The sequence below is a fragment of the Pan paniscus genome, chromosome 13 (genome assembly GCF_029289425.2).
Source record: "Pan paniscus chromosome 13, NHGRI_mPanPan1-v2.0_pri, whole genome shotgun sequence".
NCBI lineage: Eukaryota > Metazoa > Chordata > Mammalia > Primates > Hominidae > Pan > Pan paniscus.
The window spans coordinates 105,231,915-105,475,707 of NC_073262.2; the positions used below are offsets into that span (position 1 = coordinate 105,231,915).

The window sequence follows — 243,793 nt, forward strand, 5'->3', positions numbered from 1 at the left end:
TGAGATCGTGCCACTGAACTCCAGCCTGGATGACAGAGTGAGACCCTGTCTCAAAAAACAAACCAACAAACAAGGCCTTAGGGTTATATATGACATAGAAATAATTTCATGGCATATATTGTCAGTGAAAAGAACAGGCTACAAAATAATATGAATAGTATGATCCTCGCTCTTTCTGTGTGTGAAATACATAGACAAATGCACAGAAAAATGGCTGGAAAAGTTCATTATATTTTGGGGATGATATGGATGAGTTTTCTTTGTTTTATTTCTATATATTGCTTAACTGTGCATTTAAATTTTCCCATACTAAGTCTTTGAAGTATATATAGATATATAGATATAATAACAATTATTATTATTTTTTGAGACAGGATCTCACTTTGCCACCCCAGCTGGAGTGCAGCAGTAAGATCAGGGCTCACTGCAGCCTCTACCTTCTAGGCTCAGGTGATCCTCCCACCTCAGCCTTCCAAGTAGCTGGGACTATAGCCACATGTCACCACACCTATAGGTATGAGCTCAGAGCCTGATAGGGCTATTCTCAAACTTGAGGAGAAAATTTTAAAATGGGGTTGGTTCCCAAAAAGAAAGGAGGGTGACTGTGTCCAGAAAGGTGGGGTGGGAGGAGTGGACAGGGCAGCTCTGAAGGTACTTGCCTTTTTTCCTAGTTATTGTTTTGTCACTGGCCACCTTCATTTTTCACTGAATTGAGTCTTCCACGTGAAGAAGCATATCATCTGCAAAGATCTCTGTGATTTCTAGCTTTGGAGGCAGAGGGTGTCTATTTATGTCTCATTTTTTGTACAGATGAGGTTTCACCACCTTGCCCAGGCTGGTCTTGACTTCCTGGGCTCGAGCAATGCTCCCACCTCAGCCTCCCAAAGTGCTAGGATCACAGGCGTGAACCACCATGCCTGGCCAGTCTTTGTAATATTTTAGAAGAACCCCTGCCCCCAGCACACACACACACAGACACACACCCCAAAAAAAGAAAGAAGAGGGAAAAGTCCACGCCATGCCTAAAACATGTTTTACAGAACAGTTTTCTAGTCATGTAGTTTTCCTTCAGCTATTTCTGCTTTCTAGCTGCAAATGAGAGTGTCAGTGGGATATGAAAGCTTACTTAATGTTCATAACTGTTTATATTTGCCCCTATATAGTAATGTCCTGTTCATTAACGTGCAATGGAGTGCTCGGTGTACTTTTATTCCTTTTTGGAAGCTCTTTGGAAAGGCTTTTGCTTAATCATAGGACATTGCTGAAGCCAATGACATTATGATTGAATGATTCATCTTGGTTTAAGACTTATGATCAGACAGGCTCTGAGCTCTATTCTCCAACCTGGGGAGAAAATTTTACAATAGAGTGGGTTCTCAAAAGGAAAGGAGGGTGACTGTGTTCAGTGTCCTGATCTCTGTGATTTCTAGCTTTGGAAGCACAGGGTGCCTATTTACGTCTCATTCATGAGAGAATTGACTGCAGGCGTTTTTCTCCTAAAGTCTGTTATTTCTTTAGAGGCTGGGCCTACCACTCCAGTTATATTCCTCTAGGCCGGCCCTTCCTCTACTTCTGTAGCTTGGGTAATTTATGCACAAAACAGGCAGCGTTTGAATAAAAGGACAACATCTACGTCAAGACACAAAATAATTAGAGGTTAGCTGTGTACATGATTCTACATGCTAAGCTTTCACTTTGTATAATATACCTGCATGGCCATTGAAACTGTTGTTGGTGAAGTGAAATGCAGCCACTCCCCTGGTTGTTACATGGAGTGGTGACAGATTTAGCCTCACTATACCTGCATAAGTAGGTAGTATACAACAATAGCAGAAGTTGAAATTTTAGTCTTACAATAGAAGGGGTAGCTGGCATTAAGTACCTTGTTTACACCTCTGATAAGTCTTGAGAATGTCTCTAGAACTGAGAATCCTCTGCAGAAATGAGAGTCTAAGCTCTGGGAATATCGTAAGATTCCCAGGAGGGGGTGCTATGTATAGTGAGGGTTGAAAAAAAAGCTCAAGGACAAGATCCATATTTACGGACAGAAAGCCAACAAAGAATACACAGTAGAAATGGGGCCACGGTGGCTCACGCCTGTAATCCCAGCACTTTTTGAGGCCAAGGCGGGTGGATCACCTGAGGTCAGGAGTTATAGACCAGCCTCGCCAACATGGTGAACCTCGTCTCTAGTAAATATACAAAAATTATCCAGGCGTGGTGGCATGAGCCTGTAATACCAGCTACTCTGGAGACTGAGGCAGGAGAATCACTTGAACCCAGGAGGCAGGGGTTGCAGTAAGCCGAGATCACACCACTGCACTCCTGCCTAGGGGACCGAGCAAGACTGTGTCTCAAATAAACAAAAAAGAATACACAGTAGGGCCGAGCGCAGTAGCACACGCCTCTAATACCAGCACTTTGGGAGGGGGAGGAGGGCGGATCGCGAGGTCAGGAGATCACGACCATCCTGGCTAACATGGTGAAACCCCGTCTCTACTAAAAATACAAAAAAAGTTAGCTGGGTGTGGTGGCGGGCGCCTGTAGTCCCAGCTACTCCGGAGGCTGAGGCAGGAGAATGGCGTGAACCCAGGAGGCAGAGCTTGCAGTGAGCCGAGATCGCGCCACTGCACTCCAGCCTGGGTGACAGAGAGTGAGACTCCGTGTCAAAAAAAAAAAAAAAAAATACACAGTAGAAATGAGAGAAAGGCAAAAGGCAGGAGGAGAACTAGGATAGTGCTGGAAATGCTCCACAAGAGATAAAAGACAAAATTTCAAGGAAGAATGGATGCGCAACAGTGATACAGGTCTCAAAAGAGAGGCAGAAGGAACAGGTCAGTGGGCTGTTTGTTAGGCAATCTTTGAGAAACTTGGTTGTTTGAAAAGTAAGTTAGAAAAGACAGAAAATAAAGGTTATTTTGTTGAGTGGAATTAGAGGAGGAAGAAAACTTTCAGGAAGTTTGTTAGTAACATGAAGGTGAAGAGTAATGGTGAGATATATTAGAACAAAGTTAACTTTCAGAATTTGTGTTCAGGTTAAGAGTTTTTGCAATTGAGTCTCTTAATTATATACTAGTATTTCATCCTTTCATTTTCTTTTTTTTCATATTATATAGCACATACTTCATACGCCACTTCTTGCCCTTGGTTTCCCAAATTAACAGAAATGCTCATGCGGATATGTCCGTGTTCATAGCAAAGCAATGAGGATGCACTCCAGAGTCCTGGCATTTTGCTTTGACCCAGGATCAAATTTGAGGCAATGACGGTGGCACATGCCTGTAGTCCCAGCTACTCAAGAGGCTGATACAGGAGAATCGCCTGAACCCGGGAGGCAGAGGTTGCAGTGAGCCGAGATCATGCCACTGCACCGCAGCCTGGGCGACAGAGTGAGACTCCATCTCAAAACAAACAAAAAACAACAAATATTTGTTCGATTGAATTCACAATCAACTATTTGCTCATCACCCTTATTTTATATATATCTTTCTAATCTAGGATATGATAAAATTATATTAGTACCATGAGGATTGAATATTGCTCTAATATTATTCTAAAATATTAGTGATGAAAGAGACCTTAGAAATCATTTACTATACAGTGGTTTCATTTTGCAGATAGGAAAACTGAGGCACAAAGATGTTAAATGACTTGTCAAAGTGGCAGAGCTAGAGCCAGGAGAATCCAGGTCCTCTTGATTCCTAGTTTGCTACTAAACACCCCTAAGCCATGAAGAAGGTTGCTTCTGCTTTATGTTATGCTACATTTTTTCTTTCTCTCTCTTTTCGCATGCTTTTTTGGTCCCACTTGAACATGAGATCAACATGCAAATCAGAGAACCTGAAAAATTTGAGAAAAACAAGGACAGTTGTGTTGTGACCCAGTATACAGGGAATGGAGGTATGATAACTTCCTCTTTCTACAAAGTTATCAGGTTTACTCATGTTTCCTGGGCCTTAGTTGAACGTGAGAGCCTTTCCCAGATATAGGCATCTTTTCTCGTCAGTGGATGTATTAGAAAGGCAGGAGACCAGAGCTCTGACTTGGCTCTGTTATCATTCCTGTGGTCTCTAGAAAGTGACTTTCCCTCCCTGGGCCTCAGTTGTCTAATTTGTAAAATATGAGACTTGGATTACATGAGTTCAAAAATGTTTTCGGCTCTAGAATCCTATGATTCTACCTTCTGAATTATGAAGGATTTAATTTTTTTCTACCTTCCAAGTAAAAGCCATACCTAAGCCTCATGGAATTTGATCACCCCTACCTTTTCCTGTGAATGTTAACAGGCCTTCTCTGCTCTGTTTGCTATAATTGGAATGATTTAGTTTTTATTTCAGTGGTTTCAATGATTGTTTTCCATTTCTCATTCTACCAAAGAAGTAATTGGCACAATGATTAAAGGTGATCTATGACTCAGTTCTGCTGGATCCCTTTCAAGTGTTACTTCGCAAATCTCTAGACCTCCTCCCCTCTATGTCTCACTCATACAGAGTTGGATACCAACTATGGATCTGATTTTTTTTTAAGTTTTATTTTATTTTATTTTATTATTATACTTTTAGGGTACATGTGCACAATGTACAGGTTAGTTACATATGTATACATGTGCCATGCTGGTGTGCTGCACCCATTAACTCGTCATTTAGCATTAGGTATATCTCCTAATGCTATCCCTCCCCCCTCCCCGCACCCCACAACAGTCCCCAGAATGTGATGTTCCCCTTCCTGTGTCCATGTGTTCTCATTGTTCAATTCCCACCTATGAGTGAGACTATGCGGTGTTTGGTTTTTTGTTCTTGCGATAGTTTACTGAGAATGATGATTTCCAATTTCATCCATGTCCCTACAAAGGACATGAACTCATCATTTTTTATGGCTGCATAGTATTCCATGGTGTATATGTGCCATATTTTCTTAATCCAGTCTATCATTGTTGGACATTTGGGTTGGTTCCAAGTCTTTGCTATTGTGAATAGTGCCACAATAAACATACGTGTGCATGTGTCTTTATAGCAGCATGATTTGTAGTCCTTTGGGTATATACCCAGTAATGGGATGGCTGGGTCAAATGGTATTTCTAGTTCTAGATCCCTGAGGAATTGCCACACTGACTTCTACAAGGGTTGAACTTGTTTACAGTCCCACCAACAGTGTAAAAGTGTTCCTATTTCTCCACATCCTCTCCAGCACCTGTTGTTTCCTGACTTTTTAATGATTGCCATTCTAACTGGTGTGAGATGGTATCTCATTGTGGTTTTGATTTGCATTTCTCTGATGGCCAGTGATGGTGAGCATTTTTTCATGTGTTTTTTGGCTGCATAAATGTCTTCTTTTGAGAAGTGTCTGTTCATGTCCTTCGCCCACTTTTTGATGGGGTTGTTTGTTTTTTTCTTGTAAATTTGTTTGAGTTCATTGTAGATTCTGGATATTAGCCCTTTGTCAGATGAGTAGGTTGCAAAAATTTTCTCCCATGTTGTAGGTTGCCTGTTCACTCTGATGGTAGTTTCTTTTGCTGTGCAGAAGCTCTTTAGTTTAATTAGATCCCATTTGTCAATTTTGGCTTTTGTTGCCATTGCTTTTGGTGTTTTAGACATGAAGTCCTTGCCCACGCCTATGTCCTGAATGGTAATGCCTAGGTTTTCTTCCAGGGTTTTTATGGTTTTAGGTCTAACGTTTAAGTCTTTAATCCATCTTGAATTAATTTTTGTATAAGGTGTAAGGAAGGGATCCAGTTTCAGCTTTCTACATATGGCTAGCCAGTTTTCCCAGCACCATTTATTAAATAGGGAATCCTTTCCCCATTGCTTGTTTTTCTCAGATCAGATCAAAGATCAGATAGTTGTAGATATGCGGCGTTATTTCTGAGGGCTCTGTTCTGTTCCATTGATCTATATCTCTGTTTTGGTACCAGTACCATGCTGTTTTAGTTACTGTAGCCTTATAGTATAGTTTGAAGTCAGGTAGTGTGATGCCTCCAGCTTTGTTCTTTTGGCTTAGGATTGACTTGGCGATGCGGGCTCTTTTTTGGTTCCATATGAACTTTAAAGTAGTTTTTTCCAATTCTGTGAAGAAAGTCATTGGTAGCTTGATGGGGATGGCATTGAATCTATAAATTACCTTGGGCAGTATGGCCATTTTCATGATATTGATTCTTCCTACCCAGGAGCATGGAATGTTCTTCCATTTGTTTGTATCCTCTTTTATTTCCTTGAGCAGTGGTTTGTAGTTCTCCTTGAAGAGGTCCTTCATGTCCCTTGTAAGTTGGATTCCTAGGTATTTTATTCTCTTTGAAGCAATTGTGAATGGGAGTTCACTCATGATTTGGCTCTCTGTTTGTCTGTTATTGGTGTGTAAGAATGCTTGTGATTTTTGTACATTGATTTTGTATCCTGAGACTTTGCTGAAGTTGCTTATCAGCTTAAGGAGATTTTGGGCTGAGACAATGGGGTTTTCTAGATATACAATCATGTCATCTGTAAACAGGGACAATTTGACTTCCTCTTTTCCTAACTGAATACCCTTTATTTCTTTCTCCTGCCTAATTGCCCTGGCCAGAACTTCCAACACTATGTTGAATAGGAGTGGTGAGAGAAGGGATCTGATTTTCTTTTGCTTCTTTTTTTTTTTAAGATGGAGTCTTGCTCTGTTGCCCAGGCTGGAATGCAGTGGCACAATCTTGGCTCACTGCAACCTCTGCCTCCTGGGTTCAAGCAATTCTCCTGCCTCAGCCTCCCAAGTGGCTGGGATTACAGGCACCCACCACAATGCCCAGCTAATTTTTGTATTTTTAGTAGAGACGGGGTTTCACCATATTGGCCAGGCTGGTCTCAAACTCCTGACCTTGTGATCTGCCCACCTCAGCCTCCCAAAGTGTTGGGATTACAGGCATGAGTCACCACGCCCGGCCTTTTGCTTCTTTTGGAATTAGGAGGGGGGTCATAGGATGTCCTCAGGATCAGAGATCCAAGGAGATATCTGGAAGGAAGAATGTGTTCTCTCAGTAAAGGAAGGGGAAAGCTGCCGTGTTGCTGACTCTGCTATAGCAGATGACAAGGAGTTAATTGCAGCCTAACTCCTCTCCTCATTGTGGGGGTTACTGGCTTTGCAGTGTCTTGGCAAAGTCTCATAGACATGTCATGGCAGCCTATCCCTTGCTTTCTTCTGTTTACATGCCTACACACCCAGGGATGGAGAATCAAGAGATCAGTTTTCTGGCTGCCATTGAAAGGATGCTCTGTCAGAAGCAAAGGCTTGACTTATTCTGAAGATTACCCTGATCTGCAAAGCTGCAGAATGCATAGTTATTTGTTACCTGGACTTAAAGTAAGGCAAGGCCCAGTGTCACATTACTTTGCCTCTAACAGACCTTTCTTGCAATGACTGTTTCATGCCATCAGTCACTCAACATTTACAAAGCACTTACCTTAGCATGAAGGAAAGGTTGAAAAGGAACAGAAACCATGATCTCAGGGATTGAAGACTGAAAAATTGCTGTGAGAATAGAGAATGCACAGAAACATTAAGTACTATAAAAACAAGTACATATTAACATAATACATAGTATTTCCAGAAATATTTAGAAATTAATTGCAATGATCAAACCTGGATGGAGTTAATCAGAGTCATGGCACCCAGTGGGATGACTTAGAACCATGAGGGGAAGTTAGATAACTTGCTTTAGATCATGCAGCTATAAAAGAGGAACTGCAATTTGAATCCAGGCACTCTGGCTCCAAACTTAACATCGTACTAGATTGCGTCTCTGAAGTCAAAGAGCAAGGAAAGAAAATACCCTAGTGCAGTTGTTGAGAGTATGACCTCTAGACTCAGACTCCCTGGGACTCCATCCTGCCTCTAGCATTTACCATACACTCCTGGACAATCCACTTACCATTCTATCCTTTCTTTTCCTTATCCATAAAAATGGGGATAATAGGCTGGACGCGGTCACTCACACCTGTAGTCTCAGCACTTTGGGAGGCCTAGGTGGGCAGATCACGAAGTCAGGAGTCTGAGACCAGCCTGACCAACATAGTGAAACCCCATCTCTACTAAAAATATAAAAATTAGCTGGACGTGGTGGCATGCGCCTGTAATCCCAGCTACTAAGGAGGCTGAGGCAGGAGAATTGCTTGAACCCGGGAGGCGGAGGTTGCAGTGAGCCAAGATCGTGCCACTGCACTCCAGCCTGGCAACAGAGTGAGACTCTGTCTCAAAAAAAAAGAGGGGGATAATAGTAACTGTGTATGAAGTTGCTATAAGGTACAAATGTGGTATATAGTGTGTAAAGTGTGCAGCCCAGTGCCTCAGACATGGTGATTGCTCAATAAATGTTAACTATCAATAAAATGATTATTATCATCCTATTTCTAAGAACCTGAAGTCCTACCAGGATAGTAACTCTAATTGCCAGAATAAGAAGGGGAAGTTTGGGTTGAGGTTATTTTCCAATCAGAAGTCCTTGAAGGAAAATCATGTCAGAAGGGAGGGAAAGGAAAGGAAACCAAGACTCTGGTTAGTGTAGACCCTCTTGGGTTGTGGACAAGAGAGTATGGGATTGCCATTTTATTAGTAACTTATACATTGTGCATGAATTTAACTTCCCTTTTGGTTTCCTCTTTTCATCCTCACTATTACTAGACCATGCATATATTGAGAAGTGATCTATGCTGCAACTCTCCCTCAGAACTGTACGTACTTAAAATCAAGTTAGTAGAGATTTTGAAAGGACTGTGCTTTAAAGAAAACACAAAAAACCAGTAACATAATAGATGATTGTCCTTATTCATAGGTCAGGGAGCCACTAGTCCACTGCAGCTCTTTTCTCCTAGAGAGATCTTCAAGAAGAGGTCTTTGTGCCCCATATGTAATGACTACTTAGGAGCTGAGTCAAACAAAGAGTCTTATTTTAGTTTTCTAAATACCAAGTCTGGGCAGGCCTGTGTTTTCACTACATGGGAGGAGTCAAGTATCTTTTCACTACATGGGAGGGGTAAGTGGTTAAGTTTTTTCATATGTTGGCTGCCTAAGTCATTCTGCTTGGTACCGTGGCTCAGTTAGTTTTGTCAACTGACCAAGGACTATATAAGTGAGGGCAAAGCTACACCCCACTGTGTGTAACAGGAAGGAGTGACATGGCACTCTGCCCTTTGAATTCATTGTGTATTCTGGGCCTGACTAAGTGATATTGAGAAAAGATAGCAGTAATCATTGGCAACATTAGTGCTCTTAAAACCATTCACTCACAAATATTTATTGACAATAGTAGAATATCTGTAAAGAACACAGTATCTTGCAAATAGTAGAAGCTCAAATTTTGTGGACTATAAACCAATGTTTGGGCTGTACATTTGCCAATATGCAGCATTTAACTACATTTCTTCAAGCAAAATTCAACTATATCTTCAGAGTAAAGAATAGGAGAAAAGGAATGAATTAGATACAATGTCGTTTGGATGTATTTTTCTACATTCAGCTCCCCGCTATTAAGAAATCCCAGCTCCAGTTCAGCAGTGGTAAAGTGATTGCTATCACACAGCAATGAGTGGTGTCTGTGAGCTCATGTTGAGCAGTTGTTACAGAATTTGAAAGGGCAAGGCATATTTCATGTACGAGTCCTCAACTATCTCCATCAAGCTGTCACCATAGAGACTGAGAACTTAAAGACTTCCTTTCAATCATCTTGGAAGGGAAATGTCTATTTCTGGCTGAGGCTTGGCGTCTCTGGAGAGGAGTTTATAAAGCATGTCTTACTATCTGCTACGTAGTGAGGAATTTAGGACAAAATTTGGAGTAACCTTGTGGGGTAAGATAATCAGCACTTTTAAAAAAAAGGAAAACCTACTTAGATTAGCGTAGAGCTAGATCCTATAAGTCAGTTGTGATGTGGATAGGATTTAGGTACTCTGGAAATCACTAATCTTCATGTTTTGTGACATATAGGTTATGGGAATGGTTAGGGTTATAATCCAGTTATAATCCAGAAAGAGGTAGGCAACCTATAGGACAATCACCACCCTGGGATTTTCTGCAAACAGTTGTCATAAACTTAAATATCAGTTACCAAAGATCATGGTTTAAGCAATTTTTTTTTTTTTAGCTGCTACTTCCTTTGGTCCTTATAGATAGATAAGACCAAGCACCTCTTCATATGTTTCCATTTTTTGTCTCTACTGTAAGACCGATCAAATGGTTTTTAAAGTAATCTAATTTTGTTTTCTAGAAAGATGAGAGAAGTTTAGTCTTTCAAATAGCCTATGTTAGCACTGATTCTCAAGCCAAGTAGGACCCGTGGAAAAACAGGATTGCTTTCAGTCTATTTTACCTCTTGGAACATTAATTCCATAAGGAAAGCACTTCATTAAATTCTGCTGACATAGAAAGCTTAAAAAATGTGTTTCTTGGTTCTTTTTAACTATATTAAACTTTTTTCTTTGGGCTGGCCTTGGTGGCTTACGCCTGTAATACCAGCACTTTGGGATGTCAAGACGGGAGAATGGCCTGAGCCCAGGAGTTCAAGACCAGCCTGGGCAACAAAACAAGACCCCCGTCTCTACAAAAAACCCACAAAACTTATCTGGGCATGGTTGTATGTGCCTGTGGTCCCAGCTACTTGGGAAACTGAGATGGGAGGATTGCTTGAGCCCAGGAGGTTGAGGCTGCAGTGAGCCAAGGTCACACCACTGCACTCCAGCCTGGGAGCAAGACCCTGTCTCTAAAAGAAACAAAACAAAAAACAAGCCTTTTTCTTTGGATGCTTCCAAAATTGCATTGGAATCCATTAAATTTTAAAATGCATACCCTTGGGTATCACAATTTCACTTCAAGGAATTTCTTCCGGACAAATATTCCCATTAAACGAAAGTCCATTCTGAACTTGAAGTGCTCAGGCTAATTCCTGCACTTGGCTCCAAGAATGCTAGGCAAAAGACTGGCAAATTCTCTTCTGGAAAAAAATCAACAGCACAAGAAAGCACATTCGGGAGTCCTACAATGAGGCAAGTGGATCCCACTTGATGACTTCAAAGTGAAATCTACCAGAGGACAAGTATTATTTGAGTATACGGAGGTAATAATAAACTATTATGTGAAAGTCACTTGACATCTGAGGAATGCCTCCATCATGAAATCAGACACTAAAACAATGGAATTTAGAGTAAACAAAGACAATGCAGGAAGAGAAATAAATTATGAAACATAAACAACAATGGAATGCTGTGATAAGAAAGAATTATCTGTAGACAAATTCTATATGATTCCACTTATATGAGGTAGAGAAAGAGAAAGAATGGTGGTTGCCAAGGACTGGGGGAATGGGGAGTGGGGAGTTATTGTTTAATGGAGAAAGAGTTTCAATTTTGCAAGAGGCAGAGTTCTGAAGATGGGTGATGGTTGCACAATAATATTAATGTACTTCATGCCACTGAAATATATACTTAAAATAGTTAAGACAGTCAAGTTTATGTTGTGTGTATTTGACCACAATACAAAATTAGAAAGAAAATGAATAATGGGAGCTCTTGGAAATGAAAAATATGATTGCTGAAATGAGAAATTCATAGACAGTGTGGAAGATGAAGACGAGGACATTTCCCAGAAGGTAAATTCAAGAGATGACATATAGATGGAAAATAGAGGACAAAGTTAAAGGATCAGCCTGTAATCCCAGCACTTTGGGAGGCTGAGGCAGGAGAATTGCTTGAGCCCAGGAGTTCGAGACCAGCCTGGGCAACATAGCAAGATGTGTCAATATTAAAAAAAAAAAAAAAAAATTTAAAGTTAGCCAGGCGTGGTGGCTCACATCTGTAGTCCCAGCTACTTAGGAAGCTGAGGCAGGAGGACCACTCAAGCCCAGGAGTTGAGGCTGTAGTGAGTTATGATGACAGAGCAAGACACTATCTCTAAAAAGAGAGAGAGAGAAATATTGTATCAGAGTCCCAACAGCAAGCCTAATTCAGCACATGAGCACATGGTTGGGATAAAGAGATTTTTATGAAAGGACTATTTACGGGAGTGTGAGCAGCGAGGATTAAGGGGACAAACAAAGGTGGTATAGTGTCCAGGGACCAGCAGCAGTGAGAAGCTATTACACTCCCAGGGCTGAAAGTGCAAGGGGAGGAGGCCGTGTAAATGAGGTCCAATAAGAACTAGAGCCAAGGAGGAAGGACCTTCCAGTGATAGATATAGCTAGTGCCTGAGAGATGGGGCTCTGCAACAGCAACAAGACAAGAAAGCACATTCAGGAATCATACAATGAGGCAAGTGGATCCCACTCGATGACTCCAAAGTGAAATCTACCAGAGGACAAGTATTATTTGAGTATATGGAGATAATAATTTGAGTATACAGGAGAAATATTCTGACCTCTCTGTCTTCCTGTGATCTGATCTGATATTGGCCAGACCTAACCAGAAGGTAGACTGGGTGAGAGTCTATAGTTCATATAGTCTATAGTCATCCTCTCAGGGTAGGGTAGGTCTAGTATGGGAAAGAAACTAAATTATCAAAGAATAGTACAATAACATTTTCCCATCTGAAAAACATCTGGTGTCCATCCTAGCGAATTAAAAAAAAAAAAAAAGCCTTACACGAGGCAGAACATAATGAAATTTCAGAAAAACATTAACCAAGAAAAGATCCTAAAAGCTTGCAGAGCGGAAAGAAGAGCTCATATATAAAGGATCAAAAACCAGAATGGCATTGGATTGATCATCAGCAGCACTGAATGCAGTATGACAATGGAGCAATGTCTTCAAATTTCTGAGGAAATTTTCTTTTCTTTTCTTCTCTTTTTTCTTTTCTCCCTCCCCTCCCCTCCCTTCCCCTCCCCCTCCCCTCCCCTTCCCTTCCCTTCCCTTCCCTTTTCTTTTCTTTTTGAGACGGAGTTTCGCTCTTGTTGCCCAGGCTGGAGTGCAATGGTGCCACCTCAGCTCACCACAACCTCTGCCTCCTGGGTTCAAGCAATTCTCCTGCCTCAGCCTCCCGAGTAGCTGGTATTACAGGCATGTGCCACCATGCCCAGATAATTTTGTATTTTTAGTAGGGACGGGGTTTCTCCATGTTGGTCAGGCTGGTCTTGAACTCCTGACCTCAGATGATCCGCCTGCCTCAACCTCCCAAAGTCCTGGGATTACAGGTGTGAGCCACCATGCCCTGCTGGAAATATTATTTTCAAGCCAAATTGTCAATTAAGTGTAAGGGTAGAACAAAGACATTTGCAAACATGCAATGTTTCAAAAAATTTCACAGTGGGAGGTTTAACCGGCATCGTACTAGCTAATTCATCACTAGATATTGTCTTACATGACACATATTATGTTGTAGGCCACTTCCACTATGTCCTATCAATAGGCGTGGTATTTGCCATCATAGGAGGCTTTGTCCACTGATTCCCCCCTATTTTCAAGCTACACACTTAATCAGACCTATGCTAAAATCCACTTCACCATTTTATTTATAGGTGTTAATTTAACTTTTTTCCACAGCACTTCCTCGGTCTATCCAGTATGCCTCGACGTTACTCCGATTATCCTGATGTGCACACCATGTGAAATATTATCTCATCCATAGGCTCATTTATCTCACTAACAGCAGTTATACTAATAATATTTATAATCTGAGAAGCCTTTCCTTCAAAATGAAAAGTACTAACAATTGAATAACCATCTACTAATTTAGAGTGGCTTTACAGATGTCCACCACCCTACTGCACATTTGGAGAGCCAACTTACGTGAAAGCCTAAACAAGAAAGGAAGGAATTGAACCTCCAGAAATTGGTTTCAAGCCAATCCCATAACTTCTATGACTCTCTTGATAAGATGTTAGTAAAATTATTACATAACTTTGTCAGAGCGAATTTATAGGTTAAATCCTATATGTCTTAATGGCTCATCCAGTTCAATTAGGCCTTCAAGACACCACATCCCCTATTATAGAAGAACTACTCACTTTCCATGACCATGCTCTTATAATTATTTTCCTAATTAGTTCCCTGGTCCTAGACATCATTTCCCTAATACTCACAACAAAATTAACTCATACTGGCACCATAGATGCTCAAGAAATTGAAACTGTGTGAACTGTTTTACCTGCCATTATCTTAATTTTAATTGCCCTCCCATCCCTACGTATTCTGCACATAATAGACAAGGTTAACAATCCTTCTCTTACTGTCAAAGCAGTTGGCCACCAGTGATATTGAAGCTCTAAATATACAGACTATGAAGAGTTAGGCTTTGATTCTTATATGATTCCAACAGCAGACTTAAAGCCAGAACTTCGACTCCTTGAAGTTGATAACTGAACAATTCTCCCAATAGAGATCCCTGTCCATATATTAATCTCATCCGAAGACATCCTGCATTCATGAACTATCCCCTTACTGGGCCTCAAAACAGATGGAATCCCCGGATGCTTAAATTAAACTACCTTAACTGCTACATGTCCAGGCCTTTACTATGGACAGTGCTCAGAAATTTGTGGGTCTAACCACAGTTTTATACTTATTGTCCTAGAATTAACCCCCTTAAAATGCTTTGAAACCTGATCCACGTCTGCACTGTAATATCACTGTAAAGCTATCTAGCATTAACCTTTTAAGTTAAAGATGGAGGGGATCTGCACCTACTTGCAGTGAATGCCTAAACTAGATACTTCCACATGATCCATTGTCATCCTGTCAATAATCGTAACTTTATGCTCCATTATTCAGTTAAAATTATCAAATTTCATTTATTATACAGCCCCTATACCAAAAACAATCAAAACCCAAAAACATAAAGCCCCCGAGAATTAAAAAGAACAAAAATCTATTCACCTCTTACTATCCCGACAATTCTAGGTCTACCTGCAGTAGTATTAATCATTTTATTTTCCCCTGTACTATTTCCAACCTCCAGTCATCTAATCAGTAACTGATTGATTTCCATTCAACAGTGACTAATTCAACTTGTACTAAAACAAATAATAATAACCCATAATATTAAAGGATGAACCTGATCCCTTATACTGATCTCCCTAATTCTCTTCATTGCCTCAACCAATCTCCTTGGGCTTCTATCCCATTCATTTTACCAACTACCCAATTATCAATAAACCTAGGTATAGCAATCCCCTTATGAGCAGGCACAGTCATTACAGCCTTCTGCTTCAAGACAAAAACCTCCTTAGCTCACTTTTTACCGCAAGGCACACCTATACCACTTATCCCTATGCTAGTGATCATTGAAACTATTAGCCTATTCATTTAACCAATGGCACCAGCTGTGCGATTAACAGCCAACATTACAGCTGGAAACCTGCTAATACATTTAATCGGAGGAGCCACACTAGTACTGTCAACTATCAGTCTTCCCACAGCTTCAATCGCTGTCATTATTCTAATCCTACTAACCATCCTCGAATTCACCGTAGCCCTTATTCAGCCTACGTCTTAACACTGCTGGTAAACCTTTACCTGTACAACAACCCATAATGACCCACTATACACATGCCTACCATATAGTCAAACCCAGCCCCTGACCACTAACAGGAGCTCTCTCATCTCTCCTAATAACATCTGGCCTGGCCATGTGATTTCATTTTAACTCTATCACCCTTTTAACCCTGGGCCTACTAACCCACACACTAACTATATACCAGTGATGACGTGACATTATCTGAGAAATTACATTTCAAGGCCACCACACATCAATCGTCCAAAAAGGCCTCTGATATGGAATAATTCTATTATTATCTGAGAAGTATTTTTTGCTGGTTTCTTCTGGGTATTCTACCACTCTAGTCTAGTCCCAATTCCAGAATTAAGGGGACACTGACCCCCAACAGGTATTCCTCCCCTCAACCCCTTAGAAGTCCCCCTCCTGAATACATCTGTATTACTTACATCAGGATTTTCGATTACTTGCACTCACCACTGCCTGATAGAAGGTAGTCGAAAGCAGATACTTCAAGCACTATCAATCACAATTACCTTAGGTATTTACCCTTCTACAAGCCTCAGAATATTTCCAGGCCCCCTTTACTATCTCTGATGGAATCTACAGCTCAACATTCTTTACAACCACAGGCTTTCATGGATTTCATGTTATTATTGGATCAACATTTCTCACTATCTGCCTCCTCCACCAATTAAAATTCCACTCTACATCCAATCACCACTTTGCCTTTGAAGTTGCCGCCGGATATTGACACTTTGTAGATGTAGTATGACTATTCTTATATGTCTCTATCTATTGATGAGGGTCCTACTCTTTTAGTATAAACAGTACCACTGACTTCCAATCAATTAGTTTCCATAATATCCAAAAGAGAGTAATCAACCTGACACTAGCCCTAGTAACCAACACCTTACTGGCCCTATTACTAATAATAATCGCATTTTGGCTTCCACAGCTTAATATCTATATAGAAAAATCCAGCCCCTATGAATGCGGATTTGACCCCTAGCCTCCGCCTGCCTCCCCTTTTCCATTACATTCTTCCTAGTAGCCATCACATTCCTCCTCTTCGACTCAGAGATCGCTCTACTACTACCCCTGCCATGAGCCCTTCAAACAACCAACCTGACACTAATGATCGGCACAGCCCTTATACTAGTTACCATTTTAATCCTAGGCTTGATTTATGAATGAGCCTAAAAAGGATTAGACTGTGTTGAATTGTAAATAGTTTAAGTCAAAATAAATGATTTTGACTCATTAGATTATGGTAGACCATATTTACCAGATCCCCGCGATTTATATCAATATTATATTAGCATATACCGTACCACTGCTAGGAGTATTCGTCTATCGACCCACCTAATATCATACCTATTATGCCTAGAAGGCATAATACTATCAGTATTTATCATAAATACTCATAACTTTAAATATACATTTCACTCTAGCATCGATAATACCCATTATTCTCCTAGTATTTGCTGCCTGTGAAGCTGCAGTGGGCCTTGCCTTACTAGTTTCAATCTCCAGTACATATGGTCTAGATTATGTACAAAATCTAAATTTACTTCAATGCTAAAAATTATTATTCCAGCAATTATACTGTTACCAATGGCATGGTTCTCTAAAAATTCTATAATCTGAATCAAGATGGTTATCCACAGCCTACTCATCAGCCTCATCAGCCTACTATTTTTTAACCAATTCAATGATAACTCATCCAACTTCTCATTAGTTTTCTCTTCTGACCAGCTGACATCACCCCTTCTAATCTTAACAGCCTGACTACTGCCTCTTATAAGTCTAGCAAGCCAATATCACCTGTCCAATGAATCACTCCCATGAAAAAAGCTCTATATTTTTATATTGATCTCCCTACAGACTTTTTTTTTTTTTTTTTTTGAGACAGAGTTTCGCTCTGTCGCCCAGGCAGACAGAGTGCAGTGGCGCGATCTCGGCTCACTGCAAGCTCCACTTCCCGGGTTCACGCCATTCTCCTGCCTCAGCCTCCCGAGTAGCTGGGACTACAGGCACCTGCCATGGCGCCCGGCTAATTTTCTGTATTTTTAGTAGAGGCGGGGTTTCACCATGTTAGCCAGGATAGTCTCGATCTCCTGACCTCTTGATCCACCCGCCTCGGCCTCCCAAAGTGCTGGGATTACAGGCGTGAGCCACCGTGCCCGGCCCCTACAGACTTTTAAAATCCTAACATTCACAGCCACAGAACTAACTATGTCTTATATCCTCTTTGAAGCCACGCTAGTTCCTACCCTAATTATCATCACCCGCTGAGGCAACCAACCAGAATGCCTTAATACTTCTTATTTTACACACTAGTAGGATCCCTTCCTCTACCTGTAGCATTTGTTTATACTTAAAATACCTCAGGTTCACTAAATATGCTAGTAATAATACTTACTACCCAAGAGCTATTAACCACCTGATCCAACAACCTTATTTATCGTTGAATTGTTTAAAATATAGTAGGCTGATGAGACCGATAAGTAGGCTGTGGATAACCATGTTGATTCAAATTATAGAATTTTTAGAGAACCATGTCATTTGGATTGTAAGATTGCGTAGGCAAACAAAAAGTACCGCTCTGGCTTAATGTGTGGTGGGGTGTTGAAGGGGTTGGCTAAAGCGTAAATACCTGGGTCGCCCAGGAGGTCAGGTGAAAATAGTACCAGAGTTATTAGAAGGAGGAGGAGAAAAATTAAACCTAAAATATCTTTGGTTATACGGTAGGGGTGGAAGGTAGTTTTATACCAGAATAAATGCTGGTACAAGATAGGGTCACCCCCGCCAGCAGGCTCAAAAAAATTAGTGTTGAGGTTACGGTCAGTTAATAGTATAGTAATCCCGGCGGCTAGGACTGGAAGAGAAAGGAGTAGAAGGACTGCCATAATGAGGACTGATCAGACGAAAAGGGGTGTTTGATACTGGGACATAGCTGGGGGTTTTATGTTAATAATAGTGGTAATAAAGTTAATGGCTCCTAAAATAGAAGAGGCACCTGCCAAGTGGAGCGAGAAGATGGTCAGGTCCACAGAGGCTCCTGCATGTGCTAGGTTTCCTCTTAAAGGGGGATAAACTGTCCAGCCGGTTCCAGCGCCGGCTTCTACTATTGAGGATGCAAGTAGGGAGCAGAAAAGATAGAGGGAGAAGTCAGAAGCTCATATTATTTATCCGGGGGAATGCCATATCGGGTGCACCAGTTATCAGAGGGACTAGCCAGTTCCCGAAACCCCCAATTATGATTGGTATCACCATAAAGAAGATGAAAACGAACGCGTGGGCAGTAACAATAACATTGTACATCTGATCATCTCCTAGTAGAGTTTCTGGTTGGTCTAGTCCTGCTTGAATTAGGAAGCTTAAGGCGGTGCCTATTATCTCCGCTCTTGCGCCGAATAGCAGGTATAGTGTTCCGGTAACTTTGTGGTTAGTTGAAAACAATCAACGATTGATGAACATAGGTGGGGGGAGCGGGTAAAATGGCTGAGCAAGCATTAGACTGTAAATCTAAAGACAGAGGTTAAGGCCTCTTTTTACCAGCCCTGAGGAGATTTTTCATGTTGAATTGCAAATTCAAAGGTGCAGCTTCAATCCTGCTGGTTATTTTTATAAAAAATTAACCTTCTATATGCTCTTTCTTAGGAAGCAATTATAAAACAAAGGAATAAACAAGCAAATAAAAAAGGAAGACCCTGGGTTGAGGGAACGTGGGATACATGCACAGACAAGTGTAGGGAAATGCCAGGAAATCATAGGATAGCTATACAGAACTCCTAGAACATAATCGAGTTCAGACAGAGCAGGAGAAAAGAAGGTTCCATTTGGTTGCCTTTAAGGGAAAAAACAAACCACTATCACTTTCAGAGAGATTTAACAATTCTTTTGAGGTTTTGGGAAGGGCAATGAAAATAAGCAAATGACTACTTTAAAAAATCATCCCTGGCCTGGCGTGGTGGCTCGCCCCTGTAATCCCGGCACTTTGGGAGGCGAGGCAGGCAGATTGCCTGAGGTCAGGAGTTCGAGACTAGCCTGACCAACATAGTGAAACCCTGTCTGTACTAAAAATACAAAAGTTAGCCGAGCGTGATGGTGTGCACCTGTAATCCCAGCTACTCGGGAGGCTGAGGCAGGAGAATCGCTTGAACCCAGGAGGTGGAGATTGCAGTGAGCCAAAATCAAGTCACTGCACTCCAGTCTGGGTGACAAAGCGAGACTCTGTCTCAAAAAACACCAAACCAAAACAAAAAAATCATCCTTCTAATAGTATTTGTTTAAACTGTGTATGTAGATTGCTTTTATACAACATTAAAATTTAAAATATTCTCTCAAGAGTGAAAAGATATAAGTGTAAAGGTATCATAGACCATTGTATGTAATGGTGTGTCCATTAGCAGGAGACTGGTTAAATTATGGTACTGCCAAATGATAGAATACTATGTATTCTTTAAAGGGAGTGAGATAGACTCTAGATGTCTACTGAGTCAAAATATGTCCTAGATATATGTTTAAGGGAAAAAAAAAATACAGGTTTCAAAAATTATACCCATAATGTGATCCTTTTTTTTTTTTTTTTTTTTTTTTTTTTTGAGACAGAGTTTTGCTCTTGTTGCCCAGGCTGGAGTGCAATGGCACGATCTCGGCTCACCGCAACCTCTGCCTCCTAGGTTCAAGCAATTCTCCTGCCTCAGCCTCCTGAGTAGCTGGGATTACAGGCATGCACCACCACGCCTGGCTAATTTTGTATTTTTAGTAGAGAAGGGGTTTCTCCATGTTGAGGCTGGTCTTGAACTCCTGACCTCAGGTGATCCGCCCGCCTTGGCCTCCCAAAGTGCTAGGATTACAGGCGTGAGTCCCCGTGCCTGGCCAATCCTATTTTTTTAAGTAAAAAAAAAGTCTTATAAATGTATATTACATTATACATAGAAAAATGAAAGGTTGGGGGAATTGTGGAATTTTGTTTTCTAATTTAATAATTTTTATATTGAATTGTTTAGGTGAGAATGGACTTCGTGTACTCAGAAAAAAATCAACACAGATGAATTTCTAATATGATTACTTTGGACTTATAAATCAATTTTTCCATAGCTTCTGTTAACAATATTCATTCATCAAACTATTGTCTTGGGTATTAGAGAGACAGACATGAATAAAATATATTTTCTGCCTTCAATTTTATCACACTCCAGTGGAACAGTTTTTAAAGTACTCTGGTTTCAGGGGTGCAGTATATGTTTTGATCTGAATTTCATTTTCAAAACATATTTTGCTTTTCCTGAGACAGTGTCTTGGTCTGTCGCCCAGGCTGGAGTGCAGTGGTGTGATCATGGCTCCTGCAGCCTCTGTCTCCTGGGCTAAAAGAATCCTCTTGTTTCAGCCTTCTGAGTAGCTGGTACTACAGGTGTGCACCACCCTGCCTGGCTAATTTTTTGATTTTTTGTAGAGATGAGGTCTTGCTATGTTGCTCGGGCTGGTCTCCAACTCCTGAGCTCAAGCGATCCTCTTGCCTTGGCCTCCCAAAGTGCTGAGATTGTAGGCCTGAGCCACCGTGCCTGGCCCAAAACATATTTTAAATATTTAAAAACCAATAATAAAATTCAATTAATTTAATATAATAAATTTTATTTTATTTTATTTATTTATTTTTTCAAGACAGAGTCTCACTTACTCTGTTGCCCAGGCTGGAGTGCAGTGGAGTAATCTCAGCTCACTGCAACCTCTGCCTCCTGGGTTCAAGCGATTCTCCTGCCTCAGCCTCCCGAGTAGCTGGGATTACATACATGCACCACCACATCTGGCTAATTTTTGTATTTTTAGTAGAGACTGGGTTTCACCATGTTGTCCAGGCTGGTCTCAAACTCCTGGGTTTAAGTGATCCACCTGCCTCTTGGCTTCCCAAAGTGCTGGGATTATAGGTGTGAGCCACCATGCATGGCCAATATAATAAATTTTAATATATCAGGGCCACTACTAGTTAATATCTGCTGACAGTGTTTGGTTTTTTTTTGTTTGTTTGTTTGTTTGTTTTAGATGGATTCTCACTCTGTTGCCAGGCTGGAGTGCAGTGGCGCGATCTTGGCTCACTGCAACCTCTGCCTCCTTGGTTCAAGCAATTCTCCTGCCTCAGCCTCTGGAGTAGCTGGGACTACAGGTGCGCGCCACCATGCCCAGCTAATTTTTGTATTTTCAGTAGAGACAGGGTTTCACCATGTTGGCCAGGATGGTCTTGATCTCTTGACCTTGTGATTTACCTGCCTCGGCCTCCGAAAGTGCTGGGATTACAGGCATGAGCCACTGTGCCTGGCCAGTATTTTCTTTATGTAGACTTCAGTGTTAAATTTTTCCTGTCACTTTAGAGCATATATTTGAATTTATTGTAAACATGTCATTACTTAAAAAGGTCGTAGCTTTACATTGGTTTGTTTCGTTTCTTTTCTTTTTCTTTTTGAGATGGAGTCTGGCTCTGTCACCAGGCTGGAGTGCAGTGGCAGAATCTCGGCTCACTGCAAGCTCCGCCTCCCGGGTTCACGCCATTCTCCTGCCTCAGCCTCCCGAGTAGCTGGGACTACAGGTGCCCACCACCATGCCTGGCTAATTTTTTGTATTTTTAGTAGAGACAGGGTTTCACCGTGTTAGCCAGGATGGTCTCGATCTCCTGACCTTGTGATCCGCCAGCCTTGGCCTCCCAAAGTGCTGGGATTACAGGCGTGAGCCACCATGCCCAGCCTGGTCTATTTCATTAGCGCTACACTCTAACCAACTGAACTAACCAGCCAGCTAAACTGTTCTTTTTAAAATCCAGGTCTGCATATGTCTCCTTAGAGAAAAATCTCCAGGTAACTACACAACCACAGCTTCTGTCTGCTGAGCACAATTAAACATCTAGCAAAATCCATCAGTTTGATGTACATTCTTATGTACAATAACAAATACATGGATAACATGTCAGGTAAGGTAGATAGGGTTTTGCAGATTCTTAAATTTAGAGCTTTATACATTTTCAGTGTTTGCCTGAATTTTGTAAGAAAGCATGTGAGCAGTTGTCTGCTTTTGTGAACCAATTTTTAAAACATTTATCATGGCTGCTGAAATAGATACAAAGTAACAATAGAATAAGGAACCACCCTATACTTGTCACCCTGCTTCAACAATTATCCATATTCTGCCATTCTTGTAGCATCTATATCTCCATTTGATCTCCTCTTTATTATTATTTTTTCCAGTATTTTCCACTGCTCCTATTTCAAGTCTGAGTCTGCCTAGTTGCAGAGCAATTAAAAGCACACCGTCGGCCACGCGTGTGGCCCATGCCTGTATTCCCAACACTTTGGGAGGCCAAGGCAGGTGGATCACCTAAGATTGGGAGTTTGAGACCAGCCTGATCAACATGGAGAAACCCTGTCTCCACTAAAAATTAGCCGGGCATGGTGGCGCATGCCTGTAATCCCAGCTACTTGGGAGGCTGAGGCAGGAGACTCGCTTGAACCCCGGAGGCAGAGGTTTTGGGGGCACCGAGATCGCGCCATTGCACTCCAGCCTGGGCAACAAGAGCAAAACTCCATCTCAAAAAACAAAAAACAAAACAAAACAAAACAAAAAAACACTGTTGCCATTTGCAATTACTTCTCTGTATTAATAAGGATTTTCTCAATATTGCTCAACCCAAACAAAATACAGAAATATTTTGGATACTGAAACTATCATTTATAAACCCTAATTTCAAACTGTAATGCTCACCAAAATAACCTTGTTTTCTGAGATTACTTTTTTTACATTAGATCTTTCTTCAGGGGCTAAAATGAATACATAAACATTGCTTTTAAAACTTCAAATAGTACAAAGAGGGTGTATACAAAAGGACATGTTCTTCCTTTCTCTACCCCTCCCAGTTCCCCTTTTCAGAGGCCAGTTTCTTGGGAGAACCTCCAGATATTCTATGCATGTGCATATAACTATGCATATAACTAAAGTCTTTAAAAAGCAAAGGCCGGCCAGGTGCGGTGGCTCATGCCTGTAACCCCAGCACTTTGGGAGGCCGAAGCAGGTGGATCACCTGAGGTCGGGAGTTCGAGGCCAGCCTGACCAACATGGAGAAACCCCGTCTCTACTAAAAATACAAAATTAGCCAGGCGTGGTGGTGCATGCCTGTAATCCCAGCTACTCGGGAGGCTGAGGCAGGAGAATCGCTTGAACCCAGGAGGCGGAAGTTGCGGTGAGCCAAGATCGCGCCATTGCACTCCAGCCTGGGCAACAAGAGCAAAACTCCGTCTCAAAAAAAAAAAAAAAAAAAAAAAAAAGCAAAGGCTATTGGTAGTATACACTGTTCTATATCATGTTTTTGTTTAATTAGCATACTTTTTTTGAGACAGAATCTCACTCTGTTACCAGGCTGGAGTGCAGTGGTTCAATCTTGGCTCACTGCAACCTCCCCATCCTGGGTTCAAGTGATTCTTGTGCCTCAGCCTCCTGAGTAGCTAGGATTACAGGCACGAGCCACCACGCCCAGCTAATTATTGTATTTTTAGTGGCGAGACAAGGTTTCGCCACATTGGCCAGGCTGGTCTCAAACTTCTGGCCTCAAGTGATCTGCCCACCTCAGCCTCCCAAAGTGCTGGGATTACAGGTGTAAGCCACTGTGCCCAGCCTCAATTAACATATATTTTAATACATAGATTGAAGAGTTTCTGAAAAGATACAAGAACTGCTGGTATAGTGGAAACCATATCTCTGAAAGTACAATGTCAATAAACCAAAAGAGGAAGGAGCAATACTGTCCTTTTAAGAACCAGAAAAGGCCCTATGACAGTTGATATTTGAGTTGAACCTTTTTCTTTTTTTTTTCTTTTTGAGACAGGGTCTCATTATGTTGCCCAGTCTGGTCTCCAACTCCTGGGCTCAAGCGATCCTTCTACCTCAGCCTCCCAATTAGCTGGGATTATAGGCATGCACCATTGAGCCTGGTCCTAAGTCGAATCTTGACGGAATATTGAAGCATGGCAGAAAAGTAGATTGTTTTAAGTGGTAACATTCACCAATTCCAAACATAATTTCTTTCATTCTCCTTCTTCTTCCCTTTTCTCTTCTTCCCAGCATGTTAGATGGTAGGTACAAAATATCTTGGGCAGTTGCTGGTCTGTTGAAAATCATCCTGACTGGGCATGGTGGCTCATGCCTGTAATCCCAGCACTTTGGGAAGCCAAGGCGGGCGGATTGCTTGAGCCCAGGAGTTCAAGACCAGCCTTGGCAACATGGAGAAACCCCATCTCTACTAAAAACACAAAAATTAGCCAGGCGTGGTGGCATGCATCTGTAGTCCCAGCTACTTGGGAGGCTGAGGTGGGAGAATCACCTGAGCCTGGAAGTTCAAGGCTGCAGTGAGCTGCGATCACGCCACTGTACTCCAGCCTGGGTGACAGGGCAAGATCCTGTCTCGAGAGTCTCTTGGGAAAAAAAAAAAAAAGAAAGTCACTACCCTACTGTGGTGAAAGGATGCTGGAATAAGAGTCGAAAGACCCCAGTTCTAATTTTAGGAAGCCATTTAACCTCTTTAGTTTCCTCATTTATATCATGAAGATACCATATGCCTGTCTTTTTTATTAGATTTTTGAGACAGTCTGCTGAACTAGAGTACCATCATATGGTGAAACCAAATTGGCTTTGGAGTCTAAAATCATGGGTTTGAAATCAGTAGGTTTTTTGTTTTGTTTTGTTTTGTTTTGTTTGCTACTGTGAATGGTATAGTTGCTAAATCATTCATTTCTTTAGCAGGAAATTATTGGGTATCTGCCATATGCCAGCCTCTGCTAGGCATAAAGATACAAAGGTGGACAAGACAGACAGGATCTTAAATTGTAATTTTTTTGAGCACTTAGTGTGTACCAGGCACTGTGGTAAGGCAGAGAAGTAATGGTAAATCCCTAGGTAGCCTCATGTGTCACACGGGTGCAAATAATGTCTATGTGCTGAAACCTCATGGTCTGACTTCTCTGAAACTGAGTTTTATATATCCAACATATATTTTATTTATTTATTTATTTGTTTGGGGATGGAGTCTTGCTCTGTTGTCCAGGCTAGAGTGCAGTGGCGTGATCTCGGCTCACTGCAACCTCCACCTCCCGGGTTCAAGCGATTCTCCTGCCTCAGCCTCCAGAGTAGCTGGGACTACAGGCGCACACCACCACACCTGGCTAATTTTTGTATTTTTAGCAGAAACGGGGTTTCACTATGTTAGCCAGGCTGCTCTCGAACTCCTGATCTCAGGCAACCTGCCTGCCTTGGCCTCCCAAACTGCTGGGATTATAGGCATGAGCCACTGTGTCCGGCCTATTTATTTATTTTTTGAGACAGAGTCTTGCTCTCTCACCCAGGCTGGAGTGCAATAGTGCAGTCTCGGCTCACTGCACCCCCTTCCGGGTTCAAGTGATTCTCCTGCCTCAGCCTCTGGAGTAGCTGGGATTACAGGCACCCGCCATGGTGCCTGGCTAATTTTTGTATTTTTAGTACAGACGGGGTTTTGCCATATTGGCCAGGCTGGTCTCAGACTCCTGACCTCAAGTGATATGCCTGTCTCGGCCTCCCAAAGTGCTGGGATTACAGCACCTGGCCTCAACATTTATTTTAAATAATTCATTAGAAACTCAAACCTAGTATGTACAAACCTAAATTGATTTCAGTACCATGGCTTTTCCTTCCTCCACTCTTCCCCTTCTCTATAAACACACCACCATCTACCACGATTTTCAAGCCAGAAATCTGGGGGACTTCCCCAAGAGACCTCCCATACTTCCTATCACCTGCAAGACGAATTAACTCTACTAGAAGGTAGGTCTTCTAGTGAATCCATCCACTTTTTCTGTCTCTGAAATCCCCCTTGCTCAGACTTCTTTGCAATAGGCTTCTTACGATTTTCATTACTTCCTGATCTCCTACAAGCCATTCTCCATACAGTAGCCAGAGTGGAGTTGATTCCCAGCGTGAAAACAACAGCAACAGCAGCAAACTTTAATTCCCAAACCTTCCTGAGAAGATTCTTCCTCTGGGTTCTGGAGCTTCTGTTGTGCTACTCAGGATAAATTAATTAGAGATGCAAGAAATAGTGAGGTCAGAAGGAACAGATTGATATACTTTAGTTTAGCAAAGGCAGGGAGCTATTCAAGAAGCCAGAATGAAGCCTAGGAGGTGAGAGAATGAGGCCAAAGAAAGAAGAGCCAGGTCCAGGTCTGGCCTATTTTTAGAGAGACGAGGGACTGGAGACTGTTGCTGTGTTGTGATGAGTAGAACTTGGAGACAGAGATCAAGTTTTTTTATCGTGTCTATTGAGACTCATGCAAATAAATTCCCCTTTCATAACGTTTTGTTATATGTCAAATATCATGCTTATTTCATAGATTTCAGTAAATATTAGATAGCCTTTCATTTCTACTTTAACAGGTGTCTGTTGTTTCTTTTGAGTGAGACATTGTGCTGATGGAGGCAATGAATGAGCTCAGCTCTATTCAAAATACATTATTGTACTTAGAATAAAATCTGAATCCCTTACCAGGGTCTCAAAATCTCTGCATCATCTAGCCTTTACCTCTCCCATCTTATCTCTGAACTACTCTCACCTTTGCTGATGCTGCCCTTCCTCTGGATCCTTAAACAAAGAGAGCTGTTTCCTTTCTCAGGCTCTATGCAGCTATTTCCTGTTTAAAATGTTCTTTCCATGATGGCTCATTGTTTTTGTTTGTTTGTTTGTTTGTTTTTTGAGACGGAGTCTCACTCTCTTGCCCAGGCTGGAGTGAGTGAAGTGGCACGATCTCGGCTCACTGCAACCTTTGCCTCTCTAGTTCAAGCAATTCTCCCGTCTCAGCCTCCTGAGTAGCTGGGACTACAGGTGCATGCCACCACACCGGGCTAATTTTTGTATTTTTAGTAGAGACGGGGTTTCACCATGTTGGTCAGGCTGGCCTTGAATTCCTGACCTCATGATCCGCCTGCCTCGGCCTCCCAAAGTGCTGGGATTACAGGGGTGAGCCACCACACCCGGCTGGCTCATTCTTATCTTTTAGGTCTCATCTTAACTTCAGAAAGGACTTCTCACCTAGCTTAGCTAGATCTCTACTATTGTTCTCTTCGATGGCACTGTGTTTTTTTTTACAGAATTTTGCAAATTGTAATCTATTTACATGTGTAGTTATATGTGTCTGCACCCATGCATGTTTTATTTACTTGCTCACTGTCTCCAGCAGATGTTAATTCCATGAGGACAAGGAGCTTGTGGGTTTGCTCACCACTGTAAAGCCATCACAGTGCTCTGCACATAGAAGGCAGTCAATGAATATTTGTTGAGTGAACAAATAAGCTCTTATGGAGGTTAACACTGAGAAGGAAATACAGATATTGAACAAATAATCATGTTATGATGACTATAACAGGAAAGTATGATGTTACTGTAAACCCAGGGAAACTAACTTAAGTGGGGTGGGTGGGTATGACAACCCAGGCCTCCTCCATCTAAAAACTGAGAAGTTGGCCACGTGACAAGAGTGAGATGTGTTCCAAGGAGAAGAACTAGCATGTGTGAAGGAATTAGGATGAGAGTATTGTTTTTGGGGGAAAATGAAAGAGGAGCAGAATGGCGGGAGCCTAGAGAGGAAGAGAGGTCAGAGGTGGGCCCATGGAAGTTATGGGAAGCCTCAGGACTGGGAGATTGGTCCTAAGAAAGGATGGTAAGCTTTAGGCTGTGTAGTGAGGTGATTACATTTGTGGTTTTAAGATACCACTATAGATGTGTGGGGAATTGGGAGCTTAGAGAAGTTAGGGTGGGGCAGAGATGATCTAGGGAGACTGGCTAAGTAAGAGTAAGAGTGCAGGCCAGAGAAGATAGAGGCTTGGCTAGAAGGGATGGTATGCCTGGAGAATAGTAGTAGATTCATGAGCGATTTAGGAACAAGAGTAGTTAAAATACAGTGATTCACTGGCCTTACCCCAAGGAAGGGGGAGAGCCAAGATGACTTCTAGGGTTTTGATTTAGACTACTTAGAAGATGGTGGTACCACTGACTGAGATAGGGAAGACTGCAAGAAGAGTCAGTTGGTGGTGGTGAAGAGATGATGAATTTTATTTGTGGACAAGGTTTGTGGTACCTGTGAGATATAGGAGAAGAGATGCCAAGCAGGCAGTTGAAGAGATGGCAGTGTGATGGTCAGTGGAATTCTGGGCACAAATGCAGCTGCCAGTCTAGGAAGTGAAAGGCTTAGATGAGGTTCTCAGGCACTCTTACTTTTCAAGGGTCAGAATGAGAAGGAGCCAGCAAAAGTGACCAAGGCAGTCACAGAGGTAAGAAGGACAGCTGGAAATATGTAGTGCTATGGACACACATTTGGCCTAAGACAAATTTCAGTGAAGTAACAGTCAGATTTTACATACAGAATATCACTCAGGAGTTCAAGTTCTTACAATTCTCCTTTTAATTAGGAAATCATGTATCAACATTTCTTGGGGAAAAACCTCTTTTTTTGTTTTTAGATACAAGGTCTCACTCTGTCACCCAGGCTGGAGTGCAGTGGTGCAATCATGGCTCACTACACCCTCAAACTCCTCGGCTCAGAGGATCCTTCCACCTCAGCCTCCTAAGGAGCTAGGACTACAGGTGCGTGTCACCACACCTGGCTAAAACATATGTGTGTATATATATGTGTGTGTGTGTATATATATATATATATGTATGTATTTTTTTTTTCTGGGTGACAGAGTCTCACTCTGTTGCCCAAGCTGGAGTGCCGTGGTATGATCTCAGCTCACTGCAACCTCTACCTCCTGAGTTCAAGCGATTCTCGTGCCTCAGCCTTCCGAGTAGCTGGGATTACAGGTGTGAGCCACCATGCTTGGCTAATTTTTGTATTTTTAGTAGAGAGGGAGTTTTGCCATGTTGGCCAGGCTGGTCTCAAACTCCTGGCCTCAAGTGATCCATTTGCCTTGGTCTCTCAAAGTGCTGGGATTACAGGTGTCAGCCATTGCACCAGGCCCTAATTTTAAAAGTTTCTGTAGAGATGGAGTCTTGTTATGTTACTCAGGCTGGTCTCAAACTCTTGGGCTCAAGCAATCCTCCCACCTCGGCCTCCCAAAGTGCTGGGATTACAAGTGTGAACCACTGTGCCTGGCTTTATTTTCTTTTTTGAGGCAGGGTCTCACTCTGTCACGCAGGCTGGAGTGCAGTGGTGTGTTCACGGCTCACTGCAGCCTTGACCTCCCAGGTTCAGGTGATGCTCCCATCTCAGCCTCCCGAGTAGCTGATACTACAGGTATGCACTACCATGTACAGCTAATTTTAAAATTTTTTGTAGAGATAGGGTTTTGCCATGTTGCCCAGGCTGGTCTTGAACTCCTGGGCTCAAGGCATCTGCCCACCTAGGCCTTCCAAAGTGCTGGGACTATAGGCACTGTGCCTGTCCTCAGGCCTCTATTTTCATGTCAGTATTTTATAAAAGGTGTATGCCTTTTAGACGATTAATTATTATAATTACAATGGATGCATACTTTTGATTTTTTTCATTTAAAGTGAAAGGAATTTGTGATTTCATAATTACCATTTTGATGGCTGTATAATGTTCCTTCAATGACATTTTAGAGGTCTGTAAGTGGATACAGCTGATTCTAGAATAACTAAAGGAAGAAAAGAAACCACTACAGGACAATAAACTTTTTCATAAAACCCATCTTCTTTTACCACAGCAGGATCATTGTAGAGTTAAGCAAGCACAGGAGCAAATGAGCCTATCAATAATTTTGTCTTTTGAAGTTTAAATACAGACAAACCAATTCCAATATGTTGCTTTTTGTCTACAATTTTATGTAGTCACATTTCAACCTCGGAGAGAAAATGGGAAAATTGGAATTATATCCTAAGAAGAGCAGGGTTAAACTAGAGGGAGATACGTTTATTTTGTTGATCCTTGAAATACAAGGACTCTCTTTGTAGATAAACCAGCAAACTAAAAACCAATACATCACCTTGATGCACATTGTTTTCTTTGAATCTTCAACAATAGATAATGAAGTCAAGAGTAAATGATGCTTTTATTCATTGCCATTAAATCTTAAAAACAGACTGAAGAGCTCTAAGTTATCGAAGCAAGTTTTTCTCTTCTTTTTTAGCATTCTTTAATAATTTAATACTTTTTTAAAAATTATTTTTATTTTTTTGAAAGTGTCTCACTCTGTCTCCCAAGCTGGAGTACAGTGGCATGATCTTGGCTCACTGCAACCTCTGCCTCATGGGCTCAAGCGATCCTCCTACCTCAGCCTCCCAAATAGCGGGGACTACAGGCATGCACCAGCTAATTTTTGTAGATACGTGGTTTCACCTTGTTGGCCAGGCTGGTCTTGAACCCCTGAGCTCAATGATCCCCCGGCCTTGGCCTTCCAAGGTGCTGGGATCACAGGCATGAGCCACAGTGCCCTGCCAAATTTCATGGTTTCAAAGCTTTGATTTACAAGTCATCACAAATATCCTTTAGTACAAAGGGTGCTGAAGTGGTTAATTACCTGCTTTAATTGAAGTGCTCTCATTTGTTTAAAGTTAAGCCCTATACTGATGAGTGAGGTAAGCTATCAAATAAGATGAAAACAAATTTCCTGGAACTGCAGGTTTGAGTTTCTGTAGGAAACATAACTAGAAGCAAAAGGCGAAATGGCTCCATCAGATCTCATGACTGAGCCAAGGACATTTTTTTAAGCTCTTTGATCTAGTGAAATCAGTTGATTTAGTGAAATCTAATAAGATCTGCTGAAATCAGTTCTTCAGCTCAGGCAAGCTAAAAGCCTCTTGCCACCAACAAAGATGTCTCTAGTTTGGTGATATCCAAATCAATTGATCAGGAAGCTAAGGACACCAGGGCTGCAGGACTTCCTTTGGATTAATTCAGTAAATATGTATTGAGGTCCTACTTTGTGCAAGACAAAATACCACATACAGCTTCCATGAGTTATTTATTTCAGAGTCTCGCTCTGTCGTCCAGGCTGCAGTGCAGTGGCGAGATCTCCGTTCACTGCAGCCTCTGACTTCCGGGTTTCAAGCTATTCTCTTGCCTCAGCCTCCTGAGCAGCTGGGATTATAGGCATGTGCCACCATGCCTGGCTAATTTTGTATTTTTAGTAGAGACAGGGTTTCGCCATGTTGGCCAGGCTGATCTCGAACACCTGACCTCAAGTGATCTGCCTTGGCCTCCCAAAGTGCTGGGATTACATCCTTATTTAAAGGCATATCTTGTCTATCCATTCTTTTCAGACCAGACTTGGCTCTTTGCATGGATCCTGCTGGCAGTTTCCTGTATGTTCCTATCCAGTGAGAAGCTGTTTTTGGCCTCACACCAGGCTGTAGGGGCCAGATAGTGACGTCAGATCTATCCAGAGCACCAGCCAACTTAAGGCAGGTTCCTGGGCTAAGGGGCTGGGGCTTTCTCTGTGGAGGGGGAGAGAGGAGGAGAAAGGGGAATGGATGGTAAGGAGAGATGTGGGTCTCTGAATCACATGGAGACTCTGGAAGTGCTGACCATCTTCTACACACCACATTCTCATATCATCCTTGGTTAATAATCATAACAACAGTATGAAGCACATGGTACTGTTTAACTGCATTTTACAGATAAGGAGACTGGCTAGTGATCCACTCAAGGTCACAGAGTAAGTGGTGGTCATGGGATTTTAATTTCCTCTCTAGGTCTTTTTTTTTTAATTTTTTTTTTTTTAAGACAGAGTTTCGCTCTTGTTGCCCAGGCTGGAGTGCAATGGAACGATCTCGGCTCCTTCCAACCTCTGCCTCCCGGGTTCAAGCGATTCTCCTGCCTCAGCCTCCCGAGTAGCTGAGATTACAGGCATGCGCCACCACGCCCGGCTAATTTTGTATTTTTAGTAGAGACGGGGTTTCCTCCATGTTGGTCAAGCTGGTCTCGAACTCCCGACCTCAGGTGATCCGCCCGCCTCGGCCTCTCAAAGTGCTGGGATTACAGGCATGAGCCACCACACCCGGCCTCCTCTCTAGGTCTTTAAAAGCCTTCCACCTCACGCCTGTAATTCCAGCATTTTTGGAGGCCGAGGTGGGCGGATCATGAGGTCAAGAGATCAAGACCACCCTGGCCAACATGGTGAAACCGCCTCTTTACTAAAAACAGAAAAATTACGGGGCGTGGCGGCACGCGCCTGTAATCCCAGCTACTTGGGAGGCGGAGGCAGGAGAATTGCTTGAACGCGGGAGGCGGAGGTTGCAGTGAGCCGAGATTCGAGCCAGTGCAGTCCGCCACTGCACTCCAGCCTAGGTGACAGAGAGAGACTTCTTCTCAAAAAAAAAAAAAAAAAAGGCCTTCCACCACCGCGCACAGGGACCCAGTAGGATTTCAGGTCCAGAGTGAATCATACTATGCCCTCCACTCCCACATTTTTACACGACGAAATCTGTCTAGCATGTACAACTAATAAAAATAGGAGAGGGAAAAGAGGTCATGGATAGGCAATTTATAGCCAAACAGGTGGGAGTGTAGGTTTTGGGTCCACCATTTTTTATTTTCTTGATGAGGTGCCCTTTAGGTCATTTTAGAAATAGTGTCACTGCCTGCCTTCCCGAGTCTTTGCCACACCAAAGACTTGTTTCCTCCGCTAGGCAAAAATATGGATGGCTGTCCCAGTTCTGTCTCAAACAATGATCGTGTAGAATCAAATAAGGCCCTCTGTAAACTATAGCACTTTACAAACTGGTAAGGTAGCAGCCATCCTTCCAAGGTATCAGGGAACAGCGAAGCAGCTGATTAAAATAGTCTTGATTACTTGAGATACAGGAGGGTAGGAATAACATGTGGTAACTGAACTCTATAGATACTATCTAAAATCGCATTCTAACAGGCAAGTTTAATCTTTCTGAGATTTGCCTCTTTGTAGAGCTCTAAAAAATAAAAGGAGAGGGGTGTAAAATGCCAGTAAGATTAGTTAAATTTCTTCTCCTTTTGAGCCCTGCCCATAGGTAGATGGAATTAGGGCAGAACAAAAACATTAAGAATAAAAGCCCGAAAGAGATGCGCGTACAGGTGAACACAAGTGAACACTGGGGTAAGGAAATGAGTTATGCGGAAAAGGCTTCAGACCATCCCTGGGAACTGCTCCGGGTCTGGACATTTCCTTTGGCAACCTTCCAGAGTCTGAGTCCCCAGGGCTCCCCCCGGCGGGAAAGGAAAGGCGCGCGTGGCTAGGCGCGCGCGTACACGGGCACTCACGTGTACACACACACGCGCGCACACTACACATACACACAGGGCCCATTTCCTCCGCTCCCTCCCCGCGGGGGGCGGGTCTCTTTCTCTTTAAAGAGCAGACGGTCTCCGCGCACACCCAGGCTCTCAAGGCCTCGGGGGCCCGGGACCCGAGCTGCTCGTAGCCAATGGGAGCAGTGGAGCGGCTCGAGCGCGGCTGACGCTGCACCAATGGGCGATCGTGGGGGGCGGGGGCAGCAGAGGAGACACTATTGTTGATGAGGAGCAGCGGCGGCGGCGGCGGCTGCACCACCTCGTTGCTGCCTGCCCCGGCCCGGTCGCCCCCTGCACCCCGGAGTCCGGCTTCGTCACCCCGTCTTGGGGGGCCTGCCCTCCGGCCTCAAGAATCCTCCCCCTGCAGCCCAACAACAACAAAACCCCCCGTCTCGCCCAGTCACCGGGGAGGGGGGGACCATGTCCCAGCGGGTGAGGCGCAATGGGTCCCCCACGCCGGCCGGCTCCCTTGGGGGTGGTGCGGTGGCCACGGCCGGGGGACCCGGGAGCCGCTTGCAGCCCATGAGGGCGACGGTTCCGTTCCAGCTGAAGCAGCAGCAGCAGCAGCAACATGGCAGCCCCACGCGGAGCGGCGGCGGCGGCGGCGGCAACAACAACGGTGGCTGCTGTGGTGGCGCCTCAGGCCCCGCAAGCGGCGGCGGCGGCGGTGGCCCGCGCACCGCCTCGCGCAGCACCAGCCCCACGCGCGGCGGCGGGAACGCGGCCGCGCGCACCAGCCCCACGGTGGCCACGCAGACGGGCGCGTCCGCGACGTCCACGCGAGGCACCAGCCCCACGCGCAGCGCCGCGCCTGGAGCTCGCGGGAGCCCCCCACGGCCGCCGCCGCCGCCGCCGCTGCTGGGCACCGTGTCGTCGCCCAGCTCGTCGCCCACCCACCTGTGGACCGGCGAGGTGAGCGCGGCCCCACCCCCAGCCCGCGTCCGGCATCGGAGGAGGTCTCCGGAGCAGAGCCGAAGCTCGCCGGAGAAGAGGAGCCCCAGCGCCCCGGTTTGCAAAGCAGGTAAGTGCTGGGGGTCGCGCAGCAAGGGGGAGGCGGCTGCGGGAAGGGGTCCCGGGCGCGCGCTGCAATCGCGCGGGGACTGCAGAGCTGCCGCGGAGCCCGGGTGGCTGGGGGCGGGGCTGGGGGCGGTGCCGGGCGGTGGGGACCGGGCAGTGCGGCCCCGTCTTTCCCGGGCCTACCCTACGCCCCGCCCGCCCGCCTAATTCACCCCTCTGCCCGCCCCGCACGGCTCCCTGGTGGTGGAGGTGCAGCGGCTAAACCTTGGGCTTGAGCTGATGAGTGTTAATGATAAACCTGGCGTCCTGGCCTTACTCCTGGAGGAGTCGTTACTGCTTACCCTCCCTTGAGGGTGAGGCTAGGAGTGGTTTGTCACTTTGTTTTAGGGACAAGGTTAATGTTGGCATAGCCCATATCTGCTGCTGCTAAGTATTTCTGTTCACAAAACAGTTTCAGATCTGGGGTACTGAATGCATTAGCAGTGGCAGATTTGGATCACTGAACAGACGAGGCTGAGAACCGTGTTTTAGCATTTCCTAAGACTTGATAAATGGGTAGCAAGAAGTGAAAATTAAACAAGATTCCTTAGGAAGGTTTATGGGTTTTGTCTGAGGCTCTGGGTGTATTTCTGATTTTGTGTACTGATTCTGTGTTTTGAATGTAGAAAAACAGAATCCAGTGTTTGTCTCCATCTTGTTATTGTTTTAGGGAGCTAACATTCGTTGTTTTTCTGTTTACCTGGAAGCTTTCTTGGGGAAGGTCCTGAATGGAGCTGTTGGGTGCCAATGGAGTCATTCATAAAGAGTAACTCAAAAGAGAAATTCAAATTGTGGGAAGTGGAAAGGAATAAAATTTATAATTTTGTTGCCTTAAGGAAAGAAATGGGTGGTTTTTAGTTATGTATTCATTTTTGTCAACATATATCTTTGTCTTTCCTTGTCTGGGGAACTTCTGTTAGAATTTTCCAGGCAGAATGGTTGGGAATTTCAGGAAACAAATTCAGATGAAATAGTTTCCGAAATGGAAGGAATAGGATGACTCTTTCTTACTATTTATTTTATGAAAGTTTTAGATAATACTTATTTAGAGATAATTGCCCTGGAAAATGATGAATAGTATTTTCTTTTTTTGAGACAGAGTTTCTGTTGCCCAGGCTGGAGTGCAGTTACACGATCTCGGCTTACTGCAGCCTCCAACTCCCGGGTTCAAACGATTCTGCCTCAGTCTCCTGAGTAGCTGGGATTACAGGCGACCGCCACCATGCCCGGCTAATTTTTGTATTTTTAGTAGAGACAGGGTTTCACCATGTTGGCCAGGCTGGTCTCGAACTCCTGACCTCAGGTGAAACGCCCGCCTCGGCTTCCCAGAATGCTGGGATTACAGGCATGCGCCACTGCGCCCGGCCCAAATAGTGTTTTCTAATTAGAACCAGAGCACTGTTTTATTTATGTATTTATTTTTATTTATATTTTTATTTATTTTTTGAGACGGAGTCTTGCTCAGCTGCCCAGGCTGGAGTGCAGTTATGTGATCTCGGCTCACTGCAACCATGGTCTCCTGGGTTCAAGCGATTCTCCTATCTCAGCCTCCCGAGTAGCTGGGATTACAGGCACCCGCCATCATGCCCGGCTAATTTTTGTATTTTAGTAGAGACGGGGTTTCACCATGTTTGCCAGGCTGGTTTGGAACTCCTGACCTTATGTGATCTGCCCGCCTTGGCCTCCCAAAGTGCTAGGATTGCCCGGCCCAGAGCACTATTTTAAACCTTTTGAGAATGCAGAATGCTTTTCTAAAACCGTGATAAAAGTACTAGATTTCCCCTCCCTGCTTCATAACCTCTGTCACCTACTGAACTCTTACTATTTGGCAGGTGGTTTTTATGCAAAATCTCATTTAACCCTCACTATAGCTTTTAGAGAGGTTAAGTAACAAGTGGCAGAGTTGGTATTTATTTGAACTTTGGTCAGTTGTACTCCAAAGACCATGTCTTTATATTATATCAAGGAAGTGACATCATGATGTGTAAGATAGAATGTGGGAAATATATAGCACACCAAAATTACATGTACTTAGTTAGGTAACTGTTTTTTTTTTTTTTTTTTTTTAAGATGGAGTCTTACTCTGTCAGCTAGGCTGGAGTGCAATGGGGCAATCTTGGCTCACTGCAACCTCTGCCTCCCGGGTTCAAGCGATGCTCCTGCCTCAGCCTCCCGAGTAGCTGGGATTACAGGCACGCGCTACCACGCCTGGCTAATTTTGTGTTTTTAGTAGATACAGGGTTTCTCCACATTGGTCAGGCTGGTCTCAAGCTCCCAACCTCAGGTGACCTGCCGACCTCGGCCTCCCCAAAGTGCTGGGATTACAGGCATGAGCCACCGCGCCCAGCCACTAGTTAAGTAACTCTTACAGATATGAACAAAACTGCTTTAGTCCTTCAGCCTTCTGGAGCCAGCATAGTGCATCAGGTGGAAGGGAAGGAGCTGGCTTATAAGTGGGCAGTAGAGGTGGCAGAAGGAGGCACAGCCTGTAGTCTGATAACAGAATCTGGCTCTCTTAACAACTGTTTGACACTCAGAGAAACACCCTGAGGAGAACTGGGTTGAATTAAGTATTGGCAAGGTGTGGAGGAAGGTACTCTTTTCCTCTGATCTCTAGGAGGGCTCTCTTTCCTGGGATGTCAGGCTACTCCCATGTCCTCTCTTCATGGTTTTTGAACGCTCCCCTTCCCTAGATCATCCCGTAGAGTATTTGCTGTAAAATTATCCCCATTTGCTCCCCTACCAAAATAAATAAATAAATAAATCCAGAAAAATAAAAACTCTTATTTCTCAAAGTGTAGTCTGTGGTTTATCTGTATCAGAATTAGGGTGTTTGGTATAATAAAAAATAATTTGGCCAGGCGCGGTGGCTCACAGGGGTAATCCCAGCACTTTGGGAGGCCGAGGCGGTGGATCACCTGAGGTCAGGTTTAATACCTGTGTTCCGCCAACTAGAAAAATAAAAACTCTTATTTTTCTAGTGCAGCACTTTCACTTGGGTGTGAGAAATATTGTCTGTTATTAAGTCATACTCTAGAGTGAATGTCTCACAGTTTCCTTCCCAGGAATTGTTGTTTCACTCTAGTAAATATCCATGCAGAGTAGAACAAAGTGTTTTCAGATTTCAGGTGTTCATAACACACACAAAACTACGATGAAATCATTTGCTGTTTTTATCTGACTAAATCTGGAAGGAAAGTCTTTGTAAACGTCAGAGTCCCTTTTTCATTAAAGGGAGGCTACCACCAGTTTGCAGCTGTGATGAATGTAAAAATCCCTACCATAAAGGGTAAGGGTCTACCCCATATAATTCTATAAACCTCATAGGACTCAAATTTCAGGGTCCATCTAGATCAGGCTGTTGACTTCTAGGTGTCTTATCAGATGAACTGGATGCTGTAACCTTTGTTAGGGATCCAGTATCTCAGAGTCCCTAAGTTGAAGGTATCAAGATCCCTATCCAGTTGCTTTATTCTTCTAGGGTTAGAGCTAATTGGCTGGTGTAGAACTTCCTACTCTTGACTACTATAAAGTAATCCAAGCACCCATCCCTGACAGATATTTTAAACTTCCCACCTTCAGTGACTGTCATCTCCATAGCAAAGCCGTTTGTCATTAGGAACTGAGGTATGTTTAGAAAAGGTACCTAGGCAACAGTGTTAACCAGAAAGTTTATTTTTGTGCCTTCTCTCCTTTTACCCAACTTCATTTTATTTATTAAAATGTCAAATAGATTACAAATGGAGAGATGGTATAACATAGAGGTGAGGAGGATATACTTTGGGTAGACAGTTTGAGTTTAATACCTGTGTTCTGCCAACTAGAAGCCATGTGATATGGAAAGTTATCTTTCTTATCTGTGAAATGGGTGGTGAAATCTACTTCATATGATAGTAGGGATTAAATAAGGGAAAACTGAAAAACAGCACAGTACCTCAGTATAAAAGTTAGCTGTTGTGTATCATATTAGTTTTGCTTCTAGTTTTAGTGTATTTAACATAAATTACCAGTGTAGGTTCAGTTTTCATGGTTGTATGAAGTTTCAAATTGGTGATAACATTGCCTGTGAACATCCAGAATGGTGTTTCTCAAAGTGTAGTCTGTGGTTCATCTGTATCAGAATTACTTAGGGTGTGTGGTATAATAAAAAAAATTTGGTCAGGCACGGTGGCTTATACCTGTAATCCCAGCATTTTGGGAGGCCAAGGTGGGTGGATGACCTGAGGTCAGGAGTTCGAGACCAGCCTGCCCAACATGGCGAAACCCCGTCTCTACTAAAAATACAAAAAATTAGACAGGTGTAGTGGCAGGCGCCTATAATCCCAGCTACCGGGGAGGCAGAGGCAGGAGAATCACTTGAACCCAGAAGGCGGAGGTTGCAGTGAGCCGAGATTGTGCCACTGCACTCCAGCCTGAGCAACAAGAGCAAAACTCCGTCACAACAACAACCACCACCACCACAAAATATATATATATATAGCAAGTCGTGTTCTTGCTAGTTTCCCCCTTCCTTTGGATGTATTAAGTTGTGTATAAATTCATTTGTTTATTGGAGTTGGGGAGTGCCAAGGGCAGCAAAAAGTGATAACTTCTTTGGACTAATAGGCAGAATCAAGAAGCAAGATACCAGAACTTCATATTTGTGTCATCTTTGATGTCTACTTTCTAGTACCTTATGAAATACATCTCTAAGAATTTAGTGTTTCTCTGACATTTGGAGGATTGCTGCTAACATTACACATTCAAGGGAATTCTTTTTTTTTTTGGAGACTGGGTCTCTGTCACCCAGGCTGGAGTGTAGTGGCACGATCTCGGCTCACTGCAACCTCTGCCTCCGGGGTTCAGGTGATTCTCCCGCCTTAGCTTCCCGAGTAGCTGGGACTACAGGTACATGCCACCATGCCCAGCTAATTTTCTGTATTTTGGGTAGAGACTGGGTTTCACCATGTTGCCCAGGGTGCTCTCCAACTCCTGAGCTCAAGCTATCTGCCTGCCTCAGCCCCTCAAAGTGCTGGGATTAGAGGCACGAGTCACCCACACCCGGCTAAAGGGAATTCTTTTGGTTTGTGATGTCTATATTTTGCAATGAAGATGAGGCAAAGTAGAAACTATTAGTTTTATGTCTTGGCTAGTAGAATTTACATTTAATTAAGTTAAATTCTGTAAGCTTTGATTGAACTACTCTGTGTTATTAACAGTGTAATACAAAGATGTAAAACACACAAGGAATTCCAGAGACTCACAAACTAGCCATGTAAGACAGATGCATAAGCATATAATGTGATGAGTTTTCTGGCTTAGAGAGTGAATAATTCCACAGGGGATGGGTATAGAGGTTCCCTCAGAGGAGATGAATTTTGAATGGGATTAGAAAGGGAAGAACAGAACTTTGCAGTTGGATCTTAGAGGTGTGAAAATAAGCCTATCATATTCAGTTCTTTGTGGCTTGAAATGTAGGGTAATAGGGTGTTGGGATGGGGAGAGCGGAAATAGTAGAAAAAGAAAGGAGAGACGTAAGTTTTCAGAATGACTTTGAATAGAATATATACATTAGAAAGTATTCCATGGTTAACAGTATGTACTCTGGAGCCAGACTGTCAGGGTTCAGATCCTGGAGTTGCCATTTACTTGCTAGTAGTTTAACTTTAGGCAAGTTCACTTTACTTGTAAAAAGGGGATACTAATGATACTTACCGTAAATAATTGTTTCAAGGAATAAAATCCTTGTAATCTGTGTGTGGGGTATAGGAATCTCAATATTAGATATTTTCTTTTCTTTTTTTTTTTTTTGAGATGAAGTTTCACTCTTGTTGCCCAGACTGGAGTGCAATGGCAGATCTTGGCTCATTGTAACCTCCGCCTCCTGGGTTCAATCGATTCTCCTGCCTCAGCCTCCTGAGTAGCTGGGATTACAGGCGCCTGCCACCACGCCCAGCTAACTTTTGTATTTTTAGTAGAGACGGGGTTTCACTATGTTGGCCAGGCTGGTCTTGAACTCCTGACCTCAGGCGATCCATCCGCCTCGGCCTCCCAAAGTGCTGAGATTACAGGTGTGAGCCACCGCGCCTGGCAGATATTTTCTTTTTTTTTTTTTTTTGTCGGAGTCTCACTCTGTCGCCCAGGCTGGAGTGCAGTGGTGTGATCTCGGCTTACTGCAACCTCCGCCTCCCAGGTTCAAGCCATTCTCCTGCCTCAGCCTCCTGAGTAGCTGGACTACAGCCACGTGCCACCATGCCCGGCTGTTTTTTGTACTTTTTTTTTTTTTTTTTTAGTAGAGACGGGATTTCACCATATTGGACAGGCTGGTCCTGAACTCCTGACCTCGTGATCTGTCCGCCTCGGCCTCCCAAAGTGCTGGGATTGCAAGCGTGAGCCACCACGCCCAGCCAGATATTTTCACATCATTGTCTTCCTTCTCATCCAAGGCTTTAGGCACTCACAGTTATTATTACTAGTATTTATATTCTTAGAATAAATAGAATATATATATATATATAAAATAAGATGAGTAGAGTGTGACTTGAGATAGGAGAAACTCACAAAGGCATTGATCACCTGAATTTTGGGGGAATGGCAGTGGGAATGGCAAGAGTAAAAAAAATTGAAAAGACTGATTTGGCGAACTGTTGGATGTAGGGATTGAGAAAGAGGGAGTTGAGGGTGATAGTTTGGATGGTGGTTCTAATTGATAACAGTGAGGAGAACAGATTTGGGAAAAGAAAATGAACTCAGTTGTGGATGTATTTGGTTTGTGCTCTCAGGAACTTCAGATAATTTTCTAGATTGTGGCAAATAACATTTTAAAACTCAGGGATACACTTTGAACTTGGGGGTAAAAATTAGGACTCATTTATTGCAGTTCAGTAAACATTCATTTAACATGTACATCATGCTAGGCATTTACATATGGGCAACACTCGAAATGACTAATCACTAGGGTGGATAAAAGGATAGGGAAAATGCTGAAGATAGAACTCTGGGAGGAAACAAGCATTTTTAAGGGTAGAAAGAAAAGCCAGTGAAGAAACCTGTGAAATGTGGTAGGAGGAGAAATGGTAGAATAGTGTTGAGAAAGCCGAAAAGAAAGATTGTATTTCAAGGAGAGATAGTAAAGATTTTCAAATGTCATGAAGTAGGCTGAGCCTGGAGAATAGGCCTTTGAATCTGGCATGTAGATTAGTCAATGATCTGTGAGAGAAAGTAGTTTGAGAAGCATGTTGGGGCACAAATCAAAGTGGAGGATGAGGAAGTAGAGGTAATGAGTATAAAGTACTTTAATGGGGACGGAAGGAAAGTGAAAAAACTGGGTGAAGGGTGTGCTTAAGCTTCAGTTATTTACAGGATGTGGAAAACTTCAGCTTGTTTATAGCTTTTAGGGAAAGGATTTATAGAATGAAAGATTGTAAATTCAAGAGAAGATGGTAAATGTAGATGGAGCAAGGTTATGGAAAATGCGAGAGGCATGGGATCCAGTACATGGTAGAGTCTGGAAATCTCAGAAACAATTAAGGACATTTTTTTCTCTGAGGAGGGGAAGAGGTAAGGGCGTAGGTTAAGATGATGGTAAATCAGCAGTAGAAGGGAAGGAAGTTGAGAAAGTAAGCTACTTCCATTTCCAAACTACTTGAAGGCAAAAATAGCATGCTTGTCTTTATACTATATTTTTAAATTTAAATTTATTTTTTTAAACTACGTGTGCATAATTTAAAATGTCAAATAGCACTGAACTTATTATCAAATAAAATGTTCCCTTGTCACATCTTTCTCCACTCCCTCTTCCTGCCCCCTAGAAACAACCACTTTCAACTCTTAGAGGTTTCTTTGGCTGTTTACCTACACATTTTTTTTTCTTTCTTTCTTTTTTCTGAGACAGAGTCTCGCTCTGTTACCCAGGCTGGAGTGCAATGTCAGGATCTCAGCTCACTGCAACCTCTGCCTCTTGGGTTCAAGCAATTCTTATGCCTCAGCCTCCTGAGTAGCTGGGATTGTAGGCATGTAGCACCATTCCCTGCTAATTTTTGTATTTTTAGTAGAGGCAGGGTTTCCCCATGTTGGCAAGGCTGGTCTCGAACTCCTGGCCTCAAGTGATCCACCCGCCTTGGCCTCCCAAAATGCTGGAATTACAGGCGTGAGCCACCGTGCCTGGCCTACACATTTCTAAATAATATGCTATACTACTGCTTCAGGAGTTTTTTGTTTTGTTTTGTTTTTTTTCAGTTTTATGTATTATGTAGTGACTTGCTACTGTGGAAAATGTGCACTTAATTCTCTAATCACCATCCTACAGAATCCTTCCATTGTAGGTGTAGCATCTTTTGGTTAAATCAGTATTAATGTTATTATGACCATGTAAATATTGATTACAGTAGAGCCTTGTTGGATACTACAGTTATATTTTCTTTTTAAATAACTTTTTATGGTCCTTGAGGTTAAAATTGTTTTTCATTTTGATTGCTTCGTTTTCTATGTACCTATCACAAATTTATCCCTAAGAAAGTTTTGATAATGGAAACTTCCTGTAAATAATTAAAAACATAGCAGAGAGTTACTTTTGTTTATTTTCCTTGGAGATATGTCTTTGGAGTCCCTCATCCTCATATTCCAAATTAGCTCATTGATCTCTACATCTGTGGCACAGCTATTAGAACCGGGAACTTCCCTGGGAATTCTCTTCACTTCTCTCCTGTTTTGGATACTCTAATTTCTGGATGTTGTTTTGCTGGAGTGCATTTTCCAATAATTTTTTGAGAGAGGATACATGGGAGGTATATGTTATACCCAGACCTTGAATATCTTCAGTGATGTCTTTATACTTGCCGGTTTGACTGGGTATAGAATTAGAATTGTAGGTTGGAAATAATTTTTCCGCTGAGTATTGAAAGCACTTCATCTTCTAGCTTTTGGAATTGCTGTTGAGAATTTGGATGCCATTCTGATTCTTAATCCTTTGTTGGTGATGGTGGCTGTCCTCTGTGGAAGGGTTACCACCATTCTGAAATGAGGATTGCCTTGTTGTGAGGTGTTTCATTGTTTGTTTTCTGTTCACTGTGCTGGTTACTCTGTGGGCTTTTTCAGTCTAGAGACTATTTCTGGGAATTTTTCTTTTATTATTTCTCCTTTCTGTTATCTTTGTTTTTTGTCTTTTTGGAAGCTGTTTTATCTAGTTGTGGTATATCTTGGAGCACATCTGTAATTTAACAATTTCTGTCTAGTTTCCGTATCTTTATCTGTTTGCTTTTCTTTTTTATTATTTTTCAAAATTTCAAAATATATTTTCTTTTAAAAAATAGAGACTGAGTCTCGCTGTATTGCCCAGGCTGGTCTGGAACTCCTGGCCTTAAGTGATGCTTTTGCCTTGGCCTCCCAAAGTGCTGGGATTACTCACGCCTGGCCTGTTTCTTTTTTTTCTTTCTTTTTTTTTTTTTGTTTGTCTGTTTTTGAGACAGAGTCTCGCTGTCGCCCAGGCTGGAGTGCAGTGGCGAGATCTCGGCTCACTGCAGGCTCCGCCCCCCGGGGTTCACGCCATTCTCCTGCCTCAGCCTCCCGAGTAGCTGGGACTACAGGCGCCCGCCACCTCGCCCGGCTAATTTTTTGTATTTTTAGTAGAGACGGGGTTTCACTGTGTTAGCCAGGATGGTCTTGATCTCCTGACCTCGTGATCCGCCCGCCTCGGCCTCCCAAAGTGCTGGGATTACAGGCGTGAGTCACTGCGCCTGGAAGCCTGTTTTTATTTCTATCAGATTTATTTATTTGAGACGGAGTCTCGCTCTGTCGCCCAGGCTAGAGTGCAGTGGAGAGATCTCGGCTCACTGCAACCTCCGCCTCCCGGGTTCAAGCAAGTCTCCTGCCTCAGCCTCCCAAGTAGCTGGGACTGTAGGCGCGCGCCACCACGCCCAGCTAAATTTTTTGTATTTTTAGTAGAGACGGGGTTTTACCAAATTGGCCAGGCTGGTCTCGAACTCCTGACCTCAGGTGATCCGCCCGCCTTGGCCTCCCAAATGCTGGGATTACAGGAGTGAGCCACTGCGCCCAGCCTATCAGATTTATTTTTATCTTGTATTCGTTTTATTGATTTTTACATTTTGGCCATTATACTTCAGTTCTTCAAGAGCACTTGCCTTGCTGTTTGTTCTTTGTCCTGTTAATGCCTAAAAGTTTTTTTTTTTTTTTTTTTTTTTTTGAGATGGAGTCTTGCTCGTTGCCCAGGCTGGAGTGCAGTGGCACTGTCTTGGCTCACTTCAACCTTCGCCTCCCGGGTTCAAGCAATTCTCCCACCTCAGCCTCCCGAGTAGCTGGGACTACAGGGGCACACCACTACACCTGGCTAATTTCGGTGGGTTTCACCATGTTGACCAGGCTGGTCTTGAACTCCTGACCTCAAGTGATCCGCCTGTCTCCACCAGCCAGAGTGTTGGGATTATAGGCGTGAGCCGCTCGGCCTGTCCACTTTCTATTAATATTTAAGTGAGACATTAAAATGCTGATTAAATGTTTTCTGTGTTTAGATCAGGCTGCTAGCCTGGAGCATGTTACTCTAGAAAGAAGACGCAGGGACTCCCAAAAGTAGGTTTTTTTTCTTCTCTTGGGCCAGTTTCCCCAGGGAAGAGACCTCAGTATCATGCCTAAGGATATGTGTAGTGTCCTTAAGTCCAGAGCCTGTCTCGTTAATTTCTATAGCACAGATTTTCCCAATCTTTTTGTTCTGGAGACCCCTTGGCATCGTTTTCATTTCTCAGGGAACCCAGGCATTTGTCACCAGGAAGTTGAGATATATTGCTCTAGTAATAATTTATGCTCTTTTGAGTACGAGTGGTTTCTCTATGAATCTGTTTATTTGACCATCTTATTAGCCTATTCATTTTGTATGGTTTTCCTCTCTCCCCTAAGGATATCATCATTATTGCAAGTAAGTAGTGAAGTAAAGGAAACTTTAGTTTTTCCTTCTAAATAAATTCCTGTATGATTTTTTTTTACCTTGTTTAAGTGTTAACAATAGTTTTATCCCCAGTTTTTAGTATACAAGATGCTAATGAGATATTATGTGATCTAGGGTATGTACAAGAGGCACACCCCCAGCCAGCTTTTAAGACTAAACATGTTATTTTTAACTAACTTTTTTTGGGGAAAATGTGCAGTTAAGCTTAGCTTACCTTTCTTGAAATTAATCTCTTCCCTTTTCTTAGATTTTTTAAAACTTATAAGGCAACCATAATGTTTTGATTAAATAATTTATATAAGACAATGGGATTTATTTTTTCTAAAGGTATATTTAATTTAAATGAACTTAGTAAAGTTATTTTTTACAATAGGAAAATTTATAATGTTTATAGTAAAAGCTACTAAAACCATAAAGCAAGGCAATATAAAAAAATATAGCTTAACACAATTTTATCTGAGAGCTTCAAAAATTTCTTTTTCTGTAACAAGATCTGTGTCAAATATAGGTCTAGCAGAATTATTAATGTGTGGCAATTTCTTGGTCTCTATTCTAGACCTGTACATAAAAAGTGATATTTTCAAAACTGAAAAAAACAGTTTATTTATTTCAACAAAACATGTGTATATATATTTTTTTCTGTACAAATACTCAGTTCTGGGTTGAGCTTGAAATGAGCACACCCAGATTTCATATTCAACTGAAATGAAACTTTTTTCCTTGATCTTGATGCTTGTTAAACAAGAAGAAGCTTGTTGATGCATATGAGAATTTGAAAACTACAGCAAAATATTCATCGCTTACATGTGAATGACAAGACTTTATTCTTTCCATAGAAATCTAGAACTTATTTTGGGGCAGATGAGGAAATCTTGGGTGGAGCATAGGATCAGGCTGCAGCAAAGTTATCACCTAAACATCTGCTTCCAAAACAACTTGGTTGAAAACTTGTTTTTGTCCTTGCCTCTTTTCCCGTGTATTGTTCTAGTGAGTTTATGTATTTTTATTCTGTTAGTATTATTTAATAGGAAGTATCTGACATTTTTTTGATTGAGGCTGGCATGTGGCAGTTGAGATGAAATTAGTGCTAGTTTAACCCAAAAGAAATTTACTGACATTTTTCTTCTTCTTCATGAGCTAGTATAGGCTGCTGCTTGGAGTCTTCGCCCTCAAGGAACTAACTCTGTAATTGTATGGTTTAATTTACCTACCAGAATGTCTCTCTTTCCTCTCCTCTCTCCCCTACTCCATTCTTTCTTTGCAGGCAATAATGTGCACATGATAAAAATTATAAATGGTAAGGAGAATATAGTCAGCAGTCTTCTTGCTGTTTGTCTCAGTTCATTCTTCTCAAGAGAAATCCAGTTGTTTCTTTGTATAATTCCAGAGCTATTCTATGTATATTCAGATATATGCATATGTCAGCTGGGCTTGTTGGCTCATGCCTGTAATCCTAGCACTTCGGGAGGCCGAGATGTGTGGATTGCCTGAGCTCAGAAGTTCCAGACCAGCCTGGGCAACATGGTGAAACCCCGTCTCTACTAAAATACAGAAAAAAATTAGCCGAGTATAGCGGTCGGTGTGCGCCTGTAGTCCCAACTATTTGGGAGGCTGAGGCAGGAGAATTGCTTCAACCTGGGAGGTGGAGGTTGCAGTGAGCCAGGATTGCGCCACTGCACTGCAGCCTGGGTGACAGAGCGAGACTCTGTCCCCACCCCCCCAAAAAACAAAAAATACATATATATATATGTATGTATGTGTGTGTGCGTGTATGTCGTTGTGCACATAGGTTTATAGTGGACCATGCATTATTTCATCAGGCTTTTATTTATAAACATTTAGATCATTTCTAGCCTTTTGCTGTTAAATGATGCTAGGTTGAATATTCTTGTATATACTTCTTTGTGCACTTATATATGAATTTATCTGTAGGACAAATTCTTTTTTATTATTATTTTTTATTTTTTTTGAGATGAAGTCTTGCTCTGTTGTCCAGGCTGGAGTGCAGTGGGGTGATCTTGGCTCACTGCAACCTCTGACTCCCGGGTTCAGGCGATTCTCCTGCCTCAGCCTCCTGAGTAGCTGGGACTACAGGCGCACACCTGGCTAATTTTTGTATTTTTAGTAGAGATGGTGTTTCACCGTGTTGACCAGGCTGGTCTCGAACTCCTGACCTCGGGCGTTCTGCCCGCCTCAGCCTCTCAAAGTGCTGGGATTACAGGCATGAGCCACCGTGCCCGCCTGACAAATTCTTAGAAATAGAATTTTTTGGGTCAGAAGGGTGTGCATTTTTCTTTGTGTTGTCAGATATATTTTGGGAATTGATATCAGTTCGTACCTGAATTTCATGAACATTTTTTCCCCATCCTCCTTTGGATTATGTTTTATCATTTCATCTTACTATTATTTTTTGGAGTCCTTGCCCTCAAGGAGTAAACTCTTAATTGTACAGTTTAATCTACCTACCAGAATGTCTCCTTCCCTCTCTCTTTTCTGTCTTCCCTATCTTCACTATTGTTGCCTCTTTTTACTGTGTGCTAAAGTGGTTGTGCTAGAGCACTGCTGTCTAGTAGAACTTTGTGAATGATGGTGTGTTGTCTAATATTTCATATGGTAGAACCTTACATATAATTCTATTTCCTCCCACCCATCCTTTGTGATATAATTGTCAAATACTTTGTTATTCATCAAATATTTTCTCTCTCTTATAAACTTTGTAATGCTTTGTTATTTATTTATTTTTATTTTTTATTTTTTGAGATAGAGTCTTCTTCTGTCTCTGAGGCTGGAGTGCAATGGCATGATCTTGGCACATTGCAACCTGTGCCTCCCGGGTTCAAGTGATTCTCCTGTCTCAGCCTCTTGAGTAGCTGGGATCACAGGCACGCGCCACCACACCGGGCTAATTTTTGTGTTTTTAGTAAAGATGGGGTTTCACTGTGTTGGCCAGGCTGGTCTCGAACTCCTGACCTCAAGTGATCTGCCCACCTCAGCCTCCCAGAGTGCTGGGATTTACAAGCGTGAACCACCGTGCTCGGCTTATTTATTTATTTATTTGTTTGTTTGTTTATTTTTTGAGATGGAGTTTTGCTCTTGTTGCCCAGGCTGGAGTGCAGTGGTGCGATCTCAGCTCACTGGAACCTTCACCTCCTGGGTTCAAGTGATTCTCCTGCCTTTAGCCTCCCAAGTAGCTGGGATTACAGACGCCTACCACACACCTGGTTCATTTTTTTTTTTTTTTTTTTTTTTTTTGGATTTTTAGTAGACACGGGGTTTCATCTAGCCAGTGTTTTAGAGCAATTAAAAATAGAAAGAAAGTCTTTTATATTTATCCTAATTTCTACTATTTTCAGCAGCCTTAATTTCTTTGTTTGAAAATAGGGTGGTTCTAGTTAGTGTGAATGAAAAAGGGTTTATTTAAAAAGTGAAGAATTGATAGGATTTGTTAACTGATTAGATTTGGTAGATGAAAGAGTGTAATGATGGCAGGGATTTGGAACCTACTTGGGTGGTCGGGTTAATAATGTTGCCAGTATTAACTTGTTTCATAAATGCTGTTAAATTTTCTGTATTCATACAGAGTAGGCCATGGACTTTTGGAGCATAATGCACTAAAATTTTTAACATTTAAAAGTAATAAAAATATGGAAAACTTGGACGATAAAGGAAAAGGCTCATGTATTAGGGTTATCTAGAGGAACTGAACTAATAGGATAGATGTATATATAAAGGGGAGTTTATTAAGGAGTATTGACTCACGTGATCACAAGGTAAAGTCCCACAATAGGCTCTCTGCAATCTGGGGAGCAAGGAAGCCAGTCCGAGTCCCAAAACCTTAAAAGTAGGGAAGCCGACAGTGCAGCCTTCAGTCTGTGGCAAAGGCCTGAGAGCGCCTGGCAATCCACTGGTGTAAATCCAAGAGTCCAAAAGCTGAAGAAACTGGAGTGAGATGTTTAAGGGCAGAAAGCATCCAGCATGGGAGAAAGATGAAGGCCGGAAGACTCAGCAAGTCCGCTCTTCCAAGATCTTCTCCTGCCTGCTTTATTCTAGCCGCACTGGCAGCTGATTAGATGGTGCCCACCCTGATTGAGGGTGGATCTGCCTCTCCCAATCCGCTGACTCAAATATTAATCTCCTTTGGCAACACCCTCACAAACAAACCCGGGAACAATACTTTGCATCCTTCAATACAGTCAAGTTGACACTCACTAATAACCATCACAGCTCATGATTATTTTTGGATGTTCCCTTCTAATTTGCCTTTTTTTTTTTTTTTTTTTTAAGACGGAATCTTGCTCAGTCGCCCAAGCTGGAGTGCAGTGGTGCCATCTCAGCTCACTGTAACCTCTGCCTCCCAGTTCAAGCAATTCTGGTGCCTCAGCCTCCAGAGTAGATGGGATTACAGGCACCTGTCACCACGCCCAGCTAATTTTTGTATTTTTAGTAGAGATAGGGTTTCACTACGTTGGCCAGGCTGGTCTCAAACTCCTGATTGCAGGTGATCTGCGTATCTCAGCCTCCCAAAGTGCTGGATCACAGGTGTGAGCCACCGCTCCGGGCCCTTAATTTACCATTCTTTTTTTTTTTTTTTTTTTTTTGAGATGGAGTTTCACTCTTGTTGCCCAGGTTGGAGTGCAATGGCACAATCTTGGCTCACTGCAACTCCCATCTCCTGGGTTTAAGTGATTCTCCTGCCTCGGCCTCCTGAGTAGCTGGGATTATAGTCGCTCACGACCACGCCTGGTTAATTTTTTGTATTTTTAGTAGAGACAGGGTTTCACCATGTTGGCCAGGCTGGTCTCAAACTCCTGACCTCAGGTGTTCCACCCGCCTGGGCCTCCCAAAGTGCTGGGATTACAGGCGTGAGCCACCACGCCCGGCCAAAAGTTTGTAATTTTTATCTTACATGCTGTTCTACTGGGATATAATGGGCTATATTTAGTAGTGTCTGGGAAAACCGTTTAATTATATTTTCCTATTGTGCATGTATGTTGGTATTTCTAAAGATAAAGACAAGTTTGGGAGGCTGAGGCGGGCGGATCACCTGAAGTCAGGAGTTCGAGACCAGCCTGACCACCATGGAGAAACCCTGTCTCTACTACAAACACAAAATTAGCCGGGCGTGGTGATGCATGCCTGTAATCCCAGCTGCTTGGGAGGCTGAGGCAAGAGAGAATTGCTTGAACCTGGGAGGCAGGGTTTGCAGTGAGCTGAGGTGGTGCCATTGCACTCCAGCCTGGGCAACAAAAGTGAAACTCTTGTCTAAAAAAAAAAAAAAAAAGATAAGGACAAGGGATGTCTGTTTATATTATTTTATTTTTTTTAAAGACAAGGTCTTGCTCTGTTTCCCTGGCTGTAGTGCAGTGACATGATCTTGGTTCGCTGCAGCCTCGACCTCCCTAGCTTAAGTGATCCTCCCACCTCAGCCTCCTGAGTAGCTGGGACCACAGGTGCATGCCACCTTGCCAGGCTAATTTCTTTATTTTTTTTGTAGAGATGGAGTCTCACTATGTTGCCCAGGCTGGCCTCAAACTCATGGCTTCAGACAATCCTCTTTCTTTGGCCTTCCAGTGTTAGGATTACAGGTGCGAGCCACCCTGCCTGGCCTGTTTATGTTATTTTAGAACCCGTGCTCACTTTGTGCAGAGCAGGATGTTGAGAACACATCCTTGACCTTATGGACTTTAGAATTTAAGAAAGAGATAATTCAGATTTTTGCAGTATTCAGGGGTTAACAGTACAAAGAAGAACATATGTAGTATTACCGAAAAGAGTAGTACTTCATGACAAAAGCCTGATATGGCCGTATGTGGCTCTATCTTGAGTCAGAATGCTTTGTGTGCAGTCAGGAATTGTTGGGTGATTGGTAGAGTAGAGATCTTTCACTTCTATAGAAAGCAGATGCCATTAATGCTATCCCTAAGAATTCTTGGAAGGTCTACTCCTGGAAATTAATTTAATGTCATGGGAATGCTCCTATTCTACTTCAGGGATGTTATATCTCAATTGTATAGGGAAGATTGAGGACCCACACCTTTGGACATTCTCTCTAGCAGTTAAACTTTTTTACCCCTAAATCTCAGTAACCTGCAGTCCAGAAAGGGAGAACTTGCAAGATTTAAGTGAGACTCAATACAAATTTTGTCAAATGAATAAATGGCTTCCTGTTAAAAAATAAAAAAAAAAAAACAGGCTGGGCATGGTGGCTCATGCCTGTAATCCTAGCACTTTGGGAGGACGAGACTGGAAGATCACTTGAGCTCAGGAGTTTTCGAGACTAGCCTAGGCAACATAGGGGTACCTCATCTCTACAAAAAAATTGAAAAATTAGCTAGATGAGGTGGCACACACCTGTAGTCCCAGCTGCTTAGGGGGCTGCGGTGGAAAGATCCCTTGAGCCCAGAAGGTCGAGGATGCAGTGAGCCATGATCATGCCACAGCACTCCTGCCTGGGCAACAGAGTAAGACCCTGTCTCAAAAACAACAACAATAGCAACTAAAGAAACCCCCACAAAAGTGAAGACCCATGCCCCATCCTCTATTCATCTTTTAAAAAGTATTTAACTTTTGTTTTGTTTTGTTTTAAGAGACAGGGTCTCGCTATGTTGCTTAGGCTGGTCTGGAACTCCAGGCCTCAAGCAATCCTCCTGCCTCAGCCTCCAGAGTTGCTGGGATTACAGGCATGAACATTTGTGCCTGACATTTATCTTTTGTGTATTCGTTCTCTATTAGTTTGGAAGCTTTGAGCATCACTGGATTTTGTCTGTCTTGAAAACTATTTTCTTGTCTTTTAATCAATTTCCCTGATAATTGAGAGTTTGAGAAATTCACACGTTAATTGAACCTTAGAAATCCTCATAATGTGTTCATTTGTTAACCCGTTTTTCTTCATTTATTTGAATGTATTATATCCTCTTGGCAATTAAAGTGCGGCAAACACCAAAAAAGATTTTTTTTTGCCCTAATCATTTATTACTATGGTGACTGAAAAGAAATGATTTTTCTGTCACTAACGAAATAGTCTTCCAGGTTCTCTCTTGCATTTCAAGTATGCTACTATTCAACCTTTTCTGTGCATGTATATAAGCATTTGTCAGGACAGAGGTAGACTCGTGATTGCCAAAATTTCCCCAGTGAAATCGTCTTGGCCTGGAGGGGGTGCGGGAAGAGAGTGAGTGAGTGAGAGAGAGAGAGAGAGAGAGAGAGTGAGAGTGTGTGTGTGTGTTTGTGTGTGTTGAAGACTTACTAACTTGATTCTGATTGAAAAGAAAGACACTAATATTAAATTTTATTGGGCAAATTTTTTTATTTATAATATTTACTTTAAGAACACTTACTGAGATATAAAATATATCCAGAAAAGTCTACCTCAAAAAAAAAAAAAATCTCAGAGTTGCTGGGATTTCAGGCATGAGCCACCATGCCTGACATTTGTCTTTTGTGTATTTGTTCTCTGTTTGGAGGCTCTGGGTTATCACTGGATTTTTGCCTATCTTGAGCACTATTTTCTTGTCTTGTAGTTAAACTTTGTTTATGAAGGTTGTACTGATAGCCCACTATTGAGTAGTTTTAATGTCTTCAATAATCCTGGAAATCTTCCCATTGGAAATTTTTTTTAATACTGGAAAATTGTATATTTCTAGTAATGATATTATGTTGATTCATATACACATTGTCTGATACTCTTCTGTATCGATTAATAGTGTACACATCTTACTGCATTTCAGGCTGTGTACAGTAAGAGGTAATAGAACAGTTTCCCCTTTGTAATCTTTTTTTTTTTTTTTGCCCATATTGGAGTCAGACTTGCATCATACTGTATTTTTAAAAAGATTTGAAATGTGACCAATTTGTTAATAAGTCTGAACCCTCAAATAGGAGGCAAGAAAATATGGTATAATGTGTTGTTATAAATTAGATTGAATACTCTGTCAAATTTATAAACTTCTAGTGGGCATTTATTTCTTTTTCTCTTTACAAATTACTCTAGTAAAAACACCTTTATAAGTGTCTATTTGGGGCTGGTATGAGTATACGTTTATATATATATATATTCTCTTTAGAAAAAATGTCCCCCAAAACAAAAAAGAAAAAGAAATGTCCCCAGGATTAAGATTATTTGTTAAGTTTTAAATAATTTAATGCTTTTTCTGGAGTAGATTTGGTTTTAAGAAGGAAAAATTAATTTTTTGGTTCCTATAGTTTTACTTTTTTCAGAATGTCATATAAATGAGTTGTAGCATTTTCTAGCTTCATTCACTTAGCATAGTGCATTTGAGATTCATTCATGTTATTGCATGTTTCAGTAGTCCATTTCTTTTTATTGCTGAGTAGTGTTCCATTATATGAATGTACCACACTTTGTTTATGCATTATTAGTTGAAGGGTATTGGGGAGTTTGCAGTTTTGGGTGATTATGAATAAAGGTACTATAAACATTTGTATCCAGGTTTTTTTGGTGAACCTTGTTTTTGTTTTCTTTGTTAAAAACCTAAGATTGGGGTTTCTGGGTCATACAGTAAGTGTATGTTTATAAGAAACTGCCAGTTTTCCAGTGTCTTTGGCTAATATTTTGTTGAGGATTTTTACATTTATATTCATGAGGTATATTGTAGTGTTCTGTTCTTATAATGCCTTTGCTTGGTTTAGGTATTGGGGGAAAGTTGGCTTTATAAAATGAGTTGAGAAGTGTTCCCTTCCTTATCTGTTTTTAGAAGAGGTTATGTAGCATTGATAGTATCTCTTCCTTGACTGCCAAAATTTCCCCAGTGAAATCATCTTGGCCTGGAGTGGGTGCGGGAAGAGAGTGAGTGAGTGAGAGAGAGAGAGAGAGAGAGAGAGAGTGTGTGTGTGTGTTGAAGACTAGTTTAGTGTGGTAATGAGAAGGGGAGAAAGAGTAGAACAGGGAGTTTGATCTGTAAGACAGTGAACAATCAATTGGGAGAACTCACTACCTTTGGAATGTTTTTGTTAGAAAAATTTTAACTATAAATTCAGCTTATTTAATAGATACAGGACTATTAGGTTATCTCTTTTTTGAGGAATGAGCTTTGGTAGATTGTGTCTTTCAAGGAATTGGTTTATTTGTGGACATGCAGTTGTGGTATTTCATTATTCATCTGTGGAGTTTGTAGTGGTGGCATCCTTTCGGTCATTCCTGATTTGAATATTTGTATATTTTCTCTTTTTTTGTTTGGTCAGAATGGCTAGAGAGGTTTATTATTTTTATAGGTCTTGTCAAAGAACCAGCTTTTAGTTTCATTTACTTTCTTTGTTATTTTTTCATTTCATTCATCTCTGCTCTCGTCTTTATTTTCTTCCTCCTACTTGCTTTTGGTTTAGTTTGCTCATTTTCTGGTTTCTCAGATGGAAGCTTACATTATTGATTTGAAATCTTCTTTTTCTAATAGAAACATTTAATGCCATACATTTTTCTCTAAGCAGTTGTTTAGCTGCATGTCACAAAGTTTGATATGTATTTTCATTTTAATTCAGTTCCAGGTATTTTCTAGTTTTCCTTGAGGCTTGTTCTTTGACCCACAGATTACTTAGAAGGGTTTTATTCAGTTTTTAAATATTTTGGGATTTTTCCAGATAGCTTTCTTGTATTGATTTTTAAATTTGATTTCATATCAGAGAGCATACCTTATTTTATTTCTTTTCTTCTAAATTTGTTGAGGTTTATGTCCCAGGATATGATCTACTTTGATAAATGTTTCACATGCCCTTGTGTATTGTGCTGTTGTTGGGTAGAGTGTTCTATAAATGTCACTTAGGTCAGATTGATTGATAGTGGTTTTCAGGTCTTACATATCTTTGCTGATTTTCTATTTGTTTTATCAGTTGCTCAGAAAGGAGTGTTGAATCTCCAAATATAGTGGAATTTTCTATTTCTTCTTTCAGTTGTTGCTTCATATATTTTGAAGCTTTAAAAAAAAGTCCATAAACATTTAGAATTGTTATATATTTTTCGGTGAATTGACCATTTTACTGTATAATTTCCCTCTATCCCTGGTAATTTTTCTTGTTCTTAAGTCTACTCTGATTAGAGTTTGCAAGATCTATTTTTACTATCCTTTCTATAATTCCATCCTTTGTTGTATTTAAAGGGATGTCTTATAGACAGCGTATTGTTGGCTCTTGTGTTTTTAATTTTAATTTTATTTTATTTATTTTTTTTGAGATAACAGTTTCCTCTGTCACCCAGGCTGGAGTGCAGTGGCATGATCTTGGCTCACTGCAACCTCCTCCTCCTGGGTTCAAGCAATTCTTGTGCCTCAGCCTCCTGAGTAGCTGGGACTACAGGGATGTGCCACCAGGCCCAGCTAGTTTTTGTAGTATTGGTAGAGATGGGGTTTCACCATGTTGACCAGGCTGGTCTCCAACTCCTGACCTCAGGTGATCTGCCTGCCTTGGCCTCCCAAAGTGCTGGGATTACAGGGGTGATCCACCATGCCCAGTAGGTCTTGTGTTTTTTAAATCTAGTCTGATGATCTTGTATGTTAATTGTTCTGTTGAGACCATTTACATTTGTTGACATTATTGATATATTTGGATATAGGTGTGCTGTTTTTTTTTGGAGACAGGGTCTTGCTCTGTTGCCCATGCTGGAATGCAGTGGCACAATTATGGCTACGGTGGTAGCCTTGACTTCCCAAGCTCAGGTGATCCTCAAACCTTGGCTTCCTGAGTAGCTGAGATTATAGGCGCATGCCACCTCACCTGGCTAATTTAAAATTTTTTTAGAGATGGGTTTCACTGTGTTGCCTAAGCTGGTCTCGACCTCGTAGGCAAGTGATCCTCCTGCCTTGGCCTCTCAAAGTACTGGGATTATAGGTGTAAGCCACCTCACCTGGCACCTTCTGCTTTTTGTTCCATAATCTCCCTTTTCCTACCTTTCAGATTGCTTGACTGTTGTCTTAGTAATTCATTTAATTTATGTGTTTTTTTTGACTCTTTGTATGTTTTGTTTTGTTTTTGGTGGCTGCTATGGGGATTACAATATACATACCTAACTTTATATTTTACTTAGAATTAATACTTTACTGCTTCAGGTGAAATGCAGAAATCACACAATCTATGTTTCTTTAGCCTCTTTACATTAGTGATTCTATATGTTACATCTTTAAACATTGTAAACCACATACTCAGCATTATAATTTTTGCTTTCAACAGTCATACCTATTTTAATGAATTTAAGGGGAGAAAAATGTTTTATGTACAAGTATATTTATTACTTCGTTTGCACTTCCTTTATTCCTGAAGTTAGTTTCCCTTTGGTATCATTTTCCTTCTGCTTGAAGATCTACATTTAGCATTTGTTTTAGAACAGGTCTGCTGCTGATGAATTATCTCAGTTTTCCTTCACCTAAGAATATCTTTTTAAAAAAAATTGAGACAGAATCTCACTCTGTCTTCCAGGCTGGAGTGCAGGGGCGTGATCTTGGCTCACTGCAGCCTCTGCCTCCCGGGTTCAGGTGATCCTCTTGCCTCAGCCTCCCAAGTCCTGGGACTACAGGCATGAGCCACCACACCTGGCTAATTTTATATTTTTAATAGAGACAGGGTTTCACCTTGTTGACCAGCCTGGTCTCAAACTCCTGACCTCAAGTGATCCACCCGTTTTGACCTCCCAAGGTGTTGGGATTACAGGTATGAGCCACTGTGCCCAGCCTAAGAATATCTTTACTGCAGGAAATTTTCACTAGATGTAGGATCCTGGGTTTATTGTTTTACTCTTTTAGCTCTTCAAAAATGTAGTTTGTTGTCTTCTGTGCTTTCTGATGAGACATCTATAATCACTGGAATCATTGTTTCTTTGTATGTAATGTGTTGTTTTTCACTGGCCCCTTTAGGAGTTTTTTTCTTTAATCTTTGATTTTTTAGTAGTTTGATTATTTATGGGCATACATTTAATCCTGTTCGTGTTCACTTAATTATTTATGTTTCTCATGAAATTTGGAAGGTTTTGTTTTGTCAAATATTTTTTTTCTGCTCCAGTTTTTTTCTTTTGTTCTTCTGGGACTTCACTGACATAACTTTTTGATATTCTCAGATCTCTGAGGCTCTTTCCTGTTTTTTTATTTTTATTTTTTTGAGATGGAATATCTCTCTGTCTCCCAGGCTGGAGTGCAGTGGCATGTTCTGGCTCACTGCAACCTCTGCCTCCCGGGTTCAAGCGATTCTCCTACCTCAACCTCCCAAGTAGCTGGGATTACAGGCACGCACCACCACACCCAGCTAATTTTTGTATTTTAAGTAGAGACGGGGTTTCACTATGTTGCCCAGGCTGGTCTTGAACTCCTGATCTCAGGTGATCCACCTGTCTCGGCCTCCCAAACTGCTGGGATTACAGGCGTGAGCCACCACGCCTGGCCTTTTTGGTTTTTTGTTTCTTTTGAGACAGAATCTCGCTCTCTTGCCCAGGCTGGAATGCAAAAGTGTGATCTCAGTTCACTGCAGCCTCTACCTCCTGGGCTCAGGTGATCCTCCTACCTCATTCTCCTGAGTAGCTGGCATTATGGGCGCACATAATCCTGCCTGGCTAATTTTTGTATTTGTTTTGTAGAGATGGGTTTCACTATGTTGCCCAGACTGGTGGCAAAGTCCTAGGCTCAAGCGATCCACCCACCTTGGTCTCCCATAGTGCTGAGATTACAGACGTGAGCCACCGTGCTTTTTTTTTTTTTTTTTTGATGGAGTCTTGCCCTGTTGCCCAGGCTGGAGTGCAATGGTGTGATCTTGGCTCACTGCAACCTCCGCCTCCCAGGTTCAAACGATTCTCCTGCCTCAGCCTCCCAAGTAGCTGGGATTACAGGCACACACCACCATGCCCAGTTTTTTATTTTTATTTCATTTTTAGTAGAGATGGGGTTTTACCATGTTGGCCAGGCTGGTCTCAAACTCCTGACCTCGTGATCCACCCGCATCGGCCTCCCAAAGTGCTGGGATTACAGGTGTAAGCCACTGCGCCCGGCCACCACCGTGCTCATTTTTTCCCCCATCTTTTTTTCACTCTTGTTCAGACTGGATAATTTCTGTTGATCTATTTTTAGGCTTACTGTTTCTTTCTTCTGTCACATTTTGTTATTCAGTCCATTCAGTAATTTTTATTTTAGTTTTTTTAATCTAAAATTTTCATTTAGTTCTTTTTTATAGTTTCAATTTCTGTATGAAAATGTTTATCTTTTCATTAATTTCATGTGTATTTGCCCTTACTTCAGAAAGCATGATTATAATAGCTGCTTAATTTTTGACAATTCCAAAATCTGAGCCATCTTAGGGTTGGTGTCTCCTGCTTGTTTGTACATTTTGAATATTTTACTTGAGACTCTGAGTCCTATTTAAGGCACCTGGAAATGTTGAGTTTTTTCTTTTAGCAGGCAATCAGACTGGTTAGATTCATACTCCAAGTGTCATCTTACCTTCAGTGGGCTGTGGTTCTAATGTCAATTTACTTTTCACAGTCTTTGCAGTACTATTTGGGTCTGTCTTTTGTGTATGTACCTCCCAGGAGTCAGTTTGGGACCTGAGTGGTGGTCGGTATCTATATCTTAATTTAGGTCTGAAGATCTGTGTTATACTATTTTGGGTCAGTTCATACATGCACAGCCTTTAGGTGTGCCTGGAACTTCATACGTGGATTTAGGAGTGTTCCTTTTTCAGCTCCCTGTTCTCCATGATTTATTTTCACACTCTGTTTCCCAGGAGATCTTGTCCTCATTCTCTGATGACAAAGCCAGGATTTTTAACCTCTCCACACTATCATGAACTTCCTACAACTGGATATGCCTCTAGACCAAGATGGTGACAGAGAGGAAGAAATAACCTGGTTTCTCTCTGCACTGTTCCAGTTACAGAGCCTCAGTTCCTCTGGTCAGAGGGAAGGATTCTCTGTTTTAGGTGCCTTTGTGGTCACTGCCGAAGCCATAGGAGTGCAGTTTTGTGACCAGTACTTGACTTGGGCTAGGGCCAGAAGAGTAAAAAAGAGAGAAAAAGAGCTGGGATTCCACCCATAGCCTTCATCCTGCAGGGCCCTCCTACCTAGTCCATTGGCCACAAAGAAAGTGTTTCTCCTGGACTTTTTCCTGCCCACTCCTACTGTGCAGTTCTAAGATTTGGGATGCCCTTGAATCTAATCCAGGACATATGGGAGGGGGAAAAACTCAGTGAATCACTTCCCTATCAGCTCTTCTAGTTTTTGTTTTGTTCCTAAATCTAGCTGCCATTATTTACTTTTTTGAATCCTCGGAGGACTCCATATATGCTGTCCGGGTTTTTAGTGATAATTGGTGCTAGAGATAGAAGTGTGTTAGTTCATCTTAGCCAGAACTGTAGGCATTTCCCACCCTTACTCCATCAACTTTTAATTTCAGATGCGTATTTGAAAGTCTGAGTACAGTATGAGAAATAGTAAAACCGTAAAAATAGGAAAACAATTATAGTAAAACTGTTAACTGTTACTGAGTACCTTCTGTATTCCAACTATAATGCTAAGTGTTTTGAATATGTAATGTAATTCTTAAACTGCCTTTATAAAGTAGGTATATTACCATTTTAATATTGAGGTTAATTATTTGTGGTCAGATAGCTATTAAGTGGTGTAATGAGTGTATAAACCTGGGCCTTTACAGACTCCAGAGTCGCTCATCCACTTGCTGAGTCAGCTAACATTAAAAAATTATATTTTTAGGCCAGGCGCATTGGCTCACACCTGCAATCCTAGCTCTTTAGAAGGCTGAGGCAGGCAGATCACCTGAGGTCAAGAGTTCAAGACCAGCCTGGCCAACATGGCAAAACCCCGTCTCTCCTAAAAATACAAAAATTAGCCGGGCATGGTGGCGCGTGCCTGTAATCCCAGCTACTTGGGGGACTGAGGCAGGAGAATAGCTTGAACCCGGGAGGCGGAGGTTGCAGTGAGCCGAGATCATGCCACTGCACTCCAGCCTGGGCAACAGAGCAAGATTCCATCTAAAAAAAAAAAAAAAAAAAAAAGATCAACAATCCCACGATCCCAATACTGGGTAAGTATCCAAAGGAAATGAAATCAGTATGTCGAAGAGATACTTGCACTCCTGTGTTTATTGCAGAGCTATTCACAATAGCCAATAGCCAAGATACGGAATTAACCTAAATGCCCAACCACAGATGAGTGGATAAAGAAAATGTGAGGTAGGTGTGTGTGTGTGTGTGTATGTGTGTATGTGTGTGTGTGTGTGTACGTGTACAGACTGGTAGTATATAGAAATACCATTCAGCCATAAAACAGAATGAAATCTTGTCATTTGTGGCAGCATAGGTGAATCTGGAGGATATTATTATATTAAGTGAAATAATCCAGGCACAGAAATACAAACACCACATGATCTCACTCATGTGGAATCTAAAAAAATTCGTTTCATAGGAGTAGAGTAGAACATTGATTACCAGAGGCTGGAAGAGGAGGTGATAGAGGAGGAGGGGACTGGGAAAAGTCAGTCAACTGGTACAAAGTTGCAGTCAGGAGGAATAAGTTTTAGTGTTCAGTTGCACAGTAGGGTGACTATAGCTAATAGCAATGTAGTCAAGATAGCTAGAAGAGATTGTGAATGTTATCCTCACAAAGAAATGATAAATGTTGGCTGGGCGCAGTGGCTCACGCCTGTAATCCCAGCACTTTGGGTGGCTGAGGCGGGTGGATCACAAGGTCAAGAGATCGAGACCATACTGGCCAACATGGTCAAACCCCGTCACTACTAAAAATACAAAAATTAGCTGGGCATGGTGGTGGTGCATGCCTGTAGTCCCAGCTACTTGGGAGGCTGAGGCAGGAGAATCGCTTGAACCCGGGAGGCGTAGGTTGCAGTGAGCCGAGATCATGCCACTACACTCTAGCCTGGCGATACAGTGAGACTCCATCTCAAAAGAAGAAGAAGAAAAAAAGAAATGATAAATGTTTAAAATGATGGATATAATTACCCTGATTTGATTATTATACAGTGTATTCATGCATTGAAACATCACACTCTTATCCTGTAAACATGTACGATTGTTAATTAGAAATAAAAAATTAAGAAATTACTATTTTTAGCTTCAGAATAATGAAGCGTTAGAAGCACTCTTTTTAAAATTATACATTCATAGTTTTATAACCTGCTCTTTCCACTTAAAATATTGGCAACAATTTCCATATCAATAGGTACACTTCTACAACATTTTAATTGCTATGTAGTATTCCATTGTGTGGATCTTCCACATTTATTATTGGGTAGTCTTTTGCTGTTATAAACAGTGCACAGAACGTTAATTTCCATTTGGTACTAGGTTGAGTTCCATTGTGGTTTGAATGTGATTGCAGAAATTGAACTTTTGAATTCTGACTGTGCACTTGTGCTGAAGATATTATGCTATGTGACTCAGCTGTGGGTAACTCTATAGTTAGTGAACTTTATTATAGGAAATAGTGTTATTGTGCTACATTTATATATAGAGAGTTTTACTGGTTTTTATTGAAAAGCGTGTATCTTTATTTAATGGCGAACATTACTTAATATGTTATAATCTTCTCTGAAATAGTATGTGTTTTATACATTTAGTACTTTGCTGGATTAAATTCATTACATCATTCACATTGGATATTCAGTCACATTAAGCCTTTTTTTTTTTTTTTTTCTTTTGAGACAGAGTCTCACTCTCCTTCTCCTTTCCCAGGCTGGAGTGCAGTGGCGCGATCTTGGCTCACTGCAACCTCTGCCTCCCAGGTTCAAGCGATTCTCCTGCCTCAGCCTCCTGAGTAACTGGGATTACAGGCACCCCCTGCCACACCCAGCTAAGTTTTGTATTTTTAGTGGAGACGGGGTTTCACTATGTTGGCCAGGCTGGTCTCAAACTCCTGACCTCTGGTGATCTGCCCACCTCGGCCTCCCAAAGTGTTGGGATTACAGGCGTGAGCCACTGCGCCCAGCCCCATTAAGCTTTTTATATACCAGATTTTGTTCAAAGGCTGCAGACCAAACCTTTCATTTTTGTTAACTGTCTTGTAAAGTATACTGATACAAGGTCTATGAGGTTAAAATATGTGGATGACACAGTGCAAACTCATTATTTCCAAAAAAAAAGCATGTTGAACCACAGTTCCTATCAGTGAATCTAGAAAACTTTTTTTATATGCAAATAATACATTCCAGTTCATTTATATACTTCTGTGCATTTTCACAAATAATAACTAATTATCCCATGATATCCCTCCTTAAGGGTGAGTGTCATTAGCTCCTGATGATTTGAGTACATTTAATTAGATATCTTTTCTGAAGTTATATTTAACTGAAAGAATATATTGACTCCAGAGGTTTTAAGCTGTTCTTTTCACTGCCACTTGTGTATATGGTAGGAAAAATGATAAAAATATTTGAAAGAATTAGCTTGGCAACATAGTAGAATAGCCTGGAATGTCTGAGAACTGCTCAGTGATTTGTGTGGCTAATAGTGCTAGGTAGAAGGCTTAGATTAGTCTTAGAATTGGCACAAGACGAGAATGAGACAACTGAGGCATTGGCCCTGGATACATGTTTTTGGTGTCTGCCAGAAAGCTTGGTAATTGAGATAAATAATATTTAAATAAAATGCTTCAAAATAAAAATTAATTTAACACAATTCAAAGAACTAATTATGAAAATTTTAAAGATAGGGTCCAACAGGGCAAAGATTAAGAGTCATGCAAGTACATGATTGAGTCCTGTTTAAAATTTTGATAGTTCGTTATCATGCATGACTTACCTTGAGTAATTTATCTATCTAGTAAGTTATTTTGCCCTCAGAACACGTGCCTCATTTGCCTTACCGTAGTAGTTTTGGCCTCGCTTATAAGAAGTCAGTCTGAAGGAATTACGGGTTTCTCTGTGAGTCAGTGTATTAGTTTTCTATTGATATGTGATAGATTGCCCCAAATATAGCAGCTTAAAACAATATCCGTTTATTATTTCACAGTTCTGTAGGTTGAAAGTTGGGGCGGGGAGGAGGCTCCACTGTGTTTTCTGCTCAGGGTCTCAAAAGCCAATATCAAGATCAAGCTGGGTTTGGCTTTTATCTGGAGACTTTGATGGGGAAGAAGGTGCTTCCAAACTCATTCATGGAGTTGACAGAATCCAGTTCCTTGAGGTGATAGGACTGAGATGACTGCGTTGTTGTGGGCTGTTAGCTTTAGGGGTCACTCTCAGCTCTGAGGCTGCTCTCATATCTTTTCCCCATGACCCTCTCAATTTTCTTTTTTCTTTTTTTTTTTTTGAGACAGAGTTTCGTATGCTGCCCAGGCTGGAGTGCAGTGGTGTGATCTAAGCTTACTGCAACCTCTGCCTCCTGGGCTCAAGTGATCCTCCCACCTCAGCCTCCCAAAGTGCTGGGGTTATAGTTGGCCAACCCTCTCAATTTTCAAAGCCAGCAGTGGAATATCTCTCATATAGAATCTTTTTTACTTGGTCTTCTGCAGCCAGCCAAAGAAAACTTTCTATTTTTAAAGGGCACTTGTGATTAGATTGGGCCCTCCTGGATAATCTCCCCATTAATAACTCACTACTAACTGATTAGCAACCTTAATTTCATCTACAGAATCTCTCTTGGCACATGATGTAATAGTGGATGTGATATCTCGTTGTGTTTTCAGTCCTGGGGATTAGGACAGGAAATCCTCTTTTTGTTGTTGTTGTTGTTGTTGAGACAGAGTCTCACTCTATCACCCAGGCTGGAGTGCAGTGGTGCAGTCTCGGCTCACTGCAACTTCTGCCTCCCAGGTTCAAGCAATTCTCCTGCCTCAGCCTCCTGAGTAGCTGGGACTACAGGTGCATGCCACCATGCCTGGCTAATTTTTGTATTTTTAGTAGAGACGGGGTTTCACCATGTTGACCAGGCTGGTCTCGAACTCCTGACCTCGGATGTTCTGCCTGCCTTGGCCTCCCAAAGTGCTGGGATTACAGGCGTGAGCCATGGAAACTGGCAGGACAGGAAATCTTGGGAGACCATTTTAAAATTCTGCCTACTGTAGTCAGCTAAGAAATTAATACAAACCATTCATCCTACCCACTGGTAGTGACTTATTACAAACACAAACAAATAGCTATAAATATGTATTATGGCAACATTTGTTATGACTAAAATTTGACAGAAGAAAACATTCATTCTGCAATTTGTGTCTGCATAGTTTGCTTAAATTGGGAATGGTATTGTTACAAAGCAAACCTTTTGATGATAGAGACTTTGTTGAGAAAATCTGATATAGTCAAAAGCAGATTGGGTCTTTATTATAAACTTTACATTAAAAACAATTGAAACGGAAGTTATGTTAGCAAAATAAACATGAAAATTGAAAAAAAATAGAAACAGTTTACCTATGGTTTTCAGAAAACTAATTTAAAAAATGTTGACTCATTGAAGTTTGCATTGGAAAAATACTTTGGTAAAATGTTTATTGGTGTTACACGTTCACAAACGCACACACATATGTACCATATGTACAGTCATAATTCTAGGTGAGGATGGCAGACAGAAGGCTTGAAGAGTCAGAGAAGTTCAGCCAGCCACATTTTTTTTTAAATTGTATCTGAGCATGTACTATGTATGTTTATATTTTGACACTGCTAGGTGGGTTTTCACTGGTGGGTGGGATGTGGGGGTATGTTACAGACAACTTTCACTTTCTACTGTATTCACTTCTGGTTTTTGACTATTTTGAAATAACATGTTTCGTTTCATTTCTTTTTTTTTTTTTTTTTTTGAGACAGAGTCTCGCTCTGCTACCCAGGCCAGAGTGCAGTGGCGCGATCTTGGCTCACTGCAACCTCTGCCTCCCGGGTTCAAGTGATTCTCCTGCCTCAGCCCGCTGAGTAGCTGGGATAGCTCATTTTTTGTAGTTTTAGTAGAGATAGGGTTTCACCGTGTTAGCCAGGATGGTCTCGATCTCCTGACCTCGTGATCCACCTGCCTCGGCCTCCCAAAGTGCTGGGAGTACAGGTGTGAGCCACCGCGCCCGGCCAGTATGTTTCATTTCTATAATAAAAATGCTGATCGAAAATCTGTGTTATAGCAGTGATTTAAAATAAAGTTAAATGATTTTTAAAGAGTTTAAAAATAGAGTAAAAATGTCGTAAAAACTGGGACTTGCTCCAGGCCTCTATTTGAGTTACTTTAGTAAATTTTTCTTTTTTTTGAGATGGAGTCTTGCTTTGTCGCCCAGGCTGGAGTGCAGTGGTGCGATCTTGGCTCACTGCAACCTCCGCCTCCTGGGTTCAAGCAGTTCTCCTGCCTCACCCTTCCGAATAGCTGAGACTACAGGCACGTGCCACCATACCTGGCTAATTTTCGTATTTTTAATAGAGACGGGGTTTCACCATGTTGGCTAGGCTGGTCTCGAACACCTGACCTCAAGTGATCCACCCGCCTCGGCCTCCCAAAGTGGTGGGATTATTAGCATGAGCCACCACGCCCGGCCTAAGTATTTCTTTTTGAGGTAGCTTAAAGAAAAAAAGCTTTGTGTGTGTGTGTCTGTGTGTCTGTGTGTGTGTGTGTCTGTGTTTGTGTGTGCGTGCGCGCGCATGTGCTGTCTCTTTTTCCATAGAAATAATATTGCTCTGTTCTTGAATCCAATTATTACAATGAAGGTGATAATTATGTAGAGAGGAATAACTGTGTCAAGGTATTCCTGAATGGTACTGGTGTTATGTTTTAGACCAATCTCAAGATAAACCTCAGCCATTTGGCCCCACTAGATAGTGTAGGGATCTAAACTAAACTAGATAACCTAAGTTAAATTACCTATTTCTACTCAAGTTGAAGTAGTATGCTGGCTATATTTTTTTCTGCTAGGTTTCAGTCTTTGGAGGCCTTTGGGATATTGACAGATGAGGAGATAATTGATAAGTAGTGAAGTGGACAGCTAGCATGGCTGAACCACAGAAAAGAGTAGTGGATTGAGGTTATAGGGTGATAATAGTGAGGATAGTAGTAGAGTAGTATTAGAAGTAAAATCACTGTTCCCAGGCATGGTGGCTCATGCCTGTAATTCTAGCACTTTGGGAGGCCCAGATGGGAAGATTGCTTGAGGCCAGGAGTTTGCTTAGGCAACACAGTAAGGCTCCATCTTTAAAAAATATATATATTGTAAATATATATTATATATTGTATAAAAATATATTATATATTTATATATAAAATATTTTTATACAATATATATTTTATAAAAATATATAATATATTTTATAAAAATATATAAATATATAATTATATATAATACATACATATTATATTATATATAATATATATTATATATTTTTATATAATATACTATATATTATATATATTAATATTTATATATTTAGATACATATATAAAGATATAAAAATATTTATATATTAAATGTGGTGGCATGCACCTGTAGTCCTAGCTACTTGGGAGGCTGAGGTGGGAGGATGGCTTGAGCCCTGGAGTTGGAAGGTACAGTGAACTCTGATCTGGGCATAGTGGCGGGTGCCTGTAATCCCAGCTACTTGGGAGGCTGAGGCAGGAGAATTGCGTGAACCTGAGAAGTGAAGGTTGCAGTGAGCTGAGATCACGCCACTGCACTCCAGACTGTGTGACAGAGCGAGACTCTCTCTCAAAAACAAAAAAAAGAAAAAGAAGGTATAGTGAACTCTGATTGTGCCACTGTACTCTAGCCTGGGCTACAGAGTGAGATCTTGTTCCTAATAAATAAATAAAATAAAAGAACATTTTCTAAAGTGTGGTATAGGATGGTAGATTTTGGGTCAAGTTTTATTTTCTGTATCAGCAAAGAAAAAGGAAAGAAAGTAATATTTGAATGCATGTCTCATGCATTAAATATATGCCTCTAAGGGCTGTGTTTATTTCCATTTCATAAATGAGAATACTCAGTCCAAGAGAACTAAGTAATTTAATGTTTCAGAGAATTTCTAAATGTGGGATTTCAACTCATGTCTGCTTCGTTTTGGGGACCATGTTTTTAAAGTCTTCTCACAGTGTTATATATAATATAATTTAGTCAACATTAAACCTATTATGAATAGGTATCCTACCAAGTTGGATAATTTGAAAGAACACCAAAATAAGGAATAATATATGCCAAAAGTTCCTCCCTTCTTGCAGAAGGGTTCAGACAGTTTCTGGTTGAAGCAGAGATTAAATACATTGATAAATCAATAGAGTGATCTGGAATAATTGGTAGAAATTGGTTGTAAAATGGTGTTAGGGACAGATTTTTTTTAGTCTTTTAAACCCACATCTTGCTTTGGTAGACACAAAAATCATGATATGATATTGGAGATTTCAAAATAAGTATTTCAAAATTAAAACAGCAGGGATTCTAGGAAGAAAAAACTTAATCTTTAAAACATAGATACAGTGTGGTTGGGGCTACTTATTTATCACCAGGCTTTTCAGTCCCAAATAGTATGGAAATCTGTGAATTGTTCTGTTTTTATTGCCTAAGTGCAATAAAAAAGATTAGCTTTGTAAAATAAGGAGAGGATAAAGTTTGCTTATTTTCAGGAGTGAATCAGAAGATGTTCTTCCTCCTCAAATTTTCTAGATTTTTTTTTGGAAGTTACTCTGTTAATTGAATCAAATTTGAATGATAAAAACTATCATTTGAGATGTTTTTGCCAACGTGGAACATAACTAAGAAAAAATGTTTTTCACATTGTTTCAAGTGGGATTTTCAGGCATGTCATTATGAAAGTATTTCCTTAAATCATCTTTCAGAACAAAAATATGAATGAGTATTGCTTTTTTTCCGCCTTATCCTTGAGTGCTTTATTGGGTCAAAGTTGAAGAAATATTAAAGCACTAATTTGCTTTATCCAGTTCGTTGGATTTTTTTCTTTGTTTGCTTGAAGTATTTTTCTAGACTCTTGATTGCAAATGACAACTCAGCTTAAACTAAGCAGAATGACAGTAGAACTGAAGAAATAACCACAAACATAGATAGATGTGGCCACAAAAGTTAAGTACTTTCAGGACATTCTCTTAATTTCTTAATCTTTCATTTGGGTCTGTTTGTTAGCTTCATTCTCACGTACTGTCTAAGTACTTTCAGGACATTCTCTTAGTTTCTTAATCTTTCATGTGGGTCTGTTTGTTAGCTTCATTCTCACGTACTATCTAAATCAACAAATCTTTATTGAGTACCTGCTATGTGCTAGCTACTATTTAGTTGCTGGGGAAACAAGTGATGAAATAAGACATACCAATTTGTTCCAAAGGCTTAAGGGGCAAAAATGAAAAGAGAAATAAGACACATCAAGCTTCTGTCCTCAAGGAGCATACTTTCTTTTTTCTTTTCTTTCTTTTTTTTTTTTTTTGAGATGGAGTCTAGCTTGTCACCCAGTCTAGAGTGCAGTGGCACAATCTCGGCTCACTGAAACCTCTGCCTCCTGAGTTCAGGTGATTTTTAGGCCTCAGCCTCCTGAGTAGGTGGGATTACAGGCGCCTGCCACCATGCCCAGCTAATTTTTGTATTTTTAGAGACGGGGTTTCATGAAACACGTTGGCCATTCTGGTCTTGAACTTCTGACCTCAAGTGATCCTGCCTCAGCCTCCCAAAGTACTGGGATAAGCCACCGCCCCCTGGCCAAGGAGCATACTTTCTAGTGTAGAGACTTTGTCTACATAGCAGGGAACAGGGCCACAGACCATTCAAGACTCATATTTCCGTCTGCAAGACCCACAAGGCAAGAGGGCTTCTTCTCCACCAACTCCAGCTAGAAAAATTACAGGGAAGGATAATGTTTCATTCTGCGCCCATTTCAGAGTCAGTTACTGCATCCAGAAGAATGAATTATTGTTATTAGCTGAGCCTGGTCATGTACTCACCCTATTAGGGACTAGCATCTGTTACCAAAAGACAGGAAGGCCTGCGGCAAATGAGTATACTGGGCAGGCAAAAATAGTGCTAGCATGGTGTTTGCATTTTGAAGTTTAATTCCTTGTATTTAAAGCTGCAAATAAATTTGCCAAATATGCAAAGCTTTACTAATTTTTGAAAGCTTGAAAGTGTTGATCTTTCTCCTTATTTCTAAATCTAAAGTAATTGTGATCTTCACTTTCATATCCAAAGAGCCAGACAAATAACTTAATGATTTAAATATATTGCTTCCCACATAATTCACTGTATTGACAGGAAGGTTGTAGTTTTGTTGATCATAAACACCGTTTTGAGATTAATGCTACATGGTGTTTTAATTTGGGTTCCACCAAAAGAAGACCCTGAGACAAGGATTTGTTTGGTTCCAAATAGTTCATTTAAGAATGTTGAAGAAGTAGGAAAGAGACAGGGAAGGGACAAAAGTTAATAAGCGTGCTTTAATAAGTAGTATACCACACTGGGCAACTGGTCATCAGTCTCGCTGAGCTCCCTCTGCTAGATTACATAGAGAATATGCCTCTGGATTGTCCCATTGAGGGATAAGACATTTACTACCTCTTGCCCTTCACTGGTTGAAGTTTCTGGGAGTAACTCCCAGGCTCTCTTGCTTGTCCTGCTGCCAAGCTGAGTATGCTCCTTCAGGCAGAGAAAGCTCTGGCAGAGAGGCTCAGATGCTGAGAAATTGTCTGGAGAACTGTTCATAGAAACTGCAGGTGTTCTCCACGCTGGCTGTGAATGGAAATGGGTGGGACATTGATAGATTCAGCTATGAATGGTGAAATACATTGTATATCCTCAAAACAGGTGAATTTTTCCTTTGATTTTGATTAAAATTCCCATATATTGGTAGAGCAGTGTAAGTACCTACCCTAACCATGCCACTCCCACGCTGGTTCACTTTATTTGCTTTGCATTAGGGTGGTTACCACTGCCTGCTGCAGCAAATCCCAGAAATTGTTGTGACTTAGCAAAGGTTTATCATGTTCAATATAGGTTGGGTGGCTCTCTGGCAGAGCTCTCTTCCAGTCAATGACTCAGAGACCCAAGCTGACACTCCACAATCTTAAGAGTTTTTTTTCTGTTTAGCCATGTGGATGGGAAAAATCATGGAGAAAGTACATCAGCTTTAGGTGTGTTAGTTACTTCATTCATAACCTATGGCCAGACCAGTTGCATGGCTGTGACCTAACTGGAAGGGAACCTGGGAATTGTAAGAAATTGACCCATTTGACCCTGAAGAATTTTCACTTAGCTGTCAAAATTTCATTAATTTTAATAGGGTCTTCAAGTCCTGTAAAAATCACATTTATTCTTTTTTATTTACATGTTGAGCATATAATTAATTACTATTTTCACCACCTGCCTCCCCCTCCTTTTTGTTTTGAGAAGGAGTCTTGCTCTGTCGCCCAGGCTGGAGTGCAGTGGCACGATCCCGGCTCACTACAACCTTCACCTCCTGGGTTCAAGCGATTTACCCACCTCAGCCTCCTGAGTTGCTGGGGTTACAGGCGTGCGCCACCACGCCTGGCTAATTTTTGTATTTTTAGTAGAGATGGGGTTTCACCATGTTGGCCAGGGCTGATCTTGAACTCCTGATCTCAAGTGATCCACCTGCCTTAGCCTCCCAAAGTGCTGGGATTACAGGCATGAGCCACTGCACCTGGCACTATTTTCTTTTTTTTATTTTTATCTCACTATTTCCTTTTACAAACAGTAAAAATAAAGGCAAGTCATTTAGTTTTTCACAAAATTGAAACTTCATATTCTTATATAAGTCACTAATTTGGCATCTGACAAATGCGGTGGAATTTTCTTAATTTCCTTTTTAAAGTTTTGACAGCATTTGGTATCTGTATATCATAATTTAGTAAATGTTTATTGAAAGTATAAGATCGGAGGTGACAGACTGGGTGTGGTGGCTCATGCCTGTAATCCTAGCACTTTGGGAAGCTGAGATGGGAGGATTGCTTGAGACCAGGAGTTCATGACTAGCCTGGGCAACATCATGGCAAGGCTTTGTCTCTACAAAAAATAAAAAAAATTAGCCAGGCGAGCTGACATGGTGGCATGCACCTGTAGTTCCAGCTACTCTGGAGGATGAGGTGGGAGGATTGCTTGAGCCTGGAAGGTCGAGGCTACGGTAAACTGCGTTCACGCCACTGCACTCCAGACTGGGCGACAGAGTGAGACCTCATTTCTTTTAAAAAACAAAAAGGACTTAAAGTACCTTTTGAAATATGAGACTTTAGTTCTGTTCACTTTCCATATTTTGCTCCTTTATTGTCACTCTTTGAAAACTGGTGTTAACATATTTTTGGTTGCAAGTGAGTCTGTTGCAGTTTTTTTTTTTTAATTGTTTGCAAAAGAAAGACTACAATGGGAGTCCAGAAGGGAGCTATGGAGTATTTACAAACTGAAGCAGTGTGAACTTTGGTTGTAGCTGGCTGATTTTGTGTATGCTAGAGGGCTAAATCCTTAATTCACCATTAAGTAGTTCCTGTTACTGTTTGCTTTGGACTAAAGTTGCTAGTTCCTGCTCTAGAGTGATGAATTAAAGGCTAGCCTACCCTATTTTTCTTTTTCTGTTTTTTTTTTTTTTTTTTTTTTTTTTTTTTTTTTGAGACGTTGTCTTGCTCTGTCGTCCAGGCTGGAGTGCAGTGGTGCAATCTCGGCTCACTGCAGCCTCCGCCTCCTGGGTTCAAGCGATTCTCCTGCCTCAGCCTCCCAAGTAGCTGGAATTACAGTTGCCTACCACCACGCCCGGCTAATTCTTGTATTTTTAGTAGAGATGGGGTTTCACCATATTAGTCAGGCTGGTCTGGAACTCTTGACCTCAGGTGATCCGCCTGTCTCGGTCTCCCAAAGTGCTGGGATTACAGGCGTGAGCCACTGTGCCCGGCCTACCCTATTTCTTATGGATTTTACTTTATTTCTTTATCTCTTCATAAAGAGCCTTCTTGAAAAGGTTATGTCTAACTTCTTCCTGTTTGTGCCTCAGAATATCCAGTGTGACTTTTGCCTGATGACTTTATTGAAATGGCTCTTGAACGAGGTTACAGTGTCTTCTACATGATGGGTGTTTTGTATTATTTTTGATTTAATCCGCATAGCAATCTAGTGAGGCAGCTTCTTTTCAAACTTCTGTTTCTTTTCAGGTACCTGAAATGTTCCTCCCTGCACCCCCCCCCGACCCCTGAAATGTTCTTGTTTCCTAGGGTTCCATACAGTACTTACTTCTTCTGTTTCATTAGCTGCTGTCCATGGCTTTAACCTGTCTATAATTGATTACTTCTAAATTTCTCCTTCTGGTGCAGAACTCTAGACACACTCTTAAATCCATACTAATGTATAAAATTGTCTATCAAGTCTCAATTTGATATCATATAGCTATATCAAACTCAGTGGGTTTGAAACTGAGCTAATTATCTCCTGGTTGCCTAAGCCTGAAACTTGTGGAACACATAATAATGCTAGTTACTATTTACAGTGTCTGGGCTTTGTACATATATGTTTTCACTTAATCCTCATAATAACCCTGTTACCAGAACAATTAAGGAACTTAACCAGTTGGTAATAAAACTTAGTATAACTGATGAAGTTGAATTTGAACCACGTCTGGATGGTTTCCAATTCCATACTCTATCTACTCTGCTGCACTTCTGTTCCCCTTCCCTTCAATATGGACATAGCACAGAGGCGCAGAGAAATACCCCTAGGAGGACCCGGTACTACCAACGTCTTGAGTTGCTGTAAAACATTTCATGTTGCATGATTCTGGTTGCCTTGCTCACTTAGTTTACTACAATAGCTACTTAACAGATCTTCCTGACCCAGTTTCTTCTCCATCCACAGGGCTGTCCAGAAATTTCTTCTAAAATACAAATCTAATTGTCATTTCCCTTACTGCCTTCAGGATAAAAACCAAAATCTTTGGCATAGCATCTAGGACCTTTTCTGGCCAATTCATGGTCATATTGCATGGTCTTTTTGTTTCAATCATTTTAAGATACATGGAGTTTCTAGAGCTATAATTCGCCATTTTGCTTTTGTTTTTGTGGCATGCTCTTTCTTCCTCCATCACTTTCAACTTCTCATTTTTTACAAGTTGGGGCCGGATGCAGTGGCTCACACTTGTAATCCAGCCCTTTGGGGGGCTCAGGCAGGAGGATCACTTGAGAGACCAGGAGTTCAACACCAGCCTGGCCACATAGTGAGACCCCATCTCTACAAAAAATTTAAAAATTAGCCCAGGCATGGTGGCGCATGCCTGTAGTCTTAGCTACTCAAGAGGCTGAGGTGGGAGGATTGCCTGAGCACAGGAGTTCAAGGTCATAATGAGTGCCACTACACTCCAGCCTGGACAAAAGAGTAAGACCCTGTCTCTTAAAAAAAAAACAACAACAAAAAGCCTGAGCAACAGGTGATTCTCTGTCTCTACAAAAAATACAAAAATTAGCCGGGTGTGGTGGTGTGCACCTGTGGTCCCAGCTACTTGGGAGGCTGAGGAGGGAGGATCACTTGAGCCCAGGAGGCAGAGATTGCCGTGAACCAAGATTGTGCCACCGCACTACCGCCTGGGCGACAGAGTGAGACCTTATCTCAAAAAAAAAAAAAAAAAAAAAAGGCCAAGTGCTACCTCTCTCAGAAAACCTCTGCTTGCTCTTCTAGGTATTTCCTCTCCTCTTTAGTACCCCTCATTTGTGGTGTTTAGCACCTTGGTCATACCTCTAGTGGTAGACAACCTCTGAGATGGCTCCCAGTTGTTCCCACCTTCTGGTGTTCATGCCCTGTGTAATACCCTCCTTTTTAATGTGTGAGCAGAACCTAGTGACTCAATTCTAACAAAAGAATACAGCAGGCTGGGTGCGGCAGCTCACCCCTGTAATCCTAGCATTTTGGGAGGCCGAGGTGGGCAGATCACTTGAGGTCAGGAGTTTGAGACCAGCCTGGCCCACATGGTGAAATCCTGTCTCTACTAAAAATAGAAGAATTAGCCGGGTGTGGTGGCATGTGCCCGTAATCCCAGCTACTCGGGAGGCAGAGGCAGGAGAATTGCTTGAACCTGGGAGGCAGAGGTTGCAGTGAGCTAAGATCGCACCATTGCATTCCAGCCTGGGGGACAGAGCGAGACTCAGTCTCAAAAAAAAAAAAAAAAAAAAAGAATATAGCAGAAGTGATGGGATGTCACTTCTGAGATTAGGTTACTGAAAGATTGTCACTTATGTATTACTCTTCCCTTCCTACTTGCTTGTTCTGTTGGGGAAGCAACTTGCTACGTTTATATAGTCTTGTAGAGAGGCCCATGTAGCAAGGAACTAGTGTCTGTGGCCAACAACAGTCAGCACGGGACTGAGGTTTACCAGTAGCCATATGAATGAACTTGGAAGAAAATCCATTTTAGCCTTGATAACTGCAGCCCCAGCTGATACCTTGGTTGTATCTCTGTGGTAGACCCTGAGCCAGAGGCATCCAGCTGAATCATACCTGGATTTCTGACACTGAGAATCTATGAGATAATAAATATTCCTTGTTTTTTTTTTATTTTTTTATTTTGAGATGGAGTTTCGCTCTTGTTGCCCAGGCTGGATTGCAGTGGCGCTATCTCAGCTCACCACAACCTTTGCCTCACAGGTTCAAGCGATTCTCCTGCCTCAGCTTCCTGAGTAGCTGAGATTACAGGCATGCGCCACCACACCTGGCTAATTTTTGTGTTTTTAGTAGAGACGGGGTTTCACCATGTTGGTCAGGCTGGTCTTGAACTCCTGACCTCGCGATCTGCCTGCCTCAGCCTCCCAAAGTGCTGGGATTACAGGTATGGGCCACCGCGCCTGGTCAGATGTTCATTGTTTTAAGCCACTAAGTTTTGGGGTAATTTTTTCTGAAACAGTAGTTAACTGATAAAAATTTTGATGCCTGCAAGAGGGGTGCTGCCACAGCAAATACATAGAAATGTGGAAGAAGCCTTAGGAGGTTGGAAGAATTTTGTCAGTCATGATACAGAAATTCCCTTGAACAGACTATTGGCATAAATCTGGACTTTGAGGAAGCTGGGGTTAAGAACTTAAAAGGTGATGAGAAGCATATTGTTGAAAAACGGAGGAAGGAGAATTCTTATTACGTAGAGGCAGAAAGCTTAGAAGCACCCTTGCCACTAATAGCATGGAAAATAGGAAGCTTGGCTGATGAACTGAGTGTTACTAAACCAAAGAGGTTTCTTTTCTTTTCTTTTTTTTTTTCCTTTCTTTTGAGACAGTCTCGCTCTGTCACCAGGCTGGAGTACAGTGGCGCAATCTCGGCTCACTGCAACCTCTGCCTCCAGGGTTTAAGTGATTCTCCTGCCTCAGCCTCCCGAGTAGCTGGGATTACAGGCACGCACCACCATTCCCGGCTAATTTTTGTATTTTTAGTAGAGATGGAGTTTCATGATGTTGGCCAGGATGGTCTCGATCTCCTGACCTCGTGATCTGCCCGCCTCGGCCTCCCAAAGTGCTGGGATTACAGGCGTGAGCCACCGTGCCCAGCCCCAAAGAGATTTCTAAGCAAAGTGTGAAAGCTGCCACTGGATTTCTTGCTGCTTATAGTAAAATGCAGGAGGTGCCCTGTGAGTTTTCCTCTAATAGTATGGACATACCACTCTTACAGTATTTATCATACTGTGTTATATATACTTAATTTTTTGTATTTCTCGCTAGGCTATGAATTCTGTGAGAGGCCTTCTAACGTGTAGTGGTTTAGATCTTGCTCAGATTCTAAAGAGATTTGCACTCAAGCCTTGGCTCTGTCTCTTACAAACTAAGTGACAAGTTACTTAAGTTTTCCATCCTCACTTTCTTAATCTGGAGGGTAGGATTAATGATAGTGGAATATAAACTCCTAAAATCTCTGTATTTTTACTTGTGTGCTCACTACTAGCACCTAGAAGAATCTGGAGTCATAATAGGTGCTTAATAAATATTCATTGAATTAACGAATTGAGGAATTTCTGCCTCAGATTGTTGGTTTAAATTAGGTAATGCATGGAAGCAGTTTGCTCAATGCCTAATAAATATGAATTGCTCAGTGTTTGTTGTGTTTAGCTGTTTTTCTCCCTATTATTCATCTAGTCCTTGATGCATAGAAAACCATTTCGTGAATAAAACAACTCACAAAGCAAAAGAGTTGTTTGTAGTTCTGGATGATACATCAGGAGTCAGTTTAAAGTGTGATATATTAATATGATATATATTATCATAATCATTATCGTATCATGTAATTATATTGATACAGCTCTGATGAGTGGAGGGACACCAGGGTCCTTAGTCTCGCACTGAATTGGATAAAATGACACAGATACACGTGGAGTGGTTTTAAGGAGCTGAGAGTTTAATAGGCAAGAGAGAAGGAAGAAGCTCCCTTATACAGAGACGGAGGGAGTGGGGCTCCTAAGCCGAGAGAGGAAACCCTGTGTGCGGTAGAAAAGTGGCTGCTTATATGAGGAGGCTGGAGGAGGTGGTGTTTGATTTGCATAGGGCTCAGGGGATTGATTTGACCAGGCATGTCATTCACATAGCCCGTGAAAAAACTGGCCCTCCCACCCTAGCCTCTTAATATGCAAATGCAGGGTGCTATGATGTTCTACATACATGGGGGTATGTGGGGGCAGCCATGTTGCCAGGCACATGTTGGGGCAAGGAAGAAGACAGTGGGAATCCCCATGTTTGAGTGGACCCAGTGTTTTTTTTATTTTGAGACGGAGTTTCACTCTTGTTGCCCAGGCTGGAGTGCAATGGCTGGAGTGCAATGGCGAGATCTTGGCTCACTGCAACCTTTGCCTCTCGGCTTCAAACAATTCTGCCTCAGCCTCCAGAGTAACTGGGATTACAGGCATGTGCCACCACGCCCAGCTAATTTTGTATTTTTTTAGTAGAGACGGGGTTTCTCCACGTTGGCCAGGCTGGTCTTGAACTCCCGACCTCAGGTGATCTGTCCGCCTCTGCCTCCCAAAGTGTTGGGATTACACGTGTGAGCCTCTGCACCCGGACAAGGGTGGACACAGTTTCTAATGGCCAGCATTTGCATACCAAAATTTGCTGGCCCAGCTCTAAGAGCCGGGGTTTTCCTGCTAGATGAGAAACTTCTGGAGCTGCTTTAAAAGAAACAAAAACTTCCCAAGGACTCCTTTTCCTCTCTATCTGCCTAAAATAATTTAATAACTCCTATAACAATATCATAATAATATGATACATTAATATTTGGACATGAAGAGACTTCTATTTCTGGCCATGATGGAGAAATAGTCCCTTCTATGGTAAACAGTGAGAAAATTGGTCAAAAGATATCATCAAACAACTATTTTTTAGATATTAGATTACAGGCATTGTGGGAATATTATTTTTGAGAGAAGGGAAACATAGTAAGGTGAGCACTATGATTGCCTTAGATTTCTGCCAGAAGACACATTTTAGATCACACTGTAGGCAGGGGGAATCTCAGGGCATGATGCCTTGTTGATTTGAGATAGGGATTGGAATTCAGAGAGGTTGCAGTGGCTGGAAAGAGCTGGACAAAGTTTCAGAGAAGAGGGAACTGTATAGAAAAAGAGCTCTAGAAATCTGAATAGGTGTTTTCTTTAGCTTTTGCTGAAGGAATATATAGAATGTGTGTACAGTGAAACTCCATTAGGCTGGACAAGGAATGACTGAGGAGCTCTATGTTAAGTAATTCCCAGGGTTAGGGAGTTGTTAAGCACTTACCAGAGTGCTAAGTTGTTTTTGATCACCCAGTATGTTCAGTGGAGACCCCAAAAGGGCCGTGCCTTAAAAGTGGGGCTAAATTAGCCTAGAGTAAAGGCTACTCCCAATCTGTCCAAACAAAACCTTAAAACAAACTTTAAGGATCAAGTTGATGAACAGGTTACTTAACTGACTTTCAGAACAAAGCACAGGAATCTTTCAAGAATGATAACAAAATCCCGATACTTAAAAACATGATACTGTCTAGCATCCAGTAAAAAATGACTAGAAGCAGGAAAATGTAAACTATAATGAGAAAACTAAAGCAGTGGAAACAGACTATGAGATAATAGAGATAATATTATATGAGAAAAATTTTTTAAAACTGGCATTATAAATATGTTCAGTATGCTCAGAGATTTAAAGGAAAACATGAATGTAATGAGAAAAATGAAATATATTAAAAAGAACTGATCAAAATTTCTAAAATGAAATTTAACTGAAATGAAAAATTTACTGATTGAGGTTAACAGCAGACAACAGCAGTTTCTTACCTGATGAGAAAGATCAGTGAAGTTGAAAACGGCAGTAGAAACCACACAAAAATTGAATGTAAGAGAAAGATTAAAAGAAATAATGAACAGAACCTTTGTGATCTGTGTGATAACATGGGCGTGATTGTACTCTCAGAAGAAGAAGAAGGAAGAGCCACAAAAAAAGTCTGAAGAGGGAGAGGGGGGAGGGATAGCATTAGGAGATATACCTAATGCTAAATGACGAGTTAATGGGTGCAGCACACCAACATGGCACATGTATACATATGTAACAAACCTGCACTTTGTGCACATGTACCCTAAAACTTAAAGTATAATTAAAAAAAAAAGTCTGAAGAAATAATGACTGAAAATTTTCCTGACTTTATAAAAACTATAATCATGCAGCTTCAAGTTCAATTAATCTCAAGCAGAATAAACACAAAGAAGACCATACCAAGGCACCATAATCAGATGGCTGAAAACCAGTGATAAAGAGAAAAAAAGTTTTTTAAACAGCTAAAGAAAAACGACATTTTATGTACAGAGAAACAGCCAAAAAAAGGGCAAATTTCTTGCCAGAAACAATGTAAGACAGAGCAAAATAGAATTTGGCATTGTTAAAGTGCTAATAGATAAAATGAAACTGTAAACCCAGGTTGAATTTTATACCCAGCAAAAAATCCTTCAAAATAAAGGCTTTTTATACATACAAAACCTGAGAGTAAATTACACTATAAAAAATGCTAAAGGTAGTTCTTCAGGTGGAAGGAAAATGATCTCTGATAGAAACTTGGTATACAAAAGAATAAGCACCTGAAATAATTAATGGTAAGATAAAAGGACTTTTTGGACATTATTTGATTTATTTATGAGTTAATTGCCTAAAGCAAAATGATAACGTACTGTGTATGTATAATGTCTGCATGAAATGAATGACAATAGTAGCACAAAGACAGGAAGCAGCAATGGAAATATTAGGCCTAAGAGTCTTATATGTAAAATGACGTATTTTTATTTGAAGACACAGTGTGATAAGTTAAAGATGCATATTATAAAACCCTAGATAGAGCAACTAAGCAAAAAGTAAAAGAAATATAGCTAATGTGTCAGTAGATTACCAACCAAACCAAGATTATGAAGGAAGAGAAGGGGAAAAAAGAACAAAGAACAGGTAGAGAAAATGGAAAATAAGCAAGATGATAGGTTGGTATGACCATATAATATTAAATACTTTAACCATTTAAATTAAAATACAGAGATTATCAGACTGGATTTAACAAAAAGTAAGATCTAATTATATGACATTTACCAAGACATTAAATATAAAGAAACAGGTTTAAAGTATAAAGATGGAATAAGATGCACTGTACAAAACTGAGCATAGGAAAGCTAATATAGTGATTACTGTTTAAGGGAGACTTCAGAGTAAGGCATATTACCAAGAAAAAAGAGGGACATTTCAAAATGACAAGGGGGTTAATTTATCAATTGTAAGAGTGTTTGCATCGAATAGGAAAAATTCAAAATTCATAAAGCAGTGTTCAACATTTGTTTCCCAGTAATTGATAGTATAAGTGGAGAGAAAATCAGAATTTAGAAGACTTAATAACATTGTCAACAAATATAACCTAAGTTGCATTGTAGAACACTCAGCGACAGTGATAGGGACAGGAGGCAGGGAAATTCTGGGCAGAAGAGGGTGAGTCCCTGGCGAGGGCCCCGCCCTCAAACTGAAAAAGCCTGGTACTATATGGCCCAGTGTGAGAACTGACATCCCTGTTTGTCCGGTCAGATGTTGCCTTTTCCAAAACCACTCATGGCCTGCCCCGCCCCTCATTCTGTGCCCATAAAAACCCCAGGCCTTGCTGGCAGAGGGAGGAGAAGCAGCTGGACATTGGAGACTATAGTTGGATGTCAGAAGCAGTTTGACTTCAAAGGGACAGCTTGACAGCGCAGCTTCAGAGAGGATTCTGGATGGCTGGACTCCAGGGGAAGAATACCTTCCTGCTCTGTCTCCTTTTCAGCTCCTCTTCACACTGAGAGCCACTTTCATCGGCAATAAAATCTCCCGCATTTATCATTTCCTGTTTGTTCGTGTGACCTCAATCCTCCTGGGTGCTGGACAAGAATTCAGATGCCACGAATGTGGGTGCAAAAGGCTGTCACGCTGACCCTCCACTGAGCTGTTAACTCTTAAGCCGTCTGCGGATGGCAAAGTTAAAAGGGTGCTGTAACGTTTCCCCTCGGGCTTCAAGGGTCATGAGCACCCTACCCTAGATGGTGTCTCGGGGCTAGTATGGAGTTTGCTCTTGCTGGCACCCAAAAGCAGTCGCCCGACCACTGCACTCTCTCACCTGCGCTCCCCCTCCTGCGAGGGGTGGAGTAACAAGTGAGTGGGAGTTGGCCCCTGCCAATGCCGAAGTGGCTGGCTAGTTCCAGCGCCCATGCATCCCTGTTACTGCCTGAGAAGGGGTCAGGGAAATATCCCGCTTCAACAGCACAGTACGTATTCTTTTCAACTGCACCTGGAACATTCACCAGCATAAACTGTATGCTGAGCCATAAAATAAGCGTCAGTAACTTTAAAGAGAGTGAAATATAGAATATGTTCACTGACCACAACAGAATTAAATTAGAAGTCAGTAACAGAAAGATTCTTGAAAAATCTCAAATATTTTTGAAATTAAACTTTTCTAAATAATCCATGGGTCAAAGAAGAAGTTGCAGAATATTTGGAACTGAATGGTAATGAAAGCACATAATATATTTTGTGGCATACAGTTAAAACGTGTAGAAGAAAATGTTTATAAATGCTTATAGTAGGAAGAAAGGTCTAAAATAATAATTTAAGCACCTACCTTAATCTAGAAAGAGAACTAATTAAACCCAAAGTAAGTAGACGAAAGGAAATCATAAAGGTAACAGAATCCAGTGAATTAGAAAACTGTTGGCCAGGTGTAGTGGCTCATGCCTATAATCCTAGCACTTTGGGAGGCCGAGGCGGGCAGATCACCTGAGGTCAGGAGTTCGAGACCAGCCTGGCTAGCAAGGTGAAACCCCATCTCTGCTAAAAACACAAAAATTAGCCGGGCGTGGTGGCATGTGCCTGTAATCCCAGGTACTCAGGAGGCTGAGGCAGGAGAATTGCTTGAACCCTGGGAGGCGGAGGGTACAGTCAGCCGAGATCACACCACTACACTCCAGCTTGGGTGACAGGGTGAGACTCTGTCTCAAAAAAACAAAAAACCAAAACAAAACAAAAACCTGTTTAGTAGAGGAAATTAGTTAAATCACAGGCATGTTCTTAGAAAGGATAAATAAAATTGATAAACCTTTAGTTAATTTATGAAGGGAAAAAAAGATACAAGTTTTAAATATCAGGAATGAAATAGTAGATGTTACTACAGATCGTACATAAAAGGATAATAAAGGAACATTATGGACAACTTTATGCCAATAAATTCAACAAGATGAAATGGACAAATTCCTTAAAAGAGACAAACTAGCAAAACTGACTCAGGAAGAAATAGAAAACCTGAATATCCCTGTATCTATTTAAAAATTCTTAATTTAAAATATTCCCAAAATGAAAACTCCAGACCAGATGGCATCAGTCGTGAATTGTGTAAGAGTTTTAAGAAAGAAATAATACTAATTGCTCATAAACCCTTTAAGAAAATAGAAGAGATAATACCATAACTAATTTATGAGGTAGTATTATTCCAATACCAAAGCCACACAGACATTGTAAGAAAACTACAGAACACAAAATTTTAATTTTTTTTTTTTGGAGACAGGGTCTTGCTCTGTCACCCAGGCTGGAGTGCAGTGGCGCGATCATGGCTCACTGCATCCTTGACCTCCTGGGCTCAAGCAGTCCTCCCACCTCAGCCTCCCGAGCAGCTGGGATCACAGGCACATGCTACCACACCTGGTTAATTTTTGTATTTTTTGTAGAGACCAGGTTTTGCCATGTTGCTCTGGCTGGTCTCGAACTCATGAGCTTAAGCAGTCTGCCTGCCTCAGCCTCCCAAAGTGCTGGGATTACTGGTGTGAGCCACTGCACCTGGCCCAAAACTTCTTGACAAAATATTAGCAAGTTGAATCCAGCAGTATAAATATAATGATGATACATCATGACCAGGTAGAGTTTACCCCAAGTATGCAAGTTTGATTTAATAGTAAAAAAATCAGTATACAGTCCATCCTTATTATTCGCAGATTTTGTATTGGCAAATTTGCCCACTAGCTAAAAGTTATTTGTAACTCCAAACTCAATACTTTCTTGCTTTTTTGTGGTCATTTGTGGACATGTGTGCAGTGGAACATTTGAATTGTCCAACATGTACATTCCCAATTGAGTCAAGCAACGTTCTCTCCCTTTTTCTTCAGCTCTTATATTATAAACAAATGTCCTTTTCGTGATCGTGCCATATTTTTGAGATTTTTTGCTAATGATTTTGTTGTTTGAAATCATTATGCCCCCAAGCACAGTACTGAAGTGCTGTTTAATGTTTTTAAGTGCAAGAAAGCTATAATGTGCCTTCTGGAGAAATTAACATGTATTAGATAACTTCATTTAGGCATGAATTATAGTGCTGTTGCCTATGAGTTTAATGTTAATGAACCAGTAATATATATTAAATAAGATGTCTTTAAACAGAAACATATATTAAACAAGATCATGTATTGATTGGTTGATGAAAGTGTTGTGATTAGAGGCTTATAGGAATATAACTGTATTCCCTAGGAATAATGGCTCAGTATTTGCTAATTTATTGTTCATTGTGACTTTATAGAACAAATAACTACCATAAATAACAAGAATGGGCTATATATCTGTTACTCGATTATCTAAGAGAAAAGAAGGTAAACCACATGATTATCTAAAAAAAAAATTTTTTTTTTTTTTGAGAGAGTCTTGCTCTGTGGCCCAGGCTGGAATGCAGTGGTGTGATCTTGGCTCACTGCAACCTCTGCCTCCTGGGTTCAAGTGATTCTCCTGCCTCAGCCTCCCGAGTAGCTGGGATTACAGGTGCCCGCTACTATGCCTGGCTAATATTTTTGTATTTTTAGTAGAGATGGGGTTTCACCATGTTGGCCAGGCTGGTTTTGAACTCCCGACTTCAAGTGATCCACCTGCCTCTGCCTCCCAAAGTGCTAGGATTACAGGTGTGAGCTACTGTGCCTGGCCAATTATCTCAATTTATACAGAAAAAGTATTTGATAAAATTCACCATCTATTCATGTTAGAAATGCTCAGGGAACTAGGACTAGAGGTCAACCTTCTAATTAAAGGACTGCTTTATTATATATAAGTATATATAATATAAGCCTGCAGTTAACATCATATTTTTTTCCTCATAAGATCAAGAACAACTAAGGATGTCAACTCTCACAATTCCTACTCTGATCCTAAAATTTATATGAAACTGCAAAGACTAAAATAGCCAAAACAATATTGAAAAGGAATAATTAAAATTAAAGAACTTACATTGCGTTTGGACAGAGGTACAGATAAATGGAAAATAATAGAACATTGAGAAATAATTCACACTTCTCGATAAAGGTTCCTAAGGTAATTCAGTGGGAGAAAGAATAGTATTTTCCACAAACAGTTTTGGAGCAACTGGATATCCATATAGGGGAGGGGGATAATCCCTTTCCTTAAACTGTACACAAAAGTGAACTCCAAATGGATGAAAGACCTACATATGAAGGGTAAAATGGAAAGACTTCTAGAAGAAAACATAGGAGCAAATCATCTTGACCTTGGAGTAGGCAAAGGTCTTTTAGGACACAAAAAGCATGAACTATTAACAGAAGTAGTCGATAAATTGTAGTCTATTAAAATTAAAAAATGCTATTCGAAAGGCACCATTAAAAATTGAGAAGACAAGCCAAAAAGAAGACAAGGCAGAACTGTTCATATGCATATATTTGACAGAGAACTTGCATCCAGAATACATAAATCCAATTCAATAAGAAGACAAACCTATCAGTTAAAAAATGGACAATGGATTTGATCAGACATATCACTGAAGAAAATGTGTAAGTGGCCAAAAAGCACTTTAACTCAACCTCATTTGGTACTGGGGAGATGCTAATTAAAGCCACGGTGAACCATTGCTCATCTACTAGAATGAATGAAATGAAAAAGTATGACAATGCCAGATGTTGATGAGGATAGTGGAACAACTGGAGCTGTAATGCATTGTTGGTGGGAATGTACACCGGGTACAACCAGTTTGGAAAACATTTTGGCAGTTTCTTATAAAGGGAGACTTACACTTGTCCTAAGATCCAGCATTTCCACTGTTTACCCAAGAAAAATGAAAACTTATCCATAAAAAGATTTCTTCAAGAATTTTCGTATATGACTTATTCCTAATTGTCAAACACTGGAAGCAATCCGCGCCCATCGGTAGGCTATTAGAGGCCGAGCACGGTGGCTCATGCCTGTGATCCCAGCACTTTGAGAAGCCGAGGCGGATCACTTGAGGTCAGGAGTTTGAGACCATTCTAGCCAACACGGTGAAACCCGCCTCTACTAAAAATACAAAAATTAGCCAAGTTTGGTGGCATATGCCTGTAATCCCAGCTGCTCGTGAAGCTGAGGCAAGAGAATCTCCTGAACCTGGGAGGGAGAGGTTGCAGTGAGCTGAGATTGCCATCACTGAACTCCAGCCTGGGCAACAGAATGAGATTCGGTCAAAAAAAAAAAGGAGGTATTAGATAACCAAATTGTAGTATTTTGTATTAATCTGGGTTCTCCGGAGAAACAGAACCAATAGGATACATATATATTTTATTGATACAATAACATACACACAGATTTATTTTAAGGAATTGTCTCATGCACTAATGGAGTCTGAGAAGTCCCGTTATCTGCAGTAGGCAAGCTGGAGACCCAGGAGAGCCAGTAGTATAGTTCTAGACTAAGTCCAAAGACCTGAGAACCAGAAGGAGTTGACATAATTACCACCACATATATTCATACAATGGAGTACTCCTCAGCAATAAAAAGGAATGAACTGTTACATGCAACAACAAGCATGGATCTCATGGACACTATGCCGAGTGAATGAAGTCAGACACAAAACAGTATTATGTGATTACATTTGTATGACACCTTTTAAAAAAGCAAAACTAACCTTTAATAATAGGAAGTAGGTCAGAGTTTACCTGGGTTCAAGAGTGGAGAGATTGACTTCAAAGGAGCGTGAAAAATTGTTTAGGGCTTATGGCAGTGTTCTAAATCTTGATGGTAGTAGTGATTTAATGGCGTATTTGGCTTTCAAAACTCCAAAGATGGGTGCAGATTTATTTATTTAGAGATAGGATGTTGCCCTGTCACCAAGGCTGGAGTGCAGTGACTCAATCATAGCTCACTCCGACCTTGACCTGCTGGGCTCAAGCAATATTCCTGCTTCAGCCTCTCTTGTAGCTGGGACTACAGGCACATGCCACCACATCTGGCTTATTTTTACATTTTTTATAGAGATGGGGGTCTTACTGTGTTGCCCAGATTTGTCTCAAACTCCTAGCCACAAGTGATCCTCCCTCTTCAGCCTCCCATAGCATTGGGATTACAGGCATGAGTCACTGTACCCAGCCTGGTACATTGTATTTTATGTAAATGATACCTCATGTTTAACAAAAGAATAATTACTAATTGGATTTTTAAGTTTCTACAATAGTCCTTATCTTTTTGATACTATGCCTATGGGAAATCATTTTGGTTAAATCAATCATTTTCTTTCTAGGATAAATTATTAATTAGGTACTGCTGGGCCTGTATCAATATTTGGTTATGGTATCTGTTAAATGTTTGAAAACTTAGTGGAGAAATTAACTGAAAAAGAAACATGGAAATAACTGGAGAAGATGCAAAATTAGAAATAAATTGTGGAAATTCATTTTTTCCTAAATTTTCCCTTAGATTATAAATAAATTCTCGTGTAAGTTTATCATTTTAAAAACATAATTTTAAATATCTTTAATATTCTATGTATTTTCTGTCAGTTTTCCTGTTCTTCAATTTTTGGACATATCTTTGTATTTGAAGCCTTTTTTGGCATTTGATTATTCTTCTGTATGCATACTTAGATGTAGAATCACTGAATCAAGGAATATGAATTTCAAAAAAATATAGATAATAAATTCACATGGCAAATTCCAAGGGTACAATTGGGAATGCAGTGAAATGTCTTCCTTGCGCCTTTGTTGACAAATTTCCCTTCTTGGAGGCAGCCAGTGTCATCAGAATTTTGCGTTTCCTTCGTGTATGTGTTGCAAGAAGTTTAGATAGTGGATGAAAGACAAATTTTACAAGAATGTAATTATATTATACATACTCTTTAAAATAAAATCAACTACAGTTATTTTTACTTGAATTTCATAAAAGAAAAGGAAACTATAATGAAACTGATAGAACCTCTTTGAATTTAAATCTTTACCAGAAGAAAATATCTCTAAGATTAAGAAAAGAAAGGTTTGGAGTAATATTTTTGAAATATTGTTAATATATAAAAGAAATATAAATTACCAGTAAAAGTATGACTATTTTAGAACTCAGTTATTGAAATAGAAATGAAATGTTTTTATCTTTTTTAGACTGGTGAAAATTGATAAAATATACAAGAATGGGTACCCTTGTGATGTTATAGGTTTTTGCAAAATTTTTTCAGTAAAAGGCAATTTGGCAGTACTTCCAATTTTAATCTGTCTGTTATCTTGAATATAGTAATTTGAGATCTAGAAACTTTTCACGAACAGATCTTAAAACAAGTCTAAAAGGATACCTATCTGCTGTGAAAGTGTCCATTAATAGAAGATTAAGTTATAGTGAATCTACCAAATAGGATAAAGTATTAAACATAGTGATGTGTTGTAGATTTTAATTTATTGCCATGGAAATAGGTTCTCGACATACCCTTTTTATTTCTCTCAACAGTAAGTAATTGAATGCATAATGGGACCTCATTTATATAAAATCATATGTATGTCCAAGGGTAGACAGATTTCTGTAAATACAAATACTCATTAAAGTGGTTTTCTGCCTGGGCACAGTGGCCCACACCTGTAATCCCAGCACTTTGGGAGCTTGAGGTGGGTGGATCGCTTGAGCTCAGGAGTTGGAGACCAGCCTGGGCAACATGGCAAAATCCCATCTCTACCTAATATACAAAAAATTAGCCAGGCGTAGTGGCGTACGCCTGGAGTCTCAGCTACTTGGGAGGCTGAAGTGGGAGGATCACTTGAACCTGCGAGGCTTGAGGTTGCAGTGAGCCGAGATCATGCCACTGCACTCCAGCCTGGGTGACAGAGCAACACCCTGTCTAAAAAACAAAAGCAGTTAGCTCTGGATGGTGGACTATTAGAATTTTTAACACTCTTAGGTTTCTTTATGCTGAATATTTATCATTTGTATACTTGAAAAAATTTCTCTCCTTTCTGAACAATTAAATATGTCTAATTTATTTGCTTGCTGTTTCTGTGGATAATAGGAGACATAGCCTTTAAGACAATACCTGAGGCCAGGCACAGTGACTGACGCCTGTAATCCCAGCACTTTGAGAGCCTGAGGCCAGTGGACTGCTTGAGCTCAGGAGTTTGAGACCAACTTGGGCAAAATGGTGAAACTCCATCCCTACAAAAAATACAACAGTTAACTGGGTGTAGTGGTGCGTGCCTGTGGTCTCAGCTGCTATGGAGGCTGAGGTGGGAGGATCTCTTGAGCCCAGGATGGCGAGGCTGCTGTGAGCCCTGATCCCACCGCTGCTGTGAGCCCTGATCCTGCCACTGCAGTTCGGCCTGGGTGACAGAGTGAGACCCTGTCTCCAAGAAAAAAAAAGTACCCAATCAAGTTCTAAAAATATTTATATCAAACACTGGTTTATCAAGGTCTGTAGAACCTTTGTAATGGAATACCTAAGGGTCATGGTTTGGGATGCTCCACTAGTGCAATTGAAATTACCCAGGAACCAGTTGAACAGGTACTCATAGTTGGGGAACTCTGAACTCCAGGACCCAAGGCGCTGACTGAAATTTTCAGTGCTACACCCTGCTATATGTAGTTAATCTCTCTAAAGACTTAATTTTTAAAGAACAAGTCAAGTTTGAGCCATAGTTTTTATTTACTTTGAATTAACCAAAAAGCATGTGAATTTATTGCATACACTTGTCCTTGTTGATAAATGATAGTAACATTAGAAGTCATTCTTTTCTCTGCATCTCAAGTCTTCTTCATTTAGGAAATTAACAAAGAAAATTAATTTTTTCATTGGCCATTTACAACATATTGCCTGTATCAGGGTTTGCCTTAATCACTGGGATGGGGGGTGGGAAGTAAAATTCCTGCCCTGCAGAATCATGCTCTGTACCGGAACACAGGAACAGTCAGGAACCTTTCCAGTGAACTATGAGTTTGGGTGGGTGGTTGAGGAAGATTTTCCAGAGGAAGTTACATCTGAACTGAATTTTGAAAGGTTAAGCATGAATTAGCCACACCAAAGAAAGGGATATAAGGGTAGAGACAAACACCTAGAGGCATGTAAGGGCACAGTACATACTGGGAACTGCAAGTCCATGGTCTTAGTGTAGGGATCAAGGCAGTGCAGGCAAAAAAGTGAGGCTTCAGAGGCCAGATCATGAAGAGTCTTGTTAGCTGTCAGTTTCTTACCGTGGATTTCCTTATAAATACAGCCTTAGTTCACTTAGTCTGGGAACTTTTGAGTCATCTTTGCTTCTTCAGATTTTCCTCCCATAACCTCCTTAATAATTAGGCACCAAATCCTGTCAGTTTTGGGAACTTGGATTGAAATGGAAAAATGACAGGGTAGATGTAGACTGTGTTCTTTATTACAGGCTGTGACTTATTCTTTTTAATTTCTAGGGCTTAGCACTGGCTCACAGGCCCTTACTGTCTGAACAAATGGATTAAAGGAAGGGAGTTCCAAAGATAAAATGTTCAGTATTTTTACATGTATAACTCATCTGTTCTCCAGTTCATTATCAAAATAATAATAATCTGGCTGGGCATGGTGGCTCACGTCTGTAATCCCAGCACTTTGGGAGGCCAAGGTGGGCAGGATCACCTGAGGTCAGGAGTTGGAGACCAGCCTGGCCAACATGGAGAAACCCTGTCTCTACTAAAAGTATAAAAATGAGCCAGGTGTTTTGGTGATGCATGCCTGTAATCCCAGCTACTTGGGAGGCTGAGGCAGGAGAATTGCTTGAACTTGGGAGGTGGAGGTTGCGGTGAGCTGAGATCATGCCTCTGCACTCCAGCCTGGGTGATGGAGCGAGATTCTTTCCCCCCAAAAAAGAAATAATAATAATCCAATAATTTTAATAATCTTTGGCAGACTGGTTGAAAAGTTAACCCTTAGATTTTTAATTAAAAAAAAAATGAAATCAGACCCATTAGTAAGGTCTGTTGAATTAGTGTACCAGTAGGCAACTGAAGCAACAATGGTCATAGTTAGGGAAGAAAAGTGCCAGACAGCTTTTAGCCATTTGATATAATGCATATATACCAGTTTACATTGTGTGCGTGTGTGTGTGTGTGTGTGTGTGTGTGTGTGTGTGTGTGTGTGCGCGCGCCTCCCCACCCTGCCAGCTGAGACTAGTTTTCTTGCGACTATCCCAAAAGGGATTTTTTTTTAGTTAGAGGAAAAATTGTGAACATGTATATTTATTGCGTTTCACTTGTCACAGTTAATAATGTGGGTACATATTTTCCTGAAAATGAGTATATACTGCATTTGTTTTCTGAAAATGTGCTACAAAAGGAAAACTGAACATAGAGAGATAGGTAGCATTTATAACAATTATGTATTAGTGAAATAACTGTGCCATAGTGAAATAACTGAGAAAGCACATTATGTATCTCAGACATATTTGTGAAGCAGCTTTTATGGTTATCAGCAACACAGTTGCTGTAACTATTGTATTAGTGGAATTGAATCTTATGTGGGTCACATAACCAGCACCTGAACTTTTGTACTTGTAGCTATGCAAGACCCTTACCAAGATAATAATGTAATATAGAGAGGTGTCAAGAGGTGTTTTCATACATGTATTTGCCATCTTATAGAACTAGAATAACACTGTAATATAATATTATGAATATATCTTTAAAATATTTTAAAGCCCCTATGAAAGTTAAGCATAAATGAGCTAAGCTCATCCCCTTCCCCTGCCAAAAGATAAAATATATGAGGGTGTTGTAGCACAGAAACCAAGACATAAAGACATGCAGTAGAAACCAGGGGTCAGCAAACTTCTTCTGTAATGTACCACATAGTAAAATTTTAGACTTTACAGGTCAAGAGGTAAAATCGAAGATATTATGTAGGCACTACTATAATAAGAGAGCATGCAATTTTTCACAAATTTTTAAAGGACAAAATTTCAAAATATAATAATTGAATGCATTTTTTGTAATACAGCTCTAATGAGAAGAGGGAATTCTTTTTAAAGGGATAACATTTCACTTAATTCTAGTTAAAAGTTAGCGTTCCATATCATCAAATCAATTGCAAATGTTCATCTGCTAATGCTGATTTATATGAAATTTTACGTGTCATCTTCGAATTTGACTTTTCACCCAGACAAGAGATACACATGGCATAACTTTGTCATTATGATTTGTAGTGCTGAGCAGCAGCGTGAAGCAATGAGAGGGCCATATGAGGTCTTTGCTGTGTGTACTTAATTCTGCCTTTTTTTTTAAGCACAAAAGCAGCCATAGACAACCTGTAAATGAATGATCATATTTGTGTTCCAATAAAACTTTACTTATGGACATTAAAGTTGGAATGTGATTTAATTTTTATGGATTACAAAATATTTTAATTTTTCCCCCAACCATTAAAAAATGTACAAGCCAGTTTTAGATTGCTAGCCATACAAAAAACAGGTGCAAGACAGATTTGGCCTGTAGGCTGTAGTTTTCCCAACCTCAGATATAAACCTTAAAAATTCCCAAAATCTAATATAGATATTTTTGTATTTTTAAGCATTTTATGATTTCAGAAAATTAGTAACTTGTTTTAAAAGTGTTTCTATTGTTTTAATACCTTTTCTCAAACAGTATACTCCATATAACAATTCAAACATTATAGAAATGCCTAAATTAGTAATTAAAACACTTAATTCTGTCCCCCAGAAGGTTAGGTGCATACTTTTTCCAGATTTAAAAAATAAATGTACTAACACTGGCCGGGTGTGGTGCCTCATGCCTGTAATCCCAGCACTTTGGGAAGCTGAGGCGGGCGAGTCACGAGATCAGGAGTTCAAGACCAGCCTGGTCAACATGGTGAAACCCCGTCTCTACTAAAAATACAAAAGTTAGCTGGCACCTGTAGTCCCAGCTACTTGGAAGGCTGAGGCAGGAGAATCACCTGAACCTGGGAGGTGGAGGTTGCAGTGAGCCTAGATCGCCACACTGCACTCTAGCCTGGGTGACAGAGCGAGACTGTATGTCAAAAACAAAACAAAACAAACACTTTATGCACATCTAATTACTTTTTAAAACAAAATATGAGATCATGCCTTTTATAAACATGTGAGGACTTGCCTTTTTTCACTGACTTTATCATGAATGACTCTTTAGATCAGGACGTGTGTATCTATGTGCTTAATTCTTTGAATGGCCAGCATATTACATTATATGACTCTGCCGTAATGTATCCAATCATCTTCTCATTTTGGACATTTTGTTGTTTCTAGTTTTCTGCAATTCATTGTTATGTGCTCTTTTTGTAAATAAACTTGAAAGTTGATCATTAATTTTGAAATAGTTTTTTTAATGCCACTTTGATTTGGGGGCTTAATCTGAAAGGATGTGCACATTGAATATAGTTTTAATGTGGTCCATTTTTTTAGGAGAACACATTTTCCTTTTTTACTGGCAACTATGGGGTAAGGGTAGTTAGAATTATTCTCACAGAAAATTATACATAGATTTATTTTCCAATTATTAAATCATGTATGAGGTGTTGGTTGGTACTTAAAGTTTATTTTGATGTATCAAAGCTTGGCCTGCATTATTGAAGATGTTATTGCAAAACCCACTTCTTTTTTTTTTTTTTTTTTTTTGAGACAGAGTCTCACTCTGTCGCCAGACTGGAGTGCAGTGGTGCGATCTTGGCTCACTGCAACCTCCACTTCCAGGATTCAAGCGATTCTCCTGCCTCAGCCTCCTCGGTAGCTGGGATTACAGGCGCCCGCCACCACACCTGGCTAATTTTTGTATTTTTAGTAGAGACGGGGTTTCGCCATGTTGGCCAGAGTGGTCTCGAACTTCTGACCTCAGGTGATCCTCCTACCTCGGCCTCCCATAGTGCTGGGATTACAGGCTTGAGCCACCACGCCTGGCGAAAACCAACTTTTTTATATGTGTCTTTCCTCACATTACTTATTAATGTGAGGAAACATTAATAATATTACATTAATAAGTAATATGCTTTATTGCCACTATATTATTTTACTATTTTAATTTGCATTGGATGTCTTATAACTATTATATTGGCAAATACCCGCTTTGTTTGCTCAGAAATGAAACCTACCCCTGTTACAAAGCTGGTGGTTGGTTCTTGGCAGTTGATTTGGTTTATGCATCCCCTAGGATACTCTCAAAGGCAAGGGATCAATTAGCAAGGTGTTAATTTGTCTTAATCTTTTGGGCTGGTACTAAGTTATTGTGAAGCAGATGTGTTATTACTCCATCCTCTGTGAAGATTGAGGAATAAGATGATCACTAAGTGCCAGTATTACTTTTAGATGTCATTATCAAATAACATTGTCACTAATTTTTTAGTGACAATATTTAGTGAAAGATTGTCACTGATTTGTTTTATATTTTCCCATGATAATTACCTTCCTGTCTTATTTTCATTATGTCCTCCCATTTCCCTGAAATGTATCAAACAAGGGTTTAATTTATAAACAAGAAGGAGATCCAAATAAGAATTTGTTGGATATGAGAGATACATTGATTCTATAGAAAATTCCTGGGCCCAATCCCTGGAGATTTAGATTTGCTAGGCCTAGGGTGGGTCAACTGTTTTCACTCAGTATAGTTCTCTGGAGAGTCATGAAAGTTATTGCGTGTATCAGTAGCTTGTTCCTTTTTGTTTCTGTTTATATACAGTAATCCTTATCCTTTTTTTTTTTATGGTTTCAGTTACTTCTAGTCAACCTTGGTCTGAAAAGATTAAGTGGAAAATTTCAAGAAATAAACAATTTATATGTTATAAATTTGCGCCATTCTGAGTAGGGTGACGAAATGTCTTGCTATCTCGCATCCCCCACCAGGAACGTGAATCATTCCTTTGTCCAATCGTATGCACGTTGTCTATGCTCCCTACCTGCTAGTCACTTTGGAGCCCTCTCAATCGTTGGATTGACTGTCATGGTTTTGCAGTGCTGATGTTCGAGGAATTTTTGTTTTACTTAATGGCCTCAAAGCCCAAGAGCAGTGATGCTGGCTTGTTGTTATACTTGTTCTATTTTATTATTAGTTATTGTTGTTAATCTCATGCTGTACCTAACTTACAAGTTAAACTTTATCATAGATATGTATATATAGGAAAAAACAGTGTATATAGAATTGAGTACAATCTGCCATTTCAGGCATCTTTACTGGGGGTCTTGGAAGTATCCCCGTGGTTAAAGGGGATTACCGTAGTTAAGTTGGAGAACTTTCTACATAGTTTAAAACTTAGTTTCTGCTTTGTTTCTTTCCTAATTTTATTAAAACAAGCATTTTTGTCTTAAATCTAGGTGACAAAACACGACAGCCTTCTTCAAGCCCCTCCAGTATTATCCGACGCACTTCCTCCCTGGATACTCTTGCTGCACCGTATCTTGCTGGACACTGGCCTCGGGATAGCCATGGGCAAGCTGCACCTTGCATGAGGGATAAAGCTACACAGGTAAGCTTATTATAGTTCTTATCCTGAAGTGTTTTTCTCTGAAGCTACTTCTTCTAATATTATTTGTTCTGCTTTGAGTAGAACAAACATTTAGTGTATATTAGAATTAACTTGAGAAACTTACCAAAAAGAGCAGATTCTAAGCCTGACCTCCAGGTATTCTATAGTTGGTTTTGGTTGGGGCCTGGGAATGTGCATTTTAAATAGCTATCAAAGTAATTCTGATACATACAGATAATTTATGGACATACTTTTTTTCCCCACTTATTCTTTATAAGTTAGTTTACAACAGGGGTATCCAATCTTTTGTCTTCCCTGGGCCACATTGGAAGATGAAGAATTGTATTGGGCCACACATAAAATACGCTAACACTAATGAGCTTAAAAAAAATTGCAAAAAATTCATAATGTTTTAAGAAAGTTTACGAATTTATGTCGGGCTGCATTCAAAACCATCCTGGTCCTCATGAGGCCCATGGGCCGCAGGTTTTGGACAAGCTTGGTTTACAATATCATAATATATTTAATATATGGAGTTTGGTCTTAAAAATTTGTAACAGCAAAGATTAGTGACCATCTAACTTTACGTTTTTGTGCCAAAAAAACCTTCATGTATCAGGAGATGGGGACTGTATTACTTTGCTGATCCTAAAAATGTAAATATTCTGACAAAGGGACTCTGGAAGCAAAGTTTTATACTTCTGGGTTTGTAAAATTGTTTAATATAAAGGGATCTCAAGAAATAATTCAGGGCCAGGCGGGGTGGCTCACGCCTATAGTGCCAGCACTTTGGGAGGCCGAGATGGGTGGATGGCTTTTGAACCCAGGAGTTCAGTACCAACCTGGGCAGCATGGCGAAACCTCATCTCTGCAAAAAAATACAAAAATTAGCCGGGCATGCTGGTGCACACTTGTAGTACCAGCTACTTGGGAGGCTGAGGCAGGAGAATCACTTGAACCTGGGAGGTCAAGGCTGCAGTGAGCAGTGATCATACCACAGCACACCAGCCTGGGCAATAGAGTGAGAACCTGTCTCAAAAAAAGAAAAAACAAAGAAGAAGAAATCATTCAGGTGTACCCCTTAGTTTTACAGATGAAGAAGCTGAGGTCTAAGATCATACAGCCAGTTGAAGACTGCATCTTAGTTTGGTGTAGTTTCTTACTTACCACAATTATAACTAGTTAAATATTTGTGTAGTTATTTATTTATGGCTTCTTACATTCACTAGACAGTAAGACCCATGAAGACAGGAATTGTGTCTGGCTTGTCTATTGCTGTATTTCCATGCCCAGGACTTAATACTAAATGCAGAATAAATGGCCCAAGGAATACTTGCAAAGGAATGAATGAGCAAAACAGTTACAGCTTTATTGCTAGTGAAGAATGAAAAACATTTAAAGATTTAAAAGATTTTTTATACTGATTGTTGAAAATCAGGTAGGGTACATCTTGATTTAGACTTCAGATTTACGTTACTCCTGGTCTCAACATTTTTTGAAGAATTTTTTCTTTCTTTCTTTTTTTTTCTCCCCTGAGATAGAATCTCGCTGTGTCGCCCAGGCTGGAGTGCAGTGGTATAATCTTGCCTCACTGCAACCACTGCCTCCCGGATTCAAGCGATTCTCATGCCTCAGCCTCCCGAGGAGCTGGACTACAGGCGTGCACCACCATTTCTGACTAATTTTTGTACTTTTAGTAGAGGCGGGGTTTTACCATGTTGGCCAGGCTGGTTTCAAACTCCTGTCCTCAAGTGATCTGCCTACCTCGGCCTCCCAAAGTGCTGGGATTACAGGTGTGAGCCACCACACGTGGCCCGAGATAATGTTTTTTATTTTTATTTTTTGAGATAAGTTTCTCTCTGTTTCCCAGGCTGGATGGAGTACAGGGGCACAATCTTGGCTCACTGAAACCTCCACCTCCCGGGTTCCAGCAATTCTCTTGCCTCAGCCTCCTGAGTAGGTGAGATTACAGGCACATGTCACTACGCCCAGCTAATTTTTTGTGTTTTTAGTAGAGACGGGGTTTTGCTATGTTGGCCATGCTTATCTCGAACTCCTGACCTCAAGTGATCTGCCAGCCTCCCAAAGTGCTGGGATTATAGGCGTGAGCCAAGGTGCCCAGCCCTGAGAGAATGTTTATTAAAGAACCGAGTAAACACACTTTTCTGTGATGGTTTTGGATTTGTATATTGATTTCCAAAATTCCAGGTATTCTTAATGGGCTCAGTTTATTTTCTGTTCTGATAATCTTGAAATGGAATCCTACTGTTAGGGCAGACAATTGGGATTTGGATTACCTTGGTGTTTATACTTTAGTGCAAACTACAGAAATGAAAATGTAGACTCTGTACTCATCAAAAGTAATGAATCTTTTCTGAAATTGACTTTTTTTTTCTTTTTTTTGGAATGGAGTCTCACTCTGTTGCCTAGGTTGGAGTGCAGTGGCCTGATCTCCGCTCACTGCAGCCTCCGCCTCCAGGGTACAAGCAATTCTCCTGTTTCAGCCTCCCAAGTAGCTGGGACTACAAGCGCACGCCACCACGCCTGGCTAATTTTTGTATTTTTAGTAGAGATGGGGTTTCACCATATTGGTCAGGCCAGTCTCAAACTCCTGACCTCAGGTGATCCACCCGCCTTGGCCTCCCAAAGTGCTAGGATTACAGGCATGAGCCACCGCGCCCAGCCTAAAATTGACTTTTTTAACCAAAGAGTTCTGTGAAACTCTGTAGTTATTCACAATCTGTAACTTTGCTGAGCTTAGGGCATGTAGTTTGGTGTCCACTTGCTTTCTGCTTAATCCACATGTCACATTTAAATTTGTAGAAGTTTATTTCCTTGAGCATTTCTACAGCACCCTTTATTTCCACTGCAGTTTTAGGTTCAATGGGTTCAGACATTTTGTTATATTAGTAAGAGTATGCTATCATACAAGCCATTGGGAGCCTCTTGATCTGTGGATGCAGTTCAGTAAGTCTTTTCAGCAAATTGCTGTGACCTAACAATTGAATTAAAATATAAACCCTATATTCCCTGCCTTTTTCTAAATATCCCCCAAATTGGGAATGTTAAGGGTACAAATAAAAAGAAAATTTAGATCTGGGTGTGGTGGCTCACGCCTGTAATCCCAGCACTTTGGGAGGCTGAGGTGGGCGGATCGCCTGAGGTCAGGAGTTGGAGACCAGCCTGACCAATATGGTGAAACTCTGTCTCTACTAAATATACAAAAATTAGCCAGGCGTGGTGGCGTGCACCTGTAGTCCCAGCTACTCGGGAAGCTGAGACAGGAGAATTGCTTGAACCCGGGAGGTGGAGGTTGCCGTGAGCCGAGATCGTGCCACCTCACTCCAGCCTGGGTGACAGAGTGAGACCCCATCTCAAAAAAAAAAAAAAAAAAAAAAAGAAAGAAAGAAAGAAAGAAAATGTATAATTATCATACTGTTAATCTTATTTGTAAAGCTCGTGTAGAATCTCCTAAAGGATAACTGGGTACTCCATCCTTTCAGTTACATGGTGGGCTCTCATCTTTGGCAAGTGAATTTAGCAGTAACACAATTAATCAAAAACTCTCAAATACCTTATTTGCAGATATTGGGTTTCCCTAAGTGTATGCTAGTTAAATCAACTTTTAAAAATTGTGGTAAAATATATATAACAAGGTTTGCTGGTTTGACCATTTAAAAATACATGCCTATGTCATTTTATTGAACTTTATTGGGCTTCGCAGATATTGTGTTTTTTTACAAATTGAAGGTTTGTGGCAACTCTGCACTGAGCAAGTCTGTCGGTGCCATTTTCCAAAAATGTGCTCACTTTGTGTCTCTGCCCCATTTTGGTAGTTCTTGGAATATTTCAGCCATTTGCATTATTATTGTATCTGTTATGGTGATCTGTGCTCAGTGATCTTTGATGTTACTGTTAATTGTTTTGAGGTGCCATGAACCATGCCCATATAAGACGGGGAACTTAATTGATGAATGTTGTGTGTATTCTGACTGCTGTTCTCCTGAGTCTCTCCCTCTCATTGGGCCTCTTTGTTTTCTCAGACACAACAGTATTGAAATTAGATAAATTAATAACTTTACAATGCCCTCTAAGGGTCAAGTGAGGTGAAGAGTTACATGTCTCTCTATTTCAATCAAAAGCTAGACATGATTAAGCTTAGAAAGCAAGGCATGTCAAAAGCTGAGATAGGCCAAAAGCTAGACCTCTTGTACCAAACAGCTAGCCAAGTTGTGAATGCAAAGGAAAAGTTTTTGAAGGAAATTAAAAATACTACTTGAATGAGCATTATGAATGATAAGAAAGTGAAACAGCTTTATTGGCAATATGGAAAAAGTTTTAGTGATCTAGATAGAAGATCAAACCAGCCACAACATTTCATTAAGCCAAAGCCTAATCTAGAGTAAGACCTTAATTCTCTTCAGTTCTTATGAAGGCTAAGATAGGCGAGGACGCTACAGAAGAAAAGTTTAAAGCTAACAGGTTGGTTCATGAGGTTTAATGAAAGAAGCCATCTGCATAACATAAAAGTGAAAGGTGAAGCAGCAAATACTGATATAGAAACTGTAGTAAGTTATCCAGAAGATCTAGCTAAGATTACTGTTGAAGATGGCTACACTAAACAAGAATTTTTTTTTTTTTTTTGAGATGGGGTCTTGCTCTGTCACCTAGGCTGGAGTGCAGTAATGCAGTCATAGCTCGGTACAACCTTAAACTCCTGGGCCCTGGGCTCAATCAGTCCTCCTGCCTCAGGTTCCCAAGTAGCTGGGACTGTAGGCACACACTGACATGCTTGTATTTTTTCTTTTTTAAATGTTTTTGTAGAGACAGGATCTTGCTATGTTGACCAGGCTGGTCTTGAACTCCTGGCCTCAAGCTGTCCTCTCACCTTGGCCTCCCAAAGTGTTGGGATCACAGGTGTGAGCCACTGCACCCAGCTAGATTTTTAATGACAAAACAGCCTTATCTTGTAAGAAGATGCCGTCTAGGACTTTCATAGCTAGAGAGAAGTCAATGCCTGACTTTAAGGAACAGGCCAACTCTCTTGTTAGGGGCAAATGCAGCTGGTGACTTTAAGTTGAAGCCAGTACTCATTTACCATTCTGAAAATCCTAAGACCCTTAAGAATTATGCTAAATCTACTCTGCTTTTGCTTGATTCATGGAACGACAAAGCCTGGATGCCAGCACATCTTTTTATAGCATGATTTACTGAATATTTTAAGCCCACCATTGAGACCTACTGTTCAGAACAAAAGATTACTTTCAGAATGTTACTGCTCATTGGCAATGCAACTGGTCACCCAAGAGCTCTGATGCAGATACACACAGAGAGGAATGTTGCTTTCACGCCTGCTAACACAACATCCATTTTGCAGCCCATGGATCCAAGAAATAATTTTGACTTTCCAGTCTTATTATTAAGAAAATACATTTAATGAGGCCATAACTGCCATAGATAGTGATTCCTCTGATGGATCTGGGCAAAGTAAATGGAAAAGCTTTTGGAAAAGATTCACCATTCTAGGTGCCATTAAGAACATTTGTGATTTGTAGGATTAGGTCAAATATCAACATTATCAGGAGTTTGGAAGAAGGTGATTCCAACCCTCATGGATGACTTTGAGGGTTTCAAGACTTCAGTGGAAGAGGTCATTGCAGATGTGGTGGAAATAGCAAGATAACTAGAATTAGAAGTAGAACCTGAAGATGTGATTGAATTGCTGCAATCTCATGATAAAACTTAAGCATGACAAATTGCTTCTTATGGATGAGCAAATAAAGTGGTTTCTTGAGATAGAATCTACTCCTGGTGAAGATGTGGTGAATACTGTTGAAATGAAAACAAAGGATTAAGAATATTACATAAACTAACTTAGTTGTTAAAGCAGCAGCAGGTTTTGAGAGGGTTGTCACCAATTTTGAGAGAAATTGTACTATGGGCAATATGCTACCCACGCAGCATTGTGTGCTACAGAAAAATCTTTTGTGAAAGGACCTGAGTCCGTTGATGCAGCAGACTTCATTGTCATCTTATTTTAAGAAATTGCTGCACGGGTGCGGTGGCTCACGCCTGTAATCCCAGTACTTGGGGAGGACGAGGTGGGCAGGTCATGAGGTCAGGAGTTCGAGACCAGCCGGACCAACATAGTGAAACCCCTTCTATACTAAAAATACAAAATTTAGTGGGGCGTGGTGGTGTGCACCTGTAATCCCAGCTACTCAGGAGGCTGAGGCAGGAGAATCGCTTGAACCCGGGAGGCAGAGGTTGCTGTGAGCTGAGATCACACCATTGCACTCCCGCCTGGGCGACAGAGTGAGACTCCGTCTCAGAAAAATAAAGAAAGAAAGAAATAAAATAAATAAAAAAGAAAGAAATTGCTGTAGCCACCTTGGCCTTCAGCAGCCATCACCCTGATCAGTCAGCAGCCGTTAACATCAAGTCAAGACCCTCCACTGTCAAAAAGATTGTGACTTATTGAAGGCTCAGATGATCATTAGCATTTTTTTTTTGAGACGGAGTCTCGCTGTGTCGCCCAGGCTGGAGTGCAGTGGCACAGTCTCGGCTCAATGCAAGCTCCGCCTCCCGGGTTCACGCCATTCTCCTGCCTCAGCCTCCCGGGTAGCTGGGACTACAGGCGCCCGCCACCACACCCAGCTAATTTTTTGTATTTTTAGTAGAGACGGGGTTTCACTGTGTTAGCCAGGATGGTCTCGATCTCCTGACCTCGTGATCCATCTGCCTCGGCCTCCCAAAGTGCTGGGATTACAGGTGTGAGCCACCGCGCCCAGCCACATTTTTTAAATCAATATTTTAAAATTAAGATATGTATGTTTGTTAAGACATAATGTTATTGCACATTTAATACACTATAGTATAGTGCAAACATAACTTCTGTATGCACTGGGAAACCAAAGAAATTCATGTGACTTGCTTTATTGTGTTACTCCCTTTATTGCAGTGGTCTGGAACTGAACTCCCAACATCTCTTGAGTTATAACTGTATATAATTTAGTGGCATTAATTACATTCACAATGTTGTGCAACCATTGCTAACTATTTCCAAAACTTTTTCATCACTCCAAAAAGAAACCCTGTAACTCCCCATCCTCCTTTTTTCCTCACTATTAATACCACTGGCAGTTAATACTTAACCACTATCTCACTTTCTGTTTCCATGAATTTGCCCATTTCATGTAAGTGGAATCATACAGTTTGTTTTCCTGCATCTGACTCATTTCACTTAGCATAATGTTTTTGAGGTTCATTCATGTTGTATCATTTATTGAACTTAATTCCATCCTTACTTCCTCCTACCTCCTTCCCTGTGTTGCCTAGGCTGGAGTATAGTGGGATGATCACAGGTCATTACAGCCTCGACCTCCTGGGTTCAAGGGATGCCTCCCCTGCCCAGCCTTCTGATTAGCTAGGACTATAGGCTTGCACCACTATGCCCAGCTAGTTTTTTGAGTTTTTAGTAGAGACAGGATCTTTCTATGTTGCCCGGGCTGGTCTAGAAGTCCTGGCCCCAAGAGATGTCCACTCTGGCCTCCCAAAGTGCTGGGATTACAGGCAAGAGCCATCACACCTGGCCTTAATCTCTCTTAATGGGTGAATAATATTCCATTTATCAATATACCACATTTTGTTTACCTGTTAATCTGTTGATGGATATTTGGGGTGTTTCTACCTTTTGACTGTTCTGAACAATGCTGCAGTGTACATGCAAGTATCTGTGTGAATCCCTGCTTTCAGTTCCTTTCAATATATACCTGAGAGTGGAATTGCTGGGTCATATGATAATTCGATGTTTAGTTTTTAGAGGAACTGCCAAACTTTTTCACAGCAGCTGTATCATTTTCTATCCCCATGTATGAAGGTATATAATTCCAGTTTCTCTATATATTTACTAACATTTGTTTGAAAAATTATAGTCGTCCTAGTAGGTATGTTTTGGTATGTAATTGTTAGGATTTGTTTCCCCATATAACTAATGGTGCTGAGTATCTTTTCATGTGCTTACTGGCCATTTGCATATCTCCTTTAGAGTTCAGACACTGTCTTAACATCTCTGTGCCTCTGTTTCCTTGTTGTAAAATGGGAGAACTATAGTACCAATTTTTTGAGGTTATTTTGAAGATTAAATAAAGAAAACATATAAAACTCTCGGAACAGTATCTGGCACCTAGTAAGCATTCAATAAATGTTCTCTGTTAAATTAAAAATTAAAGTGATTACCTTTATTGTCAGATTTGAACAAGGATGGAATGTAGGTTTTATCCCCTAAGGAATTTGATCTATTGCTATTGCCTTCCTGGAGCATCCTGTTGAGAAGATGCAGGATAAAGATTGCTGAGACTGATAAGTGATTTCTGCCTTTAGCAAGGGACCTGGGGCACTTTTAGCAGTTATTTGCCTGTCTAGACACTGCTGCAGCAAAGAGTATGTTGGAAATACTTTATCTTAGGTTGTAAGTGGGTGCTTTCAGAAAGCTGATGTAGACTTTTGGCAAATTTTATCATGTCACTACTCTAAGCCCTGGTTTCTTGATTTTCTTTTTCTTTCTTTCTTTTTTTTTTTTTTTTTGAGACAATCTTGCCCAGGCTAGAGTGCAGTAGCACAATCTCGGCTCACTGCAGCCTCTGCCTCCCAAGTTCAAGCAATTCTCTTGCCTCAGCCTCCTGAGTAGTTGGGATTATAGGTGCCCACCACCATGCCCGGCATATATATATATAGTATTTTTAGTAGAGATGAGGCTTCACCATATTGGCCAGGCTAGTCTCGAACACCTGACCTCAGGTAATCCGCCTGCCTCAGCCTCCCAAAGTGCTGGTATTGCAGGTGTGAGCCAGTGCCCCCAGCCTGATATTGAAATAATTATGTATTACTCTCAGGCCTTTCCACCTCCTAGGGGAAGATTGGAAATGGGAGAAGGATTCTGGAAAATACAGAGAAAGACAAATGCAGCATTTAAAAAGTTAAGAGGGCCGGGCGCAGTGGCTGACACCTGTAATCCCAGCACTTTGGGAGGCCGAGGCAGGCGGATCACCTGAGGTTGGGAGTTTGAGACCAGCCTGACCAACATGGAGAAACCCCATCTCTACTAAAAATACAACATTAGCTAAGTGTGGTGGCGCATGCCTGTAATCCCAGCTACTCGGGAAGCTGAGGCAGGAGAATCGTTTGTACCCGGGAGGTGGAGGTTGCAGTGAGTCGAGATAGTACCATTGCACTCCAGTCTGGGCAACAAGAGTGAAACTTCATCTCAAAGAAAAAAAAAACAAAAAAAGTTAAGAACATGGAACAAGTTTTGAAAGATGTTAATCTCTCCTGTTGCATACCCCACCTCATCATTTGCTTTGGTCATGAGAATGAGTGAATGATTAAGGTTTTACTGTACATGATTATTTGTCATCATAATTACTTGACACAAAGGTATTCTCTTTTTTTCCTGTCTGTTTGGCAGCCATTCTTTATTCTGTGTATTTTCAAATAGCCTGAGAGCCTTTTAGCTTAGTGCTCCAGCATGTCAGTGGGCCTAATTGCCTATGAGACTGATTTGCCATTTCTGCTTTAGAGTTTGTACAGAGCTACAATGTCACCAACCTCTGCCCCAACACTGCCTCCGTGTTCTTTTAAAGATTCTTGTCTGATCCTTTGCGAGTTTGCCTTCCAAAAACGTTAGACTAATTTATATTTCCAGCATTAGCTACCTATGTGGCAAGTCTATTAATTTGGTTTAAACTACCTGATTTTCAGAGTGCCTTTTATATTTGCTGACTATACCAATTTAGGGAGAGAAACTGTAATGTGTATGTGTGCTTGCATTATTTGGGATTCCTTTGACTCAGAAGGTATTTTCTTTCCAACTTTCTTAACCTAGGCTTATTTACCTTATAGGTGATTTATCTGAGTATTTAACTTTTTGTGACCCACGTGATTGATGTCTGGTTTTCTTTCCTATTTCCTTCTTATTTTTAACATTTTTTTAGAGACAAGGTCTCACTGTGTTTCCCAGGCTAGAGTGTAGTGGCTATTCACAGGCATAATCACCGTGCACTATAGCCTCAAACTCCTTGGCTCAAGGGATCCTCCTGCCTCAGCCTCCTGAGTAGTTGGGACTACAGTCGCATGCCCCCACATGTCTTTCTCTTTCCTGTTTCTTTGGTTTGGTTTCTTTATGGCATAAACCAGTCATCTTTTGCTTTTAAAAGTCTTACATTATTTTTTCTTGGACCCTCTGTGTTTCTGAGGCTATTTTTTTAAAACCCTCAAAGGTTGATTTTGATTAATATTTTATGAAAGTGTTTGTTTTTTCTAAAAGGACCTTGGCTTCAGAGTATTTTATGAAAGTATTTTATTTTTACAATTTATAGGTTGGCATTTGCTATTTATGGAAAAGTTCTGAGTTTTCCAGTTTATGGAAAAGATCTGAATTCAGAAACTTTGTAAGATGTCCTGCGATTAAAACAATAAAAGTTGAATATTTGTTAAACTAGAGGTATTTGTTGAATTACTGAAGACAGCTGTTTATAAATCTACAAACTTGTTTACAGGTTGTTTTCTTTGAATTGAAAGAATAGTCTGTAATTTAGAGTAAAAATATCACTATTTTACATATTTGGTAGATCTAAGCATTACTAAAAAGTATATTTTAATGTTATGAAAATGAAGAAGTAAAATTACTTTTTGAGTAACATTAGCTGTTTTGAATAAAACCTTGGTCTACTGGTTGAAATTAGAATGTAACAGGAGTAGAAAGTGTAACATTAGGAGTAAAAGAAATGTTAAAATCTTTTTTGGGGGGCCTAAATTCAGTGACTTCAGTGTAAGTTCTGTTGTTGCCTGTCAGTAGCTTTGCCTTCCTTAGGGTAAGCCTAGGAGTCTGAGAATTTTAATTTCGAAATCTTTACTACTTGGAGTTGTGTTCCTGTCCTTTCTTATTTCACATGTTAGATCAAATTTCTCTAGGCCAGTGACACCATACATTGTTTTTTGTTGTTGTTGTTTTTATTTTTATTTTTTTAGGGTATTGCTTGTCACCAGGTGGAGTGCAGTGCCATGATTGTGGCTCACTGCAGCCTTGACCTATCATGATTAAGCAATCCTCCCTCCTTGGCCTCCCAGGTAGCTAAGACTATAGATGCATGCCACCACATCTGGCTAATTTTTAATTTTTTTTTTTTTTGTAGAGATGGGGGCCTTACTATGTTGCCCAGGCTGGTCTTGAACTCCTGGACTCAAGCCATCCTCCTCCCTCAGCCTCCCAAAGTGTTGGGATTACAGGTGTGGTCCGCTGGGCCTGGCCCATTAAATAGGCTGGGCACATCTAGCAGATGAAGGGTTATATTTTGGAATCCTTTAAAACAAATAGTTTCATGGCCAGGCATGGTGGCTTATGCCTGTAATCCCAGCACTTTGGGAGGCCACGATGGGTAGATCACTTGAGCTCAGGAGTTCAAGACCAGCCTGGCCAACATGGTGAAACCCTGTCTCTACCAAAAATACAAAAAATTAGCCAGGTGTGGTGGCGTGTGCACTTGCAATCCCAGCTACTTGGGAGGCTGAGGCACGAGAATCACTTGAACCTGGGAGGTGGAGGTCACAGTGAGCTGAGATCCTGCTACTGCACTCCAGCCTGGGTGACAGAGTGAGACTCTGTCTCAAAAGTCATTCAGTCAGTCCATCAATCAGTCAATAAAACAAATAATTTCACAATTGTGTAACTTAATTTTTTTTTTTTTTTGAGACAGAGTCTTGCTCTGTTGCCCAGGCTGGAGTGCAGCAGTGCGATCTTGGCTCACTGCAGCCTCCGCCTCCCAGGTTCAAGCAATCTCCTGCCTCAGCCTCCCGAGTAGCTGAGATTACAGGAGTGTGCCAGCATGCCCAGCTCATTTTTTGTATTTTTAGTAGAGATGGGGGTTTCACCATGTTGGCCAGGCTGGTCTCGAACTCCTGACCTCAGGTGATCCACTTGCCTTAGCCTCCCAAAGTGCTGGGATTACAGGCATAAGCCACCATGCCCAGCCTAATTTTTTATTTTATTGTCAGAAGAGATCTACTCTCAACAAAATTTTACGCGTACAATACAGTATAAATACAATAGGTATGATAATTATACAGCAGATCTCTAGAACTTACTCATTTTGCTTAACTGAAATTTTATTTCCATTGGTTGGTAACTCTCTCCATCCCCCCAGTCCCTGGCAATCACCATTCCATTTCTGATTCTATGATTTGACTACTTTAGATTTCTCATATAAGTTGAATCATGCAGTATTTGTCTTTTTGTGACTGACTTATTTCATTTAGTAGGATGTCCTCACAGTTCATCCATATTATCATATACTGCAGAATTTCTTTTTTTTTAAGACTGAATGCTTGAATAATATTCCATTGTATGTATATATACCATAGTTTCTTTATCCATTCATCTGCCAATGGATATTTCTACACCTCTGCTATTGTGAATAGCACTGCAGTGAACGTGTGAGTGCAGATACCTGTTTGAAATACTGATTTCAGTTCTTTTGGAATTGCTAGAGCATGTGGTTTTTCCATTTTTAATTATTTGTTTTGTTTTTAGAGACTGGGTCTTGTTCTGTTGCACAGGCTGAAATACAGTGGCGTGATCTTAGCTCACTGCAGCCTCGAACTTCTGAGCTCAAGTGATCCTCCTGCCTCAGCCTCCCAAATAGCTGGACTCTAGGCATGTGCCACCACACCTGAATAATTTTAAAAAATTTTTAGAGATGGAGTGTCACTTTGTTGCCCAGGTTGATCGTGAACTTTTGGCCTCAAGCGATCTTCCCACCTCAGCCTCTCCTGCGTCACTGAGATTATTGGTGTGAGCCACTAGGCCCAGCCAATTTTTAATTTTTTGAGTGACCTTCATACTGTTTTCCATAGAAGCTTTACTGTTTAGTATTCCCAACAACAGTGTACAGGGGTTCCACTTTCTCTACATCCTTACCAACACTTGGCTTTTTGGTAATAGTCATCCTGACAGGCGCGAGATGATACTTCATTGTAGTTCTGATTTATCTTTCCCCGATGACTAATGTTGAACATTTTCTTATATACCTCTTGGTCATTTGTGCATCTTCTTTGGAGAAATGTCTATTCAAGTCCTTAGCCCACTTTTTTTTTTTCCAAGTCCTTAGCCCTTTTTTTTTTTTCCAGACAGGGTTTCGCTCTTGTTGCCCAGGCTGGAGTACAATGGAGCGATCTCAATTCACTGCAACCTCTGCCTCCCGGGTTCAAGCGATTCTCGTGTCTCAGCCTCCCAAATAGCTGGGATTACAGGCACCCGCCATCACGCCCAGCTAATTTTTGTATTTTTAGTAGAGATGGGGTTTCATCATATTGGTCAGCCTGGTCTTGAACTCCTGACCTCAGGCGATCTGCCCCCCCTCTGCCTCCCAAAGTACTGGGATTACAGGCGTGAGCCACCACGCCCGGCCAGCCCATTTTTTAATTATTAGTTTTATTGCCATTGAGTTGTATGTGTTTCTTACGTATTTTGGAGATTAGCCTCTTATCAAATATATAGTTTGCAAATATTTTCTTATTTCTTAGGTTGCTTTTTACTCTGTTGATTGTTTTCTGTGTTGTGCATAAGCTTTTTAGTTTTTGCTTTTTTTTGTCTGTGCTTTTGATGTCATAGCCATGAAATCATTGTCAAGACCAATATCATGAAGCTTGTCCCCTATGTTTATTTCTAGGAGTTTTATAGTTCGTGTCTTATATTTAAATCTTGAATCAATTTTAAGTTGATTTTTGTATGGGGTAAGAGTCCAGCTTCTTTCTTTTGCATGAGGATATTCAGTTTCCCCAGCACCATTTGTTGAAAAGACTGTCCTTCCCCCATTGGCACGCTCATTGAAGATTGGTTGAGTGTTAATGTGTGGATTTATTTATGGGCTGTCTATACTGTCCCATTGATGTATGTCTTATCTTTATGCCAGTACTATATTATTTTTATTACTGTAACTTTGTAATATGTTTTGAAATCGAGAAGTATGATGCCTCTAGCTTTGTTCTTTCTCAAAATTTATTTGGCTATTTGTGGTCTTTTGTAGTTTCACACGAGTTTTAGAATTATTACCTATTTCCATAAAAATGCCACTGGGATTTTGATAGGGATTGCATTGAATTTGTAGATGACTTTGGGTAGTGTGGATGTTTTAACAGTATTAAAAGTCTTCCAGTCCATGAACATGAAATGCCTGTTTGTTTATGTCGTCTTTAATTTCTTTAATCAATGTTTTTTAGTTTTCTGTATATAAGTCTTTCACTTCCTTAGTTATGATTATTCTTATGTTATTTTTGGTGCTGTTGTAAATGAGATTGCTTTCCTAATTTTCTTAATTTTTTTCGTATTTTTAATTTTTATGGGTACATAGTAGGTGTATATATTTATGGGGTAGCTGAGATATTCTGATATTTGATGCAATATATTTGATTATAATGCATAATAATCACATCAGAGTAAATGAGATATCTATCACCTCAAGCATTTATAAGTTCTTTGTATTACAGACATTCCAGTGATATTATTTTACTTATTTTTAAATGTATAATAAATTATTGTTTACTGGAGTCACCCTGTTGTGCTATCAAATACTAGATCTTATTCTATCTAACTATATTTTTTGTACCCATTAACCATCCCCCTTCCCTTCTTGCCTGCTACTAACCTTCTCAGCCTCTGATAACCATCCTTCTACTCTCTGTCTCCATGAGTTCAGTTGTTTTAATTTTGAGCTCCCACAAATGAGAACCTGCAAAGTTTGTCTTTCTCTGACTGGCTGATTTCACTTAACGTAATGTCCTCCATTCATGCTGTTGCAAATGACAGGATCTCCTTTTTTTGTTATGGCTGAATAGTACTCCATTTTGTGTATGTACCACATTTTCTTTATTCATTTGTCTGTTGATGGACACTTAGGTTGCTTCCAAATCTTGGCTATTGGGAACAGTGCTGCAGTAAACACGGGAGTGCAGATACCTTTTCAATATACTGATTTTCTTTGTTTCAGGTATATGCCTAGGAGTAGGATTGCTGGATCATATGGTTCCTCTATTTTTTGTTTTTTGAGGAACCTCCAAACTGTTCTCCTTAGTGGTAGTACTAATTTACATTCCCACCAACAGTGTATGAGGGTTCCTTTTTCTCCACATCCTTGCCAGTATTTGTTATTGCCCGGCTTTTGGATAAAAACCATTTTAACTGGGGTGAGATGGCATCTCATTGTAGTTTTGATTTGTGTTTTTCTGATGAACAGTGATTGAGCACTTCTGCATATACCTATTTGTCATTTGTATGTCTTTTGAGAAATATCTATTGAGATCTTTTGCCCATTTTAAATTGGATTATTAGAGTTTTGCCTATTGAGCTCCTTTTATATTTTGGCCATTAATCCCTTGTTGGATGGATAATTTGCAAATATTTTCTCCCATTCTTTGGGTTGTCTTTTTCACTTTGTTGATTGTTTCCATTACTGTGCAGAAGCTTTTAACTTGATATGACCCTATTTGTCCATTTCACTTTGGTTGCCTGTGCTTGTGGGTTATTACTCAAAAAATCTTTGCCCAAACAAACATCATGGAGAGTTTTCCCAATGTTTTCTTGTAGTAGTTTCATAGTTTGAGGTCTCAGATTTAAATCTTTAATCCATTTTGATTTCATTTTTGTATAAGGTGAGAGATAGGGTCTAGTTTCATTCTTCTGCATAAGAATAACCAGTTTCCCCAGCACCGTTTATTGAACAGACTGTCCTTTCCCCATGTATGTTCTTGGCATCTTTGTCAAAACTGAGTTCACTGTAGATGTATGGATTTATCTCTGGATTCTGTCTTCTATTCCGCTGACCTCTATGTGTCTGTTTGTATGCCAATACCATGCCATTTTGGTTACTGTCATTCTGTAGTATAATTTGAAGTCAGGTAATGTGATTCTTCCAGTTTTGTTCTTTTTGCTCAGGATAACTTGGGCTATTCTGGGTCTTTTGTGAATCCTTATAAATTTTAGGATTTTTTTTTCTATTTCTGTGAAGAATGTTATGGTATTTTGGTAGAGATTGCATTAAATCTGTAGATTGCTTTGGCTAGTATGAACATTTTAACAATATCTATTCTTTTAATCCATGAACATGGGATTTCTTTCTTTTTTTGTGTGTCTTTAATTTCTTCACTCAGTGTTTTACAGTTTTCAATGAAGAGATCTTTCACTTCTTTGGTTAAGTTAATTCCTAGGTGTTTTATTTTATTTGTAGCTATTGTAAATGGAATTACTTTGCTGATTTCTTTTTCCGATTATTTGCTGTTGGCATATAGAAATATCACTGATTTTTGTATGTTGATTTTGTATCCTGCAACCTTGCTGAATTTATCAGCTCTCTCTTTTTTTTTTTTTTTTTGTGGAGGCTTTAGGTGTTTCCAAATATAAGATCATATTATCTGCAAGCAAGGATAATTTGACTTCTTCCATTACAGTTTGGGTGCCTATTATTTCATTCTCTTGTCCAGTTGCTCTGTCTAGCTCTTCCAGTACTATAATGAGTAACAGTGGTGAAAGTGGGCATCCTTGTCATGTTCCCTATCTTACAGGAAAGGGTTTCCATTTTTCCCTATTCAATATGACACTAGCTATGGGTCTGCCATAAACGACTTGTATTATGTGGAGATATGTTCCTTCTATACCCAGTTTTTTGAAGGTTTTTATCATGAAGAGATGTTGGATGTTATCAAATGCATTTTCAGCATCAAAATGATCATATAGTTTTTGTCTTCATTCTGTTAATGTGATATATCACACTGATTGATTTGCATTTGTTGAACCATCCTTGCATCCCTGGGATAAATTCCATTTGGTCATAATAAATGATCTTTTTAATGTGTTGTTGAATTCAGTTTGCTAGTATTTTGTTAAATTTTGCATCAATATTCATCAGTGATATTGGCCTATAGTTTTCTTTCTTTGAAGTGTTTGGTTTTGGTAGCAGGGTAATACTGGCCTCGTAGAATGAGTTTGGAAATATTCCCTCCTCTGTTTTTCAGAATAGTTTTAGTAGGATTGGTGTTAGTTCTTCTTTAAATGTTTGGTGGAATTCAGCACTGAAGCCATCAGGTCCTGGGATTTTCTTTGCCGGGGTGCTTTTTATTATGGTTTTGATTTTGTTACTTGTTATTGGTCTGTTCAGGTTTTGGATTTATTCATGATTAAATATTGTTAGGTTGTGTGTGTCTAGGAATTTATCCATTTATTCTAGATTTTACAACGTATTGGCATATAGTTGCTCATAGTAGCCAATAATGATCCTTTGAATTTCTGTGGTATCAGTTGTAATATCTACTTTTCCCTCTCTGATTTTATTTATTTAGATCTCTCTTTTTCTCTTAGTCTGGCTAAAGATTTGTCAATTTTATCTTTTCAAAACCCACCTTTTTGTTTTGTTGATCTTTTGTATTGTTGTCTTCATGTCAAATTCATTTATTTCTGTTCTGATCTCTATTATTTTTTCTGTTAATTTTGTGTTTTGTTTGCTCCTTTCTGGTTCTTTAAGATGCATTATTAGGTTGTTTATTTCAAGTTTTTCTTGTTTTTTGATGTAGGCACTTTTAGCTGTAAAATTCCCTCTTAGTGCTACTTTCACTGTATCCCATAGATTTTGGTATGTTGTGTTTCCATTATTTTTTTTGAGAAGGAGTTTTGCTCTGTTGCTCAGGCTGGAGTGCAGTGGTGTGATCTTGGCTCACTGCAACCTCCGCCTCCTGGGTTCAAACAATTCTCTTGCCTCAGCCTCCCAAGTAGCTGGGATTTCAGGCACATGCCACCATGCCCAACTAATTTTTGTATTTTTAGTAGAGATGAGGTTTCACCATGTTGGCCAGGCTGGTCTCAGACTCCCAACTTCAGGTGATCCGCCTGCCTCGGCCTCCCCAAGTGCTAGGATTACAGGTGTGAGCCACTGCGCCTGGCCCTCCATTATCATTTGTTGTAAGAAATTTTTAAATTTCCTTCTTAATTTCTTCATTGACCCATTGGTCATTCAGAAGCATATTGTTTAATTTTCATTTTTTTTATAGTTTCCAAAATTCCTCATTATTGATATCTAGTTTTATTCCACTGTGGTCAGTGAAGATGCTTGATATTATTTCAGATTTTTCAGAATGTGTTAAGACTTTTTTTTGTGACCTAACATGGTCTGTCCTTGAGAATGATCCATGTGCTGAGGAAAGAATGTGTATTCTACAGCTGTTGGTTGAAATGTTCTGCAAATATCTGTTAGGTCCATTTGATTTATAGTATAGATTGAGTCTGATTTTTTTGTTGTTGATTTTATGTATAGATGAACTGTTCAATACTGAAAGTGGGGTGGTGAAGTCTCCAGCTGTTATTGTATTGGGGTCCATCTCTTATTTAGATCTAATAATATTTGCTTTATATATTTGTGTGCTCCAGTGTTGGGTGCATATATATTTACAGTTGTTATATTTTTTTGTTGAATCGACACCTTTATCATTATGTAGTGACCTTCTTTGTCTCTTCTTACAGTTTTTGTCTTCAAATCTGTGTTGTCTAAATATAGCTACTCCTGCTCTTTTTTGGTTTCCATTTGCAAACAACATCTTTTTCCATCCCTTTTTTTTCAGTGTATATATTTTTTCATAAATGAAATGTGTTTCTTGTAGGCAACAGATCATTGGGTCTGTTGTTTTTATTCATGTAGCCACTGTGTGTTTTGTTTGGAGAGTTTAGTCCATTTTCATTCAATGTTATTACTGATAAGTGAAGACTTACTCCTGCCATTTTGTTATTTGTTTTCTGGTTGTTTTGTGGTTTTCCTTCTTTCCTTCCTTCCTGTCTTCCTTTTAGTGAAGGTGATTTTCTCTGGTGGTATGATTTATTTTCTTGCTTTTTATTTTTAGTGTATCTGTTGTATGTTTTTTGATTTGAGGTTACTACAAGGCCTCGTTTGAATAAACTTTCTACCCCTATCTCTTTCTTTACCTCCCTTGTAAGGCCAATAACTATTCAGTTTGCCCTTCTGAGACTATTTTCTAGATTTGGTAGGCATGCTTTATTGTTTTCATTTTCTTTTTTTTCTTTTGTCTCTTCTAAGTCTGTGTTTTCAAATAAACTGTCTTCAAGCTCACTAATTCTTTCCTCTGCTTGAGCAGTTCTACTACTAAAAGACTCTAATGCATTCTTAAGTATGTCAGTTGCATTTTTCAACTCCAGAATTTCTGCTTCTTTTTAATTATTTCAATCTCTTTGTTAAATTTGTCTGATAGAATTCTGAATTCCTTCTCTGTGTTATCTGGAATTTCTTTGAGCTTCCTCAAAACAGTTATTTTGAATTTTCTATCTTAAAGGTCACATATCTGTTTCTCTAGCACTGGTCTCTGGTTCATTTGGTGAGGTCATGCTTTTGTGAATGGTCTTAATGCTTATGGATGTTAAGCTGTGTCTGGGCATTGAAGAGTTAGGTATTTATTGTAGGTCTTTGTAGTCCAGGCTTGTTTGTACCTGTCCTTCTTGGGAAAGCTTTTCAGATATTTGCAAAGACTGGGTGTTGGCTGGGTGCAGTGGCTGACACCTTTAACTCTCCAGCACTTTGGAAGGTTGAGAAGGGCAGATTACTTCAGCTCAGGAGTTTGCGACCAGCCTGGGTAACATGGTGAAATCCCATCTCTACAAAAAAAAAATACAAAACAAGCCAGGTGTGGTGGCATATGCCTATAGTCTCAGCTACTTGGAGGCTGAGGTGGGAGGATCACTCCAGCCCAGGAAGGTGAGGCTACAGTGAGCTGAGATGGTGTCACTGTACTCCAGCCTGGGTGACAGTGAGATCCTGTCTCAAAAAAACAAATCATAGGTGTTGTAATCTAAGCTGTGTCTTTATTAGGGTGCACCCCAAGCTCAGTAATGTTGTGATATTCTTGCAGAGTTGTAGATATACTGCCTTGACAATGTTGGTTAAGATCCAGAAGAATTATCTGGATTACAAGGCAGAGACCCTTGTTCGGTTCTGTTTCTTTCTCCCAAACAGAGTGTCCTTCTCTGTTCTGAGCCCCCTGGAGCTGGGGGAGGGATGACACGAGCACCCCTGTGACTACTATCAATGTGATTGCACTGGGTCAGACCTGAAGCCAGCACAGCTTTTCACCCAAGGCCTGCTGTAACCACTATCTGGCTAATGCTTATGGTTGCTCAAGGCCCTGGGGCTCTGCAGTTAGTAGGTGGCAAAATCAGCTAGGTTTGTGTCCTTTCCTTCCTGGTGGTAAGTTTCCCCAGGCCCTGGGCAGGTCCAGAGGTGTTGTAGGGAGCCAGGGACTAGAGTCAAAAACCTTAGAAGTCTGCCTGGTGAGCTGGCACTCAGACCACAAGATGCAGTCCTTCCCACTCTTTCCTCCCTTTTCCATAGGCAGAGGAGCCTCCTCACCTTGTAGCCACCACTACCACAGACCCACAGGTAGTACTGCCAGGCCACTGCCAGTGTTCCCTTAAGGCCCAAAAGCTCTTCAGTCAGCTTGTGGTTAATGCTGCCTGGCGTGGAACTCACCCTTCAGGGCAGTGGTTTCCCCTCTGGCCCAGGGCAGGTCCAGAAATGCCATCTAGAGCCAAGGCCTGGAATCGAGAACCCCAACAGTCTGCTTGGTGCTCTCTGCCACTGTGGCCAAGCTGGTACCTAAGGTGCTAGACAAAGTTCCCTTTATTTTTACTTTTTTTCCCTTTGCTTTTCTCAAGCAGGAGTATTCCCATAGCTACCATAGCTGGGAAAATGCTGAGTTTCACCTGAACCTAGCAAGTCTCAGAGTCTTATCCAAGATCCACACTGCCTGGCCATGACTGCTGGTTTCTAAGGGCCCACAGGCTCTTTAGTCAGCAGGTGATGGGTCCTGCTGGTACTGGTTTCTTTCCTTCAAGGCAGCAAGTTCCCTTCTGGCCTAGGGTGTGTCTAGAAATGTCCTCCAGGAGCTAAGGCCTAGAAAGAGGGCCTCATATCTCTGACTGGTGTCCTATCCTGTTTTGGCTGAGCTGGTATCCAAGATGCAAGACAGAATATATCTCTTTTGGAGCTGTGAACTGTGTAGCCTGGGATTGGGTGGCACCAGCACTCCCTTGGCCGCCCCGTTCATATGTCAGTAGGTCACGTGTCCCCCAAGTCCACTGGCTCTGAGCCCAGTTACATTAGGACTTGCTTAGGAGTTGCAGTCTCTGTGTCCTACCCTGCCTTTCAAATTTATTTGGGGCCCTAGAGCACTTTAGTCCGCAGTGATGTGGCTTGCTGGAATTCAAGTTCTGGCCATGGGGTTGGGCAATTCCCCTCTGGCTAAGTCTAGTTTTAGTACTCCCTCCGTGGGTGGGTGTCAGCTGAGTTCAGCCAGTTTTGCTTTCTGCAGTGATGGCGGTGCTGAGTTCAGTGCAATGTCACACAACTGCCGTGTTCTCCCTCTCCCAAGTGTACACCACACAGCTCGCTGCAGTGGCAAGGAGGTGGAGGGGGGAGGGGGAATGGTGGCATTGGCTATTCAAACCTGTCTTTCCTACCCTCTTCCAATGCCTCTTTTAGTGACATGAAGTTAAAACCAGGTACTGTGTGTGCTCACCTGATTTTTGGTTCTTAGGAAGGTGCTTTTTTCTGTATAGATAGCTGTTAAATTGGTGTCCTTCTTGGGGGAACAATCAGTGCAGCCTTCTATTCTGCCATCTTGCTCTCTAGATTCCAGAACTTTTTTCCTAGTGTCCTTTTAAGATATTTGTTAATGTTTGGAAGCACATCTGATTTTTTTGTTGTTGATTTTGTATCTTGCAACTTGTTTGTTAGTTATAACAGTTTGTTTTGTGGAGTTTTAGAGTTTTCTATAATAACATAATGTTGTGTCCAAATGGGATAATTTTAATTCTTGTTTTTCCAATTTGGAGGCTATTTATTTTGCCTAATTGTCCTGGTTAAGACTTCTAGTACTGTGTTGAATAGAAGTGACAAGAGTGGGGCATCCTTGCCTTGTTCCTGATCCTAGAGAAAAAGCTTTCAGTTTTTCTTCATTGAATATGGTGTTAGCTGTGGGTTTCTCCTTTATGAATTTTATTTTATTATGTTGAGATACTTTCTGTTATTCCTGGTTTGTTTTTTATCATGAAAGAGTGTGAATTTTGTGAGTTTTTTCTGCATCTATTGAAATGATCATATAATGCTGTTCTTTATTTTGTTAATGTGGCATATTATATCAGTTGATTTTTTTGTTTATTGAATAGTCTATGCATCCTAGGGATAAATGCCACTTCGTTGTGGTATATGATTTTTTAAAAATTTTGTTGTTGGTTGGGTTTGCTAGTATTTTATTGAGGATCTTTGCATCTATATTTGTCAAGGAGTAACTAATACATTTTTTAACCTCATTAAAAATAATTTTGAAGATGTACTCCAGGTCTCAGTAATGAACCTGGCTCTGTGTGCTCCACTCACTGATGCTGCCCAGCGATCTAGTTTGTTTGGAATGCTTTTCCCACCATTTGACTGGATGACTCATACTCTGGTAGTATCTCCTCATTCCATAAAACTGTGCCTACCGACCTCCCCTGTCCTTCAAATTCTGGATTAGATGCCTTAGGGGACTTCTATCATCACATATATCATAATTAGCTATTTATTCCTTCTCTCCTAGAAGAAGCTCTTCGAGAATAAGAGCTGTATTTCCTCTTGACCTCCAATCGTTAATCCAGTGTCTGACACATTATTAGATACTTTAATATAAGCCTTCTAGTACATAAGACAAGACTGAACAAAATGAAAACATTTAATTAAAACTCAGTTTTACTTTTTATTAATACCTAAGTGTCCTACAATCAAAGCACAGCTTCTTAGTTGAACAAAGAAAGCAATTGTCTTTTACATTAGGCATATAAGTAAAACTGATGTTTTTGCTAGGTATTTTTTCCTGCCCTGAATATCTTGTCACTGAAGTGACCAAAGCTGTCTGTTGTTCTTTATGCTTATTTTTATTTGTCTTAGTAATTAATTGTGTTACTCTCATCATCTTTAATTTGTTCTTAATAAATCTATGGGAATCTTTTATATACCTTTGCTTTTCTTTGAATTAATCCTGATTTTTAAAAACTTTTTATTTTGAGAAAAATCTTAAGTTTACAGAAAAGTTGCAAGGATATTAAGTACCAGTAAACCTTTCACCTATATTTACCAAGTAACATTTGCCACATTTTGCTTTATTTTTGTGTCTGTATGTACAATTATGTTATTATTTGCTAATCGTTAGTAAGTTGCAGACATTCTAACTCTTCTTAACTATTTCAGCATGTATATGAACAAGGACTTTTAAAAATACCAATAAAATTATCAAATTCAGGAGATTTAAGATTGATATAATACTGTTATTTAATATAAGTATCAAATTCAGGAGATTTAAGATTGATATAATACTGTTATTTAATATATGGTTTATATTCCAAATTTTTCAGTTGTTCAGAATTTGTTCTCTGTAGCAATTTCCCCTGTAAGCTAGGATCCAGTCAGGGAGCACACATGGCATTTACATGTCATTTCTCTTCAATATCCTTTAATCTAGAGAAGTTCCTCAGCCTGAGTTTTTGAGTCTTTCATGACATTAATGTTTTTTAAGAGTGTAGACCAGTATTTTTTTGAATGTTGTCAACTTGGGTTTATATATTCCTTTATGATAAGATTCAATTTGTTACATTTTTGTTAGGAATACTGCATGTGATGTATGTTCCTTTCTGTGCCTGTGGATCAAGAGGTACATGAAGTCAGTGATGTTAAGTTTGATCCATCAGAACCCTTTGTAACTAATAGTAATTTGTGGAGAAATATTTGAGATTGTAAATATTCTGTTCTCCAAGAAACTTTCATTGGTTTTAGCATTTGTTGATGATTATTACTTAAGTCAGTTATTACTATAATAGTTCCAAAGTGATGACTTTGTAGCTCTGTCATTCTTCTGTATTGATTTGTTGGTCTAATACTTTCTAATGGAGGTATTTCTTTATGGAATTGTCCTAAATGGAGTTCATAAAATATCAGTGGAAATGCCCTAAGATTTTTCTCCTTTTTATTATGGAAATGTTAAATGTACAAAAAAAAATCAGAATACTACAGCTGTGATTCAAGAGTTTTAAACATTAGTCGTATTTGCTTTACCTATCTTGTGTGTGTGTGTGTGTGTGTGTGTGTGTGTGTGTTTGCTGCAATTTTTGAAAGTATGTTGGAGATATCATGACATTTTTATCCCTAAATATTTTGATATGTATCTCCTAAGAATATTTTCTCTATAGCTATAACAGCATTAGGTCACCTAAAAAAATTAACAATTCCATAATATCACATAATAACCAGTTTTTGTTAAAATTCCCCAATATGTCTTTTTTTTTAATGACCCAATTCAACATTTATACATTACACTTGGACCCAAAAGGACCCAGTTCCACATTCATACATTGCACTTGGCTTCTCTTAAGTCTTTCTTAATTTAGAACAGGTCATTCTTGCACTTTTTTCCTTAATTACATTAAGTTTTTAAATGAATTATTCACTTTGGAAAGAAAATAAACTTTTTGGTTTTGTAATTAGCAAGTAATTTGCGAGTTTTGGCACCGCACAAATATCCTGTTCTTTAGTAGCTTTTACCTAGTAGTTTTCACTTCCATTGATGATCCTTGCCTACTTCAGTTATTTTCTTGGAGGTTGCATGTGCCCAAGCACACAACCACATACACAAACACAAATGAACAAGAAAAACTGATTTTTTTTGGTTACACACAAAATATCATATCCTATACATTTTTCTGCAACCTTGTATTTCACTTACTATATTAAGGAGTTTTCCTAAATAGAGGGATTCCCTCTTATCTCTAAGGGTTCTTCCCCTCTTCCATGAGGAGAGGTATAAACCAACTTTTTTTTTCAAACTATATTTGAGAACCTCTATAAGATCTGAATTAAATACTGAACTAACATTTGAAATGCAAGGATAAAAATTTAAACAATTTTTGAATTTGGAATTGTATTTATAAAGCATCTCTTCATCATGATTTTAGCCTGAAGTTTTCATATAAATAGTAATATAAAATGTATGAAAGAGGGGTTATCATTTACATTTGATTAGAATTTGCAAAAAACTATTTTCATAAAACTTATTCTGTTTCTATCGTCTGTTTTACTTGAAATTATTATGGTCATTTTTTTCATCAAAAAATATTTGCATTCTTTCATATATCTTTATGACCATAGAGATAACAAAATAAGTTACGACTACTTGGCCTAATGGAATGAAAATAATAATAAACATTTACTGAGTGAATGTTTTGTTCTTGGCACCATGCTTAAAAATTAAACCCTTTACATATACTAACTCCTTTAATTACCTTATAATTTTAGTATGTAGATGACATTATTCCTTTTTTTTTGAGACAGGGTCTCGCTCTGACATCCAGGCTGGAGTGCAGTGGAGCAAGCACAGCTCACTGCAGCCTCAACCTCCCAGGCTCAAGCAATCCTCCCACCTCAGCCTCTCAAGTAGCTAGGACTACAGTCGTGAGTCATGATGCCCAGCTAATTTTTTACATTTTTTTAGAGATGAGGTCTCCCTGTGTTCCCCAGGCTGGTCTTGAATTCCTGGGCTCAAGTGATCCTGTAGCCTTGGCCTCTCAAAGCACTGGGATTAGCCATGCATAAGCATGAGCCGCTGTGCCTGGCCTGACATTATTCTTATAAATGAGGAATTTAAAAATTCATATAAGAGAAGCATCTTGTAAAGATACAATTTTTTTTTTTTTTTTTTTTGGAGTTGGAGCCTCTCACTGTCGCCCGGGCTAGAGTGCAGTGGCAAGATCTCAGCTCACTGCAACCTCCACCTCCCGAGTTCAAGCGATTCTCCTGCCTCAGCCTCCCAAGCAGCTGGGATTACAGGTGCCTGCCACCACGCCCGGCTAATTTTTTGTATTTTTTGTAGAGACGGGGTTTCACTATGTTGGCCAGGCTGGTCTCAAACTTCTGACTTCGTGATCCACCCGCCTCGGCCTCCTGGGATTACAGGCATGAGCCACCACGCCTGGCCCAAAAAATGTTATTTAACTGATCTGAAACTTAAACATGTTTGTTTAACACCAACATATGTGATTCTGAACCACGCATACTATGCTGCTTATTCACAATAGCAACGACATGGAATCAACCTAAATGCCCATCAACAGTAGCCTGGATAAGGAAAATGTGGTGCATATACACCATGGACTACTATGCAGCCATAAAAATAAACAAGATCATGTCCTTTGCAGGAACATGGATGGAGCTAGAGGCCATTATCCTTAGCAAACTAACACAGGAACAGAAAACCAAATACTGCATGTTCTCACTTATAAATGGGAGCTAAATAATGAGAACACATGGACACATAGAGGGGAAGAGCAGATTCTGGGGCCTTCTAGAGGGTGGAGGGTGGGAGGAGGGAGAGGGTCAGGGAAAATAGCTAATGAGTACTAGGCTTAGTACCTGGGTGACGAAATAATCTGTACAACAAACCCCCATGACATGAGTTTACCTGTTTACCTATGTAACCAGTACATGTACCCTTGAACTTAAAAATTAAAAAAAAAATTCATTTGTTAAGGTTTTAAATTTTATAGTATTAAGTTTATTATTTTGATTTTGGTTTTTGATTTTGATACTTTATGCTATATGGTCCTATTTACATGTTGATCTTTGTGACAGGTATTTTAACAATGGACTTAAAGAGCCTGTGGATCCTAATATGAGAAATTATAAGTACAGTAGGGGTCACCTCTGGGATGTGTGACATCAGTTGGTAACCTCAAAGTGAAACTGGAGTTTAGGGTGAAATAGGGCATAGAGTGGTGGGAAGTTGACCAAATTGTAGCCCTTCCTTTTGATTCAGTGTATTTAAGGATCCTTGTCAGAATGGAGTCCTTTTGGCTATAAGGAGAAGATCCAGACCTGGGACATGACTAATTAGAATCACAGTTTCTTCATTTTTGAAAACTTTTCCTTCCCCATTTGAAACTAGACCATTTTATAATTAGTAATTGGTACGTTAATAGTGCAAAAGATATTCAAACTGCACAGTATTTTTTGGTATTTTTTATTATTTCATGTAGTACAAAATTCAAAAGGTACAGAAGGGTATACACTAAGGGTCTTTTTCCCCAGAGACAGCCACTGGTATCAATTTTCTTTGTTACCATCTATTTTCTTCCAGATATAATTTACACACACATGCATTCTTTTTAGCAGTCCCATATAAAGGCAGTTGCTATACACACGGTACTGAGCCTTGAGGTTTTTCACTTAACAGTATATCATGGAGATTATTTCATGTCTGTATATTGTGAATTTCCTTATTCGTTTTTATAGCTGCACAGTACTCTGTTACAAAGGTATACCATAATTTATTTAGCCGAACCTAAATAAATCTAACTTACTTACATTGTTTCAGTCTTACTTGTAAGAACAGTGCTACAGGGAGTAATAGGCAAGTCATTTTGTACATAAAGATGTGCATTTGGTATCTGTGCAGGATAAATTGTTAAATAAGGGGTTGCTGTGTCAGTTTGCGCATTTATAACTTTGACAGCAGGTGCTGAATATCCCCCCATAAAGGCTGTACGCTCCCACTAACAATATAGGAGAGTTTATATTAGCAAATTGCTCAATCTTGTTGAAGCTTTAACTTTCATTTCCCTTCTTATCAGTGAGGTTGAGCATAGTTTCATGTGCTAGGAACTCATTTGTATTTTCTTTCCCAATACACTCTTTAAATTCTGGGTTTGGTATAACTACTTAAGGTTTAACATTTTGTTTTTTTTTTTTTTTTGAGACGGAGCCTCCCTCCGTCATCCAGGCTGGAGTGCGGTGGCACGATCTCGGCTCACTGCAATCTCCACCTCCCGGGTTCAAGCGATTCTCCTGCCTCAGCCTCCTGAGTAGCTGGGATTACAAGCACACGCTAATTTTTGTATTTTTAGTAGAGACAAGGTTTCACCATGTTGGTCAGGCTGTTCTCGAACTCCTGACCTCGTGACCTGTCCGCCTTGGCCTCCCAAAGTGCTGGGATTACAGGTGTGAGCCACCGCGCCCAGCCAGGTTTAACATTTTTGAAGCTGTTCTCTGAAGATACTTATGGCAAGACTAGACATAATATAGAAGTTAATATTACGAGCTCTGGAGTCTCAGGTTTATTTCTTGGCTTTGCCGCTTGTAACACCTTAGGCATCTTACATGTGTTAAGTCAGATAAAGCATATGAAAGCACAGTGCCTAGCACATAAAAGCACAAGAATGTTAGCTATTATTAGTGTGCCTGGTGCATGCTAATAATAGCTAACATTATTAGCTATTGTATGTTAGTTAACTATGGTAACTCTAGGTATTATATATAGTTAACTTTGTTCCATAAATGCTTTATTTGTAGTATAATTATAAGTATGTAAAAATACTAATTTTTTATTAGCAATAAAAATGAAGTATGCCAAAATATTAATTGTAATTAATACCAGTTAAGTAACTGGTGCCAGGAGAATTTTGAGTAATTTGTGTTAATTATTTTTAATGTCTAATTTTTCTGTAATGGAAATATGTTTTATAATAGAAAGATATGGTAGACATTGTTGTGAAATGATTTTTGTTAAAATACACCTCCCCTCTTTTTTCATTACAGACAGAGAGTGCATGGGCTGAAGAATACTCTGAAAAGAAGAAAGGGTCTCACAAGCGCTCAGCATCTTGGGGCAGTACAGATCAACTTAAGGAGGTCAGAAAAATGGTTCTAAGATAGTGGGTGTGGAAATATCCTTTTGTTGGCTATTTCCTTGATATTACGGGCAGCAAGGATTTGTCATTTTCCATTGATTTCTTTTTTCTTTTTGGCTTCTTAAATAACAAAAACAATTATTGTATTGATTTAATAAAGATTTCAATAGGGATATTTATATATCACTTACCTGATTATGTATTTTTGTCTTTTTTTAGGAGAATTCATACCTGTCTATTAACATCAGATTTAAAAATTGTAACAATACAACAAATTCACATTTATTCTTTTTTTGGTGTGTGTGTGTGTGTGTGTGTGTGTGTGTGTGTGTGTGTGTGTGTGTGTGTGTGTGTGTGACGGAGTCTCGCTCTGTTGCCCAGGCTGGAGTGCAGTGGTGCGATCTTGGCTCACTGCAGGCTCTGCCTCCCAGGCTCAAGCAATTCTCATGCCTCAGCCTCCCAAGTACCTGGGACTGCAGGTGTATGCCACCATGGCCAGCTAATTTTTGTATTTTCAGTAGAGATGGGGTTTCATCATGTTGTCCAGGCTGGTCTCTAACTCCTGACCTCAAGCAGTCTGCCTGCCTTGGCCTCCCGAAGTGCTGGGATTACAGGCATGAGCCACCGCATCTGGCCACATTTGTTATTTTTCTATATATGGTGGTGTTTCTGAAATGCAGTACTCACTATAACCATGATGGTTATGGCTCCATGCTATGATTACCATTTTCTGTGCTGCTAATTAGTGACATTTTCATTTCACACATAATGTAGAAATGCAAAAACTCGGTCAAAGAATAAATAAGATATTCATTGGAATTGCATTCGTTATTTAAAGATGATATCTGTGAATATATTTCATGACTTGAGTTGATTTTTAAATACTGTGTAATTTTTGGAACTGTTGAAAGCTAGGTGTTCAATAAACCTAAATTGAAATAAAAGTTAACTTATGGTAAAGGCAATGAGAATGATTGTTTTTTTTTAATTCTTCGTGAAAACTGTAATGTAATTCTAAGTGCTGAAAACTTTATTTGTGTAGTACTTGGGAAGCTCGAAGGCTGAGAACAATGTTGGAACATATACACATACATGCATGTGTATATGTGTATAAAATTATGAACAAAAAAATGAGACTTTGTGATATGGTTCAAAAATTCAAAAGACTTATTAAGGGTAAGTTTTACTGGTTCTTATTAAGCAAGGATGTGTTTTTGTTTCATGTGGAAAACACTCTGGTGTACTTGCTATTTTTGCTTTCTCAGATTGCAAAATTACGCCAGCAGTTGCAGAGAAGTAAACACAGCAGTCGGCATCATCGAGATAAAGAAAGACAGTCTCCATTTCATGGCAACCATGCAGCTATTAACCAGTGTCAGGTAAGAGTACCAATACCACAAAATCCAGAAAAGGAATTTGTTGTTTTTCTGGTGATTTGTTATTTCATTGGTAATTGTTTAGGACAAAAATGCTCAAAAACATATTTGAAACAGTGATTTAAATACTGAATCACAGTCTTTATAAGAAAACAGAATATTAAGTTGACAAAATGATATTTTCCTTTAGTGACCTAAGATACGACTTCTAGGAGACATAGCTACTTATCTATTTTGGTTTACCATATTTTTGGCTTTATCAGTTCAATATTTTGGAGGCAGAATGACACAGAGAATTAAGCATTGGGTATGGAACAGGCCCTGGCTGAATAACTTATCCTTTCTAAGTCTCAGTTTCCTCATGTGAAGATGGGAATAATAATACCTGTCTCGGGCGGGGAACATCACACACCAGGGCCTGTTGTGGGCTGGGGCGATGGGAGAGGGATAGCATTAGAAGAAATACCTAATGTAAATGACGAGTTAATGGGTACAGCAAACCAAAACGGCACATGGGTATGTATGTAACAAACCTGCATGTTGTGCACATGTACCCTAGAATTTAAAGTATAATTTTAAAAAATGTAAAAAAAAAATAGCTGTCTCATAGAAGTCTTTTGATAGAGACAAACCTTTATCTGCTTTGATTTTTTAGTAGAACCCATGAACTGCTCTTGATGGCTCATCCATCCAAAGAACACTTTTTTTTACTGAATTGAAATTGGATGAGATCTCTTGGCAAGGAGAAAGCAAGTTCATTTCAGGTCCTTCAGGATCTTTCAAGTTCCAGAATTGAAGCTTTGGGAATGAGGAAGGCTAGATTGAATTTTCCATGTTAACAGTAAGGCAGCAGGGCCTGGAAGGTAGAGGGAAACTAGAAGGCTTAGTTCTGTGACTCTCAGTTGTTTTATAATACTGGAGTTGGCAAACTGTGGCCCGGGAGCCAAGAATGTCCCACCATGTGTTTCTGTAAATAAGGTTTTATTAGAAAACAGTCACTCTCATTTTTTATGTATTGTCTATTGCTCCTTTTTGTGCCACAAAAATATACATTTGACTCTCTATATCTTCAGGTTTTGCATTTATGGATTCAACCAACCATGGATCAAACATATTTTTGGAAAAATAGAATAGAATATGTATAAATATAAATATATTTTAAAATATAATTAAAAGTACAAATAAAAATACAGCATGACAACTATTTACATAGTATTTACATTGTATTAGGTATTATAAGTAATCTAGAGATTATTTAAAATATACAGGAGGATGTTCCTAAATCATAATGCACTTACCATGCCATTTTATATAAGGGACTTGAGTATCTGTGGATTTTGGTATTTGGAGGGGGGTCCTGTCCTGGAACCAGTCTTCTGAAATTGAGTAGTTGAAACAGAGACTGTCTGGTTCACGAAGCCTAAAATACTTACTGTTTGGCCCTTTACAGAGAAGGCAGGCCAACCCCTTTTATAGTTTGGTAGTGTCTGATGTTTGTTAAATGTATAGATTGTTTGCAATGGAAAGTATGGGTAAAGGTATAGAATTTTTCAAACTGATTTTGCCCCAAAATATTAATACTCGGGTCAGATTTGATTTCACAGGTTTATAGAGATTGTTTTTTGTTTGTTTTGAGACAGGGTCTTGCTCTGTCACCCAGGCTGGAGTGCAGCAGGGTGATCACAGCTCACTATAGCCTCGACTTCCTGGGTTTATGTGATCCTCCCACCTCAGCCTGCTGAGTAGATGAGACTACATATGTGCACCACCATGCCTGGCTAATATTTTTTATTTTTTATTTTTGTAGAGATGGGGTCTGTGTTGCCCAGGCTGGTCTCTAACTCCTGGCTTTGAGTGATTCTCCCACCTTAGCCTCTCAAAGTGTTGGAATTACAGGCATGAGCCACTATGTCCAGCCAAATTTATAGTTCGATTATAATTTCTAGTAACTTTTTTCTATATTTGATATTTTAATTAAAAACACGGTTATACATTAGTATTCGTGTATATTAAAAACCTGTACAAACTAGATTTATTTCTGGAGAAATAGAAATTTTAAATTGACAAAATAAGAAATGAAAAATTTGTAAAGACTAATAACTTTTGAATTTGGAATGTTAATTAAAAACCCAGTCTCACTCTCAAGAGGCTGAAGACCCAGATGATTTTACAGATGAATTTGCCAACCTTCCCCTTCCTCTCATTCATTCATAAATAAATGGTATGTGTTTCTAAAAAATAAGGCCACTTTTTACTCCCAGTCCATATTTTTACTCCAAGTAGAATAGGGATTAGGATGGAATTTTATTGAATTAAGTGGCTAGTTTTAGGACTTCAGAAGTTTCTGAAGTGATTATTTTTTAAACTTGTGTTAAAACCAACAATTTTAAAGTGGTTATTCAAATTTTCATTTTTTTCTTCTTGCAAGTTGAATTTACTTAATAAAGATTATTGGAATTTACTTGAAATTTATATTTAATTTAAAAACGTTTCCTTGCAGAGAGGGTAAGGACAAGAAAAACTTGAAAAATAGAGAAACTTGAAAAATAGTTCATCTAGTTTGAGTTTTGTACACTTGACACATCAAGCGTCTTAACTATTTCTCCCATTTTATTTAGTGTTATCAGCCAACCGCAAGTCAGGCACATGTGCATCATGATAGTAATGACAGTAGTACTCATATTTAATTGAAACTCACGCTGGCCGGGCGCGGTGGCTCACGCCTGTAATCCCAGCATTTTGGAAGGCTAAGGTGGGTGGATCACCTGAGGTCAGGAGTTCGAGACTAGCCTGGCCAACATGGCGAAACCACATCTCTACTAAAAATACAAAAATTAGCGAGGCTGGCGGGTGCCTGTAACCCCAGCTACTTGAGAGGCTGAGGCAGGAGAATGGCTTGAGCCCAGGAGGCGGAGATTGCAGTGAGCAGAGATCGTGCCACTGCACTCCAGCCTGGGTGACAGAGTGAGACTCCATCTCAAAAAAAAAAAAATTAAAAAGAAACCCTTAGGCTGTAAACATGAAAATAATTTCTATTAAGTTATTGTTTTGGTGGGTTCTCTATCTAGTGGAGAAAAGTGCCACACGATACATGTGTACTTCTGAGGCCATTCATCAGCCCATACAATATTTATTAATCATTTTGGCCTGTGACTGTAGTACTCATTAGGGGATGTGGTGATAAAGAAATATTGTCTGTCCTCACCAGTTCTCATATTAAAGAGATATGAGTAAACAGTTAATTATAACACTGTATAATGAATGTGTTGATAGGGAGAATTCAGAATGCAACAGAAGATGTGTTTATTTGGAAAAGGATGGAGTCATCTAGAAAGACGTCTCAGAGAAAATGGTGTCTAGCTGATCCCTGAAAGATAAGTATGAGGTGGAAAAAGTCATGTCCCCAGATAGGAGTAGTGGTAAGAGATTAGGCAGGATAGAGAGGTAAATAGCAGCCAAACCTGAAAGTCTCCATGTTCACTTATTAAGACATTTAGACTTCAACCTAGGCTATTTTTTAAAATGCAGGATATGGATATGTGACTATTTTATAATGGTCATTATGGGGTCAGATATAGAACGAATTGGGAAGAGACAAGATTAGAAGTAGGGAAATAATTTAAGAATAGGATTTAGTGATCCAAGTAAGAAATGATGGCCTCTAGTAGGGTAGAAACTTTTAAACTGCTGAGGATGAACTTGAGTGATATTTAGAAGGTAAGAATTAATAGTTGAATTCTATTAAAAGGGTTTACTATGGTAAGCATTTGGATACATTATTGGCATTCAATCCTCATCTTTAAGGTGGGGTTTGTTAGTCTCTCCATTTTATAGACAAGAACATCAAGGCCCAGAGAGGTCAGGTATATTGTTTAAGGTCACACGAGACAGCCAGAATTCTAACCTAGGCATTCTAACCTCAGAGTCTGAGGTTTTTAAACTCTGTGCTAGCTGATGGTTGACAATATTTGAGAAAAATAGAGATGAAAGTTAAGGATGATGTCAATTTTAACTTTTAAAATATGATTTAAGGCCGGCCGTGGTGGTTCACGCCTGTAATCCCAGCATTTTGGGAGGCCGAGGCGGGTGGGTTGCTTTAGCCCAGGAGTTCAAGACCAGCCTGGGCAACATGGCAAAACCCCCTCTCTACTAAAAACACAAAAATAAGCTAGGCGTGGTGCCGCGCGCCTATAATCCAAGCTACTCAGGAGGCTGAGGCACAAGAATAGCTTGAATCTGGGAGGTGGAGGTTGCAGTGAGCTGAGATTGCACCACTGCACTCCAGTCGGGGGAGATAGAGTTCTCTAAATAAACAAACAAACAGTGAAAAAATAAAAAATGAAATAGGATTTTAGAAGTTTATCTATCTACCTCAGCACCATATATAAAAGTAACTCAAAATCGTCAAGGACCTAAATGTAAGAGCTAAACCTAACAGCTCTTAGAAGAAAATATAGTCATAACATTTGTGACATTGCGTTAGGCAACGGCTTCTTAGAAATGACACTAAAAGCAAAAGCAAGAAAAGAAGTAGATAAATTGTACTTTATCAAAATTAAAAACTTGTGATTCTAAGGGCATCATCAAGAATGTGAAAAGATAACCCACAGAATAGGATAACCCACAAATCATATGTCTGATAAGGCATTTGTGTCTAAATTACATAAAGAACTCTTGCAACTCAGTAACTCACAAATCATATATCTGATAAGGCATTTGTGTCTAAACTACGTAAAGAACTCTTGCAACTCAGTAATTTAACAAAAACATTTAAAAATGGGACAGGATCTGAACAGAGAGTTCTCCAAGGAAGATGTACAAATAGCCAATAAGCACATGAAAAAGATGCTCAATATAATTTGTCAATAGGGAAATGCAATTCAAAACTCCAGTGAAATACCAGTTCATATGCATTAGAATGCTGTAATTTAAAAGACAGATAATAAGTGTCAGGGGAGGATGTGGAGAAATTGGAATATATATATATATATATATATATATATATATATATATATATATACACACACATATAGGGAGAGAGAGAGAAGCTCCTTCTCAATTAAAAAAATATATAAACTTTTATTTATTTTTATTTTATTTTATTTATTTATTTTGGGATGGAATCTCTCACTGTCGCCTGGACTGGAGTGCAGTGGCACGACCTTGGATCATTGTAACCTCCGCCTCCCGGGTTCAAGTGATTCTCCTGCCTCAGCTTCCTGTGTAGCTGGGATTACAGGCACCTACCACCATGCCCGGCTAATTTTTTGAGTTTTTAGTAAATACAGGGTTTTACTGTTTTGGCCAGGCTGGTCTCGTACTCCTGACCTCGTGATCCTCCCGCCTCGGTCTTCCCAAGTGCTAGGATTACAGACGTGAGCCACTGCACCCAGCCTACTTTTTTTTGTTTGTTTGTTTGCGACGGAGTTTCACTCTTTATGCCCAGGCTAGAGTGCAATGGCATGATCTTGGCTCATTGCAATCTCCGCCTACCAGGTTCAAGTGATTCTCCTGCCTCAGCCTCCTGAAGAGCTGGGATTACAGGCGTGTGCTACCATGCCCAGCTAATTTTATATTTTCAGTAGAGACGGGGTTTTACCATGTTGGCTGGGTTGGCTGCAAACTCCTGACCTCAGGTGATCTGCCTGCCTCGGCCTCCCAAAGTACTGGGATTACAGGCATAAGCCACTGCACCTAGCCTATTTATTTCTCTTTTTTTTTTTTGTATTTATAGTAGAGATGGGGTTTCACCTTGTTGGCCAGGCTGGTCTTGAACTCCTGGCCTCAGGTGATCCACCTGCCTCAGCTTTCCAAAGTGCCGGGATTACAGGCGTGAGCCACCGCGCCTGGCTGGAACTTTGATATATTAATGGTAGGAATGTAAACAGTTGCTTTGGAGAATAATGTGACAGTTCCTCAAAAGATTAAACGTGGAATTGCCAAATGGCCCGGCACTTCCTCTCCTAGGTATATACCCAAGAGAATTGAAAATATATGTCCACATAAAAACTTGTACATGTATGTTAATGGCAGCATTATTCATAATAGCCAAAATGTAGAAAAAACCCAATGTCTATCAGCTGATAAAAGGGTAAATAAAATGTGGTATATCCATATGATGGAATTTTATTTGATCATAAAAAAGAATGGAGTACCAGTACATGCGACAACATGCCTGAACCTTGAAAACATTATGCTAGCCAGGCACGGGGGCTTATGCCCGAAATACCAGCACTTTGGGAGGCCAAGTTGGGTGGATCACTTGAGGTGAGGAATTTGAAACCACCCTGGCCAACATAGTGAAACCCCATCTCTACTAAAAATACCAAAAAATTAGCTGGGCATGGCGGCACGTGCCTATAGTCCCAGCTACTCGGGAGGCTGCGGCAGGAGAATCACCTGAACCTGGGCGGCAGAGGTTGTGGTGAGCTGAGATCGCACCACTGCACTGCAGCCTGGGTGACAGAGTGAGACTCCATCTCAATAAGTAAATAAATAAATAAATAAATAAAAGAAAACATGCTAGTAAAAAAAAAAAAGACACAAAAGGGCACATAACATATGATTCCATTCTTAGGAAATACCCAAAATAGGCAAACCCATAGAGATAGAGAATAGACTGGTATCGGGGGAACCGCCCCCAATATTTCAACGTAGGTTCTATTTTCCCTAAGTGTCGGCTAGTCTGAGAAATAAAGAGAAAAAGAGTACAAAGAGAGGAATTTTACAGCTGGGCTGCTGGGGGTGACATCACATATTGGTAGGTCTGTAATGTCCGCCTGAGCCGCAAAACCAGCAGGTTTTCATTAAGGACTTTAAAAGGGGAGGGGGTGTATGAACAGGGAGTAGGTCACAAAGATCACATGTTTTAAAGGGCAATAAAGATCACAAGGCAAAGGACAAAGCGAAGATCACAAGGCAAAGGGCAAAATTAGAATTACTGATGAGCTTCTGTGTTCAGCTGTGCACATATTGTCTTGATAAACGTCTTAACAGAAAACAGGGTTCAAGAGCAGAGAACTGGTCTGACCTCAAATTTACCAGGACGGGATCTTTTCCCCACCCTAATAAGCCTGAGGGTACTACAGGAGACCAGGGCATATTTCAGTCCTTATCTCAAACGCATAAGACAGACACTCCCAGAGCGGCCGTTTATAGACCTCCCCCCAGGAATGTATTCCTTCCCCAGGGTATTAATTATTAATATTCCTTGCTGGGAAAAGAATTCAGTGATATCTCTCCTACTTGCACGTCCATTTATAGGCTCTCTGTAAGAAGAAAAATATGGCTCTATTCTGCCCGACCCTGCAGGCAGTCAGAACTTTGGTTGTCTTCCCTTGTTCCCTAAAATCGCTGTTATTCTGTTCGTTTTCAAGGTGCACTGATTTCATATTGTTCACCCATGTTTTACAATCAGATTTCATATTGTTCAAACACACATGTTGTACAATCAATTTGTACAATAGTGTTCCTGAGGTGATGTACATTCTCAGCTTACAAAGATAACAGGATTAAGAGATTAAAGTAAAAACAGGCATAAGAAATTATAAGAATATTATTTGGGAACTGATAAATGTCCATGAAATCTTCACAATTTATATTCAGGGATTGCAGTAAAGACAGGCATAAGAAATTATAAAAGTATTAATTTTGGGAACCGATAAATGTCCATGAAATCTTCACAATTTATGTTCCTCTGCTGCGGCTCCAGCCAGTCCCTCTGTTCGGGGTCCCTGACTTCCCACAGCAGACTGGTGGTTGAGTAGGGCTGGGAAAGTTGGGGAGAAATGATGAACGACTGCTAATGAGGGGCTGCTTTTGGTATGATTTGAAAATAGATTGCAGTGATGGTCACACAACTCTGTTCAATACCATTAAAAAACCAAAGTTAGCTGGGTGTGGTGGTACCCGTTGTAGTCCCAGCTACTAGGGAGGCTGAGGTGGGGGGATTACTTGAGCCCAGGAGTTCAAGACCAGCCTGGGCAACATAATGAGACCCTGTCTGTTAAAAACAGCAACAACAAAAAACCCATAGTTGTACAATTTAAATGAGTGAATTGTATGGTATTATACATTATATTCTAGTAAAGCTTTTAAAGAAATGTCAACCAACATGAAAAACACAAATATATAAAATACGAATACGGTTGTCTAGAAATAGTAAATTAAATTAGATGCTTAAAAAGAACCAAAAAAGTAAACAGGGAGGTTATTTAACAGTGCACTCTGAGGTCAGACTGTCTGGCTTGAAGTCTTGAGTCCTGCTGCCTGCTAGAGGTGTGAAGTTCCTCAGTTTCTCTGCATAGTAATATTACCTGTTCGTTGTGTTGTCCAGAGGCTTAAATGGGATAAAATGTTATAAAACTCTTTATGCAATTCTAAGTACATAGTAATTTCTCAGTATCTTAGGCCATTTGAGGGAGCACCTAAATGTAAAAGATGTAAACAGACTTGGTTTCCTTGCCAATTTCTTGTTAAACTTTTTAAAGCTTTTATTATTACAAAAGTACTCACAAGCTCATTATAGAAATTTTAGAAGCTAAGAAAAGTCGAATAGAAAAATTATCTCTAAAGAATTTTTTTAATGAAATAGGAAAATTTCCAAAGGAGAGCTGTATTTCTGTATCTCTCTCCCCTATTGCTGACATTTTTTTTCTTTTAAGTGTTTTATTCTTTGCATTCCTCATTGAGAGCATATCATATGTTAGATTACACTGCCTTTTTGTATTTAACATGGAACATTGTGAGTATTACAAATGCTTCATTTTTGCTGTCTTAGATTCTGTAGAACATTTTCCTAGTTAAGGTTATTTAGTTGGGTCCATTTTGTGTGTGTGTGGACTTAAAGCTTTTTCAGTATTTATTCTTTTCTCAAGATAGGTTTTTATATTATTTGATTAGGAAGCTTGAGTATTTGGGGGATTCTTTGTGTGTTTTTCTGAGACTTTTTACAAGTTATTACAGTATTTTGTTTGGATTTCACGATATGCAGAAGATGATTTTTACTAGGAAATTAATCTCTTAACATTGAAGGGACAGTATTGCTGTTAGGATAGTGGTGTAGTCTACAGCTACTAGTTAACAAAAGATAGTTTTTCTTGGGCTTACAGTTAGAAAAGAATTCTCACATACTTTTCTGCATGTTTTTTTCCCCTGGAAATTCAGGGGAGATTATTCATTAGGAAGAATAAATACTGCCAGGTTTCTTAGAGCTAGAGTCTTTCACATTTCAAAGGTTTCCCCAAATGACAAAACCGTCAGATGTTTAAATGAAATTGTCTCATTAGAAAATATAGCCAACACATTTCAGAATTATTTGATTGAGTGTTAGAGTCTGATGTTAGTAACAAGAGTGGGAGATGCCAGCATCTTCACAGTCACATAAACTAATTTTGAGGTAAGAATTTTATTTTTTTATTATTATTTTTTACAGTAGTTATGTTTTTTTTATTATACTTTAAGTTTTAGGGTACATGTGCACAACGTGCAGGTTTGTTACATATATATACATGTGTCATGTTGGTGTGCTGCACCCATTAACTCATCATTTAACATTAGATATATCTCCTAATGCTATCCCTACCCCCGAGGTAAGAATTTTAAAAGTGTGTGGGTATTTTGTGGCTGTTACTATAGCCTCAAGCAAGAAAGCCCTCCCATAGGATTTTCTTATTTCTTCATCTGGGCTGAAGACGCTTACTAGCCTAGGAGGGTTTGAGAGCCAAGAGACAGTGAGGTAGAAAAAGAAACTTACTTTTCTCTGAGGAATGGAAGGTGCATTGTAATTTGAAAATGAAAATTACTGCCCTACACTAAAATCTTGGGATGTCAGTCCAAAACAGAGCATGAATGTTATTTAATTTTTAAAAGTTTTTTGCCGTTTCAAAATTGAGAGAATAGGTACTTTTGCTGTGACCTTTATTACAGAATATAACTGCAGCTTGGAAGAGCTGTAAAGGTAGGTACCAGATGAGAGGACAGTGATTGCTGGAGGACAGAAATGAAGTAACAGTGACAGGATATTAAGAATGAAGGCCACATGGTGGTCTGGAGTCAAAAGCCCTTAAGACTGGAAAGCTTTTTTTCAGGTGCTTACTAATTTTTTTACCATTCTAAACAAGTTTTTGGCTGGGCGCAGGGCAGTGGCTTAAGCCTATAATCCCAGCACTTTGGGAGTTCGACGTAGATGGATCACTTGAGCCCAGGAGTTTGAGACCAGCCTGGGCAACCTGGTGAAACCCTGTCTCATCAAAATATACAAAAAATTAGCCAGGTGTGGTGGCACATACCTGTAGTCCCAGCTACACAGGAGGTTGAGGTGGGAGAATCACCTGAGCCAGGGAAGTCAAGGCTGCAGTGAGCCGTTATTGCCCCTACCGCACTCCAGCCTGGACAACAGAGGGAGACCCTGCTTTAGTCCGTCAATCAACAATCAGCCAATCATCAGTTTTCACCTCCCTTTGGTTGTATTAGGGTTTCTGGCTCATTTTTCTCTCATGAAACTCGGTTGAATTCCTGTATAGACCTTTCTCCATCCTACTTGCCTACCAAAGCACATTTTCATAAAAAAAAATTAATGCTATATCTCTCTCCCCTACTCAGCTACTGCTTATCACCAGTGTACCACAGATGAGCTAATGCTAGGCTGCTGATGGGACTTGTGGGAAGTGAGGGAAGTTGTTGGCTTTTAGCATTAAAATGAAAGGAGTCAAAAACAGCAACTCTAAAAGACAGGAAGCTGACTGGGCTAGTCAGTTGACTTCATCTATAACAGGTACACCTAACTTTTAAGGTATACCTAAGTCATACGTGGACTGAATTAAAAAAAAAAATTCTTCCCACATTTTATTATTTACTTCAGCATGTAACTGTCTCTAGGAAAGGACCTAAAGAGATAATATTAGGCAGGTAAAGATATGACCCTGTCATCTTTTTCCTCTATTTTTTTCAATTATTGTATAATAAAATGGACATTTTTGATTGTACAATTTTATTAATTTTTAACATATATGTAGATTATACCACCACCACTATAGTCAAGATAAAACATTCCCTCATTCTTTTCCTTTGTATACATGCTTCCCCCATCCCTAATCTCTTGTAAGCACTGCTCTGTTCTCCATCACTCTAACCCTATCTTTTTGGGAATGTCATATAAATAGAATCATACAGTATGTAATCGTTTGAGACTGTCTTCTTTCACTCAACGATAGTGCCCTTGCATTTCCTCTAAGTAGTTGTGTGTATCAATAGTTTAACTTTTTTTTTTTTTGAGACAGAGTCTCGCTCTGTAGTCTAGACTGGAGTGCAGTGGCGTGATCTTGGCTCACAGCAGCCTCTGCCTCTTGGGTTCAAGCGATTTTCCCGCCTCAGCCTCCCGAGTGGCTGGTACTACAGGCACACACCACCACGCCCAGCTAATTTTTGTATTTTTCGTAGAGACAGGGTTTCACTATGTTGGCCAGGCTGGTCTTGAACTCTTGACCTCAGGTGATCTGACCACCTCGACCTCCCAAAGTGCTGGGATTACAGGCATGAACCACTGTGCCCGGCCAGTTTATTCCTTTTAGTTGCTAAATAGTATTCCATTACATGGATTTCCCACAATGTAGCTATTGATATTAAATTCTTGTTGAAGGACATCTCATCTTGATTTTAATTTGCATTACCCTAATGAACATCTTTTCATATGGTTATTTGCCATCTGTGTATCCTGTTTGGTGAAGTGTCTATTCAAATCATTTGCCTATTTTCAAATGTGGTTGGTTGTTGTTATTAGTTTTGAGAGCTTATTAGACATTCTGGATAAAAGTCCTTTGTTGGGTAAGTTACAGATACTTTTTCCCAGTCTCAACTTGTCTTTTGTTCTCTTACTGTCTTTCACAGAGCAAACATAAAAAAATTTTTTTGGCAGTATATTATTATTTTCTTTTATGGGGATTACTTTTGGTGTCATATCTAAGGTAGCCTTTAAAGAAACAACTTTCAGACTTGAATCAGAACAACCTACTTACAATTATCACAGAAGATCACAAGACTTCATTTTTCTGTCAACTCAAGTTTGTGGAAGTGAGGACATCTTTAAGGGAAATGGAGAATTTATAAAAAGACATCAGTTCAGACTATCTTAATATATTTCTGAATTAACTAAGATTAGTGAAGTACTCATTTTAGAAAATTTCTGATTATCAAAGGATAGGAAACTACTTTTAGAAGAATTGAAAATTTCAAAAGATAAAAATCAAAAATCACATACTCTCACTGTATAGGGATAACTTTTCAATATTTGGGGGCATTTTAAATTTGGTAGGATGTAAGTTTAGTCCTGATTCTGTGACCCTAGATTATTAGCTTCTCAGAGTCTCATTTTTTCAGTGTAAAATGGGGGTAGTAACTGCCTATTTTTATAGAGAGAGCTTTTGTAAAAGTAAATAAAATAATGTATATAAACTGCTTAGAGCAATGCCTAGCACATATTAAGTGCTTAATAAGTGCTACTTACTCTATAAAACAAAATGGAGCTTCAGTCTTTTTATAAAACCTTATGTCGGCCAGGTGTGGTGGCTCATGCCTGTAATCCCAGCACTTTGGTAGGCTGAGGTGGGTGGGACACGTGAGGTCAGGAGTTTGAGACCAGCCTAGCCAGTATGGTAAAACCTTGTCTGTATTAACAATACAAAAATTAGCCAGGCATGTTAGCACATACCTGTAATCCCAGCTACTCAGGAAGCTGAGGCAGGAGAATTGCTTGAACCCAGGAGGTGGAGGTTGCAGTGAGCTGAGATCATGCTGCTGCACTCCAGCCTGGACGACAGAGTGAGACTCTTGTCTCAAAACAACAACAACAAAAATCCCCATATGTTCTGTTGTTTTCTTTGTCCCTAACTTTGAATGTTAATATTTTGTTAACATTGTTGAGGTTGTCCAAAGCATCATTTTTAATGGTCCTGTGGTATATCATATTATGGATATTCTATGCTTTTCTATGCCTGCTTTCTTCCTTTCCTTTTCCTTTTCCCTTTTCCTTCCCTTTCCCTTTCCATCGTTCTTTCTGTCTGTCTTCCTGTCTGTCTGTCTGTCCTTCCTCCCCTCCCCTCCCTCCCTCCCTCGGTCCCTCCCTTCCTTCCTAGGGTCTCACTCTGTCACCCAGGCTAGAATGGAGTGACCATGTCACTGCAGCCTCAACCTCCTGGGCTCAAGTGATCCTCCCACTTCAGCCTCCTAAGAAGCTGGGACTACAGGCGTGTGCCACCATGCCCGGCTGATATTTAAAATTTTTTATAGAGACTGGGTCTCCCTGTGTTGCCCAGCCTGGTCTCGAAGTCTGGTCCTTAAGCAGTCCTCCCTCGGACTCAGCCTCCCAAAGTCCTGGAATTACAGGTGTGAACCACTGTATCTGGCCTCTCTATTGTTAATTGTTGTTATTTTTCCATTTTTCATTAATATATACCGTTGAGATGAACAATGAAAAATGTGTCATGTCCAAATTGTTTTTCAGATTAAAAGACAGCAAATTTAAAATTAAGTATTTAGGTTGGGCATGGTGGCTCACACCTGTAATCTCAGCACTTTGGGAGGCTGAGGTGGGTGGATCACTTGAGGTCAGGAGTTTGAGACCATCCTGGCTAACATGGTGAAACCCTGTCTCTACTAAAAATATAAAAAATTAGCCAGACGTGGTGGCGGGCGCCTGTAGTCCCAGCTACTTCGGAGGCTGAGGCAGGAGAATGGTGTGCACCCAGGAGGTGGAGCTTGCAGTGAGCCAAGATTGCATCACTGCACTCCAGCCTGGAGGACAGAGCGAGACTTCATCTCAAAAAAAAAAAAAAAAAAAAATCCTCAAATTAGCCGAGTGTGGTGGCAAACACCTTTAATCCCAGCTACTCGGGAGGGTGAGGCATGAGAATCACTTGAACCTGTGAGTCGGAGGTTGCAGTGAGCCAAGATCACACTACAGCACTTCAGGCTAGGCAATAGAACGAGACTCTGCCTCAAAAAAAAAAAAAAAAAAAAAAAAAGTATTTAATTTTTATCATGACTAACACTTCAGTAATAAAAGATCTAATATGGCACTTTTTAATATATAGTTATTGAATTCTAGAATATAGTGGTTGCTTTGCATTATTACTGTATATAGTGTATTTGTGCTTATTTTATAGTTTATGGAGCAAAATTTAGTATATTAAGCCATTTTTGCATCTTAACCAGCTGCTGCCTAATTATTACAGGAAAATATTGTGGAAGTTCAGCTATTCTAAATCTAAAATAATTGGTTTTGGTACATATTCTCTAACCTTTAGATGGTCTGTAGCTATTGAGCCATATATGACATTCTTTTACCTTGCAGTGAATTTCATAGCTTGTTCATATTGGGGAAGTTGTACATGGAAGTCATATTGCTTGAAGGTAGATAATTTAATGGCTATGGAGGTCATTTGACTGTACCTGCTTTAAAATTTCTCTAGTTACAAAAAGAATCATATGAATATCTACATTGGTACAAAAAAAGCCCTTGGGAAATGTCCATGTATGTAGAAATACTCAAGAACATTAAAATAAGGAAAACTTTCTTAATATGATCACACACATACACACACTTCTCTTTACCTTAAGATCCCATGCTATTTAATGGGGAAACATGAGAGATACTTCCACTAGGATGAGGAACAAGGCAAGGATTCTTACCATCCCTACTTCTGTTTACATTGTACTAGTGGTATTAACTAATACAGTTAGAAAAGAGAAGTCAGTTAGAGCCATTAGAATTGGTGATGAAGGCCAGGCGCGGTGGCTCATGCCTTAATCCCAGCACTCTAGGAGGCCAAGGCAGGCGGATCACGAGGTCAGGAGATCAAGACCATCCTGGTCAACATGGTGAAACCCCATCTCTACTAAAATACAAAGGATTAGCCAGGAGTGGTGGTGTATACCTGTAGTCCCAGCTACTCAGGAGTCTGAGGCAGGGGAATCACTGAACCCAGGAGGTGGAGGTTGCAGTGAGCCAGATCATGCCACTGCACTCTAGCCTGGTGACAGAGCAAGACTCTGTCTCAAAAAAAAAAAAAGAGTTGGTGATGAAGAAATAAAACTCCCTTTCAGATAATATGATAGTATATCTAGTTGGAAAACCTCCAAGAATCAATAAAACCAATGAAAAAAAATTTTTTTTTTTTTGAGACGGAGTCTTGCTCTGTTGCCCATGCTGGAGTGCAGTGGCGCGATCTCGGCTTACTGCAAGCTCCGCCTCCTGGGTTGATGCCATTCTCCTGCCTCAGCCTCCCAAGTAGCTGGGACTACAGGCGCCCGCCACCTTGCCTGACTGATTTTTTGTATTTTTAGTAGAGACGGGGTTTCACCGTGTTAGCCAGGATGGTCTCGATCTCCTGACCTCGTGATCCACCTGCCTTGGCCTCCCAACCTGGGATTACAGGCTTGAACCACCGCGCCTGGCCAGTGAAAATTTTTGTATGACTGCAGTCCATAGCATTAACAAGCTAAAATCAATACCATTTATATATACAAACAGCAACCAGCTAGAAGACGTAATGGAAAATAAATTCCAATTTACAGTAGCAGCAAAAACAACTAAATACTTAAGAATGAAATTAATAAGTACTACACAATCTACATGGGGAAAATTAAAAACACTTCTGAAAGATACAAAGCAGACCTGTACAAATGTAAAATATGTTACTCTTGGATAGGATGAGTTAATATAATACTTTCTAATTTAATTCATAAATTTAACACAATCCCAATAAAAATATCAGTAAGCTTTTTTACAGCATTAGAAAAGTTGCTACTAATAGAACTTGCTACGTAAAGCTCATAGGGAAAAGTAAATATGTGAGTATAACCAGCAAAACTGTGAAAAGGAAAAACTATGAGGGCAGCTAGCCTTACCAGATGTCAAAACATACTATAAAGCCTTTACAAGTAAAGCAATGTGCTACTGGTACATGAATTGACAAACTGATCAGAGGAATGACTAGAAAGCCCAAAAATTGACTCAAGTACATACAGAAATTTACTGTATGGTAAAGGCATCTCAAATCACTGGTCAGAGATGAACTTTTGAATTACTAGCACTGGGACAAGTCGTAGCCATTTATAAAAAGAATGAGACCACACCATATACAAAAACAACCTCTAAATGGATTAAGGATCTAAATGTAAACAACAAAACCATGTAAGTATTAGAAGACATTAGTGAATTCTTCTGTAATCTCAGCAGAAAAAAAAGATTTCTATGACTCAAAATTCATAATCAACAAAAGGTTGATAAGTTTAATTATATAAACATTTTGTATGGCAGAAAACATTATAAACCAAGTATAAAAACTGAAAAAACAAAAAATATTCACAACATATACCACAGACACAAAGGGCTAATAACCCTCGTATAAAGAACTCTCAAAAATTAAGGGAAATGATGCTACCAGTGCATGCATGCACCCTCCAGTGGCATAAGGATGGCCCTTGCCTGCCACCAGCCCCCACAAGCACCTCTTGGGAGTCTGAGGATTGGCCCATGCAGCCTGCTGCTGCCACTCAGTCACACAAACCACCTCGGGGCCTGGAGATGACCTACTCAGTCCACCACTGCTACTGCACTGCCAACACCACACACAATGCCCAGAGTCCTGAGGACCCACCTGCCCAGCTCACCACTGGCACCTGAGCATGCCACATGGAAACCCAAGGACTAGCTTACCCAGACCCACCAATACTGGTGCTTGTCTGTGCCACCCAGGGGTCTAAGGACCAGCACACCAGGCCCACTGCCACCACTGCTGATGCCTGAGGACTAGCCTGGCTAGTATTCCTGTACCCTGCAAAGCCTTACCACAGCCTTCACTGACAACTCCAGCCTAAGCTGCTGAGAAACTCAGAGACACCACTGTTGCTGATTATGGCCAAAGAAATCATATAGAGACTACACTACTGCACCCACCCAGAATCAAAGACAAAGCTACCCAAGCAACGCAACAGATAAATCTATAGGAAAAAGGCTTTCCCTATGAAAGCCAATTCAAAAAATTGGAGGAAGTGACTGTTATACTAAATGTGCAAGTATTAATATAAGGATACAAGAAAAGTAGAAAAGCAAGGAACCATGGCATCTCCAGAGGAGCCCAATAATTCTTCAGTAACAGATCCCAAAGAAAAGGAGATTGGTGAAATTCCTGAAAAACAGTTCAAAATAGTGATATCAAAGAAACTCAATGACATACAAAAGAACACAAATAAACAATACAAAGAATCAGGAAAATAATTTATTTGAATGAGTAATTGAATAAAAGAGATAGATAGATTAAAAAGAACCAAACAAATCATGGAGCTGAAGAAATCAAAGAATGAAATAAAAATTCAGTTGAGAGCTTCAGCAATAGACTAGATCAAGCAAAAGAAAGAATTTCTCAACTTGAAGACAGGTCTTTTGAAACAATCCAGTCAAACAAAAAAGAATAAAAAGGGATGACAAAGCCTCTGTGACATATAGGAAGCAACAAGCAACCAAGTATTTGAGTTTTGAGACTTCCAGAAGAAGAGATGGTCAAAGACATCGAAAACCTATTGAGTGAAGTAATAGCTGAAAACTCCCTCAGTCTTACAAGAGATATGGATATACAGATACAGGAAGCTCAAAGATCCCCAAATAGATTTAACCCAAAAAGGTCTTCTCCAAGTCATATTATAGTCAAACTGTCAAAAGTCAAAGACAGAATTCCAAAAACAAGAGAGAAGTGTCAAGTCACATGTAAGAGAATCCCCATCTGTCTTAGTTCGTTTGTGTTTCTGTAAAAGAATACCCAAGTCTGGTTTATTTATAAAGGTAAGGGTTTTATTTGGCTTGTGGTTCTGTAGACTGTCCAGAACCTCAGACTGCATCCACTCATGGCGGAAGGCGAAGGGGAGCCAGTGTGTGCAGAGATAACATATCAAGTGAGGAAGCAAGAGAGATAGAGGCATAGTGCCAGACTCTTTTTAACCTCCAGCTATTGCAGGAACTAATGGAGTGAATTCACTTCTTCCCTAGAGAAAAGTATTAATCTATTCATGAGAAATCTGCCTCCATGTCCCAAACACTTCCTGTTACGCCCCACCTTCAATATTGTGCATCAGATTTCAACATGAGGTTTGGAGGAACAAACATCCCAATGATAGCACCATCAGACTAATAGTAAGTTTTTCAGCCAAAACTTTACAGGCCAGGAGAGAATGGGATGATATATTCAAAGTGCTGAAAGAAAAAAGACTGCTAGCCAAAAATATTTTACCCAGGAATAATATCCTTCAAAAATAAAGGAAAGTTGGCTGGGCATGGTGGCTCACGCTTGTAAATCCCAGCACTTTGGGAGGCCAAGGTGGGCAGATCACCTGAGATCAGGAGTTCGAGATCAGCCTGGCCAACATGGCAAAACCCCATCTCTACTAAAAATACAAAAAAAAAAAAATAGCTGGGCATGGTGGCAGGTGCCTGTAATCCCAGCTACTCGGGAGTCTGAGACAAGAGAATCACTTGAACCCGGGAGGCAGAGGTTGCAATGAGCCAAGATTGCGCCACTGCACTCCAGCCTGGGTGATAGAGTGAGACTCTGTCTCAAAAAAAAAAAAAAAAAGGCTGGGCATGGTCTTTCATGTCTGTAATCCTAGCACTTTGGGAGGCTGAGGCAGGCAGATCACTTGTGGTCAGGAGTTTGAGACCAGCCTGGCCAACATGACAAAACCCTGTCTCTACTAAAAATACAAAAATTAACTGGGTGTGGTGGTGCACTCCTGTAGTCCCAGCTACTCAGGTGGCTGAGGCATGAGAATCTCTTGAACCCAGGAGGCAGAGGTTGCAGTGAGTGGAGATTGTGTCACTGCACTCCATCTTGAGTGACAGAGTGAGACTCTGTGTCAAAAAAAAAAAAAAAAAGGCAAAATAAGTATTTTTCTAGACAGGCAAGAACTGAGGGAATTAATCACCACTAGGTCAGCCCTACAAGGAATACTTAAGCAAGTCCTACATCTGGAAATGAAAGGAGGGTATCTACCATCATGAAAACACACAGAGATGTAAAATTCACTGGTTGAGCAGACATAAATGAGAAAGAGAAAGTCAAATATTATCACTACAAGAAGCCCACCACATCTAAAGGTAAACAATAAAAGAGGAAGAAAGGAACAAAGGATATACAAAACAATCAAAAAACAATTAAAGTGACTGACAGAAGTAAGTTCTCACCTATCAATAACAACCTTGAATGTAAATGGCTTTAATTAGAAGATGTAGACTGGCTGAATGGGTAATAAAATAAGAACCATTAGTATGCTGCCTGCAAGAAACTCACTTCCCCTGTAAAAACACATATTGATTTAAAGTGAAGGGATGGAAAAGACTATTCCACGCAAATGGAAACCAAAAGTATGCAGGATTAGCTGTATTTATATAACACAAAATAGACATCAAGTCAAAAACCAAAAAGACAAGGTTATTATATGTAATGATAAAGGGATTAATTCAGCAAGAGGATATAACAATTGTAAATATATATGCACCTTACACCAGAGCACCAAGTGTATAATGCAAACAGTGTTAGAGCTTAAAGAGAGAAATAGACCCCAATGCAATAATAGTTGGAGACTTCAAGACCTCACTTTCAGCATCAAACAGATCATCTATATAGAAAGTCAAGAAAGAAACATTGCACTTAATCTGCACTGTAGGTCAAATTGAACTAATAGACATTTACAGAATTTTTCATCCAATAGCTACAGAATACACATACACATATCAGCACATGGAACATTCTCCAGGATAGACCATATGTTAGGCCCCAAAACATATCTCAACAAATTTTTAAATATTGAAGTTATCAAGTATCTTCTCATACCACAGACTAGAACTAGAAATCAGTAACAAGAAGGAAATTTGGAAACTGTGCAGATACATGGAAGTTAACATGCTCCTCAATGACCATTGGTCAATGAAGAAATTAAGGAAATAAAAAAAAATTTCTTGAAGCAAATGAAAATGCAAGTACAACATACCAAAACCTATGAGATACAGTATAAGAATTGCTAAGAGGAAAGTATATACCAATAAATGCCTACATTAAAAAAAAGATTTCAAATAAACAATCTGAAGAGTGTACCTCAAGGAACTAGAAAAGTAAGAACAAACCAAACCGAAAAGTATTAGAAGAAAGATTATTAAAGATAAGCGTGAACAACTATACACTAACAAATTGGAAAACCTAGAGGAAATGGGTAATTTCATTGACACATACAGCCTACCAAGATTGAACCAGGAAATAGTAGAAAACCTGAACAAACCATGTTACTGGTTATGAGATTGAATCAGTAATAAAAATTGTCCCAACAAAGAAAGGCCCAGAACTAAATGGTTTTACTGCTGAATTTTAACAGACATAAAATAGAACTAGCACCAGTTCTTCTCAAACTATTGCAAACAATTATAGAGGAAGGAGTTTCTCCTAACTCATTTTATGAGGCCAGCATTACCCTGTACCAAAACCAGACACAGGCACAACAGCCACCACCGGAAAAAAAAAAAAAACAAAACACAAAAACCCACTATGGGCCAGTATCCCTATTGAACATAGATGCAAAAATCCTGAGCAAAATACTGGCAAATCAGATCTAACAACACATCAAAAAGGTAATATAACAAGATTAAGTGGGATTTATTCCAGTGATGCAAAGATGGTTCAACATAGACAAATTAATAAATGTGATATATCACATTAACAGAATGTAGGACAAAAACCAACAATCATTATAATAGATACAGAAAAACCATGTGATAAAATTCAGCATTCATCCATGGTAAAAACTCTCAACAAATTAGGCATAGAAGGAAAATACCTTGACATAATAAAAGCAATAGGTGACAAACCCACAGCTAAATTGTACCAAATGGGGAAAAGCAGAAAGCCTTTCCTCTAAGAACTGAAACACGACAAGGGTGCCCATTTTCACCAGTTATTCAGTATAGTACTGGGGGTCCTAGCCAGAGCAACCAGATGAAAGAAAAAAAAGGCATCCAAACTGGAAGACAGAAAGTCAAATTTTTCTTTACAAATGACATGATCTTATATATAGAAAAACCTACCCATTCCAATTTATCTGTACATAAAATAACCAAAAGACTACAAAAAAAATCACAAAACTGATAAATGAATTTACTAAAGTCGCTGGATACAAAGTCAATATATAAAAATGAGTAGTGTTTCTATACACTCACAGTGAACTAGCTAAAAAAGAAATCAAGAAAGCAATTCAGGTTACAATAGCTAAAAAAGAACAACAATAAAAAACCCTGAGAATAAATTTAACCAAGGAAATGAAAGATATCTACAACAAAAACTGCAAAAACTAATGAAAGAAATTGAAGAGGACACAAATGGAAAGATGTCCTATGTTCATAGGAAGAATTCATGTTGTTAAAATGACCATACTATCCAAAGCAATCTATAGATTGATTGCAATTAAAATATTAATTATTTATGTTAAAATACCAATGACATTCTTCACAGAAATAGAAGAAACAATCCTAAGATTTGAATGGAACCACAAAAGACCCCAAATAGAGCCATACAAAGCAAAAAGAACAAAGCTAGAGGCATCATACTACCTGACTTCAAAATATATTACACAAAGCTATAGTCATCCAAACAGCATGGATCCACAGAACAGAATAAAGAACCCAGAAATAAATTCATGCATTTCAGCCAGCTGATTTTTGACAGAAGTGCTAGGAACATACACTGGAGGAAAGAACATCTTCAATAAATAGTGCTGGGAAAACTGATTTATGCAGAAGGATGAAAGTAGACCATTATCTCTTACTACATATAAAAATCGACCTAAAATGGATTAAAACCTTAAAGGTAAGACCCAAAACTACAAAACTCCTGGAAGAAAACATAGGGGAAATGTTTCAGCACATTGGTCTAGGCAAAGATTTTATGGCTAGGACTACAAAAGCCTAGGTAACAAAAAAATATATACAAATGAGACTATATTAAATTTAAAAGCTTCTGTACAGCAAAGGAAACAACAGAGTGAAGAGAAAACCTGTTGAATGGAGGAAAATATTTGCAAACTATTCATCCAACAAGGAACTAACATCGAGAATCTTCAAGGAACTCAATAGCAAAAAACAACAACAACAAAGAATCCCATTAAAAAATGGGCAATCTGACTAGACATTTCTTAAAAGAAGAGACAGATTAAATGTCTGACTAGACATTTCTCAAAAGAAGACATAGATTAAATGACCAACAAATATATATTTAAAAAAGTTCATCTTTACTAGTCATCAGGGAAATGCAAATCAAATCCAAATCCATAATGAGATATCACCTCACCCCTGTTAGAATGGCTGTTATCAAAAAGACAAAAATTAACATATCAAAGGGATACCCTGCACTCACATGTTTATCGTAGCCACTCTCGGTAGCCATTGTATGGAATCAACCTAAGTGCCCATCAACAGTTGAATGAATAAAGAAAAATGTGGTTGTGTGCGTGTACATGTGTATATATAACTGATGAGTATTTCATTGTGTATTCTACAATATAAAAACTGAAGGAATGAGAGCACTGGTAGTTTATGAAACTTAGCAAAGGTTTAGAAAAAATAAATCCAGTTTAGAGAGTTTCATGAAACATATATATTCATAGAGTACAGATAAAAATGTGAGGAGTAAAAATATTTTACTATTCGGTTTGGCATTATGAATCAAAGTCCTGAAAAATCTTTACTATCCTTTATGTCCCCCCAGGAAAATAGCTCCTCACCCCAGGAATTTATTCTAAGGAAGTATTTACAAATGTGTGCAAATAATTGTCTAGGAGGATGTTCATGACAGTATGGTTCTGTAATAGTGAAAAATTGAAAACTATTTGTTTAATAGAGCATTGATTTCTTAAGTAATGCACTCATAAAAATATTATGCAACTATAAAAATGATTTGGTTAAATGTTTTAAAGCATGGAGATAGGTTACAGGTCTGGTATAATGTTAAAAAAAAAAAAAACCACTGGGTTCAGAACACAAGGTATGATCTGTTTCTGGTTAAAAGTGTATATGTATATAGAAGAAAAAGGACTAGATAGAAGAGTTTTTATAAAATTATTAATAGTTGTTATCTCTGGTGATTGACATGTATTTAATTTTCTTTCTTCACTGAATATTTTTTTTACTTTTGCAATAAAGAAAACAATGGCAGTCCAGGCACAGTGACTCATGCTTGTAATCCCTGTACTTTGGGAGGTCAAGGCTGGGAGGATCACTTGAGGCCAGGAGTTTGAGACCAGCCCGGGCAACATAGTGAGACCCTATCTCTAATGATATCTTAAAAATTATTTAAATAAAAAAAGAGTAAACAATGAAGTTAAAAATAGTTTCTCAGGGCAAACTTTTTATGGACATATTCAAGTTCTCTGGATCACTATATCTCTGGCTTATGTTTAAGTATGTTCTTAAGTCTATTGAAAACTGTAGAAATAAAAAAATTAAAGGTGAGTGTATTAGTCTCTTCAGGCAGCCGTAACAAAATATTATGCATAGACTACGTGACTTTACACAGCAGAAATTTATCTTCCAGTTCTGGAGACTCTTAAGTGCAAGATCAAGGTGCCAGCAGGGTTGGTATTTGGTTGAGGGTTCTCCCCTTGGGTTACAGACAGCTCTCTTCTTGCTGTGTGCTTATATGAGCTCTTCGTGTGCATGGGAATGGGAGGTGACTCTCTGGTGTCCTCTTGGACCGGGGCTGCCTCCCCCATATGACCTAATTTAAACTTTACTGCTGACTGGGCACAGTGGCTCATGTTTGTAATCTCAGCACTTTGAGAGGCTGAGGCCATCTGATTGCTTGAGCCCAGGAGTTTGAGACCAGCCTGGGCAACATGGTAAAACCCTGTCTCTACCAAAAAAGTACAAAAATTAGCCAGGCATGGTGGCATGTGCCTGTAATCCCAGCTACTCGGGAGGCTGAGGTGGGAGGATCGCCTGAGGCCAGGAGGCAGAGGTTGTAGTGAGCCAAGATCATGCCACTGCACTCCAGCCTGGGCAACAAGGTGAGACCCTGTCTCAAACAACAACAACAAAACAAAACTCAACTACTGCCTTAGATGCCCCGTGTCCAAATACAGCCACATTGGCAGTTAGGGCTTCAACATATGATTTTGGGGGGACATACACATCCATATACCAGCCTTGTTGAACAAGCATCTTACATGTTCTAGGCTCTGTGCTTGGCAGTGGCACTAAAGAGATTAATAAGACATAGTTTCTCTCCTCAGGTTAATTGTAGAAAAATAATCCAAAAGAAAAAAATACCACCTCTGTTCCCAGGTGTAGCTTGCTTCTGATATTTTGGGGAAATAGTCTTTTTTTCTGGGTGAAATATAAATCTGTGTGTGTGTCTGTTTTATATGCATGCATTGGCTTTTGGTTGAATAAACATGAAGGGGCAAAGGAAGAATGTTCTTTTCACTTCCTGCTTTTGTGAAATATCTGGCGTATATGAAACTTTTGTTCCAGTAGGTAGAACAGAAAATGTTGAGAAATTAGGTGTGTAGGTTTCTAGAGAGAAATTATAGAATTTATTCTATAAACCTAGAATTTATGTTTATATTTGAGGAAAGGGAAAATCAAAAAATATAAGAGCTAAACCCTCGAAGACATATAGATCAAGCTTTAGTCTCATAATTTTCCGTTTGCAAATTTGCAAAATTATTTTACAATTCACCTTCTAAAAATTGCATCATTCTTTACAGATCACTCTGTGTTACTTGAAGTTTATAGCTCAGCTGACTACTGCAGGTTACATCAGAAATTTGAGTTTTTATACCTATGGAGTGTTAGTGACTTAAAGTTTTATTGTCTGACCAGTACTTGATTTATGACATTGATTGTGCTTTAGCCACCCACTAAACTGTATGTAGAGTTGTCACCGCTTACGAAAGCTGAAAGGGTCTAACCAGGACAAGTGTTCACATCAAATGAACTAGACTAAGAGAATAGATCTATGGATATGGCTAAGATCTTCCTCAAAAAAATAGTTTTGAGGCTGGACACAGTGGCTCACGCCTGTAATCCCAGCACTTTGGGAGGCCCAGGTGGTGGATCACCTGAGGTCAGGAATTTGAGACCAGCCAGGCCAACATTGCGAAACCCCATCATCTCTACTAAATATACAAAAATTTAGCTGGCGTTGTCGTGGGTGTCTGTAATCCCAGCTATGCGGGAGGCTGAGGCACAAGAATCACTTGAACCCGGGAGGCTGTGGTTGCAGTGAGCTGAGATTGCACCACTGCACTCCAGCCTGGGAGACAGACCGAGACTCCATCTCAAAAAAAAAAGGTTTTGACAATTGTATATCTGTGCACCAAAGATCTGAGCTATGGAGAGTGGCTCAAAAATATAAGTTGAATTTTTAAAAATTATATAACTTTTCTCTATAAAACAATTATAGAACACCCAAACTTAAGATTTTTCTTTCCTTTGGTAGTGGATGCTGAGAATGGAAAAGGGATCAGAAAGAAGAGATGGAAGTAAAGGGAATAAGTAATATAGAAGCTTGAGGCTGTGGGGAATGTGAGAACAGAGGGACTTATAAAAAGGGAAAAATTAGGAGAAAGAAATAAGTGACACTTGAAAAAAATGTGAAAAGATAATTATTTTAAGAATAAAATACATAATAGGGAAAATACAAAATAAAAATTGCAGCTACTGTTTTCTGAGCATTCATGCTTTAGACGCCAGGCACCATACCAGGTTTCCTGTCATTTCATCCTTAAAGCCATGAGGTAGGTTTCTGTGTCCTGTGTTACATATGAGGACCCAACACTAACTGAGCAGTGGAGACATGCTCACTCAGCACTTCTGCGTGGAGCTTCCCCTTGGCCTTTTTTAGTCACAAATTTCTTGTGTTTGCCAAGGATTCTTGTTGTATTTATTATGCTTTTTCTTTTTCTTTTTTTTTCCAGTTCTAAAGGGGAGCAGGAATAAAAGGAGAAATAGAGATTTAACACTAAGTTCTGTATCAGACAGCAAGATTATCAGGGAATAAAACTGATGGTCATTGATTAGAAGCCCTGTTACCTTTGTCTTCTTGCCCACCTCTTCCTGAAAGAGGTTTTCCAAAAAAACTTTCCTAAATGAAGGATAGGTTAATCACATTTCTTTGCTAGACAGCAGAAGAATCTGCAAGATGTTTATCTGGCACACTGATGTTACTAGCTTTGGCGGATACCTCTGTTAATGCTTGTTTCATATTTTATTTTGAATATCTTGTTAGGAAACAAGTAATATCCTGTAATTATGTAACCAGATAGATCTTTCCAAAAGTAATACTGTGACAGTAAAAACATTTTTAATTTAAAAATCTCTACATAGATTTTGGAAGTGGTTCTGTTAAATAAATAAATCATATTGTGAAAATGGCCATACTGCCCAAAGTAATTTATAGATTCAATGCTATTCCCATCAAACTACCATTGACATTCTTTACAGAATTAGAAAAACTATTTTAAATTTCATATGGAATCAAAGAAGACCCTGTATATAGCCAAGACAATCCTAAGCAAAAAGTACAAAGCTGGAGGCATCATGCTACCTGACTTCAAACTATACTATAAGGCTACAGTAACCAAAACAGCATGGTACTGGTACCAAAGCAGACATATAGACCAATGGAGCAGGACAGAGACCTTAGAAATAACACCACACATCAACAACCATCTGATCCTTGACAAACCTGACAAAAACAAGCAATGAGGAAAGGATCTCCTATTCAGTAAATAGTGCTAGGAAAACTGGCTAGCCATATGCAGAAAACTGAAACTGGACCTCTTCCTTATACCTTATACAAAAATTAACTCAAGATGGATTAAAGACTTAAATGTAAAACCCAAAAGCATAAAAACCCTAGAAGAAAACCTAGGCAATACCATTCAGGACACAGGCATGGGCAAAGACTTCATGACAAAAACGCCAAAAGCAATTGCAACAAAAGCCAAAATTGACAAATGGGATCTAATTAAGCTAAAGAGCTTCTGCACAGCAAAGGAAACTATCATCAGAGTGAACAGGCAACATACAGAATGGGAGAAAACTTTTGCAATCTACCCATCTGACAGAGGTTTAATATCCAGAATTTACAAGGAACTTAAATTTACAAGAAAAAAACAACCCCATCAAAAAATGGACAAAGGATATGAACAGACACTTCTTAAAAGAAGACATTTACACGGCCAACAAACATGTAAAAAAAAAATATGAAAAAAAGCTCAACATCACTGATCATCAGAGAAATGCAAATGAAAACCACAATGTGATACCATCTCACGCCAGTCAGAATGGCAATTATTAAAATAAGTCAGGAAACAATAGATGCTGGTGAGTCTGTGGAGAAATAGGAATGCTTTTACACTGTTAGTGGGAGTGTAAATTAGTTCAACGATTATGGAAGACAGTATGGCAATTCCTCAAGGATCTAGAACCAGAAATACCATTTGACCCAGCAATCCCATTACTGAATATATACCCAAAGGATTATAAATCATTCTACTATAAAGACACATGCACATATGTGTTTATTGCAGCACTGTTTACAATAGCAAAGACATGGAACCAACTGAAATGCCATCAATGATAGACTGGATAAAGAAAATGTGGTACATATACTTCATGGAATACTATGCAGCCATAAAAAGGAATGAGATCGTGTCCTTTGCAAGGACATGGATGAAGCTGGAAGCCATCATCCTTAGCAAACTAACACAAGAACAGAAAACTGAACACCGCATGTTCTCACTCATAAGTGGGAGTTGAACAATGAGAACACATGGGCACGTAGAGGGGAACAACACACACCAGGGCCTGTTTGAGGTGGGAGGTGAAGAGAGGGAACTTAGAGGACTGGTCAATAGGTGCAGCAAAGCACTATGGCACACATGTACCTTTGTAACAAACCTGCATGTTCTGCACATGTATCTTATTTTTTTTAAGAAGAAACAAAAACAATAATAAATCCCCCCCAGAATATAAATAATTATATAGATTAATCTGTTCTCATGTTGCTGTAAATACCTGAGACTGGGTAATTTATAAAGAAAACGGGCCGTGCATGGTGGCTCACGCCTGTAATCCCAGCATTTTGGGAGGCTGACATGGGCGGATCACAAGGTCAGGAGTTTGAGACCAGCCTGGCCAATATGGTGAAACCCCGTCTCTACTAAAAATACCAAAAAAAATAGCCAGCTGTGGTGGCGGGTGCCTGTAGTCCCAGCTACTCAGGAGGCTGAGGCAGGAGAGTCGCTTGAACATGGGAGGTAGAGGTTGCAGTGAGCCGAGATCACATCACTGTGCTCCAACCTGGGTGACAGAGTGAGATTCGTCTCAAAAAAAAAAAAAAAAAAAAAAAGAAAGAAAAGAGGTTTAACTGACTAACAGTTCTGCAGGCTGTACAGGAAGCATGATGCTGGCATTTACTCGGTGTCCGGGGAGGCCTCGGGAAACTTAAATCATGGTGGAAGGCAAAGGGGGAAAGACACAGATCACATGGCCGAGCAGGAGCAAGAGAGAGAAGTGGGAGGCGCTACACACCTTTAAACAACCAGATTTCGTAAGAACTCACAGTACTAAGAGGGACTGTGCTAAACCATTCATGAGAGATCCACCCCCATGATTTGGGTGAGACATCCAAACTGTATCATTGTGGCACTAGGAGAGTTTAAAGTTATATTCTGAAATCTGAGCTCTGTTACAGTCGTAAAAGAATTTCTGAGGTTGACATTCTTTTACTATATTTATTTATCCCTGTTCCTTTGCAGTCGTTCACAGATGTGAATAAATGTTCAAAATCCTACCTTCATTGTGTGGGATTTGGGTTTTAAATTATATTTCATACATGCTAAGGAGCAGGTTTGGTCACTCACACTTTTTGTGAGGCCTGTAAACTTTGATTTATTTTTGAGTTACTTATGTCTGTTGGAATTACGCTTCAGACTAGAAAATTAAAAGGTAATATTAAGCCTCTCTTCTCCATCCCATTTTCTTAAGGCTCCTGTTCCAAAGAGTGCACTTATTCCTGTAATTCCCATCACCAAATCAACAGGCTCCCGGTTCCGGAATAGCGTGGAAGGATTGAATCAGGAGATTGAAATAATAATTAAAGAGACTGGGGAAAAGGAAGAGCAACTTATAGTAAGTGATCTTGTATCTTAAAATCATTCTTGAACTCTTATAATTATTAAAAATGCACAGTTTGGGTTTCCATATTTACTTGGGTTTCTTCCTTCTCATTGAGAGAGCAAAAATTTATCTCTTTTGAAAAATCTTTGACCTGGGCGAGTGAATGAAAAGTTTTCATTTTGTTGCATGTCATAGAGGCAACTGATCTGACTTGAATTTGGATTACTGAACAGAAACTATTTTTTGTTTGTCTGTATTTAGAAACCATTAGGTGATATACTTCTTATTTGCTGTAACTCCATTTAACAAAAGTTTAGCTTACTAATTATGGGGGGCAGAAGTTTACATGACATTGAATACCTTCTAAGCATGAATCTGTCTGCTCCTTTTTTGAATGTCAGTGACTATTTGGTTTTGGTTGACATGCTAGGCTATGTCATCATAAAGTACATTTAGAAATTATCTGGCTGGGCACAGTGGCTCACACCTGTAATCCCAACACTTTGGGAGGCCAAGGTGGGCGGATCACCTGAGGTCAGGAGTTCAAGACCCATCTGGCCAACATGGTGAAACCCCGTCTCTACTAAAAGAATACAAAAATAAGCTGGGCATGGTGGTGCGTGCCTGTAATCCCAGCTACTTGGGAAGCAGGGAGAATCGCTTGAACCCGGGAGGTGGAGGTTGCAGTGAGCTGAGATCGGAAAAAAAAAAAAAATTCTGCCTATTCTCTTTACTGACTAGAATACACATGAGAATAGTTGCTATGTAAAACAGAAAAATTAACTGTTTTGGTTTAAAAACCATGCCACAGAGTATATTTATTTATCTAACCGTCTCTCTATTCTTCAGTGAAGGAGGAATTGAGTATTGTATTGATGCTTAAGGTCCTCTCCCTTAAGATAAAAGGTTGCTTTAGCTTAGAGAAAATACAGCTCCCCACACCCTCTCCTCCATCCTGCTTGATGGGGTACAGATTCCCTGATGTAATAAAGGTAAATGAATCAAAAATGTGCAGGGAGTTGGTTTCCTTGCTAAGTGATCCACACAGGCTTTCCTCTGTGTGTGTACTTGATTTTCTCCCCATCAACAGCACTTCTGTGATTAACCTTTCCCCCATTTAGGAAGGTTGACTTGAAAAAATCCTTTCAGGGCGTGGCATCAGTGTTCCTGGTTCACATGATGAATAACCTTTTTCCTCTAATGTGGAACCTAGTGTTACACCTAGATTTCATGGCCCTCATTTATAATTTTTAAAATAACCCTTAGCACACGATAAGTGATTCAGTACAATTCATTTATTCAGCAAGCATTGGCCACCTGCTGTATGCCAGGCCTTGGGAATACAAAGTCTTCACCGAAGACTCTCAGTGTGGGGGTCAGATTAGACAGGGATGTCACTAACGTGCAACATGAAATCCTAATAAGTAGGAAGAGATTTCTGATTTGTGAGTCTCTGGCACTATATGGGAAGGTTGACATTGGGTTCATTGCTGGTGATTCGAAATTAATTATAAATATACCTATGTTTTTACAATTTTGTAACAGCCGCAAGATATTCCAGATGGCCATCGTGCTCCACCCCCCCTTGTACAGAGAAGTAGCAGCACGCGCAGCATTGACACACAGACCCCTGGTGGGGCAGACAGGGGAAGCAACAACAGCAGCCGTTCCCAGTCCGTGTCCCCAACATCGTTCCTCACCATTTCCAATGAAGGTAGCGAGGAGAGTCCTTGCTCAGCGGATGACCTGCTTGTTGATCCCAGAGATAAAGGTACAGTGCTGGAGGAATGTGCTACTAGATGATAACGGAATACCTCCTCTCGTATCATTCATTCTATTCATTTTCTAGCAGAACACACACACTCGAGGCTACTCAGTTAATGTGTTCAAGGCCTAGGTTTTCAATTTGGAGTGTAAACAGGTTTGACTGTCATGCTCAGTTGATGGTCTAGTTGGGCAAGTTTATGAGCTTTTGTTAGTTTGTAGCTCTTTTTTTGCACTTGTTAATACAACTTCCTTATTGGTGAGAAACATTCTTTTTGGAATAAATGAGATGAGCACTTGCTCTGAAAAGCACTTTGGTCTCTGTCACCTGATAGTCATGATTTTATTACCTTAATGCTTTTTAAATCAATACAAAGCCTTGAAGTTAGTGTTTTTTAGGATCTATACTTGTGACATTTTAAACAAGGATTAAACAGATTTATATCAATGCAGGATGAGTGTTTAAAGCAAGGCTGATGTAAAACGTTGGAGGGTACTTTTAAAAATAACCTTAAAATACCTTAGAAGTTACTTGGAAATAGAAGCAGTTTGAATGTTAATTACAAATATTCTTGCCTTTTGAAACAAATATTAGCCTTGCATCTATGTCAGGACAGTATTTTCTTAGCCCAATCCTGGTTGCGTTGTGTACTTGAAAGCAATAATAATGACATTTATTTATAAATTCTAAAGCTCAGTTCAGTAGTCATTTATTTAGAACCTCCTCCATACAGTGTGTTGAATGTCCTAAAGTGCTCTGCTGTTAGGACTGGCTGCTACTACTACTCATCACCCAAGACATTAAAACTGTGACAAGCGCAGAAGACAGACGATTCACTGAAGAAGTTACTTTAAACTGTGGGAAGTTGTAAACTGTTACTCTTTGGACTTTTATTGCTAGCTTCTAGGTCTGATAAAACACGGGTCAGATAAAATCTGGCCCTTGATTTCCCATACTTTCTACTTCTACGTCAATAACATGTAGAAAGTCTATAAATAAATAAACTCAATAAATGTTGTGTCCTGATCCATTTGATTTTAGTAGCTGGTTGGCCTCTGTGAATTTCTTTTGTAGGAAAACTGGGCTGTAGTGCTGCTGCCAGCAAGGAGTTTGTAGCTTAGCTGGTACAGACTGAAAATTTAGAACAGATATTTAACATATTAAAATTTTTAAGTTAATATAAATTGAGGATATCAGCACTAAACAAGAATATCAGAGTAAAGAAATGTTCCTCCTGATAGGGTTAATTTAGAAAGATTTCAAAAAACTTGAGTCAGAGCCAGACTTTGAAGGACCTTTTGGAAAATAAACAGAACTTACCCCTTTTAGGTAAGGGGAAATTCATAGGCAAAAAAAATGTTTGGCATCCGGTAGCTCTGACTACCTGGAGCAAAGATTGTAGCCAGGGAGCAGAGAAATCAAACTGAGAAATTTTGAAGCACAGGCCAAGAATTAGTCATCAGCAACCAATGAAGAACCATTTCAGATATTTGTACTGGGAAAAATGGAAGTAGTGTTTGAGTGCATTTGTTTTGTAAAGAATAGAAATAAGGCAGCCAGCTAGATCAGTGTTCACTACTGAGGATTATGTGATACAGGCCTAGGCTATGGTAATTGTAAGTGGAAGTGAAATAAATATTTTATTTGTGTGTGCATTTATTTAACAAACATTAATTATCTCCTTGATTAATAAAGCACTGTTCCTGCCCTCAAGTAGTTCATGGTGGGCTAGTCCAAGAACAATTAAATATAGTATGACTATACATTTATGTAGTAATCTAATGTGTCATTTCTTGCAGAGAATGGGAACAATTCTCCTTTGCCCAAATATGCAACCTCACCAAAACCTAACAACAGTTATATGTTCAAAAGGGAACCTCCTGAGGGCTGTGAAAGGGTCAAAGTCTTTGAGGAATGCTCGTAAGTATCCCTTCCACCATCCCCACAAAAAAACTATTATGAGCTTTTTTTTTTGAGATAGGATCTCACTCTGTCATCTAGGCTGGACTGCACTGATGCAGTCACAGGTCACACTGCAACCTCTACCTCCTTAGCTCAAGTTATCTTCCCACCTCAACCTCCCAAGTAGCTGGGAATACAGATGCACGCCACTAGCCTGGCTAATTTTTTTTTTTTTTTTTTTGAGACAGAGTTTCACTCTGACACCCAGGCTGGAGTGCAGTGGCACAATCTCAGCTCACTGCAATCTCTGCCTCCTGGGTTCACGCCATTCTCCTGCCTCAGCCTCCTGAGTAGCTGGGACTACAGGCGCCTACCACCACTCCCGGCTAATTTTTTGTATTTTTAGTAGGGATGGGGTTTCACCGCGTTAGCCAGGATGGTCTCAATCGCCTGACTTCGTGATCCACCCGCCTCGGCCTACCAAAGTGCTGGGATTACAGGCATGAGCCACTGCGCCTGGCCTAGCCTGGCTAATATTTTAAAGTTTGGAGAGACAGGGTCTCACTGTGTTGTCCAGGCTGGTCCCAAACTTCTGGGCACAAGCAATCCTCCTGCCTCAGCCTCCTGAAGTGCTGGGATTGCAGGCATGAGCCACTGTGCCCAGCCTATTATCAGCATTTTTAAGTAAGCTGAAAGAATAGTATAGTGATCACTCATATGTCTACAACTCAGATTAGATAATAGCTAACATTTTGCAGTATTTGCTAAAAGTAACCACAGTACTACTATATAACCACAGTACGATTATCTTAGAAAGTTGACAGTAATGCTTAATATCAGCTAATACCCACTTGTTACTCAAATTTCTTTAGTTGTTTGCAAAATGTCTTCTGTGGCTGTCATTTGTGAACATGTATCCAGTCATGTTTACATGTTGAATTTAGCGGTATATAGGTTTGGCTGCTGCTCCTGAACGGGGGAGGTCCCAAAGGTCTCAGCAGCGTGGGAAGGCTAGGTCGGAGTTCCTGCCGAAGGGACCTGTGTGGTGCTGCTGAACCACTGTGATGTGGCATCTCCTTTCACTGAATTCCACAACAGAGTTTCCAGGGCTGGGGATGGTATTTCTGCCTCCCCTCTTTGTCTTCGCCTTTCCTTGGGGATATTTTTCCTTTCATGTATTTACCATGCTTCCCATGGGTTAAGGCAGTGTCTTGTCAGGGAACCCAGGATTGTGGGGAAGCTGGTTGTCTAACCCAGTCTCAGTTTTTCTAGTGTAGAAGCCATGAATTGTGCTGGGCAGAATAAGGGTAGGGTTGTCACAGATGTGGAAGTCTGATTCTCAGTTTTTTCACTTCTCTGTGGCCCCAGGAACTGTCTCTTCATATTTGAATTCTAGGATATTGCTAGTAATCATCTCAGTAATACGTATTTGTTTTTGGTTTTCTGTGGCAGGGAGTGGAACCATGTGTTTCTTTGCCACTATTTTGGAACTGGAAAGCAGAAATGGGCTCATTCTATTAGGTTAAAATCTGTTGGCCCAAATGTACTTTTTTGGAGTTGTGCCTGCCCCCCTCCACTGCCAGCCCTGCTGAGACAGGTTCTCACTCTGTCACCCAGGCTGGAGTGCAGTATTGGAGTCAACAGTTCACTGCAGCCTCGACCTCCCCGGGCTCAGGCAATTCTCTCACCTCAGCCTCCCAGTTAGCTGAGACCACAGGCATGCCACCACACCCAGCTAGTTTTTGTAGAGATGGGGTTTTGGCATGTGCCCAGGCTGGTCTTGAACTCCTGGGCTCAAGTGATCCACCCGCCTTGGCCTCCTAAAGTGCTGGGACTATAGGCATGAGCCACTGCATCCGGCCTAAGTTGAGCTCTTTGATTTACTCATTGGCCCTTAGGATTTGCCTAAGTGCTAAATGTAGAGATTTGGTTGATTGGCTCCAAAGCATTTTGATTGTTTTTAAGAAATGACTTTAAATATTTGTTGGGTGGTGTCCTGTGGTACCTGCCTTAGACTATTGCATTTGGAAAGTTTCTGAGGACTCAGTGTCTGAGCTATGTACTACTACATTATTTATCTTTAAAGGGAGAGAAGAAAAGACCAGAGAGGTGTGTGTGTGTGTCTGTAGATAGATCAAACATAAGATAAACCCTAACATATTACATGGTTGGGTTTTTTGTTTTTGTTTTTATTTTTTTTCTTGAGATGGAGTTTCACTCTTGTCACCCAGGCTGGAGTGCAATGGCATGATCTTGGCTCACTGCAACCTCTGCCACCCAGGTTCAAGCAATTCTCCTGTCTCAGCCTCCCAAGTAGCTGGGATTACAGACACCCACAACCATGCCTGGCTAAGTTTTGTATTTTTAGTAGAAATGGGGTTTTACCATATTGGCCAGGCTAGTCTCGAACTCCTGACCTCAGGTGGATCTACCACCTCTGCCTCCCAAAGTGCTGGGATTACAGGCATGAGCCACCGTGCCTAGTCATGTTACATGTTTTATGGCACATCGATCTGTTAGTAGAAGGTAAACCTATTCTTTTTTTTTTAATGTAATGTTTATTATACGTTTTACTGGTAGAAAGACTGTGTAACACTATTAATATTTTAATCACGTTCCAAAGACAAATTAGCAGTCGTAACTAAGTGTGGATATCTAAGAAGTAATTTTAACCTTTTGTCAATAAAATAAGTTACTCAAAGTCTTTTAAAAAAATTAGTGTCTTTTTGTCCCAGATATGTCAAAATTAGAACAATAACCACCGTGCACACTACAATGAAAGCAAGGGTAGATTGTTGGTCCCAATGTAACATTTTAGCTTTAGCCATTCTTTTAAGAATACTTTTCTCACTAAGTCTTACTTTTGCTTTAAAGTACTAACTCTGACCTGAACTGGGGGGTCGGGATGGGGTGAGGAGTGATCTCTGATTTCTAGAAATGTGTCTGTTTACCTGAAAGAAAATAGGTGGTTGGATTTGTGCCCAAAAAGGACAAAACCAGATTTTGTACTTCTGTCTCTATAATCTTTTTGATAACAGCACATACCATAGCCATGTCATCTGCACTTAGTAAGTCCTTTTTAATGAAGTTGAATATACTCTTTCCTGATCCCAGCTAATGAAGTCCTTAGATTCTTACACATGATGGCTTCTTTGCAATATAGAGGCATTTTTAAGTTATATCTACTTTGAGACACAATCCTTTTGGAATAACTGCTTAAGAAAAAATAAAATTTTAAAAACAGCGTGAATTTTTTTCTTTCTATGTATGGTTTGTAAGTTGAAGAGTGCTTTGAAGTAACGTTAGTATTTGCAGCTTCTCCTAGCATATGTGTAGGTCACATATCCTGTGGTGGGTCATGTTTTTCTTGGGTGATGCACTCTTAGAAGCCACAGAGGTTAGGAAAGTGATTCTTCTTGGTGGGCTGGAGTAATGACAGGAAGAAGAAGGCACAGGGAGAGTTTTTTTGGTGCTTTATGTTATATTGGTGTTAATGTTCTGTTTCTCGATCTGATCAGTTAGACAAGTTATTACTGTTTACATTATTTTGTGTGAGGTATATCGTAAGTCTGTTTTCATGAAAGCAGCAAGGAAGTTAAATGGTTTTTAGATTCCTGTCATTAAAAAAACAATTCCAGATCAAAAACTTTATCTAAATCAGGAAGTTTGTACTTCAGAAATGTAAAGTTTCATCCCAGAGACCTATTAGCAGCCACGAGTCTTAAGTCTTTTTTTTTTTTTTTGAGACGGAGTCTCACTCTGTCGCCCAGGCTGGAGTGCAGTGGTGTGATCTTGGCTCACTGCAAGCTCCACCTCCCGGGTTCGTGCCATTCTCCTGCCTCAGCCTCCCAAATAGCTGGGACTACAGGCGTCCGCCACCATGCTTGGCTAAATTTTTGTATCTTTTAGTAGAGACAGGGTTTCAACGTGTTAGCCAGGATGGTCTCGATCTCCTGACCTCATGATCCGCTCGCCTTGGCCTCCCAAAGTGCTGGGATTACAAGCGTGAGCCACTGCGCCTGGCCTTCTTAAGTCATTTTTAAGAAGATAACCTCAAACAAATAATTAAAAATCTAGCCCTCATTTGGATGGAACTGTTAAAATTAGCTTTTCATTTTCTACAAGAAGTTTTTCATTCTACAAGAATGAAAGTTAACTTCGGTAATTCTGTCTTCAAAGGAAAATTTAAGGCATTATTTAATTATGGAAACATAACCTCAACTTCCTCAAGTTCAGTGTATTGAAAATCATGCTCTCAGATGATAAAAATAGAAGGGTGTATGTTGTTCTTATCAGTAATATATCCAAATATACTTGTGGCACTAAAAGTACTCAACTATTCTACAAAGAATAGTGCCCAAGTTGAACATAACCTACATGATGTATTTTTCTTTGTTCTTAATTGTTATATTTGCCAAAGCTCTCCATAGTGTTCACTGTTAATAAAAATCTGCCCACCTAATCATTGTCTACTTGGAACACACATCTTTTTGGTGTCCACTCCCCATCCGCTGTTTACTCATTCTTCAAAACCCAGCTCAGAGGGTTACTACCAAACCCTCCCTCTTCCTACAGGCCACAGGTTATCCACCCCCTTGTGCTACCTCTAAACCTTTTTATAAACCTCTGTAATCATGCCTGTTAGATTCTCTTGTGGCTGTCTTAACCTCTTCTGTGCTGTGGACAACTTTGGCAGTCTGTGTGGTAAAGCTTGTGGATCCCTTCTCTGAATAATGTTTTAAATGCATCATATACACAAGATTATAAAGGAAGCTAGTTATGTTGAAACACAGCTCTGTCCCCATCACTCCTCACCCCACAAGAACTATAAATTTAGTCCACCTCCTCCTTGTGGATTGTTTCAACTTTGTATCCTCAGAATTTAGTGCACACTTGCATTTTTATTGAACTGATTTAGATTTTGTGTGTGTGTATGAGACAGGGTCTTGCTCTGCTGCCCAGGCTGGAGTGCAGTGGCCCGATGATGGCTCAGTACAACCTCCACCTCCCAGGGCCAAGCTATCCTCCCACCTCAGCCTCCCAGGTAGCTGGGACTACAGGTGCATGCCGTCAGACTAGATTATTTTTTTTTTGAAGGTTTTTATAAAGACGAGGTCTCACTATGTTGCCCAGGCTGGTCTGGAACTCCTGGGTTCAAGTAAGCCTCCCCGCTCAGACTCCCAAAGTGCTGAAATTACAGGTGTGAACCACCATGGCTGGCTGATTTAGATTTTTATTGTCATTGGAAGAGATGAGAATCAACCTAAGTCTTGATTTATTTAGGTTCTCCCACCTTAGTTCTGTGGCATTTCTGTGTTACTTTAACAATGTATTTTTTTATACTTTTAATTTTCATGAAATACCATTAATACCAATATCTTTTTCAACAATTTGGGTTAATTTTCAGGAGGACCTAGGAAAAGGGAAGGATTTGGCTTTAATAAAAAGCTTTCAAAGCAAAGGAGTTTTCATTTTGATTTCACATTTACATGATATTGCTCAGAAAACTATCAGGGTTAACTCAAAGAATTGTTTCCATCAAAGAGATTTTTACAAGCACTTGAAGAGAAAAGCCAGGCCTACCATAGTTTTAGTCATGCAATGGTGGAACTTAGCAAAAGACGGACATTGTATATCTTTAATTTCCTTGCTGTCTCCTTCCAGTATATTATAGACCTCGGAAAAATCATGGCAGTGGAATATACCATACATAAAGGCATACATGTCTTTAAACATCTAGATTTTCTTCTGCTATAGGAAATTCATTATTCCCTTGACCGTCTTAGCTCATCATTGACATGCAGTGCTCATCGGGCTGAGCCACCTGCATGGTAACGGGGCTGTCAAGGGAACTGAAAGCAGCAATGATGATGGGGGCTTCTTGCATTCTAAGATACATATGTTGAATCATATGTCAGATAGCACTTTTGGTCCTTTATGTTTGAAGCGGGGGGACAGAGCTTGAGTTTTATATTCCTTTTCTGTGATGTAAGTTAACTGTTTTTAAAAAATAAAAGAGCTTGTTTCCAAGCTTTTTTTTTTTTATTTTTTAAGTTCAGTGACTTAAAAGCATTGGGTTGTCTGTTCTATGTCTAGGCCAAAACAGCTTCATGAAATCCCAGCCTTTTATTGTCCTGACAAAAACAAGGTGAATTTCATTCCTAAAAGTGGATCTGCTTTCTGCCTCGTCAGCATCCTCAAGCCACTCCTTCCTACCCCGGATCTTACACTCAAGGGCTCTGGCCACAGCCTGACAGTCACCACTGGCATGACAACCACTCTGCTGCAGCCTATTGCTGTGGCCTCCCTGTCTACAAACACAGAGCAAGACCGAGTCTCTCGAGGAACAAGTACAGTCATGCCATCAGCTTCTCTACTCCCACCACCAGAACCAATTGAGGAAGCTGAAGGATAGGTCACAGTGCAACGTGGCTGTTGTTCTGGGAAATTGGGAACCTCCTCAGATCACTGGATTCTGATGGCATCGTGCGCTTCTGGTCGGCTGTGATGTGCTCCAGCTTTCCAGTGACATGTGACGGCGAGGCTTCTGGAAGAAAGGATCCCCCGTGACGGCTCTGCCCCACTTGTGAACGCCAACCCTCAGTGCTTAGCCTGCTTTTTATCAAAGCACTGATTGAAACAAGAAAGGTCTCATTCTTTACCTTTGGAGAGACAATATCACGTTTTTGTTTTCGAATTAGACTTCTTTAAAACATACACACACACACACACACACACACCCCCCTGATCCTTGCCAACATGATTCCTAAAGGGAGATGTGACTGATGCTGCAAGAACCATCTTTTCTATGAAAATGACTATTTTATAATATACCAATGTTACATTTTCTGAAACGTAGCAAACAGGATATTCAAAAGATTCTTTGGTGGCCTCTGTTTCTTGTTCCCTTTCTAGATGTGTGCTTTTCTCAGCTGTTTTCAGCTTTGGGACCAAAGGGATTGTTGACGTTTTCCCAGCAATCTTAATCTCATGACTATGTTCTTCTCCCAAACAAGGATTGATAGGTAAATGCATTGAACAAGTATATATAAAAAGAGATTAAAAAGCAATATTCGTACATTATGTGATTTATGTTTTTGATGTCAAAAGTTTGTGCTTTGGGTGAAATATTTGTATAACTGCTGTTTTCTTCACTACTCCTGTACACATTTCACCATGTGGTCAGAAAAGTTGTAGTCTGAAGACAAGTGCTTTAATATGTTCTCACCCATATTGGAACTTGATTTAAAAGTCAGTGAGCCAAAAGGAAACTATCCAGTGTTGATTGCTAGCTAAGAGTAAGGAGCCCCTTTGGTTTTCTGTGATATATATATATATCACACGCTCTCCCTCCTTCACCACAGGTGTCATTCTACCTTTAATCATCACTGTATCATAGCCCCAAAGAGATCCTGAAATGGCTGTGCATGGATTTCCTCCTTTGCCCTTGTGATGTTGTTGTCTTGTGGATTTGGTTGGGCTAGTAGTTTGCCAGGAGTGTAATCCAGTGGATAGTGATCCAAACTGTAGCCGCAGAATCCTGTGACTGACATTTTTCTTTGTGGTGGTGGTTGGCCCTGAGATTTGTTGCCTACAGATTTTGCTAATTTACCCCCCTAACGCTTCACATAGTGGGGAAAATACACAAGAAGAACTTGAGTATGAACGATAAGCACCTTTGAAAACTCCATACAGTTTTGGATTAGGGCTCATCCTAATATAAATCACTGCCAGTATCACATGACATCAGTATTTGATTTCTGGGTATGTGGTAGTGAGATTAAGGAGCAGCTTTTTTTTTTTTTTTTTTTTTGAGACAGAGTCTCACTCTGTCACCCAGGCTGGAGTGCAATGGCACAATCTCGGCTCACTGCGACCTCTGTCTCCCAGGTTCAAGCAATTCTCCTGCCTCAGCCTCCCAAGTAGCTGGGATTACAGGCATGTACCACCACACCCAGCTAATTTTGTATTTTTAGTAGATATGGGGTTTCACCATGTTGGTCAGGCTGTTCTTGAACTCCCGACCTCAGGTGATCTGCTCGTCTTGGCCTCCCAAAGTGTTGGGATTACAGGCGTGAGCCACCACGCCCATCCAGGAGCAGCTCTTTTTAAAAGTGAGTTTCAGCAAACAGTATTGAATAAAAGCATCTTTTTCATATCTTCATATACTACTTTATGATGCAATAATTTACTGTTCCTATACATATTATAAGGTAGAAAAAAGTTTTTAAATCCTTATAAAGAGGATGCAGTTTAGAAGGTTAATATGTCAGCTTACCCAGACATATTCTATCAAGGAAAACCTAGTGATAGCAATAAATCTTTGGAAAGGACTTCTTATACTCATGTACCTTTAAAACATCTAAGCAATTTAAAATAATCCCTGTTGAGTTTAAATTCGAGATGGATTTAGGTAAATCAGATAAATTCAACATTTGAATAAATCCGTCAGGTTTTAGATGGTGGGATTGATGAACTTTGGTACTTTCTCAATCCAAAACTAATTTGTTTGGAACTAGTACGTTATGGCTTCTCAGTCATGAAAAGCTCAGTTATTTGGGGTCTACATTTTCTCACTGAGAGCCTTGATATTTTGCCTTCTTTGTTATGCATTATAACTTGACTGTATCACCACTGAGTATCTGCTGTATCAGAAGTTCAGAAGAAAAGGTAAAACTGAAATCAGAATGGGGGTAGAGGAAGTTAAAAACAAGTTATTTAAAAAGAACTCTTGGTTTTTGGATGACTTGAATTCTGTTAAATCTGTGTTCTTGGCCTTGCACTTCCGTTCCTCTTCCATCTCTATCCCTGCTAGTCACAATGGCATTTTAGAACTAGAATGCCACTCTGTAGAGGTTTTCCCTTTTGCTCTGTTGTGCCTATTTGTCTAATTCATATCTTTCTGTGGAGTTTCATATGTCCTTAATCTAAAGTAACTTAAAATTGGAATGGAAGAACAAGTTTCAGAATTATTTACAGTCTTATAAATAGAACTTCTAGTGTAATGTTTGGTTGTAAGGAGAATGTGAATTTGCAGGTAAATGAATTGTATGGCAACCAGACAGATCCCTGGGGTTTGGGAGAAATAGAGCTTGAGATTTGAAAAAAAGGTACAAGGTACAAAACAACTCTAACTGCCAGTGCCAAAGGGCTAATTTTTAAGCATGTAAGCTTTACCACAGTCTTGAAAAAAATATTAACCATAGGTTCATTCAGCTGTTTTATTTAACCCTTAGTTCCCTGGTGGTTGATTTTTTTTTTTTTAATGGGTCTCCAGCTTTCCAGTGAAATGTGACACTCTCAATAGAATGCATAATGTTGGTTTCTAAAGTTACACTCCATAATTATTGTTATTCTGTAGAAAACTGTACAGAAGGTAAATAGAATAGCTTCAATGGGAATATAATTTAAATTTTTTTAATTTTATAAAAATTTACTTCCATTGCATTAAAAGAAATGGGTAGCATGTGTCTTTCAGAGAAAGGAGCTATTTGGTTATTCACTTTGTCAATCTTAGGTTTTTTTAAATCTTTAAACAATTTCTTCTTTGTGATGATAAAAATAATATAAATTTACTGTTTCTGATCATGACTGAGTCTATTACTTGTCATGGCTTTTGTAAGCAACTGTGTTTTAAAAATACCGGTTTTGCCTCTTTGGTTACATGTGGTGAGCATGGATGTCAAGATTATTTTTCAACTAGATTATTCAATTTGTTTTATATTTCTTATACTTAATACTTATGACTACAGTCCAAATCAGTCTTTTAGAAGGTGCTCTTGCTAACTGTGGAATATTTGACGACATGAAAGTCCTTTTTCTTTGCTTTCAGTGGTTGGCTTTCACTGAAAGAAAGTGTAAAAAAAGTCAGAATTTATAGCTTTCACTATGTCCAAGACTAGGACTGGGTTATAAAGATTTTCTTTTGTGAAGGAAAATAAAAGAAAATTTGCCACTACTGCATTTACTTTACTATTGTAAACTTAAGATTCATTCCTTAGTCTTTGGAATTTTGATGTCTCAAAACCAGATGAGTGGAAGTGCTGAATTTGCAAAATAAAGCTAAGAATGCTTAACTCTGCACTTTAAGTTTTACTCTGACCAAACTGAAGATGAGCAGAGCAGCCCTGAACAGCATTTTGTTTATACAGTCTTGTTTAAGAATAGAATTTTTTTAACTCTTCATTTTTTGTCTCTGTGGAAGCTGTGTAACTCTTTTTAAAATGCAATTTAAAACATTTTGTTATTCTAACAATTCTCTCAAAAAACAGCATTTCCAATGGTAATCGGTATTGTTACGCTGTACTTATGTATTCCCTGTACCTGAACACTTGTTGCTGCCTCACAAGAAAATAGAACTTTTATGTTAAAAATAAAGTCTGTTCTTCTTGAGTTTTTTTCTGTGAATTTTTATGAATATTGTCCAAATTCAAGTTACATTTCTTTTTGGACTGGTTATTTATCTAGCTTTTAAGCGGTACATTGTTTTTCTCAGACTAATAGAAAAATTTGTTTGTGTTCAGCAGCAAGTTCCTTGCTACCCCTCACTTGCCCTAGAACTGAAAGTACCTGCTCTTTGGGGTAAGTGCTAGGCACACATTAAAATATAAGCAGCACAGAGAGATACCCACGCGTGAGGAATTCACTGCTTCAGAGTTTTGTTAGAGGTAACTTAGCTGGGGCAGTCACTTACATTCATTATAAAGTATATGAGAGGAGTTTTTTTGTTTTAATTCTTGGTAATTCAGCCATATTCTTCCTTTGTGACAGTGGCTTATATATGCAAGACAGTCGTTGGGTTTCAGGGGACAGTTGTTGAGTTTTGGGGATTTTGTCTGTATCCACACAACAGAGCTGGTCAGAAGGCTACACTGTAATAACTTAGAAAGCAGGGACACATTTTAATGACATAAGTCACCACAGTAATTTGGTCACCAAATTAATTTTTTTTTGTTTTTGAGACAGAGTCTGTGCTGTGTTTCCCAGGGTGGAGTACAGTGGCACAGTCACTCAGCTCACTGCAGCCTCAAGCTCCTGGGCTGAAGGGATCCTTCTGCCTCAGCCTCCCAAGTGGCTGGGACCACAGGTATGTGCTACCACGCCTGGCTAATTATTTTATAAATTTATTTTATTTATTTATTTTCATAGAGACAAGGTCTTGCCACATTGCCTAGGCTGGTCTCAAACTCCTGGCCTCAAGTGATCCTCCCACCTCTGCCTCCCAAAGTGCTGGACTCAAGGGATCCTCCTGCCTCAGCCTCCCAAGTGGCTGGGACCACAGGTATGTGCCACCATGCCTGGCTAATTTTTATATGAATTTATTTAATTTTTTTTTTTTCGTAGAAACAAGGTCTTGCCACACTGCTTAGGCTGGTCTTGAACTCCTGGCCTCAAGTGATCCTCCCACCTCTGCCTCCCAAAGTGCTGGGATTATAGGTGTGAGCCATTGTGTCTAGCCTGTTAAAATTTTTGAAATATTATTTCTGAGCAAAAAAGTTAACCAGAGTTTGGGGATAGCTAATATATTTACACAATAATTTAACATAGTATCAAATGCAAAGAGAATTCTAAAATTGGCACGTAGAGTTTTCTCCCTTTCTTTCTTAGTATTCCCCCACCCCCACCTTTAAAGAGGTTGAGGAGAGCAAATATGTGAAATACAGTCCTTGTAGTCTCTTCTTCATAGCACTTCCCTGCTAATGTGTAACAGACACTGGTTTTTTTCCTTTGCTAAGATTAGGTGTGCTTTAAAATATGTTTTAGTATGATAATGCCAATAGCCTTTGTAGCTCTTTGAATCAGTGTTTTCCCAACTGTTTGGGTCTTGAAATGAACTAAATGGGTTCAACCAACTTTTTAAAAAATGAAGCAGAATAGAAAACATAAGTATATTCATACATAAGGAGAGTAGTTTTCATGCGTAAAACTTTTGTTAGAGATATATACGTATGTCCTAGCTTGTAGTATAAAAAGTATTTCTCACTGAAGATTGTATTAAAACGATATGAAGAATATTGCTGTAGCTACAACTTTTAGGTTTGTCTGGTATCTTAATGCAGGAATGAGACAGGAGTCTTGAAGACATTGTTTGTACTTCTCTTTACTACATAGCTCCAAAATTTCTAGGTTTTATAAAAACAAACCAAAAAAACCAGAATTCTCTTTCATCATTTTGCATCATCCTCAAACTGAGAATTTATCTCCATATATTCTAACTTTGATTTTATGCACTAGTGTGGATTAGTCCTGCTGAATCATTGTTTTATAGAAGACTATCTTGGAGGCTCTGATAGTTAAAAACCAGGAGTATAACCATTTGTCTCAATTCTATATCTTAAGTAATTATTTTTTAGATCATTGGGATAATTGAGAGGAGAAACAGAAAGTCCTAGATTTAGGGCCACAGTTTGGGTGCTAGTTCTGGCTCTGATGCGTAATGTTTATGGGATCTTGGGCCAAGAAGTCACCTTTGTGAACCTGTTTTATTTGTGTGATTAAGGAAATGCTGACAATAGTGCTATCACTTAGAAAATATGAAACTGTAAGCAAACATTTATCTGCCTTCATATTTTGTCACGTAAGTTTATTCATTCCATAGGGGAGCCAGTGGTTTTTGGTCATGGGAAGTGTTCTCATAAAATTCATTTTAGCTTGTAAAGTTTAAAATCGTCAAAGATAAACTGAAATTGTAATAAAAATTGATAATGCCTCTTGATAGCTTACCAAATATCGGACACTTTACATATTACTTTTACCCTAATCTTTATAATAACCCTTTGAAGCCAGGTACTGCTATTTTTACTATCATACAGATAACAAAATTGGAATTAGGTTGACTTTTCCATGGTCACACATCTGGGAAATGTCAGAGACTGGCTTTGAACCAAGTCTGACTCTGGAATTCAGAGTTAATCATGTAGTCTTACTGCTACTTTGCTTGCACCAGTGACACTGGTAAAATAAAGATGTTGGAGTCATTGCAGATTATGTGACATTGGGCCACACTGCCTTGTTCTTTGTGATCCTCTTCATTGCTACAGCTGCTGGCAGCTTAGTTCAGAGGGTCAAAAGAAAGGAGCTAGTTAGTTATCGGCTCCTGATCAAGGATGTTAGTGACACATTCTCAAACTCTCTGGTTTTTAATGTTGCTATAGCTGCAGAAAATAAAAAGAAATACTCTTTAATTTGGGGAGCACATGTTTTAGAGAGGCAAAAACGAACTTCAGTCACATTTCTGGTGGGTTTTTAATTCACCTGGCTTTTTTGAGGGAAAGACTTATATAGTTGGTTTTTTGCTCAGGCTGGAGTGCAGTGGGCAATCGCGGCTCACTGCAAGCTTCACCTCCTGGGTGCAAGCAATTCTCCTGCCTCAGCCTCCCCAGTAGCTGGGATTACAGGCGCCTGCCACCAGGCCCGACTAATTTTTGTATTTTTAGTAGAGACGGGGTTGCACCATGCTGGCCAGGCTGGTCTCAAACTGTCGACCTCAGGCAATCTGCCTGCCTCGGCCCTCAAAGTGCTGGGATTACAGGCTTGAGCCACCTCACCCGGCCTATAATTGGTTTTTAAATCTCTGTGACTTGGCATGCCCATTTAAGAGAGAGGGGACAGTAAAATCATCCGGATCACAATTCAAATGTGTGCTTGAAGGCACTACAAAAAAATAACCAAAAATATGTTAGTAGTGGTTATTCCTAGATGGTAGTGCTATGGCTGATTTTTTTCTTTCAGAAGATATTACTTTAAAATGGGAAAAAAGAAACAACTTTTTATTTTTTTTTTAATTTTTTATGAGAAAGTGTCAACATCTTTATTGCTAATATAAGCATTTAATGTCAAAGAAATGAAGGTAATTTTACAAACTCAATTTTCGTAAGTACATGAAATTTCTATTTGATTATGTGGTTTTATATCACATTCGTTCAAATGCATTTCTTTCCCTTAGAGGGACTATTCCAACATCACTCCTTTGGAATTATTTCAGTCATCCCTAACATGTGACCACCAAAGACCTTGAAGCTAAACAAAGAAAACAAAATTTCAATGACTCTTAGATGAATGGAATAAGAAGTAGTCATCACATGTCAATTAGGGATGTTTATCTCCAACAAGACACTGTCAAAATGTTTCTTCTGATACAGCAGTTATGTCAGAGCCTTCAAAAAACACGGGCAGAACAAGAGTACAATAAAAGAAGCATCTGCAACTTAAGCCTTCCACAGTCCTAAGCCTGATATGCTCAAAGCAAAGCCTCTTTCCCACAAACTAAATTCCATCCATTTGAGCTTTCAGAGATAGATGCCCAAGAGCTATCATTAATATATACAGCATATTGACTCTAGTTGCATCAGTTATGCATGAAGAGTTTAATAACCATCCAGGTCCAAAGGTGGAAGAATACATACACCGGTATGGTAATAGGCAAGAGCAGGCTGTAAAAGCAAAGGCTAGCTGTGCAAGTGCCGCCCTGTGGGAAGTTTTCTTCTACAGAGGCTGAGTGGAACAGTCCTGCTAAAGAAACCAGTGGAATAAGAACAGTCAACGTAGAAAGAGACAGAAACATTCTCTTCCGCTTATTACTTGCCACTGTGTTTTAAAAGGTATATGGTACTAAGAAGAGTTGGCTGTTTTTTTTTTTATTTTTTTAAATTATGAACTAGCGCTGCTCCACTTCTTGCTTCTTTGATGCGTCATCCTAGCTGCCTAATATGATAATATTAGGAATCCCATCAATGATTGGATAAGGTATTCTCAACTCTTCATTAATCAATTCATTTGTTGATGCTTCATATCTGAGCGGCTTCTTGGAGAGCGGGCACACCAGGAACTCCAGCAGCGCCGGATCGAAGGCGCGGGGCGGCTCCTGAGTCTTCTTGCTGCTGTCGGCCAAAGGCCGTGACCCCGACGCGTGCAGGCACCTACGGGCGACCGCGGACGGCGGCGCGCGCGTTCCCCGCAGCGCTGAGGCGAGCCTGCCGCGCGCTCCGCTCAGCGTGGTCTGGCAGCCGGAGACCAGGCCTCACTGCGCCTCCAACAGCCAGGGTCGAGCCCCTGGCTCCCCGTTCGTCCAGGCCAGCTCAAGAAACAACTTCTTCTTTCATGTTTTTTGTATGTGTTTTTTAGGTTATGGTCAGTGAGGTTTAGCCACAAGAGATATCACAGGAGAGACACAGGCAAAAAAGTTGTAATATACTCACAGGTCCTAGAGAGACCAGTCACTGCATGCTGAGAGGGGGTCACATGGGAGGGGGCTCAGCCAAGCAGGTGGGGAGCGGAGAGGCCTAAGACATGGGCAGGAGCCTTTGGGTCAGGGAGAAGCACACAAGAAAAAGAGAATTTCACTGGTGCATTTAAATGTTACTAGGTCATGGGCAAGGTAGCAAGGGAAACTTGTGGCAGGGGCCACCCATATCACACTGGGCCAGGTGCTCACAGCCTGTTTGTGGAGATGTTGAGGCAGCAAGAAAACCGGAAGTTTAAAACGTACACTACAAATGTAAAAACATACACTGCAAAATCTCACCCACAACACCAGTCAGAACTTCATCTCCTTTTTGTATTTACTCTTTGGCCAATGAGTGGTTAACTTACACCACTGAGTGAAGAACCATGTTTTGACTTTAAATGCCAAGGACAGTTTGTTTTGAACTCTTTAGTAGTCTTTTAAATGGTACAGAAAAAGATGGAAAAATAGCTTATGTTGGGCTTCTGGATGTGACCCATCTTTACCAACCATTTTTCTTATCTTGTCCCATAGTTTTCTTTGCCATGTTTAAGCACTTTACTGTTGCATGAAATGCATTACTTTCAGTTCTACTGAATATTTTAAAGTTCGTTTTTCCTTCCTAATTTCTATATTCCAAAATTCTGGGACTGCTTCATTGCTCAAGGTAGAGAAATGCAGGGCCCTGCCAACACTATGGAAGACAAAAATAACTGAATCAATTCTGGCTCTCTTCTTTTTATTCCTGCCTTCAGTAAGTCAGGTTACATACTATGGCTTATATTTAATTGTTTGTGTCTAGGCTCAGATTTTTGATATTTGATAGTTTTTGTTACTGAAAGTATTTACATAAATAAAGTACATTATATTATTTCCCATATCTTACATAGTCCCCTTGTATATGAAATAAGAACGAATTCATCTCACAAGGATTTTCTTTTGAGACGGAGTCTCACTCTGTCACCCAGGCTGGAGTGCATGGCCTGATCTCGGCTCACTGCAACCTCCACCTCCCGGGTTCAAGCAATTCTCCTGCCTCAGCCTCCCAAGTAGCTGGGATTACAGGCATCTGCCACCATGCCCAGCTAATTTTTATATTTTTCATAGAGATGGGGTTTCACCATGTTGGCCAGGGTGGTCTCAAACTCCCAACTTCAAGTGATCTGCCTGCCTTGGCCTCCCAAAGTGCTCTTATATAGGCGTGAGCCACCGTGCCTGGCCTTACTAGGATATTAATTGCCCTGGTTTTATTTTCGTTCTCCCATGTCCGTATCAACTCAATGTACTTTCCTAATACTATGATCTTGAGGTAAAACCCAAGTTTTTGAATAGGAAAACAATAATTGTACTAAAAACTTTAGGAAACAAACTCTTGTTTTATGCCTTCTTGCAATCTTTATTAAAAGAGGCTCAGAAAAATAGAGCACATGTAAACTTCCTTCGTTCTAATGCTGTAAGACCTCTACATTTCTAGATGGTCTATACAGATACGTGAAATATTTATAGTTAAAATACAAAACACTTTTTCAGTGTGCAAATACTGAAACCTGTTTGTTGAAATACAGTTTGTTTCTAATCATATCAAGGTTCTACAATTAATGAAGGATTTCAAAAACATACAAAATTACACCAATCTGATCTTATTATGCCCTGGTATTCCTGCATCTCCTAAAAAATGGTTGTAGACACACTAGGCAAAGTTTAGCTCGTCTGGTGTTTTTTTAGACTTAAAACACATTTTTATCCAGTATAAAATAAAGTATAGCTATTTCTCCCCATTTAACATAAAAAATACCTATTTTGAGGGTTGTTCTCAGCCTACCATTGGTTAAGGATAATTAATTTACTTCTTATTGAATGGATTATCTAGATTGAGACAAAAAGCAACCAGTCATTCTCTGTTCTGTGCTTATCCCGTCCTTTCCCTCGTTTCTTCAGTGTGGTGGTTTTTTATATTAGCAGTATTGGTTTAATAGAGCAAAATTTCTTTCTGACCACAAAAACTGCTGAGCTTCAAATAACTAATCTTGAGAAAATACGAATGTGGTTACCTTCATCTTAATATAGTTACTGATATGCTCTTCAAAAACAGTGGTTGGACTTGTTGGAAGTTAGAACTGGACTTGCTAAGGAAGTTAATGTTGCTCTGGGTTAAATGGGAAACATACTCTGTTGAAAGAAGAAATGTTATAGAAACTAGTAACAGAATAATAAAAGTCCCTTGTATGTCTCCATTTCGGGGGAACTTTTGCTTTTGGAAAATTTAGGGTGTTCCTAGTATGGACTTTGGGTTTCTGCTTTGTCTGCTTGTTAAAGTATCTGTATTCGATAACAGGGACTTCCTTGAACACATGTGAGGGAGATAAATATCTCAGAACTAATGCATTAGCAAGGTGACCACTACAAAGAAAAATGGTACAAACTCTCAAGACATAAAGTTAGCTTTTTTTTTTTTTTTTTTTTTTTTTGAGAGAGTCTCTCTCTGTTGCCCAGGCTGGAGTGTAGTGGTGCAATCTCGACTCACTGCAACCTCTGCCGCCTGGGTTCAAGCAATTCTTCTGCCTCAGCCTCCTGAGTAGCTGGGATTACAGGCATGTACCTCCACACCTGGCTAATTTTTGTATTTTTAGTAGAGACAGGGTTTCACCATGTTGGCCAGGCTGGTCTCGAACTCATGCCCTCAAATGTTCCACCCGCCATGGCCTCCCAAAGTGCTGGGATTACAGGCGTGAGCCACCATGCCCAGCCAAAGTTTTAGCATTTTTTGAGGCACTCAAAAGTTGAGAGCATCAGAGTCACCATGGGTATAGAATTCAGATTGGGATTCGTAATCATGATCTTGGTGATTGGAACTTGGCAGAACAGTGACAGTATTACATTCTGGGAAATTTCACTGAGTATAAAGGAAGACTTAAGTCTTCTGAAGAGATAAGTAATGGCTCATTAAAATCTAAAAGAAATAGGAGTAATATGAAAAGATTTTATGGAAAGACTTCATACCTTTTTTCTGAGTCAATGTTTCTGACCTTCAGATAAGGTCTTTCCAGCCTATACTGTACTTGGCCATTGTAGTAGTTTTCTGGAGAGCCTGTGGGCAGTTACTATTGTAGATGGCTATGGATGGGACATGGACTGCATTTTACCTACTCTGGTCCAGTGTTTTCTATGTACCATGACAAACATTACAAGCAATCCTTTTCTAAATAAGTCTGTTTAGAATAGAACTAAGAGCACATGGAAGCTACTGTGAATAACTTAGTTAAAATGTCTTTTTTTTTTTTTTTTTTTTGAGACGGAGTCTTGCTCTGTTGCCCAGGCTGGAGTGCAGTGGTGCCATCTCAGCTCACTGCAAGCTCCGCCTCCCAGGTTCACGCCATTCTCCTGCCTCAGCCTCCGGAGTAGCTGGGACTACAGGCACGTGCCACCACGCCTGGCTAATTTTTTGTATTTTTAGTAGAGACGGGGTTTCACCATGTTGGCCAGGATGGTCTCGATCTCCTGACCTCGTGATCCGCCCGCCTCGGCCTCCCAAAGTGCTGGGATTACAGGCGTGAGCCACCACACCCAGCCAGTCAAAATGTCTTCTTATGGAAATGCAATGGACTGGATGACAAATATAAAACAAACACACACTTGGGAAATTGCTTCAAAATTAAAGGGTGGGCAATTTAAAAGGACAGGAAATTGAGTGATTGATGTGTGTGTACAGTAGCTACGTTTTTATCAGCTTACACTAACTTCCATTAAATAGCCTTCCTCTCTAATACTTAGGTTCTAAACCCTGTAGGGGTAACAGATTTTGCTTAGTAATCAAATAGAACCTCAGATCATGTCACCCACAGAAAGAGGGAAGTAGAAAAATGAGACACTCCCTTATTGATCACACAGAGCTTTCTGTATGTCTGCCAGAAAGTATTCTGGGTTAAATAATTATGTCACAAAATATGAGATAAGTATGCAAATATATGTAAGGATAAAGTGTTCATAAGTAAGTGTCTCCCTCATTCAGATAGAAATTTCTAGGTATTTCAGGAATACTATTGCCAGTTGCTTAGGGAATATTCTCCCCTCATTTTATTTATTTTCAGGAATAATATAAATACTGCATACTACTATATAGCAAGTGTATGAAAAAGTGGGTCTGAAGACACTTGTACAAGCCTTAAGTATTACTGTGCATTCTGAGTTTTAGGAGATGGGAAGATAGATTTTTCTGTTTCTGCAGAGGATGGGCTTAGCAAATTAATTATCCTGCTACTTCCCCTTCAAGATTTAATAATGGAATTAGGGAGTGTCCATTATTTTGTATGAATGAAAAAACATTACATTTTAGCCTCCAAATGAAGAAAAACAAGTACCAAGTTTCTCTGTGATTTCATTAAAGCAAACTGAGTTCTCAAATCTTTCTCTCTCTAACCCAAAACAAAGCTGGTCTGGTTCTAATGGTGTTTTCCAAAACAGAAAATCCTCCTCGCTACTATTTCATTTAAAAACTGACCCCAAACCACAACCCAATTTACATGCTATCTATCTATCTTTGTTATCCACATATAAAATTCTCACAGCCAGCAAGGCAACTTAAAAGGGTTTCCAAAGAAATAAGCTCAACTCCATATTGACAGAATTATTCCTAGCCGTTATTTTGACATAAATTTCAGTATCTAAATATCGCAGACTCTGTGGTTTCTAGAAACTTCCACATAGAAGTTTCTAATATTTTCCACATAGTACCAACAGCTGCAAATCCAAGATATGAAAGATGTGTACTTATTCAAATGTGGTCTTTACCATCTGTCTAAAGTTGGCTGACAGGTGTTATATTCACAAACACCGTGCTTTTGTGTGCGGGTTACAATCTAAATCCTTTCCACGAAGGAAATACGTTGCAAAATTCATGTCTCAAGGCCACTGAAGTGACATTATAACTTCAGTCAAGCATTAAGAAGTTCATCATCTGAGTGTCCAATAGCATCTGGGTTTGAAAGTGGATCCAAGTCTGCAAACAGATTGAACCAGGCTGACATGTCTTGGTTGCCATTGTTGGGGGCTATTAAAAAAGAAAAAAAATACATTAAAGAGATTCAGTTTTGAAATCATGTTTTTGTACCATATTTATGATTTTGAAGTAGGTGCTTCTTTTGGATTAAGAAAAAATTAAGATAACTGACAATAATCTATCAACTATAGTCCCTTTAAGATTTTTTTTTTTTTTTTGGTAGAGACTGGGGTTTCCCTATGTTGCCCAGGCTGGTCTGGAACTCCTGGGCTCAAGTGATTCTCCCACCTCAGCCTCTGAGAACACTAGGATTATAGGCCTGAACCACTGCTCCTGGTTTAAGATAATTTTGAAAGGCAAATGCAGATAACTTGTGCTTTGATGAGGTGCCTATATTTAAATAATTGTATGCTGCTCTGAGAAAGGAATTGAGTTAAAAGTGAAAAGGCAAGCAATACTGTGGTCTCCATAGAACATTTAAGATCACTTATAGAAGAAAGACTCTCAGATAAGGTTTAAAAGTAAACTTGTTCATATCAAGTAAGAAATGACATTTGTAAACACTGCTTCAAGTTGATTTATGTTTATTATAAAAGTGGTATTACAAAAATATTAGACATAAGGAAAAAAACTCCCCCTAATCCTACCACATTAGCACACCCAACATTGTCATTTTGGTTTACAGTTGTTATGTCTTTTCCATGTGCACTTTAAAACTTTTTGATGTGCATTTTACAGTATGCATTTTATCTCAGGTACAACTTCTTGTTCATCAGCTCCCTCACATCTCCTTATGGAGACTGGAAAATTTTATTTCTCAAGATTCTACAAGTTGCACTGTGGCAGATATTCAAGAGTGTATATTTGGGCTGAGGGTTGGGACTAATAAAGAATGCACAGTGGCACAGACAGTGGGTCATCTCAGAAGTCTAGGCCCTTGAAAGCCAAGGAGTCCAGAAGGCAGGGTTGAGACCCAGAGGACAGTCTAAGAACTGGACATGAAACCAGAGTCACAGTGTGGAGGGTAGAAGGCAGTCCCAAGGCAATCCTCTTTCACATCACGGTAACACTCACCACAGACCAGAGGGCTGGGGTTTGGGGTATAGGGATCCAGAGCCCAAGGATCAGGGCAGAGTGAAAGGCTTCACTCTGTGTGTCCAGTTCTGTTTCTGAGTACCCTGAAGTAGTATCAGTGATAACCACACAAAATCTGGCTTTGAGTCCTGGGTGTAACACCTACTAATGAGTAATACTGGGCAAGTCATTTAACCTCAGGGGCTCTTGTCTCCTCATCTGTAAAGTAGTAACCATATGATTTATCATGATATCAGGATACATGAGACTAAATAGGGGCACTATTAGTCATTATGCCAGAAGAATAGGTGTCACTAAGATAATACCTGACCTCCTTCATGCAGCTGTTGAAGAGTCCTGAAAAGTATGTAAATATTGTACAGCATTATGCAAATGTAAGACGGTTTTATATTCATTAGTCACAATGGGAAATAAAGGTCTGTCCGTTACATCTTTTATAGAGGCTCTCCTTGTGTACACTATTACTGCCTCCAGAGATTCTTATAGGATAACAAGCAGAAAATGAATTCTATATAGAGAGAAAAAGCCCAAATTAAACATAATGTTCATAAAGTAAATACACTCATCAACAATATCGGAATCAAGAAGTAGAACATGGCTGGGTATGGTGGCTCACGCCTGTAATTCAAGCACTTTGGGAGGCTGAGGTGTGCAGATCACCTGAGGTCAGGAGTTCGAGACGAGCCTGGCCAACATGGTGAAACCCCTGTCTCTACTTAAAAAAAAAAAATTAGCACGGCGTGGTGGCGCACACCTGTAATCCCAGCTACTTGGAAGGCTGAGGCATGAGAATTGCTTGAATCCAGGAGGCAGAGGTTGCAGTGAGCCAAGATTGCACCACTGCACTCCAGCCTGGGTGACAGAGTGTGACCCTGTCTCAAAAAAAAAAAAAAAAAATGATTCCTCCTCTGAAGCTCCCCTCATGCCTGATACCCTGACACTCTTCCAGTCACTATTCACACACCCCCAACCCCAGGGAATGCCAGGGTAAATCCCATTCTGGTGTGTTATTAACAGTATCACAGTGACGCTCATTAGCATATATTTTAGTCAATGGATAGATGCGTTTCTGTTAGGTATGTACTTAGGAGTGGAATTGCTTGGTCACAGGGCATATGTATGTTAAATTTTAGTAGAAACTGCCAGTTTTCCAAGTGGTATTACCAATTTACACTCCTACACGCAGTTTTTGAGATTCTAGTTATTTAACATCCTTGTCACAATTAGGGATTTTCTTTTCTGTTTCATTTTAGCCATTGTAATAGGTAGGTCTTGAATTCCATTTTGCTTTTAATTTGTACTTCCTTAATGACTAATGAAGTGAGGCTCTTAATGAACGAATTTTAAAGTTGTTAAAATTTTCAATTTTATGGCCGGACATGGTGGTTCACGCCTGTAATCCCAGCACTTTAGGAGGCCAAGGCAGGTGGATCACTTGAGGTCAGGAATTTGAGACCAGCCTGGACAACATGGTGAAAACCCGTCCCTACCAAAAAATACAAAAATTAGCCAGGTTTCGTGGCGTGCCTGTAATCGCAGCTACTCAGGAGGCTGAGACAGGAGAATTGCTTGAACCCGGGAGGCGGAGGTTACACTGAGCCAAGATCATGCCACTGCACTCCAGCCTTGGTGAGAGAGCACAACTCTGTCTCAAAAAAACAAAAACAAAAACAAAACATCAATTTTATTAATTTTTTTGTTGTTGTTTTGTTTTTGTTTTTTTTTTGAGATGGAGTCTTGCTCTGTCACCCAGGCTGGAGGGCAATGGTATGATCTCAGCTCACTGCAACCTCTACCTCCCAGGTTCAAGTGATTCTCCTTGCCTCAGCCTCCCAAGTAGCTGGGACTACAGGCGTGTGCCATCACGCTCAGCTAATTTTTGTATTTTTAGTAGAGACGGGGTTTCACCATGTTGGCCAGGCTGGTCTCGAACTCCTGACCTCGTGATCTGCCCACCTTGGCCTCCCAAAGTGCTGGGATTAGAGGCGTGAGCCACCGCACCCAGACTGTTAAATTCTTAAGTTTAGTTTTGTTGTACCTTCTTGGTGAGAAGTTTTTTTTTTCCCCCTAAATTTTTCCTCGAAAATCAGCCTCAAGAATTAGAGGTAAATAGTGCCTTTGCTTTTTTGTGTTTGTTTCTGAAATTTATTTACTTTATAGTGTCTGTTTTAAATGATTAAGCACAACTTGTTTTAGCTGGTTTTTAAAAAGAAAAGTATAACTATAAGTACTCTGAATCCCTGAGGGATGGCTGTATTCTGAACCTGCCAGTGTGAAATCTGTGATTTGCTTGGAATTGAGGGTTTCCCCTACTGGCTGACCTCAAAGTACTGGGAAGAGTAAAATAGATTCCAGGAGTCCACACTGATATCAATGAATAAGTAAATAAGTAGGGAAAAAGGGAAAGCTTTCCCATTCAATAGAACACTAACTTGTAAATAGAGAGGGAATGAGGAAATAGAAAATCACCGTTTGGCAACAACTACAGTAATAAATATTTCATGGAAGAATTATCAGTGAATGCTAAATTAGTGGGCAAAACTTCAGTAGAAACAAACCATTTGCAGTATTTCAAAACACTTCCCACAAGATACTTACGAATTACAAAGGGAAAAATACAGCAGTCACTTTGTAATGGAGAAACGTGACAGATACCACCATAACCAAGTGATCAGGTTTAACATCACCAGAAGTGAAACAAAATAGACATCATGCACCCCCTGATAGGATTTACTAAGGCACAACACCATTCCTGCACTGGTAGTCCTGCCAAAATGCATAACCTGGGTCTAATTATGAAAAAACATTAGCTAAACCCAAATTCAAGGAATATTCAAAATAAATGACCTGTACACTGCAAAAATGTCAAGGTCATGAGACACAAAGATTGAGGAACTGTTCCAGATTAAAAGACTAAAGAGACTTTACTAAATGCAATGTGTGATCCTGGATTGGATCCTAGACTATGAAAAACTAAAATGAAGTTGAGACATTAGTGGGATAATTGACAAACTCTGAATAAGATCTACAGTAGATAATGGTCCTATGGCAATGTTAATTTCCTGATTTTGACTTGTACTGTAATTATGTAAAAGAATGTCCTTGTTTTTAGGAAATAGACAATGAATATTTAGTGGCAGAGAGGCATCATGTCTGCTACTTAAACTATTTATTTCAGTTCAGAAGAAATTTATATGTATATGATGGGGGGGTGGGGAAGAAAGAGAATGAGTGTAAAGCAAACATGGTAACATTTTGGAAACCTAAGTGAAGAATGTATAGTAGTATTTTGTATTAACTTCTGTAGTCTTTCTATAAGTCTGAAATTATTTCAAAATTTAAAGATACTGATATCACAAGGATTCAGAAGTCAGCCTGAAAGGGCTCCCACTGGCCAACACAGGAACAATGTGAGCACCAGAATCAATAAGTTCAGTGGTGATTATAAACCACTGAAAACATAGGAATCAGGCCAGGTCCAGTGACCCACACCTGTAACCCCAGCACTTTGGGAGGCCGAGGCAGGTGGATCACTTGAGGTCAGGAGTTCAAGACCAGCCTGGCCAGCATGGTGAAACCCCATCTCTACACAAAAATTGGCCAGGCGTGGTGGTACATGTCTGTAGACCCAGCTACTTTAGGAGGCTGAGGCAGGAGAATCACTTGAACCTGGGAGGCGGAGGTTGCAGTGAGCCAACATGGCACCATTGCACTCCAGCCTGGGCGACTCTGTCTCCAAAAAAACAACAACAAAAGAAAACATATGAATCTATATTGATAATAAATAAATGAGTTGAGGATAAGAGAGGTCTCTTGTTTACAGCAGAGTATTGACCAGTGAAGGGAATGAATTATATCTCAGTAAGCTGTTTAAAAAATGTGATCCATGGATCAACAGATAACCAGTTGTGTTGTGTCTATCAAATAGAGTATTATTCAGCCTTATAAAGGAAGGAAATCCAGTCACTTGCTACAGGATGAACCTTGAGGACATTATGCAAAATGAAATAAGCCAGTCACAAAAAAGCCAAATACTGCATTATTTCAGTTGTATGAGGTATCTAAAGTAATCAGACTCAGAGAAAGCAGAATGGTGGTTACCAGGGACTTAGGAGAAGGGGTTGTTTAACGGGTATAAAGTTTCAGATTTACAAGATAAAAAAGTTCTGAAGATCTGTTTCACAGCAGTATGAACATGCTTAATATTACCGAACTGTACTCTTAAAAATGGTTAATATGGGCTGGGCATGGTGGCTCATGCCTGTAATCCTAGCAGTTTGGGAGCCTGAGGCGGGCGGATCATGAGGTCAGGAGATCGAGACCATCCTGGGTAGCATAGTGAAACCCTGTCTCTACTAAAAATACAAAAAATTAGCTGGGCATTGTGGCATGTGCCTATAGTACCAGCTATCTGGGAGGCTGAGGCAGAATCGCTTGGACCCAGGAGGCGGAGGTTGCAGTGAGCCGAGATTGTACCATTGCACTCCAGCCTGGGTGACAGCGAGACTCTGTCTCAATTAAAAAAAAAAAAAAAAAGAAAAGAAAAAGGTTAATATGGTAACCAACTTAAGTGCTTGAATGCATTCTTTGTCAATAGGCATCCTGTAATCAGAAAGCATCTTGTATCCCTAATTTTACATCCATTACCAACAAACCTTAACACAAACTATAAAAGATTACAGTACAAAATGTAGTACACTTTGTCAAGCTCACAGTTTCTTTCTTTCTTTTCTTTTGGAGACAGTCTTGCTCTGTTGCCCAGGCTGGAGTGAGTGCAGTGGCACAATCTTGGCTCACTGCAACCTCTGCCTCCCGGGTTAGAACAATTCTGCCTCAGCCTCCCGATTAGCTGGGACTACAGGTGCCCGCCACCATGCTTGGCTAATTTTTTTGTTGTTGTATTTTAGTAGAGTTGGGGTTTCACCATGTTGCCCAGGCTGGTCTCCAACTCCTAACCTTGGGCAGTCCGCCTGCCTAGCCCTCCCAAAGTCCAGGATTACAGGCATGAGCCACCATGTTTGGCCCCAAGCTCAATTTCTATTCAATGCTTTCCACATTGAGGGATAAGCAGTATAGCTTTCATTTTAATAACTCATTATTAAACTTTTTCAGGACAATGAGGTGAAAACAATATAAAGTGATCCTTTTCTAAATTTATCGGAATTCAACTGATTCTTAAAGCAATGATAAAGAATATTTAAATAAATAACTTACATCTTGTTAATTTCTTTGGACTCTGTGAAGGCACTGGCTGGTTATCAGTGTGTGAAAGACAAAGCTCTGATTCCTCTTGGGAGACCCAGTCTGGGATAAAAGAAGTAAAAATTGTCCATTGTTAATCAAATAGGAAGCAGCATCAGAAAAACAAGAAAAGGTAAAAATATCTAAGTCCTCCAGTCTTTGTATCTGGGTAAGATTCTATAGTATAAGAGGTATAAAATACTGAAAATTTATCTATAGTCATATATTTTAATCATCTTAGTTTCAGATAGAGTTGGATCCGACTTCCTTACATTTTTCAAAGTGGTTTTGAAATAAATATGTGGGATGTTTAAAAAATAATTGAAATGCAAAAGGTATAGGAAGAAGTTCTAAAGAGTCAAGAAGGGAAGGAACAGGCCTGATAATTGGAATGCTGAAACCTATAAATATGCTCATACCCTTGGACTCAGTGATCCCATTCCTAGCAATTTTTCTTAAGGAAATAATTTAGCTTGAAGGAAGAAGTACATGCATGATTTTTTTTTTTTGCAGCATTATCTGTAATAATGAACAAGTAGAAACAATAAGGAAGGAATCAGGTAGATTATGTTGTATAAAATGACAGTACTTTGTAATTAAAATGTCATTATGAATACTCTATGGGAATGTGGAGAAATGTTTGCTACAACATGAAAAACCATTTATGCTATGATTAAGGCACAGCACTAGAAAGGAATTTAGATTATCCTGCCTAATCCCTTCCTTGTATAGAAAAGATCTGAGGCCCAATGTAGATAGGGTTCCTCAAACACAGATCTTTTAATTCCCAGGGAAGCTCCCTTTCCTGGTCTGTACCACAGGAGAGAGAAAAGTAAATATAAAGGAAAGACTGATAAAGTCGAGTTCTGCACAAAGAGGCAGGGGCAGATTTTGGTCCCGTCTTAACTATTTAAACTGTCTGATGACCTTGAGCAAGTTACTCAAATACTGTGGTTTTCAACTGTTCAGCTATTAAATGGGAATATCCTGTCTGCCTACAGGTAGGGATCAGAGCACATATCTTGAGTAGTGAAAAAATATTGTTGATAATTGCATTGCCAGAAACTAAAAGTTCAGTGCTGCTAGAGACGTGGCAAGTTATGGAGGAAGAGGGAGGAGTTGATAGTGGAGAATGAAATCAGTTTGTAAATCTTTATAGCTACTGAGCCATTGGTATGCCACACAAGAATAAATATTTTTAAAGATGTTACTGTAGCAAAAACATCTGAATTATCCCAGATAGAGTGCCTCTTTATCAAATAATATTGTCTATTCTTACTTTTATTCTATTCAATTCTTACTGAGTGATTATTTAACATTTAGTTTATTAATTGAGCTAACAACATGCTGCTGTCATAGAAAGTACAAAGATGACTCACTCCACATATCATGCCCTTGGGATGCTTGTAGATAGAGCGTGTACCTCAGTATTTAATACAAAGTACAATGCATTAAGACACTGTGAAGTGCCGTGAGGGGTCCCCCCGTCCAGGGGTTAAAATCTAGGATGTGAGAGACTGGAATATAAAGCAAGATAAAGTAGGATTAGAACCATGAAAATAGATAAAGCAAAGCACCACGGGAGGAGGGAGAAACCATTTCCATTTGGCAGTACTGAGGAGGACTTCAAGGACTGACAATCATGGAGAAAACACTGGATTGGGATCTAATACTCAGGCCCACGTCCAAGCTCCATTACTGAACATCAGAAGCAGAAGAAGCAACACAAGCACAGACAGATGCATCAGAGGGCTGTGGAGCACTCAGTGTGATTATAGAAAACCGCAAGTATTCTTCCTTCACTTCAGTAGGAGATAGGAGATATGGGTGGAAATGCGACATAGGCAGGTTTTATCCCTGGAAACCATGGTGTTTCATTTTATAAAATGTAAGCCAGGTGCTAACATCAGAATGTGCTGCTTGAAGAGAGAATTCCACAGAAGTGTGGAGAATGAATTGGGGGTTGGAGACCTGTGAGGAACTCTTGCAGTAACCTAGGAAACCAAATGATGCTCTAAATGGCTCTGGTGTTGAGGCAGAGAGGAGTGGGAAATTTGAGACAGGTTTCAGAAACAGAACTGACAGGATTTGGTAACCAATATGGATGTGGGAAGCAAAGTGACCCCCAAGGTGCAGGGTTGGACACAGGATGGTGGACTCTCTTCTCCTGCTGCCTTGCCCAGAAAGGGAACCAGCCTCCAGAGCTGTTCTTTTTCCTCTTGTCAACTCTGAACACAGCAAGTTTTGCTTGATGGAAGAAACAGTATTGACTGCCCTAGGTAGGAGTAATTAGCAGGTCAAGTGTTTTAAACCAGATGCCTGGGAAAATCAGTGAAGAAAACATGGGGTCTGGTGAAGGTGGGCAGGGAAACAGCCCTTGTTTCAGTCTTGTTGACAGATTCCTGAGGTGACTAATATTTTTCCAGTTGATTGGTGGACTGCAGATTTTATCTAGTAGTGCTGACGTTAAAATCAATCTGCTTGTTGGTTCTAGCATCAATAAGCACACCATTTTGCTTCACAAAGATAAAGTAAAGCACATATGTCCAAATGTTTCATAGACACTTACTGTTGAATGCTCCAGCCACATGAAAGCCAAGGTCAAAGAGTTGTGAAGGAAGGAATCGAGAAGAATGAGCGAGGGGCTCAGACCCCATGGAAGGCTCCTGGGATGTGAGACTGGCACTGGGGCTCCCAAAGGCAGTCTGGCATTCTTGGGTAAATTCACTAGTACTTGAAGAACCAGAACTTAGGAGGTTGTTCAGAAATGAGAATTCCTTCTCAAAATCTTCTCCTTCCAATGAATCTACAGGTAGATCTTTTGCAACTATTGAGTGTAAATAAAAACAGAAAGGCTTTTTTGATTTTAGGAAATGAGAGTAAGACCATAGGATAAATCAAATTTGTTTCATTGTTTTCATACTGTATTAACATAATTTTAAACAAACAACTAAAGTGACTGGAAGTTTATGTGAAAGTTATTTCTAATTAGGCAGGATTTAGGTCAAAATGGCCACATTTAACAATGAAGATATAACCATTATGAATGCTATATATGAAATAATTAAGCTACCACCTAAGTCAGAAACCAAAGGAGATGCAAAAGACATAGAAACAAATTAATAATACGAGACTTTAATATACCACTCTGACTAAAAAACAGGCCAAGAGGACAACAGATAAAAAAGATCAAAAGAGCATAATCAATAATGTAGTTATTTTGGATAACACAAACCCTGGTAATAGAAACATTCTTCTTAACCACACATTGAAAATGTACAAAAGTTGATGATACTAAGGCACACACACACAAAAATTGTGTTCTTAAAGTAGGAACATTACAAACAACATGCTCTGATCATAATGCAATAAAAAGACAATTCTAAAATGAACCTATAAAAACAAAAAGGTTGTTACACCTGTAAATCTTAAAACCTTCTACCAAACAACGTTGAAAAGGGAATGGACTTTCGGAAAAATAATGATGAAGAAAATATTTTATATCATAATCCATGGTGTTAAGTAAAATGTATAGAAGACCATTGGTTTGGACTGAGCTCTTGTACTAGACCCAACAGACCAAACCAAAATGGAGTCACTCATGCTAAAGTTCCATATCACCAAACCAAACTAAGTTATCTGGCCTTTCAAGAAATCAGGAGAGAGACATCATAGCCAAGTCCCCAAGCAGGCCAGTCCTAGCTGGCATGATAAGGAAGTCCCCTCTGCTTTAACCCTTACAAGAAAAGTAACTGCAATGATCAATCCACTTTTTGTTTTCTGTTTCTGCTTTCCCTGGTCCTTTTCTGTCTATAAAACCAACCTCCTCAGAACACTCATTCCATGTTACAGAATGGGGTGTTGCCTGATTCTAGAATTGCAAATAAAAGCCAATTGAGGTCTTTAAATTTGTTGTAATTTTACCTTTTGACAAAATAATACTTAAATGGCATGAACAAAGGAAAAATCCCATCCCTTAAACATTTTTATCAATAAAAATGAAAGGGAGAGGCATCACGGACCTGCACCCCAGCATAATTGGTGAAAGTTATTTTTCAAAATAAATAAGCATTTAAAATCTCTGGAAATGGTCCCAAGGATATGCAGCAAATGAAGAAATATTTACTTAAGAAAATCTACTATAATTTAGGAAAAACAGCAAGAGTTTGTGGTATTTGAACTGAGAACCAGTCCCATCTTCCCGCTTTCCAACTTAGCAAGATGGAGATTCCACTCCAGTCTGGTGCAGCCAGAACACAGGGCTCCTTCTCTCTCCAGCTGTCAGTCAAGGGCTAGCTTCCCAGGAGGAGTAAGATGCCAGCATTTCACATCCCGTCCCCAGTTACCTGTTGCTGAGGCTAAGTCCTAGGTGAGTGCAGTCAATAGATAATAGAGGCTCCCATCTCCTCCCCAGATCCCTCATGGGTTGGGAAGTCTGAGTTTGGTGTAGTGTGCTAAGAATATAGGGCCCCTGATCACTTGACCCTGCTAGTAAAGTGGTGGTTTCATGAAGAAAGAGGCAAGCCAAGAAGACCTAAGGCTACCGTCACTCTCCTCAGCTCCTAGAGCAAGAATGACACTCAGAAAGAAGTATGCCATTGTCCCCACTCCCAGCTCAAGCTCTGATTGAGAGATTTTCCTTGCAGGGAGTGAGGGAGAAGCCGACCATAAAACTGATGGTTCCTAATCCCTTTCCAAAGTCACTGACTTCATTTGTAACAGAGTGTAGAGAAATTCAACCCTAAGGATGCTCTCAAAACAGTGGAGGTTTTAGTAAAAGGCAACTGGAGAAGACTTATAGTGTATGAGTCTCAACATGTAGGCTAAACTGTAGGCCAGCTGCTTTGCCTGAAGGAACCAGGGAAAAAGCCAGCTGGGGTCACCACAAATTTCAGTGGCCTTAAGAACTGTTTCTTTAAATGAGTCCAGATTTGATTGGTTTATTGTGTGGAACAATTTATGCTCCAGGGACTGTTGAAATCAATAGAGCAATCAGCTGGAAGAAGCAAAAATGATAACTTGGACTTACAAAGAATTTTGTGCTTCCAAAGGCAAAATCGAGAAAATAAAAAGACTGGGACAAAATATTTACAAGTCATATATCTGATAAAGGGCTTTATAAAAAATATATAAACTCTTACAACTTAATAAGATAAGCAACCCAGTTAAATAATGGTCAATAGAGTTGAATAGATTTGTCAGTAAGGAAGATACACGAATGGACAATAGCACATGAAAAGAGTCTCAACACCATCAGTCACTGGAGAAATGCAAATCAAAGCTACAAATTAAAAGCACTAGAATAGCCAGGCACTGTGGCTCACACCTGTAATCCCAACACTTTGGGAGGCTGAGGCAGGTGGATCTCCTTAGGTCAGGAGTTTGAGACCAGCCTGGCCAACATGGCAAGACCCTGTCTCTACTAAAAATACAAAATTAGCCAGGCGTGGTGGCGCATGCCTGTAATCCCAGCTACTCAGGAGGCAAGGTTGGAGAATCACTTGAACCTGGGAGGTGGAGGTTGCAGTGAGCTGAGATTGCACCATTGCACTCAAGCCTGGGCAACAAGAGCAAAACTCTTGTCTCAAAAAAACAAAAGCACTAGAATAACTGTTACTTAAAATATACCAGGCATGGTGGCTCATGTCTGTAATCCCAGCACTTTGGAAGGCTGAGGCAGGTGGATCACTTGAGGCCAGGAGTTTGAGACCAGCCTGGCCAACATAGTGAAACTCCATCTCTACTAAAAATACAAAAATTAGCTGGGTGTAGTGGCACATGCCTCTAATCCCAGCTACTCAGGAGGCTGAGGCAGGAGAACCACTTGAACCCAGGAAGTGGAGATGGCAGTGAGCTGAGATCATGCCACTGCACTCTAGCCTGGGTGACAGAGCGAGACTCCATCTCAAAAAATAAAATAAAATATAGACAATACCAAATGTTGGCAAAGATGTGGAGAAACTAGAACCCTCACACTTTGCTGGTGGAAATAAAATGGTGCAATTATTTTGAAAAAAGTTTGGCAGTTCCTTAAGAAGTTAAATTCACCATACAACCTAGCAATTTCACTCCTGGGAATCTAACCAAGGAAAATGACAATGTATGCTTGCACAAAGAGAAGTACATGAATGTTCAGTAGTAGTAGTAGTATAATAGCCAAAAATTATAAACAACCCAAATGTCCATCAACTGGTAAATAAGTAAACATAAGATGGTATATCCATACAATGGAATACTATTGCTTAATAAAAAGTAATAAACTGGCCAGGTGCAGTGGCTCACACCTGTAATTCCAGCACTTTGTGAGGCTGAGGCGGGCAGATCACAAGGTCAGGAGATCGAGACCATCCTGGCTAACACAGTGAAACCCCATCTCTACTAAAAATATAGAACAAATTAGCCGGGCATGGTGACACACACCTGTAGTCCCAGCTACTGGGGAGGCTGAGGCAGGAGAATCACTTGAACCCAGAAGGCAGGTTGCAGTGGGCCAAGATCGCGCCACTGCACTCCAGCCTGGGCGACAGAGTGAGACTCGGTCTCAAAAAATTAAAAAATAATAATAATAAACTACTGATATATACAACAACATGGATGACTCTAAAAACCATTAAGTGGAAGATGCCAGAAATAAAGGACTACCTTTTGTATGGCTTCATTTATATGGAATGTCCAGAAAAGGCAAATTTATAGAGACAAAAACAGATTACTAATTACCTACAGCTTGGAGTGAATCAGAGATTAATTTAAAACAAGCATGAGAGAATTTGGGGGGTAATGGAAACATTCTAATATCCAACTGTGGTAATGGTTGCATAATCTAAATTTTCTAAAAATTAGGAACTGTTAGAATGGGTGAAATTTATGGTATTTAAATTATACCTAAATAGAGCTGTTAAAAATAAAAATAAATTCTGTACAACTCTATTGCAAATAAATTTAAAAGTCTAGACAAAATGAATAACTTCTTAGAAAAATGTAATTTACTAAAATCAATCCCAGTACAGATTAAAAGCTTAAACAGACTGATTTCTATAGAGAGAGACAAAAAACACACATGTACAAGAAAGCATTAGACCTAGATGTTTTCATAGGTTAAGAAATGAATAAGAGGCCGGGCACAGTGGCTCACACTTAGCAAATCCCAGCACTTTGGGAAGCTGAGGCGGGCGGATCACCTGAGGTCAGGAGTTCAAGACCAGCATGGCCAACATGGCAATATCCCGTCTCTACTAAAAAAAAAAAAAAAAAAAAAATTAGCCAGGTGTGGTGGCAGGTGCATGTAATCCCAGCTACTCAGGAGGCTGAGCCAGGGAGAACTGCTTGAACCTGGGAGGTGGAGGTTCCAGTGAGCAGAGATCACACCACTGCACTCCAGCCTGGGTAACAGAGAGAGACTCCATCTAAAAAAAAAAAAAAAAAAAAAAAAGGAAGAATGCAAAAAGAGCCAGGTGTGGTGGCTCATGCCTGTAATCCCAGAACTTTGGGAGGCCGAGGCTGGTGGAGCACCTGAGGTCAGGAGTTTGAGACCAGCCTGACCAACATGGTGAAACCCCATCTCTACTAAAAATACAAAATTAGCCAGGCATGGTGGCGTGCACCTGTAATCCCAGCTACTTGGGAGGCTGAGGCAGGAGAATTGCTTGAACCTGGGAGGCAGAGGTTGCAGTGAGGCAAGAATGTGCCATTGTGCTCCAGCCGGGGCAACGAGTGAAACTCCAGCTCAAAAAAAAAAAAAGAATGCAAAAAGAGTAGTAAAATATTAGCAAGCAGAGTAGTATAAAATGACAAAGCTGGACTTACAACTGGAATGCAAACATGATATAATATCAGGAAACCTATTATTATAGTTCATCATATTAATATATTTAAGAAGAAAAAGCAAATAATTGCTGACATAGATACTGAAAAAGCTGCCAACAAAATTCAACAACTATTAGCCAGGTGTGGTGGTATGCACCTGTAATCCCAGCTACTTGGGAGGCTGAAGCATGAGAATCGCTTGAACCCAGGAGGCAGAGGTTGCAGTGAGCCAAGATCTCACCGCTGTACTCCTGCCTGCGCGACACAGTGAGACTCCATCTCAAAAAAAAAAAAAAAAAAAAAAAAAACAACCATTCCTAATAAAAATTCTTAAGAAAGTAAGTATGGATGGATGCTTCCTTAACATCATGAAATTATCTGTGTCCAAAGCCAGCATCTTAGTTCAGAAATATTATAGGCATTTCCACTGAAGTCAGGAAATGTTCACTACTAGTTAACATTGTTCTGAAGGTAGTAGCCAATGTAATTAAACGAGAAATCTATGAGTTGGTAAGAAGAAAAAAACAAGATTATCTCTATTTTCAGATGACATAACTCAAATAATAAAAGAATTCAGCTATATACCAGGATATAAAACTAACATGCAAAAGTGAATAGCATTCATATATACAAAATGACCAATGAAAATATATAATGGAAAAGAAAACCTCATTTACAATAGCAACCAGAAAGATAAAATACATAGAAATAAACAATGGGAAGTGTTCAAAACCTGTATGAAAAAAAAAGTCTGAAAGATATACAAGTAAACTTTAACAAATGGAAGGATGGCCCTTGTTTTTCATGAGGATGTCTCAACATGATCAACCTGTCAGTTTTCACATTTAATGTGATTACAATAAAGTATCGAGCTTTTTAATAAAGCCCCACAATTTTATATTCAAATTGAAAAAGTAAACATGCAAAAATAGCTAAGAAAATAATAAAAAAAAAAAGGAGGGGGGATTCTAGCCTTACCAGATACTAAAACTACAAGAAAGTTTTCTTTTCTTTTTTTTTTTTGATTCTCCTGCCTCAGCCTCCCGAGTAGCTGGGACTACAGGCATGCGCCACCATGCCCAGTTAATTTTGTATATTTAGTAGAGACAGGGTTTCACCATGTTAGCCAGGCTGATCTCGAACTCCCGACCTCAGGTGATCTGCCCACCTCGGCCTCCCAAAGTGCTGGGATTACAGGCGTGAGCCACCGCGCCCAGCCCTAAAACTACAAGAAAGTTTCTATAATTAAAACTATGTGGGCCGGGAGTGGTGGCCCACGCCTATAATCCAGAGGCAGGCAGATCACCTGAGGTCAGGAATTCAAGACCAGCCTGACCAACATCGAGAAACTTTGCTTCTACTAAAAATACAAAATTAGCCAGGCATGGTGGCTCATGCCTGTAATCCCAGCTACTTGGGAGGCTGAGGCAGGAGAATCGCTTGAACCTGGGAGGCAGAGGTTGCAGTGAGCCAAGATTGCACCATTGCACTCCAGCCTGGGCAATGAGGGTGAAACTCCATCTCAAAAAAAAAAGAAAAAAAACAACTATGTGGCACTGGTGCATGCACACACCATTTGAAATATAAACAAAGTCTAGAAATACACCCAAGTAGAAAAAGAAATATAGTATATGACAAGATGTTATCTCAATACTAGGACAAAGATGGCATTTTAAAAAATTATATAAAGGGCTGGGCGCGGTGGCTTACGTCTGTAATCCTAGCACTTTGGGAGGCTGAGGTGGGCAGATCACTTGAGGCCAGGAATTCGAGACCAGCCTGGCCACATGATGAAACCCCATCTCTACTAAAAATACAAAAAATTAGCTGGGCATGGTGGCGCACGCCTGTAATCCCGGCTATTTGGGAGGCTTAGGCACAAGAATTGCTTGAACCCAGGGGGCAAAGGTTGCAGTGAGCCAAGATCGTGCCACTGCTCTTCAGCCTGGATGACAGAGCGAGACTGTTAAAAAAAAAAAAAATTATATAAAGGATAGCCTTTGGGGGAAAAAAAAAAGGTAACGTTTGATCCATTGCTAACACTCTACACATAAATTAACTTCAAATGAATTCAAGACCTAAATGTAAAAAATAATACTACATAAATACCAGAAGAAAGCATAAGAGAATTCTTCTATAATCTGGGTTTAGGAAAAACTTCCTGACTATGACTAAAGTCCAGATCCAATAAAAGAAAAGATTAACCAATTGGACTGTATTTAAAAGCTTAAAAAAATTTTTTTTAACTTAAAGAAATTTAAAGAAACAAAGTCACAAGACAAATGACAAACTAGGAGAAAATGTTTACAACCTAATTGCTTGAGAAAGATATTCAAGGTAGTTATTTAATGCTTAGGAAGTACCTTAAAGTTGATTTAGTCTTGATCCTCATTTTACAGATAAGGAAACCAGAACGTTGGGGGCATACTTTTGTTTCTTAAATAGTGATTTTAATTTATTTAATGTTGAATGACATTTACTATTTTGCTAGTATCTAATGACACTAGATATACAAACAATTGTATTCATTCATTCAACAAATATTTCCTGAGGCTTGTACTGCTGGTGGTTGAGATACATGAGACAGAAAAGCAGACACAGCCCTAGCTGTCCTGGTTATACGGATACGTTCTGATAGGACCCAAACATATAAAACAAATAATTATTTAATTTCCATTGTGATGTGCCACAAAGTAGAGGCACATAGTTGCATTCTTATGTAGAGACCCAGACAGTTTCTAATGTTAAGGAAATAAATGTTAAATAAAAATTGAAGAATTTTAAAGAATGATTCATATGTAGAGTGAAATGATTCTTACCATTTTCAGAGTTAAAAAACTGAGGTGCTCCAAATTCTCTCATTTGAGAATGTTTTTCATCGTGATCTTTGTTTGCTAAATCAAAAGCACATAAAAGAGAAGTTGAACAAGAAGAAATTCAGCAAGCTTATTTACTGTAATATTTTATCATTAGGTCAAGTGTTCAGTTGACCAAATCAGAATCGAAAACATACAAAAGGGAAACATAAAAATTTAAATAATCTTATATATAAAAATCACATTTGTGTGTGTATATATATGTGTGTGTGTGTGTGTGTGTGTATATGTATATAAATGAAACATAATACCAGAGGTATTCAGGTACTCTATTAAGTCTCTGTCCCCTTGAAATGTAAAAGTTTTCACATTCCAAAGCCTGTTCCTTCCTTGGTGGAGCTGTTCTCATTCTAGGTCATTTTATACTTGTTCTGCCTGATCTCCATGCCTTGACACTCTGACACAGTGGATGTTCATTTTACATAGAATGAATGAATATGGCCTACAATTTTATTATTGTTTAATTGACAAAAGTATATAATTTGTCACATACAACATGTTGTTTTGATATATGTAATACATTGCAAAATAGCTAAATTTAGCTAATTAACATTTGTATTGAACACTGCTCTCTTAACAATTGGTTGTCGTTGTTGTTTTTGAGACAGAGTCTTGCTCTGTCGCCCAGGCTGGAGTGCAGTGGCACAATCTCAGCTCACTGGAATCTCCACTTCTGGGGTTCAAGTGATTCTCCTGCCTCAGCCTCCCAAGTAGCTGGGATTACAGGCATGCGCCACCACACCTGGCTAATTTTTATATTTTCAGTAGAGATGGGGTTTTGCCATGTTGGCCAGGCTGATCTTGAACTCCTGACCTCAAGTGATCCTCCTGCCTCGGCCTCCCAAACTGCTGGGATTACAGGTATGATCCACCATGCCCAGCCTCTCTTAACAATTTTCAAGAATATATTGTTATTAAATACAGTCACCACGTTTTACAATAGATCTTTTGAACTTACTCCTCCCGGTCTAGTTGAAATTTTGTATCCTTTGGCCATCCCCCCAGTTCCCTCCCCACAACTACCTACCACTCTACTCTCTACTTCTATGAGTTCAACTTTTTAGATTCCACATGTAAGTGAGATCATGTGGTATTTGTCTTTCTGTGGCTTATTTCACTTTGCGTAATGTCCTCTGGGTTCATTCATTTAGTCACAAATGACAGGATTTCCTTCTTTTTGAAGGCTGAATAGTATTCCATTGTGTACACATACCATAATTTTATTTATCTGTTCATCTGTTGTGAACACTTACAATGATTCCATATCTTGGCTATTGTGATTAAGGATATGCTCTACTTTTTTTTTGAGAAAGGGTCATGCTCTGTTACCCAGGATGGAGTGCAATGGCGTGATCAGAGTTCACTACAGCCTCCAACTCCCAGGCTCAAGAGATCTTCCCACCTCAGTAGCTGGGACTCATCCCAAGTAGCTGGGACTATAGGTGTGTGTCACCATACCTGAATAATTTTTTAAAATTTTTTGTAGAAACAGGGTCTCACTATGTTACCCAGGCAAGTTTTGAACTTCTGGGCTCAAGCAATCCTCCCACCTTGGCTTCCCAAAGTGCCAGGATAACAGGTGTGAGCCACCATACCTGGACAAGGATATGGTTTACTGTTAACAATTTGTACATATTTGTGGGGCACATGTGAAATTTCGCTATGTGTATATAATGAGTAGTGGTCAAGTCAGGGTATTTAGTGTGTTTGTCATCTGAGTACAATATATTTTTGTTAAGTATAATAACCGTACTCTGCTATCAAACTTTGATACATTCCTTCTATTTCACTGTTTGTTTGTATCCTTTAACTTACCTCTTAATCCTCCTCACTGCCCCCACCACTCACCCTTTCCAGTCTTTTATCTATTTTTCTACTCTCTACCTGAATGTGATCAAAATTTTTAGCTCCCACATATAAGTGAGAATGTATGATATTTGTCTTTTTGTGCCTGGCTTATTTCACTTAAGATAATGACCTCCAGTTCTATCCATGTTGCTGCAAATAATAGGATTTCATTCTTTTTATGGCTGAATGGTATTCCATTGTGTATATATACTACTTTTTCTTTATCCATTCATCCATTGATGGACACTTAGGGTTGATTCTATATCCTTGCTATTATGAATACTAATGCAATAATCGTGCAAGTGCAGGTATCATTTTGATATATTAATTTATTTTTCTTTGGATAGATAACCACTAGTGGATTACTGGATCAAATAATTATATTTTTAATTTTATGAGCAATCTCTATACTGTTTTTCATAGTGGCTATACTAGTTTACATTCCCACCAACAGTGTATAACAGTTCTCTTTTCTCTGCATCCTCACCAGCATCTGTTATTGTTTGTCTTTTTAATAATAGCCTTTCTGACTAGGGTAAGCTGATATCTCACTGTGGATTTGATTTGCATTTCCCTGATGATTAGTGATGTTTAGCACTGTTTCATATACCTATTGACCATTGGTATGTCTTCTTTTGAGAAATGTCTACTATTCATGTCCTTTGCCCACTTTTTAATGTTTATTTTTCTTGTTGAATTATTTGAGTTCCTCGTATATTCTGGATATTAGTCCCTTGCTGGAAGAACAGTTTGCAAATATTTTATCCCATTGAAGAGATTGTAGCTACACTGTTGATAATTTATTTTGCTGTGCAGAAGCTTTTTAGTTTAATTAAGTCCCTTTTATCTATTTTTGGTTTTGTTCTCTGTGCTTTTGAGGTCCTAGTTGTAAATTCTTTGCCTAGAAAAACATCCAGGAGCATTTTCCTTAGGCTTTTCCCTCATATTTTAATAGCTTTGCCTCTCATATTTAAGTCCTTGATCCATTTTGAGTTGATTTTGTATATGGTGAGAGATAGGGGTCCAGGTTCATTGTTCTACATGGGGCTATTAAGGATATGGTCTACTTTTAATTCAAAGGCTGCTTTATACTTTTTTTTTTTTTTTTAGATGGAGTGTCACTCTGTCGCCAGGCTGGAGTGCAGTGGCACGATCTCGGCTCACTGCATTCTCCGCCTCCCAGGTTTAAGCGATTCTCCTGCCTCAGCCTCCAGAGTAGCAGGGATTACAGGTACGCACTGCCACAGTCAGCTAAGTTTTTTTTTGTATTTTTAGTAGAGATGGGATTTCACCATGTTGGCCAGGATGGTCTCCATCTCCTGACTTCGTGGTCTGCCCGCCTTGGCCTCCCAAAGTGCTGGGATTACAAGTGTGAGCCACCGCGCCTGGCCTGCTGCTTTATTCTTTTAAAAACTGGCCATAGCAATAAGCAGCATCTCCACATTTTTCACTTAAACTAGAGCTTGAGTAGTAATGATCTCACAGGAAAAGAAAGGTCATACATATGGCAAAAGATAGCATACTCTTTTGTGATCAAAACAGCGCTGTCTTGTGTGTTTTTAAATGTTTTAAACATTTAAAAAGTCAAATATACAAACCAAAACCTCCATAGGCAAAACTCTACTAAAAAATTACTTCCAAGTTTTGAGCCTATATATCAAGACAAAAATAATTGTGCCCTATTGCAACAATGGGAGCCAGTTTTTGAGAGTCAGTTTTCTAATACTCCAGTCTGTATACATTGGATTCCATCTCTATGTCATTGGTTTACTCAGTATAGACACACATAGAGACAAAAAAAGTATATGATTTTTATACTTTCTAACATCTTCAACTATTATGAGGGCCATTTTAAAAAATGAAATGTAAATTTCTCCTACATACAAGGGTGGAAAGTGTTGCTGTATAGAGAGCTTAAAGGATGTAATACATCTAAGGACAAAGTAATAGCTCTATTACACTATTATTAAAATTCTATGCTTAGTTTGGGATACTATAAAAGAATATGGGAAAAGTAAAAAAAGGTAAAAACAACCAAAGTAATTAAAAGGAAAATACATTTAAAAAGGAAGATTTAAGTAAATCAGGCTGATTTAACCTTAAGATAAGGAAGCTAAAGGATGAATTAGATTTTAAGTTCAGATACATAATATAAAAATGTTAGAAATGTACAGAAGATTTAAAAATTTTCAAATGGACTTTATCAGTAAAGATTTTAGTTGAATATAGGAAAAAAATAGAGGAGAAAATCTAGAAATGGAAAAGATTCCAGAGGTGGCTGGAGAAATAAGTGAGAAGAAGAATCCTGGTTGTGGGGAAGGGAACAGGTATTGGTGATGCAGAGGCAGAGTCACAGCAAGGAAGGTTTCAGGCTATAGAAATAGAGTTTGGGGAATGGAGAGATGTGTTAAAGGATCTTTAAGGAAATGCTGCTGGATAAGATGAAGGGTAACCTCAGTCCTCTCTCTTCCCCAGACATTTTCAGTAATGATCTGCTTTACCTTACAGTGCTTTTGGTATGGATTCATGTAGTTTGGTTTCATTTTATTTTAATGCTACAGATGCATGAAATTGGGATTAAGATAGGCAGATGAGTGAGAAAGGTCTAGCTCAAAGGCTTAGTTTTTTATTCCATTATATGAAACACCATTTGAGTGAATACCTCAGAGCATAAATGTTTGAGGGCATTTCTAATTACTTCCTCAGTAGAGTTCTTAAAGTAAAATTTCTCAAAGTCTGGGATGTTTACATTCTTCAGAAAATTTGTCCCATCCTTGCTAAATCTATAAAATACACTTTTTTCTCTGTTCTCCTGGCTTCTCTACATAAAATACAGGTTTAATGCATTGCTGGACTTGTTAGAAGTAAACAACAACAAAAATGTAAGCTGAAACCAGAGCTAGGAAAGAGAAGCAGCAAGCGAAGAAGAAAGGCAGGTGTGCTGTGGGCAATGCCTGTGCTGACACGGCCAGACAAGGCCCTTGGCAAACACAAGGAAACTGAGCCGAGCCCACAATTCTACATTAAAATAAAGGCTCTGGAAGAGGGTTAAAGTGGTCACCAGGCTGTGAGTATTCCTTGACTCTGGGAAGAAGCAGTATGAATTTTCTTTTGCAAAAAATTATCTAGGCCTCTAGGAGTCCCACAGATTAAGAGCAAACAAATATTGGCTGGTATTCACAAATCACTAAAGAAACAAGCTACCACAAGAATGCTGGGGTAAACCAACAAATAATAGATTTAGACCCCCCAAGGACTTCAGATATTTGTATTTTTGGATATGGATGTGAGTCAAAAAGTGAGAAAGAACAAGGGACTATAAAAATTAGGCAAATTTATAAAACAACAAATAGAGCTTTTATAAATAAAAAGTATAGTTGTTGGGGAAAGAATCCTCGGTGTATACATTAAACAGTAGATTAGATGCAAGAGGAGACAATTAGTGAGAAACAGATCTGAAGAACTTACCTAGAATGTACTGTAGAGGGAAAGGGGGATGAAAACATGACAGAGAAGTTAAAATATATGAGGAATTAATGAAAAGGTTCACCATAAGCTTATTAGAGTTCTGGAAGCAGAAAATAGAGAAAATGGAGGAGAGAGACTATTTTTAAAGATAATAGTTGAGTCATGCATATTTTATCACACTAAAAAAAATAATGGTTGAGCAGTTTCCAGAACTAGTAAAAGGCACAAATAAAAGAAATACAATTTATACCAGCAAAAATTAAAAAATAAAAATTGCACATTTAGACACACTGTACTGAAAGAGCAGAATACCAAAAACAAAGAGCATATCCTAAAAACGGCCAGATACAGAAATTGAATTAGAGCAAGACTCTGTCTCAAAAAAAGAAAAAAAAAGTATCTAAACTAAAGGAGGTAGTCAAGGAGAAAGGAAAATGAACTCACAATGAAGATCTGAAATATAGAAAGAAATAGTAAGACAGGAAAAATATTGGTAAATCTCAATTTTTTTAATAAAACAAGAATGATGTTCTAATTTGTAGAAAATTAGAAAAATCAGAAATGGAAATAAAATGTATAACTTTCAAATCAGTAAATGGCAGGGGTTGGGGAGGATGAAGAAAACTTTTAAAACAAATGAAAAAAAACCTCAAATAGTTCAAAATGAACCAAAACAGGAGACAAAATAATGGAATTGGAAGGACAAAACAAATGGAAAACAGAAAATACAGGTCCAAATATAGTGACAATAAACAAATGGGCTAAACTCGCCAGTTAAAAGAATGAGAAGTTGACATACTGGGCTTTAAAAAAAAATCCAACTAAACCTTGTTTATGAGATGTATCTCAGTTATAAGGACATGGTGAGGGCTAGGCATGGTGGCTCACACCTGTAGTCCCAGCACTCTGGGAGTCCAAAGCAGGCAGATCACCTGAGGTCAGGAGTTTGAGACCAGCCTGGCCAACATGGCCAAACCCCATCACTACTAAAAAATTAGCTGGGTGTGGTGGTGGGTGCCTGTAATCCCAGCTACTCAGGAGGCCGAAGCAGGAGAATCGCTTGAACCCAGGAGGCAGAGGTCGTAGTGAGCTGAGTTTGCACCACTGCACTCCAGCCTGGGCGACAGAGCAAGACTCGATCTCAAAAAAAAAAAAAAAAGAAGAGGACATGGGAAGATTGAAAGGAAAAGGATGGAAAAGGGTTACTAAGAAAACATTATTTAATAAAAGAAAGCTAGTTATGCTCTACTAATATAAAGAAGACTTTAAGCCAAAAATCACTATTATTATTGAGACAGGTTGTCCCTCTGTCGACCATGCTGGAGTGCAGTGGAGCAATCTTGGCTCACTGCAGCCTCTACCTACCCACACTTAACTGATCGTTCCTCCTCAGTTTCTGGAGTAGCTGGGACCACAGGTGCACGCCACCACACCTGCCTAATTTTTTGTAGAGATGGGGTTTCACCATGTTGCCCAAGCTGGTCTCGAACTCCTGGGCTCAGGCTATCCGCCTGCCTGAGCCTCCCAAAGTGCCGGGATTACAGGCATGCGCCACCACGCCTGGCCCCAAAAAGTATTATTAAAGCCAGAAAGGGTCACTATATAACAATAAAAAATTAATTCACCAAAAAGATATAAAAATTCTAAACTTGTATATACCCCTGTAGAAAGTAAAAAGTTTCTTCTTCAAATTTTCCTTCTCATTAAAAAAATAAATCATAAGTGTTAAAAATAATAGTTTCTTTTAAAGACTAACTTCCTTCAAGCCTCCTTGTTTTGTGCTAATAACTCTTTGTTAAGCCCTAATGTAACTGTTAGACATGCTCACAGGCACGTAGTACATTCTATATCCTTGCACCTCACCCAAGATATTTGTGCTGGACATGCTTACAGGCACATTCCAGCTCGCAGCCTAAGACCCCTCCCCTATTTGGCATAAGCAACTTCCTCTTTTCCTATATTCTCCCTTGCCTTTACCTATTTAGAAAAATTTTAAACCGTTAGCCAATCGGGTTCAGTTTAGATTGTGAGGTCTGGCTCCAGCCAATGGAGACAGGACACAGTAGCAGGGACAAGCTGTGTAAGGGATAAAAATTACTTCCTCCCTTTGTTCAGGTGTGCTCTCACCATTGTTCCATCTGCGATGAGCACCCTTTCTACAAAAAGTAAAAATTGTCTTACTAAGAAAACATTTCTAACACCCCCTACCCCCAGATCCTCAAAATACATCAAGTAAAAGACTACAGGACAAAGTTGAAAATCCAATTTAACAGTGGAAGATTTTAAAACACATTTCCCAACAAGTAAACAAAAATTAGTAAAGATATAGAAGACGTAGAGCAACACAAATAACAAGCTTGATTTAACAGATATAACCGGCTCCTGCATTCAACAGTTTGAGTATACATTCTTCTCAAGCAACATGAAACATTTACAAAACTTGGCTACTTTGTTATTCCATAAAGAAAAAGTTCCAATAATTCAAATAATTAGTGTTATAAGAACACATTCTCTGACCGTGATGCAACTTGGTTAAAATCAATAACAAAAAGATGAATTTTTCTATTTCCATAATTTGGCAATTTCAGAAACACACTTCCAAATCACTCATGGTCATGAGTCATGGAAGATGGAATGAAAATTTTTAAATAACTGAAATTGAATGATAATGAAAATACTATATATCAAAATGTATGGACCTTCATACAATGGATTCATTAATAAAAAGGAAGGAAATCCTGATACAAGCCCCATCATGGATGAACCTCAGAAGCATTAAATGAAGTGAAAGAAGCTAGACATGAGAAGACCACATATTAGATGATTCTACTTACAAATGTCCAGAAAATACAAATTCATACAGACAAAAAGTACAGTAGTGGTTAGCTAGGGGTGGGAACAGGGATTATTGCAAATGGGCATAAGAGAGCTTACTGAGGGGATGAAAATGTTCTAAAATTGATTAATGGAAATGGTAGTGCCACTCAGTAATAAATTAAAAATCACTGGCTTATACACTTGAAATGAGTGAGTTTCATAATACATAAAGTATATCTTGATAAAGCTGTTTTAAAAGAAAACTTGTAAGATATAGGAAAATTAAAAATTTGAGGGAATATAGCCTTAAAGAAAGAAAGAAAGAAAGATGGCTGGGCATGGTGGCTCACATCTGTAATCCCAGCACTTGAGCAGGCTGAGGCAGGAGATCACTTGAGGCCAGGAGTTCAAGACCAACCTTGGCAACAAAGCAAGACAACAACAACAACAACAACAACAAACCAGAAAGAAAAACATCAAAGTAAAGAGAAGAAAATAATAAATATAGGAACTAAAATTTATAAAACCAAAAATATTCAATAGAGAGGATTAACAAAGCCAAAAGTTGGTTTGCTAAAAGAATAATAATAATAAACCATTGGCAAGATCAAGAAAAAAGGGAGAAGGAACAAATGAATATCTGAAATTTAAAAGGGGAGATAACTACTGACATGGCAAAATTTAAAAGATAAAATAATAGCATGAATAGATGTTGAGACTACGGCAATGTTCGTTATATTTCCTTTGTGACTTAAAAAAAAGTTCTGTATTTGTGGGGTATAGGATCATATGCAAATGTAATTAACCTTTTGAACACATTTTGAAGCTAGGTTAGGTATACGAGTTCATGATTACAACGGTCTCTTACATTGTTTCTTTTATCCGTATGATCTATTTATGTGTGTACTTGAAAATACCTCGGCCAGGCACTGTGGCTCACGCCTGTAATCCCAGCACTTCGGGAGGCTGAGCCAAAAGCTCCAGCCAGCCAGCCAGCCAAGGAAGTGCTTACATCACCCCTCCTCCAATCCCAGGCAGTGCAGCTTACAGCTCCAGGAGAAACTCCTTTCCGCTTGAGGAGGGGAGAAAGGAGAGTAAAGGTGACTTTGTCTTGCAACTTAGATACCAGCTCAGCCACAGTAGGATAGGGGACAAGGTAGAGTCCCAAGGCCCTCATTCCAAGCCCTAGCTCCCAGATCACATTTTTAGACATACCCAGGGCCAGAAGGGAATGCGCTGCCCTAAAGGGAAGGACCCAGTCCTGGAAGGATTTATCAAATCCTTCCGAAGGCGGATTGCTTTGAGCCCAGGAGTTTGAGATCAGCCTGGGCAATATGGCGAAACCCAGTCTCCAAAAAAAATACAAAAAATAGCTGGGTGAGGTAGCACACACCTATAGTCCCAGCTACTCGGGAGGCTGAGGTGGGAGGATCACCTGAACCTGGGAAGTCAAGGCTGCAGTGAGCCATGATTGCACCACTGCACTTCGACGTGGCTGACAGGAGTGAGACTCTGTCTCAAAAAAAAAAAAGAAGAAAAGGAAAAAAAAAGAAAATATTTTTTCTTTTATTTATTGGTCACCTACTATGTGCTATGGAGTTTCTCAATATTACCTCTATCCCTAATGTCCCTGGTAAGATAGGCATAAATAACTCCTATTTCAGATGAGACAACTGAGAGAGCCATAAATTATATGTTTTAAAAAGCCAGGATCCAAACTCAGATTTTTCTGTTTTCAAAGCCTGTACTCTTCCTTACCACAGTGGTTCAAATATATGTCGACTGTATATATAACATGTATTTATTTTTTAAAGATAACACAAATTTCAGTATGAGGGAAAACTCAAAACTTAATCATGCAACCCTATAAACTGGACTTTTGTGTTTAAAAGCACCTATCTTTGGGGAGAGGAGGCAGGGCAAGCTGGCTTAATAGAACTCTCCAGCCATCATTTCCCCCCTGTACCCCACAGGAACAACAAATTGAACAATTATCCATACAAGAAAGAACCTTCATAACAACCAAACATCGGGTGAGAGATCACAGTACCTGGTTTTAACTACGTATCACTGAAAGAGGCACTGAAGAAGATAGGAAAGACAGTCTTGAATTGCCAACACCACCATTCCGCCATCTCTTGGCAGCGGCCACATGGTGTGGAGAGAGAATCTGTACTTGTGGGAGGGAGAGTGCAGTGATTGTGGGACTTTGCATTAGAACTCAGTGCTGCCTGCCACAGCTGAAAGCAACATGGGGCAGAATTCAGCCAGTACTCACAGAGGGGGCAGTTAGACCAGCCCCAGCCAGAGGGGAACCACCCATCCCACTGGTCAGAATCTGAGTTCCAGCAAGCCCCACCATGGCAAGCTAAAGCACTCTGGGGTTCCAAATAAACTTGAAAGGCAGTCTAGGCCACAAGTACTGCAATTCCTGGGCAAGCCCTGGTGTTGTGCTGGGCTTGGAGCCAGTGGAGTTAGGGTACATGTGACCTAGTGAGATACCAGCCAGCCAGCCAGCCAAGGAAGTGCTTACATCACCCCTCCTCCAATCCCAGGCAGTGCAGCTTACAGCTCCAGGAGAAACTCCTTTCCGCTTGAGGAGAGGAGAAAGGAGAGTAAAGGGGACTTTGTCTTGCAACTTGGATACCAACTCAGCCACAGTAGGATAGGGGACAAGGTAGAGTCCCAAGGCCCTCATTCCAAGCCCTAGCTCCCAGATCACATTTTTAGACATACCCAGGGCCAGAAGGGAATGCACTGCCCTAAAGGGAAGGACCCAGTCCTGGAAGGATTTATCATCTGATGACTAAGAGACCCTGGGCCCTGAATAAACATCAGCAGCACCCAGGCAGTACTCACCATGGGACTTGGGTAAGACCCAGGGCTGTGCCGGCTTCAGGTGTGACCCAGTGCATTCTAAGCTATGGTGCCCACAGGGAGAGACTTCCTCTGCCTGAGGTAAGGAGAGGAAAGAGTAAAGGAACTTTTTATTGCAGCTTGGGCACCAGCTTGGCCACAGTGGGGTAGAGAACCAAGAAGTCACCTGGGGTAGTCAGTTCTAGCCCTTGGCTTCTGGATGGCATTTCTGGACCTGCCCTGGGCTAAAGAGGAGCCCACTACCTTGAAGGGAGAGTCCTAAAAATGGCAGCATTCACCACAAGCTGACTGAAGAGCCTTTGGGCCTTGGGTGAGTATCAGCAATAGCCAGGCAGTACCTGCTGCAGGGAGAGACTCCTTCCGCATGAGGAAAAAAGAGGGAAGAGTGGGAAGGATTTTGTCTTACAGCTTGGGTGCCAGCTCAGCTGGTGTAGAATCGAGAACCAAGTAGATTCCTAAGGTTCCTGACTCTAGGCCCTGGCTCCCAGATGGCATTCTGGGATCTGCTCTAGGCTGGGGAGTAGCTTGCCACCCTGAAGAGAACGACACAAGCCAGGCTGGATTTGTTTCCTGCTGATGGTAGAGCCCTTGGGCCTTGAGTGAATATTGGCAGTAGCCAGGCAGTGGTAACAGGAGGCCCAGGCTGAGACCCAGTATTTTGCGGGCTTTGGAGAAACTCCATGTGTTTGGGGGGAAGTAAGGGAAAAGAACAAGAGTCTCTGCCTGGTAATACAGGGAATTCTCCCAGATCTTACCCAAGACCACCACGGCAGTATCTCTACAATTGTGCAAGAGCCACAGCATTACTGGGCTTGGGGTGCCCCTGCCAATGCAGATACAGCTACAATGACCAAAGATTTAGATGACAACAACTCAATGTTCTTTGAATACTTGGAAAACTTTCCCAAGAAGGACAGGTACAAACAAGCCCAGACTACAAAGACTATAATAAATACGTAACTCTTCAATGCCCAGACATTAACAAACATCCACAAGCATCAAGACCATACAAGAAAGCATGACCTCACCAAACAAACTAAATAGTGTACTAGTGACCAATCCTGAAGTGACAGAGATATGTGACCTTTCAGAGAGAGAATTCAAAATAGCTGTTTTGAGGAAGCTCAGTGAAATTCAAGATAACACAGAGAAGGAATTCAGAATCCTATCAGGTAAACTTAACAAAGAGGTTAAAATAACTTTTAAAAATCAAGCAGAAATTCCAGAGTTGAAAAATTCAATTGATATAGTGAAGAATGCATCAGAGTCAACAGGAGTATTGATCAAGCAGAAGAAAGAATCAGTGAGTTTGAAGACCGGTTATCTGAAAATACAGTCAGAGGAGACAAAAGAAAAGAGAATAGGCCAGGTGCAGTACCTCACGCCTGTAATCCCAGTACTTCGAGAGGCGAAGCGGGTGGATCACCTGAGGTCAGGAGTTCAAGACTAGCCTGCGCAGCATGGAGAAACCCTGTCTCTACTAAAAATACAAAATTAACCGGGCATGGTAGTGCATGCCTGTAATCCCAGTTATTCGGGAGGCTGAGGCAGGGGAGAATCGTTTGAACCTGGGAGGCGGAGGTTGCCGTGAGCCAAGATGGTGCCACTGCACTCCAGCCTGGGCAACAAGAGTGAAACTCCATCTCAAAAAAAAAAAATTAGCTGGGCGTGGTGGCAGACGCCTGAGGCAGGAGAATCATTTGAACCCAGGAGGCAGAGGTTGCAGTGTGCCAAGATTGTGCCATTGCACTCGAGTCTGGGTGACAGATTGAAATTCTGTCTCAAAAAACAAAAATGAAAAAAGAATAAAAAACGATGAAGCATGCCTACAGGATCTAGAAGATAGCCTCAGAAGGGCAAATATAAGAGTTATTGGCCTTAAAGAGGAGGTAGAGAAAGAGATGGGGTAGAAAGTTTATTCAAAGGGGGTAATAACAGAGAATTTCCCAAACCTAGAGAAAGATACCACTATCCAAGTACAGGAAGGTTATAGAATACCAAGCAGATTTAACCCAAAGAAGACTACCTCAAGGCATTTAGTAATCAAACTCCCAAAGGTCAATGATAAAGAAAAGATCCTAAAAGCAGCAAAAGAAAAGAAACAAATCACATACAATGAAGCTCCAAAATGTCTGGCAGTAGACTTTTCAGTGGAAACCTTAGAGGCCAGGAGAAAGTGGGATAACATTTAAACTGCTGAAGGAAAAAAACTTTTACCCAAGAATAGTATATCCAGCGAAAATATCCTCCAAAAATTGTTGTGGGAAGTCAGGGACCCCGAACAGAGGGACCGGCTGAAGCCATGGCAGAAGAAGATTTCATGGACATTTATTAGTTCCCCAAATTAATACTTTTATAATTTCTTATGCCTGTCTTTACTGCAGTCTCTGAACATAAACTGTGAAGATTTCATGGACACTTATCACTTCACCAGTCAATACCCTTGTGATTTCCTATGCCTGTCTATACTTTAATCTCTTAGTCCCGTCATCTTCGTAAGCTGAGGAGGATGTATGTCGCCTCAGGACCCTGTGATGATTGCATTAACTGCACAAATTGTAGAGCATGTGTGTTTGAACAATATGAAATCTGGATACCTTGAAAAAAGAACAGGATAACAGCAATGTCCAGGGAACAAGAGAGATAACCTTAAACTCTGACTGCTGGTGAGGCAGGCAGAACAGAGCCATATTTCTCTTCTTTCAAAAGCAAATAGGAGAAATATCGCTGGATTCTTTTTCTCAGCAAGGAACATCCCTGAGAAAGAGAATGTGTCCTTGAGGGTGGCCTCTAAAATGGCTGCTTTGGGGGCAGCTGTCTTTTATGGTCATAGCTGTGGGATGAAATAAGCCCTGGTCTCCTGTAGCGCTCCCAGGTTTATTAGGATGAGGAAATTCCCGCTTAATAAATTTTGGTCAGACCGGTTGTCTGCTCTCAAACCCTGTCTCTGATAAGATGTTATCAATGACAATGCCTGCCCGAAACTTCATTAGCAATTTTAACTTCGCCCCTGTCCTGTGGTCCTGTGATCTCACCCTGCCTCCATTTACCTTGTGATATCTTATTACCTTGTGAAGTATGTGATCTCTGTGACCCACACCCTATTTGTACACTCCCTCCCCTTTTGAAAATCACTAATAAAAACTTGCTGGTTTTGCGGCTTGTGGGGCATCACGGAAGCTGCTGACATGTGATGTTTCCCCCAGAAGCCCAGCTTTAAAATTTCTCTCTTTTGTACTCTGTCCCTTTATTTCTCAGACCAGCCGACACTTAGGGAAAATAGAAAAGAACCTACGTGAAATATCGGGGGTGAATTTTGCCTGATAAAAAATGAAGGAGAAACAGACTTGCCCAGACAGAACAAAAGTTGATGGAGGCTGGGCGCGGTGGCTCACACCTGTATTCCCAGCAGTTTGAGAGGCCAAGGTGGGCGGATCGGATCACAAGGTCAGGAGATTGAGACCATCCTGGCTACTACAGTGAAACCCTGTCTCTACTAAAAATACAAAAAAAAATTAGCTGGGCATGGTGGCAGGCACCTGTAGTCCCAGCTACTCAGGAGGCTGAGGCAGGAGAATGGCATGAACCTGGGAGGCAGAGCTTGCAGTGAGCCAAGATCGCACAACTGCACTCCAGCCTGGGGGACAGAGCAAGACTGTCTCAAAAAAAAAAGGCTGTGATAAACTATTTTGACATTTAAAATGTGACCATTTCAAAGTAATAAATTTACCATCTTACCTTGTTCACTCTCAAAGCTTGCTTCCTCATCAGACAAAACTAGCCTGAAGTAAAAACAAAAAAAAATGTAGGTTTTTTGTTATAATACACTTGTGATTCATATTCCCCAAACAGTTTTATATGGTTAAAAAAATTTTCTACTCAGGAAACATAAAATCATTGTCCACTAGATCCCCTAAAATCTATATCTGGTGAATTTCCTACTTCTTTTATAGATCTATACAGACCTTTCACCCCTTATTCCTTCAATAAACATTTACTGAGTATCTACAAAGCACCAGGCATCATGCTCAGTACTCAATCTTCAAGAACCTTCACCATCAAAACCATAGAGTAAGAAGTTTCATTTTCAAGCCTTGAAAGGTTTTAAGAACACTTGTGAACTCAATCAAGGGAATGAAGAACTCCAGAAAAGATGGAGTACCCTATTTTGAACAACGAAGTGATGTTTGCAAGACACGTTAGCCTAAAATATCCTTAATCAATACTAATTTTGGATATTTATAGCATCTATCTGATATAATAGACAAAAAGTTAAGACAAAGAAATAGGGCCGGGTGCGGTGGCTCACGCCTGTAATCCCAGCACTTTCGGAGGCTGAGACAGGCAGATCACGAGGTCAGGAATTCGAGACCAGCCTGACCAACGTGGTGAAACCCTGTCTCTACCAAAAATACAAAAATTAGCTGGGCGTGGTGGCATGTGCCTGTAATCCCAGCTACCCAGGAGGCTGAGGCAGGAGAATCACTTGAACCTGGGAGGTGGAGGTTGCAGTGAGCCGAGATCATGCCACTGCACTCTAGCCTGGGTGACAGGGCAAGACTCCGTCTCAAACAAAAAAAAAAAAGAAATTGAACACAGACATAGTCACTACACCTGGGGCATGACCTCACAGTTGCTAGTATTGAAAGTTGTTTTTAATAAATCTTTAAAGATACTTAAAAATCTATACAGTATTTACTTGTAAATACTATACAAATAAACCTACAGAGCAAATAAATATTCATGACCTGAAATGAAATTTTCCCTAACAGTATTATGTTTTTTTAAACAACTTGGATGGAAGAGAAGGTGAAGAGCTTGGCCATCTATTAGTTAGTTAACTTGGAAAGTAGCTCTCATAATGCTAAAGATACATGAGAAGATTTTGAATAAAACTCTTATGAAATGTGAGAATGGAAACATTTTACTAAATTAATATAGTTCATATAACATATGATTTTAAATGTCAATATAGGCCAGGCGTGATGGCTCACTCCTGTAATCCCAGCACTTTGGGAGGCTGAAGTGGGCAGATCACTTGAGGTCAGGAGTTCGAGACCAGCCTGGCCAACATAGTGAAACTCCATCTCTACTAAAAAATACAGAAACTAGCTGGGCTTAGTAGTGCATGCCTGTAATCCCAGCTACTCAGGAGGCTGAGGCAGGAGAATCACTTGAACCTGGGAGGGGGAGGTGGCAGTGAGCTGAGATTGTGCCACTGCACTCCAGCCTGGAGAAAAAGAGTGAGACTCTGTCAAAAAAAAAAAAAAAAGTCAATATATAAATTCACAAATTTAATTTATAACCAGACATTTTATCAATGTTTATCTTAAAACATACATTCAAGTTAGCAAAAAAAATTGGTTTGGATTTCCTCATAGAGAAGATGGGAAAATGTCTTATACTACATTTGTGTCTTAGTTCATTTTGTGTTGCTATAAGAGAATACCTGAGACTAAGTAATTTATAAAGAAAAGAGGTTCATTTAGTTCTGCAGGTTGGGAAGTTCAAGATCATGGCCTTGGCTTCTGGCAAGGGCTTTAGTGCTGCATCATAACATGGTAGAGAAGGTCAAAGGGGAAGCGGACATGTGCCAAGAGGCAAACTCCAAGGCGCATTGGGCTTTATAACAAACCACTCTCTCAGGATCACCTTCTACTCAACAGTATATGGTTTATCACTGTTTGGCCCTTATTTCTGAGTTCGTTAATATATTGAATCTGGTTAAAATGAGAATTAAATAGCAGCTTTGAAAGAAAAACAAAGGGACAATAATATAATAAAAGGGAAATGGGGCATGAAGGATGTACACGGCAACAGCCCGTATTTTCAGGTAACCAGTCCCAGTCCTATGTGTGTTATTCTGGAAACAGATTTCTAATAGTTTATTTCACAGCTGCTGGTACCTGTCCCTTTCTTCTCTCTAGCTACCCATTTCAAGAGTCACTAGAGGTACTTGTGGCTCTTAATACAAGGCTCTATCCCAAATGACAGACTCTTAATCACCCCAATCAGTTTGATACTTCTGTCATATCCTTTGCCTGCTATGTTAAAAAATGGAAAAAATTTGTGTAGGATGTGGATATTAAGAAAAAAATGGAAAAATATATATAAGGTTTCAAAACAAATTGCTAAGATCTGAATTTCTCCTCATCAAAACTCTTGTTGAAATTTGACCCCACCCTCAACGTGGGAGTATTGGGAGGTGGAGACCTAGTAGGAGGTGTTTGGGTCATTGGGGCAGATCTCTCATGAATGGTTTGGTGCCTTTTTCATGGTAATGAGTGAGTTCTCACTCTCATGAGATTGGATTAGTTCTCTCAGGAATGCTTCTGAATGGGTTGTTATACAGCCAGCACGCCCCTTGATTTTGCCTCTTCACACAGGTCTGCTTCCCCTTTGACCTTTTCTGCCATGTTATGAAGCAGCACTAAAGCCCTCACCAGAAACCAGGGCCATGCTCTTGAACTTCCCAGCCAGCAGAACCATGAGCTAAACTTTTTTACTTGATAAATTACCCTGTCTCAGGTATCCTGTTATAGCAACACAAAACAGACTATGATACAAATGTTTAGTGTTGACTGGAAAAATGACATAGGAATAAATATTCAGTAAGAGAAGAAACAATTCTTTCCACATATATCATATGATGGTATCCAGGACTTCTATAACATGACACAGATGACTTATGCCTGCTTACTTATTGAGCTGTTCAGTAAGAAAACCGCCTATTTGTTCATCTTTATTGTCTTCACTAAGCTTGCTTGGAGTGTCTTGTAGTTGCTAAAGATAAGAAAGTCAATGTTAAGTATATAGAAAGAATCTGTTTCTTCTTCTCTGCAAAGAAAATGAGAATATAAATTCTAAAGAACCATATGAAATAGGAAGTTCTGAACTAGAGAGTGAAAGATATAGGACATGTATGCTAATGTAATCTGAACTGAGCTACTGAGCTTCATACACTTGTTTCTCCTGGCTGCCTGTGCAAACTGCACATATTGTGATGTGGGGTAGCCACAGATTAGTTTAACAACTTAGTAATAGGCCTAAAGAAGACTTAAACTGTGTTTCTAGTCTGTATCACAATGCTCTAAATACAGCTAAAGATTTTCAATTTTGATTCTGAGCAGAAATTGGATATAAAATTTGCCTAAATACACAGTATGCCATACAGCGAAGCATTTATTATATTAAAAGTAAAAACAAAACAAAAAACAACCTAATTCAAGGCTATCTTTGGTGCTGGAAGATGCCATGTCAGAACATGACTTTAACATCCATCCTAAACCCCAGAAATATGCAAGATATGAGCCTATCACAAATACCACATCCAGCTTGAACAAACCAGCCAGCAACACTTTCAAGCTTTACTGAAAATATGGCAGAATGAATGGTAAGTTAAAAGGTACTGAAACCTGGCATAATGTTGGTTATCATGAACCATATCCATGACATCAGTGTAAAAGTAAAACAAAGTTTTTCTCTAACTTCTAATACTGTCAGGTAGGTAATCTGGTCATTTTTAAGAGCACATGACCACTTTCCATTACTTGTTCCTCTTAAGATTTTCCTTTGCATAGCCTTTTCTTATCTCCTTTGCATTTAAATTTTCTTTTTACTTTCTCCCTCTTTTTCCCTGTCCTACTAGTATCTTGGGCCTGCCAGCAGTATTCCTATGTATTTCAGTGTTGCTGGCAACATTTGCAATTAGGAAAGTGCTGACCCTTGGCTGAAGGAAAATGTTTCTCAATGTTTTGTAAATTTTAAATTAACCTTGGTTAAAAAAAAAAAAAGTTTCAATGTTATCACCCAAATGAAGTGTAATACATCTAAACAAGAGAACATGGAACGCAATGTACCTTGAGAGCTACAAAATCATACGGATGAAAGCCAATACAAGCTTCATGAATTTGGGACATCATTCGAGCTGTTTTCTCCCAGAATCCAAGCAGTGTTCTCTGCAAAAAAAGAAAAGGTGACACTACAGTTCTGCTTCCCCCCCATGATTTTTTAAGTGCTATATTTCCTTACTAGTTTAGTAGATGAACAGTTGCCAAAAAATAAGAAGCAGGAACTAAATTCAATTTTCCAAGTTTAGGGAACCATAAAGCACTGCAAATAGTACTTGTGCAAAAGAATCGGCATCTGTGTCTGCACGTGTGGGAGTTAACTGTATAAACAGCACAGGAATGCACACTGGAGCCACCCAGAGAGTGACTGCAGCTAAGAGAATGAAAACTTAGGGATCAGAACATCTGAGATATCAAAAAGAGAAATGTTAAAAGCACAAAAATACCAATCTCTGTTAAAGGAGGAACATATGTGTAATCTTTATGTTGATGGGAATATATAAAACTTTTTAATTGGAGAAAAATTACATTTACCACTAAATCTGGCCTTTCATCTAGAGTTCAAGAAAGATTTGCCAAAAAATTTGTTCTCAAGCTAACTCAAGTAATTGGACATTTTTCTTGCTGCTTCAAGGTTCCTGATTAAAGTGAGGAGGATGAATGGAGAGAATAAAGGAAAACTGAACTCATAGCTATTGTGTTTCAGGCAAGATGCTAAACAGATATCACACACTGTTATTTTCAAGTGCATCCTTTCTCCATTCCTGAATCCCACAGTACTGAACTGAAATAGGCAGACTCCCTAAAAGCAGGAGTGAATGTCCATTTCCTGTAGTTTATTACTCTTTTCTTATGTAAGTACAGTTTATTCAATTTTTTCCATTGAAAAATATATGTAAAAATCAATAGCTGCTACTTATTAATATCTAACTTATTCATTGTGTGTTACTTATATGTGATTTGTGGTACTATAAGCACAAGTGAGACTTCTGAGGTTAAAGTGGTATGGGATGGCAACTTGACAGAATGAAAAGAACATATAACTTAGAAATAGAAAACTTTGGTTTCTAAGCCAACATTGCCGTTCACTTTAATTCTCATAGGTGTCACTTTCCTCATCCATAAAATGACAGAAAAGGTTTTAAACTTTTGAGGGCACAGAATCTTTGCTTCAGATGAAATTGTATGTAGAACTTCAAACCTAGAAGTGGAACAGCTCTGGTTAAACTAGGGCAAATGGGCCTTAAATTTTGCCGCTTCAACATTCCCCTCTTCAACCTCAAATGGTCCCTAAGTCTCTCTCTCTCCTTTGACACCAAAGAGAAGAGCTACAGAAGTAAACAGTCTCTAAGGTCTTTTTCAGAACTTTTTGACTCTCTGACTTTCATAACCTCAATAAAGCAATTATAGCAAAGTCAAAGGAATCTAATCATACATAAATTTTTACACCCTTTAGACAACTTTTAAAAAGAAATCTCACCACTCATCTTTACTGCAAGGATATGCTGACCATGGAGGTGGGTACCTGGTAGGTAGTGAGCGAATGAGATAGCATATTGCAGCGACTAGCTCCAAGTAAATCCACTTTCTGACAAACATCCATCTTTAACTTGTCAAAAGAAGCTTTGCTATTTCTCACTTGCATCTGTACCTGCAATAAAAATGCTAATTTTTATTACAGATATATAGTATAAATATAGTATGTTATTACAGACATAAATATAGTATACGGGTTCATAATAAATATTTTCAGAAATAAATTATAATAAAGACTAATTTCTTTTCCCTGTATCATTAATATTTCATGAGTAATGATGAAGATTTTGCTACTGTTAGTAATTGTAGGAGATTCTTTCCAGAAGATATCTTTATGCTGAGAAAGTATGAGATAATAGATGGAAAGCAAATAGTTTTTTAAAAAGTATTCCAAATAAAAAGAAACTTCTAAAATTATTCATGGATAGCACTTAGCTAAGAGCAGAAGAATAAATGAAAAGGATACCTCGTTAAAGCACTGAGAAACATTAATAATATTTCTGAATCATGCAGATATTTATAAATTCCAGTAGAGGCCTATTATATTTCTTGAATAAATGGTGAGTCATGCCATCAGGTAGTGTGAATACTCAACCTTTTAATATATTAATTTATTCAACAAATATAAGGCACCTATTATATGCAAGGCATTGTTCTAGGCACTGAGATATTGTGGTGAACAAAACAATGTTCTTCCCCACCATCCTTGGGTAGGGAGGCACAGGAAAAAAAAGAAGTAAATAAATATATAGTTGCAAAGGTAGCAAATAAGTAAACAGAAATGAGTGAAGGATGACATGGAAGTCCTTGGTGAGATCATGCATGATGTTTGAACTGGGACAGAAAGATGATGAGCAGGCTACGCTAAGACCCTGGGGAGAGCATTCCAGAACTAGGGACAAGCAAGGACAAAGGTCCTGAGAGTGGGAGGGGGTGAAGACCTTATCATGTTAGAACAACAAGAAGCAAGGAGGTAGAGCACATTCTTCCTGGAGTGTAGGAAGCAAGTACAACGTGGTTGTGGAGGGACCAGGGATCAGGCCATGCAGGGTTTTTAGGGTCCAGATAGGGACTTGGATTGTATTTGATGTGGTTTGGCTGTTTCCCTGCTCAAATCTCATCTTGAATTCCCACATGTTATGTGAGGGACCCAGTGAGCGATAACTGAATCATAGGGGCAGGTCTTTCCCATGCTGTTCTTGTGATAGTGAATAAGTCTCACGAGATCTGATGGTTTTAAAATGGAGAGTTTCCCTACACAAGCTCTTTTTGCCTGCCACCATCCATGTAAGATATGACTTGTTCCTCCTTGCCTTCTACAATGATTGTGAGGCCTCCCCAGCCACGTGGAACTGTAAGTCTATTAAATCTCTTCATCTTCCCAGTCTTGGGTATGTCTTTATCAGCAGCATGAAAATAGACTAATACATTATTCTTCTTTTAAAAATTGAGGTGAAAGTTGCATAACATACAATTAGCAATTTTAAAGTGTTCAATGAAGTGGCATTTAGTGCATTCGCAATGTTGTTCAATCACTCCCTTGGACTGTATTCTCACTGTCAAAGATTGTAAAAGGGATGGAATACGAGGTAGTTGTGGCCTAAGGCCATGTATTCACCTACTTCATAGGGCTGTTGTGTGTAATCAATGAGGCAAACCACTTAATAGCTGGCCCAGAGTCAGGCTCCATCAGTATTAAATATTATGATTTCTATTATGGGTTCTCTATTTATGAAATGAATGATAAAATGAATTTTGTTATTTATGTATAGTATAATTAGGGGCTATAATTTATAATAAGGAGTTTATTTAGCAAAAACATATGTTCATACATAGTTGCTTAGGAAGTCTGTGGCCAAACTTTGTATTGTGACAGAATAAAAATTTTGATAACCTTCATATTTCCTTATAATTAACAATCATTTTACATGAATTTTTACTTAAATTCCTTTTGTCCCTCTGTAATAAACTATTTTCTTCCTGCAAACGAATCTCAAAAGTCCAAGCAAGCAACATTTAAGAAGTAATTTAGATCTATCATGAGACAGATTAAAAAATTAATAAAAAAGGTAGATGGTGTGAAGATGCCACTCCAGGAGTAAAAATAAAAGTGTGACAAACTTTTGTACTTCAACTACAGTCTCCAAGCAACCAAGAATGTCTAATGAAACATATATTTACCAAAAAACATCTGAAATTTTATTATCTTAATTATTCTGTGGCAGTTTCATATTTCATACACCAAGAAAAGGAAAGGGATACGTTTTCATACTTTTCTAAACTTTTCCATTTGCTTTAAGGTGTCTGGGTCCAGCTCTTGGGATACATCTTTCATCCACAGCAGAGCTCCTCTGTATTCTGTGCGTGCCTGCTCCATCCGATTAATTGTCATCAAGGTATCAGATACTGCCCTTTGACTGAATGTTGCTACTTCTTGCTTCAGACGAGACAGAGGAGTACACAGGGCCAATCTAATGGCAGAGAGGTAAAAATCAGAGGGTTGAACACATCATAAGTAAAACAAAACAAAGGTTTAAACCAATGAAAAAGCATATTTGCTAACAAGATGAATCTACAAGTAAAAAATTATTCAGTTCCTAAGGAGATTTTGAAAGCAAATAAGGATCATATAGCCAACTCTGAATTATCAATAAAGATGTGTTGGCCGGGCGCGGTGGCTGACGCTTGTAATCCTAGCACTTTGGGAGGCCAAGGTGGGCAGATCGCCTGAGGTCAGGCGTTTGACACCAGCCTGGCCAACACGGCGAAACCCTGTCTCTACTAAAAATGCAAAAAATTAGCCAGGTGTGATGGTGGGTGCCTGTAATCCCAGCTACTCGGGAGGCTGAGGCAGGAGAATCGCTTGAACCCGGGAGGTGGAGGTTGCAGCAAGCCGAGATGGCGCCACTGCACTCCAGCCTGGGCGACAGAGCGAAACTCCATCTCAAAAAAAAAAAAAAAGTGTCTACACCTCCTCCCTTGTTACTTTAGGAAATATGTCATTTTTGCAATACTTTGGAAGTTATTCCATGTATAAATAACTTGCCAAGTAAATCTGCCATTTAGAAAACAGTTCTGAGGGGAACAGAGAACCTGCATTCATAAAGCATAATCCAATTAACAGAAAGCCTTTCATTTGACAAGTTCAGGGAAAACCTGGGTTTTGCTAGCAGAACTAATGAGTATGGAGTTCTTAGCAGCTGAGGATGAGGACAAGATAACAAGTATTTAAGAAACACAGATTAAATCCAATTCCTCCTTTTTGCTTAGTGACCATTGGAGGGCCCTGTACTTAGTACCTCCACGTCACTTCCTTCAAGATAGACTTTTGCACTGATGTGATGTTTCAGAATAAAGCTATATAAACTGGACACCATCATTATAGGTCTGATAAGGACTGTTTTCTTCTTCTTAAATGCAAAAGATTTGGGCTAGGTTTAGTAATTACAGGAGATTCTTTGCAGTAGGTATCATTATATTAGAAACTGAAATAATAACTGGAAAGTATGTAATTAAGAAGAAAAAATTTCTTCTACTTAAAAAGTACCACTATATTTATAGTATAGTATCAAAAAGTGAAATTGGAAATACACATTTTTAAGATGTTAGTCATTCTGTGACTGTTACATTAAACCAGTTGAGAAATATAACTGATACTTGTCTGATTTTAGGGGAAATAAAAGAAATATAAATACAGGCCTAAAGGTTATTTCTAGAAATTAAGCAACCAAGAACATCAATCATTAAATAATTATTTTGAATACAAAATTAGTAATTAAGAATTAGGTGTCACAACATAACTGTGATATATTTCTCTTTAACCCTTTATTAGAATGAACAGTGACCTTTACAAATATGCAAATTTAAGTACACATGTCAAAACTGTCAGATTGACTACAGATTCAAGATAATGAACAACCATGGTAAACCTTTGCTTGGCTGAAGAACAAAGTGCCTTGCCAGTGGCATCCATCATTTTGCCAGCTTGAGTTGCATCCCGTTCTGCTTGAAACTTTAAAAAGAGCCCTAGCTCATTTTCTTCCTCTGATATAACTAGGAAAAAAATTACAGTGTAGTTAATTGTTTCCTTTCATCATTTGTTTAAAACATACACACAACTAAAAATCTCACAGCAATAACTCTCTATACAAGATTTACTTAGGGGAAGAAGAAGAGAGACTTATTTTTTAAATGCAATTCCTGGGCTCTATTTCCAGAGACTCTACTTTCCATAGGTCTAGGGAATCTGGCTTCTTATCAGCACTCCAGATGGTTTCGACACAGTGAATCCATGGACCTCGCTTTGAGAAGGACTGATTTTTAGTGACAAAAATCCCTCAAAACTATAAAATAAAGCCATAAATGATGCATTTTCAAATGTGCAGAGATGTATTTTAGGATCATTGCCTCTTACAAAGTATTTGTTCCCTATTTAAACTTGTTAATTTATTCTTGACTCCCTCCTGGCTTCAGTTTCCTATGCTCGGTATCGCAGACTCGCAGATGTCCACAGTTCTGCTCCAGCAACCCTAAAAACTGTCATCTAGTGCACTGCTGCTCAAAGTGTAGGCCATGGACCAGTATTGGTCCAGAATCCTCTGTTACCAAGCTGTGACAAGCGAAGAAGTAAGGAAACTGAGAATAACTGTGTAGAGACTTTGAGCATTTTATATTTGTCAAATCTAATAAAGTGAGCTTATAATACATTTTTCACGTATTTTATTTCATTTTTCTAAAAGTTATTTTTTTAAAAGATGGGATCTTGCTTTGAAGTCCAGCCTGGAGTGCAGTGGCTTGATCATAGCTCACTGCAACCTCGAATTCCTGGGCTCAAGTGATCCTCCTGCCTCAGCCTCCTGAGTAGCTCAGACTACAGGCATGAGCCACAGTGGTTGGCTAATTTTTTAAAAATTATTTTAGAGGCAGGGTCTCACTATGTTGACCACGCTGGTCTCAAACTCCTAGCCTCAAGCCATCTTCCCACCTTAGTTTCCCAAAGCACTGGAATTACAGGTAGGCACGAGTCACAGTGCTCAGCTAAAAATTCATTTTTATTGAATTTTACAAAGGTATCAGTTTACAACAGATTGAAAGCAAACCATGAAACAAAAAAAGGTCCTTCACCACAATTTAAGAAACACTGATCTAGTGTAAGCTGATCCTGTAACCACAATAAGACTAATAAGGGGGAAAGCCCACAGTGCTCCAATTATAAGCTTAAAGTAAATAAACAACAACAAATGTCATGCCTAATTTCATCCCACTTCACTGATAGAAAAATCAAAGTTAAAACTGAAAGGGAAGTGTCTGGCTACTTGTGGGGCAGCAACAGAACTCAGGCCTCCTCATGCTGCCTCCCCACTACCCCTGTCCCCGCTGCCATGCCTACAAGGGTGACCCAAGGAGAGCACAATGGTGTAATGAGGAAGGTGTCTACACAGTCTGTAGTCTCATCTCTAATAAAACCATGAACAACTGACCTGATCCAGAGCAGATGGGGTTTGGGGAGTCATGCTAATTTAATGCTGATTACTTGAGAGATGTACAGTTTACACATTATTTGAATCAGAACTTCATAAAATATACCTCAATTAAAACTACTAGAAAATATTCATTTGGGTATGGTGGTTCAGAAAGCACTTTGAGTACTTGGAATACTTCATTATCAAGTATCAACTGAACATAAATGATCACTGAAGCTTACCTTTATCATTGCAGAAAGAGCAGTCAATGAGGCTGAGTCTGTGCTGCTTCTATGTTGAGACCTGCCTGCCAAAATCTACAGAGACCCCTCCCTGACGTGTTCTCCCCTGAGTCAAGAGATTCCCATAAAGTTATGGTGCTGGACTAACCTACTGCTTTGTCTGATGTTACTCCCAACAGATGTATTAATACAATCGTCTTCAAGAAATCACGTATTTATACACAATCTTGAAGCGAAAATACACAATTAAATCTATATGTGTTTCCCTTCCTTATTCTGAAATGCTCCACCAGAGTGCTAAAAGATCTAGTGATTTCAGGGTACATAAACTTGCTGATTTTCTTCACGTTTTCATTTCTGTCACAGGACTCACTTGGTCCAGTGATTGTGATATATTTTACCAAGCAGTAAAAGGCCATAAGGTCGTTAGTAATCTGACCCCAAATTTCCTTTGTTCCTTTATCCTCCCATTAGTTTCAATGACAGACTCTTCTGCCTATGCAGGCTGTTCTCATTCTTTAAGCTCTTTAAACTCCAAGTCTCTTCTCTACATGTTCAACTTCTATAAATCCTTTAAGTTTTACCTCAATTCCTATCTATGGAATTGCCTTTGCCAATTACTCTAATCCACAGTTATTCTTCATTCCTAGGAATTCAGAGTTATGTCTGTATCATTATTCTGAACTCAATTACATACTACTTACATTGTCTCTCTTTTTGTGCAAAAAGTTGTTTCTCCAACTACTTCCTTGGGAAAAGCACATGGCAGGTAGTCAAAAAAATACTTGAATAATCATGCTTTATTGGATTTATTTCTTTAATGGGACAATGTATAAGCTTTGATTATAAAGCGATGAGATTAATTTACATAGCTACATGAGAAAAATTGATTCATTGAAATCAAATATTTATCGAGTACTGACTACATGCTAGACATTGTTTCTAGACTGGGGACACAGAAATAAAACAGAAAAATTCTGTCCTGGCGAGGTGCAGTGGCTCACACCTGTAATCCCAACACTTTGGGAGGCTGAGGTGGGTGGATCACGAGGATAGGAGTTCAAGACCAACCTGGCCAAGATGGTGAAACCCCGTCTCTACTAAAAATACAAAAATTAGCCAGGCATGGTGGCAGGCGCCTGTAATCCCAGCTACTTGGGAGGCTGAGGCAGAGAATTGCTTGAACCTGGGAGGCGGAGGTTGCAGTGAGCCAAGATCACGCCACTGCACTCTAGCCTGGGTGACAGAGTGAGACTCCACCTCAAAAAAAAAAAAATTCTGTCCTTAAGGAGGGCATATTCTAGTGGTGGGAAGAAAAACAATGGACAAAATATATAGAATGTTGAATATTATTAACTGGACAGGGAGTTTTGAGGGAAAGGGGTATTGTATTGTATTGTATTTTTTGTACCCTCTGAGGGCAGAGAGTATTGCATTTTAGATATGCAGTTCAGGGAATGCCTCATTTAAAAAGATGACATTTGACCAAATACCCAAAGGAAGTTAGGGATTCCACTATACAGATATGCCTACTATGTAAGATATTAATATGGCTAAAGAGGAGAAGCTTTTAGGAGGTGTGATTAGAGAGGTAGCCATGTCCAGCAGGCCCACTGTAATTAAAAAAGGAGAAGAGATCCAAAGATTGAGTTTTAACCTGAACAAGTCCAGGAGAGAAGAGAATCAGCAAAGGCCGGATGCCAAGAAAGAGTGACCAGGAGGAGGAAAACCAGGAAAGCCAAGTGAAGAAAGTGTATCAAGGAATAGGAAATAATAAATGTGTTAAATAATGTGATAAGCCAGATTTAGAAGGAGTTGGTTAATCATGACCTTGACAAGAGAAATTTGGTGGAGTGATGGGGATGAAAACTTGACTGGAGTGAGTACAAGAGAAATTGGAAGGAAAGGAACAGAGATCATGAATACAGACAATTACATCACATTTTTCTGTAAAGAGCAGCAGAGGAATGGAATTTAACTGCAAGGGCAAGTGGGAGTCAAGAAAGAGAGGTTTAAGTGATGGAAATAAATCCATTTCAGATGCTGCGCAGGCCCGGGCATGGTGACTCACACCTGTAATCCCAGTACTTTGGGAGGTCGAGGCAGGAGGATCACTTGAGGCCAGGAGTTTGAAACCAGTCTGGGCAGCATAGTGAGACCCTGTGTCTACAAAAAAATACAAAAATTAGCCAGGTATGGTGGCACACGCCTGTAATCCCAGCTACTTGGTAGGCTGAGGTGGGAGGATCACTTGAGCCCAGGTGGTGGAGACTGTAGTGAGCTGTGATTGCACCACTGCAACTCCAACCTGGGTGACAGAGAAAGACCCTGTCTCAAAGAAAAAAAATATCAGCAAAAAATAAATCTGGGTCAGAGGATTTGATTAACTGAGGAAAGAAGAGAGAATACTGGGGCTTTTGAGAACAGGTAACTGTAAATATTCATATTTTGCCATAAGAAGCTATTCACAAAATTGTTTTTACATTAAATCTTTCATTTTAAAAAATGCTAATATTTATTTTAAATGGGAATTATCAGATAGATAACTATGATTTCATACCATTGAGTCTTAGCTGGTATTTCTCGATTATCTTCAGAAGTTCAGTGCATGTCTCTTGAACAGAGTGAAAAACCTTGAGATATAAATTTTATTAGGACAATTTAAAGAACTATAAACAAATATATGTTATAAGCACTCCAAAAGCATAACATTTTCTTATAAGTATTATGTCTGTTTTAAAAACATTATGTCTATTTTTCTTGGCTATGACATGCTTCAGTTTTGGTTTTACTTCCGATGTAGAAAGCACATTCCCCCATGAGAGCTGGAAAAAAATGATAAATATATGGGAGCAAACAAAAAATTAAAACTGAAGAGTTTGTCCTCATCTCAGCTCCTGTCCTCATCTCAGCTCCAAACTATCTAAATAACAACAACATAAATCTAATATAAACTGCATCAAATATTGCCAACCACAGATGAGAGTGCAGATAACCTTACAAAGTATTAACTCGAAGTCTGGCTTTTCTCTCATACTGGTCTAAACAAAACAGATTAGTGAATTTACTATAAAAATTAAATAATGTATTATAACATCAAATATAAATTATTTTTATATTCTTTTTTTAGAATTTTCTATAGATATTAATTCTTTCATTACTACTGCTGCTAATTGCTAACAGAAAAGAAATAAAATATCCAGTAGACTCTCATTTCAAAATTAAGCACGTGAAAATTTGAGATGAGGCCACACTATATACATGACATAACTCTTCACACACATTAATAAATGTAGGTGTTCCCAGATAAGCAAGCAAGCATAAGTTTTACAGTACAGATACAATGAGGACTTTTTTTTGAGATGGAGTCTCACTCTGTCACCCAGGCTGGAGTGCAGTGGTGCAATCTCGGCTCACTGCAACTTCTGCCGCCTGGGTTCAAGCGATTCTTCTGGCTCAACCTCCTGAGTAGCTGGGATTACAGATGCCCATTACTGTGCCCAGCTAATTTTTGTATTTTTAGTAGAGATGGGGTTTCACCATCTTGGCCAGGCTGGTCTTGAACTCCTGACCTTGTGATCCACCTGCCTCAGCCTCCCAAAGTTCTGGGATTACAGATTTTTTTTTTTTTTTTTTTTTAGCAAGGCCTGTCTGTTCAGAATCTACACTAAATAATTTTTATGTGACTTAGTTCAAGAAGACCTTGGTACTGCTATATAATATTAAGCCCTAACCCTTTTATTGTCAGATGCCTAATATCATCAAGAAGCCTGAACATTCTATCTGTGGAGCAGTTTTTATTATTATTTTGATGTTTGATCAAACCTAAAGAAGATTGATAATAAACACTAAAATCTTAAAAGGAGGAGCAGGCATCAATTTTCCTTATGAGTTTAGACATGTTTGAAGTGCATTTGGTATCTGGATTTGGCAATTGTAAAATCTGTTTTAAATGCATATGGAAGAAGATTAGAAAAGAATGCAAAAGGCTGGGCGCGGTGGCTCACGCCTGTAATTCCAGCACTTTGGGAGGCTGAGGCGGGTGGATCGCCTGAGGTCAGGAGTTTGAGACCAGCCTGGCCAGCATGCTGAAACCCTGTCTCTACTAAAAATACAAAAATTAGCCAGCCATGGTGGCAGGCTCCTGTAATCCCAGCTATTTGGAAGCTGAGGCAGGAGAATCGCTTGAACCCGGGAGGCGGAGGTTGCAGTGAGCCAAGATCGTGCCACTGCACTCCAGCCTGGGCAACAGAGTGAGACTCCATCTCAAAAAAAAAAAAAAAATACAGAAAAGATAGTTCTACTAAGATGAAGTGACTATGCTTGATTATTTTTTCCATAGGTCTTTGCAAGGTTTACATACTATTTTTATTTTTATAATAAAACTGTTTCTCATTCTTAAAAAATAGTACAAATGTGGGAGAAAGTTCTTGCTTGATTCCAAATATTCATCTAATGGCCAGATTTACACTGAATATAAAACATGTCACCCACAGATGACCTAACAATGTAAAACAATACCAAAACCTCATATATTCCCACTTCTATGGGAATATATCTGGAACAAGTTCCTGTTGCATTAAAACATACAACACCAATAATAATAAAGTCTTCATTTTTACACATTTGTCATTGAATCCTAGAAATACTTTTCAACACAAATAGTAAAAGCTCGTTAAATTTTTATCTATTTCCATATTTGTTTTGGCAATGAGGTAAGTTTACTTTTTGCAGGATGAAAATACTTGATCAAGACCAGTTTAATTAGACTCATATTTTTAAGAATCCCACCATAATGATTATATTCCAAGCATAACAGAATCCCTGCTTAGAAATATTTGTTAAGAGTTAGCTTTAATTAGTATATATATGCTGAGTTAGTAAATCTGCATTTAAAAATTCAGACTTGGGCTGGGCACGGTGGCTTACCTGAGGTCAGGAGTTCGAGACCAGCCTGGCCAACATGGAGAAACCCTGTCTCTACTAAAAATACAAAATTAGCTGGGAATGGTGGTACATGCCTGTAATCCCAGCTACTCAGGGGGCTGAGGCAGGAGAATCCCTTGAACCTAGAAGGCAGAGGTGGTGGTGAGCCAAGATCGCCCCATTGCACTCCAGCCTGGGCAACCAGAGCGAAACTCCATCCAAAAAAAAAAAACAGACTTTTTAATTCATTTATATTACACTCTTCTCTATTAGCCTAATTACTTTAAACCATTTATTGGTTTAAAATTGTTTCATGGCAATTATTTAAAATAAAAAACAGCCAAAAAAGGCATTAGGAAATATTTCAATAACTCTATCTTTTAATAAAATAGAAACAATAACTATTATCTTCATTTGCTATTTGATTTTAATTATTTCAGTGAGGTATAAGACTTCACATCAAAGTACTACAAAATAGTACGACTTGATATATAATGAGTATATGGTCTCAACTGGGAATGTAATCATTAAGACTTAGCTTGAAAACTATGCGTGCCAGAGAAACTACTTTATTCATATTTTATCTAAGTTAGTGAATACCAATTTTGCAAATTTTCAGTTTGTGAGAGCCGTGACCTCCTATTCAGAGCTCTGATTGACAGATGGATACAACTAAACATTCTATTATCAAATTTGCATTTATCCTCATAAACTCTCCAGTGTGAAAACCTGTTGCAGTTCCCCTTGGAGCCCCAAATAATGGCTGGTTATATGCAATACATAGAATGCTCAAATTTACCTCAAGTTTAGCATCCAGTTCAGCATCAGACGCCACCAAGTGCTCATCCTCTTTTTTTCCTGTTGCTTTGATAAAGACCTGTTTAGTTTTCCAGTATTTCTTTTGCATTCTGCTGACTACTGACTGATTATCTTCTGGTCTGGGTTGCCCAAAGGAATCCATGGAGTGACTACAATGAACAGACTAAAATTAAATTTCTTTTAAAAATTCTCAATAATAGGCTGGGCACGGTGGCTCACGCCTGTAATTCCAGAACTTTGGGAGGCTGAGGTGAGCGGATCACGGGGTCAGGAGATCGAGACCATCCTGGCTAACACGGTGAAACCCTGTCTCTACTAAAAATACAAAAAAAAATTAGCCGGGCATGGTGGCGGGCGCCTGTAGTCCCAGCTACTCCGGAGGCTGAGGCAGAGAATGGCGTGAATCCGGGAGGCGGAGCTTGCGGTGAGCCGAGATCGCGCCACTGCACTCCAGCCTGGGAGACAAAGCGAGACTCCGTCTCAAAAACAAAAACAAAAAACAAACAAACAAACAAAAAAAACAAAAAAAACTCAATAAATATGTTTAGCTAGCCAATATTTAATCTGACAAATGGAAAAAAGATACTAAATGTAATTTTTTTTTAGAGTCAGGGTCTCGTTCCATCGCTCATGCTGGAGTGTAGTGGTGCAATCATAGTTCAGAATAATGTGGGCTCAAGCAGTCTCCTGCCTCAGCCTCATGCAGCACTGGGATTACAGGTGCGAACTACCACATCTGGCCCCTAATATTAATGTTCTCAGTCAGACATGCTAATACTTGCTTTATATGGTCTAAATGTATGCTATAATTTCAACTTGCACAAGAAACAGGCAAAAGATTAATTATATTTATATTAATTTTAGTTAGATGACAAACGTAATAAAACGATTTTGCAGTTATGTCTAGAAAAAATTATATTTTATTTGATATCTATTTATAGATGTTTATTACTTTCTAAGTTTTGCTTTTGTAATAAAACTGCAAAATAAACTTGTACATACATCTTTACATACTAGTATCAGTTCCTTAGGAAAATTTCCTATAGTTATAATCGCTATGTCAAACATCCATTTAATATTTTCAGATATGCAAAGATTCCAACACATACTCTTTAAAAATCACTCAAAGAAATATTTTAATGTCCAATAAATCAACACAAATAAAGTCCTTAAGTATAAGGGAAGATATGTTATAAAAGAAATACAGATGGACATTGTAAACTGTAAACATAAAAATTAACGTATGCTAGGTGCAGTGGCTCACGCCTGTAATCCCAACACTTTGGGAGGCCGAGGTGGGCGGATGCCGAGGTGAGTGGATCATGAGGTCAGGAGATCGAGACCATCCTGGCCAACATAGTGAAACCCTGTCTCTACTAAAATACAAAAAATTAGCCGGGCATGGTGGCATGCACCTGTAATCCCAGCTACTCAGGAGGCTGAGGCAGGAGAATCACTTGAACCCAGGAGGCAGAGGTTGCAGTGAGCCAAGATCACGCCACTGCACTCCAGCCTGACGACAGAGCGAGACTCCGTCTCAAAAAAAAATAAAAATAAAAAATAACCTCCAAGAAGTTATTCTTAACAAGGTTAACATGGCTATATAAGGAAATGCAGAGTGAAAAGTATTTCTTTAAGGATATGTAAAAAGAATAAATACTAATAACATTTTGGATCTAAAGCCCAAATTATTCCAACAAACTGTAAGAGTAGGAACAAAAGGGAAATACTAAAGTATGTGACTCATTCGTTATTTCCAGGCACATCGATAGATGCTCTTGTATTCTTCATGTTAGTAAAGAAATAGAGGTTCACTTTCTTTTAATTTGAAGTAATTACTAATTAAATAAAAATAGAATGTCTAATTTCCAAATTACTAGGGGTAAAACAAAAGAGCCAGAAAAACTTTAGCAAAAGCAAAAGACCGAGTGGGAGAAACAAGAGTAAGGCATGTAACACACAGTACAAAACAAGAAGATGGAAGAAGAACAATTATATTATTTAGTATGATAGATGCAAACTTCTTTTTAAATACAAAGAATCTCGAATCATAAAAAACAAAAATCGAAATCCAACTACATGCTATTTGAGATCTACCTAAAACAAAAGGACACAAAGATAAAAATAAAGATATGAGTTAAGATATACCAGGTAAATAGAAACAAAATGAAATTAGAATAGCTATATTAATATCAGACAAAGTAGATTTAAATAAAAAGCATAAAATAGAACAAGGACAAGCTGTAAAGTCCACAAAGTGGCCAATTTTCCAGATAGCCTCTGGATTATTATCCTTTGGATATCCTCCCATATTCCTGGGCAGTATATATTAATAACCATTTAATTGCCAAACCTCTTAATATGTTATCTGAATAATTTCTCTGGACATAATTTGGAATACAGAGGGAATTTAATTTGGGTACCTAGGGAGCATGGATTTGATATAAGCATTATACTGTCCTGACACATCAAGCGTCTTGAGAGAAACTTAGTTTTTCTTTCCCATCCAGTTTCTTTTTGCTTTTGGTTGCTCTCAACTGCTTTCAGTCCTCCTCCTCCTTCCCTCCACTCCCAACTTTATAATTATCAGCAGTCCAACTATATGACAAACTGTTAATCTCTTCTACTAAACTGACTGCAGGTTTAGGCTCAATTCGAAGAACAAAATACTAGGGAGTATCAGGAGAGAATACCTCTCCCTACATCAACTTCCATATTGATGTAGCTCAAACAATATACTCCTGTCCTCGCAACCACTCTCTCCATATCTCTTTGGGAGAGAAAGAGTAACATCTGATTGGACAGCAAAAAACTAGACTCCTCCATTTCTGGAAACTATCTTGCCTGCAGAGGGCACACGTTCCCTGGCAAAGGGAGAAAGTGACTGGGAGGATAAATCTGCAAAAGGTGAGATTTGCACATTTGTGGTTTTTATGACCAAGGGCACTGCTAAATCTGCTTGCCACTGGGGGTAGGTTAGGCAGGAAGCCAAGTCTTACTGGCTTGACATATCAGATAACAGAGTTCAAGGCTGGCAGAACTATCAGATATTTAGGAGGGATTTCATAAAAGGGAGGGAGCCAAAGAGGAGGAAACCCCAAAATTTGTGTATAAAGTCCTCCCAAGACCTGTGCTAATCACTAAACGAATCATGAGGCAAGGGAGGGAAACCCAGGAATCGTGGCAGAAAATCAGCCATTGAAAGAGGAAATAACTAAGTGAAGATTTCAGCACTACCACTCCAGAGGAGACAGTTTGGAGTCTGAGTTCAGTCAAGTTAACTGGCTTCTAGAATAAAAATTCTTTTTCAGAGAAGCAAAACAGAATCCAGAATCTCTCAAATGCATCATTCAAAATCCCAAGTATCCAATCAAAAAACACTAGACATACAAAGAAATAGGAACATGTGACCCATACTCCAGTGGGGAAAGGGCAGTCAATAAAAACAGACTCCAGAGATTTCCCAGATATGGGAGGCTGAGGCAGGAAAATCGCTTGAACCCGGAAGGCGGAGGTTGCAGTGAGCCACTGCACTCCAGCCTGGTCGACAGAGTGAGACTCTGTCACACACACACACACACAAAAGATTTCCCAGATACTGCAATTATGAGATAATTATTAAACCAACTATTATTAACATATACACAGACTTAAAGTAGGATGTATGCACAATAAATGAACACATTGAAAATATTAGAAAACAAGTAAAACTCAAACTCTCCAGTTACAAAGTTCAGTAACTGTAATTTAAAATTCACTGCAGCTGGGTGTGGAGGCTCACACCTGTAATCCCAGCATTTTGGGAGGCTGATACAAGAGGATCTCTTGAGCCCTGAAGTTTGAGGTTACAGTGAGCTATGATTATGCCACTGCACTCCTGCCTGGGTGACAGACTGCCTCTTAAAAAAATAATAATAACTGGACAAGATTAAGAGCAAACTGAAGATGGCAGAAGTAAAAAGTTCTTCTTACCAAAAATTACCAATCTAAAAACTGGGGCAAGGGGTGGGAGGAGGAAGGAGGAGAACCCAAAGAAGAGATAGAATGGGATAGAAAAAAATTCAAATAAATAAAACATCCCCAAATTTGTGAATGACATTAATTTACAGATCCAATAAGCTAAATGACAAACCCCACACAGGATAATACAAAGAAAACACAAATAGACACATCACAGACAAACTGCTTAAATCTATATAGGGAAAAAAAAAGATAGCAAAGAAAACCTATCTTGAGAGCAACAGAGAAAAATGGCATATTACACACAAGGTAACAAAAATACAAACAGGTCAGTTCTCAATAAAAACAAAAAAAAGTCAGACTAAATGGAAGGATATATTTAAGGTACTGAGAGGAGAAAAACCTGTTGACCCCTAATTCCACATCTATTGAAACTGTCCTTTTAAAAATGAAAGTAGTGGGAGCACAGTGGCTCAGGCCTGTAATCCCAGGACTTTGGGAGGCTGTGGGGGAGGATCACTGGTGCCCAGGAGCTCAAGACCAGTCTGGACAAGATGGCAAGACTCCATATCTACAAAAAAATAAAAGAAACATTAGCCATGTATGGTGGTGTGAGCCTTTAGTCCCAGCTACTCAGGAGGCTGAGGCAGAAGGATTGCTTCATCCCAGGAGTTTGAGGCTGCAGTGAACTATAATCACACCACTGCACTCCAGCCTGGGCGACAGAGTGACAGTCTGTCTCTAAAAAAATAAAAAAATAAAAAATAAAAAGAAGGAAAGCAAAATAAAGATATTTTCAAATAAAGCTCTGAGAGACTACCTGATCAGATCTGGAGACTTTCAGAAATGCTAACATTACAGATGTTATGTATATCACAGCTGAACATATTAAAAAATATGGTATATATACTCAATGGAATACTATTCAGCCTTTAAAAAGAAAGAAATCCTGTCATTTGTGACAACATGGATAAATCTGAAAGACAAATACCACATGATCTCAATTACATGTAAAATCTAAAAAAGTTGAACTAATAGACGTAGAGAGTAGAATGGTAGTTACCAGAGGCTGGGGGGAGGGGTATTGGGAAGATGTTTGTCAAAGGACACAAAATTTCAGTTAGGAGGAGTAAGTTCTATTGTACAACAAAGGGACTATAGTTAATAACAATGTATTATATTCTTGGAGATATCTATGAGGGAGGATTTTTAGTGTTCTTACCACAAAAAAAGATGAGGTAATACATATGTTAATTATGTTGATTTAGCCATTCCACAGTGTTTCAAACGTAATGTACATGACAAATATATACCATTTTCTCAATTAAAAATAATTTTTGAATTAAAAATGTTAACAAATTCTTCAGTCTTAAAGAAAATTACACCAGATAATTTGGATTTATAGAAAAGAATGGAAGGACTGTAATTGTTAAATGTCCTGGTAAATATAAGATTATTGCTTCTTTCTTAATTTCTTCACATTATATAACTTTAACATGCATAGAGGCCGGGTGTGGTGGCTCACACCTGTAATCCCAGCACTTTGAGAGGCTGAGGCGGGTGGATAACTTGAGCTTGGGAGTTCAAGACCAGCGTGGGCAACATGGCAAGATCCTTTTCTACAAAAAATACAAAAATTAGCTGGGCGTGGTGCAAGTACCTGCAGTCCCTGCTACTAGGGAGGCTGAGGTGGGAGGATCACTTGACATTGGGAGGTGGAGGTTGCAGAGAGCCAGGATTGTGCCACTGCACTCCAGCCTGGGTGACAGAGCCAGACTCTGTCTCAAAAAAACAAAAACAAAAAACCCTACCATACACAGACAACAATAAAATAGCAGCTCAATTATCAATGTGCTGCCATTTTAAAAACATCATTGATATGTTTACTCATTCTTTACCACCTCACTCCATCATCATCATCATATAGTTCTTTTTCATAAAATTTACATACACTGAAATCTCTAATTTTTAGCTATATATTTTTTTCATTACTTATTTTACTTACAGATTCAGGGTCTCACTCTGTTGCCTGGGTTAGAGTACAGTGGCACAATCATAGCTCACTGCAGTCTCAAACTCCTGGGCTCAAGTAATCCTCCCACCTAAGCTTCTGGAGTAGCTGGGACCACAGGCAACACACCAACATGCCTGGCTAATTTATTTTTATTTTTGTAGTGACAATGTCCCACTATGTTGCCCAGGCTTACTTATTTTTAATTGACAAGTAAAAATTGTATATATTTATATTTATGATGTATGACATAATGTTTTAAAATGTGTATACATTTTAAATCTCCTTGGTTAAATTTATTCCTAAGTATTTTAATTTTTTTACTAGCTATTGTCAATGGCATTGTTTTATTGATTTCTTCCTTTTTTTTTTTTTTTTTTTGACAGAGTCTTGCTCTGTTGCCTAGGCTGGAGTGCAGTGGTGCTGCAGCCTCCACCTCCCAAATTCAAACAATTCTCCTGCCTCAGTCTCCTGAGTAGCTGGGATTACAGGTGCATGCCACCACGCCTGGCTAATTTTTGTATTTAGAGACAGGGTTTCACCATGTTGGCCAAGCTGGTCTCGAACTCTTGACCTCAAGTGATCCTCCCACCTTGGCCTCCCAAAGTGCTGGGATTACAGGCGTGAGGGACCCCACCTGGCCAGATTTATCAGATAGTTTGTTGTTAGTATGTAGAAATGCTACTGATTTTTTTTTTTTTTTTTTGAGACGTAGTCTTACTCTGTTACCCAGGCCGGAGTGCAACGGCATGATCATGGCTCACTGTAACCTCAAACTCCTGGGCTCAAGCAATTCTCCCACCTCAGGCTCCCAAGCATCTAGGACTACAGTTTGTGCCACCACACCTGGCTAATTTTTTTTTTATTTTTTGTAGAGATGTGTGTCTCACTATGTTGTCCAGGCTGGTCTCAAACTCCTGTCTTCCAGTGATCCTTCCACCTCAGCCTCCCAAAGTCCTGTGATTACAGTTATAAACCACCATGTCTGACCACTACTGATTTTTGTGTTAATTTTGTATCCTGCAACTTTACTGAATTTATTACTTGTAATAGTTTTTTGGTGGAGTCTTCAGAGTTTTCTAAATATAAAATCACGTTGTCCGCAAACAGATCATTTAACTTCTTCACTGACAATCTGAAAGCCTTTTATTTCTTTCTCTTGCCTAATTATTCTAGCTAGGAGTTCCAATACTGTGTTGAATGGAAGTGCTGAAAGTGGGCATACTTGTCTTGTTCTTGATTTCAGAAAAAAAAACTTTCAATTTTTCACTGAGCATTATGTTAGCTATGGGCTTGTCATACAAGGCCTTTATTACGTTGAGAGACATTCTTTCTCTACCTCATTTGTTGAGTGTTTCTGTCATGAAAGGATGCTGAATTTTGTTGAATGCCTTTTTTGTATCTATTGAGATAATTATAAAGTTTTTGTCCTTTATTCTGTTAATATGGTGTATCACTATTGATTTGCATATGGTGAATATGCAGATTCACAGTGATAAATCCCACTTGATCATGGTGAATGACCCTTCTAATGTGCTGTTGAATTTGGTTTGCTAGTATTTTCTTGAGGATTTCTGCATCTACGTTTATCAAAGATATTGGCCTATAATTTGCTTTTCTTGTACTGTTTTTGTCTGCCTTTGGTATCAGGCCTTTGTAAAATTAGTTTGGAAGATCTCCTTCCTTTTCAATTTTTTGGAAGAGTTTCAGAAGGATTGGTTTTAATTGTCTAAATGTTTGGTAGTATTCAGTAGTGGCATCATCAAGTTTGGGCTTTTCTTTAATGGGAGACTTCTTATTACTGATTCAATCTCCTTACTCATTATTGGTCTTTTCAAATTATCAATTTCTTCATGATTTAGTCTTTATAAGTTGGTATGTGTCTAGGAATTTACCTATTTCTTTTAGGTTATACAATTTGTTAGTGTGTGTATATCTATATATATAGATATATATAGATATATAGATATAGATATAGATATATAGATATATATATTTTTTAGATGGAGTCTCATTTGGATGCCCAGGCTGGAGTGCAGTGGCACGATCTTGGCTCACTGCAATCTCCACCTCCCGGGTTCAAGCAATTCTCCTGCCTCAGCCTCCCAAGTTTCTGGGATTACAGGTGTGTGCCACCAAGCCTAGGTAATTTTTGTATTTTTATTAGAGATGGGGTCCGCCATGTTGGCCAGGCTGGTCTTAAACTCCTGACCTCAAGTGATCCGCCCACCTCGGCCTCCCAAAGTGCTGGGATTATAGGCATGAGCCACTGCACCCGGCCTGTGTATCATTTTTTATAGTAGTCTATGATCCTTTGTATTTCTGTGGTATCAGCTGCAATGTCTCCCTCTTTCATTTCTGATTTTAAGCATTTCCTCTTTTTTATTAATCTAACTAAAGGTTTACCAATTTTCCGTTGCTGTTTTTTTTTGTTTTTGTTTTTTTGAGACAGAGTCTCTGTTACCCAAGCTGGAGTGCAGTGGCGCGATCTCGGCTCACTGCAAGCTCCACCTCCCGGGTTCACGCCATTCTCCTGCCTCAGCCTCCTGAGTAGCTGGGACTACAGGCACCCGCCACCACGCCTGGCTAATTTTTTTGTATTTTTTAGTAGAGACGGGGTTTCACCGTGGTCTCGATCTCCTGACCTCGTGATCCACCCGCCTCGGCCTCCCAAAGTGCTGGGATTACAGGCGCCTACAGACCAATATTTTTATTAAATATGAATGCAAAAACCCTTCACAAAATCCTAACAAATCTAATATAGTAGTGTGTGTGAGTGTGTATGTATGTATATGTGTGTGTATATACATATATGTGTGTGTATATATATATATATATATATATATATATATATGGATAAAACATGACTAACTAGGTGGAATTTATGCCAGGGATGCAAGATTTGTTTAGCATTTCAAAATCAGTCTATGGGCCAGGTGCGGTGGCTCACGCCAGTAATCCCAGCACTTTAGGAGGCTGATGTGGGTGGATCACCTGAGATCAGGAGTTCCAGAGGAGCCTGGCCAACATGGTGAAACTCCATCTCTACTAAAAATACCAAAATTAGCCAGGTGTGGCTGGGCATGGAGGCTCATGCCTGTAATCCCAGCACTTCAGGAGGCTGAGGCAGGTGCATCACCTGAGGTCAGGGGTTGGAGATCAGCCTGGCCAACAGAGAAACCCTGCCTCTACTAAAAAATACAAAAATCAGCTGGGTATGGTGGCATCTGCCTGTAATCCCAGCTACTCAGGAGGCTGAGGCAGGAGAATTGCTTGAATCCGGGAGGTGGAGGTTGCAGTGAGCTGAGATCACACCACTGCACTTCAGCCTGGGCGACAGGGTGAGACTCTGTCTTTAAAAAAAAAAAAAATCTCCTCTTTGGCCGGGCATGGTGGCTCACATCCGTAATCCCAGCACTCTGGGAGGCCGAGGCGGGTGGGTCACTTGAAGTCAGGGGTTCAAGAGCAGCCTAGCCAACATGGTGAAACCTTGTCTCTACTAAAAATGCAAAAATTAGCCGGGCGTGGTGGTGCACTCCTGTAATCCCAGCTACTCAGGAGGCTGAGGCAGAAGAATAGCTTGATTCCAGGAGGAGGTGGTTGCAGTGAGCCGAGAGTGCACCACTGTACTCCAGCCTGGGTGACAAAGCAAGACTCCATCCCGAAAAAAAAAAGAGAAAACAACAACAAAAAAACCCACAGAGCTGACATCATCCTTAACTGTGAAATAGTGAATATTTACCTTTAATATTGGGAAAGAGGCAAAGATGACTGCTCACACCACTTCCACATTTAAAAGGAAAAGGCAAAGATGTATTTATTCACAGGTGACATGATTATGTATGCAAAAAATCCTAAAGAATCTTTTAAAAATCTACTAGATCTAATGCAACAGATCTGAGCAAATTCAGCAATTAGTGAATTAGACAATGTAAAACAAAAGCATCACATTTCTATATATTAGTAGCAAACAATTAGGAAGTGAAATTTTTTTTTTTTTTGTAGAGATGGAGTCTACCTATGTTGCCCAGGTTGGTCTCAAACTCCTGGCCTCAAGTGATTCCCCTCGCCTAGACTTCCAAAGTGCTAGGATTATAGGTGTGAGCCACCACACCCAGCCTAGAAAGTGAAATTTAAAATCCACTCTCATTTTTAATAACATCGAAAGTCATGAAATATTTAGCAACAAATTCAGTGAAATATGTACCACAGTGCTATTAAAAACTATTAGCACATTGCTGAGAAAAATTAAAGAACACACAGAAATAGATCCATAAATATACAACCAAATGATTTCTGACAAGGGCACTGACATAGTTTGGATGTTTGTCCCCTCCAAATTTCATGTTGACATGTGATCCCTAATATTGGAGGTTGGGCCTTCTGGGAGGTCATGGGGGCAGATTCCTCCTGAATGGCTTGGTGATGAGTGAGTTCTTACTCTCTAAGTTCATGTGAGAGCTGGCTGTTTAACAGAGTTCGGCCCCCTTCCCTCTCTCACCACGCCATGCCTGCTCCCACTTCACCTTCCTCCATGATGAAAGAAACTTGAACTCCTCATCAGATGCAGATTCTGCACCATGCTTCTTGTACAGCCTGCAGAACTGTGAGCCAAATAAACTGCTTTTCTTTATAAATTATGCAGTCTCAGGTATTCCTTTATAGTAACACAAAATGGACTAACAGAGGTGCCAAAGCAATTCATTGGTGGAAAGGACTGACTTTTAACAGACAATACAAGGACAACCAGATATCCATATGTCAAAAGAATTGCTCAACTCTTAATTAACATCATTTACAAAGAGTAATTCAAAATGTGTAACAGACTTAAATGTAAAATTTAAAACTGTAAAACTCCCGGCTAGGCGTGGTAGCTCACGCCTGTAATCCCAGCACTTCGGGAAGCTGAGGCGGGCGAATCACAAGGTCAGGAGTTCGAGACCAGTTTGGCCAATATGGTGAAACCCCGTCTCTATTAAAAATACAAAAAATTAGCTGGGCGAGGTGGCAGGCTCCTGTAGTCCCAACTATTGAGGAGGCTGAGGCAGGAGAATCGCTTGAACCTAGGAGGCAGAGGTTGCAGTGAGCCGAGATCGTGCCACTGCACTCTAGCCAGGGCGAGAGCACGAGACTCCATCTCAAAAAACTGTAAAATTCCCAGAAGAAAAAAATCTTTGCAACCTTGGGGCAGACAATGATTTCTTAGACTATTTAAAACATGCATTATAAAAGAAAAAAAATCAAGAAGTTAGATTTCACCAAAATTTAAAATTGCTATTTGAAAAACACAATTCAGAAAATGAAAAGTTTGGAAGAAACTTTTCATACGTACACACACATATGAACAGACCTGTGTTCTGAATATATGAAGAATAATTACAACTGAGTAATAAGAAAATCTCATTTTAATAGATAAATTATTTGAGCAAACTAACAAAAGATATTCATATACAGTCATGCATTGCTTAACTGTGGGGATATGTTCTGAGAAATGTGTCATTAGATGATTTTATCATTGTGAGAACATCATAGAATGTACTTATACAAACCTAGATGTTATAAGCCTACCACATACCTAGGAGCTATTGCTCCCAGGCTACAAACCTGTACAGCATGTTACTGTACTGAATACTGTAGGCAACTGCAACACAATGATGGTAAGTATTTATGTATCTAAACATGTCTAACCACTGAAACGGTACAATAAAAATATGCTATTACAATCTTATGTGACTATTATCATATCTGTGGTCCATCATTGACCAAAACACCTTTATGCAGTATATGACTGTATACTAATGGCCATTAAGCATATAAAAATATATTCAACAACATTATTCATCAGGGAAACAAAAATTAAAACCACAAAGAGATATCAGCACACCCCCATTTGATCTTGCTAACAACCAATCTGTCAATTCAAAGTGCTGGCAACAATGAGGAACAACTGGAACCTTCATACATTGGTCGTGGGAATATAAAATGGGTATAACCACTTCAGAAAAAATTGAGTTTCTTGGAAACGCACACAATCCAGCAATTGTATTCTTATGTATTTACCTAAGATAAATGAAAAATATGCCCAAAGACCTGTAAATGTTCTTGCCAGCTTTATTCAAAATGGCCAAAAATTAGAATATCTATTAACAGGTGAATAAACAAATTATAGTATACTGCACAATGGAATACCACTCAGCAACAGAAAAACTACAAACCAAGTAATTAATGAGTAAGGGGTGTTTTTATGGGGTGATGAAAAAGTTTTCAAACTAGAGAGAACTGGTGATCTCACAACATTGTGAAAACAATAAATATCACTGAATTGTACACTTCGAAACGGTTGTTTGGGTTTGTTTAGCCAAAGTAAAAAAAGAAAAAAAAGGCTAATTGTATATTATCTGAATTTCCCCTCAAAAACAAAAAAAAAACTTTTGATAAAAGAGCAGGAATGAATTCTCAACCCACAATGATATACCAATACACATCCACGGTAATAGGTTAAATGACAAAGACTGACAACACCAAAATTGGTGAGAATGTGAGTAACTGGAACTCATATATTGCTGATGAAAGCATTAGATGGTATAACCATTTTGGAAAATGATTAGCAGTTTCTCATAAAACTAAACATGCTGCTACTTCATGACCTAGCAATTCCACCGCTAGGTATTTAAAAGCTTTATGTGGGCAGAGATTTTCATCTGTTTGTGAGCAAACAGTGCAAGACACACAGTAGATACTCAATAAGTATTTACCAAATGAATGTCTACTTATTTTAGCATTGTAATAAAAAACTAGAAACAATCTAAGTATATTAATAAAAAGCTATACAGATAAAAATGTAGTATATTCATATGACAGAATACTATATAAAACAATTAAGGCCGGGCGCGGTGGCTCACGCCTGTAATCCCAGCAATTTGGGAGGCTGAGGCTGGTGGATCACCTGAGGTCAGGAGTTCGAGACCAGCCTGAACAATATGGTAAAACCCCCATCTCTACTAAAAATAAGAAAATTAGCTGGGCGTGATGGCATGTGCTTGTAGTCCCAGCTACTTGGGAGGCTGAGACAGAAGAATCGCTTGAACCCAGGAGGCAGAGGTTGCAGTGAGCTGAGATCGCGCCACTGCACTCCAGTCTGGGTGACAGAGCAAGACTCTGTCTCAAAACAACAACAACAACAACAACAACAACAAACATTTAAAACAAATACGTCAGTGGCTAAAACTATCAATATCAATCCAAATCAATTTTTAAAATAATACTGAGTGAGGCCAGGCGTGGTGGCTCACGCCTGTAATCCCAGTACTTTGGGAGGCTGAGGCGGGCGGATCACGAGGTCAGGAGATCGAGACCATCCTGGCTAACAGGTGAAACCCCGACTCTACTAAAAATACAAAAAATCAGCCAGGCGTGGTGGCGGGCGCCTGTAGTCCCAGCTACTCCGGAGGCTGAGGCAGGAGAATGGCGTGAACCCGGGAGGCGGAGCTTGCAGTGAGCCGAGATCCTGCCACTGCACTCAGCCTGGGTGACAGAGCGAGACTCTGTCTCAAAAAAATAAAATAAGAAATAAAATAAAATAAAATAACACTGAGTGAAAAACACAAGTGCAGGCTATACGCAATATGATGTAACTTATTTAAAATTTAAAAACACATGCAATAATAGACACGTATAAAATATAATTTAAAAAACACAAAACACAGATACCAACTCATGATGTTGAGTACCTGATAACGGATGGGTGGGATGAGACTTCAGCTTTATTGGAAATGTTTTATTTCCTTATCTAAAAAAATACTAGAAAGAAATACAACAAAATGTTAACAGTTGTTAATGTTGGCCTCTGTAAATATAGATATTGTGTTACTTTAGTCTTTTTTTAAAATCTCAACTAAATTAAAAAAGGAATTTTAGTCTTTTTTTTATCTCAACTAAATTTAAAAAGGAATTTTAAAACCCTAGTGTTACATGCAAGTGAGTCAATAATGGCAAAATAATAATGAGATACATAGAAGGTGACTAACTTTTAATGGTGAATACTGGATCCAAGTACAAGTTTGAAAATTTTGATTTCTGAAAAAAACACAAAACTTAAGTGATGAATGAAAAATAGACAAAATGGAAGAGGGTAATAAGAATATTATTAAATAACAAAATCTACTTCGAACGAGGAAATCTTTCCAGTTACAGATATATTTAAAACTCACATATCCCATCTGTTGTTGTTAAAGAATATAAAAAGAATAAAATTTTAAAGGAAGCGCAGTGAGTACTGAAAAAGCTAAAGTATAAAAGTACAGAAAAAATGTAAATATAGAATCACACAATGAAATCACAAAGTTTGGCAGTATAGTAGAACAAGACAGTATATTATCCATTTTGTATCTAATATTTTGATATCTGGTCCTAGTTCCATAACTGGTATAAACTTTTATATTTTTATGATATTTATAATAAAAATATGGCATCCTACTTTTTCCACCAGTTCTCATATTTGCAATTTTTCCTCTTTGGACTGGCTGATCTCTGAGCACCCTTCTAACTCTAAAATTAAACTGGTAATTAGAACACTGCCTTCCACATAGCTGTTTCAACGACTAGATAAACAACCATTTTGAACTATTAAATAAAGAGATTTCAAAGAATACTGGGTATGATAGGCACAGATAACAAATACTAAACGATTTAAAATTTTGGTCACATAAAAATACATACATACCATTCGGAGATGTTTACTCGGCCAGTAAATATATAATTAACTCCTACTAAAGGATGAGGCACCTGTGGCTATTCCATAAATACTGATGTGAAGATGATTAAAGTAATATCGTCTTACAGTACGTCTCCTGAGTCAGAACCAAATAAATCAATACATAAATACTTTTGGGAAAAATCAAAACCATGGAAAAATGTTACTTTCCCAACAATCTATTTTACAGAGACCCATAGTTTATAACAGCTTTTATGCTGTGTGCATCAAGATCATCTATTATACGAAAAATGATTCCACCCCCTCTACTGGCAACGCCCCAGCATCGCGGGTGAGCTGCCAGGATGGACTCCCCGCTTTCCCCTCTCCGTCTTCCTTAGAGCATCAGGTATCTGACCACTGACATCACCTGGGCACCTGACCAGCTGACGCGCGTTTCCAGGAGCCATATCTGTGCCGTGGGGTCGGGTTGCCGGCCTAAGGAGCAGGATCTGTGTGCGGAGCCCCTCGCGGGCCCGTGCATTCTGCAGTTCAGCTCAAACTGCACATTTACTATGTTTTGTTTTTATCTATCGGTTGCCAATTAGTTTCTAAGGAAGACATTCCCATTACAAAATAATAGCGAAATAAAAATAAGCACCACGTTAAAAAGAGATCAGCAGGGAAGCACCTGAAGGCTGTTCGGGTGATCCGCCGCCGCCTCTATTAGGAGCGACCTCCACCGCCGAGGGAAATCACCCAAACGAGCCCCAGGCTGCCGCGCTCCTTCACTACAGCGAGCGTGGCCGGGAGGCGCCCTTCGGCCGCAGGGGACCCAGCCACGCCAGAAACCGCTCCTTGCGGGTTTTGCCTGGGGGGAGGCCGGAAGAACCCCGAGCAGGGCCTCGCCTGGAGGAAGGCCGCAGGCAGCGGCCGGGGTCCCCCAGAGAACCGAGGAGGCCAGCAAGGCCCCGAGAAGCCGCGCGCGCGCGTGTGGCCGGAGCCTCCCGCCGCGCCCCCGCCTCCTGGCGTCGCCATGGGAACCCGGGATTTGGTCCCCGGGCCTGACCGCCGCCTGAGGGGGAATAGGGGCGGACAGGAGGCAGCAGAAGCTTACCGGCGCCGCTCCTCCGCCTCCTCGGGTCGCGTTCGGCCGTACGGGGATCCGTCCCGGCACCCGTTCCGGCCACCGCCCGCGAGCACCGCGCCGACTCCCGGCCCTCCGGCAGCCAGTGCCCCTCCGGCAGCCAGTGCCCCTCCGCACCAGTGCGTGGAGGTGTCAGGCTCCCGCTGCGGGAGGCGGGAGATTTAAACCGCGCGACCTGGCGTCCGCGTTCGCCCCCCTCGGGCGCCGGCCTGACCCCGCCACCGGCCCGACTCGGGATCGGAGCATCTCTCGGTCTGCTCTTGAATGAACTCGGGGACCCTCTCTATTCCTCCTTTCCCGATTTCCTCTTTACTTAATAAAGTGAAATGACAAACACCAAACCGGTCAGAACATTACGAGGAGCTGAGTGTGAGCTCTCTGAGGCGTGGGGAAGTGGAAGGCATTGGCCCGGGGCCCTCCCGGCTCCCTCCGAGCACCCCCACCCTCGGACCTGCCGGGCCTTCTGGGGCGGCCCCTTAGCACCAGTGCTCCTTACGCGGAAAGCGTTCGCCCGCTGTATTTAACTCCCGTGTTAAAGGTTTAAAGAGGTCTAAGTTAACAACCGTTCATAATCAATCTCAAATGCACATATCCATATCCATAATGTTTATGATGAATCTTCAAGAGTAAAAGGTAAAACCGGATCCTGAAAGTCTCAGGAAAAAAACAAAAAGGAAGGCAAAACTATTTACTACTAGTAGGAGATAATTTAGTAAATTCAAACTGCATTCTTTTTAAAGGTGACTCCAAAACTTAAAAGAACTTTCCTAAAACAGCAGAATACGAATTATTAATTACAACTGCGACACATAGGCTAGCAAAGAATTAAAAGGTTAACACTCGAGGTGATAATTAAAATCTGTATGATGACAAAGATGGGGTGAGGTTCTAGAATTTATTTTATTTTATTTTATTTGAGACGGAGTCTCGCTCTGTCGCCCAGGCCGGAGTACAGTGGCGCGATCTCGGCTCACTGCAAGCTCCGCCTCCCGGGTTCACGCCATTCTCCTGCCTCAGCCT

General features: G+C 39.8%; 4 protein-coding genes and 1 pseudogene across 26 annotated transcripts; 2 read left to right on the plus strand and 3 right to left on the minus strand.

The window, feature by feature from the left end:
- Positions 1-11,573: 11,573 nt before the first annotated feature.
- LOC117979318 (ATP synthase subunit a-like) lies at positions 11,574-15,473 on the plus strand (annotated as a pseudogene).
- Positions 15,474-33,936: 18,463 nt separating this feature from the next.
- FAM117B (family with sequence similarity 117 member B) lies at positions 33,937-168,276 on the plus strand. Its single transcript, XM_008974205.4, has 8 exons — positions 33,937-34,752; positions 94,668-94,819; positions 123,535-123,627; positions 124,892-125,005; positions 154,086-154,229; positions 155,763-155,988; positions 157,782-157,902; positions 163,981-168,276. Exons 1-8 carry the CDS (start codon positions 34,152-34,154, stop codon positions 164,297-164,299), a joined length of 1,770 nt encoding a protein of 589 aa, XP_008972453.2. The 5' UTR covers positions 33,937-34,151; the 3' UTR covers positions 164,300-168,276.
- A 3,955-nt stretch (positions 168,277-172,231) lies between these two features.
- On the minus strand, positions 172,232-172,447 carry LOC106634527 (phosphatidylinositol N-acetylglucosaminyltransferase subunit Y-like). Its single transcript, XM_055108993.2, has one exon. The coding sequence runs from the start codon at positions 172,445-172,447 to the stop codon at positions 172,232-172,234; it is 216 nt and encodes a 71-aa protein (XP_054964968.1).
- A 132-nt stretch (positions 172,448-172,579) lies between these two features.
- Positions 172,580-173,654, minus strand: LOC100985449 (protein preY, mitochondrial-like). The gene is made up of 2 exons (XM_034953883.3): positions 173,618-173,654; positions 172,580-172,902 (listed from the first exon to the last, which is right to left on the minus strand). The coding sequence occupies exons 1-2, from the start codon at positions 173,652-173,654 to the stop codon at positions 172,580-172,582; spliced, it is 360 nt and encodes a 119-aa protein (XP_034809774.2).
- Positions 173,655-174,477: 823 nt separating this feature from the next.
- ICA1L (islet cell autoantigen 1 like) lies at positions 174,478-243,184 on the minus strand. Of its 23 annotated transcripts, XM_055108988.1 has the most exons (18): positions 242,744-243,176; positions 242,057-242,237; positions 241,657-241,783; positions 240,962-241,010; positions 240,665-240,734; positions 231,327-231,494; positions 226,944-227,112; positions 223,779-223,851; positions 219,444-219,567; positions 217,787-217,985; positions 215,504-215,629; positions 213,988-214,086; positions 212,829-212,911; positions 209,867-209,910; positions 195,062-195,136; positions 187,009-187,266; positions 184,413-184,502; positions 174,478-178,154 (listed from the first exon to the last, which is right to left on the minus strand). In XM_055108988.1, exons 7-18 carry the CDS (start codon positions 227,103-227,105, stop codon positions 178,039-178,041), a joined length of 1,449 nt encoding a protein of 482 aa, XP_054964963.1. In that variant the 5' UTR covers positions 227,106-227,112; positions 231,327-231,494; positions 240,665-240,734; positions 240,962-241,010; positions 241,657-241,783; positions 242,057-242,237; positions 242,744-243,176; the 3' UTR covers positions 174,478-178,038. The 23 variants fall into 23 exon arrangements, with proteins under 23 accessions (XP_054964963.1, XP_054964955.1, XP_054964962.1 ...); XM_055108980.1 differs by lacking the exon at positions 231,327-231,494 and having other exon boundaries at positions 242,744-243,175; XM_055108987.2 differs by lacking the exons at positions 242,057-242,237; positions 242,744-243,176 and adding an exon at positions 242,318-242,724.
- Positions 243,185-243,793: the final 609 nt, after the last annotated feature.

What these genes read in the sequence shown, in the direction of transcription:
- LOC100985449 (XM_034953883.3), bottom strand. Translation starts at nt 173,654, where the DNA reads ATGGCAAAGAAAACTATGGGACAAGATAAGAAAAATG. An exon ending in GGGACAAGATAAGAAAAATG is followed by an intron (nt 172,903 to 173,617) that starts GTTGGTAAAGAT and finishes AGGCGCAGTGAG; the next exon opens with GCCTGGTCTCCGGCTGCCAG.
- ICA1L (XM_055108989.1), bottom strand. Translation starts at nt 227,105, where the DNA reads ATGGATTCCTTTGGGCAACCCAGACCAGAAGATAATCAGTCAGTAGTC. An exon ending in AACTGGATGCTAAACTTGAG is followed by an intron (nt 223,852 to 226,943) that starts GTAAATTTGAGC and finishes TTATATCTCAAG; the next exon opens with GTTTTTCACTCTGTTCAAGA. An exon ending in TGTTCTTCAGCCAAGCAAAG is followed by an intron (nt 217,986 to 219,443) that starts GTTTACCATGGT and finishes CTCTGCCATTAG; the next exon opens with ATTGGCCCTGTGTACTCCTC.
- LOC106634527 (XM_055108993.2), bottom strand. Translation starts at nt 172,447, where the DNA reads ATGTTTCTGTCTCTTTCTACGTTGACTGTTCTTATTCCACTGGTTTCT.
- FAM117B (XM_008974205.4), top strand. Translation starts at nt 34,152, where the DNA reads ATGTCCCAGCGGGTGAGGCGCAATGGGTCCCCCACGCCGGCCGGCTCC. An exon ending in TGAGGGATAAAGCTACACAG is followed by an intron (nt 94,820 to 123,534) that starts GTAAGCTTATTA and finishes TTTTCATTACAG; the next exon opens with ACAGAGAGTGCATGGGCTGA. An exon ending in GTACAGATCAACTTAAGGAG is followed by an intron (nt 123,628 to 124,891) that starts GTCAGAAAAATG and finishes TTGCTTTCTCAG; the next exon opens with ATTGCAAAATTACGCCAGCA.